Consider the following 269,126-nt stretch of genomic DNA (forward strand, 5'->3'; position numbering starts at 1 on the left):
TCCATATTTCAACACTTATCACAATATTTGAACCTAAAAACAAAAACAATTATTATTATTATTTTGGAAACATTAAAACTCTGTATATAACTCTGCAGATGCTTTTTTATTTTTCTGTCAGCATTCATGAGTGCAACAATATGCTTATATTTTGAAGAGTATATAAAAAACAAGTAAATTCCAGACATTTAATGTAATATGTATTGCTCACTGCACACAAAAGTTTCTCAAAAAAAAAAGTAATTTAGGAAATATTAATTTATAGATGAAACTGTATGAAAATTGCATAACTTTATGACAAAAAAACTTAAAAAAAACTGCCAAAATTCAATGAACTGGGCTCCTTTATGTAATATACCATAAATATTACCAAAAAAGGATACAATCCATACAGTGCTGGCATGAATCATCTGAATATGAAAAACAGTCAACTATTTTCAATGAAGCAATGTAATGACAAAAATCATCCATTGCTACATTCAGTGTATGCATCCGAGCTCTCAACACCTTGAGCTATGCATTTTACCCACACCTGTATAGTTTTCATTTTTGCCTTTGGTGGGACTGTGGCTAATACATCTGTTTTTTCTGCTGTAACTGACAAGTGCCAATCTCCACTTGATAAAGTTATTTCATACTTATGATTAGTCTTCACATTAAGAGGTGTCATCCATTTGACAGCAATTTTCTGATTATTAACTACACATGTTAAATTTCTTACTTGAGCAGGGAAGTACCAGTGTTCAATTAAATTTTCCTTTGTGCCAGATGTAGTATGTGCAGAACTATTGTGTTTCAGGATAGCTTTTGAAAATAAGGCTAGAAATTCTTGACCAACAACAGTATCCTGGAACATACGATATAAATAGACTGTATTATGACAGCATTCAACAGCAGGCACTTCCTTGATACTTCTAATATACGCCTTTTCTCCTTCTGACAAGTGGCTGATACCACCATGTAATTGGTGTGCATTCTCATTTGGAAAGGAATTATTTTCTTTTTCATTAACCCACTGGAAATAATTGAAAAATGAACCAGCAACCTTGCTAAGGGCCTTTACTGGTGAAACATAATCAGGATTAATACCAAAGGGAAAGATTTCAATAACCAAAGCCCCTGGCTGCACAAAAAGGCAAAGGATCATAGCTGAGCCATGCATCCCAATAACAATGTCTGAATTATGTATAAGTGACATTAATGTCTTTGTGTCATTTGTGGACAAATCTAATTTGTCAATTCTGAGACTTTCATCATGAAAAATGGAATTATATGTTTGTTTCATTGAGTTTATCAGCTCCATTTCATTCAAAATCCGGCGGTTTATTTGTCTACTAAGCAAAACACCCTGCTTTTGCCTTTCTGACTTCTTAACAGACGATAGATTTAATTTTTTCTTAATGAAAGCAGAAAACTGTAATAACAAATGGCCATGTAGATTGAGATTTTTAATGGGTCCTTGGGGCCGCCCAAACCCGTACTGGTACCACAGAGTGTTTGAAACAAGCCCCACATGACAATGAATGAAACAGATCACGTCATGAGATTTCAGTTCCGTTGCTTGGATAGGTTCTTTGGTAGAAAACAATTTGTACCATTCATGCAATGTACCTATTCCACCACCATCTACGAAAAACAATCTATACTTTTCACGACATAGTTCTATGTCACCGTTGCATATATGTGAGTATGTGTAATAAAGGGGCAGTAAATCGTCATGCAAAACATGCATGATATTGTCCATTTTGAACCGCCACAGAGCGAACACTGAATCAAGAAAGCTTAAGTTTCTTCCAATAATGTTATCATCTGCGGAAACTGGAACTATTTGAAGATGGAATCGGTTGTGATTTAAGACCGCTGAGGCGTCAAAACTCTTGAGATCCTCTTTTCTTCCAATACCAGAGACAACTGAATCCTCGTTGAGCAAAAACAAAAATAAATTTTCCTGTGGCTTAAAATACAAGTTCTTAAAACTGCACAACCGTTTACCATGCTCTGTGAAAGTACACCAAACAGATGAACCATTGACAATGTGCTGATCAGTTTTTTCAGTACGAGTGCATGACATTAGCTCACACCACGTCATGTGGAAGTCCTCGTTTAATACATAAAAATACATCGCAACTGTAACAACAACTGCACTCAAATGAAGCAACATCATTTTACATTTCAGTTTTATTTTACCTTCAGACAAGTTTCAGCGCATGTCCCTCTTATGAAATACAGTGTTCGTAACTGCCTTAATTACAAATCTTTCACCACAGAATATTCCAAAAGCCAGCTCCTGTAAATACGTGTCATTTTTGCAAATAGTTTGGAACACAATACATAAACACATTATGAAGCTATTCATGTTTACAAACAACAGAAACAGCACACAGCCACCAGCCACTGCCCTTCACATCTTTATGTTATTTCACTAACATCTCTGCACTACATCAAAGTTAAGCCAAATTTTACTACTTCGGATTTTTTTGGTAAAAACGATAAAATAAGGATAAAATATTAGAATTTTTATTTTAATTATGAACTATATATTATTATGAATTTAATTATAGAAGAACTGTCCATAACAAATAAAAAAACTAATGCCACTATATTTCCTCTGAATATTTGTCTACCCAGTGTCTTAGAAGTTCGTATTTATTATAAATTCATCATAACTATAGTTTTACAATTTATATACTGCTTATCCAACGTTTTTGCGCTTGTTGCATGATGAGAATCGCGCGTTGAAAAGCGAAAGCGATATATCGAAGTATAATATTAATGCGCAACTTTATAACACTACTCGCGTTAGTATTGAATAAAAAGACTCTAACATATAATAACGATTTATAAAAGGTCCTAAATTTATATAATCAAGTTTAACTTTAAACGAATTTGTATGTAGAACTCTGAACTATTTTACCTCGCGCAGTGTGGGAGTGGTGGGGCGCCGGCACCTGTTAATACTTGGCTCCGTGCCACCACTTCCTATCTTGTCGCTTAGCGGGCCGGTTTGAGAGTGACAGTTCTCCAGCATCTTTCTTGGATTCATCATGTCTGATCAGCCTGAGAATAAGCCGACTGAAGAGAAGGCTCAGGAGAAACCTGAGTCTCAGGCGGAGGCTCCTGCAGCTAGCGATGAAGCCGAATCCACGGAAAAGGCTCCAGAACAGCCACCGAAAGAAATGAGAGCAGTTGTTCTGACAGGGTTCGGTGGCTTAAAGTCAGTAAAGGTTTTGAAGAAACCAGAGCCAACACTCGGCGAAGGCGAAATCCTGATCCGCGTCAAGGCCTGGTGAGTAAAACTTCAATTTTTCGTAAGCGGCACTGTTAGCAGCTGTGCCTTTGTTCATGCTTTTCTTTTACCATTTGGTTTGTTCGGAGTATTCTGAAAAGCACGTTTCCCTCAGACACATGTTTCCTCGCATAGAATTACTGTAAGCTGGATTATATTTCCTATCATAAAGAATGTTGTAAACCATATGGGAAGTGCCTAATTTGTTAGCCGTTGTCCAGCAGTCTCAACAGGTGGCGCCGGTTCCGCAGTACAACAGGTTAGTTATAGCAGGCATGGAATTACTTTTTTAAAATCATGATTTTTTTAAAAAAAATATTTTTGAAGGAAATCGCACTAAAGATGGGACGCAGGTCAACTTGTGAAGGGTGTGGCGCCTTGCCCGATCAATACATGTTCTCTTCTGCGTGAAGCCTGTATGCCATGCGGGATGGCTTTCTCATTCAACAAGTTTCTCTCGCATCCGTGGATGAGGGGATGTATAGCGTGTTATTCTCGATTTCAGCGGCAGCAGGAAGTGTTCTGTCGTCGAGAAAGTACATTTAAACTGAAACACGTATTCCTGGCTTGCTGAAACTGGATTGTCACGAAGGTCTGCGTCTAATAAAATTGAATGTTTTGAAGTGTCTAGAGCACAGGCAATTTGACGTTTAGCTGATTTGTTGTAGCATTTGGTTTTTCGCGGTTGTTTGCGTTAATACCAGATTAGAAAGGAAATAAAAATAGTAAGCAGTTCCGTCTAAAGGATTCTATTACGGCAGCTAGCGGAGGCCGTCATATCGAAACGGTGACTCATCTGCTATTCACCATCAAATGTAAAATACGTGTACCCAAGCGGTATGACAACGAAGGAATATTCATCGCACAGATGGATAAACTTGGTAGAATTCTGGTATCATTTGAACATGTTAAAATATTATTAAACTAGCGCTGCTAGTAGTTTCATCTTACAGCAACTTTATATTATTAAGAGCCCAGAAATTATACCGCCTGAGCTAAGACTTGGAATATCTTAAGGCGGTGTCGGGAGTTCATTTTCGTGATGGGAAATGTCAAAGGAGAAATATGATCGAATGGACCGCTGATACGAAATCCACTAGGGAAGGAACATTGTTCCGAGATCGTCTATCAACACATCTGCAGTGCTTTAGGGAAACAAAGCTGATAACGCCTTCATTTAGGCGTGGTTCTGTTGGTGGCACTCATTAACCTTCCCTTGATGTGTGGGATCCACGGTTTACACCCCATACTAAAGTCGTTTTGCCAAACTTCAGCCATCGGTTTACTTAAGAAAATATTCTTGCCTATAAAGAAAGACTGAGAATGTATGATACTGTGCTAAAATTAGTATTTCAAAATACAGAATTGATTTTCAGTCAGCATCGGGGTGTACGCTGTGTGGGAGGGGACACTGGCGGAATAGCTGTGAGGGATGGTCATGAGTCATCCTTGGTAACTCAGCTCGGTATGAGCGTATTGACTAAGGCAGATTCAGGATTTATGTTCCGGCCCGGGAAACAGTTTTAATCTGTCAGGAGGATACTTTTGCAGAATGTGTAACGATTACTCATCGACGAAGGAAAGCAATTTTCTCGAAAGTATGTGTCGGTGACTTGCACCGCATGCGGAAGAAGAATGGAATTGGATTGCATAATATCTTTACATACTTAACGTGTCCAAAAACTAATAAGACATTAAAGCAGAAACAGTGGCTGTAGATAATGAGTGCTCATCTGGTCTGACGCTCAGAGTAAAAAAAGTTTGGTGTGAAGCGTCCCGTCGACGTCAACAACAGAAAGATTCGTTTGCGCTAGGATGGTGAGGGAGCAAAGTGCCCACATCCTTCTCAAAGGGACTGTTGCGGCTCGTGCTTTATGCGATTTTGAGAAACAACGGAAAACCTTAATCTGAATGATCGTGTGGGGATGTCCAGACATCCGTCCTGCTTATTGCAAATCCAGTATCTTAACCAGTGCTCGCCTCGTCTGACTCCATATATTATACGTCGTGTTGGACCATTAGTAAACCCAATGTAATAATGTAACAGCTGTACAGATAGGAACATTTGCAGCTTGCGGGATGAACAAAGTATTCAATGTCGAAATAATAATACCAGGGACGGCTGCTGTCTGTATTGATAACATGACGCGATAAATTAGTGTAGGAATATGTTTTCCAGTAGTCTTGAAAGGAGAAATTATCACCTGCGTTATGTTAAATTCTCTACTTCCAAGCGTTTGTCACCTGCATTATGACTATTGGGAAATGGTGTTGCAGTTGAGGTAGTGCGTCGTGAAACCAGTAAAAGTTATGAACTAGAGCAGCACAAGGAAAATTCTTGGCGGAAGGCATTAAGAATACTGTAGTAACTCAAAATAATTTAAATCAAGCAGGAATCTCCCATTAATAACAGATTTAACTATATCCAGATGGCTTGTCTTTCGCGGATAATTTTCAGCTGGGTCATGGAAGATTGTCGCAGACGACTCCCTCCCCACCGGTTTATCCGTCAGTATCTGTCTCACTTTCTAAAGTTATATAAAATATCTTTGTTCGACTAGCACTCTTTGGAGAAACAGCGCAGTGAATGAGTCGGCCATACTGTTTCCGAATTATTCATTTTATATACTCTTTAGAAACTTCTTGAAATATTTTTTTACGCTATCGATGTGATTAGTAGGGGGGTTGTCAGATACCAGTTCATTATGCCAAATGTATTTTTATTCCAACTGGTATTTATCTGGGTTTTCAAATTATGCTGCGATGGATATCTGAATCGTGAGAGTTAAACTCCAGTACTCTGTAAAGGCTGCACTGAATGGTCGAGAATTTGGAGGTCAAAACTAGAGGATAGCATCCACGTGTCTCTCTATGGAGAGAAACCATAAGAGTAAGAAAAACAGTTTATTCTACTCAGAGCGTCATTTACAGTTGTTTGAAGATAGGAACGTCTGATTGCGAAATGTCTAATCTGATTTTCGCAATAAATAAGTTCGAAGGAAAAAATATTTGGCGTCATACATACAAACTGGAACGTATTAGGCCTCGAACAGTTGGGTTCCCTGGGGATGGTCTTACCAACTCAACATGTGGCCGCGAAAGGTAGTGTTCTGGTTTTGGTCCAGCGCGCACTTCAATTTTCCAGGAAGTTCCACAAGGAGGTATGCTGTGATGCACAGTGAAGGGGCGGCAACTACTCGTTAGTTTTGTGAAAGATTACTTACAAAATAACGAAGAATTGATCACCGAGCATAACAAGGTGTGTACCATTTAATTAAACAGTGTGGTTCGTGGGAGATTTGTACATACTGTGATAGTTTGCGGCCACAGTCGTCTTTTTCAGTTAAATCAAACATTTTGTACTCACATTAGCAGTTTTGCTGTGGCTTGTAGAACGCAACTTGGTCTGAGAACATCAATCTGGTATTTGCAGCTGTAAGGAGAAGAGTGGCGCAAGTTCAGATGGCTTTGGAACGACTTTCTTCTAGGCAACACTCGCATGTTCTGACTTCCTTCAAACTGATACTGGATTGTGTGGCTGGGCTTCCTGGGTCCGCTCTTGGAAAAGACGCTGGCTCAGTTGTAGGGGAAGCAAGTGACAGATTGGCAGAACACGGGAAACAGTAGACTACAAAATGTCTGCAAAACACATTGTGTGTATTTTTTCACTGCTGCCAAGTGTGTGGGCCCTCCATCAAGACGGACTAATAAGGAGACGGTATGACAACGGCCGTGTGAGTGGCGTCTGTGTAACAAAAGTGCTAATAATCTTAACTGATACACATGGAAAGATGCCATACAATTCCAAAACGACTTACGGAAACTAAGAACATTCTTCAGTAAGCTTGTACAGAGGCGTAAGAGCAGTCTTGTGTTCGCTCTCCATTCTAAATCTACGTGATTACTCTGCAATACACAATTAAGTACTTGGTGGAGGGTCCATTGAATCACTTTTAAGGTACTTCTCCACCATACCACTCTCGAACAGCGCGCGGGAATAATTCGGTCCCAGCTCCGATTCATATTATTTTATGATTATTTCTCCCTATATAGATGGGCGCAAAAAAAATATTCACTCTGAAGAGAAAGTTGGTGATTGAAATTTCATAAGATCCTGCTGCAGCGAAAAACACTTTTAATGGCTGCCATGCCAATCCTTGTATCATATCGGTGTCACTCTCTCCCTTATTTCGCGATCATTCAAAACGAGTTGCCCTTCTTTGAACTTTTTCTAAGTCCTCCATCGATCCTATCCGATGAGGTTCTCACACCACACAGCAACACTCCAGAAGAGGATAGACAAGCGTAGTGTAAGCAGACCTCTTAAATTTTCTAAGTGTTATGTCAGTATATCGTGGTCTTTGGTTTGTTTTCCCCACATCATTATCTGTGATCGTCCCAATTTAAGTTATTCGTAATTTTCATCCTTAATTATTTAGTTGAGTTTAAAGCCTTTAGATTTATAATTCATCGTATAACTGAAATTTAGCGGATTCTTTTTAGTGCTCGTGTGGATGACTCCACACTTTTCACGATTTAGAGTAAATTGCAACTTTTCCACTACAAACATATCTTGTCTGAATCATTTCGCAGTTCGTTTTTATCGACTTGGGGGCTTCACATGGCGGTAAATGATAGCATTACCTACAGAGGCCTGCTGAGATTGTCTCCTAAATCATTTATGTAGATCAGGAACAGAGGGCCTATAGCACTTAATGGGCTGCGAAAAAAAGGTAGTATACTTCGTACATTAGAACACTCGGCCACATTGCTTCGCTTAAAAGGAAATTTTTAAAATATTTTTTTCGGAATATTTTAGTATCTCTGATGCTTCGTTGGAGCAGGCCCCAATTTTTCATCTAATTTCTTACTTTTCTCCCCCATTTATCTTCGTACCATTACTGCACTGAAAATATCTGCACAGTAGCGCAAATGTTAACGGAATACACTGTATATATTTGGGAACAAACTTGCTCCACTCAAACACGCTGCTTGCTGTTGCGACTACTGCCCATTTTTCTCTGATGTCAAACTTGCATTCAGTACTCTCGGTTCAGTCTCTGGTTTTCTCAGTATTATGCATTGGTACACGGCAGTATGAATAGGTTTAGTAGTGAACCCTCGTGTATTCACTAAATCTAATGGAACAGCGACACGACTGCGGTGACCACATCAGTGATTTTGCAAAAAAAAATGGTTCAAATGGCTCTGAGCACTATGGGACTCAACTGCTGTGGTCATCAGTCCCCTAGAACTTAGAACTACTTAAACCTAACTAACCTAAGGACATCACACACATCCATGTTCGAGGCAGGATTCGAACCTGCGACCGTAGCAGTCGAACGGTTCCGGACTGCGCGCCTAGAACCGCGAGACCACCGCGGCCGGCAGTGATTTTGCATCTGTACACCTGTTTTGTACATTTTGATTTACAGGTATCTCATAAGTGTTCTTATGGAAACAGTTAACTGAGACAACTTTTACTCCAACGAACCCCCAGGGGCTCAGCATTCAGTTACTAGGTACAGGTTTGGTGACTCCAGGTTCCTAAATTGGGGACTGGTAAGTGCCACTAGTTGTTACTATAATCTCCGGCCATGCTTCAGCGACCACCGTGCAGTGTGGCGGTGGAATGTTCTGTGTTTCAGAGAATGGGGGCCTTGCCTTCACCACCTGGACCGCGAGGAAGGTACATACCTCTATGGAAAAAAACCTCAACCTCAGTGTGCTACATGCTGATAAGGTGAATGGCTGTTGAGGTAAAACATCACTATTAGGCAACCTCTGTGGCACCTGCCGTATGTAGGGCTCTTCCTGGGTCGACGGTTGTTTGCGTAGCGTCTCGTGGGATCCCTATGGAATGATCTCATCAAACCACAACTTCTGATGGTGTGGTTGTACCCTCAGGTAGTACCTTCACCCACTCATCAAAGAGCTCGATTGGTCACGCCTCCTGAGAAGTAGTCTCAGAATGATAGCAGGGCACTCGTGTGCCATAACTTTCATTGTAATTAAAAGAACAGGGGAAGCTTTGAGAAGATATCCCCTTTCTATATTCACAAGGCATTGGAGGATATTGCTGGGTCCCTAAAGTTTCAAATGATTTCGTAATGAAACACTTCTAAATAAAACTGCTAATTCAAACCAAATATCTAAGCTTCTGGGATGTAAGGCCTTAAGTGACTGCCCAATCGAGGCTGAGTTGCATAACGCCCTTAACTTTAGTAAAGGCGTAGATACCTGCTCGAATATAATGGATATGGACCCTGCAGATTTATATGAAGAATGGAAAAAAAGGGTATCATTGAAGTGCAGAATTATGAGGAATCAATAACAAATTAGAAAAATCTTCCCCCATTTATTCTTTTAGTACTCCAGAAATACCCGAACACATCCTTGCAGGCTATTTCCGTCTTAAGGTTTGCTCGTTTGTTCCTAACCCAATGTGATGTTTCAAATATCAAAGATTTGGCCATACCAGTGTGGGATGTAATGGGAGGGCTAAATGTGGAAATTGTGGATGCTCAGCTCACGAATCAGGCAATTCTTGTTCACTTCCTCCGAAATGTATAAACTGCTCTGAACACCGTTCACAGGCCTTGGCAGACCCATCTGGACCGACAGTTCGCCGTGTCATACTCAGCCCACAGGCGTCATGTTTTCAGTTTTCAGGAAACTGTAGGCCTTTTGGGTTTATTATTTGACTCAGAATTAACCTGACACCCACACCTGAAAGACCTACAAGTAAGGACTTGTAGACATTGAATATTTGAAATACCTTAGTGAAAAGCATGGGGAGCCGACAGGTCCTGCCTCCAGTTTTATTAGGTATTTGTTCAATAACGTTTAGATTATGGTAGCGTTATCTATAGATCGGCCTGTATTTCCTACCTCAAGATGTTAGATGCTGTCCACCATGAGGGCATTCAGATATAGCCCTGTTCTTAGTCTGTGTGCAGAGGCTGGTGAACCACCACTCTGGATTTGGCGACATATCCTTTTGGCTCGACAGGCCCTAAAAATCTCAGCGTCACCTCAGTCATTGACATTTAGTGCAGTGGTCCAACCCAACATTGAATGGCTGTTCAGGAATCGGCCCCTTGCGACCTAGCCATTTGGGTACGTGATACTGTTCAAAGGATCTGGATCTATCAAACCTCCAAATACACAGCCAGGGATGGAACACATTGCCGCATTGGTGTCTTCATAGGCCCAAACTGATTTCAAGCTTGACATGGTGGAAGAAAACTTCTACCCCAGATTACGTTTTTACAACTTTTTCTTCCATGAGATTGGCATGCTGACTTTTCGTCACGGCGCTGATGACCATGATGTTGAGAGCCCCTCGTCTTAAATCATAATCATCTTACTCTATAATGAGCTACCAGACAAAAGTCCCTTAAACTACTCAACAATTTTGTCTGATTTTTGGTTCACTGTGTAGATGAGAAGGAAAATCAGTAACTAAACAAATGTTATATTTTGCTCGCACGAAGTGCGGGCCAAGGGTCTCTCTCTCTCTCTCTCTCTCTCTCTCTCTCTCTCTCTCTCTCTCTCTCTCACACACACACACACACACACACACACACACACACACACACACACACACACAAAGGCGCGCGGGCAGCCCTCACACGTAACTTTACGGCACCCCCATTTTTAATGTGCCACAGACTGTAAGATTTCAGTATGTAAATTCTATATGAATAAAAATGTAAATATGGTTCAAAATCTTAAATTGCCGACATTTCTTCTGCTTAGAAATCAACAATGTTGCATTCGAATATGCACATTTTTGTATACCTACTGGAGCGATTATATAGCTTGATTTTGCTGCAGCAATGTAAAACAAGTGTTACATTCACACTTTTTAAATGCTCAGAAACGAAGCGTAAATTAAAAAAAAACACCTCCTGGAAGGTCACAGTACCGGGATCTCGCTCGTAACAAATCAAGCGTTGTCACCAAAAATCTCGAAAAGTTTTTGACCAGTTTGCTTCGGACTTCTACAAGACACTCTAATAAGCAGTCATACAAAGGTTATAATTATTTTTTAAACTGTGTACTGGTTTCCTTTGAAAACACGGTGACGCAGCTTAGTTTTATTCTCCGTTAAGTTGGTAAGATACATAGTGGACCCTGTTGCATTTCGGTCTATGTAACATATGTGCATCGAAGTACTAGTCGAAGGCTTGCCCATCTAATGCAGGCATTCTGAATTTACCTTGCAGTTTTGGTTCTCAAAACGAGCAGTGAGTTTGTATATGGCGTAGTGTTAAATATGGCGCGAACATAGTCAACGGCCTAGGTCTGTCTGTTACAACCTTTATCGCACATTCATATCGTTGGCCACACAAGCTGACAGCCAAATTCACTTTCCCTCCCAACCAAGACCTCTGGCTACGCTACAGATGTCACCACAGCCAGATGTCCAGTACCACGCTCTAAGCCTGAAAGTTGGCTGTAAAATTTTTAAAATTGTGCGTAAAAATACAAGAGCGAGTAAGATGGCGTCGAACAGTGCCCTTTCCGCCACGCACTGTAAAATGGCATGTGGAGTAGCCATGTAAGTGAAGATGTAAGTAAGAACCATCGCGCTCACAGCTGTGAATGTATGGTCACCGGGTACCGTCGTCGGCCACGCCTTGTGAAAGCGGAAGGGAAGGGGGATGGCGGTGGAAGGTGAGCTGTCACGCGTGCCCCAATCGATGCGGCGCGAATCGTCCGGCGCCGGTGAGTCACGCTGCGTGGATTGCCCGCACGTCACCGCGACTGGAGGAGCGGGTTTGTCGCTACCGCGCCGAATATCCTGACTCCATCCCACCCTGTGGCTGTTAACGCGCAGACTGCGCGGTCTAGCGGTTAGCGTTGCTGTCACCTCAGGGCTCCGGTCAGATTCGCGATGACCACCCAAAATTTCCCCTTTCTGGAATTAGCAGGACGGTCGGCGAGAGTGCGTGCAAGGGGGGAGGGGAAGGGGTCACACTAGATCGAGCATAAGGAAATCAGCTGTTCACATGTAAGGCGTGGCCGACGGCTTTACCCGACGACCATACATTCACAGCTCTGGGCGCGCTAGCTCCTACCTACATCTTCACTTACAATGGCTACTCCACATGCCATTTTACAGTGCGTGGCGGAAAGGGCACTGTTAGATGCCATCTTATTCGCTCTTTTATATTTTTTTACACAACAATTTTAAAAATTTTACAAGCAACTTTCAGGCTTACAGCGCAGTACTAGACATCTGGCTGTGGTGACATCTGTAGCATAGCCAGAGGTCTTGGTTGGGAGCGAAGGTGAATTTGACGTCGGTTTGCAATAGGGTTTTGGAGCATATACTGTATTCAAACATTATGAATCACCTCGAAGGGAACGATCTATTGATACGTAATCAGCATGGTTTCAGAAAACATCGTTCCTGTGCAACGCAGCTAGCTCTTTATTCGCACGAAGTAATGGCCGCTACCGACAGGGGAGCTCAAGTTGATTCCGTATTTCTAGATTTCCGGAAAGCTCTTGACACCGTTCCTCACAAGCGACTTTTAATCAAGCTGCGGGCCTATGGGGTAACATCTCAGTTGAGACTGGATTCATGATTTCCTGTCAGGAAGGTCGCAGTTCGTAGTAATAGACGGCAAATCACCGAGCAAAACTGAAGTAATATCAGATGTTCCCCAGGGAAGCGTCCTGGGACCTCTGCTGTTCCTGATCTATATAAATGTCCTGGGTGACAATCTAAGCAGTTTTTAGGTTGTTCGCAGATGATGCTGTAATTTATCGTCTAGTAAGGTCATCCGAAAATCAGTACCAGTTGCAAAGCGATTTAGAAAAGATTGCTGTATGGTGTGGCAGTTGACGCTAAATAAAGAAAAGTGTGAGGTGATCCACATGAGTTCCAAAAGAAATCCGTTGGAATTCGATTACTCGATAAATAGTAAAATTCTCAAGGCTGTCAATTCAACTAAGTACCTGGGTGTTAAAATTGCGAACAACTTCAGTTGGAAAGACCACATAGATTATATTGTAGGGAAGGCGAGCCAAAGGTTGCGTTTCATTGGCAGGACACTTAGAAGATGCAACAAGTCCACCAAAGAGACAGCTTACACTACACTCGTTCGTCCTCTGTTAGGATATTGCTGCGCGGTGTGGGATCCTTACCAGGTGAGTTTGACGGAGGACATCGAAAGGGTGCAAAAAAGGGCAGCTCGTTTTGTATTATCACGTAATAGGGGAGAGTGTGGCAGATATGATACGCGAGTTGGCATGGAAGTCATTAAAGCAAAGAAGTTTTTCGTCGCGGCGAGATCTATTTACGAAATTTGTCACCAACTTTCTCTTCCGAATGCGAAAATATTTTGTTGAGCCCAACCTACATAGGTAGGAATGATCATCAGAATAAAATAAATCAGAGCTCGTACAGAAAGGTTTAGGTGTTAGTTTTCCCCGCGCGCTGTTCGGGAGTGGAATGGTAGAGAGATAGTATGATTGTGGTTCGATTAACCCTCTGCCAAGCACTTAAATGTGAATTGCAGAGTAATCATGTAGATGAAGTGCCGAAATTAATACGAGAGCTGCCGAAATGACGGGTAAGTGAAAAGCCAGCGCAGTATTCGAATCTGACATTAATTGAAAAAGATAATCCACGGTAAATAACAGCCAAAACAGTTGCAGGATAAAGATTTATTAAAACTCTTGAGCATGGTTTCAGTATATCTAAATATACCTTCATCAGAAGTAAAATACCCTGAACACGAAGACACTTTCATTAGCAAAAAACTGAGCATCAAAAATGAGAAAGAAGAAACACTATACCTTAAGTAACCCTAAAATTACCAGAGAATTACAGGCACAAAAACTCACTAAAATTACATCCTGCAGTGGAGATTAATAAAACAATAGTGCCAAATGCGTCGTTAGTAGTTAATACAGATATAGGCGTCGTTAGTAGTCAATACAGATATAGGCGAAGTACTGATGCTAAGCTGTTCGCATCAACCCTCTGTCCATAATCACGTTGTATAAATGGAGATGTTTTAACTACTGACGACGCCTTTGGCACTATTGTTTTATTAATCTCCATTGCAGGATGTAATTTTAGTGAGTTTTTGTGCCTGTAATTCTCTGGTAATTTTAGGTTTACTTAAGGTATAGTGTTCCTTCTTTCTCATTTCCGATGCTAAGTTTTTGCTAATGAAAGTGTCTTCTTGTTCAGGGTATTTTACTTATGATGAAGGTATATTTAGATATACCGAAACCGTAGTCAAGAATTTTAATAAATCTTTATCCTGCAACTGTTTCGGCTGTCATCATTTACCGTGAAGAATTTGAACAGTTGCTGTTTCAGCCATGTCTAAAATCTTGAAAAAGATAAACCAGGCTGTCAATCTCGGTTTACGTAGAAAGTAACGCAAGGAACCTTTCTCTCTTGCGTGAAAAATAGGCGAGCGAACAGTGTTCTATTCGCATTCGCAGGTGCGCATTCGTATTCCGCTGGTTTTTTCAGCGAACTGTCAAAGTTCGCATGTCCTCCATGTCTTCGGGCGCCTCGATGTGAACAGCACTGAGAACATCAGTTTCCGCAGTCTGCAGTTTTTCACGTGTGAATGGTTGAACGTTGGTTGTATGAGCGAAGCGGTGAGCAGATGATAAAAGATCCACAACACACAATGCTGAACAAAAATATAGTTTGTAGGAAACTGCCGAAGCACTCAAACGATTAACTGGTGACATGAGGGACGGGAAGCAGCTCAAGATTTTCTAGTTCTTTACGAAAAGGAATGGAAAAATAGTTCATTGAAACTAAACAAATACAAATTGTATGTTTATTAATGTAAAATTTAAAATGACTGTTCCTTTCCGTGGTTCACGCTAGAGGTGGCCGTAATGATTTATCGCTTTTGCTTTAAAAGCTTTTAAAGTAACAATTGAATAAACATTTTTCCCTCACACACACTCGCCTTCAGGAAACTTTATACCGGGTTTATCAAGCAGCCGATGATAGGTCATACATTACCCTACTTACTAAAGCATGTGGCATTCTCAGAAGTCAGATACATCTAGCTGAATGCGAAACAAGTACTAGCGAAACTTCATAAATTGTAAATTTTGGCCCTTCTTCAGGTGATACTGCTGGTCGGTAATTAGTTTCCTGCTTTGAAATTTTTTTCCCCCTCGTTAGCGATACAAATAAGAAAAAATCTTCTACTGACGTACGTGCAAAATTTTGGAATAAGGCAAAACTTCCGTAAAAATATAAATTTGTTTCGTACGCGCCTTACCTTGGCAAATAGTATGCTCGTCATAGGAAAGTCTGAATGTTTTGAATCGCGACTACAACTAGCGTTGTAAATGGTTCAAATGGCTCTGAGCACTATGGGACTTAACATCTGAGGTCATCAGTCCCCTAGAACTTAGAACTACTTAAACCTAACTAACCTAAGGACATCACACACATCCATCCCCGAGGCAGGATTCGAACCTGTGACCGTAGCAGCAGCGCGGTTCCGGTCCGAAGCGCCTAAGATTGTTCGTCACAGCGGCCGGCGAAAATTTAAACTGGTGAGCATTCAATACCTCGCGGAAATCCACAGCTAATATTCAGACACGGTGCTGAGGACAGAATTTGCGAATCGTACTGTTACTGTAAGACCATAAATGTTACTCGGTGACTAGAAGTCACTACAAATCAAAAGGTCTACGGATGAATACCCACTAGGTCTTGGGGTTTTTATCACTTCCAGGTTTCTTTCACCTCTGGCAATTATTAATGTGAGAAATACCAAGATGCACAATGGTTCAGAGTCTACATTAAACTGTCGGCCCCCACAACTGTCTCCGGTAAGCTAAATCAGAGTGGAGGAAACAGAGGGCGTACCACTTCACATAGAACTTTGCTCAAACCAACATCCGGGTTCAGAACAGCTTTACCTTTGACTCTCTACATAACGTTAAAACTGCAGATGCTTAAAAGTTCTGTACCTAGCTACACCCATGACTGGAACAAAAATAGATCAGAAACAATGAAAAGTACTACGACACACTGCGTTATTTCTAGAGTACGATTAGGAAGGATCCTAAGATTTCTGAGTATGGTGACTATTTATCAGAAAAGACCATTTAAAAATCTGCTGGTAGTTATAAATCTAGAACTTCCGAAGTCGGTAATTCGGGGTCTGTGATCCATAGTTGGAGAGTGGTTAGGTGCTACCTTTCCAAAACTTCAAGGATTTTAGACTGCAGGTGGTCCTGATGGGCTACGGAACATAACTGATTCGGGCGATCAGTTTCCTGAATTGACGGCTGATAGCCGAGGCAGGTGCGGCGCCTTGCTAAACGAAACCACCACAGGATTCGTGTAGTTACGTAAGGGGTCAGCGTGGCGGAACCGGTACGACGAGAAACGAGCGGACGTGGCCATCAAAGGTCCGCCAGGATAGCGTAGGAGGTCGATGGTGGCCGCGGTACAAGAGGATACACAAAATTGAGTAAACACGAATTACACCACCCACGTGTTTAATAAGAAACCTGGTGACTTGTGTCCTAATCCTGTAGAGAGTGCAAAGGACTTCTGAAAACGAAAAACCTGAGGAGGGAAATATTACTAAGAGTTAAGAGGTTGTATCGTACATAAGTAATTCATTATGCAGACATGTTTGTTTTGCAGTTCAGCTTGGCCGTTGTTTACGACGGTGAACAAAAGATTTGTCAGGCAGCACACTTCTACTGACTACATATAACAAGCCACGCGTAGACAGGAAGCTCTCAAGTGGGACAATGTAGTAAAGAGACGAATTGAATTTATGGACGGGTAAACGTGATAACTGTCTGTGAATCCAGTTAACCATGTCGTAGTGGCTGACGGGAGTGGTTTAACGCTGAAGGTTTGCTTACAACGGTTAAGAAAAAGGGGACTACACCAAACACGAAGATTGATCAATATTAATTACGGAAACTCCGGTAGAGGTTCTACACGCCATTATTCCAGAAATCCTAGCCGCATCCCAGAGAAATTACAAAGTTTGGACAGTTAGCATCCAGCGCACGTTGGTCTATCGATTATCATATGATTTTGAAACGCATCTGTTGGTTTCTGAACACTTTTGAACGCATTAGAGGTTGATTTCTGAACGAATCATAAGTTGATTTTTGAATGCGTGCATACTGCACGTGATGTCGCTGCTAGGGAATACCCGTCGCATTTAGAAAAAAGTTTTCCCATAGAGAAGCGGACGGGGCTATACGAGCTAAGACGAAGAAACACGGACGGGTGAATCCCAATAGCTGTTTGGTTATGTGGTTGATTGGGTGTGAAAGTGATCAGATTGTTATAATTATTACCAAAATCCACAGATTGACCCCCAGAGTGGAAATAAACGGCTAATAGGAATAACAGGTAAGAACAATTACATATCTTCTCGGCATATCCAAGAAAATGAAATTGATTTTTTGCCAGAATGCTACACTAGTAAGGGTCACTTGTACAGTCAACTGTTAGCAGCCGCTTAAGTTCTATTCTCCTAACCGGAGAATAAGTGCAGGATAACTAAGCCGATGATTCTGGCAGGAATTAGTGATAACATTGTTAGGACAAGGAAGGAGAAAAACGGGGGCATCAAGCAAATTATATGGAAGAATAACACGATTCCAAATTTATATAAAAATTTCGTACTAGTACTAATTTTCGATTTCAAGCTTGTGAAACTGGAGCGTATGAAAGAAATGTGAAATTGTTTCCTAAGTCTTTGCTTGTAGTAGGCTTTATAGGCATTTGATATTAGTACTTCGTGAATTACATTCTGTCGTGTTATTTGTGTAAATGAGGTACATAAAAATGACCATTCATGTCAAGTCTTGCTCATTTGGCGTGTTAGAACTGCTGCAACATTGGAATGACCTGTTTCGATTTATCTGGCAAACAGTGACAACATAAGACGCAATTAAATCGAGCAGTAACACCACTCGTGGGTACTACTAGTATTAACAGCTTTTTCAATATTAGATAACGACACTTTGATTTTTCACGTTTGACGAACTTTGATGAGGTAGTAGATTCTTTCGCAGAAAAGAAAGCACGCCTTGTAAAGTTGTAGCAAGATCAGAGAGAAAAATGCTGGGACCTGAGGACTGAATAAATGTGTACTGTCTGGCTTACCTCTTGTGTTTACTGGTTTACTGTTTCCTATAATTTTCACACAAAACAGGAAGTTATTAGCTGATAGGCAATAAAGAGTGCAAATTTTGTGAAGAGTTCTTATTCTCTCGGTAACAAATAATCCCACCCAGTTCGGGTAGAGAAAATTCCCAACCCGGCCGGGAATCGAACCCAGGACCCCGTGATCCAGAGCTAGCGACGCTAGCCGCCAGCCACTAAACCACGACCTGCTGACGGGAAGAGGATGCCATACCGGCCGACTGGTACCAGTGGAGGCACCACAGGACATTTAATTTCAACTGTCCTGAATACAGATTTGGTGGCTTCCATTAGAAAATATACAAGTTTGAATTCCACAGAGCGAAATACAGTTACGTTCGATAGAAGAATGCTGTGCGAAGAAGCGTTGCAGTGCATTTTGGCCAACTTAAAACTAAATAACATGTCTTACATTTCCTCTAACATAGTTAACATATCAACCTCTTCAGAAATGTGGTCGCTGGTTCCGGGTTGTGGACACGCTGTAAGTGGAAAGGACGTAACACTTGCTCTCGAAGGACTGTTTTTTTGCACGAGTGCTGATTGAAGGATCCCGCTCCACATGCTGCAAGACAGCTTCCTCAAATTGCAGCGTTCTTACCGTGCGACGGCGTCCCTGTCCAGGTAATCTGCTAAATGATCCGGTCTCACAGCAGCAAAGGTCGTATGATGCAGGATACGGCGATTAGGACATTGTTGCTGATAAACCCGCTGTGCAGCTCGTCCGTTGTGGTGCGCTACGTAGTAGACACCATGCATGTCAGTGTACTCACTCCAGGTGTATCGCTCCATTAGTAAAGGGAGACAATGCACTACTACATTGGTGGACAGCAGTTGTCTACAACTGAAGATCGTAATACGGCCTGTAACAAGTGAAGAGCGTAATACGGCCTCCAACGGTTTAAATAATCTTCATAGGAAAAAAATGACATTAGGGAAAAATATTTGTTTTGATGTCCCCTACAACCTCCCAGAGTTTGTCGGTTTAAATATTTTTTTATCCTGTATAAAATTTTTTGTCCCGGCTTGGACGTATCGTAGATCGTAGATGCGGGACTCCTGGATAACATTAAGACAATGGCGTTTTTGGTTGCGGCGGGATCTTCTCACAAATTTAAATCACCAACCTTCTCCTCAGAATGTGGAAATGTTGGCGCTCAACTACATAGGGGGGAAAGAATCGTTATAATAAAATACGGGAAATTTGAGCTCGCGTGGAAAGATGTTAGTTTCTTGCACGCGCGGTTAGTGTGGAAGAATAGAGAATTATTCGATGAACCCTCTGCCAGGAACTTTGCAGAGTAGCCATGCAGATGTAGATGAGCACACGATATAAGGAGCATCGCTGTGACCGTATCGTTGCGTACTGCCGTGCCTGGAGGCACATTCCAGCGGGCAACGAACGTAGTTCCTCGGCTCTGGTACGTAGCGTTCCATGATTGTTGGCTTCCCGACTCTGAAACCAGAGCCGGCGGCGTGGCGTTGATAGAGCAGGAAGTGAGGAAGGCTGGCGCCGGGGTGTGGCGGCATTGTGCGCGCTCGAGGGTGCCCCTTGCCGCCGCCCCCCCCCCCCCCCCCCCCCCCTCCTGCAGAGTTTCCGCCGGCCACTTGTCAGTCACAAAGGCCAGGCGTCGCAGATGAAGAGCGGCAGGGGGCCCGGTTACAGGCGAGGAGAGGCGGTGCTCGGCGGCCTAATAGCGCGACCGCGGCTCCTGTTGCAGCGACCGACGTACACGCCCTCTGCTCCGAGGCCACGAGGCGGTAAAACCACGTTAAACTTGACTACACTAACGTTGTAACACATTACCCACCTACAAGACCCCCTCTTAGCATAGTAATGAGTGTACCGACCACGTTCCAGAATCGACAATAAAAAAATATACTACTTGTGTTGTTCGTCAGATAATAAACTATATATGCACCGTTATATTTGTTTTCCTGTTTAAGACTCGAACACAATGAGAAGTCATAGGATAGCGATATGTATATACGGGGTGTTACAAAAAGGTACGGCCAAACTTTCAGGAAACATTCGTCACACACAAAGAAAGAAAATATGTTATGTGGACATGTGTCCGGAAACGCTTTCTTTCCATGTTAGAGCTCATTTTATTACTTCTCTTCAAATCACATTAATCATGGAATGGAAACACACAGCAACAGAACGTACCAGCGTGACTTCAAACACTTCGTTACAGGAAATGTTCAAGATGTCCTCCGTTAGCGAGGATACATGCATCCACCCTCCATCGCATGGAATCCCTGATGCGCTGATGCAGCCCTGGAGATTGGCGTATTGTATCACAGCCGTCCACAATACGAGCACGAAGAGTCTCTACATTTGGTACCGGGGTTGCGTAGACAAGAGCTTTCAAATGCCCCCATAAATGAAAGTCAAGAGGGTTGAGGTCAGGAGAGTGTGGAGGCCACGGAATTGGTCCGCCTCTACCAATCCATCGGTCACCGAATCTGTTGTTGAGAAGTGTACGAACACTTCGTCTGAAATGTGCAGGAGCTCCATCGTGCATGAACCACAAGTTGTCCAACTTGTAAAGGCACATGTTCTAGCAGCACAGGTAGAGTATCCCGTATGAAATCATGATAACGTGCTCCATTGAGCGTAGGTGGACGAAAATAAAATGAGCTCTAACATGGAAATTAAGCGTTTCCGGAAACATGTCCACATAACATCTTTTTTGTGCGTGTGCGTGTGCGTGTGCGTGTGCGTGTGCGTGTGCGTGTGCGTGTGCGTGTGCGTGTGCGTGTGCGTGTGCGTGTGCGTGTGCGTGTGCGTGTGCGTGTGCGTGTGCGTGTGCGTGTGCGTGTGCGTGTGCGTGTGCGTGTGCGTGTGCGTGTGCGTGTGCGTGTGCGTGTGCGTGTGCGTGTGCGTGTGCGTGTGCGTGTGCGTGTGCGTGTGCGTGTGCGTGTGCGTGTGCGTGTGCGTGTGCGTGTGCGTGTGCGTGTGCGTGTGCGTGTGCGTGTGCGTGTGCGTGTGCGTGTGCGTGTGCGTGTGCGTGTGCGTGTGCGTGTGCGTGTGCGTGTGCGTGTGCGTGTGCGTGTGCGTGTGCCCTGAAAGTTTGGCCGTACCTTTTTGTAACACCCTGTGTAGATAAGGCGGTAGTATCACGTACACGTGGAATTAGGGCAGTGCATTGGCGGAGCTATAATTGGACTCAGATCAGTCACGTAAATAGGTCTCCAACGTGATTATAGTCAGGAATTGGGACTTTAACTCCGAATGGTTGTTGCACATCACATTTCAGAAATTGTTACGGTGTTAGATACTCAGAGATCAACAGTGTGAAGTATGCCAAGAATAAAAAACTTCAGGCATTGCCTGTCACCTGACGACTGAGGGCAGCGGCGTGTGCACAGACTTGTCAGCGCTAACAGACCAGCAGAACTGGGTAAATAACCGCAGAAATCAGTGTGGGACTACCGAACGTATCCCTTCGGACGGTGCAGCGAAATTTGGCGATAATCGGCTATGGCAGCAGACGACCGACGCGAGTGCCTTTGCCAACAGTACGACATCGCCTGCATAATTCTACTGGGCTCGTGACCAATCGGTTGGACCCTAGACGACTGGAAGACCGTGGCGTGGTCAGGTGAGTCCCGATTTCAGGCTGTTACGAGCTGATGGTAGGGTTAGTGTGTGGCGCAGAGTCCCACGAAGCCAGTGGGGGTGCGCAGTGTCTTTTAAATAGCCAAAAGTGATTAAACTGAAGCTGTAATCTTCGTCAGTTTTCAATCTAGTCGGCAGATCTTGGAATTTGAATGCAACCGCATTGTTACTAGGCAATGACAAATGTCACCATGGTGACTTTAGAAACTTTGTAGATTAAAGCCTCTTTGGCGACCCTGGTCAACTTGGTACACTAAGAGTGTTGTACCGCAGAGCTGACTTGGCTCCGCTTATTAGTTTGCTTGGCCATCAGTAGAGGGCTGCGTGCGTAGCAAGGGCTTGGACGGCGGGGAATGCCGCAGGGGGTTTCTCGCGGCTGTGCGCAGCTGCCAAAGGATTGTTAAAATTTCCATATCTAGCAGAAAGATGCGTTCCAAGAGGTATTTGACGTCTAAGTAGAACTATCACGTAGGCTCAGCTGTAGGCAAAGCGAAACATGGGCTTCAACTTGTTTGTCTACGAAAAGGATTAAAACTAAAACTAAACTCCTCCCGAACAGGCCATGAAGGCCCAACGGTACCGACCGGCCGCCGTGTCAACCTCACCCCAGGCGTCACTGGATGCGGATATGGAGGGGCAAGTGGTCAGCACACCGCTCTCCCGGCCGTATGTCAGTTTCAGAGACCGGAGCCGCTGCTTCTCAATCCAGTAGCTCCTCAGTTTACCTCACAAGCGCTGAGTGCACCCCGCTTGCCAACAGCGTTCTGCAGACCGGATGGTCACCCATCAAAGTGCTAGCCCAGCCAGACAGCGCTTAACTTCGGTGATCTGACGGGAACCGATGTTACCACTGGGGCAAGGCCGTTGGCCTACGAAAAGGATACGCTTATGAAACACCTGTCACGTACAAAGATAACGTAGATTCATGTGTCTCAATGAAAATAAATTGCATGGCATTGTTTGGTCGCTTGGTGGAAGTCTGTTTTACACCACTTCGGTGACGAAGGCGTCGACGAATATGAGATGAATTAACATAAGCACCCAGTCTCCCAGCAAAGAGAATCTCCGACCCGACCTGGAATCGAACCCGCGATTCGGCGCTCTAGAGGCAGCGACTTTCATCCAGAAGACCACGATATGTCGACGGTCACATGGGAACTACCTAAGAGAATGCAAAGAAGGTACAGCGGGAATCAGTAAGTTTGCTTTGCGGGGAAGTGTCTTCTTGCAGACGATGGCATTGTCCGTAGATTAGGTGGGTTGCAACGACAGAAGACTGCAAATGCTGGAAGAGATGCAGGAGATGGATGTTTACATGAACTGACTGTTCCTCCTGAATAAAACAAATGTAACATCAGGCGTATACAGAAGGATACGTTGCTATTAGATAACGCTGTTGTGGTCTCGGGCCGAAGAATGGTTTGATACAGAACTCCACTCTGATGTATTCTGTGCAAGGCTTCTCCTTTCCGAGTGCAGCGTAAATCCATATGATCTTAGGATGCAGCCTTTCACGGCCGATATTTGCGCTACTGTTTGTCTCATCGGCATTAGGCCCAGGTCCAAGGCATAATTCCTGCCTGTGGGGCGGCGGGTGGAATAATTGTTATTAAATGTTCCTATTTATTTATTTAATGCTGCTTGCCGTTCTCAACACTGGCTCTCTTAACTATAATATTGGCAACCAGAAAGTGATTAGCAAAACGTGAAGCCTGTAATTAGAATTCCTAGTGCCCACTTCATCTGAGAAGTACATTTATAGCTACAGCTTATAGCTCTGAGGAATTAGGAGATTGTCTGGGATTCATAATCAAAAACTATTCTCTCTAAAATGTTCACTATATTCTGAAAGTCACAGACCAAAAAAGAATCCACACAATCCAACTATCAGAACAATTCAGAGTCTAATGCGCTGATGCAACTATAACTGTTCAAATTAAATGTTTAAGTGAATGCTCGCCATAATTTGATAATGTTCATCAAACGCCACGCTAAATAATGGTAGAATGTCTGTCCCGCGGCAGCACGTGAAAATACGACATACGCAAACTGAAGATAGATCATTAAAGTCATCCCAGAATTAACACTTCACTCGAAAACAATTTCATGGTTACGCGTATCCCGAGTAACTTGTTATGGCATCCGAGGCTGTTTATAGCAATGACACCGACGCGACGCGACTCCCGGCATAGGTGGTGCGCTAATCAGCGTCTGGGGACAACTGGGGCATTTTTCTCTCGCGCAGCGTTCTTACATATAAAGCCACGGTGCGGACGGCTAAGGGAACGCCTGAGCAAAACTGCTCTCCCGACTTAGCCGCTCTGCTAGTAATGCACCACTTTGTTATCGAATAAATCATTGCTTCCTTTGCTGATGGCCGATGAAGCTGTCAATTTAAATGTGTAATCCGCACCCAAGTAAGTAATCATAAGTCTGACGTGGCTGTCAAATATTTTAGGTGTATTAATTTAATTGCACTACACGGAGTAGACGACAACTTGGGGTACAGCACCGCCTTGGCTCCGTCCCCGGATCGACTTGCTCAGAGACCTATGTCAATTTCCCAAGGATGGTACCCCTACACTTGTTTACCGTCGGGCATTTGCTGCTCTATGTGCACAAATGACGGAAGCCACATTTATTTACACCGATGGCTCGAAAACATCGTTAGGTGTAGGGAGTGCCTATATTGTTGGCGACACCCCAAATCACTTTCGGCTTCTCGACCAGTGTTCGGTTTATACTGCGGAGCTTTACGCTATTCTCCAGGCTGTCCACTACATCCGCCGCCATCAGCGGATACAGTACGTAATCTGCTCAGATTCTCTCAGCTCTCTCCTAAGTCTCCAAGCTCTTTACCCTGTGCACCCTCTGGTCCACCGGATTCAGGACTGTCTGCGCTTGCTCCACCTGGGGGGCGTCTCAGTGGCGTTCCTCTGGCTCCCGGGACACGCTGGTATCTGTGGAAATGAGGCGGCCGATATAGCGGCCAAGGCTGCAGTCTCTCTTCCTCGGCCAGCTATTCAGTCTCTTCCGTTTACCGATCTACGGAGCAGTTTATGTCGCCAAGTTGCTCATTTATGGCATGCGCATTGGTCAACACTTCCCCATAATAAATTGCGGGAAGTGAAAGCCCTTCCTTGCGCTTGGACCTCTTCCTCCCGAACGCGTCGTCGGGAGGAGGTAATTTTAGCTAGACTTCGGATAGGGCACTGTCTTTTTAGTCATCGACATCTTTTAAGCGGAGATCCTCCCCCACTCTGTCCCCACTGCTCTCAGCCGTGGACGGTCAGACACCTTTTAATTGAATGCCCCTATTTTAATCCGTTACGCTCCCGTCTACAGCTATCGCCTGATCTATCGTCGATTTTAGCAGATGACACGCGCTCAGCTGACCGCGTTTTACAGTTTATTAGTGACAGTGAAATGACGTCAGTCATTTGAAGCTTTTTTTTTGGGGGGACAACCAACCCCTTTCTATAGTGGATTTTTAAGCATTCCTTCTGCCTTTAGTTTCTCAAATTTTATGACTTTGTTCCCATTGCTGCTGATTTTAAATTTCGTTTTTCTCCTGTTTTCTACGTCACGGGCTGGGCGCTAATGACCATAGAAGTTTTGCGCCCTAAAACCACCAAAAAAAAAAAAAAAAAACGGAGTAGACGAGCTCTGAACTTGCCCTTTGGAGATACGCTATCACTATAGTTTTATAGTTATTCAGTTGAAACTTCTCACATCTTTGATTATAGCGGATCTCCCTTCTACTTAAATTTAAACATCCTGGCCTTATTTATTCGCCTACTTAATCTATCTTGCTCCTTAATTTTTAAGACAAAAACCAGAAAATCATGAATTTAAACTAAAATTTTAATTTGTGAAATCCATAATACTGTTTCTACTAAATTATGAAAAAGGAATCTAAATATAAATTTTTAAGTTTCTAGCTCTTTCCTGTTGCGCCAATGATTTTTACAGAAAAATGTCCAAATTTCGAAAATGGTTAAAGTTATTGAACTGATATTCAACACATTGATTTAGTATTACTCCTGACATGCTAGAAACGTTTCAGGTTATTTACTTGATTTTTAAAGTATTGCGCAACATTTTTGACGTCAGAGCTAGTTACAGCGGACTGGCTGGCACACAATGGAAAGACTTATGTGAATTTTATACGGCGTGAGTAGGCTGCTTCCCTACATGCCTAACGTTTCGTCTTTCAAAGCTGAAGACACCTTCAGAGGCTTTAATGGCGTACAGAGCAATCTCAAATAAGCTCAGCAAGCCGAACTATTAACAAATATCCACGCAGCGGTCGGTTCGTGTCATCTGACCGCTGCCTAACACCACGAAGTCGCTCCAACGTGTTACAGAGCTGGTAGCGGATACGTATAAACGGTTCGCTTGCTAGAGATTGTAACTGCTTTCTAAGTCGTTGTCTCTGAAGAACTCTGGTATCAGAAGACGAAACATTAGCCAGAGAACTGTCTAGGAAAACTGCCGAAAGCAGTCAGCTATAATACATCCATCTGAACCTGCTGACGGTTTTCACGCCTTTGCGTCCCCTTACAACCCCACTTTCTTCAATTACTAAATTGGTAATTCCTTGATGCCACAAGTGGTGTCCTATCAACAAATACTTTATTTTATTCAAGTTGACCCATAATTTTTTTTTCCTTTATTCCTTTCAGTGCCTCCTCGTTAGTTACTCGCTCTGCCCATCTAATCTTCACCATGCTTTTGTAGCATCCCATTTCAAAAGCTTAGTCTTTCCATATATGAACTGCTCATTTTCCATGATTTAATTCCAAATAGGGCTACTCTCCAAATGCCTTCAGAAAAGACTTCTTAACTTTAAATTTCTTTCAGATTGCGACAAATTCCTCCTTTCCAGAAATGCTTGGTTTGCTATTGCCAGTCGGCATTTATATCTTCTACTTCGACCAGAGTCAGACTTTGCTGCCCATGTAATTACACAGCTACTTCGTGCCTCATTCCCTAATCAAATTCCCTCCGCGTAAAAATTACTACCGTCCACAGCGACCTAATATGAAATGCCTCCATAAATAGAGGAAAACCAGATAGCAGGCAGAGATTGTGGGAGAAACTAAAGGAAATAAAATTCATCCACGAAAAAATGAATTAAAAAGCAATACTTGTTCGACCGATTATCGCATCTTTAATCTGTCTGCGATCCTTAGCAGGTAGGACTGATAAGAGATAAAGATCCAACGAAGAGCTGCACGTTTCGCCACGCGATCGTTTAGTAAGCACGAAAGCTTTACGGAGATGGTCAGCAAACTCCAGTGATACTCGCTACAAGAGGTACGTAGTGGATCACAGGGAACGTTACTTCTGTAATTCATCCGGGATTTTATCGGCAGTCGTTCTTTCAGTGTACCATTCGGAAATGAACAACGTGGGGAATGAGTTCATCAGAGGTAGGCGTAGAAAAGGCAAATGACACAAAACATGCTGCTAAACACACGAACGATGCCAAATATCTGGTAAAAATCCTGCTTAGTGCATTGCTAACATTACTCATGGTACGTATAGCTCCCCCAAGTACTGTGAAGATGCTCTGGGCTACTAACAAAATGGTTCAAATGGCTCTAAGCACCATGGGACTTAACATGTCATCAGTCTCATAGTTAAACCTACCTAACTAACCTAAGGACATCACACGCATCAAAGTCCTAGGCAGGATTCAAACCTGCGACCGTAGCAGCAGCGCGGTTCCGGACTGAAGCGCCTAGAATCACTCGGCCACAGCAGCCGGCGGCTACTAACAGCCTTCTCTCTTTCTCTCTCGCACGCACATTATATATACACGCACTTGCTCGTGGTCCTCTGTTGTACTGATGAACAGATGAAAAGTGGATAAACCGAGAACAGCTATTTTCTGTGGACCACATATCATTATTAAGTTTTGCGGATCACATGATTTGCTATCAGAGGTCTGCGGTCGCACATTGTCGCGGAAACTTTGGCCTAATTTCTGGTAATTGGGTATCTACCTAATAATTTTCTCTTTAATTTCTGCAGTTCAGTGTATCACTGATAGTTGATGGTGCAGCCTGCCTCCAGTAAATCATCTCGATATACATTGTCTGTTGTATCTTGAAGTGCCCACGCCTATAAACTATTAGTTAGCATTACGTAACTACTTCGGCGGCTATGTGATGCTATGCAGTCACGCGTATTTTAACTGATGAACTTCGTTCTTCATAAGAATACCCTCGAGCAAAGCAAAAATACCAAACCATAATGGAAAACTAGGTTTCGTGCGGGAACCCAAACATGGCTGCGGGATGGACGCCTCACGGTCATACAAACTTCCAAACCAATCTGGACCTCGGGCTACGCTACAAAAGTCTGTTGCCCGTCTTTATTTGCGAGAAATAGAGCTGCTGGTGAGGTCACTGGTCAAAGCAGAACAAAAGTATCGCGAACTTAGTTTCATGTAGTTACCAGGTGCGAAAGAACGCATATGCTCATAGTTCAGGTTTCCAGTAATCATCTGGCTCTTCCTGTCATCGGTCTTAATCGTTTGGTGCGCGTCACCACGATTTCTTATTTTTCAGCTTCATATCAAGGACCCAACAGTTTTCCGTATATATCCCAATGTCTTGCCCTACAGTGTTTGCCGTTTCATGACGTCATTCCCAGAGGTTTTAATGTATGTCCTATTATCATATGTCTCTTTCCCACATGCTTCGCTGGCCGCTGTGGCCGAGCGGTTCTAGGCGCTTCAGTCTGGAACCGCGCTGCTGCTACAGTCGCAGGTTCGAATCCTGCCTCGGGCATGGATGTGTGTGATGTCGTTAGGTTTAAGTAATTCTAAGTCTAGGGATTGATGACCACAGATGTTAAGTCCCATAGTGCTTGGAGCCATTTTTTTTTCACACTCTTCTTTCCTCACTGACCGATTATAACTCAGACCTGTCACCACCCTTCTACACCACCAAATTTTCTTATCTGGATTTCTGACTGTCGGCGATTCATGAATCATAACTACAAACTGTTCAGGAAGCTTACAGACAGGTATATCCGTCGACGTGAGCGAATTCATGCGTTCGCTCCTGATCCATTTCAGTGGCCACAGTTGATCTCCCACTGTGTCGTTTCTTTATTTTCCCTTTGATAAACATTTCCAGCCATCTCTTTGCATCGCTATTTTGTATCCTTCTGCCCGCCTTTCTCCAAGAACGTAAGAACTCGATGCTACCACATGGAATCCGTGATTCACCCGCAAAGCAAAGATTTTAAAAATGCTTGAGGGAGTTGTCATTCCAGCTATATGCGCAGTCTCTACAATCCAGCCTCGACTCAGAGGTTGAAAAACAATGTTTTAGTAGACATGGTCCTAGTAGTGACACGCCTTCGCCTACTCGCTTCGAACAGGTGCACGTAATTACAAGCCTATAAGCCTGGCCACAGTCTATTGCAGAATCGTGGTACTAGTTTTAGGCTCTGGTATTATGAGGCCTTCGGAAAAAATCACTGTAGGAATCAAAATGGCATTCGGAAAACATATCTTCGGAAAATCAGATAACTTTTCGTCTATGAGATAGAGGATCGCATTTAAGAGCGTCTAGATTGATGCCGTGTTCCTTGATATGCGGAGGGTATTGTATAGTTCCTCACTGTTCCTTACTGAGAATAAGATTTTACGGAACATGGGACCAGCTTTCTGACTAGATTGGATTTTCTGCTGTATGGAAATCAATAAGTAACGATTATGGGGACGAAATAGTCGGATCTGAAAGAGTACCCCAAGGAATGGTTCGGAGCCGTTACTATTTGATATACACTTCAGTGACAAATCACGGGGTACCTACCAGTTTCGTGTCGGACTTCCTTTTGCCCGTAGTAGTGCAGGAGCTCCACGTGACATGAACTAAATTCGTTGGAAGTTTCCTACAGAAACAGCCATGCTGCCTCTGCAGGCATCCATATTTCGAAAGTGTTGATGGTGCAGGGTTTTGTGCACGAACTGAACTCCATTATGTACCATAAATGTTAGATGGGACACTCTTGTCTGGGTGGCCAAATGATCCGTTCGAAGTGTCCAGAACGTTCTTCAAACAAATCGTGAACAGTTGTGACCCAATGACATGGCGAATTGTCATCCACAGAAATTCCATCGTTATGTGGGAACATGAAGTCAATGAACGAATGGCTGGAAAATGGTCTCACAGTAGCCAAAAATAACCATTTACAGTTATCGGTTCAGTTGGGCCAGAGAACGTAATCCATGTAAACACGGCAGACACCACTATGGAGCCACCACCAGATTGAACAGTGCTTCGCTGACAACTGGTGTCCATGGATTCGTCGGGGTCTGCGCCACACTCGAACCCTACCATCATCTCTTTCCAATTGAAATCGGGAGTCATCTGACCATGCCACGGTTTTCCAATTGGCAAGGGTTCAACCAATATGGTCACGAGCCCAGTGGAATTACTCCAGGCGAAGTCGGGCTGTTGGTAAAGGCACTCACGTTGGTAGTCGGCTGCCATCGCCCCTTAAAGCCAAATCTCTTTGCACTATCGCAGTGGATAAGTTCATCGTACGTCCCACATTGTTTCTTCAGTTACTTCGCGTAGTGTGGCTTGGCTGTTAGCACTTAATCGTCAAGTGAAGACTGTCTTCACTACGTTGTCCGTAGTGAGAGGTAATGTCTGAAATTTGGTTTCTCGACACACACTTGACAGTGAGGAGGGTGGAATATTGAATTCCCTGATGATTTCCGAAACAGAATGTCCCATGTGTCTAGCTCCAACTACCATTCCGCGTTCAAAGTCTGGAAATCATTTCACACGAATCACCAGAGTACAAGTGAAAGCTCCACCAATGCAGTGCCCGTTTTTACTTTGTGTACGCGATACTACCGCCGTCTGTATATGTGCATATCGCTGTCCCATGACTTGTCACATCAATGTATGTAAGTATGGTCGATAATGCGTGAACTTCTGTGAGGCTGTTTGCGGATGGTACTGTTTTATATGGAAAGCAGCAACATCCGAAATATCGCATCAAGATGTAAGAAGGTGCAAGACATTCGGTCCAAGCATTGGCAGTAGACCATCAATTGAATGTAAACCGTTTGCTCATAAATGGGCGGAAAGGCTTACTGTTAGATTAAACTATCAGCGATAAATTACTACGAACAATAACAACCGCAAAATGGCAGTAACCATTAGAAGCGACCCGAACTGAAAGACTACATAAACTGTCAGGCAGATAGCAAAGTGAGGTTCATTGAAGATAATTCATCCGCATAAGAAGGGACGTGCAAAACATTAGTCAAACGGAGCTTCAAGTATTTCTCGCCACCGTGGGACTCTTATCAAATACGATACGAGAAGGTTCCTACAATAAGAGCGAGAACGTAAAGGAGCAGCTCATAAAACTGCCTTGGTGGACGCTACAGTACAGGCGTCATCCATTACGAAGAGCTTCGCTATTCGAGATAGCGATACTATACGTTTGAAGTCGGGCAACGTATTACTTTCTCACAAAATAACCGTGACTTGTAAGGCATTCGAACTCAGTGGAGACTCCCCCTGCACTATTTGCAAACGAAGCGGAAAAGAGGAAATAATACTGGACCGAAAATACCCTCCGCCACACACACAAATGGCTTGAGAGTACAAATGCAGATGGAGAGCTGTAAACTGACTTATCAGACTAAACTAAGGCCGAACAAGTTAAAGTTGACGACAAACTGTAGATATATTTGCTATTTTTTTTTTTCGAGCAGGCAAATCATTTTGTCTAAGATGAGGTGACAGGCGACAGACATAAAACTGACCCAGGATCAAAAACCGAACCTGTATCAGTTACTTCTTATTAACTTCGCGATTATCTTGGTACACCCCTTATCTTATAGTTTCCCTACTATCCAAACAAAATGACCCTTTTACAGCCGTTGTAATTAAGAGTAGTAAAACTGGTTACGTAAAGTCTGTCTGTAAAATCTGAGGTATGCCGCTGTATCGTCACATTCCTAATAACTGGACTCGGTCGTTGTGATGGTGAAGGTGAACTCGAGGCATTGTCCAGCGCAAGGAAGCGTCCATTGAAGTTTGATGCTGGCAAACTAGAGCTCTGCTAATTAACTGAGATGGAAGAATTCTATCGTGTGGAGCGACCTTGTGTGTGTTTTCCTGAATGGCGATGAAGGCTCGAAGCTTCTCAAAATAAATAGGGAAAAAACTTTGACACTCAAGGTGAGCTACATGCCTATATAACGGGTAGCTGTTCAGACACGTGTTACGGTATAACCTTCGGAGAGCTGCAACTTATTTATAATAAACTAGTTACAAGAACAAATCTTCTACCTCGTATTTCTCTGCACTTGCACTCAAATAGGTGCGCTGTCTGACGTAGCTGCACCACTTCCGTAATGCGTTGGACAAAACTGTTTACGTACGGAGTGGAAATAAACTTGTTAGGAGATGTTACTTTTGTCCCTTACTACCACTGACCATAATGGTGGTCCTTGCGATCTCATCTCGCAATTGCTTTTTCCTAGGTATAGCCGTTAGGTCGTTAATCTGCTACATCTGTAATCAGATTGTCACTTGTCACATATATTGCTATTCTATTTGTAGTCCAGTGATCTTTTTCTACTTTCGTTTCTAGTATTTTCATTTCTGGTCTTGTCGGGAAATACAGCTCTGTAAATTTTCTTAAATTGGTACACAGAAGGTAACATAAGAACTTAGTGGAACACTGTGTCACCAAATTACATAAGATTTCGGAAGAGCTGAGAATTAGTTGAGCCAAACTTAATTGCAAGAATCTAGCTGCGAGAAATTCAATCTTGAAAAACTTGGTTTGGAATATATAGGCAACTGAAGAAACAATTAGAATTCCATAAAGGAATTCAGCAAAGATCTTAACGTGAATCTAGAAATGGAAACAGATTGTAAAAATGAAACTTAATAATAAATTGAGACAAGCTTCTACACTGTCTCGAATCCACATCCTTGATTCTCCGCTATCATTACATGTCTCACTAGCCACCTCCAAACTTTCGTCTTTCCTGGAGAAGGCCTTAATTTCACATACAATAGGCTATACACTGTACAGTGAATCCTCGTATTCTCATCAGCTTTGTTACGGCTCTGTAGTTTTTCTGACAGTACTAAGAACGCATTCAAAAATAGCGACGATAGCTGACGTTGATGTAAATAGGGTCCACTGATTATAAGTAGAGCAAACAACATAACTAGTTATCAAAGCGCATGACTGAAGGTGACCTTCGCTACACAAACTTCGGCTTAAATGGATTTTATAGAGAAGACCAGATATTACTTCCTTGATTTCGCAAACTAAGCACAAGTTTCGTGCAACGAAAAATAACGCCGACAATGCTACACATGATTCGGTGAATGCGTTAGTGCTCCAAATTGTAATATAGGTATTGCGGAACTAAGGTACAGAGCTTCTCATTGGTTTTCAGAAACTTTTGCTCTTCCACAGTTACTTGATTTGGAGGCAAACATACAGATATTTAATTTCTCTAGTCACCACTCGGTGTTACCGCATAATGTTCTTGGGCAACTCTTTGGGTAGGAAGTACAGTATGATGTGGATAAAGTGTTAATCATCATATCTTGTAAGCGCTTGATCGAGAAGTTAAGCCTTCTTATTGCACGACAGATATTCACTAGAGAAATTGGACAGAAATAATGCGTCACAATTTGAGTGGATGTCCAGAGCTTAAACAAAAGACAATGTTTCCCCATAACTAAAGCTGTCAATGACTCAAAGCCGCTGTCTGTAGGCACCAAAGCCGTAATTTTCGTAAAAAAAAGTGAAACATCAAAGCAAATTTATCTGCAGTCATTTTTTTTCTAGAGCAAGTTTACACACTGGTAGCATGTGGGGGTTTAATAGACAGATACGTACTTCATTTGCAACTTGTCTCGTTTTTGACGTTAGCGACAGACTAACGCTAAATTTTCCTTAAATTTCACTTCTTAGTAATATGTAAATGGGATCTGACATTTAGATGCAAATCTTGCAGCAAATGGCGGTAACATGTTACTCTCCCTTCCTGGAAGTTACGCTCCTCTACAATGTCTCCCCCCCCCCCCCCCTCTCCCCCCGACCCATCAACCATCATGCATACATCCCTTTCGGTGTGTGGAACAGGAAACGGGGGAAGGGGGCTTAAGCATCCGTACAAGCTGTAATTCATATTGCCGTCGTAATTTCACGAGATGTTTGAGGAAGTAATATCTGCTTGCCTATAGCAGTTCTGCTCTCTGAATTAAACAGTAACTCGTCCTGTTACACTTAATGCCTCGTGTAGCGCCTGCCAGAAGTTTCATGGATGTCCGTAACGGTCTTTCGCCTGATGATCGAATATGGGACAATACGCCGATGACAACAGTACGTCGTAAGGGTCCTCACATTGGCGAGCACTAACCATAAATCGGTCTAACGAAGGTTTTGCAAGCCGCTTTCGTGGATGAATTAAATTTCGTAAAGTTCCTTGTTGGCAAACTTTGCCTGGCATTTGTTTTCCTACGAGCCGTAAGTTACCGTTCTTCAGGTTGCTCCAGTTACTCCTAGGTATTTTGTGGTTGTTACTGTCATCAGCAATGCATTGCCAATAGTTTAAACGAACATACAGGGATCACTGGGTCTGTCTCGTACAGACGTGATACCAGATGTTCAAAAAAATGCATGTATATCGGTTAAAAATGAAGTTGAGAAAAGTCTACATTTCTGGAGCCACTATTAAAGGAGAACAATTTAGGCGCTTCACATTGTATAGTGTACACTACTGGCCATTAAAATTGCTACACCAATAAGAAATCCAGATGATAAACGGAACAAAATGTATTATACCACATCTGACATGTGATTAAGTTTTCACTCAATTTGGGTACATAGATCGTGAGAAATCAGTACCCAGAACAACCACCTCTGGCCGTAATAACGGCCTTAATACGCCTGGGCATTGAGTCAGAGCTTGGATGGCGTGTACAGGTACAGCTGCCCGTGCAGCTTGAACACGATACCACAGTTCATCAAGAGTAATGACTGGCGTATTGTGACGAGCCAGTTGCTCGGCCACCATTGCCCAGACGTTTTCAATTGGTGAGAGATCTGGAGAATGTGCTGGCCAGGGGAGCAGTCGAAAATTTTCTGTATCCAGAAAGGCCCGTACAGGACCTGCAACATGAGGTCGTGCATTATCCTGCTGAAACGTAGGGTTTCGCAGGGATCGAATGAAGGGTAGAGCCACGGGTCGTAACACATCTGAAATGTAACGTCCACTGTTCAAAATGCCGTCGATGCGAACAAGAGGTGACAGACGTGTAACCAATGGCACCCCATACCATCACGCCGGGTGAAACGCCAGTATGGCGATGACGAATACACGCTTCCAATGTGCGTTCACCACGATGTCGCCAAACACGGGTGCGACCATCATGATGCTGTAAACATAATCTGGATTCATCCGAAAAAATGACGTTTTGCCATTCGTGCACCCAGGTTCGTCGTTCAGTACACCAACGCAGGCGCTCCTGTCTGTGATTAAGCGTCAAGGGTAACCGCAGCCAGGGTCTCCGAGCTGATAGTCCATGCTGCTGCAAACGTCGTCGAACTGTTCGTGCAAATGGTTGTTGTCTTGCAAACGTCCCCATCTGTTGCCTCAGGGATCGAGACGTGGCTGCACGATCCGTTACAGCCATGCGGATAAGACGCCTGTCATCTCGACTGCTAGTGATAAAAGGCCGTTGGGATCCAGCACGACGTTCCGTATTACCCTCCTGAACCCACCGATTCCATATTCTGCTAAGTCATTGGATCTCGACCAACGCGAGCAGCAATGTCGCGATACGATAAACCGCAATCGGGATAGGCTACTATCCGACCTTTATCGAAGTCGGAAACGTGATGGTACGCATTTCTCCTCCTTACACGAGGCATCACAACAGTTTCACCAGGCAACGCCGGTCAACTGCTGTTTGTGTATGAGAAATCGGTTGGAAACTTTCCTTATGTCAGCACGTTGTAGGTGTCGCCACTGGCGCAAACCTTGTGTGAATGGTCTGAGAAGCTAATAATTTACATATCACAGCATATTCTTCCTGTCAGTTAAATTTCGCGTCTGTAGCACGTCATCTTCGTGGTGTAGCAATTTTTAATGGCCAATAGTGTAAATTAAGGGCCAGTAAGATCAGCTGGTAACGTTTGCTGTGGCAGGCGGGCGAGTCTCTGTCCTCCGGTGGCTGACCGCTGTTCGCGCTCTTTTCTTGCTCACTGGTCATCTTACGATGTCCCGCCAAGCGCGACTACCACAAAAAAAAGGCGGCAAGTGTTTCCTGTCCGTTACGTAAAAGAGCTCAGCGTGCCAGGGCTGGCCGTCCGTCCAGTTTCCGCGGGATCGCTGGCCCCGCCCAGATAAGGCCGGCTCCCAAGGAAGTACTGAACCGCACACTACGTCTCGCGCCTGGCTTCTTGCCTTAGAAACTCTGCTCTGCGTGTTTCTCTTATTCATGGACGTAGCAGTCAGCTGTTCTACCGGGTAGTAAGATAAGGTGAACGTAAGTCTGTAGTAGCTCAAGATGCAACGCGCTTTTGTCGGTAATTTAGGCTCGCGAAAATAAGAAAAAGGGGGAAAAATAATTAAAGACAACAGCTCGTACGGAAGCAATGAGATGTTGAATTTCTAAAAATTTTCGGACTAGACGTTGCAAGTACAGAAAAGTGCCTGTGGAAAGTCAGCCGCCCGTAAGTCATTAAATTTATTCGCGATTGAGAATATGAAAACCATCAGCTGTAGAATGGAATGACAATGGAAATTTCTGCTAGACGGGGATACGAACCCGGACTTCCCGCTCATCGCGAGCGGTCGTCTCACCATTTAGCTATCCGTGCACGACTGACGGCCAGACACAAATTCCATGTTGTCAACCATACGTCTATAACATGTTCTCCTACGTCTACATGGATACTCTGCAGATCACATTTAAGTGCCTGGGAGAGGGTTCATCGAACCACCTTGACAATTCTCAATTATTCCAATCTCGTATAGCGCGCGGAAAGAATGAACACCTGTATCTTTCCGTACGAGTTCTGACTTACCTTATTTTATCTTGGTGATGGTTCCTCCCTATGTAGGTCGGTGTCAACATATTTTCGCATTCGGAGGAGAATGTTGGTGATTGGAATTTCGTGGGCAGATTCCGTCGCAACGAAAAACGCCTTTCTTTTAATAATGTCCAGCCCAAATCCTGTATCATTTCTGTGACACTCTCTCCCATATTTCGCGATAATACAAAAGTCCTGCCTTTCTTTGAACTTTTTCGATGTACTCAGTCAGTCCTATCTGGTAAGAATCCCACACCGCGCAACAGTATTCTAAAAGAGGACGGACAAGCGTAGTGTCGGCAGTCTCCTTAGTAGGTCTGTTACATTTAAGTGTCCTGCCAATAAAACGCACTCTTTGGTTAGCCTTTCGTACAACATTTTCTATGAGTTCCTTCCATTTTAAGTTGTTCCTAATTGTAATACCTAGATATTTAGTTGAATTTACGGCTTTTAGATTAGACTGATTTATCGTGTAACCGAAGTTTAACGAGGTCCATTTAGCACACACGTCCATGACCTCACACTTTTTGTTATTTAGTGTCAACTGCTACTTTTCGCACCATTCAGATATTTTTTTCTAAATCGTTTTGCGGGTTTTGATCTTGTGATGACTTTATTAGTCGATAAACGACAGCGTCATCTGCAAACGACCTAAGACGGCAGCTCAGATTGTCTCCAAAATCGTTAATATAGATAAGGAACAGCAAAGGGCATATAACACTACCTTGGAGAACGCCAGAAATCACTTCTGTTTTACTCGATGACTTTCCGTCAGTTACAACGAACTGTGACCTCTGACAGGAAATCACAAATCCAGTCAGATAACAGACGATATTCAATAAGCACGCAATTTCACTACGAGCCGCTTGTGTGGTACAGTGTCAAAAGCCTTCCGGAAATCCATAAATACGGAATCGATCTGAAATCCCTTGCCAATAGCACTCAGCACTTCATGTGAAGCCGGCCGAAGTGGCCGTGCGGTTAAAGGCGCTGCAGTCTGGAACCGCAAGACCGCTACGGTCGCAGGTTCGAATCCTGCCTCGGGCATGGATGTTTGTGATGTCCTTAGGTTAGTTAGGTTTAACTAGTTCTAAGTTCTAGGGGACTAATGACCTCAGCAGTTGAGTCTCATAGTGCTCAGAGCCATTTGAACCATTTTGAACTTCATGTGAATAAAGAGCTAATTGTTTAACAGGAACTATGTTTTCTAAACCCATGTTGACTGTGTGTCAATAGACAGTTTCCTTCGAGGTAATTCATAATGTTCGAACACACATGTTCTAAAATCCTGATGCATGTCGACGTTAACGATATGGGCCTGTAATTTAGTGGATTACTCCTACCTTTCTTGAATACTGGTGTGACCTGTGCAACTTTCCAGTCTTTGGGTACGGGTCTTTCGCATCCAATATGTATATTCCCGTACACGTGACACATACTTGCTTACCCGGTGTCGGCGGATAATAAGATATTGTAGTGCCTGTGTCACTCTGAATTACGATCCAAAGTTCCGTTAGACATGGATGCATGTACGGGTACGGACTGTAGATGTATGGTTGACGACATATGGCCTTGAGTCGTGCACGAGTAGCAAAATCGTAAGGCGACGGCCTACGATAAGCGGAAAATCCGTGTTAGTCCCGATGTGGGACAAATTTTCACTCTCGTTAATCCATTCTATAGCTGATGCTCGTCCATATTCGTAAATGCGAATACGTTTAATGTATTTCATAACAGCTGTAGTCGTCACAGTGCCTGTTCCTTTGGACATGCATGCATAGTTCAGATAAGACAGGCACTGCAATATCGTGCTTGTAAATCATGTATGACGATTTTAATGACTCCAGTTTGGCAATGAAAGGCTTTATTTTCGGCTAAAACATCAGCGTACAACGGAGCAACGTGTCTTGTATAGTCACGAAGGTCAAAGTTTCCGTCTCCTCGAATACTCTTCAATCTGAACTCGGTAAGCAGTTCGAGAAACCAATAGCATCATAGTGCTTGTAACGACGGGGAACCTCCTTAAATATTTACTGTAGCATGCTAGACGTTACTGAAGGCGCGAGACACCAGAAGCGAACACGAGAACCTGCATGCTGTTGAGCTGCCAATGCAGCAAAATCCAAACGACCCTTCTGTTCCACAAACGCTCTCCTCAGTCTTCAATATTCCGTACCCGCCACGGCACTTGGTGAGCCAGAATGTCCTCCCTGCCTGTTACATTCACGAATATCCTGGAAACCTCGTAGACGGCACAGATTCTATGGTTCAGTCTTAGCGTTCATTACGTTCACTCGCATTTTAACGTAGGATCCTTAAGACTTGGAGTTACGCCTCACAATGAACAGCGTCTTTCGTTGTATTGGAATGACACTGTCGTGCTAACTCTCTCTCTCTCTTTGTGCGCCTTGTCAGTCGAAATCAATTACGGCCCCAGAAGAACAGTATTAAACTGGTCGGACTAGCGTTCCGTAGGGTTCTTATATCATGGGTGAAGCATACCTCCTTACGTTTCTTCCAATATGTCTGGCACAGGTAGATTTACGTATTGTAGTTGAATAAAACTACATTACCTGATACAAACACCCGAAAGTGAGGAGGAAACGAAATGAAACTTCAGGGGTTGAGTGGATATTTCATTGAGTGATCACTAAATAGTAAAATTCACAAAGAGTTTAGCAGTGTGAACCCAATGTCAGTATGACGTTGCAACACCTTCTGACCTTGGACGCACGCACTGATTCCGTTGGGAATAGTGTCATAAATCCGTTGTAGCCCTGCCTGAAGCACTCACATCCTGAGTGCTGGAACTGGGAGAGAATTGTTGATCTCACAGCTGGTCTCACACGTGCTCTGTCTGGAGTAGAGGTGAGCGTTTTGCTGACCACGGTAAAACTTGAACACCAAGCAGACGGTTCACAGACAAGTGCCGTGTGTGGATGGCCGTTGTCCTGTTGAAAAATGGCACTACGATACTGTAGCATGAGAGCTAACACACAACGCAGGATGTCTGGCATAACGTTGTGCCGTCAGTTCTAGGCAGTCACTACAAGGCATGATCTGAAGTCATGCCCAACGGTTATCCTCCCACCATCCAATTTGACACCAGGACTAACACCGTTGTATCTCAAATATTTTGGAAGAACAGGATCAATGACGTTCGTCCCGGGCAATGCAGAACCTCGATTCAGTGCTGAACACGGTGCAACACCATTCATCAGTAGTGGACGCTTCCCAGTCACGGCAAGCTTAGGGGCGTAATTAGTGTCTGACTGCTGTTAGTCTCTGATCAGTGGTGTGGGATGACAAAATGTTGCGTCCATTACTTATCATATGGCAGGAGCAGATGTGAAGGGACTATGTTGACTGGTGCGAAATACGTCTACATCTACATCTGCGTGATTACTCTGTTATTCACAATAAAGTGCCTAGCAGAGGGTTCAATGAACCACCTTAAAGCTGTCTCTCTACTGTTCCACTCTCGAATGGCGTGCAGGAAAAATGAGCACTTAAATTATTCGTGCGAGCCGTGGTTTCTCTTATATTTTCGCGATGATTATCCGTCCCTACGTAGGTGGGTACAAATCGGAGGAGAAAACTGGTGACTGAAATTTCATGACAAGATTCCATCGCAATGAAAAGCGCCTTTGTTTTAATGATTGCCACTCCAATTCACATATCATGTCGGTGGCACTATCTCCCCTATTTCGCAATAATACAAAACGAGCTGCCCTTCTTTGTACTTTTCCGTCATCCGTCAGTCCCACCTAATGCGGGTCCCACACCGCACAGCAATACTCCAAAATAGGGCGGACAAGCGTGGTGTAAGCAGTCTATTAGACCTCTTGCGCCTTCTAAGTGTTCTGTCAATGAATCGGTCTTTGGTTTGCTCTACCCACAACATTATCTGTGATCATTTCAATTTAGTTTATTTGTAATCGTAGTCCCTAAGTATTTAGTTGAATTTACAGCCTTCAGATTTGTGACTTATCGCGTAATCGAAGTTTAGCGGATTTCTTTTGATACTCACGTGAATAATTTCACACATTCCTTAATCAGGGTCAATTGCCACTTTTCGCACCATACAGATACCGAAATCATTTTGCACTTCGTTTCAGTCATCTGATGACTTCACAAGACGGTAAATGACAGCATCTGCAAAAAAATCTAAAACGGCTACTGAGATTGTCTCCTACGTCGGTAGCATAGACCAGGAACAATAGAGGGCCTAAAGAGTTCCTTGGGAAACGCCGGATTATTATTTCTGTTTTACTCGATGACTTTCCGTCTGTTACTACGAACTGTGATCTTCCTGACAGGAAATCACGAATCCGGTCGCACAACTGAGGCGATATTTCATAAGCACGCAGTTTGGTTAGAAGACGCTTGTGAGGAACGGTGTCGAAAGCCTTCTGGAAATAAATATGGTGTCAATTTGACATCCCCTGTCGATAAAACTCATTGCTTCATGAGTATAAGGAGCTAGTTACGTTCCACAAAAACGATATTTTCTGAACCCGTGCTGACTACGTGTCAAAGTTTTCTTCGAGGAATTCATAACGTTCCAAAACCCTACTGCAAATCGACGTTAGTGATATGCACCTGTAATTAAGCGAATTACTCCTATTTCCCGTTTTGGGTGTTGCTGTGACTTGAGCAATTTTCCAGATTTCATGTCCGGATATTTCTATGAGCGAGGGGTTTTGTATAATTCCTAAATATGGAGCTATTGTATCAGCATACTGTACTCTGAAAGGAACCTGACTGGTATACAGTCTGGGCTGGAGGACTTGCCTTTATTAGGGATTTAAGCTGTTTTGCTACACCGAGGATATCTTTTATGTTATCTTGGCAGTTTACTTTGTCTTCTTTGGTGAAGGAGCTTCGGAAAACCGTGTTTAATAACTTTGCTTTAGTGGCACTGTCATCAGTTGCTTCACCGTTATCGCGCAGTGACTGTATCGACTGCGTCTTCCCGCTGGTGTGCTTTATGTATCTCCTACCTTGGGATCAGAAGTGGTCGAGTATAAGCTAGACAAGTATACGAACGCTCAATTTCCCGTTCAAAAACACAGGCGACATCAGAATGCCCACAAATATGGATGTTGCACAATTAGGCAAGTCGGCCAAATTGAGGTCCACAATGAGACCCCCTTCAAACTGTCAGGTACTACACTACTGGCCATTAAAATTGCTACACCAAGAAGAAATGCAGACGATAAACGGGAATTCATTGGACAAACATATTATACTAGAACTGACAAGTGATTACATTTTCCCGCAATTTGGGTGCATAGAGCCTGACGAATCAGTACCCAGAACAAACATCTCTGGCCGTAATAACGGTCTAGATACGCCTGGGCATTGAGTCAGAGCTTCGATGGCGTGTATAGGTACAGCTGCCCATGCAGCTTCAACACGATACCACAGTTCATCAAGAGTAGTGACTGGCGTATTGACTAGCCAGTTGATCGGCCACCATTGCCCAGATGTTTTCAATTGGTGAGATCTGGAGAATGTGCTGGCCAGGGCAGCAGTCGAACATTTCCTGTATCCAGAAAGGCCCGTACAGGACCTGCAACATGCGGTCGTGTATTATCCTGCTGAAATTTAGGGTTTCACAGGGATCGAATGAAGGGTAGAGCCACGGATCGTAACACATCTGAAATGTAACGTCCACTGTTCAAAATGCCGTCGATGCGAACAGAAGGTGACAGACGTGTAACCGATGGCACCCCATGCCATCACGCCGGGTGATACGCCAGTATGGCGATGACGAATACACGCTTCCAATGTGTTCCACCGCGATGTCGCCAAACACGGATGCGACCATCATGCTGTAAACAGAACCTGGATTCATTCGAAAAAATGAAGTTTTGCCATTCGTATACCAAGGTTCGTCGTTGAGTATACCATCGCAGGTGCACCTGTCTGTGATGCACCGTCAAGGGTAACCGCAGCCATGGTCTCCGAGCTGATAGTCCATGCTGCTGCAAACGTCGTCGAACTGTTCATGCAGATTGTTGTCTTGCAAACGTCCGCATCTGTTGACTCGGGGATCGAGACGTGGCTGCACGATCCGTTACAGCCATGCGGATAAGATGCCTTTCATCTAGACTGCTGGTGATAAGAGGGGTTTGGGATCCAGCACGGGGTTTCGTATTACCCTCCTGACCCCACCGATTCCATATTCTGCTAACAGTCATTGGATCTCGACCATCGCGAGCAGCAGTGGTGCGATACGATAAACCGCAATAGCTATAGGCTACAATCCGACCTTTATCAATGTCGGAAACGTGATGGTACGCATTTCTCCTCCTTACACGAGGCATCAGAATAACGTTTCACCAGGCAACGACGGTCAACTGCTGTTTGTGTATGACAAATTGGTTGGAAACTTTCCTCATGTTGTAGGTGCCGCCACCGGCGCCAACCTTGTGTGAATGAATGCTCTGAAAAGCTAATAATTTGCATATCACAGCATCTCCTTCCTGTCGGTTAAATCTCGCGTCTGTAGCAGGTCATCGTCGTGGTGTAGCAATTTTAATGGCCGGTAGTGTAATAATGCTGTCTCTAAACATTACACGGCATCTCGGTGTCCTCCAGTGATCACTCAACGTCTGTTTATGCCGCTTATAGATCCTACCAGGCCTGGTAACAGCACTAAACACGAACAATACGCTCTGGCGGCCGTTCTGTTAACGTAAGGTTGGCATAACTTCTCAACGTTACCCGCGTGGGGAACATTCCAAATGCCACGTCAACAGGATAGTTCGTTGTGGGACAGTTCCTTCAGTCTCTTAGCAAGTGGCACGGTCTGCCGAGTGCTGTCAGAGAATAGAAAGGTACTCATTCTCTGGCTGATAATAGCAGGCCAACGAAAAGTTTAGTCAAAATCGCAATGGTGTTTCGAAAACGAGTCTGAAGTTGCGGACTATGGAAAATCACAACTTTCACACCAGAGCAGCTCGCTAAACTGGATAGCCATTAGGCCTTGAGCCATGTAAATTTTCTCAAGTCACAGAGCCACGCTGAATTAACATAGAGCGCTAAACTCTAGGTATGACTAGCATCTGTAAAATGTTATCCAAATCCGTGGCGCCGTAGTGCTGAATATGCCTCGGAAGCTGCTGCCATAGGTACGTATACGGCGTCACGCAACAGAAAGATGTATGACTCACAATTCCCCTCGCGTGTCAGAACCTGTCTCAGTCAAGTCATCCTGAGGTGTGAACGGGAAGCAGGCAGATATTCATAACGAACGACAAGAAATCCATGTAGCTCAATATTCAGTGTAGCGTTAAGACGGAGGAACGAGGCGATCCCTGTGCGCCTCTTTCAAGCGTTCTAGAATGAAGAAAAACAGAAGCGGAAGAATGCGCGCGGAGCAATTGCGCTCAAGCAGGAAGCGTGCAGTCGCTCTCGCAAGGTCACCCACGTAATGACGACGTACTTGAGCGCATCACCTCGGAATGCGAGCTTCATGTACTGGCTGAAGCATCAGGGTTGGGCTTTAAATCATATCACCCTATGTTAAAAACATGCCTCGGATTGTTATCCTGAGTGATCGTAATACTCGAATAGCATTTTTGGTTAATATATTCACAAAATGTTTTTTTTAAGTGACTACAGATTAAAAACCATTAAATTCCAAGATTTGGTTACGTGATCTAAAACAATTGCTGACTGAAGCCGTGGTGACGTCACAGACTAGGAACAGTGCTAGTCAAAGGTACTATATTCTTCCATTCTTTCTCTGCGACACTTTAGGTATTTAGTGATGGTAAACATATTCACAACTCCTAAGTGAAAATGGAAAGGAATTTTTTGAACCGGATAGTGGGAACCTTCCGCAAGTTGATGCGTTTATACTCCAATCATTTAGTGGCGATACTTGGAAGGACGGACGTAATTTTTTCCTGCTCCCTACAACATCATTTAAACTTCGTCAAAAGTAAGACTACAGAACGTTTTGCAACTCGGTCATATCTAGACTGTGGAGTATCAGATTCGTCTGACATTGTTTCAGGAACTGAGATGAGCTTAAGCTGTAAAACGTACCATCGTTCACCACCACTGCAGACCGAACTACGACCCAAAGTACAACAAACATAGGTACTGATTTCCTCGTTTACAAGACAATGAGCAGACTATTTTCAATGTGCAACGGCTCCCTGGCCAACGGATAACGGTCCTGACTACTGACACTTAGATTCTAGCTTCGAATCTTGGCAAGATAGTAAACTTTCAAGAGTTTCGATGATAGGATCTGTTACATATAGCTTCGTATTAATTTTAGTCGGAGAAATGGACAAGTGAGGAGAAATGCATTTAATTTTCGTACACACAGTTTGCTTTTTCTGGAAAGCATTGCTAATCGTGAAGGTATCCCACATACGCCCACAGTACTGCGAAGTGTAGGACGTAGAGATTTTGTATGTGGAGAAATAAAGCATGCACAACATGCAGGTAACACAAACGTACGGCCTGTGCTGGTTATGAGGGGAAACTGATGTTGAGTGTCGGACTCATTCACATCATACTTATGTAAGATAACACTTTAAACAATAACGATCCTGGTCGGACAGTACAAAGATAAAATTGTTTCCACTAAAGTAAAAAGTGTGCTGTCACATTAACCTTACAAATCTTCTTGAGGCCGACATGTGTGGACAGCAAGGAAAACTCAACACTGTTCTTGTGACAGGTGTTGTGAAGTTCTGTAAATGTTGTTTGTAGAGGCCTCGGCAATCTTTTCATATGAGAAAGAAACAAGTTGAAATCTTCCTTCTATAAATACTTGTTAGCCCTTAGTCAACCGCTCTACCAACTAACGTACTATTGACGACACTATATATTTTATTCAGTGTGTTCATTTTAACTGAAGACTTCAAATATCTGAGGAACTACGTATCAGGTAGTTTTAATTCCAATCCATCGATACCACACTCAACCCGCCACCCCACCACGTGCGTGGGTGGCGTGGGACAACTTTGAAAACTTCAATGAGATTAAGATTCTACGCAAAATCTACATACGTTTTGTCTGAAGCATTTTCTTAATTCCGTCACAGATGGCGCTGTAGTTGGAATAGAAATGGGTACCCAATCGTAATTCACGACATGTTACTCAGTGGCCCTTATGTATCCAATGGCTTGTGAGACCCAGCTCTATGCTGCAAGGGTAGGATAGGCCAGTATTTCATAAATTCTAATTGGAAACCCCATTCGCAGCGCTGTATTCGTCCGGCATAACGACGCCCAACCGTGGCCGTGGCTGGAGGCGAATGCTATTCTACTTTTCCAGCTAGTGTTCAAACGTAGTACAGCCAACTTCAAGACACGTAGTGACCTGCTTTCAAAGGACCATACACAGAAGTATATCTGCCAGAATGTCGGCACAGGCGTTGCTGACGCGGTCGACCATGTCTTCAAGGCCTGTTGGCACTTAATGGTGGCACACTTTCTTTTAAATATCCCCACAGAAATAAATTCAACGACGTCAAACCCGGCGAACTAGTGGGGCAATTAAAAGGACAACGACCAGTGCAATCACGGTCGAATACCTCCCGTGCGTCAGTTTCGTAATGCGCTGAGCAATCGTTGTCAAACGTTCAGGGCAACATCCTGCACTAGTACCGCTAGTTCATGTTCCAAAAACGTTAGACATCTGCGACTATGCAACGTGCCGTCGATGAAATACGGAACAAAGAGTTTGTTCCCCATGATGCCACACCATATGTTAACCGACCAAGGGCGTTGGTCATCTACGTCTACATCCACATCCATACTCCGCAAGCCACCTGTGTGTGGCGGAGGGTACCCTGAGTACCTCTATCGGTTCTCCCTGCTATTCCAGTCTCGCATTGTTAGTGGAAAGGAGGATTGTCGGTATGCTTCTCTGTGGGCTCTAATCTCTCCGACTTCATACTCATGGTATCTTCGCGAGATATACGTAGGAGGGAGCAATATACTGCTTCACTCTTCGGTGAAGGTACGTTCTCGAAACTTTAACAAAAGCCCATACCGAGTTACTGAGCGTCTCTCCTGCAGAGTCTTCCACTGGAGTTCATCTATCATCTCCGTAACGCTTTCGCGATTACTAAATGACCCTGTAACGAAGTTACCTGCTCGCCGTTGGATCTTCTCTCTTCTATCAACCCTATCTGGTACGGATCCCACACTGCTGAGCAGTATTCAAGCACTGGGCGAACAAGCGTACTGTAACCTACTTCCTTTAATATCGGATAGCATTTCCTTAGGATTCTTCCAATTAATCTGTCTGGCATCTGCTTTACCGACGATCAAATTTATATGATCATTCCATTTTAAATCACTCCTAATGCGTACTTCCAGATAATTTGATATTAACTGCTTCCAGTTGCTGACCTGCTATTTTGTAGCTAAATAAGGGATCTATCTTTCTATGTATTCGCAGCACATTACACTTGTCTACATAGAGATTCAATTGCCATTCCCTGCACCATGCGTCAATTCGCTGCAGATCCTCCTGCATTTCAGTACAATTTTCCATTGTTACAACCTCTCGATACACCACAGCATCATCCGCAAAAAGCCTCAGTGAACTTCCGATGTCATCCACCAGATCATTTATGTATATTGTGAATAGCAACGGTCCTACGACACTCCCCTGCGGCACACCTGAAATAAGTCTTACTTCGGAAGACTTCTCTCCATTGAGAATGACATGCGGCATTCTGTTATCTAGGAACTCTTCAATCCAATCACACAATTGGTCTAATAGTCCATATGCTCTTACTTTGTTCATTAAACGACTGTGGGAAACTGTGTCGAACGCCTTGCGGAAGTCAAGAAACACGGCATCTACCTGTGAACCCGTGCCTATGGCCCTCTGAGTCTCGTGGACGAATAGCGCGAGCTGGGTTTCACACGATCGTCTTTTTTCAAAACCGATGCTGATTCCTACAGAGTAGACTTCTAGTCTCCAGAAAAGTCATTATACTCTAACATAATACGTGTTCCAGAATTCTACAACTGATCGACGTTAGAGATATAGGTCTATAGTTCTGCACATCTGTTCGACGTCCCTTCTTGAAAACGGGGATGACCTGTGCCCTTTTCCAATCCTTGGGAACGCTACGCTCTTCTAGAGACCTACGGTACACCGCTGCAAGAAGGGGGGCAAGTTCCTTGGCGTACTCTGTGTAAAATCGAACTGGTATCCCATCAGGTCCAGCGGCCTTTCCTCTTTTGAGCCATTTTGTTTCTCCATCCCTCTGTCGTCTATTTCGATATCTACCATTTTGTCATCTGTGCGACAATCTAGAGAAGGAACTACAGTGCAATCTTCCTCTGTGAAACAGCTTTGGAAAAAGACATTTAGTATTTCGGTCTTTAGTCTGTCATCCTCTGTTTCAGTACCATTTTGGTCATAGTGTCTGGACATTTTGTTTTGATCCACCTACCGCTTTGACGTAAGAGCAAAATTTCTTAGGATTTTCTGCCAAGTCAGTACATAGAACTTTACTTTCGAATTCATCGAACGCCTCTCGCATAGCCCCCCTCACACTACATTTCGCTTCGCGTAATTTTTGTTTGTCTGCAAGGCTTTGGCTATGTTTGTTTGCTGTGAAGTTCCCTTTGCTTCCGCAGCAGTTTTCTACCTCGGTTGTCGTACCACGGTGGCTGTTTTCCATATCTTACGATCTTGCTTGGCACATACTCATCTAACGCATATTGTACGATGGTTTTGAACTTTGTCCACTGATCCTCAACACTATCTGTACTTGAGACAAAACTTCTGTGTTGAGCCGTCAGGTACTCTGTAATCTGCTTTTTGTCACTTTTGCTAAACAGAAAAATCTTCCTACCTTTAATATTTCTATTTACGGCTGAAATCATCGATGTCGTAACAGCTTTGTGATCACTGATTCCCTGTTCTGCGTTAACTGTTTCAAATGGTTCGGGTCTGTTTGTCACCAGAAGGTCTAATATGTTATCGCCACGAGTCGGTTCTCAGTTTAACTGCTCAAGGTAGTTTTCAGATAAAGCACTTAAAAAAAATTTCGCTGGATTCTTTGTCCCTGCCACCCGTTATGAACGTTTGAATCTCACAGTCTATATCCGGCAAATTAAAATCTCCACCGATAACTATAACATGGAGGGGAAATCTTCTCGAAATATTTTCCAAATTATCCTTCAGGTGCTCAGCCACAATAGCTGCTGAGCCAGGGGGCCTATAGAGACATCCAATTACCATGTCTGAGCCTGCTTTAACCGTGACCTTTACCCAAATCATTTCACATTTCGGATCTCCGTCAATTTCCTTCGATTCTATTGCACTTCTTATCGCTATAAACACGCCTCCCCCTTCACTGTCCACCCTGTCTCTGCGGTATACGTTCCAATCTGAGTTTAGAATTTCATTACTGTTTACATCTGGTTTCAGCCAACTTTCTGTTCCTAGTACTGTGTGGGCATTGTGACCATTTATTAATGAGAGCAGTTCTGGGACCTTTCTATAGACGCTCCTGCAGTTTACTATTAGCACATTAATATTGTTATTCCCTGTTGCATGTTGCCTACTCCTACCTTGCCGCGTCTCAGGAGGCGTCTTGTCGGGCCTAGGGAGGGGATTCTGTAACCTAAAAACCCACATGTGCACTCCACACGTACTCCGCTACCCTTGTAGCCGCTTCCGGCGTGTAGTGCACGCCTGACCTATTCAGGGGGACCCTACATTTCTCCATCCGATAGAGCAGGTCGAGAAATTTGCACCCCCAGATCTCCGCAGAATCGTCTGAGCCTCTGGTTTAAGCCTTCCACTCGGCTCCAAACCAGAGGACCGCGATCGGTTCTGGGAACGATACTACAAATAGTTAGCTCAGATTCCACCCCGTGAGCGAGGCTTTCCGCCTTCACCAACTCTGCCAACCGCCTGTATGAACTGAGGATGACCTCTGAACCCAGACGGCAGTAGTCATTGGTGCCGACATGAGCAACAAATTTGCAGTCGGTTGCACCCAGTGCTCTCTACAGCCGCCGACAGGGCCTCCTCCACATCTCGGATGAGACCCCCGGCAAGCAGACAGAATGACACTGGACTTCTTCCCAGACCTTTCGGCTATTTCCCTATGGGGCTCCATCACCCGCCTAACATTAGAGCTCCCAATTACTAATAAACCCCTCAACCCATGTGCCTGCTCGGACCTTGCTGAAGGAGCGGCCACATGTCCATTCACAGGCAGAGCGGGCGACGCCATACGGCCAGCCTCCACATTGACCCTCCGCCTCGTGCGCCGTGAACGCCGCTGAACCCGCCACTCCCCTTGGGGAGAGGGTGGCCCAACCGCGCCCGGTACCCGCGAAGATGTCTCGACAGCAGGGACCGTGGGTGAAGCATGTAACACCTGGGGTGTACCATGCGACGCACCAGACTCCCCACTGCCGCTACACTCCGAGGCAAGCAGCCTGAAGACGACTGACCGCGGCCATCAGCGCGTTCAGCTGTGCGGGAACAGTGGCCAGCTGCTCCTGCGTCCGTACACAGCAGTCACACATCCTATCCATCCTAAGGAATCAACAATTTACTGTAGAGAGTTAATCAACTTTTAACTAGACTGCTAACTCACTGAAGGCGACTGATAGCTGACAAAACTGTGGTTACTAGACACTTCTTATTGAAAACAATGAAAATAAGCACCACCTGTCTCTGGACTGTATTGAAAACAAACACTAGCACTACTGGCACCATGGTTGACTAAAGGGACTCACTCTGACTGTATTCAAAACACACGAAATCTATGGAACACTATTACTAGCACTCGACAATTAAAGCTTCCTAAAAGCAAAAACACACGGAAGAAGTGACAAGTAAGAAAAATACAGTTAATACTTAAATTAAGGTAGCTCGCTGCACAGCAGACGTGAAGCAGGCGGCAGTTAAGACGACACATTTTGCCGTAACCATTGAGGATTGTTTACGCTCCGGTAATACATGTTACGCCGCTTAACGCTGCCAGGTTTTGTGAATGTGGACTCATCGGAAAACAGTACCTCGGCAAAGAACGTGGGGTCGTCTGCATTTGGTGACGTGCGCATTCACAAAACACGACCCGGTTACGGAAATCGGCGCCATGAAGTTCTTGATGCAGTTTTGTGACGAAATTACTTACGGAGATATCGGAATTGCGGTGTAATTGCCGGGCGCTTACCTATGGGTTGTGGTGCATTGCCGTTATTTCATCATCTTCTCCAACACGTTTGCTTAGTTTCCTTTTGCCACTTTGTACGCAGTGACCAGACAGGCGTCCACAGCCGTGCAAAACAACGAACGAGAGCAAGCTTTCTCCGGAAAACGCTCGGTATAAAAGGCACCAGCAGCCTCATTTCTCCTACGTCTCCCATAAATCAGGATCATTTAAATTTTCTTCTGTGGTTGCAAAATTCATGGTCCACTTCAACGTCTGTTCTCCAACGTGCCACAGGATATTAAAGGGCCATTGTCGTAAATTAAGATTGTGTATCCATTTCTGTTCCTCAGATTACAACGCCATCTGTGTTGAAACGAAAATGCTTCAGACAAAACTTAAGTAATTTTTCCGTAGAAATTTTTCCTAGAATCTGCAATAAAGATTTCAGAGTTGCCCCCGCCACCCACCCCCGCAGGGGTGGGGTAGCGGATCGAGTCTGACATCGATGGATATCCCGCTAAGAGACTAATTGGAATTATAATTTTTATGATCCGATGTGTAGTTAGATATTTCAGGGTCTTCAGTTAAAATGAACACCCTGTATGACAGTAAATTATCCCAATTTTCACTGAGTTTCATTTGAATGACGCCCTTTTCTTGCAACAGTGGGAAGACCTATCTCGGAGGTACATTAAAGTTAACGTAAGAGTGCAAGACATTCTTATTAAGTTACGGAATTCTTGCAATCTACGTGGTGGCATTTTGCCGGTACAGTGCAACTACATTTCACTCACATTCTCATTCATCGGAACACTCGCACAATTTTATGAAGAGTTTGTGTAGATGTATTTCAACAATGTGGTACTACACACTATTTGTAACCCGTTTTCCAAAACGTAAATTTTTAAACAAGTAATCACCGAATGAGCTATGACATGAGGAGTAGCGAACTAACCAGTGGCGTCATAGGTATCAAACGGCTCAAATTATTTGAATATCATTTGTCTCTTAAAAATACTGAAATTCAAGATAAAAAAGGATGTAATGAACATAAAATATCAACCATTTAAGACGATTTCCAGAAAAGCCAAATAACCTGTCACAAGTGTTTGCAGAAATTTAGATGTATTTTGTTACTCTGTAGGTTTTGGGTATATCCACACTTACCTACGGAAGGACGATGTGTAGTTAGTCTTAAAAAGGTAATCATTATATGGCCTCATTCTTCCGGCCTTCCGCCCGAAGACGGATTTGATGCCGGTCTCGACGCTACTGTGTCCTATGCAAGCCTCTTCGTCTCTGAATAACTACAGCAACCCACATCCATTTGCACCTGCTTACTGTATTCATCTCTTGGTCTCCCTCTACCATTTTTACTCCTCACTCTTCCCTCCAGTACTAAATTGATGACCCCTTGATGCGTCAGAATGTGTCCTACCAACCGATCCCTCCTCCTAGTCAGATTGGCCAGAAATCTTTCTCCGCAGTTCTATTCAGTACCTTCTCGTACGTGATGTATCCATCTAATCTTCAGCATTCTTGTGTAGCATCACATTTCAGAAGCTTCTATTTTCTTGTCTAAACTTTTTATCGCCCAGGTTTCATTTTCATACAGATACCCTCCATACACTTAGAGAAAAACTCTCACTTCCCTCTATTACTAAATTGATGATTCCTTCGTGCCTTGGAATGTCCTGCCAACATAAGCCTTATTTCCGTCAATCTGTCATTTTCCCAATTAGATTCAGTACATAATTGTACCATCTATTTTATCAACATTCTTCTGTTGTACCACATTAAAAAAGCTTCTGTTCGCGTGTCTGAACTGCTTACAGTCCGTTTCACTTTAAAAATTACTGTCAAAATATCTTTTGGAGAGACTTCCTTACTGTTACATTTGCGCCGCACGGGGTTAGCCGAGCTGTATTGGGCGCTACAGTCATGGATTGTGCGGCTGGTCCCGGCGGAGGTCCGAGTCCTCCCTCGGGCGTGTGTGTGCGTGTGTGTGTGTGTGTGTGTGTGTGTGTGTGTGTGTGTGTGTGTGTGTGTGTGTGTGTGTCCTTAGGATAATTTAGGTTAAGTAGTGTGTAAGCTTAGGGACTGATGCTCAGCAGTTAAGTCCCCTAAGACTTCACACATTTGAACATTTTCTTAAATCTGCCTTCGATCTCGTGTCTCTTTAGCAGAAATGCTCTTCTTGCTAGTGCCAACCTGTATTTTATCTTTTCAACGCCGGCAATCAGTTATTTTTGAGCTAAAATCGCAAAACTCATCTAGTAATGCCATTTACCAACCTAATTCTTAAGTAGAACCTTATTTCACTCGGCTACATTCCGTTGGCCCTGTTCTACTTTTGATCTCAATTGGCGCACGTTACTTCCCTTCCATAATTTTAGCAACCCGACTAGTAACACTTCAGGATACATCAATAAAATCTTGAATCCCAGCCAGATTAAACTGGAGGTTTAGTGTTGCACACAGGACAATAGACAGTAAAGAACGACGAAATCATTCTATAAGAGGAGCGAAACTGTATTGAGCGGTGCCGTCACCATCACATCAAATCTTGGGTACAATGGATAAAAGTGACAGAAACTGAAGTTCTTGCACGTGATAAACGTATTACCTATCTTCAAGTAGTAGTATGTGGTCCATTTGTCTGCACTCGTCAAAGTAAACACACTACGTAACTTAAACTTCGCTGATCGGTAATCTATCGAAACTATAAAATGCACAATTGGTGTTAATCAGCGGCAGTTTAAAGATCAATAATATGCAGAGCATATGGTATAGTTTTCTTCCAGTAATTAACATAATGAAATAAAAAATTGAAATATGCCCGAACAGAGCATGAAGGCCCACGGGACCGACCGACCGCCGTGCCGTCATCACCCACAGGCGTAATTTGATGCGGATATGGTCGGTTATGCGGTCAGCACACCGCTCTCCCGGCCATTTTGTCTGTTTACGAGACAGGAACCGCTACTTCTCGATCAAGTAGCTCCTCAGCTTGCCTCAAAAGGGCTGGGTGCACCGCGCTTGCTAACAACGCTCGGCAGACCGGATTGTCACACATCAGAGTGCTAGCCCAGCCCGGCAGCTCTTAACATCGGTGATCTGACGGAATCGGTGTTACCACTGGCGGCAACGCCGTTGGTCCAACATAATGAAATGTAATACCAGAAAAGTCATCGAAAATTTGTAAAAAAAAAAAATCTTCGTAAAAACATGGAACTTCTCACAAACCATCAGCAGAAAGGTTTAACCGATCCACAGAACTAGCGACGTTTCATACACACGCATTTGTGACAGAATGCTAGAGCACAGCTTCAGTTCAAACATTACGAATCGCATGGAACAAAATAGCTTCCATTGTAATCGAAAGGAGTTAAGAAAACATTAATCTTGCGACGCGACTCTCTCGCTCTTCACCCTTATTATCCTCAGTGCCATTGTGGAAACGAGCTAGTGTTTCTAGACTTTCAGAACCTTTTCTCACACATACATCTGCTAAACAAAATGAGGTTCCATGCGTTACTTAAATAGGCCGGCGACCGAATCGAAAATTTCTCGGACAGGGAGCGGTAGGTCTTACTTGGAAAGTCAACCGCAGATATTTAAGTAATATCTGGTCTGTCCGAAGGGAACGTATTAGTCGTTCTGTTCATGTTATGCATTTGTTGCCGTCTAAAGTTTTTGCAGATGCCTCTGACGAAATAATTGCAGTAATATGTTTTCAACTCGAGATGAAAGACTAGTTAGGGGCAAAGGTTGGCAAATAGCTATTACTGTTAAATGCAAAGTGTGCTCTTCACAAACTGTGTCACTGTGTGGTATCCTTTCATGGTAGGATAACCAACTACTGTAGTAAAGTACCACAAATATTAGGTCCGCAGCTCGTGATATAGTGGCTAGGTTGCTGCCTCTGGATCACGGAGTCCCGGGTTAGATTCCCGGCCGGGTTGGGGATTTTCTCCGCCCGGGATAGGGTTTTTTTGCTGTCATTTCACCGTTCGGGAAAACGGCAAAACTGGACAGCGCAAAGATTGGGAATTTGCAAGGAAGCAGATAACAACGCAGTTGGGACTAAGTTGGTGTAGATGCAGAACGGCAACGTCGTTCTTCACACTCCCCAGCCGTGAATGGAACGAGAAGAAACAGTAATACATCACGATAAAAAATACGCTGTCATAGAACAAAATGGACGTGTGAAGCTATTGCACAACTTCACAAATAGCATTTCACTGCATCATTAAGTGTGGGTTTGCACAGTTGCCTACTGTGCTTTGTACGCCTCGATATAGCCAGAAGTTTCTCGGAAATGTGATTCTGCAGCTGTAGCCGCCGAAGTGCGGCGCAAAGGTTTTGTGGATCTACGGAGTGAGATGGCATCCAGAGCAGTACATGATGCGGCGCTGCGATAAAGCCTAAAGTCGGGGCGCGGGTTCCACGCGAGAACGCAGACGGTGACGAGTTCCCGGAACAGATACGGAACACGAACTAACTTGGTTCTGGTTACCGGATCACAGCCAGCGCTGCGGCATAGGCATTCCGCTGGCTTTCCAGAACAGGAGCTCTGAAGAACTTAGAATATGTGTAACGCGGCCGGACGTGACGCTTAAAAGAAAGGCTGTGGGAGTTCATTTGGAAACACGCCATGCAGTACCGACCTGCGTGGAACACCTTTGTCAACAAGTGGCCAGCTGATACCGCATGAGAATACAACCTGCACAAGTGAAGTAGCTCGTTTGGTTCTTTCCTGGCGCAAACGCAACGCTGCAATAAATGCAGGCGGCGGCGGCACCAGCAGCATAGCATTTGCATCCAGCGTTAAATGGTTAAAGAAACTAGCCACGTGAACTGAAAAAAGCAACTTTGGGTTATAACCGAAGAACAAAAGCTGATGTAGGCTGTCCATTGGATTGTGATAACCCGATCGAATACCATACAAAATATTTATAAATGGTCCTAATCACACGATTAGGATTAGATTTTTACTTTTTAATCTGAAAGACTGATGTTAATGTATCACGATACATACAAACTAAACTTTGCAGTAAACGTCAGAAGATAATTACCTGTGATCCGCAATCGATAATCAATAAAAACTGAAATCAAGGACTGTTGGTGTCCTCCGTTTGAAGACTGGATTGATGTGGCTCTCGGCGCTAGGCTCTCCTGTACAAGCCTCTTTATCTCTGAACAAGTACTGCAACCTATAACCAGCTGAACCTGTTACCTCTTGCCTAGACGTCTCTCTAAAACTTATACTCTCCACACTTACCTTAATTATCAAACTAACGATGCCTTGATGGCTTACGACGTCCAACCAAACAAATCTTTTATTTTTGGTAAAATTGTGCTAATTTCTTTGGTACTTAGTCATTCGACCTACTCATTTACCCTTTGGGTCTCTTCTATGCCATCACATTACGAAAGCTTCTCTCCTCCTCTTGCCTGATCGGCTTATAGTTCACGTTTCACTTCTGTACATGACTACACCCAAGACAGTTGCTTACAGAAAGACTTCCTAACACTTAAATTTATGTTAAATGTAAACGCATTACTCCTTTCCAGAAATACTTCACTTGCTATACCCTGTTTGCTTTTCATATAGTTCGGCCACCTGCCCAAATAGCAAAACTCATCTACTTTATTTCCTATTCTGATTCCCTCAGCATGGGCTGATTTGGACTAAATCCCGTTATCCTTTCTCACTCTGTTGAATACTGATCTTACTACCTCCTCCTCCTCCTCCTCCTCCTCCTCCTCCTCCTCAAGACACTCCATTTCGTTCGGCTGCTCTTCAAAGTTCTTTCAAGTCTCAGGCAGAATAAAGACATCGGTAAACCTCAACCTTTATTCCTTCTTCCTGAAGTAAAATTCTTTCCTAAATTTGTTCTTGGTTTTCTTTGTTGCTTTCTAAATGTAAAGATTGTATAACATAGACAGGCTACAACCATGTTTCACTCTTTAAACCACTGCTTGTCTTTCCCTTAGACCTGTATGTCATGCTGCAACTCCAGCACCGCCATTTCAAGAAAAATGGACTGGTGTCGAATACTAAGTTCCCCAAAGCAGGTATTGCAGGGATAAATGCAGTGCAATGTAATCGTATTCGGTACGAGCTGGCTTCAAACACAAATGTGCGACCTGATTTTAAATTTTGTTTTTCCACAATTCTTTCCAGTCAAATGTTAGCATCAAGCCTTAGTCACGGGCGATTCCTTGAGCTTTACAAACTCATGCGAATCCCTAACTACCTAAAAGGGAATGGGGTAGTCCCTTTCCTCAAATACTCGGAACAGGGACGTCAGTTGTGCATTATGCTTAAATTTATTCGCATCAAATGTTAGTAAAAAAAAATTGTTACCTAATCGAGGACCATGGCATTGCGTGAAAGATTCAGTTGAAATCTTCCTCCGAGAGAATATTGGAAGAATTCGAAGCTCGAAAATTGGCGTTCATGGATAAACTTCGCATAATCGCAAAGAGCTTGGAAAGAAACAAGCCTTGTGAAACATAGCTTTCCTTCTCACACATCTTAGTAATAGTTGGGAATCAGATAACATGTAAATCTTCTAGATTCGCGAAATACATTAGGCTATACCCTGTCGGCAGCCACTAGGATGTCCTAATATATCCAAAAATAGTTGGTTGTACGTATTTTTGACTATTAAAACACACACAGAAATGCTATGCCGTGGGTATTAAACAGACTGCAGAAATACTGAGCCACACCGCATCTGTAGCCTCCATAATTGCGGAAGCGTTGCCGGTGCAGATTTTGTGCACGACCTGACCTCTCGATTATATCCCATAAATGTTCGATGGGATTCGTATCGGGTGATCTGGGTTGCAAGAACGTTCTTCAAACCAATGTTGCAGAATTGTGACCCGGTGACATGGCGCATTGTCGTCCATAAAAATTCCATCGTTGTTGGGAACACGAAGTCGATGAATGTCTGCAAATGATTTGCAAGTAGCCGAACATAACCATTTACAGTCAATGATTGGTTTATTCCATGTAAACACAGCCCACACCGTTATGGTGCCGCTACCAGCCTGCACAGTGCCTTGTTGTCAACTTGGGTCCATGCCTTCGTGGTGTCTGCGCCACTCTTGAACCTACTGTCAGCTCTTACCACCTGAAATCTGGACTCATCTGACCAGACCAGACCACAGTTTTCTAGTCGTCTAGTGTCCAAGCGAAGTGGTCACAGCCCGGGAGAAGCACTGGAAGCGAAATTGTGCTGTTAGCAAAGGCACTTGGGTCGGTCATCTGCTGCCATAGCCCATTATCGCTGCATTTCGCCGCACTATACTCAGGGATACGCTCGTCTTCCATCCCACACTGTGTTCTGCGATTATTTCACGCAGTGTTGCTTGCCTGTTGGCACTGACAACTCTACGCAAACGCCGCTACTGCTGGTCATCAACTGAAGGCCATCGGCCACTGCGTTGTCCGTAATATCAGAAATGTGGAATTCTCAGCACACTCTAGACACTGTGTATCTAGGAATATTGCAGTCCCTGACCATTTCTGAAATGAAATGGAATGTCCCATGCATCTAGCTCCAACTGCTATTTCACGTTCAAAATATGTGGAGTCCCATTGTGGGACCATAATCATCTCGGAAATCCTTGTTCATAAATTACCCGAGTACAAATGACAGCTCTGCGAATGTACTGCCCTATTATACCTTGCACACGGTATACTACTGCCATCTTTATATGCGCATATCGCTCTCTTGACTTGACACCTCAGTGTACAGTAAAATAGGATATTCCCCAAGAAAGCATCGTAGGGCCACTATGAAGTATATACTATATAGGTATCATTATTAAGAGATCGCTGAAGGTGCTATTATCTGCAGGAAAGTACCGTCAGTGGACCTTTTGACGGAAATTTTGTTCCCCGTCTGTACGTGTTTAGTGTCACGATGCGAAAGTGAAAATGTTTTAGAAATGACGAGATTCGTGTAACTGAGGCGGAGTGAGAGTGCTGGTTCGGTAATCACTAGTCGGATATGGGAAAACGGCCTAAGAACCACGTCCACCATCGTTAATCTGCCAGGCGGAATCGGTCCGGGGCAGGCGCGGTTTCCCGTTCCCCGGAAGCGACCACATCAGCGCGAGCGACCATCTGGGAGGGCCAATGTATCATTGGTGGATGATCATAAGAAAATGCAGACGCACATCCATCAGTACTTCCGTTTGGTTGACTGACTGCACAGTTCCTTCGTCGATAAATGCAAGATAATTAGTAGTATCTTTGGATTAAATCGCACTGCGTCAGTTTATTTAGTGAATATTTGGACAGTCATGCTCCAGAAGTCTACCGCTGGAAGGAGGGGGGGGGGGGGGGCAGGGGGACAGAACTTGAAATAACTTCGTGTGGCTCAATGACCTGGTGCAAGTAGTCTTGGGGATCTCTACGAAGGAAGTGGCCTACAAGGCTTTAGTATTGTTCATTTTTCTGGGATCCTCATGTGGTAGTATTGAAGAGATGAAGCTCAAACGACGAACGGCACATGTCGTAACGGGTTTGTGTAATGGGTACGAGAGCCTTACAGAGGTGTTCAAAACACCTGGCAACCGTTATAAGAGAGGTTAGTGCATCGCGGAGAAGTTTACTGTTAAACTTCCCAGATAACTTTTGTGGGAAGAGTCGGACAACATTACTTGGTCCCACATACAGCTCAGGAAATGATCACGACGAAGCAATAAGAGAAATTAAGGCTAATACGGAAGCTTTCCGACCTTCATTCATTCAAAAAACGGTTCAAATGGCTCTGAGCACTATCGGACCTAACATCTGAGGTCATCAGTCCCCCTAGAACTTAGAACTACTGAAACCTAACTAACCTAAAGACATCACACACATCCATGCCCGAGGCGGGATTGGAACCTGCGGCGATTCATCAGTTATACTTCCGAACTTGTGTACTAACTCTCCTTTCAGCAGTGTTAGTCTACTTGCAAGAGACAAATGAATAATAGTGAGGAGTTCGCAGTTAAATGGATAGCGGCAATCACTGGCGAGTAGTCTCAAAACAAACGGAGACAGCGATTTCATAGTTGAGGTCATACCAACCGCTAGCTAGTTTACTCCTCGCTTGAGTAAGCTGTCGGTCAGTCAGCTACTGGGCGGTTGTGTGGTGCAGTGGCGGCCAGAAGGCGCCCGGGACGAGACGTCGTGTGTCGGCGTGGCTGAGCCGCCCTCGCCCGTCCCTAGGGCGGGCTCGCCCTCGCTGCTGCTGTCGGGGTGTGGGGGGCAGGAGCTGCGCTGTTGCCACAGCTGCCGGGGCGGGGCCCTAGCCGCCGCTGCTGCTGCCTCTGCCACGTCGTGGCTCTGACTGATGACGTCGGCACCACCCCAACACACGTCAGGCTCGTTGTGGTTGTCAGCCCTCTGGCTGGTTTGGTGCACACATCCACTCCTCTAGTCTACCAGCTATCATCATATTTCTCACCATCTACATCATCGACTATCTGCCTTACTCATCCCCAGAACTGCTCCTGTGACTCTTTACTTTCTACATCCACAATCGTTCTAGTTTTGGGATTGCAGCCTCGCTGAATTTTCTGAATGAGTCACCAAATCAACTTCACTATGCTGGTTTTGTTGTTGCTACATTCTCTTGACTGAAGTGCTTATCGTCGTCGTCTGTATCGTACAAGGCTGCACTCAAATACCTTCAGAAAGGATTCCTAACACTAATTTTCGGTATTAGAAATACCCCTTCTTCAGACATAAATTCGTTGCCACCCTGCATTTCACGTCCTTTCCACTCTGCCTGTCAGCTGCCCAAGTAGCAAAGTTCATCTACCTTTAATTTCCTAACCTTACTCCTTATCACCTGATTTGACTACTTTCCATTAACCCTTATTTATTCTTGTTCATTCCCAAGACGCTATCCGTTTAGTTAAACTGCTGAACAAAGTCCTTTGCTGTCTCTCGTGAGCAAACATCAATTTTCATTTCCACTCCTTGACCAGCTACATCCATACTCCGCAAGCCACCTGACGGTGTGTGGTGGAGGGTACCTTGAGTACCTCTATCGGTTCTCCCTTCTATTCCAGTCTCGTATTGTTCGTGGAAAGGAGGATTGTCGGTATGCCTCTGTGTGGGCTCTAATCTGATTTTATCCTCATGGTCTCTTCGTGAGATATACGTAGGAGGAGCAATATACTGCTTGACTCCTCGGTGAAGGTTGTTGTTGCTGTTGTTGTGGTCTTCAGTCCTGAGATTGGTTTGATGCAGCTCTCCGTGATACTCTATCCTGTGCAAGCCTCTTCATCTCCCAGTACCTACTGCAACCTACATCCTTCTGAATCTGCTTAGTGCATTCATCTCTTGGTCTCCCTCTACGATTTTTACCCTCCAATACTAAACTGGTGATCCCTTGATGCCTCAGAACATGTCCTACCAACCGATCCCTTCTTCTGGTCAAGTTGTGCCACAGACTTCTCTTCTCCCCAATCCTATTCAATACTTTTGTGTTTATAACTCTGTAGTCACCTGACCAGAAGTCTAGTCCCTCCTGCCACCGAACTTCAGTAATTCTTACTATATCTAACTTTAACCTATCCATTTCCCTTTTTAAATTTTCTAACCTACCGGCCCGATTAAGGGATCTGACATTCCGCGCTCCGATCCGTAGAACGCCAGTTTTCTTTCTCCTGATAACGATATCCTCTTGAGTAGTCCCCGCCCGGAGATCCGAATGGGGGACTATTTTTACCTCCGGAATATTTTACTCAAGAGGACGCCATCATAATTTAATCATACAGTAAAGCTGCATGCCCTCGGGAAAAATTACGGCTGTAGTCTCCCCTTGCTTTCAGCCGTTCGCAGTACCAGCACAGCAAGGCCGATTTGGTTATTGTTACAAGGCCACATCAGTCAATCATCCAGACTGTTGCCCTTGCAACTACTGAAAAGGCTGCTGCCCCTCTTCAGGAACCACACGTTTGTCTGGCCTCTCAACAGATACCATTCCGTTGTGGTTGCACCTACGGTACGGCTATCTGTATCGCTGAGGCACGCAAGCCTCCCCACGAACGGCAAGGTCCATGGTTCATGGGGGGGGGAGGTATGTTATCGAAACTTCAGCAAAAGCCCGTACCGAGCTACTGAGTGTTTTTCCTGCAGTCTCCCGCTGGACTTCATCTATCATCTCCATAACACTTTCGCGATTACTAAATGATATTGTAACGAAGCGCGCTGCTCTCCGTTGGATCTTCTCTCTCTCTTCCATCAACCCTATCTGGTACGGATCCCACACTGCTGAGCAGTATTAAAGCAGTGGGCGAACAAGCGTACTGTAATGTACTTCCTTTGTTTTCGGATCGCATTTCCTTTGGATTCTTCCAATGAATCTGTCTGGGATCTGCTTTACCGACGATCAACATTATACGATCATTCCATTTTAAATCACTCCTAATGCGTACTCCCAGATAATTCATGGAATTAAATGCTTCCAGTTGCTGACCTGCTATTTTGTAGCTAAATGATAAGGGATCTACCTTTCTATGTATTCGCAGCACATTACACTTGTCTACATTGAGATTCAATTGCCATTCCCTGCACCATGCGTCAATTCGCTGCAGATCCTCCAGCATTTCAGTAAAATTTTCCATTGTTACAACCTCTAGATACACCACAGCATCATCTGCAAAAAGCCTCGGTGAACTTCCGATGTCATCCACAAGGTCATTTATGTATATTGTGAATAGCAACGGTCCTACGACACTCCCCTGCGGCACACCTGAAATCACTTACTTCGGAAGACTTCTCTCCATTGAGAATGACATGCTGCGTTCTGTTATCTAGGAACTCTTCAATCCAATCACACAATTGGTCTGATAGTCCATATGCTCTTACTTTGTTCATTAAACGACTGTGGGGAACTGTATCGAACGCCTTGCGGAAGTAAAGAAACACGGCATCTACCTGGGAACCCGTGTCTATGGCCCTCTGAGTCTCGTGAACGAATAGCGCGAACCTTCAATTTCCTGTCCAAATATCTCCATAGTTTCTTTCACAGCTTGCTCGCTGTACAGATTAAACAACATATGGGATAGGCCAAACACTGTCGACATACGGCATATTGAAAAACGGTGAGAGAGAGAGAGAGAGAGAGAGAGAGAGATGGTATATACAGGTGTGCGTGTCATAAACCCTTTTCCTCGGCAGTCTCTCCCCTTCATACTACCTCTGTGTTACCACACATGACGTGTAACGGATCTTACTTGTACTAAGACTGCAGTATACGCGAGGTGCCTAATTGCTTCCACCGCCCTCAGTTGAATGCATAAGTTTTAATGTTCACCAACCTGCAGTCTTTTATAGCTGTTGTCCCCTACACAGAAAACAGTACGTGGGTCAGTTTTCTTGACGCTGTAACAGTCTTAGCCAAGAACTGTTATTTTAGAGCTAATTAAATTTACAATCAGTTTGTTTATACGGGATGCCACTCGCTTTTTTTATTGGCAGAAAACGAGAAACTGCACAATTACATTGAACACGAGTCATACTTCCCATTCTTTAACAAAATAATGAACTGCGTATTTCCGTAATAACTATCACTGCTCTCGACTGTGTGGCCAAATAACCATGCATTGCTAACAGTCTTTAACACCGACTGCGACAGAAATGTCTGTCCTCAGAGACTGCCGTGCCAACTATCACATTTACAAACTAGACATAGCAAACTAACTCTTAACTGATGTGGCGGCAGGCAACGTGTGTCTTCCGATATTGCCGAACCAGCTACGAACTTACAGCTGAATGCCCGTCATCCAAGTTAGGCGTGATCCGAAGGTCACCGAAGTGCTTCGTCTGCTTTATCGAAAAGCAGTTATTATTCTGTTAGTTCTTAATACTTGTACAATAATGGAATGATAGCACGATACTTGATATGCTAGTAAATATGCTGTTTAGAGTGTCTAATATTAAATAACAGATCATTTTGGCGCTCAACTTCCGAATGCGGCAGCCAATCGCGGAGGACCATACGGAACAAATCCATCTTTCGTCGGTACCTCACACTACATTACGTCATCTTGCCACTTCTGCCTTCTCAACTGCTCTAAGAACAGCTTCCTGTACCCCAATATGACGGCTGCAAAGCTCCTTTCTCAATCACTGCGTCCTTTTCATATTCTCACTCTTATAATTGCAGTCTGATTTCTGTACAAGCTGTAAATAACCTTTCGCTCCTTAAATTTTAACCCTGCTGTCTTCAGAATTTCAAAGAATGAACTCCAGTCAACAATGGCCAAGGCTTTCCCGAAATTTACAAAAGCTATGAGTGTACCTTTTGAATGTCTTCATTTTATCGTCTAAAATTGTCGTAGTGTCAGTAATGCCTTAAGTTCCTACGTTTCTTCAGAAAGCGATTTTCCCTCATATCGGAGTCTTTCCATTTTCATTCTTCTCAGTTTATGTCGTCCCCTAAATAAGAAGGATGCAGTTCGGTCAGTCGGGAAGTGAACAATTGATGTCCTCCAGCAATTGGTGCCAATGAACTTGCGTTTGGATCGATGCGGCCTTGAGGGCAATAACCCAGAAATATGTACAGCCTTTCCAACAAAGGAAAGCTACTACCGCAGCACGCCACGGCTTCATACCCCTACTACTGTATTCACTAACACGATACTTTTAGAGACCTGTATCTTTGAGTAATATGTGATTGTAATTTCGTTCCTACAGAATGGTGATTGTAAAATTACTGAAGTAAGGTTCCTTGAAAAAGCATTAATTAGCCTATCAGTAAGAGAGATAATTAAGATCGGAAGCAGTAACTTCAAAATCGTCATTTTTGTTGTTTTCTTCGATGCGAATGAGCCCCAAACTTCAGTTTGCAACTGATTACGCAACTTGTTATAATCATTAAAATAGACAACACGAAAAGTAAAGTTACGGTCCTTAGATTTGTAAATCTGAAAGTAAAGCAAATATCAGTGGCAACGTTGTATTATGTGCTGCATTAGGCGTAGTACGCTAGCTGTGTGCATGGCCGCTTTAAGAGCAAAACTTATGTACAGGGTTATCGTAATTATTTCCGAAAACTGACCGATGGAACTACACGATATTGAAAGTAAGAATGTTCCAGTAAACGTGACTCCACAAACGAGATGTAAGCGGGGTAATTGCAAAAGTGTACTCACTTCAGTACCCATTATTGTCCTAGTTACTATAAATATATTTGAACTTCTCTGTTAATTCCAAATTTAATTGGGGCTCAAATTTCACCCAAGGCCTACCTTTACTACTTCCACACGTCATATGTGGTGAAATGACTTTCGTAAAACTCAACTTCATTGACATATCCTAGATAAACTCTCTCAAGAAAAATTGTCGACTGTCAACTTCACCAACTGAAAGCTATACCTTAGTTAATATAGTCAGTAAGATATTGTAAGCTTTTGATACGTTAAAGGATACAGAAGTTTCGATCTGTTTTATTGAAGGAAAAAGCTGGCAGTACATATATTGAACCGTAGGAATTAAACATGCCCTTATTAATAGATTTCTTTCGTATCGCGCGAATTTTTTCCTTTCAGTTGCAAAAGGCACATGGTCAAACAAGTTCATCAACCCTTAACTAATTTCATGCCGAATTTTCTAAAATTCGGTCACTTTCTGTTGAGTTTTCTTCGCATGTAACAAAATATAAAGACAGTGTTTGATGTTAAAATCAAAATAAAATTAGATACTTGCTGAATTTGTCCTGCTTTTTGGGATGTAAGGTTAAATGATTCGGAATTAACAGGATTAAAAAGTTAAAGCACTAAACTGAAGAATATATTTTATATTCTCATTTTTCACAAGAACTTAATAGAACACTTATTGTAGCTAGAACAATGAAAGCGGTAGTTCCTTCTTTCACTAAAATGTAAAATAAGTTTTTTTAAAATTTAGCACTGGAATAAAATTCAGAAATTTGTTAATAGAATGTGTGTGTGTGTGTGTGTGTGTGTGTGTGTGTGTGTGTGTGTGTGTGTGTGTGTGTGTGTGTGTACTACTAATTTTAAAGGAAACGGTCAGTTTCCACGATTGCTACATTTATCAAGAGCACGCAGAGAGACACTGAGGGAGGGAGAAGGGGTGGCGTCAAATCTCGCTTATGTGCAAAAGTGCTGTCGAACCGGCCGTGGGTGTACGAACGGACAAGGCGAGACGAGACATGGCTACAGCTTCGTTACTCCACCTGGCTTAATTCTTAGTTTGAACAGAGCGTGAACTGCTAAGAATAAAGGGTTTATTCCCAGTTACGTGCTCGTTTATTCGTGGTGTTCCCTGAGCTTACTCATTTAAGCCTTCTACGTATCAGTGTCCGTCGTCAGGGTGTCCTACAGACAATAACAGGTTGAAAGTGGTTCGGCGAGAAATCAGCTTCGTCTGTCACTGGTTGCTGACGGGTTCTGTGCTGCTAGAACAGGTAGGAAACAGAGGACAGGTTTGTACAGAACTGGCTAATGTGCATGTCTCTTATTTCCATTTTTTACGCTTTTAGTTGTAGTCAATCATTTCCTAAGCAGGACAGTTGAGGATCGGGGTTGCAATAACATATCACCAAACTGAAAGTCAAAATTAAATGCTCTTAAAGCATGCCCACTGCTACGAATTCAAGCTAGGAAAAATAAAGAAAAAATTAACGAAAAGATTCAAACTGTGGGTTTCTATTTAAAAGATCTGGTACGTGAGTGCAGTTTGATGGGACAGATGCGCAAATTTCGACGGTTACGAAAGTTAGTGTTGACAAAAATACAGGATAACGTACGGTAAGCAACTGAATCGGAGATTTTCTTTCCGGAGTGTGCGCTTCTGTTGCGCAAGAAATGTTAGTCGGGCGCGTTCGTGGCTAGGGTGTGTACTCACACCTTGTACTGCCATTGGGCATGACCGATGGGGATGGATGCCCGACGCATTAGTAAACAGGTTTCAGGTACCTGTAGTAAGGTGAGAGAACATCGAAAGCTAAGTGAGGCAATGCATCCCGCCTGCCAACTGAACACTGTGCAGGTAGGCTTTGCGGAGACTCTAGTGTATAGTAGATCACATGGCAGAAAATAGTCTGACAGATAAACTATACTATAACGTAGCACTGCAGAACAGTCCAGGAGCCTGTTATCAGATAGTTCCCTCACATTACTCTGCAGGTCATCCTGTACTTCCAGAAAGACAACGTAGCATTAACATCCGCAGGAGACTACATACCGAGATAAAAAAAAACGTGCGTCAGTGCACTGCGGCCACACACCTTCTCCAGAAGGCCGCCCTAGTCACGATCAGTAATTTCAGTTCACGTATAAATATCGACGATAAAATCGTTTTACGGGTCACGGGCAGGAGTTTTCGTGTTGTAGTGTCCGTACACTGAGTTTTTCATAAGAAATTTTGACTTTGGGTGTGCGGTGGATTTAATGTTTTCGACGGTTAAGAAAGTTAGTGTAGGCAAAAATAAAAGATAACGTACGCTGATCAACTGAATCGGAGATTCCATTTCCGGAGTGTGCGCTTCTGTTGCGCAAGAAATGTTAGTTGGGTTGTCTGTGGCTAGGAAGTGTACTCACACCCTATACTGGCAACATCGGCTTCATCTTTTTTGTGCGTTAATGTAGCCACATCACAGGCAAAGGCCAAGCATTTGGCTTCCCTTTCTCCTTTCCAAATTGGGTACTTTTGACGCGCTTTTTCCCATTCTGACTTTCCGAATACGACGTTGAAGCAATGGCGATAAGCAGTCTCCTTGTCGGGCTCCGGTGTGATTCTCAAATGAGTCGGAGATTTCTCCCACGAATTTCACTTCCGAGGTTTCCTGGATGATGGCCCAGGTATTAATATAGACTCCCAATTCTCATAAATTAATAAAGTTTTGCACGTCAAAGGAGTAATGAATGGAATCTTTCTGTAGAAAGCTAGGATTAGCATGCCAGAGGTTCGCCAGGCACCCATGCTGATCGACGTGATATTCCAGCAAGGTCACCAGACTAAACTCCTTCCATGCTCAGCAGTATAAATTTTGGGACGGACGCAGAATTTCGCTCAGTCACGCTTTGTGTTAGGGTGCAGCTAAAAGTAAACAGCATTGTGCGATGCGTAGAAAGCGCGACCTAGTGCCGACAATTAGTTACACCAGTGACTGTAAACGCTAGAAAGGAATACTAGTTTCCAAGTAAAATGAATGTGAGACGTTCCCACGATAGATTGGCGACGAAAACAGAGGAAAGTGGATAAAGAAAAATAGGGAGACGCTGTTTGTTCAATGGCAAGGGTTGACGGGCAGTAAGCATGAACTCATCCCATCACGACGATGCTAACAATGGCCCTGGTCTTCAGGAATGGAAGGATAAACTGTTTAATATTGATATACAATATGAGACGGAGTGAGATAGCACGTAAGTCGTGCACTGGAGCTGTTAATCATCTGAGGTCTGAGTCGTGAAGCGGTATCAGCTGTGAGCCGCCACCGTAGCATGACGGCGACACGCCAGAGACCAGTGACACAGTTCGGCAGAGTGCATATACAGTATTTGCTTACGGAGCCGGAGCTGGACAAGGGTCCCGTCGATAGCGACCACGGCAACATTATTCCTCACGCATACCAAGCAACGTCATATCTAGCCGTACTTCCGACCTAGTTCAAACGACCCTAAGAGCGCCGGCCAGTCTTGTTCATTTGTGTAATTAACTTAGTAAACTGAAACTTCTTGGCAGATTAAAACTGTGTGCCCGACCGAGACTCGAACTCGGGACCTTTGCCTTTCGTGGGCAAGTGCTCTACCAACTGAGCTACCGAAGCACGACTCACGACCGGTACTCACAGCTTTACTTCTGCCAGTTTCATATCAGCGCACACTACGCTGCAGAGTGAAAATCTCATTCTGGAAACATCCCCCAGGCTGTGGCTAAGCCATGTCTCCGCAATATCCTTTCTTTCAGGAGTGCTAGTTCTGCAAGTATCGCAGGAGAGCTTCTGTAAAGTTTGGAAGGTGGGAGACGAGATACTGGCAGAAGTAAAGCTGTGAGTACCGGGCGTGAGTCGTGCTTCGGTAGCTCAGTTGGTAGAGCACTTGCCCGCGAAAGGCAAAGGTCCCTAGTTCGAGTCTCGGTCGGGCACACAGTTTTAATCTGCCAGGAAGTTTCATATCAGCGCACACTCCGCTGCAGAGTGAAAATCTCATTCTGGAACTTAGTAAACTTATTCAGTATTTTACGACCCAGTTGAAATTTTCTACGTAGCTCCCTCAAAATACTTTGTAAAAATGTTTAGTTTCAGGGCTAGCGCTCACGGCGGGTGGTGGTAAGTGGATAGACAGGTTGCTGTAAGCTTAGGTCAATATCAAGATCGGTTTTACTCCCACTGAGGTAACTAGGAAGCGTTAAAATTATGGCACTCAATGTGGGGCATGATAAATCAATTGTACGTAGTTACCATTATTTTTAATTGAATCACTAAGTGTTGTATAAATGATTAAGATGATAAAGTGTACATAAACAGAAAAACTTGCCGAAATTTCGAATATGAAGGCTGAATTATACTTAAACCGATCATCTTCAGTCTGGAACCGCGCAACTGCTACGGTCGCAGGTTCGAATCCTGCCTCGGGCATGGATGTGTGTGATGTCCTTACGTTAGTTAGGTTTAAGTAGTTCTAAGTTCTAGGGGACTGATGACCTCAGATGTTAAGTCCCATAGTGCTCAGAGCCATTTTGATCACCGCCTACGAGCGCCAAGACACTGTACGCGATCCGAAGACAAATTGGTTAGTGCCATAACTATCCACCCCACCCCCCAACTGCCTTAAGCAAGCTCCGACTAATGTCCGTGAAGTCGGCGGCCATCATGAATAATGGCGCCTGCCGAAGCCATTTTTGAGTCTTTGCCGCGACGCTGGTGTCGCCGCCGCAGTCATTGCGAAAAACACTGCCAACCGATACAAGGAAGGTCTCCCTAAGTTGCTCAGGGGAGTTGCGAACCTTTCTGCTGTAAACGACAGAGGAACAGAACACACTGTAATTATTGATACATTACTTGCTACATGACAGAAGGTGGTAATAACATCTATATTTAAGCTTCATCTCAAAAGCATTAGGAATAAAATCATAAATATTTCAAATTCGTCAATATGTGTAAGCAACAGAAATCGCAACACCACAATACGATTTGATATTGCTAAGTTTGATTTAGGGTTTCTAACATCTTTATTTCAATACACTCCTTAATTATGCTGTCCCAGGAACTTGACACCTGCCCCACGATGCTTGTCTCATAGTATTTAATTTCATGATTAGAGGCGGTGTTTGCAGTGATATGCTTGGTTGCACCAGTTGGGTGTGTCAGCGGTGTTCCTTGCATCACTCACTGTCCTAATAGTGTGCCTTGATGTAAGACAATCCACATTCGCATGCGATACACACCTGGCTTTTGGAGACCTAGATAGTGTTTAACATTCCAAAGACTTTTCATCACTCTTCATTTGTGTAGCCAGCGTCCGTAGTTGCTTTATAATTAATTCTTCACCACCTCCCACTCCCCCACCCTACTCAGTTTCATTGCACCTTTCGCTCACCATCTCCTCTAACCAACACTCCATCACACTGATGTATACTTGTGCCCATTCATCATGGTTTCTCCCCCCCTGCGGGTCTGGGGTAAGAATAGGCCCGAGGTATTCCTGCCTGTCGTAAGAGGCGACTAAAAGGAGTCTCAAATGTTTTGGCCTTAATGTGATGGTCCCCCTTGGGGTTTGACCTCCATTTTTCAAAATTCTACGGAAGTACGAGCCTTTTTGGGGAAGGACACCTTACGTGGTGTACCACTGGTCCTAAGTGCACTAAGACCTTGGCACTCGGCACTGCACCGGCGTTGTCACCATACCCATTATTCCTCAAATTGGGCCTAAACGCCTGATGGGTTGTCCAAGTTACGCCCATAGTGCATCTCCATCTGCACCAGCGATCATGATGGACTTTCCATGGCACCAGAAATCCAGCACGGTAGCCAGCCCGTTGTGGTGGGGTCGTCATGTACCCTCTAGGTTGTAGCCCCCTGACAACACAGGGATCGTACTGCCGATACCTGAGCTGCACCCTCCCCACGTTGGCCAAGGAGTAGGTGCCCGTCTCCTTGGGGCATCAGGACTCCCGGCAATGGTCATCCTGCCAGGTGGCCCTTGCTGCGGCTGGGTGGCGCCCGTGGGGAGAGCCCCTGGTCGGAGTGGGTGGTATCGGGGCGGACGTTTCGCACATGAAACGTCAACACGTATCAGGTCGCTCTGCGGCCGAGTCTTCCAAAAGAAAAGGTACCGTTTGTAGTTCTGGCTCTCCTGCCCTTTCCCCCTTGGCCACTCCATGGGAGGAGGGACAGGCCCGCCGGCTTGGGGCGAAGTACTTCCCCCGCTATTTGGTCTGTTCTCGAACAGATGGGGGGACGTTCGCCACCTCCAAGCCCATGTTCTTTGTTCAGCACATTGAGGACGTCTTCGGGGAAATCGAGGCTCTCAGCAAGATGCGATCAGGGTTCGTTCTTATCAAGACCACCTCTGCCACACAATCGGCGGCACTCCAGGCGTGCGACCGCCTAGGGGACATCCCAGTCTCCATTGTCCCACATCTGGCACTAAATAGGACGCAGGGGGTTATTTTTCATCGTGACCTCCTGCTACAATCTGATGAGGAGCTCAGGGCCAACCTGGAGCGCCGCGGCGTGCATTTCGTCCGGCGAGTCCAGCGCGGCCCCAAAGACCGTCGCATCGACACCGGGGCCTTTATCCTCGCCTTCGAGGGGGACGTTCTCCCGGAGAAGGTAAAGGTGATGTGCTACCGGTGCGACGTGTGACCTTACGTCCCGCCTCCTATGTGCTGTTCTAGGTGTTTGCGCTTTGGGCACATGTCGTCCCGGTGTGAGGCTGAGCCCCTTTGTGGCGACTGTGGACGTCCTCTTCGTGAGGAACATACTTGCACCCCACCACCTCGGTGCCCTAATTGTCCTGGCGTCCACTCGCCTAGGTCCCCAGACTGCCCCGCCTATCAGAAGGAGAAAAAGATACAAGAAATCAAAACTTTGGATCGGCTCTCTTATTCTGAGGCCAGGAAGAAGTATGACCGCCTTCATCCCGTGTCACTGGCCACTTCGTTTGCCTCAGTTGTGTCCACTCCTTCCGCTGTATCCTCACCTCTATCCTGTCCCCCCCTCCGCCTCCTCTGCCCATCAGGGGGCTCTGCCTCCGCCTCCCAAATCCCTCCCTTCCAACTCCTCCTCCCCCGCGGCCCCCGCCCCCCCTGCCCCAGGGGCCACCCTTCCTCCTCCTCCTCCCCCCACGCCACCTGAGAAGCGATCCTCTTCTCAGGCGTCCATCGGGGAACCGTTCCGGACCCCAGCTTCCGAGGTCCGGCGTTCCAAAACGGACCCCGCGCGTGAGGACCTTCTTCGGGTCCAGCCCACCATCCCTGTGCCTCCTCGGCCTTCCAAGAAGGCCTCCAAGAAGTAGTCTCTATCCCCCTCTCCACCCCGGCGCGTTTCATCTGACGCTTCATCCGTGAGTCGCTGCTCCCGGCCGTCCTCAGTTTCGCCGGGACGCTCTGCTGCCAGGCGTTCCGCCGGCCTTTTGTCGGCAAATGATGCGGCCCCTCCTACACCATCAGGGACAGCGGCCGCAGCTGGCGACGAGTCGATGGAACCGGATCCGCCTGCCGTCAGTTGTAGCGTTGTTGCCTCGCAACCTGGCCCTCCGCGGCCATCGAGGTGACCAGCTCTTCCCCGTCTCGTTCCCCCAACTTTTTGACTAGCAATGGCGTTGTTTCATTGGAACATGAGGTATTCGATCTAATCGGGAGGAATTACAACTGCTCCTCCGCCTGCACTGTCCGCTCGTCCTTGGTCTCCAGGAAACCAAGTTGCGCCCGACTGACCGTATTGCCTTTTCCCACTACACCTCGGAGCGGTATGACCTCGCCCCTGTGGACGGTATCCCAGCTCATGGTGGGGTCATGTTGCTCGTTCGGGACGATGTCTATTACCATCCCATCCCATTGACCACCCCACTCCAAGCAATAGCTATCCGCATTACTCTTTCTGCTTTTACTTTTTCAGTTTGTACCATCTACACTCCACCGTCATCTGCTGTTAGTCGGGCTGACATGATGCACCTGATCGATCAGCTTCCCCCGCCGTTCTTATTGTTTGGCGACTTCAATGCCCATCATCCCCTTTGGGGCTCTCCTGCATCCTGTCAAAGAGGCTCACTCTTGGCGGATGTCTTCAACCATCTCAATCTTGTCTGCCTCAATACCGGCGCCCCGACTTTCCTCTCGGACTCTACTCATACCTACTCCCACTTGGACCTCTCGATCTGTTCTACCACTCTTGCCCGTCGGTTCGAGTGGTATGTCCTTTCTGACACCTATTCGAGCGACCACTTCCCCTGTGTCGTTCGTCTCCTGCACCACACCCCATCCCCACGTCCTTCGCGCTGGAACATACTGAAAGCTGACTGGGGACTTTACTCCTCCCTGGCGACCTTTCCGGACCACGATTTTTCCAGCTGTGACAGTCAGGTCGAATACCTCACGGCTGTTATTATCCATGCTGCCGAACGTTCCATACCTCTTACTACTTCTTCTTCACGTCGCGTTTCCGTCCCCTGGTGGAACGAGGCTTGTAGGGACGCTATCCGTGCTCGACGACGTGCTTTACGCACCTTTCGCCGCCATCCTACGTTGGCGAATTGTATTGAATACAAACGACTCCGAGCGCAATGCCGTAGAGTCATCAAAGACAGCAAAAAAGCTTGCTGGGCCTCTTTCACGAGCTCCTTTACCAGTTTTACTCCCTCTTCCGTTGTTTGGGGTAGCCTGCGCCGGCTGTCGGGCATTAAGGCCCACTCCTCAGTACCTGGCCTGACCTCAGGTAATGAGGTCCTTGTTGATCCTGTGGCTGTCTCCAACGCCTTTGGCCGCTTTTTCGCGGAGGTTTCAAGCTCCGCCCATTACCATCCTGCCTTCCTTCACAGGAAAGAGGCAGACGAGGCTCGGCGACCTTCCTTCCACTCGCTGAATCTGGAAACTTACAATGCCCCCTTTACTATGCGGGAACTCGAACGTGCGCTTGCACTGTCCCGGTCCTCTGCTCCGGGGCCAGATGCCATTCACGTTCAGATGCTGGCACACCTTTCTCCGGCGGGCAAAAGCTTCCTTCTTCGTACCTACAATCGCGTCTGGACCGAAGGTCAGGTCCCCATGCGTTGGCGTGACGCCGTTGTTGTTCCTATACCCAAACCCGGGAAGGATAGACACCTTCCTTCTAGTTACCGCCCCATTTCTCTTACAAGCTGTGTCTGTAAGGTGATGGAGCGCATGGTTAATGCTCGGTTAGTTTGGATTCTTGAATCTCGACGACTACTTACTAATGTCCAATGCGGCTTTCGTCGCCGCCGCTCCGCTGTTGACCACCTTGTGACCTTGCCGACATTCATCATGAACAACTTTTTGCGAAGGCGCCAAACGGTAGCCGTGTTCTTCGACTTGGAGAAAGCTTATGATACCTGTTGGAGAGGAGGTATCCTCCGCACTATGCACAAGTGGGGCCTACGCGGTCGTCTGCCCCTTTTTATTGATTCCTTTTTAACGGATCGAAAGTTTAGGGTACGTGTGGGTTCCGTATTGTCCGACGTCTTCCTCCAGGAGAACAGAGTGCCTCAGGGATCCGTCTTGAGCGTAGCCCTTTTTGCCATCGCGATCAATCCAATTATGGATTGCATTCCACCTAATGTCTCAGGCTTTCTCTTTGTCGATGACTTCGCGATCTACTGCAGTGCCCAGAGAACATGCCTCCTGGAGCGCTGCCTCCAGCGTTGTCTAGACAGCCTCTACTCATGGAGCGTGGCAAATGGCTTCCGGTTCTCTGAAAAGAAGACGGTTTGTATCAATTTTTGGCGATATAAAGCGTTCCTTCCGCCATCCTTACATCTCGGTCCCGTTGTTCTCCCATTCGTGGACACAACTAAGTTTCTAGGGCTCACGTTGGACCGGAAACTGTGTTGGTCTCCACATGTCTCTTATTTGGCGGCCCGTTGTACACGTTCCCTTAATGTCCTCAGAGTTCTTAGCGGTTCATCTTGGGGAGCGGATCGCACTGTCCTGCTTCGCTTGTATCGGTCCATAGTCCGATCGAAGCTGGATTATGGGAGCTTCGTCTACTCGTCCGCTCGGCCATCCCTCTTACGCCGGCTCAACTCCATCCACCATCGGGGGATACGTCTTGCGACCGGAGCCTTCTACACTAGTCCTGTCGAGAGTCTTTACGCTGAAGCTGCCGAGTTACCGTTGACCTACCGGCGCGACATACTGCTGTGTCGGTATGCCTGCCGGCTGTTTATGCCCGAACACCCCTCTTACAAGTCCTTCTTCGCCGATTCTCTCGACCGTCAGTACGGGTTGCATGTGTCTGCCCTGCTGCCCCCCGGAGTCCGCTTCCGTCGCCTGCTTCGACAATTGGATTTTGCCCTCCCTACCACCTTCAGAGAGGGTGAGAGCCCGACACCACCTTGGCTCCAGGCTCCGGTTCGTATTTATCTCGACCTCAGCTCACTCCCGAAGGAGGGTACTCCGGCTGCAGTGTATTGCTCACGGTTTGTCGAACTTCGTGCTCGACTTGCTGGTCACACCTTTATTTACACCGATGGCTCCAAAACTGACGATGGTGTCGGCTGTGTCTTTGTCGTCGGGACCGCCACCTTTAAATACCGGCTCCTTGACCAATGTTCCAGCTTTACGGCCGAGCTTTTTGCTCTCCATCAGGCCATTCAGTATGCCCGCCGCCACCGCCATTCATCGTATGTACTTTGCACTGACTCCCTCAGTGCTCTTCAGAGCCTTGGGGCTCCCTATCCGGTCCATCCCTTGATTCAACGAATACAGCAGTCCCTCCATTCTTTCGCTGATAATGGCGGTTCTGTCAGCTTTCTGTGGGTCCCCGGACATGTAGGAGTGCCTGGGAATGAGGCTGCGGATGCTGCAGCCAAGGCTGCAGTCCTCCAGCCTCGGCCAGCCTCCCATTGTGTCCCGTCATCTGACGTTTGTGGGGATGTATGTAAGAGGCTTGTGTCCTTGTGGTGGGATGCTTGGTCATCCCTCCAAGGAAACAAGCTCCAGGCAGTAAAACCGCTCCCAACTGCTTGGACAACTTACTCCCGACCATCTCGGCGCGAGGAGGTCCTTCTGACCAGGTTGCGGATTGGGCATTGCCGGTTTAGCCACCGCTACCTGCTCTCTGGTGACCCAGCCCCGCAGTGCCCTTGTGGTCAGGCATTAACGGTGCGCCATGTTTTATTGTCGTGTCCCCGTTTTAGTCAATTTCGTGTTGTCCTGTCCCTGCCATCTACCTTACCGGATGTTTTAGCTGATGACGCTCGAGCGGCTGCTCGTCTTCTGCGTTTTATAACTTTAACTGGCTTGACCAAAGACATTTAACCTTTTTACTTATTTCATCTGCATCTTTGTCAGGTCCTTTTGATGTCCCCCCCATCCCCTTGAGTTTTAGCAGGTTCCTTGTGCTCTAACACCAGTGACTGGGCGCTAATGACCTCAGCAGTTGAGCGCCCTTAAACCCTACCAAAAAAAAAAAATCATGGTTTCTCCTCCCCCCCCCCTCCCAAAAAAAAAGCCTTCGCTATTCCTTCTCTACTCTACACAGTATATAAATACACAAAAACATACTTAAATAGAATTACACACTTACAATAATCCAATTTAAAAAGGAATATTTGTAGGTCAGACAAAATAGTGGAAACGTTATGTTGGCAACACTACAAAACAGAAACATAAACACATACTTGAACGAAAACAAACAAAATAGTGTTGTACATAAGTGTGCTGTGATTAATGCATAGTGCTGCAGAACATCTAAAAAGTAGATGAGACTTATCAGTGTCTAACACAGGAAACGACGTGCTAGCAGACGGCGTTTCCCGATGTAAGCGAGACAGCAGCCGAAAAATGACCTTGGATTCTTAACGAACTGTTTCTCGATCTAAAAATCAAATAAAAATGTAAATAAGCTTAATTACAGACCACTGATGATGCTTTACCTCAATAAAGCCAAAACATGTCTGGTGAAAAAATCACGAATTTTTGTAGTTGCAACGACGGATCAAAAATACAGTCATTAACTTTTTGTCATAGGTGAAGAGTGAAGTGCACTGTATGCCGTCGTTTCATAGGAGGATGTGAATCTTTCCACATTCTGGGCCAACAAAGTAGACACGCGTTTTTTTGGCGTCTTCACCAGTCTCTCGACCTCTTAATCAGGTGTTCGTAATTTCGACTGGATCGCCCTTTCAATATGTCTGAGTACCCATACGTTCGGAAGACTATTCGTAGGTGTAGTAATTCTTCGCCAAGGCTCTTCTTGCCTGGAAGGGTTAGAGCTCTACGGACCAGTCTTACCGTGTAGAAAATTAGCGTTTCACAGAATATCCGTGCGAGCTCTGAGAAACAAGGGCATCAAAGGGAGTAGTGGGAGGGTCGAGAATGCAGCTACACTATAGTGATGCGGAACCAACAGTAGTTCTGTCTATCGAAGTTCAGACAGCGAATACACATGAAGGCAAAAGCCGCAGCACTTGAAGACAGCTGGGTTGGTTGTCGAAATATTGTGCAGAAAATGGAAGTAACTCGGCAGAGTATCCGGAGGCGCATTATTAAACATCTCTGAAGACTCTTTCGAACGAGAATATCGAAGAAAATTATTGAGCAGTTAGTTACTATTTGATGATGGTATTCTGAATAGTATACTTTGAGTCGTCCAGTATATATATATAAAGAACTTATTGAGTGTACATAAAGCTGCGGCATGGAAAAAATAGAACTGAGGGGTCGATCACTGAAGCATTTCCGCTGTCTAGTCCAATCGTAAAACAATGCAAGACCTCCGGAATTTGATCTGTTTCCGCCCACTAGGAACTAGACTGCAGCGCTTACCAACTGCAGATAGTAAGCTGCCTCTGCAGTAAAAATTGGGTATCCATTAGTTAGTTCAGGTTGACTGCGGAACTGAAAACTACTGCCCACGCTATTTTTGTGTGGCATGAGGAGGCAGTCGGACGAGAAAAAATTTAATGTCGCACCGCGTGTCTTTCGGCTGAAGCATCTTGACAGCAAACTATGATGATGATCTGTGTTTGTTAATTATCTGAGTTTTTGTTAGACTGATATGATCGTTTTGTCCTGTTTTTGATTATGCCTTCTGTGGCATATGGAAACAAAATCGAGAACTCATGTTATCTACATTTGCATCAGTATTCTGCAAATGGCTGTGAAGTGCTTGGCAGAAGGTACTTCTCGTTCTAGTCGCGTGTGGAGCGCAGGACGGATCATGAACGCCTCCGTGCTCGCTGCAATCAGTCGCGACCGATGCGGGAGCGATACGCTGCGGGCTACATATTCCTAGGTTAACCATACAAGTTTTGTTCTTAACTCTTTAGGTCGGTTTTGACGGATGGTTTCCATCTTCGCGCGTTTGCCGGTTCAGTAATTCCAGCATGTCCTTGGCTCTCCCATGGGTTCAATAAACATGTGCTGCCCTTCGTCGTACATATTAATTCCCCTCGTTAGTTATATTTGGTACGAATCCTACACATTTGAGCAATATTGCATTATGAGTTGCTAGAGTATTCTCTTGAGCGCTACCTAAGGGCAGAACGCCGATCTCCAGTGGATTGCAGCGTTTCTCTTGAAAGTAAAGCACCATTAGGAACGTGTTAGAGACGTCTGTGAAAATGTAGTGAACATCAGTCATGCCAAAAGGGACAGTCGCATCCAATGATGCACATCATCACATTACGCGCAGCGGGCTTGTCAGCTCGGAACTTGGTAGACGTTTGCACCGAAATCAGTGATGCGTTGCGGAATGTTCGACTGGTGAACAGGATGATAAATGTCGAAGACTTGAGTCAAAGGAACAGTGGGTGGAGTGCTCCAGAACTGAATTCGGCGTTCGAAGGTGCTACAGGACATCACGTATCGCACCAAACTGTTGGACGATTATGAGATTCCATACTCGGTTCCCGACGGCAGTGTCGTGCAACATGTCGTCCACCATACCACCATGGACACGGTTCAAGATGGCCAAGAAATAACGCGGAATGGATGCACCAGTGTTGGTGTCGGATTTGGAATCTGTTTGTGCCTTGATAATTGCAAACGACGTGTTCGCAGACAACCCGAAATACCGAACGCATCAACACTGGTCCACATGTACAAGGTGGTGGTGGTGGTGGTGGTGGTGGTGGTGGTGGTGGTGGTGGTGGTGGTGGTGGCATTAGACTGATCAACCAAAACATTTTGACCGCCAGGTTAATAGCTTGTTCGTCCGTCACTGGAACGAAACGCAGAACTGATTGTGCGTAACAGGGATGCGACTTTTTCTTGGTACGTTTGTGGAAGTGCATGGCAATAGATGTCTACGGACAGGTCAAAGTAGTTCGCGTAAATATCGGGCCGCTGATTTTCGTACGCGCTGATGGCTCCATTAGATTTAAATCAGGCGAATTTGTTCAGAGACATTGACGTGAGTGGACTACAATGCTCCCCAAATCATTGTAGCACGGTTTTGACTCAGACACGTACATTTATACTACTGAATGATGACAGCGCCGTCGGCGAAGACATAATGCATCAAGGGATACATGTCTTGGATTACTACCACAGGTCCCATGACAGCACAGAACGTCTCCCATAGTATAATGCTACTCACTATCCTGCGGCAGTGGAGCGCTCCATGTTTCGAGCCGCCGTTCATCTCGATGACGACGTTTGTGGAGACGACCTTCGACCTAGAGTAACAAAAATGTGATTCACCCGAAGAGCCGACACGTTTCCATTGATCGAGGGTCGAATCCCGATGGTCCCGTGCCCACTGCAATCGTAATTGACAGTGTCGTTGACTAGACACGTGAACAAATAGGGGTAGTCTGCTGCGGAGCTCCTTGTTCAACAATGACGAACGGTGTGTTCACAAACACTTGTGCGTGCACCCCCATGCGTTCTTTCGGCAGAGATGCCACACATCCTAGTTCACAGAGCAGGTAAGCCTCCGAACCCCGGCGATCCTGATTTAGGTTTTCCGTGATTCCCTAAATCGCTCCAGGCAAATGCCGGGATGGTCGCTTTGAAAGGGCACGGCCGACTTCCTTCTCCGTCCTTCCCTAGTCCGATGAGACCGATGACCTCGCTGTCTGGTGTCCTTCCCCAAACAACCTAACCCCACGTTCTCTGAAGTCATGGACGTCCAACCACGTACTCGATGCGACTTGGGCACAATAGCCATTGAAGAGCGGAACAATTTAGGCCAGGGCTGGCTCGATGTCGTCGCCAGTAAGCCACCACGGATTCAAGCATGCACCCCAGCGATGGGACGTCCACAAGGGAATGGCGTGAAAAACCTTCCCTAGGAAAAAGATTGTTTTTGTCGTTCGTTTTATTTGCTGATCTAGAGAAGCTGCAAATGAATATATACGCATGCCTCAGATCCAATTTGTTTTGTGTGCCATGAATTTCGAAACAGAGGTGATGCAAAGTTTCTGATGTGCGTAGATACTGCAATGTCTTCCAAATGTGAGGTTAGTATTAATATTTTTATGCAGGTTCATTAATATAAAAACGAACGGAAAAAGTCCCAACGCCCTTCCCTGGGGCACACCGGAAATTACTTCTGCATCCGTCGATGACTGTTGCCAGTGACTTAGTTCCGCAGTAGGAATGTTATTTTAGAAACAAAATGAACACTGCTCGAGCTGTTTTGACACGATGCGCTGCGAGTTATTCAGGTTGCCCCTTGGGAACGAACCGTGGTGCAGTTACGCTCTGGCTCGAGTGCTCCGCCCCAGCAGTCGCCAGACGCTTAATTCGGGGACTCTACGAGTGGTCTGACTGGCAGGAAAGTGATCCTCCGCCTGGAATTACACGCTGCGGGCCCGCGGTGGCCGATTGAGAGTCCATTAGCGGTGCCGGCTGCGGGCAGGAAGCGACGTAATGCCCTCTGAATGGGGCGGGGCGGCACGGCGGAGCCGAGCCATCTGCATCCCGCCACTGTCTACCAGAAACCGCGGCAGCGGTGCCGGCGTCGGCGTCGGCGTCACCTGTTGCCGGCACGGTGAACCTGGTGAAAGCAATCTGCAGCAGGTGGTTTTCAAGCGGTCGGACAAGAATGGAACCACCAGAAAGTCTGTACATTCGAACGCTAAGTAATGTTGGAAAAAGTAGCTGCTAAGATGAAGAAATTTTGAACTAATTTCGTTCATAACCGATCATTCTCAAGCACCTGAGTGCTGCAAAAGAGATTATGGTGGATAGGACAGCAAATGGGCCGACTTGCAGCAAACGAAGCACCACAGGACATCTTAACATCCACTGTCCAAACTTTGACAAATGTTGTTGTTGTGGTCTTCAGTCCTGAGACTGGTTTGATGCAGCTCTCCATGCTACTCTATTCTGTGCAAGCTTCTTCATCTCCCAGTACCTACTGCAACGTACATCCTTCTGAATCTGCTTAGTGTATTGATCTCTTGGTCTCCCTCCACAATTTTTACCCTCCACGCTGCCCTCCAATGCTAAATTGGTGATCCCTTGATGCCTCAAAACATGTCCTACCAACCGATCCCTTCTTCTAGTCAAGTTGTGCCACAAACTTCTCTTCTCCCCAATCATATTCAATACCTCCTCATTAATTACGTGATCTACCCACCTTATCTTCAGCATTCTTCTGTAGCACCACATTTCGAAAGCTTCTATCCTCTTCTTGTCCAAACTAGTTATCGTCCATGTTTCACTTCCATACATGGCTACACTCCATACAAATACTTTCAGAAACGACTTCCTGACACTTAAATCTATACTAGATGTTAACAAATTTCTCTTCTTTCCTTGCCATTGCCAGTCTACATTTTATATCCTCTCTACTTCGACCATCATCAGTTATTTTACTCCCTAAATAGCAAAACTCCTTTACTACTTTAAGTGTCTCATTTCCTAATCTAATTCCCTGAGCATCACACGATTTGATTCGACTACATTCCATAATCCTCGTTTTGCTTCTGTTGATGTTCATCTTATATTCTCCTTTCGAGACACTGTCCATTCCGTTCAACTGCTCTTCCAAGTCCTTTGCTGTCTCTGAAAGAATTACAATATCATCGGCGAACCTCAAAGTTTTTACTTCTTCTCCATGAATTTTAATACCTACTCCGAATTTTTCTTTTGTTTCCTTTACTGCTTGCTCAATATACAGATTGAATAACATCGGGGAGAGGCTACAACCCTGTCTCACTCCTTTCCCAACCACTGCTTCCCTTTCATGCCCCTCGACTCTTATAACTGCCATCTGATTTCTGTACAAATTGTAAATAGCCTTTCGCTCCCTGTATTTCACCCCTGCCACCTTCAGAATTTACTAATCAGAACTAATAAACATAATGTTTAGAAAACTCAAATTTTACAGTTAATTGTCTGTATTTTAACCAAAGTTTTAAATAGGTTTGGAAAATTTGTGTTTCATACACCTGTAAGTGTGGTTTGTATGCTGTGCAAAATTCATGGAAGAATCTCTTACTTCTGAAGAAAAGTGTACCTATACCAACAAATGCATCCAATAGCAAGTGAAAAAAATGATAGCAAAACAATTTTTTTTTTACATGTGAAATTCTATGTTTCTGAACTTCAACTGCTAAGAGTTTGAATCCTGAATCCTTCCTGGTCATGCTGATAAAGTTTTATGAGTTTATTTATAAAAGTGTAGATAGTGGAAATTAAAATGTCCTGTGGTGCCTCTCCTGCTCAAGGTCGGCCCGTTTGAGGTCCTACCCCCCCCCCCTCCCCCCTTAAACTATACGTGCAACAGATATAATATACTTTATCAGCTATTGTTTATACTTTGGACACTGGCACTTCCGTATCCTCATCCGTAAGAGATATCGGAAATGGTAAATGGCTTTAAAATAAGCGGCTAAAGGCCAAATCTACTTCTTAAAAATGTACTCTCGATAATATTAAATCAAAATTTTCTCCGTACTCTCTATTTTCAAGGTGACAATTTTAGAAATTGCAAGTCTCAATAAAGCAGTGTAGAGATCCTTTGGTTTTAATGGCAAATAAACTTTCAGTGTGAGGTGGACCGCAGTTTTTATACCACTTCTAAATATTTACCTGTACTATCCGACGACTGACAAATGAAACGTTCCAAGTTAATCTTTGAAGAAACTCTCGCAGACCTGCAGGTTCGTAAGTACAAATGGTGATTCAGTAAGCGTTAAACGTAACGATTAGTATTGCCGTCATAAATACAAAATTTTTACACTAAATTAGCTCATGGAAAGTCGATATGACCCTTCGAATAAGAGTAATTAACTAACGCAATGCCATTCACAATATGGCGTCAATACGCGTTTTCTTATACACTGTAATCCAATCTGTAACTCGTAAAGACGAAATGGATTTAGACCATTTCACTCTCCTAAATTTCATATAGGAGCAGATTACTGTAATCGTTACGGTAGAGGTTATTACTATCGCAAGCTTGAGAGATTTAGTGAAACCACACACTGTCGCTTTTAATCCGTTCCTGTTTGGTAGCGAATGGTGCGCAGGAAGCTCCCGCATGATCAAGTATCTAAAACAACCTTTTCTTCGTGCATTTGTACACACTCACGCCATAGTTGAACCCAGGCACCAAAACCGGTGAGGGAGAATTCAGGGTTGTGCTTCTTGGCCCGTTTTCCTCAATGATTTCGAAACTACTGTTTGTGAACTCTTACTCGTCTCTCTACGGATCACATCAGCACGTCCTCGATTGGCATCTGTGACAGTCAGCCGGCCGCTGTGTAGTTTATCCTCAATCTGTTTCTCCGTTACCGAACACCTTTACGTAACGCCGAACAAATGTCAGTTACAGCAACCCCATAAACTTTCTTCATGGATAAAGTTAAAACCGCTTTAGTTTAAGTAGCAAAACCATAATTTTTTTCCAAACTAGTTTTCATGTGTGGGTTCAATGATAACGCAATGTGCACAAAAGCATGGAGACTTGAACGACAGCCTTATACAGAGGACAGTTCACGCTGAGGTCGAATTTTTGACTTAAGAGGCACTACTTTGATTCATCCTCAGATAAATTTGCGTATCTATAATTCAGTAGAAGTGACAGGCTGTTATCGTAGTATTTTCAGGCGGGAGATGCATGAAACGAAAGAAACTCCACACACATTGTCCTCTTGGTAAAACTTTGACGATTCGTATAAGTAGGTGCGGTACCTTCGGTAAGAAAAAAAACTTGTTGTACCCTTACCGCAGTGGTGGCACACACTTCCCAAGCGTTCTTTAGCAGCGGGGTTCAAATCCCCGACTGGCGATCCAGTTTGTTCATCGTAATTATTTCTGAATATCCTGAGATGAATGTTTGGTCGTTTCCTTTAGAAAACGACGTGGCAGAGTTTTCGGCCTTTTCTAACAACCGGCGGTAGGGGCGTGCAAAGATGTGTATTGGTAGTGCGTGAGGAATGGCAATGTTTACTACCACCATCGAACCTTTGTTAACGTAGCATCAAAGGTCTAACGCTTCATAACATCAAAATGTCTTGCAGAACGTACGTAGATAACTGTGTAATTGCCCTGTTGCCTAAAGAAGTCAAGACAAGTGCGAACTTATATACGAAGACGACGATTCAGTTAAACATGGGACAAGGCATCGACGCAATTGGACAGTACGGACTGGTGTAAAATTGTGATATCGCATAAATCATTTCATCTGTATCTAAATGCAATGCTAGTTCAGATGAACAAAAATTGGAGAGAGATTCTAAGAAAAATAAGCTGTCCCAAAAATTCTCTGAAAGGGGACTAGACACTCTTAAAAAAGGTCAAGAGGAGCCATGTCAATAACAAGCAATTATGGCACATAGCGCAGATATTGCGTATCCCAGACCCACTGGCCAACATTCAACGAGCTTTTCGCTGGTTTACATCGAGAGGCAAAGTGTTTAAAATAAAATTCGACACACTGATTCTACAATTTGCAAAGGAACCCTAATCTTACTAGCGTAAAATATGTGCCGAAGACTTACAATTAATTGTATAAACAATGTAACTAGGAAAAATCCAATCCTCGCCCGAAATATAGTACTCAAACATAAGCCGGTAAATAGCACGTCATAGATAAACCTAGCTAAAATTAACATTTTGTATCAGCACATCACGAAACATTACCATGAGTTTAGTTACATAAACAGCAAAAGGGACAACAAAAAAAAATACTTCACACAAACTTACAACTGACAACAGCCCACTGTACTTGAAGCAAAGAATATCCTCGATCGAAACGATCTGGGGAAACTAATAATGTTCACGTTACATCGTCCATGGAATCTAAATGGTACATCAACGTGAATGACAGATTCCGGACCAATGAACTCCACAAAATACTCCTTAGAGCGACGACTGAATTACATGCAGAAATGTTGATTCGATGATAGATTTGCCTGTAAACGCGCAGGTGGTTTGTGACTTTTTCCACGTCAGCTCTGTGATGTGCAGGATAACCCCTACAAATGCAGATACCTGAACTGACACGGACCGAAAGACTCAGATACCGAGAAACAAACAATGTTGCACTCTGGTTGCTCGCACATACTGCAACATTTAACACACATACCACCAAGAGGTAACGAACTAAGACTATAATCATATAATGAAAACTAACACTGCAAAATCACATGAGCGAAATGTACGGAAAGCTTTGGCAACATGTAAAAAATGAGAAAGCCACAAATACAAAAAATGGTGATGACAATCAACTGTAGGTAGTGATGTAGCGCTAGACTATTGGCTAGAAATGCTACCTACTGTGGAAAAACTCACTTTTCTGTTGCGCCGAATAAGAAAATTTTATGCGCGACCTGGTTTGAATGTCTTACCTTGAAAAATTTGCAGTTATTACAAATTAAGTTTAAAAACTGTCAAAACCTAAACCGCTTGGTTTTTACTCTTGCAAAATGCGCTGCGTGATTTTGGAAACAGAGATTTTCTGCGCAACACGTACAAATAACTGTATGAGCGGCTAAACATTATCTTATACGAGGAGGGCAGAGCTCGGGAACGTTGCCGCAGGATGCTGGTGACGTCAGCAGAGTTGGTACTGGAGTGACGGAACTGCGCACACCGATAAGCGGGCACGGAAGCAGAGAACGTAGTGAGGTAACTCGCCGGTTGCGACGCATGCAGGATGAGCGGGTCCAGTGTGCCATCAGTTCTTCCTACTACTTAGGTTTTCTTATAAGGTTAAGGCCACAGCCAATCGGACTATCTCCCCTCTTCCCACCATGAAAGCACGCCCTCCCCCCCCCCCCCCCCCCCCCCACCTGTCCTCTTTCCTATCCGAGCTGGTGCTCAATAATTATCTGTTGACGAGACAAATTCATCTTTATTCTTGTCTTCTCTCATAGACGCGAAGTTTAGAAGTAGTATTAACTGGCCTACGCACTCAAAACACAAAATATGGCGGTGTCAGAACAAAAATCATAACCAGCTCTGACATCTAATGGTGTATAGGGGCGGCCTCCTAGACGTTCCCATACATATATCCAGTAATACTCATCCTTAGTGCCTTCTGCACGTTTTTTGTCACCTACCCGCCTACCATCGTGCTGTTTATCTGATCTTTTTTTTCTGCTGGAATCCAACAAATGACTTCTTCTGTGCCTCTGCCATCCATTCGCCGGACCACCTGTCGCTCCCCTCAGCTTTGTTTCCTTTCCATTACACTGCTGTCTCACCGTTCAACTTTTTTTCCTGTTTCTCGACAGGCCCATCTCCAGTGCTCGCTGAGCAAAGTCGAGTTTATGAATGTTTTCTCTTAAAAGTTCGTCTCATCTCCTTAAGCCAAAACTGCTGCTGACTGTAAGCTTTTGATACATCTGTAAAGGAAAGTTTCGGTTTGAGAGCAGAACTCAGTTTACCAGAAAAACTACAGGTTAGTTTTACGCTTCAGTTTCTTTCATCGTCCATTCAGTATGTTGTTAGCTGCCCTTAATACACACTCTAAACTGCTTCAAGAACTTAATTTTTAATGTTCGCCTTTTTTAGATAACTTTATCCACGAGAACTTCGTTTTTCTTTTCCTTTTTTTTAGCGCGAAAATGTGCTGTATAAAATTGGTACGGAACGGTTTGTGTACAGTCACGTACGCACAAGAAGTGACAGATCACCGGTCCCACGCTTCCAGCTACCATCACTACGGTCAGTGTGGATCTGTACTTCAGAGGGTTGAACTGAACCGGTACTGTTCTTTCGTTCTTTGTTTCGCGTCTGCTTAAAGACAAGGCTTCGAAGTGAAAGTTTTGTTTGACAAAGTTAGAGGCACCGAACAAAACAAACTTGACCTGATGAAAAACATAGCAGGAAAAGTGTGTCCACTCCCGCCATTAACTGTATTGAAATCGGCAACTATAAAAGATCTGATTGATTCCAGCATCTTGGGATCAAGCTACAGCACTGTTCATTCTGAAGTCGTGGAAAATAGTATGGCCTTCTATTTGATTGCACCATCGAAATTTGTGAACACCGGAATTCCTTGAAATGTTAGAAAACATTTCCAGCTCTTCGGATGTAGCCGATGCTGACGTAGATGCGTGGTTGCAGAATAATAGTGATGCTGGATGCTCAATGAGGAACCATGACGAAATTTTTATTGCCGCCCGTTTTGTTAAAGAGCGACAGTGATGTGGGCAACGAATGTGGCATTTCAAAGGGGAAAAAATGCCTTAAACGGAGGCAACTGCACAGCTAGGAAAACTAATGGTTTGTTCAGAACGGCAGCAGGGAAAACTCCAGCCGAACTGATGTTAGTGGAACGTCTACGCCATACTGCTGCGCTCAAACGCCACCCAAGTTTGAAGCAAAAGAAACTTGGTCACTATCTCAGTAAATAAACGTGAGTAGACGGCAATAAATATTAAGTGCCAAAAAGTTTTTTTCTTGTTAGTGCCAAAATAAAACGTTTGTATATTTTAGTACATATTAGTTTTTGTATTTAGGATCGACTGTTCGGATTGTATCTAACCGGACAGTGCCCTAGATATTGAAGAGTGTTCGTTATTAGCCACTCCGATTTACCAGAGCGTTTTGAGTCCAAATAAATTCCGGTCAAAATTTTCACAAATATTTAGTACGAAATATTTAGTACGAACTATTACATAAAATCTGCAGTGGGGTAGTTAGCTAACATCTAATTGCACTTACGGGTAATGGTGTTAGGAAGATTGGGAACCATCGATATAAACTAAAACTTAGGACATTCAAGTAATACTTTTAACCATATAGTAACAATACCCATCAGACCGTGAAATACGTTTAAGGAACTCTGAAGAAAACAAAAACCACCTTTAGTGTCACTAATTACTTAATACGTTGCACGTAATCAGTCCGTCAACGAAACTTGTTAGATTCATGTATTTTTGTTTACTTAGTTTTGTTTCGTTTCGGTTACATAGACAGCATCTGCCGAAGGTGTCAACAGGCGCTTAGTCTTGCTGCAATCTTTGACCTACTTTGCAAACATAGGTTTAAATGGCTCTGAGCACTATGGGGTTTAACAATTGAGGTAGTCAGTCCCCCTACCAACAAAGTTTATAGTGTTAAGTTAGTGTGGTCGGTCCAGGTGAACGAAAAATGCCGTTCTCTATCCAACTGACTAAATCGTAACGTGTAGAACAAAATGTAAGACAAAGGCAGACAGCAGACCAGTTTACGCACTAATGGTAGAAATGATGATACGGAACAGTACACAGCGATCGGATAGTCAAGACACTGGCATATTCCTGGCACTTGCTGAAGATTAGGTACGAAGATCGGTTAATTTTCGATGTGAGGTCCGAAACGTGCATTATGTGCAAGTTCTAATAGCAAATCTGCCTTGTCGAACTAACGGTCGCCTGAAGCTGTTCATTCAGAACAAAACAGATTGTGGCGTAATAAACGAACCTGAAACACTCCGCTGTGGTGCTTTTTTTTAATCATTACCCAAGTAGCCTCCACGGGGATTTTTGGAACACGGTGGATGAAAAGACCGTCGTTTTCTACGGGTAAAAAATACAGGCTCCATGAAAAGGAAGAGACTCGGTTGTCAGAAGTTTCCTAACAAACTGGGTATTTCCAAAGCTCACAAAGATGGACTGCAACTGATACTGACCTACAGAACAATCAGATCGGTAGTCCAGAACGTCCCTAGTACCTCTTGGGCTTGAAGTTATTACTCGGTACATCCGGGTGCATTTCTTAAGGCGATCCTTCAAAGCGTACATAGCGCTGCTGCCACCGATGTAGATACACGATCACTTAAGGTAAGCTACTGGAGGGGAGCTAAAGCAACAAACTGACTCCGTACAGTTAATGACGATTTCTCTTTTCCGTATAGCTGCTTTTTAAGTTCCTTTACGTACGTACTCAAGTATCCAGTGTCCGTTCTAGCACCTGGAAGGAATTTTCCGAATGTCAGTAAAGCTATCCGTGTCTTGGCCCTTGACATACATGGCTCAAAAGATAGCAGCTGAACAAACGCATTACAAAGCGGGCACATAGTTCTCTCTCAGCAAGTAAGGCCATTGCGAGCGCAAACAAATGGTTGGTTGCTATCCCAGCTGTTGACATACAGAAAAAACAGTAATATGCGAAGCAGTCAAAATACGTGGCAGATAAAGCATGGACTCCTAGGTACCAAGGAGGGTTCATACTGTGATTGTCATGCGTGAGTCTAAGAAAGAGTAAACGAGGCTGGGAGGATAATCGTGCAAGTTATACTTTGAGAAAAGTAACCATTACGAAGGAATCCTATGGAGGGAAAGAAATTGATGCTAAGTTTGAAACTGAGTTACTCGCTGAAGCGTAGCAACATCGCTGCCATGAAAGAAGCATGTTAACTTTCATGAGCTTGAAAGACAATGTTGGTTGCTTTTTGACTGTTCACAAGTTAAGAGATTATCAGATAGTGTTGAAACAACCTAGTTTCTACACGGGGCTAATACTTTATAAACTAGATGCAAACATAGGAATATGAAAGTGACAGTCGAAAAAGAAAGAAAAATGTTGTAGCGTCTCAAAAAAGAAAATCTCAATTAAAATCAATCTTATACGGAGCTGTGGTGTAGCAATTTGCAGGAAATCAGAGGAACGATAACATAGGCTTAGTTACAGGGAAAGCAAACGGATTGTTTGGGTTCATTATAACACTAAGAAACTGTAGCCTAGGAATGGGATCACGTACGTAAACCTTAGTGAGAATATTCTAGTATGGATCCACCAGAAGATGGACTTAGTGCGTTTTGAAGGTAGCGCGAATTATTACCCGCAACCTTGCTAAGTTGGAGTGTAAAAGAAATCCTGAAGGAAAAAGAACTGGCAGAAACGCGTTGAAAAGCGCCAAATATCTCGCAAGGACCTACTTCAAAAATTCAAGGAATGCTCTGAAGGCGAATCTAAGATTATTGTCTCCAGTAGAACGTCATAAGGAGACGCTGAGAAGATAAAAAATAAGGGGGGGGGGCGGACAGGTCATACTAGTCTCAGCAAACAAGGACTCGAGACAACATACAGCACTTCTTATTAAATAAAACAGTAAACCAGTGAAAAACTGCTTTTAATAAAGATTTTAAATAAAAGAATGCACTTGTACAATCCGAGAAAACGTGCAGCATTTCTTATTAAATAAAACAGTAAACTAGTGAAAATCTGCGAATATCTTCTGCCCCTCGCTGGGTACGCCCATGGATATAGTATATTGAAACTGCCTGGCAGATTGTGTGCCTCACCGGGACTGGAAGGGGGAGTTAGTACCGTTCTGGCGCACAATCTGTAGAAAGTTTCAAATCCAGCGCGCACTCCACTGCAGAATGAAAAGTTCATCTGGAAGTTACACAGTCTGACTTCTGACAACGTGACTGAGTTACCTCGGAGTAAAATTTCGGAAGTACGCTCGAGGCACGGCAACACTCAGATGTTAGTTAACTGATGTAGTGCTTGGAGTGTTTGTACTACTGTCACGAAAGCCTTAGTCGCCTGTAGAAACCAATTATTTTTTCTACTAAAAGGAACCTACGTAGGTGATGGAACTTCCCGCAGCTGAAGATTTCAGGCTCAAGCGTTCCCCGTAGTGTCCTATTCTGAACACAGATGAATACGGTAAAATAATGGTCCTAAGCAGCAGAAGGGGCGGGGCCTTTTTGTAACAGTAATGGTTCCAGAATGTGTAATACTATGATGTAACGTAGCAGCGCATTAAGTCTTTCAATTGAATTGATTTTGCATTATTTCTCTTCCCCATGTCCTTGACATTGTTAAAAGTTCCGTACTCGTACGGTAGTTTCCGAGCTATAACGTGTTAAATAAGGAAAGTTTAATCACCCGCTACATATGGTCTTTTATGTGGATATAGTTGTGCATTTAGAGCGCTCCAAGATATTATGAAAGAGGTTCGAAAACTAAAAAGACAACGCTAATTGGACAGTTCTTAATACCTACCCCCTTCTCTTCCTAGCCCACCGCCGTTCTTTCACTCAAACTTAAAAAATATTTAGTTTAGGCCTGACTTCGGCAATATCTTAGACAGAATCTCGATAATTGTAACATCGAAAAGCAGTCACATGGACTATATGGTGGTATCAGCAGTGTCTACATGTCGCGAGTTCAACAGCCGTTTAGTGCGCCTCCAGCGTACTGGACGCCATAGGCCGAAAACACCAACACCGCTACGGCGCTCGCTCTCCGAAGGCGAACAACATAATTTCCGGCCATGCAGGCGAGCTAGCGCAAGGTCACACTGTGCCATCACAGACGTTGTCTTCAAAGAACAGAGGCAACACTCGGCCGGCACGTCTCTACCTAACATGTAATTCAGTCGCTTTATACGGCACTCAAAATCTTATTTTCCCTGAATTATCCTTGTAGGTACCGAATTTAGGTCACAAAGCTCTAAAGACGGAGGCAGTTGTATACGTAAATAGAACTAGCAAGAAAATTTTTGCACTAACGGGAAGCAGATGTAAAAATTGCGAAATGCATAAAGAATGCGCCTCAACGTCAATAGCTTTCGACCTCAGATCCGCTTCATGCGATACGTTTCCTTTTCAACCACACATATCGCCAGTACTATATCGTCGATCGGTACACTTCGTGTTCTGAGATTACTACTAGTAAATGTTATGTTACACCAGTTTGTCTACACAAATGGCTCTGACCACTATGGGACTTAACACCAGAGGTCATCAGTCGCCTAGAACTTAGACCTACTCAAACCTAACTAACCTAAGGACATCACACACATCCATGCCAGAGGCAGGATTCGAACCTGCGACCGTAGCGGTCATGCGGTTCCAGGCTAGTGCCTAGAACCGCTCGGCCACCACACCCGGCTATCAGAATCGACAGCAAACAAACACAGACAACGATAATTCAGGTATACATGCCGATGTCGCAAGCTGGGGATGAGAAAAGTATGTGCGGATGTTGAACGGGTGGTGCAGTACTTAAAGGTAGATGAAAATCTAATAGCCATGGAGACAGAAATGCGATTGTAGGGGAAGGAGTGGAAGAAACGGTTACGAGTGAACACTGACTTGGTGCTAAGAATGAGAGAGGAGGAAGAATAATTGAGTTCTTCAGTAAATTTCAACAAGTAATAGGAAATAGTCTATTGAAGAATCATAAAAAGCTGGTGTATAGTTGGAAAAGGTCGAGGGATGGGCAAGATTAAACTTCGATTACATTATGGTCAGGAAGAGATTCCGAAATCAGATACTGGATTTTAAGGCTACCAAGTAGCAGATACAGACTCGGATCACAATTCAGTAGTGATGAAGAGTAGACAGAAGTTTGTCAGGAAGAATAAACGAGCAAAGAAATGGAATAGGGGAATTCAAGCAATGAGGAGACACGCTTGAAGTTAGGAGGCTATAGATAACGTGATCAGAATAGCTTAATAGGAAGCAACTTGAAGAGAAATGGACATCTCTAAAAAGGGCCGTAACAGAAGGTGGAGAGAAACATACGTACAAAGAATGTAAGTGCGAAGAAACCATGGGTAAAAGAAGAAATGCTTCAGTTGATAAATCAAAGTAGTACACAAATATTCAGGAAATTCAGGAGTACAGAAATAAATCAGAGGAAAGAAATAAGTAGGTAGTGCAGGGAACCTAAGACGAAGTGGCTGCATGAAAAACGTGAAGACATAGAAAAACATTGTCGGAAGGACTGACTCAGCATATAGAAAAGTTAAAACAACCTTTGGTGAAATGAAGAGCAAGGGTGGTAGCATTAAGACTGCAAAGAGAATTCCACTGCTGTATACAGAGAAGAGAGGGTATAGGTGGAAACAGAACATTAAAGCTACCTGAGGGGGAAGACTTGTGCGATGTTTTGCCGATGACGTGACAGAAAAAACAGGGGTCGGTGTAGAAGAGATGGGATCCAGTACTGGAATTAAAATTTAAAACAGCTTTGGAAGACTTAAGACTGAGTAAGGGAGAAAGAATGGATAAAATTCCACCGGAATTTCTAAAATCATTGGGAAGTGGCATCAAAAACGACTACTGCCGTTGGTGTGTATTATAGGAATCTGGTGATATCCCATCTGACTTTCGGAAAATCATCCATAAAATTCTGAAGATTGCAAGAGCCGGTAAGTGCGAGAATTATCGCACAACCAACTTAACAGCTCGTGCTGACTGATACAACTAGGCTTGGGATAGCTTAAGGGCAATACATGGAAGGTGAACCCACATATTTGTCAGTTGTTTCGTGAAATACACTTTATTACTTAATGACAACATTAACATTTCAATTTACAAACTTATTAAAGGAATCAGAAATCTGAGGAAAAGTTGAACAGGCTCGAGTCACTATCTTTTTTAAAAAAACTAAGTTATACCATTATAAGCAAGACATGAAAATCGGGAGCACAGAATTCCCAATAACAGGAAGTCATGGGCGCAAGCATGTTAAACAATTTTATCAACTAAACGAATTACAATGACGGTTGTTAAATGTACTAACAAATTGCAAGCCAAGCTGACCGTTACAGTTTGACAGCATTAATCCAAATATCGGGTTGCTCACAAGACACGCCACTGATTGTAGCTGTTGGGAGGCCGCTGAGCAATGCACAACCCTTAATAAAAATCCGTTCAACGACAAAATACACAGTCCCCTCAGACAGACCAGCTGGAAAGGTATAAAATTTAAACTCAAATGACCACCCATATATGGCAACCAAAAATTAACAGCAACGCTTAATACATATACGGCCAACGGCCTTGCCGCAGTGGTAACACCGATTACCGTCAGATCACCGAAGTTAAGCGCTGTCGGGCTGGGCTAGTACTTGGATGGGTGACCCTCCGGTCTACAGAGCGCTGTTCGCAAGTGGGGGTGCACTCAGCCCTTGTGAGGCAAACTGAGGAGCTACTTGATTGAGAAGTAGCGGCTCCGGTCTGGGAAACTGACATACGGCCGGGAGAGCGGTGTGCTGACCACATGCCCCTCGATATCCGCATCCAGTGACGCCTATGGGTTAAGGATGACACGGCGGCCAGTCGGTACCGTTGGGCCTTCATGGCCTGCTCGGCAGGAGTTTGTTTTAATACATATAAAACCGTCCAAATTTCAAGATAAGCTGACGTACAAACAATTTAAATATACTTCAACTGATATAGACCAGCAGAAACTTTGACGCAATCCTTAATAAGTACACGATTGTCCAAAATTCGAAATAAGCTGAAAGCTTACGCCACACGGCTATCACAGTCAATAAGAAACGAGTAGCCAAATTTACATCTACACCCACATCCATACTCCGCAAGCCACCTGACGGTGTGTGGCGGAGGGTACCTTGAGTACCTCTATCGGTTCTCCTGTCTATTCCAGACTCATATTGTTTATGGAAAGGATTGTCGGTGTGCCTCTGTGTGGGCTCTAATCTCTCTTTTTATCCTCAGGGTGTCTTCGCGAGATATACATAGGAGGGAGCTTGACTGCTTGACTCATTGGTGAAGGTATGTTCTCGAAACTTCAGCAAAGGCCCGTACCGAGCTACTGAGCGTCTCTCCTGCAGTGTCTTCCACTGGAGTTTATCATCTCGGTAACGCTTTCGCGATTACTAAATTATCCTGTAACGAAGCGCGCTGCTCTCCGTTGGATCCTCTCTCTTCTATCAACCCTATCTGGTACGGATCCCACACTGCTGAGCAGTATTCAAGCAGTGGGCGAACAAGCGTACTGTAACCTACTTCCTCTGTTTTCGGATTGCATTTCCTTAGGATTCTTCCAATGAATCTGTTTGGCATCTGCTTTACCCACGATCAACTTTATATGATCATTCCATTTTAAATCACTCCTAATGCCTACTTCCATATAGTTTATGGAATTAACTGTTTCCAGTTGCTGACCTGCTATATTGTAGCTAAACGATAAAGGATCTTTCTTTCTATGTATTCGCAGCACATTACACTTGGCTACATTGATTCAACTGCCATTCCCTGCTCCATGCGTCAATTCGCTGCAGATCCTCCTGCATTTCAGTACAATTTTCCATTGTTACAACCTCTATACACCACAGCATCATCCGCAAAACGGCTCAGTGCAATTCCGATGTTATGCACAATGCTATTTTCGTATATTGTGAATAGCAACGGTCCTACGACACTCCCCTGCGGCACACCTGAAATCACTCTTGCCTCGGAAGACTTCTCTCCATTGAGAATGACATGCTGCGTTCTGTTATCTAGGAACTCTTCAATACAATCACACAATTGGTCTGATAGTCCATATGCTCTTACTCTGTTCATTAAACGACTGTGGGTGAACTGTATCGAACGCCTTGCGGATGTCGAGAAACACTGCATCTACCTGTGAACCCGTGTCTATGGCCCTCTGAGTCTCGTGGGCGAATAGCGCAAGCTGGGTTTCACACGATCGTCTTTTTCGAAAGCCACGCTAATTCCTACAGAGTAGATTTCTAGTCTCCAGAAAAGTCATACTCCAACATAAAGCAAGTATAGTAGCTAATGATTGTCGATCAAGGAAGGTTCGGCAGTTTGTCTTGATAAGTAACAGATCTTAAATTGCACATGCCGAGAAGTAGTAATAAGAGTTCCAGCCTTAAAAGAACAGTTACAGAGGTATAATGAGGAAAAACCTCAGGCTCGGCAAACACGCCTTAACCTCCTGAGCTCTTCAAATCCACCAAACAGATGTAACTACTCGTTCCCGCGTGAACGGAAACATTCAGCCGTGGCACACATGAAACGATCAACCTAACGAGCCACTGCGACGCGGCTGGTGGAGGCGGGGGCGGCCGACTGCCGATGAACCCAGACGCCGCGCCGTGCGACGCCCGGAGTGCCGCCGCGCCAACACACACACGCTTCTGCTCCGGGCCCAGGAACAGGAACGCGTCGGTTGCCATCAAAGCTACCCTGCCAACACACATGAAAAGGGAACAATCTGATCTGCGCAAACAATGCTTCACACAAGAATGGCCAGGGAGTAATTATAAAATTACATAACGGCAAGCGGGTACTGTTGTTGTTGTTGTTGTTGTTGTTGTCGTCTTCAGTCCTGAGACTGGTTTGATGCAGCTCTCCATGCTACCCTCTCCCGTGCAAGTTTCATCTCCCAACACCTACTGCAACCTACATGCTTCTGAATCTTAGTGTATTCATCTCTTGGTCTCCCTCCACGATTTTTACCCTCCACGCTGCCCTCCAGTACCAAATTGGTGATCCCTTGATGCCTCAGAACATGTCCTACCAACCCATCCCTTCTTCTAGTCAAGTTTTGCCACAAACTTCTCTTCTCCCCAATCCTATTCAACACCTCATTAGTTATGTGATCTACCCATCTAATCTTCAGCACTCTTTTGTAGCACCACATTTGAAAAGATTCTATTCCCTTCTTGTCCACACTAGTTATCGTCCATGTTTCACTTCCATACATGGCTACACTCCATACAAATACTTTCAGGAACGACTTCCTGACATTTAAATCAATACTCGATGTTAACAAATTTCTCTTCTTCAGAAACGCTTTCCTTGTCATTGCCAGTCTACATTTTATATCCTCTTTACTTCGACCATCATCAGTTATTTTGCTCCTCGTTTTGCTTTTCTTGATGCTCATCTTATATCCTCCTTTCAAGACACTGTCCATTCCGTTCAACTGATCTTCCAAGTCCTTTGCTGTCTCTGACAGAATTACAATGTCACTTTTATTTCTTCTCCATGGATTTTAATACCTACTCCGAACTTTTCTTTTGTTTCCTTCACTGCTTGCTCAATATACAGATTGAATAGCATCGGGGAGAGGCTACAACCTTGTCTTACTCCCTTCCGAACCACTGCTTCCCTGCGCGTTAATATAACAGGCCCCATTCCATACAACACAGGCATGGCCTTGCATTACCAAGTACTCAAAACAAGAAAACACTTGATTCCACTTAAGTGAGCAGGAGCCGCGACTTGCAGGAGTTCGGGCAGAGCGTTATTGCCTCCAACCCACACAGGCGATCACCGAGGTGCCGTAAACGTGTAGTTTGCAGTGCAGGCTGGTAACTTGCCGACCATGTTGCACGCTACGTCCGTCTCTGCGCTCCGCCCGCCGCTACCAATTCTTAAGCGAACCGGCCGGGCATGCGGCCGACCGGTTTAACCTTACGCCTTTCCTCGAGACCCGCGCCGGAGTCCCCGAAAAGCCACAACTAGCCAGCCACGTGCTACGCAGCCAACTGGCCTGACGAGACCCCGCTAAACCTCCCCCCTCCCCCCCCCCCCCCCCCCACACACACACACACACACACACACACACACACACACACACACACACCTCGACCACAGACCCTAGCTCGCGATATAGGATCGACTCGACATAGCTAACCTAAGCAGTTAGCGGCGTCAGTGGAGAGTCATATCGCCAATATTAGAGCCGCCACGGCTCACTGACAAGAATAGTATACAGAAGTATGGAAAAGAAAATTGAGGATGTGTTGGATGACGATCAGTCTGGCGTTATGAAACGTAAGGGCACCAGTGAGGCAATTCTGACGTTGCGGTTGATAATGGAAAGAAGATTGAAAAAAATACACAAGCGTTCGTAGGGTTTGTCGACATTGTGAAATGGTGTAACATGTTCGAAATTCTGACAGAAAGACGGGTAATTTAAGAGTACAGTACGTACAAGAACCAGCATGAAATGAGTGAACGACAAAGAACCAAGTACTCGGATTAAAAAGGGTGTAAGACAGTAATGTAATCTTTTGCCCCTACTGTTCAATATATACATCGAAGCAATGTGGGGGGGGGGGGGGAGGAGGAGGAGGAGGAGGAGGAGGAGGAGGAGGAGGAATGTTCACGAGTGGAATTAAAATTAAAGGTGAAAGGATATCAATGATACGAGTCTGACACTGGTATTCTCAGTGATAGTGAAGAAATATTAGAGGTTCTGCTGAATGGAATGAACGGTGGAATGAGTAGAGAATACGTATTGCAAGTAATAAGTAGCAGAAATGACAACAGCGGGATACTTATGAGGATTCGTAACGACAAAGTAGAAGTAGTTAATGAATTCAGTTATCTACACAGCAATATAACGCGTGACAGAGGAAGCAACGAGGACATGAGAAGCTGACGAACAGTGGCAAAAAGGACATTCTTGGCCAAGAGAAGGCCACTGGTATCACACACAGGCTTTAATTTGAGAAAGAAATTTGAGAATGTACGTTTGGAGCACAGCATTATATGGTAGTCAAACTTGGACAGTGGGAAAACCGAAAAAGACTCGAAGCATTTGAGATGTTGCGGTAAAGAAGGTTTAAAACTATGCGGACTGATAAAGTGAGGAATAAAGTGCTTCTACGGAGAATTGGCGAGGAATGGAGTACATGGAAAACACTGACAGGAAGAAAGGACAGGTTGGCAGGACATGTGTTAAGACATCGCGGAATAACTTCCATGGTACTAGAGGGAGCGGTAGAGGGCGAAAACCATAGAGGAAAACAGATTGGAATACACCCAGCAAATAAGAGGACGTAGGTTACAACTGCTTTTGTGAGATGAACAGGTTGCCACTGGCGGCACCAAACCAGTCAGAAAACTGATGACAAAAAAAGGATTTAAGAAACGAAATGCTTCTGCAGACTAAAAAGAAATATATGTATATATATTTCAGGTGTCGCTATTTCCGTGAATATCTGTAAATTTCGTCTTAAAGTGGTTAGTGGATATAAGTCTGTATGTTGCTGAATATTAACTTACTATTGGTGTGTCAGATCTACGTAGATGCCATCGTAGGGCTTAAAATTACAAGGTTCGGTAACAAAACAGCTTTCCAATCGATGAAAGATTCCTCTCGTGACACAAGTATATTTTAGAGATATATTTCTAACGTGCGTGCGTGTATTTCTAACGGCATTCCTCCTGATTTCTAAAATTTATTAACGAAAAAGACAGTTGTGTTTAAATGTTTGAGCCAAGCAGTAGTTAGAGGAAACGTGAAACTAAGCCAAGCGTGAGGTGTTAGTTCCAAGGTTTTCACCACGGAAAGCGGCAAACCACCTGAAGAAATGAATTTTTAACTCGTTAATGTTATGTTAAATCGAAATGCCACTTCATGATATTTTCATAAAACATAAGTCTTGTTTACATATTGCAGGATAAATATTGGAGAACCAGTGTCGCTGAAATCATAATGCAGTCATACGCATGTCGCGATGTTGGAGAGGTAAACGTCATGGTAGAGCTTCAAATGCCGGAGATACAGCTATGCCATCATTTGCACATTCTGTCGCCTGACAAATTGCTAATTTGGAAAATAACTTTCATAAACTGCGGGTCCGATATAGTGGAGTGGGTCAGAGAAAGACTAGTGCTTACCACCTGGTATAGGATCATGCCTAAGAAAACATGTCAAAATAAACTGTTGGGTTGATTTTTGTACGAGGAGACGTATCGAAGAACAGTGAAGAAATAACTTGTCAAATAGACATAAACAACATAGGTTGGTTTGCCTAAATAAAAACGTTGGTGTAGTTGTTAACCCTCCCTGGATATTTGTACGTAGTTGAAACATTGAATGTGATCTAAAAGTGTGGAGGACATTAGAATATAGAAAAAAATGCCCTGAAAATTTTTGGTCAGAAGCGGCATTAACCGAGCAAGAACTGTGTCGGTAGACAGGAGGAATGTTAGTACTGAGAAAAAAGGTTTTATGGACTCAAATTACAAAACGGAAGTCAACAGAGGATGTCAGTGGGTTTAACCAAAGAAAAAAGAAACCATAAGGTTTCGGGCATGTGAACTAATCTGACAAAACTGAGGGCAGTAAAAGTAAACGCAAACTGGTTACAATGTTGTGGGGATTCCAGGAGACTAGAAAAAAGTGGGTAGAACAGGAGAGACCTACATGGACGGGCAGGAAAGATATCGACGAAAATATGAAAAAATAGAGGTGGAAATGTATGTAAGAAAGGTGAAAAATAAGTCGAATGTGGTCCTGATGGTCTAAAACTAAATATATAATATCAGATGAGTGTTCGTTCATACTACATATGAGTAAATGAAATTGGACTTTGCGATATCCGTTCTTAGTGCACAAATTTCTGCCATATAGACTGAAGTTAATTTTATTTTTTTAACTCTGGTCTGCAACAAGTCACATCAGTGCACTTAAACTGTAATTATTTCGAATCAAGTGTGGACTAGCCAGTGATGTGAAGACACGATCTCCCTTCCCCCTACCCACCACGCAGGTCACCAGGTATACCAAAAATTTGTCATAAGCATCACCTCGACGCTACGAAAACGGAGGAGTAAGGGAGAAAGTTGCTCCCTTCCGCTAGTGGAAATTTCCACTTCCAACGTCTCTCTCTCTGGTTTTCAGCACAGTGACTCATTAGGGCGCTATCGCCTTTGAAAGACGAGAGCTGAGCCGTTCCGTCCGCAGGAGGAGAAAAAGCGACGCGACGCGGCCGGAAGCGTGCGTTCTGGCCATGCAGAGAGAGAGAGAGAGAGAGAGAGAGAGAGAGAGAAAACCGGGTCTGGCTGCGTTAATTTCAGAGACGCAGCACATCGATCCAACTGTTGGCCCGTTGCGTAACCGTTGCTTCGCCCACTGGTCTCGTACAAAGTGGTGCAGTTAACGCAGGCCGCGGAACTTGTAGTGAGCGCAGAAAGCATTCAGGCATAAAGAGTTCTTTTGTAAAATCTACGAGCTCCACTGTCCTGACAGCGTTCTACGGGGACCGCTAGTATGAACTGAAATCTTTCTATAGTATAGGAAATGAGAAATGATACGCACCGAGTCAGTTAAATCCAAATTATGTGCTATTTGGTACACAATGAGGCTACGTTCACACGGCATCTAGCGTGTTCGTTCAGTATGGGCATTTCACTCCGCAGTGTAACGTGCTCTGTACCGTAACTTACTGGCAGATTAAAGCTGTGTGTTGCAGCGCGACTCGAACCCGAAATACAGCGTTTCCCGGGCTACACGAATGTGTAGAGATGCTACAGGAATAAGTGTGAGAGAAGCGTAGGTCTCGTGCGGATAGGTCACCTGGTAAGAGCCCTTACCACAGAAGGCAAGGCGCCGGGATAGTCCTGTTACAGCACGCAAGCGCGCTCCCCTCACTAAAACACTGAGCGCATTCCGTTGCGGAATGCGAATTTACAGTAGTAAGAAGCGTCGTAGACGTGTAGCTCTTGGTGACAATGTGTCGTCATGAGTAGTGACCCAGTGTGATGTGGTTGTTGTGGTCTTCAGTCCAGAGACTGGTTTGATGCAGCTCCCCATGCTACTCTATCCTGTGCAAGGTTCATCATCTCCCAGTACCTACTGCAGCCTACATCCTTCTGAATCTGCTAAGTTTATTCATCTCTCGGTCTGCCTCTACGATTTTTACCCTCCACGCTGCCCTCCAATGCTAAATTTGTGATCCCTTGATGCCTCAGAACAGGTCCTACCAACCGATCCCTTCTTCTGGCAAAGTTGCGCCACAAACTCCTCTTCTCCCCAATTCTATTCAATACCTCCTCATTAGTTATGTGATCTACCAATCTAATCTTCAGCATTCTTCTGTAGCTCCACATTTCAAAAACTTGTGTTCTCTTCTTGTCTAAACTGTTAGTCACTGTTTCACTGTTAATGGTTACACTCCATACAAATACTGTCAGAAACGACTTCCTGACATTTACAACTACACTCGATGTTGACAAATTTCTTTCCTTCAGAAACGCTTTTCTTGCCATTGCCAGTCCACATTTTATATCATCTTTACTTCGATGATCATTATCAGTTATTTTGCAGCCTAAACAGCAACCCTCACCTCGTACTTTGTCTCATTTCGTAATCTAATTTCCTCGACATCACCTGACTTAACGAGACTACATTCCATTAGCCTTGTTTAGCTTTCGTTATTAATCTTATATGCTTCTTTTAGGACACTATCAATTGCGTTCAACTGATCTTCCAACTCCTTTTCTGTCTCTGACAGAATTACAATGTAATCGGCAAACCTCAAAGGTTTTATTTCTTCTCCTGAACTTTAATTCCGTCTCGGAGTTTTTCTTCGTTTTCCTTACTGCTTCCTCACAGTACAGACTGAATAATATCGGGTGTAGGCTACAACCCTCATTCCCTTCTCAATCACTGTTGTGGAAAAATTATTCGATGAAAATTGTAACAATGTCCAGTCGGACTTGGACCTATATAAACTTGGTGAAAAAGTTGGTAATTAAGCCACACTGTAAATGCACTGTGTAAGAAGTTACATCTTTTGTATAGACGTAAGAGTAAGTCATAGGATACAATAAAAATATGAGGAAGGAATTATTGTGTGTATATAGTGGAACATGGCATTTGTTTCATGTATAGCGAATAACAAGCTTAGATCTGTTGGTAACATATTGAAGAATCGCAGTTCGTTCACGCGAGAGCGAAGGAGGTTATGAAACCATTTTACAACTTGTACTAGATTACTGCCGCAGTACTTGTGATATATGTCGGATTAACGGGGGGGAGGGGGGGGGGCGTAGAGGGTTGAAAATGGAATGACGCGTTCAGTGATCTCGCGTTTGCATCCTGAGTGCTGGAAGATAGACAAAATTTAACTGTCGGACACTGACACCCAAGACTCTGCGGAAATATGGAACACAAAGAACTTGAATTTATGCCGGCGTCAAATATTCAGCCTGCCCCTCAAACGCCCGGGCGTGAAGAATGGACACATTGGAGGAATGAAAGTAGTCACACGTACCAACTGAAAAGGGAGAAACCTCAGTTTATGGTAAAATGGAACTTTCTGCTTTAATTTATACGGATCAGCAGATTATAAAGGACGAACGGGAAACAGCGTGTTTCATTGCAACCTTGCGATACAAAAAGGTCTAATAAAATACGCTTACGTGGACGTAAAATGGAAACATGGCACCACTGCTGTAACGTGAAAAAAAATATATCCGTTGAAGACACATCGGAATGTTTGTTAGAATGTGATGAGGAAGTGGTGTGAAACAATATACTTAATTGTTAATGTGACGCTCGCAATGGAAGAGAAATGAGGATTAGTGGACAAAACCAAGAATACACAAATATGGAAGCAAATAATTTCTTAGGCTTCTGTGCCTTAGTCGATAAAGCAGAACCCTTGGATTGCTTTATTGTTCATCTGTCTGTCAGACTGTTGAGTCTTTTTTTTTTTTTTTTTTTTTTCTCCGGAATGGGCAGATGTATAAAATTGAATTTTGTCAAATACTAAGGCTTACGATTCGTTGGCGGTGTAAAATGGGGAAGCTGCGAAGTCGCAAACTCCCACGAAATCCTACACAGTACTTCCCGTTGGCCTACAATCATGAAATTTGGCAAGAAGCAAGCTTTCACAGTACAAGTAAAGAAAAAACCGAAAACTGTTAATTTGTAATTATTATTATTATCCAACGTCCTACTTGAAATTAAAACCATCAATCGTTCTGCATTCAGGCTGACTGTGTCGCAAGGGTAAAAGTCAAACCTCATGCAAAGAATGACTTTCTTGCTAATATGACGTGTTCCGGTATTTATCCATATCAATACGCTGGAGCGACTACTGCACGTAGATATGGCCTTTCAAATCGTATGTGAAACATTGACTCTTTCCTTGCCTGAAGTTCGACTTTTACCTCTGAGACCCAGTCAGCCTGATTGCAGAACTCGTAGTGAAATTGCGTGCTTATGGAATATCGTCTGTTATGTGACTGGGTCTGTGACTTCCTGTCAGAGAGGTCACAGTTCGTTGTAATTAACGGAAAATCATCGAGTAAAAGAAGTGATTTCTGGCGTTCCCCAAGGTAGTGTTATAGGCTTTTCGCTGTTCCTTATCTACGAGTATATAAACGATTTGGGAGACAATCTGAGCAGCCGTCTTCGGTTGTTTGCAGATGACGCTGTCGTTTATCGACTAACAGTCATCAGAAGATCAAAACTGCAAAACGATTTAGAAGAAATATCGGAATGGTGCGAAAAGTGGCAATTGACCTTAAATAACGAAAAGTGTGAGGTGATCCACATTAGTGCTAAAAGGAACGCGTTAAACGTCGGTTACACGATAAATGTCTAATCTAAAAGCCGTAAATTCACTTATAACTAGGCATTACAATCACGAACAATTTAAATTGGAAGGAACACACAGAAAATGTTGTGGGGAAGGCTAACGAAAGACTGCGTTTTATTGGCAGGTCACTTAGAAAATGTAACAGTCCTACTAAAGAGACAGCCTACATTACGCTTCTCCATCTACTTTTAGAATACTGTTGCGCGGTGTGGGATCCTTACCATATAGGACTGACTGAGTACATCGAAAAAGTTCAAAGAAAGGCAGCACGTTTTGTATTATCGCGAAATATGGGAATGTCACAGAAATGATACAGGATTTGGGATGGACATCATTAAAAGAAAGGCGTTTTTCGTTGCGACGGAATCTTCTCACGAAATTCAAATCACCAACTTTCTCCTCCAATTGCGAAAATACTTTGACACCGACTTACATAGGGAGGAACGATCACCAAGATAAAATAAGGGAAATCAGAGCTCGTACGGAAAGATTGGAATAATAGAGAATTGTGAAGGTTGTTCGATGAACCCTCTGTCAGCCACTTAAATGTGATTTGCAGGGAATCCATGTAGATGTACATGTAGAATTACGGATTATAATAATAATTTGTCACATTTATTACTGAAGCTAAAACAGTCGAAAATTTTGGGATCCCTGGGACATACCATAGGTCATGTCAGTATCAATATCGTTAACAGGCAAAAACTGTAGAGATTCTGGATTCCCAGAATGGATGAGCTGTCTGTACGGAACCCTCATTGCGTCCTCATCGCACGAGGACAATTTTTTACTTACGATAAGGGGGAAAACTGAGGGAAGCAATGCTGAAATGGATCAGAAACATAGAGTAATTGATAAGAGAACTGTGAACGCTTAGAGACAATACTTACTGAACACAAATAAAATAATTATTCTACTGTGTTAACTGCATATGCTCTGAATGAGACTCAGGAGATACGCCGTCTTAATCGTTATACAGGAAAGACATAACTCTCGCTACATTTGAGAAATGCAATTACTAATTGGAATTGAATCCTCCGGTTGGATTATTCCAACCCAATATTGTCTATTGCATTAACTGGTTAGTGCTGTTGAGTCTTCAATGAAAATTCACATTTGACGGTAGTACTGACGTCCAGTTTGCACCGAAAATATGCACGGGACGGCATTTTCTTGGTGATTTTTTTATATAGCTGTGTAAGGAATGGCGCTATGAAGTTATTCTGCGAATGTTTTTCTTTACCCTGTAGATTTAGGATACGTGTCGAAAGTGGAAGCTGAAATGTACAGACGTAGTTCCACAGTACGCAGGACGTGGAGTTAGATATGAACTAGAAGCTGTGGGGGCGGCGCAGTTAATGGGGGCGAGTGCCTGTCTGGGTCTGGCCGTGGGTAATGGCGCGTGGCGTGCTGTCGCGCCTCTTCTGCTGGAATGCGCTCGCTTATTGCGTGGCTGACTGGCGTAGGCCTGATGACTCAGCGCGCCATTCAGCCGGCGGGCCGGGTCGTCGCACACTGTATGCTTCGCGCAAACTGATTCTCGTTATTCCCGCCGCATTGCTCAGCCGCATATTAAGAGCACTGAGAGCCCCATGTCATACGTTCCACTGAGAAGTCAGATGCACGGAAAGAATCAAATTATATTAAAATGCAGTGCAATAGAAGGAATTAACTACACAGCATCATAAAAATCAATACAACTCATAACAAAACAGTGACAGAAGCTTAATCGATATTAATAAAAAAAGGGAAAAGTTTCTCTGATATCTGCAACTATTAGCTTAGTTTTCGGCTCCTTCAGCCATAATGTAACAGCTAAACGTCGCCACCTTAGAGAACCAATATCTGTGGAGTCAGCATAACTCACTGTGCATGTTGCAGACATCAAACCGAAAGTCACGCGTGGCTTTCAGTGTTTGCAGTTTGCACTAAGACAAACTTGAATATTGAACGCATGCCTTCTTTCCACACATTAGTTACATCAATGGTGCTGAAGCGTTGCTGCTACTGGTTCAAACGAAATTCGTGAGAAGATTGTTTTCCATACGGAAGCACCTCAAGTCTCACTATAGTTATCAGGCAAGCAAGAGGATCACAGTCTTGCTTAATGTATTGTAATAAAGACAACATATTAGTTATACTTAGTGAATATATGGCCATACAACTGAGAAATACTAGATATATTCGGTAGTGTGCTGCCAGCCACTCACTTGAGTATTAAAGCTTACAAGGCAATCTTCACCTGCAGATAAAATTCGACAGGAAGTCATTTCATCAATATTAAACAGTTTTGCAAATTATTGTCCGTATTTATGGTGACATCGTGAATTGTGATAATAATACTAGAGTTTATCTAGGATGGACAGAAAATATATTTAGGGTACAAGAAAGTATAGACTAATTTAGTTCCTAAAACTTCTTAAAGTGTGATAAATGTCAGTTCGTAACTCAAAATACGAGGACACTTTCAAATTGGCGTACTAAGTAGTTTCATTATGGCAGAGAAATACAATACGATAAGTCAGTAAAAAGCCAAGAAGGTTGTTGTAGCTATCTCTCTTTACTTAAAAATTCAGATTTCTGATCTGTGGCGGTTATTGCAAAATGCTCTTCCGTTTATTTATTCAAAACTTTAAGGAAAGTTAATTCCACATATCGAATGCAAATTGTCAAAGTATGTGGGACGCGTCTAAAAAGATCTATGGTACTTTGGCGTGGGATCTGTGTGTGGTAGCGACGTAATAACATACTCCGCAGAAGGCTTACGGACAAACCTTACGCCGCACGTGGTCATGTTACACTGGAGTCAATCCATGTTCAGCGACAAACTTTCATATTTCTAACACAGGAAACGATTAAAACTTTTAATTTTTTCCTAGTTGTATTTGAACATGTTTAAAATAAAATCAACTTCATCTGCACAACTTTGTACATTAGGTCATTCTATTCGTTATTGTGCTAAGAAGCAGAAAAAAGTTCGGGAGTATGATACTACGAGAAAACATGTTATTTGTGGTCTCCATTTTGTCACTTTTTACTAAGCATAGACACAAGATATTCTTGAAACTGTTAAGGAATTTTAACTGAATTCTCCGCTGAAAATAGTTCATATGGAAATATCGCTGGCTTAAATCTTAAATGAAGAACCGGTATTTCTGCAAACTTCTCGACATTTTCAAGGCACGAATTGCAACACGGCCTCAAACATAGACTGGTTTTTGACGATTCTATCTGGCTGTATTATTGTTACTTCCTCGAAATCCATACACAGAGTTGTAATCCAGCTATTGAAGTGAGAGATAACAAGATTACTTCCATTCACTCTTGAATTCGACTAGACTTCAACTCAAGACATTTAAAATGCACTGACAAGTTGTTGGAATAAGTATACCCATGTAGCTGACTCATTTATAAAAACGCATGAATTTTGTATGTAAAAATTTTTTGTATTTGTATGTGCTTGTCACCAATGTACCAGCGGAAATGGATAGCAGAGTAGTCTGCTCTGCAAGTAATTACCTACCTACAGGCACCAACCGCACAAATGATCCTGTAGCCCATTAATAAGGGAAATAACTGAATGCAGTATTTTAATCTCTAACTATAGAGGTAAATGTGACGTAGCGTACAGTGCAAGTTTTCCAGATCGAATCTGTTTACAGTTCCTAAAACTGAAATCTACATACTTCTTGCGTACCATGCTTTGAACAATTATAACTCTGGTTCTTGGTTTCTAGGGCAAACATTGAACAACTCTTCGGAATTTTGCCAGAATTTGAATAGCTTTCTTAGAATTGATGTTATTCCAATCTACATTGACAAAAAATTGGCAGACTATAGATTTAGGTCTGTGGTGCCCTCTTAAAATAGACAGAAAAAGCGGAAATAAATATTGATACAAATTGATACAATTACTACAGTCACACGTCATGAAAACCTTGTCACGACCTAATATTTTGTTTGTGTCGTAACACAACCTGATCATTTGCCTTTGGAAACGTTGTAAGTGAACTAATAATTGCATCAATGACGTTTGAAACGAACTGAAAATCTGGTATACTGACACTCAAATCTAAGCTAGAGCTGTTGGACGGCTCATGCGGGTAGACTGCTCGCAAAGTCCAGGGGTGATTTCAGTGTTGGTTATAAACATTTTGTCCTGTTGGTAAGTTATTTTACATGTACCACTTGAATACGTGGACGTCGTAATAGGCACAGTTGTCTTGGTTTGATAACATTGCAGTCTTCTGACTGGTGTGATGCGGCCCGCCACGAATTCCTCTCTTCCCGTAGATTAGACCTCCATAACAATGATCTGCGAACTGATCCAAACTAAAACTTGTATCTAGTGTGCTCTTCATTAACTACGCAACGTGTTAGATGCCTCGTATTAGGCTTTGTAACTACAATTATCATTCGCAAACCAGCTCTACATCTACATCGTACTTCGCAAGCCACCTTACGGTGTGGCAGAGGATTCTTAACGTTTCACTAACTGATCCTCCCTCTGTTTCATTCGCGAATGGCACGTGGGAAGAATAACCGGCAAGCCTCTGTATTAGATCTAATTTCTCGAGTTTCCTCGTCATTTCGTGACATTAACGCTATGCTGCCCGGCGACACAACAGTGGTGTCGTGCGCGAAATAGCGGTCAACGGCCGGCGACGACACAGTGGTGTCGTGAGCATAGTATTGCGCAGTGGCCGGCGACAGCACTTCAGTATCTTTTGCATTCTGTTGGTTTTTCGTTTAGGTAACAATGTTACACGCGTCAACAAGTTTTTGTTTTTTATATGTACTTGTGCCCTTTCATCACGGCGGACGAAAGAGCCAACAGGATTATTTACAATGAATGCGCGGACGTCTTGTCTAACGTTCTGGACGACTTGGCCGATTGGGAAGAAGACATTGGATATGAAAAAAATGACAGTGAAGCAGAATCGTAGGAAGATAATTCAATACGTGCAAGAATAATTCGGTGTACGCTACGGTTGCCAACTGATTCGGATGACGGAGGAGGACAGTGCACAGTGGTGAGACTTTGATTTACCGAGGACCAATAATAAATTTGAAGGATCCCCGGGGCGAAACATTTCCCAAAGATACACAGAGCGTCGAGAATATCGTAGAATTATATATTGGGAACGATCTATTTGAATATGCTAGCAACGAAACCAAGACGCACTACAGTAAAAATTGCAATAGAAGGAAACTGGCAAATTTGTCGACGTCACCGGACCCGAACTTACAAAATGGTTTGGGCTTGCTATCCTTACGGGAATTGTAAGAAAAGCAAGGATCAAGGATTATTGGTCAACGAATCCGTTGACAGACACGCCGATATTTCGCAAAATGATGTCCCCCAACCAATTTAGACAAATACCTTTATTTTTAGTTTTCCGACAGCAACAATAAACCGAATAATGCCAACGGGCTTGTCAAAGCTTCTTAAGTGATTATTTTTCTAAAAAAGTTTAAAGAAACGTTTGTCTAAACATCTCAACTGACGAAGGAATGATACCGTAGCGTGGACGGTTAAATTTTAAAGTTTACAAGCCGTCGAAAAATTACGACATACTCCTTCGGATGCTGTGTGATGAGAGTACGGGATACATTTCCTCATTCAAGATATTCCGACGCTGGACAGCCTTCAGTAAAAACAGTGATGGAACTATTCACACCTTCTGATGGAAAGTGGCATCACCTCTGCATGGACAATTCGAACAGTGTATAACTTGCAGAGATGTTGCTTGAAAAGAAAATACGTGTTTGTGGAACGATACGGCAAAATAGAGGATTTCCGGAAAATTAAAGCGCTAAAGTCATTGTGTTCGCAGCTTGTGTTCAACGGAAAGGTGACAAGTGGCCGGCGACAAGCCAAGTAATCCGAATTAGCGCTGCTGGCGCCAAGCGAATAAATTAGTACGAAATATGGGGACGGCAAAGTGTTAATGTGGAAGTAATACTTTGTCACACTCTACACGGAAAGTGCTTTCCCGAAATTTCAGTAGTAGATTTCTCCATGATGCACCACGCCTCTATTCTGATGTCTGCTACTTGAATTTCATCAGTATCTCTCTGACATCGCGCCATCCAGACGTTCCCGTGGCGAAATGCGCAGCTCTTCGTTGGATCTTCCATCTGGTAAGGACCCCAGATTGATGGAAAACTTAAGAATAGGTCGAATAAGCGCCTTACAAGCACCTTCTTTCGTGGACGAATTGAATTGCCTTAAGGTTCTTTCCATGAATCTGTCTGGCACCTGCTTTTCCTGCTGCGAGTTTCTTTGTGGTCATTCCACTAAAGGTCGCTGTGGATAGTTACTCCTCGATATTTTACGGTGGATATAGTTTCCAGCAATTTGTCAATAGTGTAGTTGTGCAGTATACGATTTCTTCTCTTGTGTATGAACAGTATGTTACGTTCAGTTTGATACAGGCTCTGGCAGTTGATCCTGAACCTCTCACCAACACTCTGCAGGTCATTCTGCAAAAGATACTGTGTTCCGTCGTCACTATTGTCTTACAGATAAACCCCATCATCTGCGAACTATCTTACAGCTTCCAAAGTTCTCTCCTACATCATTTGTATACATTGTAAAGAGTTAAAGATCCTATCACACTTCCTTGGGGTACGCCGGAAATTAAATTTGTCGATTTTGTTCCGTTAAGAGCGACATGTTGTTCTTTCTGCAAGCAAGTCTTGGATAGTGTCAAGAATCTGATCCTGTAAACATCTGCCATTTCGACGTTGGTACGATGATTCAAAGGAGGGACCGTGTTAAGATCTTCCGGGGTGAAACCATTTCGAAAGAACGAATTCAGTGTTTCAGCATTCCGTTATCTTCCGTTTCGGTGCCACTACGGTCACTGAGTGAACAAGACGTCGATCCGCTTACTGATTTTACATAAGACGAAAACCTCTCAGGGTTTTTACTCAAATCGGTTTACAAAACTTTCCTTTCGAAGTCCTTTCGAAGTCCTTTAACGATTCTCGCATTGCTCTCCTTACGCTCATTTTCGCTTCATTCAGCCTTTGTTTGTCAGCTAGGTTTTGATTTATCTGGAGTCTGTGATGCTCTCCTTGTTTACGTAGCAATTGCTTAACAAGGCTATTAACACATGCTGGCTCTTCCCCATTCCTTGAGACCTTGCTCGGAGCGTACTTGCCTAAGGCATACTGAACGATGCTTTTGAATTTTTTCTATTTGCTTTCCTTATCTTCGTCCTCAACACTGAATATTTGATGGTGACTACTCAGTCTGCAACTCGTATCCTGTTACTCATGCTGAGCACAAATATTCCTTGTAAAACCCGTAGTCACAGTTATCACAGTCTTATAATCATTGATAACCGTCCACTACGTTAACTGGTTAGATTAGTTCAGGTCTGTTTGTTGTTAGATGGTCTACGACGTTTTCTTCACGTTTTGGTTCCTTCCCTGCTCGAAGTAGTTTTCAGACAATCAGAATGTCACACGAATCGCTCTCTTTGGCACCAATTTCGATAGCATACCTCTCCCACTACCTGGCAAGCTGAACTACAGTCGCGAACGATGACTGATTTTCGTTGGCCTTGGAGTTACTTCCAGTTAGTACAGTGTGTTAGAATTGTTTCTCAATTTCTCTCTTGTCACCATGTCAGTTCATGGTAAGTTATCAGAGAGAGCTATTACGTGGAAAAGGACTGGCGGTATATTTCTGTGCAATAAAATGAACTACAGAAAGGAATAGCCCTCGGCAGCATCATAAAATACGCGTTGCAAATAAAAGCGTAAATAATAGTTGCTGCAGTGTTAATAAAACTGCATTTGAATCGGCAGGTCCACATTCATTCCTAGACCCTGAGGTCGGAGGCAGAGAACAGGGTGGGAACGATGATTTACTCTCTGCCAACTTCATAGTTGCTCCTTCCTCCCCGCTACTGCTAACCCGCGGCAACAGGTTGCCCTGTGCACTCCGTCGCGGTCCACACGTCCGCAGATGAGCTTATTGTTAGTCTCCATCAGGCTTGCTGCTGGATGGCTAACTTTACACTACCACAGAGCCCAATGCTTCCTCCATGCACTAGCGTTGTCTGCAGTTCAAACGTATCGATGGGCGTTGTGGTTCCACTGTCGGATCGAGGCGACATGTCAGTCCAAATGCACAATGATCCTCGACGAAGCATTAAAAATGTGCTGTGTTACGTGTAAATGATTAAGCTATCGGATAATTTTCATTCCTAGCTAATCTTAATTACTTCCATAACTAAGATATGATGAAGATAATTGGGTAGTAAGGTATGGCCGCAGCCACTACTCATTTTGTGCAGACAGAAACAATGTTTTCTAGTTTGTGGCTCTCAGGCGCTGGCTGGACTATAAAAGTGATTTTATGAATCATGCAGTCATGACTAGGTCATTTTTTAATATACACCGCAGAGTGGATATGCTAAAAATCAACAGCACTGAATTATTTACTTCACCCGCTCGTGTTTGAGTGTTGCCCATTTTCGTGTGGGAGAAGTAATGAGGAAAACACACTTGGATAGCGTAATGGGAGCGTGCCGCCACGTGGCTGTGATCCGCTACACGTCTATCCTTCATCACGATTTCACGTAATTATCCTTCCCGCACGTATGTGACCAAATTTGTTTGCCAGTCACGACTCGGAGGACAATAATAGGGCGGTCGGATGTTTGAAAGTGGTGTTAGCTACATTTGACAATAGTTTTGGAGAAGTTTTATGTGCAACTTGTTTTCAAAGTGTTAAAATTCATCCATTTACAGTACTGGAGTAGTCGTTTAAACTTCCGGCCGTCTTCAGAATAAATATACGCCAAAATATAGGATAAGAAGAAATAAATTTAATACGACTGCACTCCCGAAATTTAATGGGTGAAATGAGATTCTTTGTTCATACACTTGTTTTCCGCAGCATTAATCATATCTACTTCTTTACTAAGACATAAGTTTCCTCTAGCTAGTTAATGCCGAGAAAAATTGGACTAGCATTCGCTTTGGATCACTGTTGGGACACGACTTACGATTTCTTAATTTTTATGGAAAACGCCGGGATGGTTCTCTCTCTCTCTCTCTCTCTCTCTCTCTCTCTCTCTCTCTCTCTCTGAAGAAGAAGAAGAAGAAGAAGAAGAAGAAGAAGAAGAAGAAGAACATTGCCCCTTTTAATGCCGATCGTAGCGCTGTTTAGTGTGAATACTATCGAGAAAGTCTACATAAGAGCTGAAGAGCTGTTTAGAAAAGTGGGACATGGGGATGTAGGATGACACAAGCCGTGGCATCTGACGTGCCAGGATGGCTCCGCTGGTTAGTTACTTTTCGCTCTGCGGAAAAAACAGATACCACTGAAACTTCGTCCCTGTGCTTGTGTGGAGAGACTGTCGCAGGATTTCTTTCTCTGATAGGGTCGTTTCTCGAGGTGTATGTGGGAGGAGCAGTGTTCCTTGATTTGTCTTCAAAGACAGTGTATTGCAGTTTAAACAGTAATCGTCTACTTGGTCCACAACGCCACTTGTAGATTGATACTGGACTTGGACAAGCATCTCTCTAACGATCTCGCGCCTGCTAATTGAACACCTGACACAACGCACTGCTCTTCTAAATATTTCCTGTTGTCAATCTTGCCTCGTACAGGTCCAGAAAAACGACCAAAAAAACACAATCGACCGAGCGATGGTATTCTAAGCGACCCTCTGAGGAAGTGGATTACATTTCCTTATAGTTATTACAACGAATCTGCCTTAGTTAGTTTCTGGTCCTTCCACCTTCAATTGCTACAGATCCGTATTCCGATATTTCACTTGTTTATTATTATTGATTTATAGCCAATCGCGTAAATGAACAGTAGTCCGTCCACAGGTTTATACGTAATACGTGCCATTTGTTTCCACGATGACTAACTTATTTGCTTGTCTAACAGCATTGTTTGTGGATATCTCCTACAGGTCCAGCATTATCCAGACTGTCATGCCCGAAAAACTATGCAATGTGATTATTTCACATCTACACGCAGAAAGCTGTTTGTGTGTGGCAGGTGGTATTTCCTTTATCAATAATCTTTCTTTGGTGATATACTGTTTCCTATTTGCCAGGAAGCCCTTAAACCTGTACTCATTAGACAGCAGAGCGGCACCGGAAGACACCAAGCAGTGCAACAGTAATAGTTCTGGTGTGACAGGTAGCTTCAAACTACTGCCTTACAGCTTCAGATTTCGCAGAGAGGATTGGCGCTTTTCAATTTGCCTTAAATGGTAACGTACCCTATACCTAAACCGGTAATGTGAAAATATGGTTTCGCGACGCTTACGCGATCAGTAAGCTCACCACCCTACCAGGAATGCGTACTAAACACAGTGCAAAATCTCACTTTATCAAGGATAATCCTTTCCGAGAGTGTCAGAAGAACAAGATGTAGATCATTTTGTTCGTGGAGTTTTTTTAGAAGCATTATAAAAACTAAACTCGAGTCACTTTAGATTTCACAAGTACACAACCTCTTTCTTCGGATTTTGTATGGAACAGTCAGCTTTCTTTATAAAATCTCGTGCGCTCAGTAGTAACATAGATTTAACCTCAGGTACACGATTATCCGATTTTGTCGAGTTCTTTTGCAATATCTTCAGCAATGGTTGGTGTGTCATAAGTTATTTGGATATAATTTACTGGTATCTCATTAACTGTAATTCCATTTGAACAAAGTTGCTGTTAAATTCATTCTGAAGACTGGTTTGCCACAACTTTCCATGTTAGTCGTCTCACGTTAGCAGGATCTGTGCGACCCACATCCACTTGTATTTCCTTAGTTAATCATAGATACCCAAGTAAGAACCTATGAAGTTTCCACTTCCTTCAGTCAAATGGGGACATAGTTCTTTTCTCCTCAACTTGATTCATCATCTCAATAGCTACCAGAGCTACTTCAGTCTTCACCATTCTTGACCACGTCTCAAAAGCTTCTGATTTTTATTCGTGTCTCTTGTCCGTACTGTTTATCGTTAGTCATGCTTCCGCATGCTCCTAGATTAAAGACAAGTGCTTTCACGAAGCTTCCGAACACTAGATGTTACATTCGGTGTTCCCGTATTTTCTTCTCAGAAATGCTATTCTCCCTAATGCGAGTACGCATTTTAGCATCTACTTCGACCATCATCTGGTATTTTGTAGGCCAGATAACAAAAGTCGCTTGCTTTCAGGGTCCAGTTCCCTCATATAATTCCCGGCGCTACCCTTCCTACATCCCATTGCCCTTTTTGCTTTCGCTAATTTCCATCTACTCTCTTTTCAAGACTATCCATTTCTTTCCACTGCTCTTCAAAGTTCTGTCACTGAGAAAATGTCATCGGCAAGCCACAGTTGTAATTTCTTCTCCCTGAACTTTAATTCCCTTTACAAATTTCTCCTTGGTTTTCATTATTGCTTGCTATATTTACAGATGGAATAATAGTGGAAAAGCTAGTAGCCTGTTTGTGAACATGATGTTCACTTTCATGCCCTTACTCTTGCAACGGCAGGCTGGTTTCTGTGCACACTGTAGATACATAGTGCTTACGACAGCGATACGCAGAGAGCTGAGTAATATTTGTAGATATCTCAAATTCTAATCGTACTTAATATTTTGTAAACTGGCTTTCGTGGGATGGCTTGTCTTTAGTGCGGGTCAAACCAACCTTGGATCTGTCCTCTGTATACTTCAGTCCAATTTAGTGTCCTACCCACACTAAACCAAATAAAGGACGAAATGTGTAAGCAGTCTTATTTGTAAATTTTCATTTTCCCAGTAGTCTGTGAACGAGACAATGTCTGCCACCTGCTTGGACTGCAACTGAGCCTTTGTGATCGTTTCATTTCATATCCCTACAAATTGTTGCGCCCAGCTATATTTACTGGTTGACTGATTGTATCACTGATGCAGTAGTTACAGGTTGCTGTGTTTAAGTTTCGTTAAGTGCATAATTTTATATTCGTGCAGACAGAAAGCAAACTGCCGATCTTCGTACGGCTTTTAAACCTTACCAAGATCTATTTGGGCGGCTTTATTCAAACGTTTTGGGTTTCCTGCAGAGACAATTTCGCTGCGGTATGGACTACAGGCGCATCAAAGTTGGAGTGAAATAGCGCCGCAGCTGGATATGTATTCCAAAGTTGAATGACGCGGATCTGTACCTTTGTGGGCTAAACGTCTTAATTGGACACATTCCCCGTGAAATTCTGCCCGTTGTGGAACAAATGCAGCGTCGTTTCTTACCGTAGTGAAAGGATGCCAACAATCCGATTAATGCCGCACTGACGTGGTTGCTGCTAAAGTGGAAGAAAGGCCATCGACAATGGCCGGGCAATCTGGGAACAGATTCGTAACAGTCACAGATTTCAGACGATACCGACGTTCGCACAGCAGTTCTCGAATGGCTCCGTGACCAAGAAGAGATTTCTATCGTCCAGGAATTAAGACGGGTAGAACGATCCGACCGTTATTTATAGGGACTTGGTGGCTGTGGAAAAATAGTGCCAGCTGTGTCACTTTGAAGTGTAGTGCAGCAATCAGTGAAAGTTACATGGCCTGCCATAGTAATGTGTAACGTTTTTGTAGCCGCCTGCATTCCTGGTAACATCAGAAATTTAAAATTTAGTTACTGTTGCCAAAAGTTCTCGCTAAATATGATGGTCATATACGTGGGTCATTTCAAAAGCTCCGCACACTGTAAGATAAAATTGAAGAAAATGATTTTACAAAACACCTATGCCGGCGTTCAGTACTGTCTATTATTGCTTATGACAGCTTCGCAACGTTTCGCCAACTTCTGTATTCCGGGTAGGCAAACTATATTTGTTGAGCGGTGTGGTTACTGGGGTCACCTCACTGGAAGCTTCATCAATTATATCAAAACGTTTTCCACGAAGCTGTTCCTTCGATGTAGGAAACAAATCAGTCTCGTGGGCTCATATCAGGACTTGGTGGTGGTGGTGGTGGTGGTGGTGGTGGTGGTGGTGGTGGTGTTGTCCCATAATCAGAGGAGCGTAGGAGACGATGCGGAATACCCGCTTCGCCGACTAGGCAAGGCCCTAGCGGAGGTCGTTTGCCATTGCCTTCCTCCGACCGTAATGGGGATGAATGGTGGTGATGAAGACATAACACCCATTCATCTCGAGGCAGGGAAAAATCCGTGACCCCCGCCGGGAATCGAACGCCGGACCCCGTGCGCGGGAAGCGAGAACGCTACCGCAAGACCACGAGCTGATTACTCATCCGTATTTGTCGAGCGTTTCTCGTACTGAAACAGCAGTACATGATTTTTTCATTATCGTGTAAAACGAGGATACTAGCTGCAAGCATGTCAGGCTTTCTTTTAATTTTCGCGCGCAAAAGACTTTTTTGCAAAAAAAAGCTTGTAGTACACGATTGTGACTGTTCCCTGGGACACTTTGCTTATGACACGCACGGAATAATAGCTAAAAGATCATCAGTTTCACCTTCGATTGTTGGCGGCAGAATTTTTTTCGGGGGTGGGAAATCGGAAGTTTCCCGTTGTGACGACTGATATTTCAGTTCTGACTTAAAATATGGTATCCAAGTTTTAAGTGCAACCTTTCTTTCCAGAAATGTTCATCCGTTCGATAACGCTGAAGACATGTCTCCTGTGTTTCTTTGTCGTGCTGCTTTCTGCTCTTCTCAGATCATGCGCAATCAGTGTGGCAGTAACTTTCCTTATCTTTTTCAGTATCAAAAACTAAAGTGACAGACATTGTGGACTCTTACGCAATTTCCTCACACGTTTTCGTCGATCCTCCCGCAAAATGTTGTTAATAATAACCTGAGAGGTGTTGTTCGTTACATTTGGTGTCCTTCCATTTGTTGAGTTGTCCTCGGTGCCTACGCGACTTTCACGGAAAGGAGCAGACCATCGTGATTCTGTGCTACGATCCAATAAACTATTCCCATGTACCTTTCTAAAAACGTTGGAAATTTCTGTTGGGTTCCTTCCATGTAGGGCTTAGTTTGATGCGGAAGCGCTTGTCACTACGTGTAATGCGACCTGATTTGATTCCAGCTTCCATTTGAAAACTGAATTACAGGAGACAAAGCCACGCGAACCAACAAAAACATACGACCGTTATGCCTAGTTTCGCTTCCAACGGACACTAATTTCAACTTGATCACGCGAAAGGGTCGTGCATGTGCAGTGTGCAACACTTTAGAAATGACCCTCGGTAGTTACACTAGTGGTCATTAAAATTGCTACACCAATAAGAAATGCAGATAAGCGGGTATTCATTTGACAAATATATTATACTAGAACTGACATGTGATTACATTTTCACGCAACTTGGGTGCATAGATCCTGGGAAATCAGTACCCAGGACAACCACCTCCGGCCGGAATAACGGCCTTGATACGTCTGGGTATTGAGTCAGAGCTTGGATGGCGTGTACAGGTACAGCTGCCCATACAGCTTCAACACGATACCACAGTTCACCAAGAGTAGTGACTGGCTTATTGTAACGAGCCAGTTGCTCGGGCACCATTGACCAGACGTTTTCAATTGGTGAGAGATCTGGAGAATGTGCTGGCCAGGGCAGCATCCTAACATTTTCTGCATCCACAAAGGCCCGTACAGGACCTGCAACATGCGGTAGTGCATTATCCTGCTGAAATGTAGGGTGTCGCAGGGATCGAATGAAGGGTAGAGTCACGGCTCGTAACACATCTGAAATGTAACGTCCACTGTTCAAAGTGCCGTCAATGCGAACAAGGGGTCACAGACGTGTAACCAATGACACCCCATACCATCACGCCGGGTGATACGCCAGTATGGCGATGACGAATACACGCTTCCAATGTCCGTTCACCGCGATGTCGGCAAACACGGATGCGACCATCGTGATGCTGTAAACAGAACCTGGATTCATCCAACAAAATGACGTTTTGCCATTCGTGCACCCGGGTTCGTCGTTGAGTACACCATCGCAGGCGCTCCTGTCTGTGATGCAGCGTCAAGGGTAACCGCAACCATGGTCTCCGAGCTGATAATCCATGCTGCTGCAAACGTTGTCGAACTGTTGGTGCAGACGGTTGTTGTCCTGCAAACGTCCCCATCTGTTGACTCCTCAGGGATCGAGACGTGGCTGCACGATCCGTTACAGCCATGCGGATAAGACGCCTGTCATCTCGACTGCTAGTGATACGAGGCCGTTGGGATCCAGAACGGCGTTCCGTATTACCCTCCTGAACCCACAGATTCCATATTCTGCTAACAGTCATTGGATCTCGACCAACGCGAGCAGCAATGTCGCGATACGATAAACCGCAATCGCGATAGGCCACAATCCGATCTTTATCAATGTCGGAAACGTGATGGTGCGCATTTCTCCTCCTTACACGAGGCATCACAACAACGTTTCATCAGGCAACGGCGGTGGTCAAGTGCTGTTTGTGTATGAGAAATCGGTTGGAAACTTTCCTCACGTCAGCTCGTTGTAGGTGTCGCCACCGGCGTCAACCTTGCGTGAATGCTCTGAAAAGCTAATCATTTGCATATCATAGCATCTTCTTCCTGTCGGTTAAATTTCGCATCTGTAACACGTCATCTTCGTGGTGTAGCAGTTTTAATGTCCAGTAGTGTGCATAAGGCGAGCGAAATAAAAGCAGATATGTCACTAGCGACGTGTTGAAGGTGCGTGGTAACGGAGAGAGCGTTTCGGTAGTGTGTGTGGCAGGCATCCTCGGGCGGCAGCGGCCGGTTGGGGCAGGCCTCGGGTCTCGGGCAGGGCGTTGCCCCGGGCCGGGGCCGGGCCACGCAGACGCGCTGTCTGGCGCCCCCGCCGCTGCAATCGATGCGCCGCCGGCGTCGGCGCGGCGCGGCGCGGCGGGCCGCAGGTACAGGCAGGCGCCGCGCCACGCCACGCAACGCCACAGCCGGGCCGGCGCCGTTCCGCCTCCTAACTCCGCCGCAGCACGCACCCGCGTGTGTCGATACGGCGGCCTCGCCGTCTGGGAGGGGAGCGCGGGCTGCCCCACTCACAAAAATTCGCTTAAGTCTGTCGCACTTCCATTTAGTCGGAGTTCAGGTTTCGGCAGCAAGTGCCATCATCAGGCCATCCTACGATAAAAAAAAACTAACAATATGAAACCCTTCCACACCCTTCGGAACTAGTTCCTTTTCCAGTATTTGGGTATACTGTAGGCAATGAACTGCTTGAACAAGTTGATAAATTTACTTATCTGGGCAGTAATATTACCAGGGATGGAAGGAGCAAGGCAGAAGTGAGAAGTAGTATTGCTCAAGCAAAGGCTGCTTTTAACAAGAAGAAAACCATCTTAACATCTGAGAGCATCAGCCTTGAAATCAGGAAAGGATTTTTGAAATCATGTGTGTGGAGTGTGGAATGCTATGGGTGTGAAACATGGAGTCTCGGGACAGAGGAAGACCAGAAGCTAAATTTTTTTTAAATGTGGTGCTATAGACGCATGCTCAAAATAAAATGTATCGACAAGGTCACAAACGAAGTGGTTCCGGAAGTGAGAAGTAGTATTGCTCAAGCAAAGGCTGCTTTTAACAAGAAGAAAACCATCTTAACATCTGAGAGCATCAGCCTTGAAATCAGGAAAGGATTTTTGAAATCATGTGTGTGGAGTGTGGAATGCTATGGGTGTGAAACATGGAGTCTCGGGACAGAGGAAGACCAGAAGCTAAATTCTTTTGAAATGTGGTGCTATAGACGCATGCTCAAAATAAAATGTATCGACAAGGTCACAAACGAAGTGGTTCTGGAAAGAGCAGGTCAGAAGAGAAGCTTCTGGAGTTTCATTGTTAAAAGAAGAGTGCAATTTACAGGCGATCTATTAAGACATAAAGGACTCCTGAACACAATCATAAAGGGATATGTCGAGGGGAAAAAGACAGAGGAAGACCACAACTGAGGTACACGGATCAAATCGTGAAAGATGTGGGATGTAACACCTATAAAGAAATGAAGAGAAAAGCTGAAAGACGGACAGAATGGAGACAAGGTGCCATTGTAGCTGTTGCAAACCAATCCTTCGATTGACCACTACAGAAGGTATACTTAATCACGACCATTACGGGATTACTGAAGAAAATAAACAGAAATGATAGTGAAAAGTGTAGAACTAATCACACAATATAAACAGCCCTCGGTCACTATTTTTAACAAATTAACCTGGTTTCAACACTGCTAGGAGTGTCTTCCTCAGAATTTAAAACAGAGAATGGTCTAAATTATGTGACCATGTTACAGAATAATGTCTAAAAACGTATGGTAGGGTATAAGTACGGAATCATCGTTAGACTGGCAGTACTTTTGTCATTTATAAAATAATAGCCGGCCAGGGTGGCCGAGCGGTTCTGCGCGCTACAGTCCAGAACCGCGCGACCGCTAGGGTCGCAGGTTCGAATCCTGCCTCGGGCATGGATGTGTGTGATGTCCTTAGGTTACTTAGGTTTAAGTAGTTCTAAGTTCTAGGGGACTGGTGACCCTAGATGTTAAGTCCCATAGTGCTCAGAGCCATTTGAACCATTTCTTTATAAAATAATAAATATGCCAAAAGGGCATTGGTCACAAAGATATTAAGATAAAAAAAACTATGATCCCGAGCCACTAAGGGCTGCTCGTTACTTGCGTGGTGCAGGTTGCAAAACGGACTGAGGTGCCCGCGTTAACAAATGCGGCCAGGTGAACATGGCATTGCAACGAGCGCGCCATCTAGCAGCCGTAGATATAATTAGGCTACTTCACATTGAAATATAGGCAGAAATGATTACGAATAACAGTATTTGGTACATAACGGAAAGCAATGTTTGTTAGTGGCATACAACACAACATTCTGTCTACGTCAAAGCTTTGACATATAAGTACTGCCAGTCTTTAAAGATGATTCCGTACTGACACCCTACCATACGTTTTTAATCATCATTCCGTGACCATATTATAGAATATAGACACTTGTCTGTTTTAAATTCTGAGGAAGACACTCCTAGCAGTGTTGAAACCTGGTTAATTTGTTAAAAACAGTGACAGACGGCTGTTTTTCTTTCAATTGAAACTATTCACGGTCTCTGAACGTGCAGCCATCTACAAAATTTTGTAGAACTAATCGTTACTAGGAAACGTGGCTTTGATGCTCTAACGACAGGCTAAAAACATGCGCAATTGAAGATCAATTTCAATAAGGTGGTCAGTTGTAAGCATTTTGCTATTAAAATATAATACACATTGTTGACTTGTGATATGTAAGCACCCCCCGCCCCCCGCCCTCGTTGGAATCTCTCCACTTACGTAAACTCACGCGTTCCATGGTGCCCAACATACTAATGCTCTCCTCTCTCAGTGGAGAAGGGTATCCTGGATGGTCTAATTTGAAGACCTGGAAGGGTGAGCATCTGGAGCTCATACGTTCGTTTATTTTGTAGTTTTTAGCAACAGTTAAAAATATGCTGGAGGCGCAAAGAAAGTTTGCATCTTAGTCATTTTGGAAAATATTTTATACTTCCATCATAATGTACTGGATTTTACTTAATAAATTGACAACGTCGATAGTTGATAAACGAATGGATAAGGAGATACATAATTACTGAAATGGAATATGTAAATGAAAAAATCGTCTAAAGTTTTCACGGCTAGTTCCAAGGATTCAGAAAATAGGTTTCTCACAGAGAAGATTCTTCCGTACTGGCGTAAAATAATTTTCCCTAGGTTCGGCATCAACTCCCGTATGATGCATTTGACCCTTACGTAAACTTGGATTTTATCCAATGCTCAATAGGTCGCTAAATTATTCACTTTGCTCTTCAGAAGTGCTTTGACACATTTTGAACCCTGCACATCATCAGATATTGTATTGTATGCCTTTACCATTTCAAATCTGTCATTATTTCCAGGTTTCAAATCTGTCATACTTCAGTCTCTTTCGTATATATCATTGCGTTGCACCACAACCCCACGGTACAAATCGTGCAAGAGCGATAACTTGGTTCAGTGCTTCCACGACGCTTCTACTGCAGTAGTGGTCGCTTCGGTGAAACCCCAGACGGATGCCAGACCAGTGTGCTGGCGCCAGGTGGTAGTCGGCAGCCGGCGAGTGGCTAGAAGCAGGTGCGGGTGGCGCCAGCCACAGGTGAAGCGACGAGACGGAGGTGGAGGCGGAGTCCCACGTGGCTGGCGCCGCTGCCGGTCGATCGGCGTCGCGTCATTTTCCCCGCCCCTCCAGTAAATATTGCAGGCTGGCGGCAGCGGCACTGGCGGCAGCGGGCGAAGCGCCCCCAAGACCGCCCACCTGCTCTGCAGGCAGTACCAACGCAACGTTACATCAGACGTGCACATTATATACCATTTGCCAAAGGCATAGGTATTTTTAGCCTTTAGTCAGCCATATGCTATTACTGGAGAAGGGTGTTCAGCGTAATAGCATAAATTCACCTCTCCATCCAATTTGTCCAGATGGTGCGCGCGGATATAACTGTCGGTTCGCCTACGGAGGAGTCGTCTATTACTCGACTTCTTTTCGTAGCACGTATAATCCTAGGTGTAAAAAAAATTTTCTATCCGCTTTAGTTCGCAGCGTCTGTGACTATCTTGAAACGCATACTCTTTCAAACAGCGTTACGCTGCCTGAAACCTAAGATTTTACAACATCCAATTTCTGTAGGAGAAACTTAGTGATAGTGTGTGCGCCTAGCACAGATTTTGTAACAAAATCTGAGGAAGAATCCTAAGGAAATGTAGTTAATTGTGAAGTAGCTTGCGAAATAATGGTTCGACAAATTACTTACCACTCTTAGTTATCAGGTGCCATTCGCCAGCTAAGATTTATAGAATAGAACCAAAGGGCGGCGACCATTTTCTCACGGATTCGTTTTGTAAGCGCGACAGCGATACAGAGATGCTAAACAAAATCCAATGGCAGACGCTAGAACACACGTGCTTGTTGAAATTCCCAGCGCGTTCGTTCCGTAAAGAGTCGGGCAAAAGTTAAGCCCCACATTTCTGGCGAAATAAATTCAGGACAAACCAGAAATTCGATTATATAAGGTTTATTGACTGCTGTTCTTCTCGCGCACAGTTCGTTAATGGGACCTAAAATAGAGGGGGATGAGGAGGAATAATACCGAAGGTATGTTCTGGCACACATCGTAAGGTGGTTTGCGGATTGAAGTTCTCTTTACAGGCTCTTCGTCGTCTGTGAAACTTCCAGCGAAGTTGGTAATGGTTTTGAAGTAGCCTGTTGTTCTATTTTGACAGCTAACACATGAACTTGCTCAGTAACCTTCCAGACGATTGACTTGAAGTTGGAACCACAGGTACAGAGAATGATACTGGAGCATACCGATTTCCAACTTGAGAAATAGTTAATGGCATAAGAGGAGGAGACACATCTTGCGTTAGGAATCAGCCTTGACAAAATTTTATGAAAGGTAGAAGTCTTAGTTACTGTTTACTGAAAACAAATCTGAAATTTTAAGAAACATTTTTCTGCAAGGATTCGTTACTCTGGATATGTTGGTATATTACTTCCGACGAAAATACAATATTTGGAAGATAGCGGTCATGGGAGAGCATATATACCTGAAAATGCCTTCTAGGTTCAAGATCAAGTGCATTTTAACTGCATCTGCTACATGAAATGTGGTAACGAACCATCGAAATATGGTGGTAGTGGTATGAAAGTTCAAATTCGAAGTAGATGTATTTTACTTTCGTTAACTGAAAAGTTTTCTTCTTGACTATTTCGGCTAACTAGGCTTCTGGCCTTTTTAGTAACTTGCAGCTGCGTATACAACTGTAGTTAAACATTTCGTAAACTCTTGATACTACTAAAAAGTTAAACGTCGCAGATAATCCGCGGAACAGGTCATTAAGGCGTATCGTGTCAATGATCATCTTGAAGTTCACTGTGAGGAAGAAAGAAACTATGGGCCGGTATTCGTCGTCAGATGCTGTTAGGTTTCACGCTACAGAGAGATGATGCCCATCGGTACAGTTACGATAGCAAATTCGCAACTACTTGGTTTAGGTGTGTGTGGTGTGTGTGTGTGTGTGTGTGTGTGTGTGTGTGTGTGTGTGTGTGGTGAAGTTTCGTGCTGCCAGCGCTCGTGTCGGAGTGAACGAAAAGAGATACCGGCCTTGAAAGTAGTAGTGTCCTGTAGGAGGCCCTACATAAGGGAAAAGTAGCTTATTACAGAATAAGATTTTAAAATAGTTCTTCGTACCTGACAATTCCTCCGGAAACACAATACGTGGTATAATCTCTGGCCACGCCAGTGGACGCCTCTGTGCTGCGTGAATATGTGCATTCGAAGGTTAAGTGCAAGCAGGATGACCTCAAACCCCACTCGCATATTTTTGTCGGAATGAATCAATTTAGAAGAAAACGATGAATTTTCGCGGTGTCAGGTGATTTCAGATCTACGTTTCTACGCGATGAAGTACTCTTCCTGTGCTCCAAGCAGTCTCCACCTCTGCACTGCAACCAGATTGTAAGGAGCTGAGCAACCAAGTTTGAAAACTCGAACTCTGGCAGCTTTTACCTCTCCAGCTGAATTTACCTGTAGACAATAATTTCGTACATTATTCGCTCTTTACTATTCAGCTAGAAGTGCATCCAAGCTGAATCCATTCTCAAATCAGTCGCCTACACGTTTAAGTTAAGTTCAGTGAAGACTTCAGAGAAACTACAGTGACGCTGGCGAGTTTTTTTGAACAGCGGGGTTCGTTTTAATTAGTTTTTTCTATAGTTTTCAAAGTTCGTGTCAGTATTGCCTTCTCAGCGAGAAATAATACTGCCGTGCTAACGATGCTTATTAAAAAGGCAGAACTGTAGTCACAAAATGACTATCTGTTTGTTACAGTAGTCTGTGCTCTTTTGGAAGGGAAGGCTGGAAAGATTTGTGTCGCTTTCGTAAAGTGCCGTTGGTATCTCAACGTAGTCGAAAAGTGAATATCTGACCTGGAAGAACGGTCAGTCGCCCGTTTTTAAACGGTAACAGTGGCCCGATGTACTTGGGCTGCAGAGAAATGGTTAGGGATTTGTTTAGATTTCCTGCCATTTAAGGAAAATTTTTTATTTGCTGTTATTGAGTAAATTTGCTGTTATTGAGTGAATTTGCTGTTATTGAGTGAATTTGCTGTTATTGAGTGAATTTGCTGTTATTGAGTGAATTTGCTGTTATTGAGTGAATTTGCTGTTATTGAGTGAATTTGCTGTTATTGAGTGAATTTGCTGTTATTGAGTGAATTTGCTGTTATTGAGTGAATTTGCTGTTATTGAGTGAATTTGCTGTTATTGAGTGAATTTGCTGTTATTGAGTGAATTTGCTGTTATTGAGTGAATTTGCTGTTATTGAGTGAATTTGCTGTTATTGAGTGAATTTGCTGTTATTGAGTGAATTTGCTGTTATTGAGTGAACTCTAATAAGGGGAAAGAAAATAGCTATTCAAGTCACGTTATATATAACGTGACTTGTGAAACTGTCACTAGCTGTTCATTTGAGGAACTTCACGTTTTATACGTTAACTGAAAATCTAACTGCCACAACTACAGTTTCGTAGTTATATTTTTTCGTAACATTCATCGGCAGTTCCTGTAAAAGTAGTTTCGGAGGGTACTAATAAGTAGATTTGCGAGGGAGGAGTAAAAAAATGAAAACCAGTATTACATTGTGGGCATGCAGTAGTCTCTTGGAAATACTGATATTTCGCGCTACATCATCCTAAAATTAAGTCATCAGTGGCAGTCTGGGCAATGGATTTCACACTGAGTAAGCAAGTGAAAGGCGTCAAACGAGCAACTGCCGCTTTTACGGCGAGTAAAGCAGCAGGGCAGACGTTTGCGGTAACGACCTGATTTACCTTAGCCTGATACTGTAAGGCTGTTGGAAGAGATTACCCAGGTGGATGCTATGGAAACATCAAAGGCAAGAGCACTGGAACACTAGATTCAGGAGAGAACCCGTGGAAAATGTTTAAGCATCCTCATAACCACAGCCTTGATGTTCCGCTGTTTAATTTTTATGTTCCTGCAGCAGTGAATAAAGCGAAGTAGTTAATACCTACAAAAGACGTCTTCAACGCAGGTCGCTTTTCAACCTGCTACATGCGGTAGCAATTTACTAACTGATCTAAACCAGTTGAAGTCTAAATCAACTGAAGCCATATGGGGTAAGAGTACGCAATCGTATTAAAAGGTTCCAATAACACGCAGGCAAGATACCTAGGAATGGTACCTCTATCGTAAATATGACGAGATACTTCGTATCAAAGTTAAGTTTTAATGCGATGACAACGACTTGCGAAGCTCCATCAATAGAACTGCGGTCTTTAACGTGTTTTTGACTTTTACAATATCTGTGCGTAAGTTTTTAGACTTCTGTGGCCCCAAAAAAATTATTCTATAAAGATGCCGGTTTTGCCGAATGAATGTTAAGATCCCTTTTTATCAGGAACGGGTAGACGCACGAAGCTGAAATTCGTCACATATCAAGGTCTACGGTACTTCACTGTTGTGTAAAATTGAAGCCTCCATCCACTCGAAAGAGTGGAGAAATTTAGCCTTTGGATGTTTTTTACCTATAAAACATATCGCACAATCTGCAGCTACGCCTTAAAGGATAACCAGTTTCGTAATAAGCTCCAAGACCGATTGTTTCAAATTCGGTTGGATGCGATCACATTCCATCAGTTCTCATCAGCCCGTCACACGAATGATTTTTTACGCATTCTCTTAAGAGCTGATACCTAGCGGAGCGTCCTGCACGGTGTGTAACTCCCAAGAAGTTCGCCTTCGATGTTGATGGTGGGAACCTTTTTGATCCATGTAGCTTGCCATTTCTCATTCGGTGCTCATGGCGAAAGTTAATGATTTGTTGTGAACATTTCTAGTGTGTCGACGATGTCCATGTTGTGAAGTGTAATACATACATCCCATAGGTTGGTCTCTGCACCTCACGGCCACTAATTTTTCTGCCGCCCTCTTGATGCACATAGTGAGTCATTAGCATCTAACATTCTCCCTGTCAGAATTGTTAACAAAACACTTTCAAAAGAGCCCCACTAAAGGCCGAACTTGAGACATTGCGGTCAAGGGGTTCCTTGTCAGTGCGGAGTTGTCCTACTCGCACGTCCCTAATTTTTCTCGTGCTTGCGGCGTCTCGTTTAAGAAATATATTTTCGAATAGTTGCTCTTACACGACTCTCTCTCTCTCTCTCTCTCTCTCTCTCTCTCTCTCTCTCTCTCTCTCTCTCTCTCTCTCTCCCCCTCCCCCTCTCCCTGTAAATGACGTGCCAGACGCCACGTGTGGTGTGAGTGTGATACATTTTCGGCCAAACCAGTAACGAAACTTTCGGGCAGCGTTATTAGCGAACAGAAAGCGTGTTGCTGAAGCGACGGCGGGAGTTACAGCGTAGTCGCACAGACCCGCATGTCTGCGTCAGCGTGCGGGAGTGTGGGTGGCATCGATCTCCGGTTGTGTGTTGGGCTCGACTGCGCGTGTGCGCTGATGGCTGCGTGACGCCATCGCGTCGCGTCGCTGCCCCCCACCCCCCCCCCCCCCCCCCCCCCCCCCCGCCCCCGGCAACCCCAAGTCCGTCTGCGTGGAGCGGCGCCGGCGCTTCGTGTCGGCGGCTCAGACACCGCAACCAAAGTATTAGACATTTTGCACATCCACACGTTCGCACTTGATTGGCGTTTTCCTCTACAACTCAATCCTATCTTTGACAGACTACTCGCCCTGCCAGCCTTTCCGAAATCTTCATAAAAATCCTAAGGTAAGCCCTCCCAATATGAGCATTCGGAGCGACGAACTGTATCGTGTCAATAGCTACATCTGTGCTTCGCAAGCCACCTTACGATGGGTGGCGAACGTTGCCAGTGCGAAGACGTCAGAAGCTGATGGGAAACAGCTCAACAACGCTGCAAGACCCCCTGTTCATCAATTCAATGCAACCTGTCCATGTCACGGTCAACAAACATTGGTTGTAGTCTTGCGATAGCCTTTTATGGCACATTTGTAGTTCAGAACACCATAACACCCCGGTACAAAACATTCTTCCTAGGGAAAGAGTTCAGGAAACTTGGAACTCTAAAAAATATCAGCCTTTCTGCAAATATTGGAAACTCTTTTTTGATAGAGCAAAAAAAGAAAAACTTCTACGACCTATACATAAATACTACGGAAGCGTAAGTCACTAAATCCGGTGGACAAACGCGGGACATGGAACGTATATTGTACAGTGAATGGCGGTGTGAATTATAGTCACAACTTAATGGACTTCAGAGCGTAACAAGGTTTTAAAATCTTAGCTGGCACAGGTTCGAAGAAAGACGCCGTACATCTAGCGGAAAGGTAGCTTTCAAAGCTCAAGGACGAGTCCTTCAGGCCAGAAATTGATAGTACCCAACCCAATGTAAATTCGTGCAGATAAAATTAAGCCAGCAGCAGCGTGCAAAAAGACGAAAAAGCAGTCCCCTATCTGCGAATAGAACAGGAAATCTTAAGTCTTACAATAAAAATAGTCCTCTGCCAGTCTCTTCTGTGGGAGCAGAGCAGTAGTAGATTGTCAGTGACGTCTATGGCTGTCGAATTTGTATAGGCGCACTCAAGCACCTTGCGGGTCTACGATCTTAGTTAAATAGCTGCGCTCATTTGAGCGTCCCCATTTGAAAGTAGATAGTAGTGATCGGGTATGAAAGTACTTTGGAAGGTATGGAGAGGAAAAAGTGACAAGTTCAGCTCTCTGCGTACCCTCGGTTTTATTTGGTATCAGGATCTTCGTTCTAGCTGACAATTTTGACTCGTTCTAAATGTTCATTTCTGCGTATACTTGGATAATAAGGAATGTTACGTATTCGAGGTGTTAAAGTTCATTTGGCGTACTGTTGCGGTCACAAAAGACGAAACAGTCAACGTCTACTTGCATGTGATCGGACTTCGTAATTGGCCAGCTACTCAAGAATCAGCGTCGGAGAGAGCCAATGGGTTAACGCGAGATCCGAACCATGGTGCTGATTCATATCTTTCGTGTACAAATCGTCAAGCGGGGTGTCACTGTAAATCGGAAGTAAATCGGAAATTAGAGAATCTAACGGAGCGGCTTCATTTGATGTCTGACACCCACTCAACCCCCAAATCAATGTCCAGCTTGACGTTCATACTAGACTAATATCAGTCAGAATAAAGTATTAGTTACGACTTCTTGAATGCATTTAAGTTCACTGGCCAGTACGAAAGGAACTTAACGCCTTCATCTCCGTATACGAGACACTTTGACTGCTGGAGTAGCGCCTTGCAGGCGTCTACCTCCGCTTCTGATGTCTAAACTATTCAATTGTTTCACATCTGAGCATTGAACTGAAAGCACAGGTGTTTCACGATTTCCACCAGGTATCGCTTCCTAAATCTGACAAAGGTAGTATTGGTCAGCGTCTTCCCACTAGCACCATTTTGGTTCAGTCAAGCAAGGCACGTGTCATGCCGATTGAACACTTCTGTCCTTCATTTTCTGAACATTTGATTGCCACACACATTCACTAAGTTCTTCGGTCTACCGAATCTCACATTGAGCCACACAGTCCTCACGACTTGCCGTTCAAGTAAGAGCGTCTGAGACATCAACGATCTGTTCCATGCACCACCACTTGAACATTACTATTAGTTTCTGCAGGAGAAAGTTCGTTTTTCGGGCTGAATTATATTAAAAATCGGCTGTTTAAGTTCTAGCTTTAAGTTCTTGTTTTTTAAAAAGTTAAGATAAATGCCTTACAGAAAAACGTGGCTACCTGCATGACATAACGTAGTATCAGTGCGTAACATGCCATTCGACAGTTTTTAGTGTCACACTCCAGAAGTTCTCTATTGTGAATTATAAACAGGTTTATGGCAGTGTGTATACGCGGACAAGAAAAAATTCCCGCGTTTCTCTTCATTTTCCGTTTATCCTGGGGCGTGTACACCCTCTATAGGATATATAAAAACATGTTGTCCACGTCACAGGGAGCTAGTGTCCTAAACTGTGCGGGAAGAGTTATATCGTAAGATACTGATGATCCTTTACAAGGCGGTAAACCCTTTCTCCTTTCAGAAATTAATCCTTGGGATAAGTTTTGTATGAGGAATAAATTGTCTTAATATAGAATATTTACTGTCCTACGTCCCAGATTATTTCAGCACTGTGGAAGCAACAAGATTTTGAAATCTGAAGTTGGCTACAGAAATTCAGATATAAATTGAGTTTAGTTACAGGTTTTAGTTAGCAGTCTGATATGATTGTGTAGCGGTACATTTTACCACAAATTCTTTGATGATACGGGCCTCAGAAATCTGTAATGAGAGACAACGAAACCCATGTTTAATATGCGACATACGATACTTCAGAATACCCAGTCTCCCCTGCGTACTAGCTGTATTCAGAATAGGAGGTAAAATTATGGAGGCAAACTGTTCCTTACGGTACACGCCATACGTTGGCAAAAGTGTGTAAATGTGCAATGAGGTTGGCAACAGTTCCTCCTGACACTTCCATCGACTGGTTACTAGTGGCGGCGCTCATTGGGATCGCGTGTGCGGCTGTCTTGTATGCACGACACGCCGCGAGGGCTGCTGGATGGCGTCGGCAGTTGGCTTGTCAGCGGGGGCGCAGATGTCATGCAAATGGCTGGACCGCCCAGTAAGCGGTGGAAGTCGCGGACAGCTCATGGCCGCGTGACGGTGGCATGCCGATGCACAAGAACGAGAGCGGCCGCGTGCGCGTGACTCACTGCTCCGAGCGCAACACTGCCGATACAATTAAATTACTTGGTTCCAAAGACCTTAGCAAGTATCTCTCTCTCTCTCTCTCTCTCTCTCTCGCGCGCGCGCGTGCGCGCGCGCGTGTGTGTGTGTGTGTGTGTGTGTGTGTGTGTGTGTGTGTGTGTGTGGTGAAAAATGAAAATGTATAAAGGCCTGGATTCGAACCAGGGTCTCATCAATAGGTAGATGCGCTAACCACTACGCCACCCTGGCACAGAGGTTTTGCGCAGACTACCCTAGTACGCCTCCCTCCTCAATCCAAATTCCCGTTCATGCTTCAATCCACTTAGTACTCCCTAGAAACTCGTTGGATGCTGATGTTCTATTCCAATACAGTTGGAGAGACTCCGCAACGTTGTTACTTCAGCGGGAGTAGCAATTGGTCTGAGTCATGACTGGGAATTTGAACTGGGAGGGAGGCGTGCTAGGTTAGTCTGTGCTGTTGTACAAAGCCACGGGGCCAGTCTGGAGTAATGGTTAGCGCATCTGCCTAGTGACCAGGAGTTCCTGGTTCGAATCCTGGCCTGGGTACAGTAGTTAGAAAGTCTACGTCCTCCTTCAGACGTACAGAAACCGTTACCAACAGGCCGAATTCATTGGTAGAAATGATAATCGAAATATGCACGACTTCTGCGCAAAACTACATTAACTCCGCATTAAACACAAAATAATAGAGGCGTGCAGTGTCTATAAAACTACATCACGTATCTTTAAATAATTAGTGATCACTTTTGATACGAGGGGCATTCAATAATTACGCCACCTTACTGCGAGGGCTTGTATGCCCACATGTTACTACTCTGATCGACGTCGCAGCCAACGTCTTGCTGCAACAACTCCCTCATCATCCTCCCCCCCCCCCCCCCCTCCAGTCATCCACGTGCTGCTTCCCACGGAATGAGTGCATCCTTCATTGGGACAAACAGATGTAAGTCGAAGGTGCGAGAATCAGGCCGTATAGTGGATGATGAAGAACAGTCCAATGAAGTTTTGTGAGCTGCTCTCGGGAGAGCAGACTTCTGCGAGGCCTTACGCTCTCATGAAATTCGTTTGCATTTTTAAGGCGACGAGCACACTGAAATCGGTTCTTAAATCTCCTGGGGGTAGTATAACACACTTCAAAGTTGGTAGTTATACCGCGAGGGACGAGAACAGTATAATACCTTAGGAGTCCTAGAAGACTGTCGCCTTGACTTGACCAGATGAGGGTGTGGCATTGAACCCTCCTCCGGAGGGGAGGTGGTGTGGCGCCACTTCATGGATTGTCTTTCTTCCCAGTTCGAACTGAATCCATGTTTCATCGCCTGTCACTGTTTGACAAAAAAAATTGTCACGATCAGCCTCTTCACGCTCACGCAGTTGCTCACAGATCACACACACACACACACACACACACACACACACAGTTCTACACATTTAGCAATTTTTTTTCAATCGAAACTGACAGAGTTCCATTTATTTATTGAGCGAGCCCTCGAATAAGCGGATAATCACTTGATGACACAGCAGCTGACTGGCTGGTTACACCTACGTTAACTAAAATCAGACAAAAAATTTACCTTGCGACTTGGATCTGCCGCACGAAAAAAATTATGCCTAACGTGTCTTAACATTTAGCAGATAGCAAAGATTTCTTCAATCATACCCGGAATAGGTGTGTCGAATGTCCATTTCATTATTTTTTACATCTAATCTACAAATCAGTCAAGTGCATGGCTGAAGGTACTTCCGATTATGCAACGTATTAATTTCTGCATATTTAATTCGCCTATGCGATCTGTAAGAACCACTGATTAAATGTGTCTGCTTACTGCAATTACACGAACTTTGCTTTCACCTCCCTCCCCCCCCCCCCTTCCTTCCCGCGTGCACAAATTACAGTATATACCTAGATTCCTCGCTTAAACTTCACGGAACCGGTATTCAGTAGGCTTTCTCGAGAGAGCCGGCATCCGTCTTCAAAAGTCTGTTGGTTCGAACTTTTTTTTCAACGTTAATGCTACTTGACCATCGATCAACTGGTGATCAATTGTACTGCCTTCTATTGTATATTTCAAATAACCCCCGAGTCCTGTTTGGGTTATTTTGTAAGCAATCTGATCTGTAGGCAGACACAGTTTTCCGAGAGCGAACACTTAAAGCAAGTCGCCAATCTTTGCACCACTCTGAAGACCTGGTTGGGTAACTGTACAGCTCCTTTTGCCTACTACTTTCTAACAGAGAATTAAATACTTGCAGACAGTGAGTTTACTAATATTTTGCAGGTCATTAACATAAAACCTGAACAGATCGTAAGCAAACATATCTCCCTGGGGACGTCTTAAGTTACTCGTACATACGTCAAAGGCTTCCCATCTAACATAACATGTTGCTTTCTCCCTACAAAGAAATCCTCAACCTAGTCACAAATATAGTTGGATGCTGTAAATATAGAAAAATGTTTGCCTGTTGCTAACCATAACTCACTAACAATGATCAGCTGCTTCCCAAACGCCAGACACTGCTTCTTGACTTCCTTATCAGAATATGTTCAGCTACATGTAGCATATATCCATCATTTGGGTTAGGATTTATCCAGATTGTTTGGCTTCGGGAGCAATAAATTCTCAGCAATACCGCTAAAGAAGCAGGCTGGTCACCAGGTCCACTGGGGATGTGGATAAAATCTATTGCCATAAAATTTTTTTTCCAGAAACGTTCTCCCTAAGTTTCAGCGGGATGTGACAAACTTTTTCTTAATATTAATGGCCAGTGCAGAGCTTCATAAAAACTCGGCTGCAACAGTTAGCGCCGTTGCCGCCACAACACCCAAGTTATCCTATGTTTCCTGACGAATACAGTCCACATCTACGCTTCACATAGTTGGACTTAAGGGGATTTGAGTAGGCAATGATATGAACGAGGCTATAGACATACGGTGTCCACTTCAGTGTAAAGGAATAACGGATGGAACAGATTAGCATCCAGCGTCAATTAATTAGACCACCTTTTAATTAGCGTAAAAGGTAACGATTTTACAAAGCATGCGGCACAACGATAACTCTATTCAGGTGATGGGCGCCCGAACGTTCTGCGTCCAGTGAAACTCCTCTTGGCTGGATCTAAATCGTGTTGTTGGAAGGATATGGGATTTTATTTTCGAGATGTCACGAATGTAAATACTTTAAATGGTTTTGTGTGTGTGTGTGTGTGTGTGTGTGTGTGTGTGTGTGTGTGTGTTTTTGCAGGTACATGCGTGTTCTTTGTTGCCAATGAATAAACTCAGCCAATCAGTGACATGAACGTACGTAACGTCGTGTCTGCATCTGTACCTGTCGTACAATGCCTACACTGTATAGCATTATCACATCATGAGACCACTTTTAATTCAGTTTGTTTTGTACATCGTTAATTTACGGTGAAATGAAAATTACAGTATGGTTCAAGGCACCATACTAAGAAAGAGATATTTAGTGCCGTTTCTGTTTACGCGAAAAGTTTTAAAGACGTTTACTGGACCGGGTTGAAATCAGGATAAATTCGCCGAAGTACAAAAGTAAGAATTCAATGTAGTGTTTCTCGTGCACATGAAAAAATAGTAATCTCGAACCGTTACAGTGCAGATTAGTCTCCCGTGCTGTGTTCGAACTGAAAGATGTGAAAGATTGCCACATTAACTGTGCTCATGAAGTACGTCTGATGTTTAGCTAGCATTACGTTGTACGGTACTTCCACTGGTGCGCTCAGAAAGGTTTCACCACATAATGGGTATTGTTGCTCATTCAACGATTTGAAGAAATAATAGTACTTCGTAAAACAGGAAAGTTGTAGCAGTGTGGTGCGAGTAGGAATTATCCCTTTCGCAATCCATTGGCAGAGCGCATAAGAAACATGGTTCCGGTGGGCCAAAAGTGCAAGAGATAGTATTAGGCGGACTGAAATTGAGAAGCAATAACTAGTTACAATTAAACTGAATTGTAGTAGTGGAAACGTCAGCCATGCTATGAGACACACAATTTCGACAATCCCCAAAAATGGAACAAAACCAAATATAAATTTTAAAAACATTACGTTTAACGACGAACAATATGGCACGTAGTCCTATGCAACAACTCCACACATGTAATGTCCAAAACACCGACGCATCGAACTAGGTTATCGTAATGAACACATTAAGTACCAATATGCTGGCGACTGACTAAAGGATAAAATAATTATTTTCAAAAATTTCGGTATAGTTACTATCCACATAAAATAGCCCAGGGCATAAAGAACAGACGAAAATTACAAAATAGTCCTCTAAACAAGTCCAGCTAGCAGCATCTCTTATCTCGTAGATAAGAAAGACAAACCGATCTAATCCACCGTCAACAAAATAATGCCTGGGTAGGGTTTTGAAATAGTTACGCTCGCCTGTAAGGAGAATGCAGGGATTATAATTTACCAACCGAAATTAAATCCAAGTCAGAAAAAATACACTACATTCAAAATGGTCCTTTCCGTCCATCTACACTAAACGGAGCCAAAACAAATCCTGTGGCACAAAATAAAATGGGTTCTCTCATCAGCTCTCTCTCTCTCTCTCTCTCTCTCTCTCTCTCTCTCTCTCTCTCTCTCTCACGCACTGCTCAGCGCCAATCCAGCTTCTATGTTGTTGTAGTTGATATATTCTAACTTCCACGGCGTCTTCGATGATTACGCCCCAGCAGCTTGAAGTATGGGATAGTATCCGTGTCGATCAAAATATTTCGTACTTTTCGGTAAGGCCGCGTTCGGCGAGTAAGATTCCTGTAATTAATGTTCCGCTGATCGGTACAATGCTGGGAAACAGTGTGAATAGACTGCCCCACGCAACTATGCCGCATTCACATGGAATAATTAACCCCCGGGACTCAGCTGTCGTGAGTATATTCAAGACGACGCAACATCTTAGGTGACCGAAATACAGATTTTTTTTTTCTCATCTGTGATTCGTCCAATTTTACTTTGTCCCTCCACAGAATAGAAGAAACGTCGCAAGCTGATACTGTTGCTTGTGTCGACTTAAGAGTCGAGTTTTCCGGAGAGAGCTGACTTACTTTAAGTGAGAGATAGTAATTCATGTGAAAAAGCACTTTGAGAGTTTATTTCAGTGCCGAGATGATTGTGGTCCGATATACTTTTAGCTCCGTGTATGAGTGCCCACCACAATTTACTTTGGAAAGGATAATGGAAATTTTACTAGTATCAGTGTAAGATTGGGAAAAAAATGCCTCCCACAGGTGAGAGTATTAAAATCTTAATTGGCAATTTGTTGCGAGTTCAAAGCGCTGCCGAAAAGGAGTGAAGCTCACATACTGCTAGGTACCGAAAGGTTGTTGAAGCCTGAAATTGATAGCAGTGAGATTTTTGGGGAAAATTTAACTGTATATCGAAAGGATAGGCTAACGCGAAATGGAGGTAGTGTGTTCGTCACAGTAGACAAAAACCCAAATCCACTGACACAGAAACTGAAACTGCATACGAGTCTTGGCGAAACTCATTATCAGGGGTGGGCATAAAATAATTGGATCATTCTATCGCACACTAGACTCATCTCCTGGAGTACCCGAAAACTTTGAGGAATTTACGTGCACGTGATCTGAAGTTTTCTCCCAACATAATCTACTCATCGGTGGAGACTTTACCATCAAACAAATAACTGGCAGAATCACAGTTTCATTAGCGGTGGACGTGATAAGACAACATGCAAACCATTTCTAAATGCCTTCTCTGAAAAGTACAAAGAACAGATAGTTCGGAAACTCGATTCATGTGGAAATTTATTGGCTCTAACAAATGGACCTCACCTCTTCATGTCCACATCGAAACTGGTATCCCTTACCATGACGCGGTTGTGACAAACGAGTACCAACGCACAAAGGTTTAATGCAAATGGTCTACTATTAAACGAGGAAAAGACCCAGAATATGTGGTTCAGTCTATCAAAGACTAAAAAAAAATGGAAAAACAGAAGCCAAGGTTTTTAGGTATTATACTTGACAACGGTCAAACATGGAACTCCCATGTTGATCACATAGTGATTAGGTTGTCAAGAGTTATATATTTGTTGAAGAGACTGATGTGTTGTTTGACATTTGAGTACGTAAGAACAGCGTACTTGCGTACTTTGCCTTTTTTCAGTCTGTTTTAAGGTATCTGTTAATACTCTGGGGAAACGGCAAAAAAATAAATGAAATTATGGTGATCCAGAAGAAAGCAATCAGAGTAATTGCTAAGGTAGATAACTGAACATATTGTAAACCACCGGTCATTAAATATAGAATTTTAAGTTATTAATTTATATATTCTTGACAGGGTTAACTACATACTTGCTGAACTACGTAATTTAAGTGTAAGATCAAAGACATGAGTACTATACAAGAACCTGTACTTATCTACTGTTGCCACAAAATAGATTAGCTAAAACTAACAATAGTCGGAAGTATATGGCAACTGAAATATATAACAAATCGTTTAAGAATGCGCCAGTCAAGCCTGACAAATTATTTCAAGAAAATGTACATAACTTCTTGTTAACTAATCCATTCTATTCATTAGAAGAATTTTTAGAAATGCCCAATATCAACTTAAATATGTAAAAATTTATTTTGTAAAATTAATAGGTTAAGTGAACTGACGAAGTCTATTGCATGTAATAATGCTAAATGACCAATAAAGAATCTGAATCTAAAACAAGCAGAAAGTTATATATTTTCAGTAAACTAGGTAAAAAAATTTGTAGTGTCTTATCTGTGTGAAGAACTTGAAACTTCCAGCATACGTCAGAAGCATGTAGAGAAAGTCTAGCTCAAGTTTAAAAGAACAGTTGATTACGCACTGGATAGATATGCGCTAGTACAACGGTTCATAATGAGAGGGAACCTCCTGGTTTAGTCACCGTAAACAAACTTCGAAAGAAACGGAGATCACTGCATAAAAAGTGTGAAACAAAACTTAGGGCTATAGATAGATGCTGAATGGAACGCATTTGGCTGTCAAGAGCAATGCGTGAATGAATGCCTTCAGTGACTACCGTAGCAGAATATTGTCAATGACATTTCACAAAATTCAAAGAAATTCTGGTCGTATATAGGCTGAAGGCTGTTAGTGGCACAAAGACAGTGTCCAGTCTCTAGTGAATGAGACAGGAACTAAAATTAAGGGTAGTAATGCAAAAGCTGAAATGCTTAACTTTTTAAATGTTCCTTTACAAAAGAAAGCCCAGGAGAACTGCTCCAATTTAATCCTCGTACAATGCAAACAAGAATTAATTAGTATTAGCGCCAGTGCTGCAGCTGAAATAGTTAAAACTGAACAAAGCTCCAGGCCCCGATGGAATCCCTGTCAGTCAGTATACTGAATTTGCGGCTGAGTTAGCCCTCTTTCTAGCTATTTGTAAAGCGAAAGGGCAATGAAAAGTTTTCAAAAACTGTCCTGTTTCAGTTTGCCTTAGAATTGGGGACTAAATACGAAAATCCTTGCAGTTTGGTCTGTCAGTAAAGGTGTTATATTTCTTTTTGAGAATACAAGTCACTGTTACGGGCGACTGCCGCGTAGGCAGGTCGGAGCGAGCGGACGTATGCCCATGCGGTGTCGTATCGATAGACGGAAATTACGCTCTATGCTGTCTGGGCTGCCCCATGAGGCAGCGGCTGCCGGCTATGAAGCAGGGGCGAAGCGCAGGCTCTCTACCAGAAGTGTGTTTACAGTTTCCGTTTAAGTCAAACCTTTATATCTACTCGAAAACCTCGAAATCACTTTTTGAGTAATGAAAGGAATGAAAAATTTTGTAATTTTCAGTTCACTTACATCGCGTACAAGTATTAAACCACATCCAATTCCTAAAATTTTTAGTTTTATGTAAGTGAATGTAGGTGCACTTCCACAGCGATGAATGTTTACACGAGTGACTAAGATTTGGAAGTGCATCTGGCATTGGGCTGAAATTGGAAAGGAGTCGGGCGATTCACTCGCTCGCGACGTTTGGGCTGCTATATTTTGTTCATCATATTCCGATTGTTACCATTTCATGTGTGTTCTGACATTACGTCATTTTAAGGCAAAAGCAAAATTAAGGTTTAAAACTCTACATGCGATTTGTTATAATTAAATGTCAAGTAATGATATATCGTCTGTAAAAGTGCTAAGAAAATTAAAGACAGATTCAAAGTATTATCCCTATGCAACTGCTGTGGTCCTGCGGTTAAAGATTTGTCGTTGTAGAATCCAAGAAAGTGGGTTCGTATATAGGTATACGCTAGTTTTTTTTCTTCAACGATACAAATGCAATATTTTATACATGTAACAGAACTATGTTCTGCAATATTAGATGTTATTTGCATGTAAGAGCGTGCTCTCAAGAGTTCCTTTAAATTCGTGACCTCAGGCTGGTTAAAACACTAAAGATGAAATTGCTGCGAGTGAAACAACCAGCAGTGACATTTATATTCCTTCATGTCGCAAATACTTCATCATTTTTTCAGAATACGTCGCGATTTCCGATAGTGTGTTTAGGGAAGACCTAAGAGCATAACTTAAATAGCAACGAATGAAACAAATAGCAGTGATATTTCCACTGGAATGACAAGTCATACGATACCGATATTATAATATGGTGGTAGTACCGCGTACACAAGGTATAAAAGGGCAGTTCACGGTGGAGCTGTGATATGTACTCGGGTGACTAATGTTAAAGGTTTAGACGGGAATTAAGAAATGGTTCAAATGGTTCTAAGCATATGGGACTCAACATCTGAGGTCATCAGTCCCCCTAGACGTAGAACTACTTAAACCTAACTAACCTAAGGACATCACAAACATCCATGCCCGAGGCAGGATTCGAACCTGCGACCGTAGCAGCTGCGCGATTCCGGACTGAAACACCTAGAACCGCTCGGCCACAGCGGCCGGGTGGGAATTAAGACATCGAACGCGGAATGGTAGATGGAGCTAGGCGCATGGGACGTTCCAGCTCGGAAATTGTTAGGGAATTAAATACTCCGCAATCCACAGTGGCAAGAGCGAGAATACCAAATTCCAGGCATTGCGTCTCTCCACGGACAACTCAATGGCCGACGACTTCACTTAACGACAAAGAGCAGCAGCGTTTGTGCAGAATTGCCAGTGTTAACAGTTCAGCAACACTGCGTGAAATAAACGCAAAAATCAGTGCGGATATATGACGAACGCATCCGTTAGGGCAGTGCGCGAAATTTGACGTTATTGGGCTGTGGCAGCAGACGACCGACGTGAGTGCCTTTGCTAGCAGTAAATCATGGGCGCCGCTCTTCCTGGGCTCTTAGCCAATAGCGATTGGACCCTAGACTAGTGGAAAACCGTGGCCTGCTCAAACGAGTCCCGTTCTCAGTTGGTAAGCTGATCGTAGGGTCTGCGCCATACCAACCGTACCAAGTCAGGGACCCTAGTCGTCAAAAAGGCACTGTGCAAGTTGTTGTTGGTTCCATAATGGTATGGGCTGTGTTTACATGGAGTGGCCTGGGTCATTTGGTCCAACTGAACCTCTCATTGACTGGAAATGGTCATGTTCGGCTACATGGAGGCCATTAGCAGCCATTCAGACTTCATGTTTCCAAACAACCATGGAACTTTTTTGGATGTTAATGCGCCATGTCACTGGCCACAGTTGTTAGTGACTGGTTTGAAGAAAATTTTGAACTAGTCGAGCGAATAGTTTGACCAACCAGATCGCCCGATGAATCTTATCGAATGTTTTTGGGACATAATTGAAAGCTCAGTTAGCGCACAAAATCCTGCACCGGAAACACAATAGCAGTTATGGACAGCTATAGAGGCAGCGTGGCTCAATGTTTCTGTTGCGCACTTCAAACTAGAGTCCATGCCCCGTCAAGTTGCTGCACTACGCAGGACTAAGGAGATCGGACACAATATTGGGAGCTATCCCACGACTTTTTTTCACCTCGGTGTGTAGGCTTGCTTGTCGCAAATACTTAGCTGCGATCGAATCCTTAACAACTCCTACGTAAATTTGTCGGTGAAGACCGATAGCATCACACGAGTCTGGGAATCACGTGATGGCTTTCCGATCTGAACCGAATACCAGAGGCATTTCAGATGTTTAGCCACTCGTGTCGTCTAAAAAACCTCTAAGCTTCTACGCCCTAATTCCAGCACAGTGCGATATAATACAGCACTGTATCCATCTTTTGGCGCTACTCAACTGAGGAAACGGGTGGTGTCAGTATAGCTTGGTGTGTTTCGGTATTGCCCCGGTCTCTGTCATAGAAAACTTTTAGCAATTTGGGACTCAAACTCACTGTGGTTCTGCTCAGCTTGTGCTCCAGACGAAATTAACCGAAATGCACAGGAAAGTAAGAAACCAATCTCTCAAGACTCCGTTTCGAAAAAAACGAATACCGGTAACGTAAATTAAAGTTCAACATGCTTCTGGAGATGATGGAACCGGCTAGAAATTAGCGTTACGCGCGGCAGTCCCCGTAGAAAGTGCGCAGGTTACCCGCCGGTGGCAATTATCTTGTAACTGGTGTTGGCGCTATCGTGGCAGATAACATTGCCAGCTGGTTTGAGCAATATACTAGTACACCTGCAGTGTAAAAGATTGGTCAATCCAGCTTGCCGTTTGTCTCCTCCACGAAATATTTCGAAATGGTTCAAATGGCTCTGAGCACTTTGGGACTTAACATCTGAGGTCATCAGTCCCCTAGAACTTCCAAAACTACTGAGGCTTAATAACCTAAGGACATCACACGCATCCATGCCCGAGGCAGGATTCGAGCCTGCGACCGTAGCAGTCGCGCGGTTCCGGACTGAAGCGCCTAGAACCACTCGGCCACAACGGCCGGCAAATATTTCGACTTGAGCTATCTTCTGACACCTCAGAGGTGTAGACCACAGTTTCTTCAACTGAGTTCTGCAGTACCGTGGGCTAAAAGATTTGTTCTTTTTTTTTCAAACATTCTAAGAAGTAACTTCATCGTCTCTACAAAAAAGACAAAAAGAAAAACCACTTCCACTTGGTGATTTGAATAGCTTGTATTTGTCAGCTCACAAACGGCCGAGTCCCATGTTGCTACATTTACCATTTTTATCTACATACATTACAAGCCAGGGCACTCAGCTTGTTTCGGCAAAACATAAATACGAGAACAAACTTGATGCAGAACCTGTTGTGCAATACCTATATCTGTAAGTATCCTAAACACGGAATGCTATTAAAGACATGGCCTCTATCTGAATTACAGTGGCCACGAAACAGAAGCATAAATAGATACTGCTACATGAAACGGAGCATGGAGAAACAACACTGTAAACATGACACTATTGCTATATAATAAATCAGCCACGAAAACAGATGTGGACCGACTCAACTGTGAGCTGAACCCTGCCTAGACATAACAGATTTTGCAGGAGGAGGTCATTTCCCGTTTCCCGGAACCATTAAAAACTCAAGTACTTTGTGTAATTGACGGTCTTGTAGTCTGCCGATTATCTCCCATTTGCGAGGAGAAACTGACGTTCTTGCGCGTGAACACAAGATCTTAAAAAATAAGCTATTGGAACTGCAACATTAGTTACAAAACATTAACTGTAGGGTGCTCCAAATTAACGAACACTGGCCGTCCATTGAAAAAGTAAATCCAAAATGGATATGAATTGGGAACGAGTTACTGCAGAACAAATACAGAACAAAGGGTTGTACTCAGTTTTTTGTCAACGGAATTATGGAGTTATAAACGTAAATGTTATTTGCATAGAAGCAAACTTGGAGGCTGCAGCAATATTGTTTGCAAAACTATAAATAATTCTCTACATCAATGAAAATGAGCTTACACAAACTCTTGAAACTGATAAAACTGCAGAGTGATACTATTTGGTGACATTAAAATAGAAATTACGTTTAAAATTATATAAATAAGTTCGGTACATAAAACGTTTTTCAACTTTTACTATGCAAACGATGAGTTAACGAAATGTTGACCATCCTTAGATGATACAGCAGCCAATTTTCAGTTAAACAGAAAGCAGGCAAATATTGATGTAGGTATCTCAGATCATGAAGAGCTGTGAGGTAGATGATATGTAAATAATAAATAAATAGCTGTTCTACTGGGGATGGGAGGCTAATCTGAACCATAAATCACAAATTAAACCAACCAAAAAGGAAATTAATCTAAATGAACTGGAGTAAACTATTCCTGCATGGCATGAAATTGAAAAGAGGTGGCGACTGAGCTCTTACACGTACTAACTGGAAACCTTTAATGGAATGTCTTCCAAATGTTACAAAAATCATTGCAAGGAGAACTAGTCCTAAACTTCAGTGATGCATCATGTAACAGTACAGCTCACAAGGAAATTTGCACAATAGTAAAAAGGCATTATAAATAAGAAATAGTTACCTACATGTAAAACTAATGAACACATTCTTAATGCACCAAACAAAAGTACGGCAGGATGTGAGGTCATTAAATTAGAGGTAAATAGAAAATAGAATAACAGCCCCATTTCGAACCCACCAGATGTGTTAAACATAAATTTAAGCCTCATCTCAGGCATCAGTTTAAAGTAAGACCTGAGAAGTTGAAGCACTACTGTCTACTACAGCCAACAATAAAAATTGTAGTTTTAGCTGTATGAAGGTAGCTAGTAGAAAAGACATTCAGTAACTCAAAAGGTGAATATTATATCTTCAACTATGTAACTAAACGAACGAAAATCATCTTAGGGTCATCAACAAACTTCATACACACATTATTAGATGTTTATATAGACACTTAAAAAAAAATTTGAACTTCAAACTTTTAATAGAAAACAGCATATGGTACACAAACTACATGGGATCCATTATGAGCCAAAGAGGACTGAAAGTTCATTTGTCCCTTAGAACATTGTCACTCTCAAAATTTGACTGTAGCTAATTACTGAAGTATTACTCATTTCTTTTTACAGTGGACTGAACTTTCAAGACTTAATGGTGCGTCAAGGTGCCATAGACTCCCCTCCAAAGACACCTTTCATTCTGGGATTTGAGTGTGCAGGAGACATTGAGGAAGTGGGCCCTGGTGTGGAAGGATTCAAGGTTTGTTAAAAATACAGTGAATTCCGCAGAATAACAATAAGTTACTGTTTGATATACAGCATCTGTATCTACCTCTTAGTGGTATATAGATAATAAAAGGTTGCCTCATTCTTACAGCTTGTCAGAAGATGTTTCACACATACTTAATTTTTTGTAAAGTGTAAGTCTTCTTGGTTTGGTCTTACAGGTTGGTGACAGTGTGGTGGCTTTGCCAGAGTACAGAGCATGGGCAGAGCTTGTGGCTGTACCAGCAAAGTATGTTTTCCCTCTTCCAAGTGGGATGACACACCTAGATGCTGCAGCCATTGCTATGAACTACATAGTGGCCTACGTACTGTTATTTGAGTTGGGTGGATTGGCTCCAGGGAAGAGTGTGCTGGTTCATTCTGCAGGTGGTGGTGTGGTAAGTAGAACTAGCAACTACGTGTCTCTCTCTCTCTCTCTCTCTCTCTCTCTCTCTCTCTCTCTCTCTCTCTCTCTGTGTTTGTGCGTGGTGCCCGGAGCTATTGCACTCTTCCTTCCCGGGCTGCATTTCCTTCACCGTGCCCCTCCCTTCCCATCCTCACTTCTTCCTCTCTCTGTGTTCTGATTTATGTTGTCTTGGCTATCCACCTGGTTCCTTCTATTTCTTGCAGTTTTGTTCCTCTTGCCTATTCTCTTCTATCCTCTTTGACATTTTGGTCTCCCCTTGGAATCTGAACTCCACTTCCAAATTGTCTGTCTCTAGTATGAGCCATTTGGAAAAGAACTACCTCCCTAGCATCTATGATGTGGATTCCTCTCCCTCCCCCCCCCCCCCTTTTCCTTTCTTCCATGCTATAGCTGCTCCCTCCCCACTAAGCCACCAACAATGTAGCCAGTTGGTGTGGAGGGGCTGTTATGTACCCATCTGGCTGAGACCCCTGATACCTGTGCTGTTCCCACCACATGCTTGTGCTGTTCGCTCCACATGCTTGCCAATAAGTTGTTGCTTGTCATCCCAGAGCATCAGAACTCTTGGCAATGGCCGCTCTACCTGCCAGTCCTTGCTGTGGCTGGGTGGTGCCAATGGGGAAAGCCCCTGATCTGAGTGGGTGGTATCAGGCCGGATGCTTGGTGCATGAAGTATATCGAACTGCAAAAATCTAGCCATTCTCAAATGGCCATCTCTTTAATTGGTAGTGGATAATTCACTGGATCATTGAATGCTGCTTCATATGACCCTACACCCGCCCCTCCCCTTCCCTGGCTACACCCAGGTTTGCCATCTTGGGGTGGAACACTTCCCCACCATGTGGTCTGTACTAGGACAGACGGACACATTCACCACCACAAAGCCACTGCTTTTTGTGGAGAACATCAAGGACACGTTTGTTGGTCTCTCAATAAGATGCAGTCAGGCCTCCTGTTGAGCAAAGCTGCTTCTGCCGCCCAATCTGCAGACCTTCATGCTTGTGATCACTTCGGCGATGTCCCGGTGTCTATTATCCTTAGCCAGTCACTGAATATGGTCCAGGGAGTGATTTTTGTAGGAACCTCATCCTGCAAACTGGTGAGGGACTCCAGGCTAATCTGAATCGATGGGGTGTTCATTTTGTTAGATAGGTGTAGAAGGGCCGTAAAGATGACCGCACCAGTAATGGCACATGTGTTCTGTCTTTCAAGGGAGATGCCCTCAAAGACAAGAGCAAGGTTGTGTGTTACTGATGTGACCTGAAGCTGTCCATCCCACCACCCATGAGGTACTTTGGTAATTGGGCTTTGGGCATATGTCCACCCTCTGTATGGTGACTATGGCTGCCCATTGCATGAGGGAAGCCCCTGTGTTCTGCCACGTGTGTTTGTCAACACTCATGACCACCACTGTCCACCCATACAAGAAAGAAAAAAAGATCAGAGTCAAAGTACCTGGATCGTCTGTCTTAAGCTGAGAGTCGCCAGATAAATGACCACCTCCACCCAGGGTCAATTTCTTCTATTTGTGCCTGTTACATCATTTCCCCCTCCTACCACCTCCTTACCTCAGCTCTGTCTCCCCTTTCCCTGCAGTTCCAACACCTTCCCCTTTGGGTGCCTCCCCCCTCCCTGGCTGAAGAATTGCACCCTCCTTTAGTGCCTGCCAGTGATGGGGCCTGCTCCTACAACTCGGCCATTGGATGCACTGTCTGTGCATCATAAGGCTTTTTCAGTTCCATATCTTGTGTAGGCCTGCTCTCCCTCTGTACTCTACTCTTCTCAGCCTCCGAATGAGGAAAAGAAATAAGTCCACAACAAGACATGGTGGCGCCCCCCCCCCCCCCCCAAGTTCCCCTGGAGGTGCCATCTCCCCCTCCACAACATAACTGTAACTTCTTACTTATGGATGTCACACCACCCTCGATGGTGATGACCACTGACCCAGTGACATGACCTCCCCTCAGCTTCTTTATGTCCAACACGCATTCTCACCACACAATAATACAGTGGAATTGCAATGGATATTACTGTCACCTACCGGGAATACAACTTGTTTCCTCTGTCTGTGCACTTCTGTGGCGACCATTCTCCAGCATTTCATGGTTATTGGGCATTCTGTTGGAATCAGGCCAGCCCTGGGATACCATCTGAAGGAATTTGCACTTTGGTTCTCACCAATGTCATCAATGATTGGATTCCCCTTCGTACCAACCTGGAAGCTATAGCGATAAGAGTGCAAACAACCCCAGCAATCACCATCTGCAGTGTCTACCTCCCTCCAGGTAGGCCACTTCCATATGTTGACCTGCCTACCTTAATACATAAATTCCCAACCCCATACCACCTCCTCAGGGACTTCAGTGCGCACCACGCCCTGTGGGGGAGTGCCACTTCGACGGGTAGGGGTCTTCTAATTGACCAACTTATTACAGACTTTGATTTGGGCCCCTTCAGTGATGGTTCCTGTACACACTTCAGTGGCATGGCTTGGTGCTCATGGATCCTTATCTGCTGTTGCTCTGTCTCTCCTCCTCCTCTCCTTTCGTTGCTTCCCTACAGTGGTCGCCCCACAAAGATCTTTGTGATAGTGATTGCTTTCCAGCAATTCTGTTGTTCCCCTTTGCCACCGCCACGCCCCTATGTTTGTCATTCTGCCGAGTCAATTGGCCTTTATATGCATCTGCTGTGCACTTTGACACCTCTATCTCATGACTGCACGGTCATGTAAGATGTCTCTGCTAATCATCATGAGACTGGTACTGCTATGCTTCTATCCACAGGTTCCCCTTGTCGACTGGTCCCATGGTGGACCAAGGACATAGCAGTTACTCTCCAGGTCCACCGACAGTTGCTACAACAATTTCTATGACACACTTCCCAGACAAATCTTACCGCTTTTAAAGCATCCTCATGCTAAGGCTCGCTACTACCTTATTAAGCAGAGTAAAACAGAATGCCGGTAACACTGTTTTCTCCGTGGGGATGTATGCTTCTTCATCACAGGTTCGATAAAAGCTACATAGCCTTCTGGACCATCAGTGACAGATGTCCAGGATCTTATCCTGCCAGATGCTTTGTGTACTGATCCATAGGTCCTTGCATAGCACCTCATGATACGCTTTGCAACAGCATTGGCACCCTCTTCCTATCTTGCTACCTTTCTCCAGCAGAAACAATGAGTTGAAGACCCCCCCCCCCCCCTCCCAATTTCAACTACCGACCTGAATCCTGTGATCAATTCTTCACTGAAGGAGAATTCTTGAAGGCTCTCGCCTCTAAAGATGTCATGGCCCTATCCACAACCAGATGATCTTACACTTGGACATTGCCCAGAGACATCTACTTAGGATCTTCAACCACATTTTAGCTCACAGGTGCCTTCCCCTCGCAATGACGAGACAGCATAGTTGTCCCCATACTTAAGCCCAGAAGAACTCAGCATCTCTGAACAGCTATTGCCCAATTAACCGGACTAAACATTCTTTCCAAACTGCTTAAGAGGATGGTCAGTTCCCAGTTATACTGGGTATTCGTATCTCGGGGCCATTTGTTCCCTTATCAGTGTGGCTTCTGGGAAGAATGATCTCCAGCTTACCATTTACTCCAATTGTAAACGGAAATCACACAGTCTTTTACTGACACCACCTTGTCGTGGTCTTCTTTGACCTCCATACGGCATATGATATGGCTTGGCACCATCAGATTTTAGTTACCCTTCAAAGCTGTGGCTTTCGTGGCCCCTTCAGATTTTTATCCGTGAGTTTTTATCCCATCAGATATTGCGGATTCGAGTTACCACTTCACTCATCACCCTTTGGATACAGGAGTATTGTCTCGCACAGGATTCTGTGTTGTCGCACTTTTCCTGACCACCATCACTGTGCCTGTAACATTTGTTGGGCATCTGGTACCCTAGCTGTGTATGTTGACAGATTTTGGCATCTGGTGCAGCTCCCACTAGGTAGAATCTGCTGAATGCCAGCTCAAAGGCACCATCTGACGGGCCTCTGTTTGGGCACTCTCAAATGGCTTCCAGTATTCTCCCTCCAAAATGCGGGTTATGCATTTCTGCTTTGACCCACACTGCACCCCGATCCAGAACTTCATTTAGGTGACCAGTGTCTGGATGTTGTAGCACAATCCCATTTATTGGGCTTTAATTTGGATAAAAAGCTGATATGGCTGCCCCTTATTGACCACCTGAAGACTACCTGCATGTGGAAGCTTGATGCTCTCTGCCTCCTGGCCCACACATCTTGGCGTGCAGACCATGCTATTCTCCATCTTTCCCATGCTCTGGTTTTGTCTAGACTAGACTGTGATTGTCAGGTTTATGGCTAGGTGGGTCTTTCCACTCTGAACTATTTGACCCTGTTCACCCTTGTGGGGGGTGTGTGTCGATCAGTGCCTTGCACATAAGTCCCGTTGAGTCTCCTCACGGAAGTGGGGATTTCCCATCTACAAATACAATGGAGCCAAGTCCTGGTTTCTTATGCCATAGACATTCGATGATTGCCTGGCCATCCCGTGCACCCTGTCCTCTTTGTAAACAAGGGACAACTCCCTCCTAGCACCTGCCCTTGTGTGGGATTGCTGATTGGCCTCTTTTGGCACCTTGTGTGCTCCATCCTTGAAGAGTTCTAGGGTGCTTCAATCTTCTACACTGGTGGTTCTAAAATGATATGAGGCGGGATATACTTCTACATCTCCTACTGGCATGAACACGATTTACTGCTGGAATGATGTAGTGTGTTCACAGCAGAGCTGCTAGCCATTGACAGGGCCCTCCATTTTGTTACTCCGGCCTCCCCTCAGTGTTTTGATAAGTACAAACTCAATGAGCAGCTTGCAGGCTACAGATCTTTGCTACTCTACTCTACTCAACCTTTGGTCACTGATATCTACAACCATCTCTAGGCCATTGGCCATGCTGCCTGCTCAGTTGCCTTTTTCTGCATCCCAAATCATGTGGGGAATCCCAGGGAATAAACTGGCTGACAGACTTGAGGCAGGTACTTACCCCCCGTTCCATGTCATGATTCCAGGTGCAGATACATGGGTCCACATCAAATCTCTCTCTGCCCAAAAGTGGAATGCCATCTAGTTCACTACTGCTCAGTAATAAAATGTGTACAATCAAAGACTACTGCAGTCTGGTGCTCTTCCTTCTGCTCCTCTCAGTAGTAGTCCACTGTTTCGTGTTGTCTACACATTCGCCTTGCCGACTGTTTCCTCTTATGTAATGGGCCACCCCCACAATGTAGCTGTGGAGCCAGACTGACTGTATCCCATACACTGGTGGAATGTCCTCTTCTTTTGGCCCTTCACAGTAAGTACAGTCTTCCAGATTCTTTGTCCTCAACATTAGATGATGATTCATGGACAGTTGAACTGACCCTCAGTTTCCTAAATGAAAGTGGTTTTTATTTTCAGTTATAAGGTTTGGCTTTACTCCTAGAGCATCTTTCGCTGATAATGGCGGTTCTGTCAGCTTTCTGTGGGTCCCCGGACATGTAGGAGTGCCTGGGAATGAGGCTGCGGATGCTGCAGCCAAGGCTGCAGTCCTCCAGCCTCGGCCAGCCTCCCATTGTGTCCCGTCATCTGACGTTTGTGGGGATGTATGTAAGAGGCTTGTGTCCTTGTGGTGGGATGCTTGGTCATCCCTCCAAGGAAACAAGCTCCAGGCAGTAAAACCGCTCCCAACTGCTTGGACAACTTCCTCCCGACCATCTCGGCGCGAGGAGGTCCTTCTGACCAGGTTGCGGATTGGGCATTGCCGGTTTAGCCACTGCTACCTGCTCTCTGGTGACCCAGCCCCGCAGTGCCCTTGTGGTCAGGCATTAACGGTGCGCCATGTTTTATTGTCGTGTCCCCGTTTTAGTCAATTTCGTGTTGTCCTGTCCCTGCCATCTACCTTACCGGATGTTTTAGCTGATGACGCTCGAGCAGCTGCTCGTCTTCTGCGTTTTATAACTTTAACTGGCTTGACCAAAGACATTTAACCTTTTTACTTATTTCATCTGCATCTTTGTCAGGTCCTTTTGATGTCCCCCCATCCCCTTGAGTTTTAGCAGGTTCCTTGTGCTCTAACACCAGTGACTGGGCGCTAATGACCTCAGCAGTTGAGCGCCCTTAAACCCTACCAAAAAAAAAAAAAAATCCTAGAGCAAGGGCAGGGTGGTTGTGGTTGGGACCGCTCTTTGTATCTTCTAGGTCTGGGACCCATGACCACTCATCTGTGTGAAGACCATTCTTTTCTCCCTGCGTTCTTTCTCATTTTTAGATTTGGTCTACCCGGTCATGCCTTCTACTGTGTTGTAACTTCCCCACTTTATAGTTTGACCCCCCTCTGACAGGATCCATTCACATATAATGAACCCTCTCTTACACAAGTAACTTTGGAATTGCAAGACTGATGACCTCACTGTTTAGTCTGATAGCCCCCTTCAGTCTTTTTCTCTATTAGGGTACTCAGCCTTACTTTAATCTGAGATAGCTAAAATTGTCAGTTCTCCTATACCACTAATTTTTGTGTAGCAATCTATTTTCAGAGAGATCCTGAGATATGGTCTCTCAGCTGAAAAACATGCCATTAACAGTTCATACACTAGCCTTCAGCTAGCTCCTAGTAACTTCGGTCAATTTCCACGAAACAGAATGCAATTTGGTCAGTTGCTCAAAAGACACAAAACATTGTTTCCATGAAAATAAATGTAATTTATTATCTTCTGTTAGATCTCGCCCCCCATTAAACACCACCTGTAGCTAGTTATCCGATTGCAATCGGATGCTCCTGTCTGCAAAGCATGAGTGCACATCCAAGACAACAATACTTCTTTAGATAACCAGAAAATAAGAAGTGTCAAATAGCATTCCAATCTGCAGGCACACAGTTCTAAAGGTCTCTATATTCAAAAAAAAAAAAAAAAATTCATGTGAGTCACTCACTCCAGATGACATATTAAACACCTGTAAATATCACCTTTCTCCCTTATCTTCCACAAATTGGAACCATCTTCCGGTATTGTCTTGTCAGTTGACTCATTAATTTTGGTAACAAAATGCAGCTCCATGAAATTATTGCAATAGTTAGCTCTTTCTTGGTGTAAGGAGCTGAAATGCAGGCACTTCATTCCCATTCTCATAAGCTTTTGCTATTATTTGAAAATCATGCTCCCTTAAGTAAGCATAGTAGAAAAAACTATTATTGAATGATGTAGGTATATAGGAAGTACATTAACCAAGGAAGGAAACAAGGACAAAATTTCTGAGATGATAAAATTGTCCAAAATTTTATTATTGTGCATGAGGCATAATTCAAAGAAGGAAAATACCTGCCAAAGCAAAGATTATGATATACAATTCATGTTATCTGCCAGTTTTGACCTATGGACCAGAACAATGGACTTGAACAAAGATCTGAATAGCATACAAGCAATAGGTATGTATGTTTCAGGGATCCTGGGCAAGGTAAAGGGCAGGATAAGGAATGAAAAATATGAAACATCCTGCAGATACAGTCTGCTACAAGAAACCACAAGGAGAAAGAGGCTTGAATGGTTTGGCCACATTAAGAGGAGTTGAGAGAGACTTTCAAAAGAGTTCTAGAATGGGCAGAATCAGGACGAAAGTATTTGAAGACCATGAAAAAGATGGAGAGACAAGGTCAAGGATGATGTGTGAACTGAAGAGGATGGCAATGTAAGGAGATGCTGAAAGATAGACTGAGAGAAAGGATAAGCTTGGAACAGGCTCTATGAATGAGCTGCAGAGGCAGTGGCTCCAATCACAACCCAGGCTACGCAACAATACCCTTCCTTTGCAACACTGGATACAGACTCTGCCATCTCCAATAGTAAAGAGTAACAGCTTACTGATGTGGCCAGAAATGACATTAAGAGCCTGTAGAGGAAATTCATGAAAGCTATACATAATTATATGGCTGCATTTTCCTGTGAGAGGAAAACATCATATTAAAACATTAAACAAGGGCCATGCTGAATGTAATAAGCAACAAGTTATGAAATTTTATTTATTTTTTAGTGGATCTCCTTAATCTCATATATTGCCACTTTCTAACATAGTCCCTTTCTTTGAATACATATTTCCTACCATTATGCAATTTCAAAAATACCATTACCACAGAGCTGCATTCCAGCTTCCCAAAGAAACTGACGCATCACTTGCTGAACATCCTCAAGTTTCTTGCCTTTGCACCTGTTCTTTAAGAGAACCAAAAAGATGGTAGTCAGAGGGTGCCAAGCTGGGACTGTAGGTTGGTTGTGGAAGTGTTTCCCTTACCCAAATTTCATGATCTTATCCACAGTGATACAAGCAATGTGAGGATGCATATTATCCTGTTGTAAGACTATCTTCTTTCCAGAGCCCTCAGGGCTTACTGAAATAGTGGATATAGTGGACACATTCATTTGTCCAGTCTTGAGGAAATAAATTTGAACACAGCTGTGCATCCAAGAAGACGGTATTCACAACTTTACTCTGCAAACCACCTTGATGTGCATGGTAGAGGGTACTTCCCACTGTACCAGTTATTAGGATTTCTTCCTGTTCCATTGGCGTATGGAGTGCAGGAAGAATGATTGTTAGAATGCCTATGCCCCTGCAGTAAATATTCTAATCTGGTTCTCATGATTCCTACATGAATGATTCATAGAGGATTCTAGTGTATTCAAAGGGTCAACATTTAAAGTCAGCTCTTTAAGCTTTAACAGACACTCTTGAGATAATTTACCTCTATCTTAAAGTGTCTTCCAGTCAAGTTCCTTCATTATCTCTCTGGCTCTCCTGTGAATGGAACAAACATGCTGCCCTTCCTGTATATGTTCAATATCCCCTGTTAGTGCCATTTGGTGTGGGTCCCACATGCTCAAGCAATATTCTAGAACTGGTCGCATGAGTGATTTGTGAGCAGTCTCCTTTGTAGACTGATTGTACTTTCTCAGTATTCTACCAATAAACCAAAGTCTACCACCTGTTTTATCCATGACTGAACGAATGTGATCATTCCATTTCATATCCCTACAAAGTGTTCCACCCAGACGATTGTACAAGCTGACAGGTTCCAACTGAGGCTCACTGATATTATAATCATAGGACGCTTTTTTTCATTTCATAAAGTGCACAATTTTACATTTCTGAACATTTAAAGCAAGTTGTCAGTCTTATTATATAATGGTAAGACAGAGATTTAGGAACCAGGTTTTAAATTGTAAGACATTTCCAGGGGCAGATGTGGATTCTGACCACAATCTATTGGTTATGACCTGCAGATTGAAACTGAAGAAACTGAAAAAAGGCAGAAATTTAAGGAGATGGGACCTGGATAAACTGAAAGAACCAGAGGTTGTAGAGAGTTTCAGGGAGAGCATAAGGGAACAATTGACAGGAATGGGGGAAAGAAATACAGTAAAAGAAGAATGGGTAGCTCTGAGGGATGAAGTAGTGAAGGCAGCAGAGGATCAAGTAGGTAAAAAGACGAGAGCTAATAGAAATCGTTGGGTAACAGAAGAAATATTGAATTTAATTGATGAAAGGAGCAAATATAAAAATGCAGTAAATGAAGCAGGCAAAAAGGAATACAAACGTCTCAAAAATGAGATCAACAGGAAGTGCAAAATGGCTAAGCAGGAATGGCTAGAGGACAAATGTAAGGATGCAGAGGCTTGTCTCACTAGGGGTAAGATAGATACTGCCTACAGGAAAATTAGAGACCTTTGGAGAAAAGAGAGGCACTTGTATGAATATCAAGAGCTCAGATGGAAACCCAGTTCTAAGCAAAGAAGGGAAGGCAGAAAGGTGGAAGGAGTATATAGAGGGTATATACAAGGTCGATGTGCTTGAGGACAATATTATGGAAATGGAAGAGGATGTAGATGAAGACGAAATGGGAGATAAGATACTGCGTGAAGAGGTTGACAGAGCACTGAAAGACCTGAGTCGAAACAAGGCCCTGGGAGTAGACAACATTCCATTAGAACTACTGATGGCCTTGGGAGTGCCAGTCATGACAAAACTCTACCATCTGGTGAGCAAGATGTATGAGACAGGTGAAATACCCTCAGACTTCAAGAAGAATATAATAATTCCAATCCCAAAGAAAGCAGGTGTTGACAGATGGGAAAATTACCGAACTATCAGTTTAATAAGTCACAGCTGCAAAATACTAACGCGAATTCTTTACAGGCGAATGGAAAAACTGGTAGAAGCGGACCTTGGGGAAGATCAGTTTGGATTCCGCAGAAATGTTGGAACACGTGAGGCAATACTAACCTTAAGACTCATCTTAGAAGAAAGGTTAAGGAAAGGCAAACCTACGTTTCTAGCATTTGTAGACTTAGAGAAAGCTTTTGACAATGTTAACTGGAATACTCTCTTTCAAATCCTGAAGGTGGTAGGGGTAAAATACAGGGAGCGAAAGGCTATTTACAATTTGTACAGACACCAGATGTCAGTTATGAGTCGAGGGGGCATGAAAGGGAAGCAGTGGTTGGGAAAGGAGTGAGACAGGGTTCTAGCCTCTCCCCGATGTTATTCAATCTGTATATTGAGCAAGCAGTAAAGGAAGCAAAAGAAAAATACGGAGTAGGTATTTAAATCCTTGGAGAATAAATAAAAACTTTGAGGTTCGCCGATGACATTGTAATTCTGTCAGAGACAGCAAAGGACTTGGAAGAGCAGTTGAATGGAATGGACAGTGTCTTGAAAGGAGGATATAAGATGAACATCAACAAAAGCAAAACGAGGATAATGGAATGTAGTCAAATTAAATCGGGTGATGCTGAGGGAATTAGATTAGGAAATGAGACACTTAAAGTAGTAAAGGAGTTTTGCTATTTAGGGAGTAAAATAACTGATGATGGTTGAAGTAGAGAGGATATAAAATGTAGACTGGCAATGGCAAGGAAATCGTTTCTGAAGAATAGAAATTTGTTAACCTCGAGTATAGATTTAAGGGTCAGGAAGTCGTTTCTGAAAGTATTTGTATGGAGTGTAGCCATGTATGGAAGTGAAACATGGACGATAACTAGTTTGGACAAGAAGAAAATAGCTTTCGAAATGTGGTGCTACAGAAGAATGCTGAAGATTAAATGGGTAGATCACATAACTAATGAGGAGGTGTTGAACAGGATTGGGGAGAAGAGAAGTTTGTGGCACAACTTGACTAGAAGAAGGGATCGGTTGGTAGGACATGTTTTTAGGAATCAAGGGAGCACAAATTTAGCATTGGAGGGCAGCGTGGAGGGTAAAAATCGTAGAGGGAGACCAAGAGATGAATACACTAAGCAGATTCAGAAGGATGTAGGTTGCAGTAGGTACTGGGAGATGAAGAAGCTTGCACAGGATAGAGTAGCATGGAGAGCTGCATCAAACCAGTCTCAGGACTGAAGACCACAACAACAACAACAACAATGTCAATCTTTGCAACACTTCTTAATAATCTCAACGTTGAATCACTTCTTGCACTGCACTGTGTTCTACAGGAAGTTTTGCAACAATTTCATTCACTGTGAATGACCTTTCTTCTCTAACAAACCCCCCAACTCTTTCCTATTCAAGTTTCATGGAGGTGGGCAGAGACAGCTAGGACGCTTGTCTTGTATGCTCATGTTTCCATTTTTGAAACATTTCACCCATCACCTAACCCTGCTGGTGCCCACGTGGACATCTCCATAGGCACACTGAAGCCTTGAGGTGAATTTCAGCAGCACATTTTCCTTCTAAAATAAGGAATTAAATGACAGCACCCTGTTCAAAATGGACATTGTTGTCCATTTTGAAAATACTGCCTCAGTTATGTGATGGGTGCTAATGAAGTCACAATATGGCAACATGTGTTGTAAGGTCTGTAGATTATGATCAGTTGGTTGTCATAATGAGATTTTCACTCTGCAGTGGAGTGTGCGCTGATATGAAACTTCCTGGCAGATTAAAACTGTGTGCCGGACCGAGACTCTAACTCGGGACCTTTGCCTTTCGCAGGCAAGTACTCTACCAACTGAGCTACCCAAGCTCGACTCACGCCCTGTCCTCACAGCTTTACTTCTGCCAGTATCTCGTCTCCTACCTTCCAAACTTTACAGAAGCTCTCCTGCGAACTTTGCAATATCCTTTCTTTCAGGAGTGCTAGTTCTGCAAGGTTCGCAGGAGAGCTTCTGGAAAGTTTGGAAGGTAGGAGACGAGATACTGGCAGAAGTAAAGCTGTGAGGATGGGGCGTGAGTCAAGCTTGGGTAGCTCAGTTGCAAGAGTACTTGCCTGCGAAAGGCAAAGGTCCCGAGTTCGAGTCTCAGTCCAGCACACAGTTTTAATCTGCCAAGAAGTATCAGATGGTTGTCATTTACCTATTAATTTTTCTTCTTAAATCTATTAATTGCATCAAAGCTACCATTAACACAGTATTCCATAAAAGGCCTCTTTCCTTTATTTTCAGGGACAAGCTGTCGCACAGTTGTGCAGAACAGTGGATGATGTGACTGTGTTTGGTGTAGCTTCAAAAGGAAAACATGAGGCTCTGAAGTCGACCATTAACCACTTATTAGAGCGTGGAAGTGACTATGCAAGTGAAGTCAGAAAGTGAGTACATGTCACAGAGACCTGCATTCATTATTTCTTCACAATGCAGCATTAAATGACACCTCTTCTTACGGCAGGTTGGCGCCTGAGGGTGTGGATATTTTCCTAGATTGTCTTTGTGGTGAAGAATGCAACAGGGGCTATTCCTTATTGAAACCAATGGGAAAATACATTCTTTATGGTAACATAGCAACTCTCTAATACAAATCTAGCTTGTAATACAGTTACAAAAAATAAATTAACAATTGTTTATCTCTGATAGCAATCAATAACATTAAAATAATTTTCTTGTTTTAAGGGTCTTCCAATGTTGTGACAGGAGAGACCAAAAGCATCTTCAGTGTTGCTAGATCAGTAAGTACAATATTGCAACAATGTTACACTTTTTGCTGCAGTTACTTATTTAGGTTTGTTGTGATTAGTTATAGGTGAATCTCTTAAAATGATTTTTCTTTACCAGTGGTGGCAGGTAGACAAAGTGTCACCAATTAAGCTCTTTGATGAGAACAAGACCCTCTCTGGGTTCAACATTCGTCACCTTTTGTATCAACAAAGTGGAGCACCATACATTAAAAAAATAATGGATTCTGTGTTTAAACTGTGGAAGGATGGAAAAATTAAACCTGTAGTAGATTCAACATGGGCACTGGAAGATGTAAGTATAATATTTTAAAATATTTTCAGAGCCATTCTCTGAGATACAATTTTTTTTTTGAAGAGATTATGATGATGATTATTATTATTATTATTTTAGCCACTAAATACCACTTATGGTCTCAAAAACTTATTGGTTCTAATGTGATCAAAATTGTGAGCATTTACTATAAGTAAAACAGGTGGAAGTTGGTAGGATTAATACTACTACGGAAACTCTGGTGAACAGTGAATTATCATAGGGTTATTAATAAAAACATATATCTACCACACACTGAATTCATTGGGGAATAAAAGTGAAAGATCATGTCTTTAAATTTTTATGAGACTGTGCAGTACAAAGTTCAGAGCAGAAAATGCAAAAAATGAATAAATGACAGTTCAGCAAAAGGAGAGGTCGATATTTGGAATGCAGTCAGGGGAAATAAAGTAGTAGTAAAAATGAAACTAAACAAGCTGAGGATACTCGGTACTAAGCCACCATTAAGGATGTTCTGTGATTTAGGTCAAATGCAGATGTTATGAAGTGGTAATGATACTCTGATGAAATAGAATTGGAGACATTGTGAATCTTTCCTTGTAACTGTGCAGACTACTGTGGATACCCTTAATTATATTGTGTGTTGTATGCATTTGCTGACCCACCCTTTCTTATGAATAGTGCAGCACTGTAATTTAAAATAAAAAAATAATGTAGTAGTAACATTGTGCTTGATTATGTATAATTACCCATGACTTAGTAATTAAACCTATTTAGATAGTTGACCCTCTGAAAAAAATCTTTACTTCAGTGTGTGTAAGTATTACTTTTATTGGTGGTTGAAGTACCAAGTGACAAATGCCACAACTTTGGGAGCCAAGCTAAGAGGGGTGACAGATGTACCATATCTGTAAGGTATCAATACAGGGTGTATCACAATTTGGTGCAGCTGCTTGGGCTGCCAAGCTGAGAAAGGCACCAGCGGTGCCGCAAATGTAAGGGTTCTATGTAGCATCTAGTACAATTAGTAGTAAAAACTGAGGCAGGGAAAGTGTAAGGGGAGAGGGTGCAAAATAGTTGCTTGTGTGGAAAAAAGTGCTTGAACTGGCTCTAGTTACTGTCCACACTGATGCTGATTCGATGTCAGGAAAAAAGTTGATCTACATAAAATGATTTCTCTGCACACTAGAGTAATGGCCATTGTCTACAAATGTGTGTAATAAACAAAATGTTGGTGCTAAATTTTCTGAAAACTTATCTTTATCCATCTTGTAGGTACCAGAAGCTATGCAAAAGATGCATGACAGGAAGAACATTGGCAAAATTGTACTTGATCCAGGGATGGAACCTAAGCCTAAACCAGCAACCCCTGCTAAGGGAAAGGCCAAAGGTGGAGACAAAGAGGAGAAAAAGAAGGATGAGGAGAAAAAGGAGGAAGAGAAGAAAGAGGAAGAAACTGGTACAAGCAACGAAGGAAGTGGTGGTGACACAGCTGCCAATGGTGAGTAATGGCTCCACTTCTTCCCATAAAATTTTGATGTTATCTTCAACAAAATCTTAATAAACTGTTGATCACATTCCTGTATTTTCCAGAAGCAAAGGAGAAAGAGGCCTCAAGCTGAACAATGAATTTCTGCAATGATGCGCTTAAACATTGACCACATTGAAAATTGTGCTGTTATATTTTTGTGTAAAAATATTAGCATAATTATTTTGACATCATATACATTACTAAAGAATGTGACCATATTGTGAGTGTAAGTTCGTTTGTGTGCTGATGTGTGTTTGTCGGATGTTGCTGAACTTTCTTGAGCTGAATTATTTACATGAATTCTGTCAGACATGAGTTTCCAAATACATGTACCATATCATGGTGACAGTTTCACACATTCACATGTTGATGGAATGTTTATTTTTCAAAGCTACTTTTGAGGTACTTTAGATTAGTTCTCATCTACAAACTTTTAATACTGCCATAGTGGTACTTTATTGTGTGTCTGGCAATGATTGAAATTTTGAGTGTAATGGAGGATACTGTTAAATGTTTTATGACATGGCTACTTAGAGATTATGGAAAGTTAATATTTGAAGCTCATCTGCCTATAGGTTATAAAGATTTGCTATTCTGAGCTAAAGCTTTTCATGTGATATTTGAGCTGGTACGTATAAAAATGTGGCTCACAATGTGAATATTGACAGTTCGTGTTGTCTTTGATGTAAGTATATAGTTGTTCTCAGTGCAGCATATCACAATCTATTGAAGTTTTATATAAGCTTCTCATTGTAAGACTGATTATGTTGCTTTTTTCACGCTTTTTTAATGTTTGAGTTGCAGAAACTTGGTGTGCAACTGATAGTATCTGAAAAGGTACTACCATAATTGTTCTACAAATTATATCAAGTCAATATACTTAAACACTTGCTTCTATGAGCAGCATGTTTGAGAGAAATGAATCAATAAAGTCAATTCAAAACATATTAGAACAATGTACTGACTTTCTCAAATACAAAATTTATGACCTCTGTTCCTACTCCCTTGTCTCCTGATGTTCAGATACATATGTAAAGCAAAACAGTCATTTTAATTCCAACATTAGTAATAACCTGGCATAAAATAGTGCAAAAATACCTTTTTGCATCAAAAACTGTGCTTGAATTTTACTAAAATGCTAAAGTTGACACACATTTTAGAGCAATTTCCAGATATTAATGAACATTCAAAGAAAAATGTGTTTACAACTTGGCAGTATACACCTTGGTCTCAATATTAAAAATTTCAGAACAATTTGTGATTTACGGAAAGTAAGGAAGGAGGCAATAAGGTAGTTCCCATACATTGTCTTTCAAAGACAACAAGCAGCTACTACTGATGATGCTAATTATATACATAAATAGCACCATAATTGGTTTTGAACCAACAGGTTCATCTTCAGATGACTGTTCACATAAAGATGCACTTATGTAAACTTCAACAAAAAGTTTTTTGGTTCCTTACCTTCTCTTATAGTGAAATATTCTTGGAATGAATGTTCCCTACACTAAAGAAAGTTACTAGAAATAACCATCTAAATGTAACCATCCTTCATAAAACACAATGTAAACAAATACTTACATCTGAGTACTTGTAGTTACATTTTACTTAAGTCAGAAATTGTGCATCATTTTGTTGGAATGTCTTGGCTTCCACAGTTTTCATGAATAAAAGTAAACTTCAGCAAAGGAGCATCTTAACGTTAATAGCCATCTGTAGATGGCCTGATTTGAAACTAGTTATTGTGCTTTTAAATGCAAATAGATAGCATTAGCAGCAGTGTCTGGTTGCTTTCTTCTTTGAAAGAGTCAACCTATATTTTGTACATGGTCATGGTCTCAAAACATTAATTTTTGACAAAATAACAATATAGTTGTTCTTAAAACAATTTGTTAAATATAGAGTTCTGAAAACATTCCATTAATACTAGTAAGTCTGCCATACGTAAGTGCTTTCACTTAAATCCTTAAATATCATGCGAGTCAAGGTATATGAAAAAGTGAAACTGATTCTACGCAAATATAGATTCCACTGATAAGCTAATATGTACTATTAGTGCTAAATAGTTCATACCCACAGATAACAGTTGAAATCAAAGGAATTGTAAAAAATCAAGTGAATGATAACAAAATGACTGATCTGCTCAAATTGGAACATGAAAAAGAATTTTTTGTAAAGGAGGGGAAATATTTGATAGTAAAGTACTTACTCGCAGAAGATGCTATCTTGGTTCAGCAGCTGTGTCACTGTAACAAAAGATGGCGCCCTGTGGTAACATAGTGTTTACTTTGTTTTTGAGGTGTTTAGTTCTCTCGCATGAACATGGAACTCAATAGCAGTTTTGACAGCTGATTCACCTATGACAGATTTATTTTTAAACAGTCAAAGTGAAGGAGGTGACAAAAAGGGCAAGGTTGCAACTGCTGAAGATAATGCTGCTGTATCACAACTAAGAATGTTGTGCACCAGTTGTCTAATGTGGGGATATATTTACTGCAATCTTTCAGGGCTAAGTTATCATTAAGCACTACGATACAAGGAAACAAATCAGTACATTATAGTACACGTACTGAGGGCTATTATAAATATTTATATCATCCTATAGTATAGCATACTTTAAGTTTCTACGTCATTAGGTACTGTCAAAAATAAAAAGCCAGCAGGAAAGCTGCATTCTTACACAAAACCTTTCTTGAACATAGACTGGCACCTCTCTCCCCCAAAACAGCTGCATCACCTATCAGACAACATATGTATGACAGACCCCACAGACGCTACTGTCTATTGCAAAACTTCTGAATATTATATGCCAAGTTTTAGGAAATTATAAAAACCAGTACTAAGCCAATGTTACAATCTGTACACTTGTACAGAATAACCTGCAGAAAATATTACACCTAATGTTGCTAATTAGTAGTAATTTGTGGACACTTCTCAAGGAGTACATCACTAAAATGGGCCCACAAATACCCCAAGGAAACTTCTCATTTAACATGCTGATGCATTCCTGTCTTGAAGTACAAAAATCTCAATTTCATCTAAACTTAACCTTTAGTCTCAAAGTGCAATACCCTCATGTTATCTGTGATGTTATCCAATGAATACTGCTCATTCCTGAGGTGCTTCACCACCCCTTATTGGTCGTTCTCTTTACTGTGCTCTTTACACCTCACTTTAAATTTTCTACCCATTTGCCCCACATACTTCAAAATTCAGACACTATTTAATAAACTCCCACTTTCTCCATCCAGTTCCCCTGTGCAAATCTTACGCCTCAGCTTCTGCTCCAATTCGTTGTCCATCCTAAATGCAATTTTAATTCCTTTTGCTGTTAACTGGAGCAGACACTGAAATGTAATGTAGAATATATCTATAGATATTTTCAACCATTACACAGATTATATGCAGAGGTGCCAGATACTTCATGCAAATACAATAGATACCAAAGAAGAGAGCAAATTTACACACATACCGATAGTCCTGGAATTCATAAATCAATTTTCAAATTGTCGGAGATATCTGACGCTAAATTATAGAACAAGTCTTCATTGTGTCACACACACACACACACACACACACACACACACACACAAAATGAATGAACAATGCGATCTAACCTGGAATTCTAGCCCACATTTATTAAGCTCCTGTGTTGAAAGTGAGTTGTTTCCTTACACATCACTGCTGCTAGTATCATTTCTGCACTATGATGAAAAACTGTTATTCTATTACTTACATATCTTCATGGAGGTATCTTGCTGTTGAAAACTTTATTACTGCCTCTCACTATGCTACCACTGAACTAACAATCCAGTTCACACAACTACAATAAATATATTACATGATTTGTGAGACTTGCCTTCTGAAACAAAGAAAGGCCTGTTAGTAAACTAATTTTATATACATATAAACACTCTCACCCAACAGCTTTCAGCCACAGTCTTCATCAGAAAAAGTAACACACACCATTCATGCAAGCAAGCACACCTCACACACATGACCACCAACTCTGCCAGCTGCTGGAGTAAGTGCTCGTGTGTGAGGTGTTCTTCCTTGCATGAATAACTGGTGTTTTTCTCTTTCTTTTTCTGATGAAGGCTGTAGCTCAAAGCTTATGTATAAGTGTCTCTTAATTATGCCTGTCTGCAGCTTAATGTGTCATCTTCATGGAAAGTGGCAATCCGCCTGTTAAAGAATGTTGCAACAAACCTGACAGCAGAATTTCAGAAAATGAAAGTTCTTAAAGTTAAGCTAAAGACAACATAGATATGCCATTTTAAGGAGGAAAGTATCTACTATTTTACTATGTGAAAAAGAAATAAGAATCGGATTCTAATTTTGAGTCCTCATAGAGGCAGCTAAATGAAACTCTGCAAATATTAAAATTTGAAGTACCTGATTTCATAATGCTCTTTTGAGCTACACACAAATGGGATAATTCATTCTCTTTCAACCTTCATATTACCTAAGTTTAGGAGATGAGATTAGTCATTTCCAAGGAACACCACACAAATATCATTAAGAGAACACCAGCAGTTTTTATTGACTGTTGTGCATGTGGCCAATGCACCTGCTTTGTTGGATTGACTTGGTGTGGTATCTGCAGGGTCATTTGTGCACTGTTGCTTAATACACAACCAACCCTTAATATAATTATCAACTGCAGCAATAATTGTGACAATAGTAAGGCATCAAAAAATAAATTAGCTGTATTGAAATTCAGCAGTAAATGACATGACCAATAACACACATTCTGATACAAGCACCAGAATAGTAGGAAATAGTGTTCACAGCTGTCGAATGAAGGCACTCATGTCTAACACCAGCATCAATGTTCTGTTACTGCCTTGGCACTTTGTGTGAGCTGATAACTTAAGTAGCCCTGTGCTTTGTTTGCAACAATGTCATTGCTTAAATAATTATTATAGATAAATGATACCCAATATTGCAAAATGGAATGGAAACTGCAGCAAGACCGGGGGCAGATGAAGGTAGTGCTCAAAGCAAAAGGGAGGAACTATGTGGTGAAGGAAAGGAGTGTATTCAAAGACAATATGGATTCCGCAAACAGAGATCATGTGAAACTCAGCTCGCCCTATTTGCCCAAGAAATTCACAGTGCCGTAGACACTGGCGAGCAGATTGATGCCGTATTCCTGGACTTCAGGAAGGCATTTGATACGGTTCCGCACTTACGTTTAGTGAAAAAAATACGAGCTTACGGAATATCGGACCAGGTTTGTGATTGGATTCAGGATTTCCTAGAAGAAAGAACACAACATGTCATTCTTAACAGTTCAAAATCTGCAGATGTAGAGGTAATTTCGGGAGTACCGCAGGGAAGCGTGATAGGACCTTTATTGTTTACAATATACATAAATGACTTAGTTGACAACATCGGTAGCTCCGTGAGGCTATTTGCGGATGACACGGTTGTCTACAAGAAGGTAGCAACATCAGAAGACTCGTACGTACTCCAGGAGGACCTGCAGAGGATTAATGCATGGTGCGACAGCTGGCAGCTTTCCCTAAACGTAGATAAATGTAATATAATGCGCATACATAGGGGCAGAAATCCATTCCAGTACGATTATGCCATAGGTGGTAAATCATTGGAAGCGGTAACGACCGTAAAATACTTAGGAGTTACTATCCAGAGCGATCTGAAGTGGAATGATCACATAAAACAAATAGTGGGAAAAGCAGGCGCCAGGTTGAGATTCATAGGAAGAATTCTAAGAAAATGTGACTCATCGACGAAAGAAGTAGCTTACAAAACGCTTGTTCGTCCGATTCTTGAGTATTGCTCATCAGTATGGGACCCTTACCAGGTTGGATTAATAGAAGAGATAGACATGATCCAGCGAAAAGCAGCGCGATTCGTCATGGGGACATTTAGTCAGCGCGAGAGCGTTACGGAGATGCTGAACAAGCTCCAGTGGCGGACACTTCAAGAAAGGCGTTACGGACACTTCAAGAAAGGCGTTACGCAATATGGAGAGGTTTATTATCGAAATTACGAGAGAGCACATTCCGGGAAGAGATGGGCAACATATTACTACCGCCCACATATATCTCGCGTAATGATCACAACGAAAAGATCCGAGAAATTAGAGCAAATACGGAGACTTACAAGCAGTCGTTCTTCCCACGCACAATTCGTGAATGGAACAGGGAAGGGGGGATCAGATAGTGGTACAATAAGTACCCTCCGCCACACACCGTAAGGTGGCTCGCGGAGTATAGATGTAGATGTAGATGTAGATGTAGATGTAGATTGTTTCCAGCTAAAGAGGTTCCCAAGTGCCAGGTAGGCCTTGAAAGTCTCAACATGTATCATGAGTTATGGAATTAAGATAAGTAATGGTTTGGTTCATTAATTCATTTAATTATGGAACAGAATTTCCCACTGACAAAAATTGTGATTGAGGTTGTGGTTAACTACTTGCATGGAATCATTTACTTACCTGAAAAGACCTAAATGTGCTGAAATAATAATAGTGTTAGTGTGTGTGTGTGTGTGTTATTTATATATATATATATATATATATATATATATATATATATATATATATATATATATATATATATATATATATATATATATATATATATATATATATACACTTTCTCCCTCTTTAAGGGTTTTCTGCAAAAGTCAGTTTAAACAGCTTTCATATGGACAGAAACATATGTTCTTTGATGATTTTCATTCCCTAAAACAGGCTGTTCCAGCTCGTAGGCTCCGTTGTGAGCCGCGGAGCGCTCCCTGCTCCAGGGAGCCGCGTCGCTCACCGTGACCATTCAAGTGGGCCGGCAGGTGGCAAAGCGCCTGGCTAGGAACGCCTGGTCTGATACCCGTTTTATCTTTCAGACAACGCATTTCTTCCCCTTTCATTTCGAGAAAAAGGGATATTTCCTCACGAATGACAAAGAAAACATCAGGAACTTTTCCCCGACTCGGTCAACGAACTGTACTATGGTAAGGTATATCCCCATACTCCCCTTCCATATCTTTCAGGAATCCTTTGAATTGGCGATGATTCATACTGTGACGCCGGCAAAATTCACACACTTCACGTCGTCTTTCATTACGCCACCTAGCTCTACTGTTTCAGCACACAGTGCCTCTTGGTGAACAAAACAATGAAGAGTCAAAATGTCTTTCCTGAATTCGTCCCTGAGTTTATTTTTCAAATGATAACCTAGGTGACGCCCGATCATTTGTAGTGCACCGTCTGTCGCTACAGAATGGAGCTTATCCCACGGCAAATTCATATTGTCCACTGATTCACAAACAGCTTCAAAAATGTCACGTATTGTTGCGGTGTAATCGAGTGGTACCACATCCAAGAGTTCTTCAGTTACCTGCAGCTCCATGTCGACACCTCGCACAAAGACTGCAAGTTGAGCACAGTCCGATATGTTGGTGCTTTGGTCAAGCGCTAGCGAAAATGCAACAAAGCTCTCCGCCTTTTTCCTGAGCTGTGTCTCTAAATCCGCTGCTATGTCCAGGATTCGACGAGACATTGTTTGCTTCGACAGGCAAACCCCTTAAATTGCCTGCACCTCCATTGGAAACAAACATTCTGCAACTGCTACCGTGCACGATTTTACGAGTTGTCCCACCTAAAATGGCTTGCCACTTGTCATAATGATGTGAACGACCCTGTAGCTTAGTCGAATTGCAGATTCAGTAGTGATTTCTCCGCTCTCATTCACTTGAAAATTATAAACGTAATACACAACACGAACTATGTTGCATGTTTTGATACCCTCCGTATTACGAAACCGTTTTTGAACTTACGTCTCCCGGTATGTCATTCTTAAGCCTCACTACCAGTTCTCTGCGTGCAACGCCTTCTACCTGATCATAGTGCGCTGCGTGAAGACGTGTATAATGTCGTTGTATATTGTACCTCTTCGCAGAATTAAATACTTTATGACATATAAGAGATTGCGGACGACTATCCCTCTCAATGAATAGAAAGGTATCCTCCAATGGAGGTACAGGGCTCCCGCGGCTAGTCATAGCCATCATTGAACACGGATTATTGTGTCAGTTGCGGCTGCATGTGGCCAGGGGGCAGTGAGTTCGCTTTCCCCCTCCACGCAGGCTCCGAGCTGCTGAAGTGAGCGCTTCGGCTCCCTGGAGCTCGGTTGGAACAGTTTGCCCTAAAAGATACAGTGAAGCAAAATTCCCATACAGTGCATCACATACATACTTGCAAAGTAAAGAGGCAAGGAGCAAAAGTAAATAATGATACTAATAAAGTTTCCTGTTTGACAAAAAGAAGAGTTGAGACATTAACATAGCTGCATAAGAGTGTGGTCATAAGGAAAGGCGAGGAAATAAGATAAAACACAGGAAATATACAGAAAATGAAAGCCACTAATCCAAGGAGAATCCACCTGACAAAGAATGCTTAAGTGAAGAACTGCCCCCCCCTTCCCCCCCCCCCCCCCCCCCCCCCCCCCCCCCCCCCCCCAAGGATTATCAAAAGCCACACAAAGACATTAAAATCATATACCATTCTTATGCTGAAGTTTAATAAAAATTCCACAACTAAAATTTCATTGTTTGTCAAGTTACATGTGTTCTACATGTTTTCTTCTTAAAGCCAAACTGAGGTGTGATTCCAATAATAAACACAATAAACTGTAACTAGCATTGCATGACTGAAAAGCAAACAAAGCTATGGATTTCGTGAAAGCTGACACAATCAAGTGCCTAACTTGGAAATTTGTACAGCTGCAATGGATTTAAAAAGTAGTTCTCTTACTTCTTAAAGGCACAGTGAAATGTGCTATACACAGCAACTCTCAAGTTACAATTTTTGCGTTCCTGTGGGTGACGATTGAATCAGTCAAATTTTCTGTGACATGATGCCTTATGTGACAGAGGTAGGTAGAAATCAAACTGTTTCCTGTGTAAAAGGCCTTTAGTAAAAAGAAAGAATGTGGAGTGACAACTGCTGTGGGCAGGACAAAAATGTTTGCGGATTTACCCAACAGCAGAGGGTTACTTTACAGAAATTAATACAACTTTTTGTGAAAGGAACCTTTTATGTCTTGATCATGATTTTGCTTACACTGAGAAACGAGAGACTGTGTGTAAAGTTCCAAAAGATTTAGTTTGCCTCATTACTGAAGCTACACGCACACACTCATTCATAGTAATTGTTATGCAAGAAACGTATAATTACAAGTATGTCAGCTGCAGAAAATAAAAGAATTTGACCAATATGCATATTTCATAAGTGCAGAGTATCAGACTGACTCTGGAATGGCTAGGGGTATTGGAAGTTTGTTCACCTCTTATTCCAGTTGGACTTAAGAAACTTTACATAGCTGGCCACTGTGGCCGAGTGAGTCTAGGCTCTTCAGCCCAGAACTGCACTGCTGCTACGGTCGGAGGTTCGAATTCTGCCTTGGGCACGGATGTGTGTGATGTCCTTAGGTTTGTTAGGTTTAAGTAGTTTCTAAGTCTAGGGGACTGATGACCTCAGATGTTAAGTCCCATAGTGCTTAGAGCCATTTTTTGAAACTTTACGTCAGTTCAAGGAACTTTATATCTTGATGAGGAATGTGAAGCCTTCTGATCAACATGTGCAGCTGGAAACAATACACTGTGAATCTACGGTGTCTGAAGAAAAGAGAAGGAATTTAGTTAAAATGATTCCATATTTTAAAGAGGAGAATAAGAGTTTCTACAATAACCTTGTGAAACGAGTGAAAATGGCCATGATGGCGCTTGGTCGTGATTTATGTTAAAGCCACTGGATACAGAGTGTTAAAATCTTTTTTTCAAATTTTATATAATTTTGTTCTTAAACTTTTGTAAGGGGCAATCAAAAAGTTTCTGTTCAAAGTTCTTAGAGTCCAGAATAGGTATTCCATTTACTGATTTGCGTAAAGTCACCTAGGGACCAAAGGCATGATATTTGGATGAGGAGAGATCAAGACTGCAGGGTGGGTGTTGGAGTGCTACCCACTTGAGGCTGGCCTCCAAGATCAACTGGCCTTCTTGTGTCAAATCACGACCAGCATGGAACTTAGTGCACCATTCCACAATTGTGGCTTTTGACAGACATTCTGCCTCATACACATTCTTCATTTTCTGATGGATGTCTACTGGTGTTCAGCAGCCAAGAAATAACAGCAGCATGATGGTTGTGTTTGGTGATAACATCACTATACTTGATATTAACACATTTAGCATCTGCACGTTGGAAAGACATAGATGCCACAGTAATCCCTTGCCTACATGTGGGTTCTTATATATCAACATCACAGTTGTGCTACATTCCATACACACTGAAACAATCAATTACTGACAAAATTATTTAATTGGATAAATGGAAAAATCTCCTCAACAAGAGGCAGCAAAACACACGTAAAAGACGGCTGTAGCTGGCAGGCTTTCAGAGCCAGTGGCTCCTCCTTCAGGCGGATGGGTTGAAGGGGAAGGGAACAGACTGGAGAGGCAAGTCTTGCTTTCTCATCCTGTATGGTAAGTCTCCCCTGACACACAGTTCTGGATGACTTTCTTGAAATCTACCTTTTTTCTTAAACCTCTCCAGTCCTTTTCCTTCACATTTCTTACTTTATGATTCTCTGTAGAAACTAAATTTTTATTTAATTCATCACCAATGTTTTGAAAATGATTGTTAAATACTGTACATATATCTGATTTATCAGTAACAGAAATATTTTTACTATGAACTGACTTTATATCACCAACCTTGTGCTGCTGACCAGACACTTCCTTCACAACTGACCATATGGTTTTAATTTTATCCTGTGAACTAGCTATTCTATTTGCATACCACATTCTCTTTGCCTTCCTAATAACAATTTAAGCACCTTACAGTAAGGTTTGTAATGGGCTACTGTAGTTTGATTGTGACTACTATTATTTTGATGTAATTCCTGCTTTGTTTTACATGATATCCTTATCCCACTAGTCATCTATGTTATCGGCAATATAAACATCCTACCACTTTTGTTTCTTGACGAGGTTTAAAAAACTCTCTATTGCCATTGGATTAACTTTTCTACGTAGTTTGTAGTTATATGTGACATTTGTTTGAGTACAAAAGCCTTTTAGTGTTAAAATTTATGCATCATGGTCTGAAAGGCCATTCACCCTATTACTAACAGAATGCCCATCTAGTAATGGGGTTTCACTAGGCATGGTCTACACCTAAACAGGACTGGGAAGGGAAGATTGGTACAGCTGATTCATGAAAATATAGGGGGTGGATCTTGGGCCACACATGGTCAAATACCTGTTGTCATAGGAAGGAAAAGTAGGCCTTTTTTGGGAAAATCCAGACATCAGGTTCCCCTGCCTAAAGAATATTTCCAGCAGTTTAAAAAATACTGAAACAATCACTCACAAGACAGATTTTAACACTTCAAATATCACACATACCAGATGCCACAAAGAAAAACAAACCACTGGAAAGAGTAACATGGAGCATTTCACACACTTAACAATCCTCCATCAAAACAATCAATCAATAAAAAATAAGATACAAATATTAGAAGTTGAGCTCCAATCTTTGAACTGCACAGTAGTTTGTATTACTGAGCACTGGTGTAGAGACACAGAAATCCAACATGTAGTACTGAATTGTATGTTAACCAGGGACCTAGAAACGACGAAGAGGCTCCGTCCCCGCTGCAGCGGCAGTGGTCCACAACCCCACGACGACTACCACAGTCCACTTCACCCCTCCGCCGCCCCACAACGAACCCAGGGTTATTGTGCAGTTCGGCCCCCGTGGAACCCCCCAGGGAATGTCTCACACCAGACGAGTGTAACCCCTATGTTTGCGTGGTAGAGTTATGGTGGTGTATGCGTATGTGGAGAACTTGTTTGCGCAGCAATTGCCAACATAGTGTAACTCAGGCGGAATAGGGGAACCAGCCTGCATTCGCCGAGGCAGATGGAAAACCGCCTAAAAACCATCCACTGGCTGGCCAGTTCACCGGACCTCTACACAAGTCCACCGGGCGGGTTCATGCCGGGGACCAGGCGCTCCTTCCTGCCCGGAAAGTCGTGCGTTAAGACTGCATGGCCAACCGGGCAGGCAACATGTAGTACTATCATTGTATGAAAAGGCAAACACTTGCTGCAGAACTACTTAAAGGGGTGGAGGATCAGGCATTTATATCAGAAAAGGAACACAGTTCAAATCAAGACATGACCTCAGTACAGTAAGTGAAAACAAACACTTTGAAATATCAGCTATTGAATTAACAGGGCTTGATATCACCAAGATATCAATCATTTTGTATGTGTATAGATCTCCCAGTGGTAGTGTGGACACTTTTTTCAATAAGTTAACAGAAGTTCTAGATAAAATCTCAAGTACAAAGGTCAACATAATTCTGTGTGGGGGCATTAACATCAACACTAATATAAATGAATCCATCAGCACCTCCATAAACATCCTTCAAAGTTTTGGCATGCCTCTTGTTGGTCAATAGTGCAACAAGGGTTACTACAATGACTGCATCAGTAATTGACCATGTGGCCACAAATATGGACAGGGAAAATTGTGATGTAGCTGTACAAGATCTCGAACTATCAGACCATCTCTGTCAAATAACAGCAGTAAAATCAGACATTGAATCATTCCCTAAAGTACAAGCCTACAAACGGCATCTATCAGAAAACAAAATCATTTTTTAAAAGAACTAGAAAAACAAAGCTGGGATGAAGAGTATAAGGAAACCAATGTGAATATGAAATTCTCTAAATTCTCGACATTGTTTAAATTGAACTTTGAAAAGGCATTTCCAAAAGTATACATGTCTGTATCAACATCTCACAAAAATAGATGGATATCAGCAGGTATTAAGAAGTCCTCCCAAACACTTAAACACCTCAGTTCCATGAAAAGGATTCTTAAATTTCTATCATAGATACAAAATGATCTATTGGAAGGTGCTGATTGTTGCAAAAAAGTAATTTTATGACAAAATAATATACAATGCAGAGAATAAAAGCAAAGCAGTCTGGGATGTTATAAAACAGGAAACAGGGGGAGGGAAACAAACACAAAATAACATACTGCTAAGGGAGGGGGATAAAGTAATAAATGATCCACAACACTTAGAAAACTATGTAAACCAGCACTTTTCAAGTATTGCAGCTGTAAATAATGTTGCACTAAATACAATGATGTTACTTCCAACAACACAGAATAAAGTCAATAAAACTGTTCAAAAACTGGAATATAAAAATTCAGTAGGCTTAGATGAAGTACCAGTGTATGTACTGAAACAATGCATAGGGATTATACAAGGCCCCTTAACAAATATAATAAATGAATCCTTCACTTCAGGGACATTTCCAGAGCAGTTAAAACAGGCAAGAGTTGTACCTTTGCCTAAGAAAGGTAATGTAGAAGACATAGAAAATTACTGGCCCATTTCCCTGCTGTCAGAATTCTCAAAAATAATTGAAGCAATTATGAAAGACAGATCAATGAATTACCTGAATAAATAGAATCTTTTAAGTGAATCACAGTTTGGTTTCCGAAGTGGCAAAAATACTGAGTCAGCCATAGTAGAATTCACAAAAGTTGTACTTGATGCTCTTGATAAAGATGAGTGTGTCACAGGCATATTTTTGGATCTTTTTAAGACATCTGATACAGTTGAGCACAATATTCTATTAAATAAATTAGAAGCATTAGGAATAACAGGGATAGCTAATGACTGGTTTCGATCATATCTAGCAGATGGGGTATAATGAGTAGAGATACCACATACTTCAAATAGATCTAAACATTTAATAAACCACTTATTGGAACCAAAATACATTAATGTAGGAGTTCCGCAAGGTAGCGTATTAGGACAAAAACTATTCCTGATATACATCAATGACTTTCCCAGTAGTGTTACTCATGGTGAAAAAATTCTCTTCGCTGATGACAGCAATATTATGGTCATTGAAAAAACAAGAGAACTCCTTGCTGAGAAAGGAAATGAAACTCTCAAAGGAGTTTATGATTGGTCAATAAGCAATAAAGTGACATTGAGCATAAAGAAAACTAATGCCATGAATTTAAGTTTGAAGAGTGAAAATGACAAGGGTAAATTAAATGTAGTTGGCACCTCTATAGACTGTGTAACAAATGCAAAATTTCTAGGAATGAATATTGATTTTCAGTTGAAGTGGTGTGAACACACAAAGATACTTGCAAACAGAATGTCATCAGCATATTATGCCCTTAGAATCCTATCATCAGTGTGGTAACATGCAGTGTCTTTTAGTTATATATTATTCACATGTGCACTCAATTCTTAGTTATGGCATTCTTTTTTGGGGAACAAACACACAAAATATGAACACAATTTTCAAACTCCAGAAAAGAGCCAGAAGAATAGTAACCAAAAATACTAGTCGAGCTCATTGTAAAGATCTGTTCAAAACACTGGGGATTTTAAGTGCTCCATGTGAATACATTAACCAGTCAGTTGTACACTTCGAAAATAACATTGGTATTACTGCACAAACAGCTCTGTCCATGACTATGTACATTTACCAAGAAAAAATAAACATAAAACTCAAAACAAACAGCATTTTCTACCAAGGAATAAAACTGTACAATAAATTACCAAAAGAGATTAAAGAAATTGCAAAAATACACTTATTTAAAAAGGCAGCTAAAAGTACCTGTTATGTAATAAATTTTATACATTGAAGGATTACTTAGATAAAACAGAGTAGGGGTTTGACAAAAAAAGGTTATGCAAATAAATAATAATAATATTGATTATAAAACATCCAACATTCCACATAAAACTTTATTATGTTTTTTCCTTCTTTTTTCTTTTCTATAAATACTTACCTCCAAGCTATGCATAGCACAATACTAACACCTCTTTCTGAGGTCAACATCTCACTAATTATGGAGGGATGCTGACTCAGTTTTTCAGGATAGCAAATGGGAAGTTGCAGTACAGAAAATGGCCCAGAGATCACCAGTGTGTGTGTGTGTGTGTGTGTGGTGTGTGTGTGTGTGTGTGTAGTGAGTGAAGTGTTATGAAACAATGTGTGCGTAGTGTGTGCAGTGACTGATGGTGAGATATGAGTGAACAGTGTAGCATTATATTATTTAATAAGTTATTTGTAAAAAAGGTATTGTATACCAGGAGTAAATCTAATGATTGTTTCTAACTAGAAGTCTGTAAATATATGTGTAGGGCCTATATGAATTAGCTTATTTTAAATCAGTCTAAACTTGTAAATACTTTGACAGTCCTATATCCTTATAAAAAGTGATCTATGGATGAGTAAACCTACTACTACTACTACTAATGAAGAATGAATAAAAATTTTGTCTATGGCTGTGCTACTGTTCCCCTGCACCCTAGTTGGAAGAAACACAGTCTGCATGTAATCATATGAATTTAGGAGATCTACCAACATCCTTTTTCTTGCACCATCATAAACAAAATTTGTATTGAAGTCACCACACATAACTAATTTCTGGTACTTTCTATAAAGCAAATCAAGAAACCTCTATAGCTTGAGCAGAAATGCTTTGAAGTCAGACTTAGGGGACCTATGAACAACAACAATTAGAAGTTTAGTTTCACTAAATTCAACTGCCCCTGCACAACATTCTAATATCTGTTCAGTGCAGTGCTGTGATACATCTGTGGACTCAAATGGAATACAGTTTTTTTATGTAAATGGCCACTCCCTCACCCCACAAGAAACTCCTTGAAAAATAGCCAGCTAATCTGTATCCTGGCAAAGGAAGCCTCTGAATTGTCAAATTATTTAAGTGGTGCATCAATATACTAATAATTTCAGAGTCAACATCTATAAGCAGTTCACTAACTTTAACTCTAATACCTCTTGTATTTTGATGAAATATGCTAATTCCTTCTCAACTTCGAAACATGATATCCTCTGAAGGTGAGCCCTTAGTTAGAGGAACTTTCCTTAAGCAGGTATACCTATCAGCTAACCTCAGTCTAAAACAGGTGCAGCTCTAACACCAACTACTACAGGAATTTTTCCAATAGTGATCCTACCACTACCCACTACACTATCACCTATAAGTTTTGCCAGCTTCCTCTTCCCATACCTATTGAGGTACAGGCCATGCCTAGTAAAACTCGATCTACTGGTAGACTCAACTGGCACCACTGCAATGTGACGCATGCCATCTGTCATCAGTGCCTTCTCCAGCCCATGTTAATTTACCTGACAGACGCATTAAGATGAGGCCAATCATGACACTGAAACAGTTGCATGTAATGCACATTAGTGCCACCAGTTTGAGTAGCTATCTTTACCAGATCACCACCTACATCATATTCCCCATCCCTATCAAGACTGTTCTCTGCTCCAGCAACTGTCACTACCTGATCCTCCTTTGTAAAATTCCTGCATAACTCCCCTATGCTGACAGTCACCTGAGCCAACCCTGCACTATGCTTCACAATGCTGGTGACCTGGTACTCACCCCCCAACACTTCCTGCAACTGCTGGCCCACACCTCTACCACGCGAACTACCTAGCAGCAGAACCTTCTTCTTTCTGTTAGACTTGGCAACTGACCTAGGCCTCGTAACTGCTGAGGACTGCTGCATGTTCCCTACACCTACAGCTACAACAGGCTCCTCTCCATTCAATTCTGACACTTGGTCAAATCTATTGCATATACACAAAATATAACTGTCTGAATACCTCCTCCTTCTAGCTGCCTTCTTGCCAACTGCCAGTTCCCATTTCCCAGCACCCTTCACCCTCCTCAACCTATCTGGTTCCTCCTTCGCATGTTTTAACTGCACCTGAAGGGTAAAAGCTTACGCTCCTGCTCCTCTATCAACTTATTTCTACTACAGATTCTGTATTCCCAGGAGAGGACCTCACTAGAAGCCCACTGACTTCCCCACTGCATTCCCACCAATGAAAATACTTTGAACAAATCCCACACCATAACCCACAACTCTCAAAACTACGACAGAGCCCACACTTCTCACTCACGGTAAAATTTTAGTTACTGATGAAAAGTATTTGTCTACATTACCCAAGTTCAGTTATGCCAGTAGAACTATTTATAGAACTAACAATAGCAGTCTCAAAATTCTCTCTCTACTAAAAAAAGCAACTACTTGCAGTAATACTACTAAACCACAACTAATACCAATACCAACAAAACTTTACAAAATTATTAGCTAAAACCAAAAATTAAAAAGGCCACTGGAACATTCAACAAAATTAAAACACTGAATGAAAATTTTACTGAAATATTTCACCAGAAACAGTAAGAAACATTAGCTGAAAACTAAAGCACGAAATTTACTAAATGATACAATGTAGGCTTTCACAGCTGGTGTTGTCTTCAGTTGAAACTTCCGGGCTGAGAGGCTGTGGCCGATATATAAAATTTCCACCTAACGTTTCATCTCCATCTGTGGGAGACATCTTCTGAGGTCGTCCGGCTACTGCTACAGTCTTCAGTTACTTATTTTAATGTTAATTTGTCTTAATATTTGCTGTAAAAGTAAATTATTAGTGGATTTTCATTCATCTCAGTCTTTCTTCCTGTATTATTGTCTCAAGTGGTCTGTTATTCGTGAGTGTACTTACATCCTTCAACCAAGCCTCATGCCTCAGTAGTGTGTTTACATTTTTCTGCATGCAGTTGCACCTGCAACGGTTATAAAGCGAAGTACTGACAAAGTTTTTGTGCACTGTTATACAGTCATTAAATTTAATACTTTTCAGCAGTGTTTTTAAAATACTGATGAGCAATTTCAACAGCAGTTCAGCACATGTGACGTCACACCATGTCCTACCCCATCAGAGGTGAGCCACCTGTGAAAGCAGCCATGTCATATACCAGCTCTGCCATGATCATTGTACAGCTTTTTATATTGGTTATAACAACCAGCTGGCTGTCAACCAAATTAAACGGCAACCACCAGACATTGGCTAAGAGCAAAGTAGACCACTCTGTGACACAACATGCAGCTGATGGTAACATGCTTGATTTCAATGGCTGCTTCTATCCAAGCCATCTGGATCCATCACCACAGGTTTTCTGAACTGTGGAGATGCAAGTTATCCTTACAACACATTCTCCACCCCCAAAATTATCCTGGTGTCAACCTAATGTAACTTACTGTCACCACACCCCTAATCCAACACTTTCCACCCCCTCTGTTCCATTAACTTCTACATGTTCTTTTCCCTCTTTGTGTGCTACTGTCTGCAAACACAATCGTCCATCTTCCCCTGTTCCCACTCCTCTCCTCTTCCGCTCCCTATCCCCCCCACAATCTCCCTGTCTGCAGCCTTTCGACACTGTGCTCGCTGGCAGTCTAGCCCCTCAATACTCTGCTAGGGGGTGCTTTTCTCTCACCCATCTGTACCCTGCTATCCTTTTCCCTTGCCCACCTGCTCCAGATTGCTGCTTGTGTTCTGTGTGACAGTTGCATTCTGGTCTGAGCTGCTGAAGGTAGCAGTCTGTGTTGTGTGAGCACTTGTGTGAATGCGTTTCCTTTTCTGAAGAAGACTTTGGCTGAAAACTAATGGGCAATTGCCTTTCTGTTGAGGCCATCTGCAATTCAACGGTAGTTTTAATCTATATTTTCCTTATATTGTTGATATTCCAACTTGGAGTTTCTATTGTTTGATATTGTCTAACTTAATCACTAAATGGAACTTTCTACAAGACATATTCATGTTTAGAGTAATTAGTCATTCACTTTTAATCAGATCTACTGAACAACTGTTTCTAGTGCCTGACCACTTGCTAGATGTGAAGGAGAAAATGTCTTCAACACATGCATTTGTCCCAGGAATGAGTGTTGCAAAAGATACAAGACTTTCTAATTCTATTAATTTCTTTTGTCCTTTATGACTAGTAAACATTGACAACCAGTTGTCTGAGGCATCTACTGTACTCTCCAAATTACTGGCAGGAATGTTCCCAACAAGACAGAACTCTACATACAGTTCGTCCATATCAATTATGTCAGCTAATTGGAGGGATTCCACAGCAGTTACCAGGTAAGAAAAAATTATGCTTCTGTTTAAACAAGAAAATTATAGCTTTACTGCAACATTCTCCTCTGAGAATTCATATGATTTTTGAAGATAGTTCAAGGTTTCTTGATAGAACTGTATAAAACTTTTCCTCAGTATAGTTCTTTCTGAAGAAGACAGCATTTCATTTCAATAGCATTCTTAACTGCGATTCCAAAGAACCGATCTTTTCTTTGTTCCAATTTTCTCTTCAGTAAGCACATTTCATCATAAGCTTCACTATAGAAATAGTGTCTCTTTCTAAGATACATTGAGCAAAATCTTAGCTACATTGCTGAAGAACAGTAAATGGATTTCAGCAGTATATCCTTAAGCTCATCTTCTGGATCAAAGTACTTCTGAAGAACTTTGGATTTCCTGCTACAGAATGATGAACACATAATAAATGATAATCTTTGTTGTGAAGGCAGTTCCAAAAATCAGTAACTCATAAATTCAAATACCTCAATCAATACATCTGACCACATCAAATTTGACTTAAGACCTAAGATTTACAATCTTAATTTGTCTTGAGCATTTACACTGTAGTATGTATGTTTTCTCTGAGATTTTTATGACACCTTCAAGAGACATCACCTAAGCATAAATGTCCATGTCCAGCAAGTGTTACCACTCTCACCATTCCGCACCTTGCCCCTGCTGAGTTATATCACTGTATAAGCACCATCTGCACAGATCACTGGTCGGAGTGTGCACAGTGTATTTTTCATACTACATAAAATGTTTATATGAGACATGATCATCTTTTGCCAGCATAAGCTTCCTCTGTGGACCATAGGTCATTCTCATGAGTAGCCCACAGTTATATGTAATATACACTTGCGTCCAAAATTAAAGTGACAAACTGCTATTTTGTTCTCCTGTGTCTAATTCATGGCATAATCACCCACACTGTCAGCAGATGTCCATATGATCGTGTTCTGCAAGGAAGACGCCATTCCGGTCAAAGTGAAACCACACCAAATATGACGTCATGGCAACTATAAAATCAGATAGTGTTTGCCGGGTTGTCCCACATCCACATCACTGTATACAGTGTCGCAATGCTGCAATGTGACACAGATAATACACCTACCATACGAAGAATGGAAGCAGAACAGTTGCAAACTGATGTGGCCTAATGTGCATCGTCCTGTTGTTTCTCGAATGTAGTGACAATTTATAGAGACCAAAACTGTATCCTCAAGATCAGTGTAGGGTCGACAATGTGTGACATCAGAAGAGAGAACCGTTACTTGGTTGTAAGGGCAGGATGGTGCTGCCTTAGTACTCCACGGCAACCAGCATCTGACCTCACAGCATCCAACGTATGTGTTACATTGAGGCAAAAGTGGCAGAATGCTTCGGCAGAGAGGCCTTTACTGTCAGAGACCTGCTTCATGTGTATTTCTGATGTGTCTTCACGGAAGGGAACGTCTACAGTGGAGTCATCAACGTGCCACATGGATGCTCAAACAGGAGGCCAATGTGCTTTTCACAGATTAGTTCCAATTTGGTCTGGAGAGTGATTCTTGATGGATTTGCATCTTGAGGGAATGTGGAACATGATTTTGAGAGCCAAACATTGTGGAAAGAGCGATATGGAGGAGGATCCCTAATGGTGTGGGGGTAAGGATTGTGTTTACCACTCCGACACCTCTTTAGGAAACTTTACCCATAACAGATGAATTGGCGAAGTTTAACTCCTGTCAAGTATTGTGACAAGCTCTTTAGAACTCACGACCAGTTGTTGTGAGGTGCTGTTGGCCCAGACTTTGTAATGGTAGATGATAATGCTCGACGTCATGGAGGATGACGTTTCCTGGAAAACTGAAGATATTGCACACATGGCCTGGTGTGCTTGGTTTCCTGATTTGAATGCCATAGAGTGTGTCTCGGGTGCACTAGGGAAACTGGTTGCATCCACCAACCACTGTCCAAAACTAGTGACCAGCTCTTCACATTGCAAGGAAATGTTAATGCTTAAAAAATAAAATAAAAATGTCATCAGGATCATCATTTCAAGCACAGTGTGGTGGTTTGTGTGTGTAAATGATACAGACAAACCTACTGTAGGTACAACCACACAAGGGGGATATCTGTGGAGATGCTAGATCAACATATGGTTTCTTAAAATTTGCAGCAGCCTTTTCAGTAGTTGATGGGCAACTGCTGACAGCTGAAAGCAAAGTAAAAATACAATGGTTATATTTACCGAGGAGATGCAGCTCTACTGTACAGTTTAATGATGATGGCAGAAGGCAGCATCCTCTGGGGTAAAATATTGTTGTTGTTGTGGTCTTCAGTCCTGAGACTGGTTTGATGCAGCTCTCCATGCTACTCTATCCTGCGCAAGATTCTTCATCTCCCAGTAATTACTGCAACCTACATCCTTCTGAATCTGCTTACTGTATTCATCTCTTGGTCTCCCTCTACGATTTTTACCCTCAACGCTGCCCTCCAATGCTAAATTTGTGATCCCTTGATGCCTCAGAACATGCCCTACCAACCGGTCCCTTCTTCTTGTCAAGTTGTGCCACAAATTCCTTTTCTTCCCTATTCTATTCAATACCTCCTCATTAGTTATGTGATCTACCCATCTAATCTTCAGCATTCTTCTGTAGCACCACATTTCGAAAGCTTCTATTCTCTTCTTGTCCAAACTATTTATCGTCCATGTTTCACTTCCATACATGGCTACACTCCATACAAATACTTTCAGAAATGACTTCCTGACACTTAAATCTATACTCGATGTTAACAAATTTCTCTTCTTCAGAAACGCTTTCCTTGCCATTGCCAGTCTACATTTTATATCCTCTCTACTTCGACCATCATCAGTTATTTTGCTCCCCAAATAGCAAAACTCCTTTACTACTTTAAGTGTCTCATTTCCTAATCTAATTCCCTCAGCATCACCCGACTTAATTCGACTACATTCCATTATCCTCGTTTTGCTTTTGTTGATGTTCATCTTATATCCTCCTTTCAAGACACTGTCCATTCCATTCAACTGCTCTTCCAAGTCCTTTGCTGTCTCTGACAGAATTACAATGTCATCGGCGAACCTCAAAGTTTTTATTTCTTCTCCATGGATTTTAATACCTACTCCGAATTTTTCTTTTGTTTCCTACACTGCTTGCTCAATATAGAGATTGAATAACGTCGGGGAGAGGTTACAGCCCTGTCTCACTCCCTTCCCAGCCACTGCTTCCATTTCATACCCCTAGATTCTTATAACTGCCATCTGGTTTCTGTACAAATTGTAAATATCCTTTCGCTCCCTGTATTTTACCCCTGCCACCTTTAGAATTTGAAAGAGAGTATTCCAGTCAACATTGTCAAAAGCTTTCTCTAAGTCTACAAATGCTATAAACGTAGGTTTGCCTTTCCTTACTCTTTCTTCTAAGATAAGATGTAAGGTCAGTATTGCTTCACGTATTCCAACATTTCTACGGAATCCAAACTGATCTTCCCCGAGGTCGAGTTCTACCAGTTTTTCCATTCGTCTATAAAGAATTCGCATTAGTATTTTGCAGCTGTGACTTATTAAACTGATAGTTCGGTAATTTTCCCATCTGTCAATACCTGCTTTCTTTGGGATTGGAATTATTATATTCTTCTTGAAGTCTGAAGGTATTTCGTCTGTCTCATACATCTTGCTCACCAGATGGTAGAGTTTTGTCATGACTGGCTCTCCCAAGGCCGTCAGTAGTTCTAATGGAATGTTGTCTACTCCCGGGGCCTTGTTTCAACTCAGGTCTTTCAGTGCTCTGTCAAACTCTTCACGCAGTATCGTATCTCCCATTTCATCTTCCTCTACATCCTCTCCCATTTCCATAATATTGTCCTCAAGTACATTGCCCTTGTATAGACCCTCTATATACTCCTTCCACCTTTCTGCTTTCCCTTCTTTGCTTAGAACTGGGTTTCCATCTGAGCTCTTGATATTCATACAAGTGGTTCTCCTTTCTCCAAAGGTCTCTTTAATTTTCCTGTAGGCTGTATCTATCTTACCCCTAGTGAGATAAGCCTCTACATCCTTACATTTGTCCTCTAGCCATCCCTGCTTAGTAGTTTTGCGCTTCCTGTTGATCTCATTTTCGAGACGTTTGTATTCCTTTTTGCTTGCTTCACTTACTGCATTTTTATATTTTCTCTTTTCATCAATAAAAATTCAATATTTCTACCAGCCCTCGTCTGTTTACCTACTTGATCGTCTGCTGTTTTCACTACTTCATTCCTCAGAGCTACCCATTCTTCTTCTACTCTATTTCTTTCCCCCATTCCTGTCAATTGTTCCCTTATGCTCTCCCTGAAACTCTCTACAACCTCTGGTTTAGTCAGTTTAACAAGGTCCCATCTCCTTAAATTTCCACCTTTTTGCAGTTTCTTCAGTTTTAATCTACAGTTCATAACCAATAGATTGTGGTCAGAGTCCACATCTGCCCCCAGAAATGTCTTACAATTTAAAACCTAGCTCCTAAATCTCTGTCTTACCATTATATAATCTATCTGATACCTTTTAGTATCTCCAGGGTTCTTCCATGTATACAACCTTCTTCCATATACACAACCTTGAACCAAGTGTTAGCTATGATTAATTTATGCTCTGAGAAATACATATTCACCTACTATGTTTCCTTCTCTCCCTTTTCCTACTATCGAATTCCAGTCACCCACGACTATTAAATTTTCGTCTCCCTTCACTACCTGAATAATTTCTTTTATCTCATCATACATTTCATCAATTTCTTCATCATCTGCACAGCTAGTTGGCATATAAACTTGTACTACTGTAGTAGGCATGGGCTTCATGTCTATCTTGGCCACAATAATACGTTCACTATGCTGTTTGTAGTAGCGTTCCCGCATTCCTATTTTTTTTATTCATTATTAAACCTACTCCTGCATTACCCCTATTTGATTTTGTATTTATAACCCTGTATTCACCTGACCAAAAGTCTTGTTCTTCCTGCCACCGAACTTCACTAATTCCCACTATATCTAACTTTAACCTATCCATTTCCCTTTTTAAATTTTCTAACCTACCTGCCCGATTAAGGGATCTGACATTCCACGCTCTAATCCATAGAATGCCAGTTTTGTTTCTCCTGATAACGATGTCCTTCTGAGTAGTCCCTGCCCGGAGATCCAAATGGGGGACTATTTTACCTCTGGAATATTTTACTCAAGAGGACGCCATCATCTTTTAATCATACAGTAAAGCTGCATGTCCTCGGGAAAAATTACGGCTGTAGTTTCCCCTTGCTTTCAGCCGTTCGCAGTACCAGAACAGCAAGGCCGTTTTGGTTAGTGTTACAAGGCCAGATCAGTCAATCATCCAGACTGTTGCCCCTGCAACTACTGAAAAGGTTGCTGCCCCTCTTCAGGAACCACACATTTGTCTGGCCTCTCAACAGATACCCCTCCATTGTGGTTGCACCTACGGTACAGCTATCTGTATCGCTGAGGCATGCAAGCCTCCTAGCCCCCCCCCCCCTCCCCCCCCCCCCGCCCCCCCCCCTCCCGTCCATTCCCCGGTTCAAACCTCTGGGTATGACTTACTCAGGGGGATGTCATTGCACAATACAAAAATGGCATTCTATGGCTTGGAACAGGGAATGTTGGATCCTTTAACCTTGTAGGTAGGTTAGAGAATTATAACGAGAAATAGATAAACTGAAATAACATATAGTGGGAATTAGTGAATTGCAATGGCAGAGAGAACAAGACTTCTGGCCAGCTCAGTAGAGTTAGCAGCACAAAATAATAGGGATAATGTAGGACTAGGCTTAATAATGAATAAGAAAATAGAAGTGTGGGTAAGCTACTATGAACAGCAGAGTGAAAGCATCATAGTAACAAAGGTTCACACGAAGCCGACATCCTCCCAGGGGGCTCACCACTCTTCAGCAAATACATGCTTGGCTACCATGAGGCCATTCCCTTTGCAGCATCTTTTCCCTTCTGCGCTGCATGTCTATCCTCTTGCGATTCTTTTTCCCCTCCCTTGGGGAACATGTCTGGGATGTTTTGGGGAATGCATTCTGCATTTTCAGTAGCCTGACATCAGAACAGTCCCTCCACTGTTTTTTCGTCCTTTTCTTCCTTCTTTATTCCCCTTATCCTACCCTTCCTCTGCTTTGGCATTTGAGATTCATCTCTTTCTTCTTCCTCCCTGTACCCTCCACAAGGTCGGCACATGCATCTGAAGCATAACAGGTGACTAGGTAATGTGTCATTCCCAGCCACGTGTCGAGAGGTATGTTTGACAGCTATTCCTGATACAGGCCAGGCTCAGAGAGGGATGATTGCCTGAGCCATTAACTTCTTGAACTGCCAATTGGTTCAGGAGGCGTGAACAATTACATTACTCACTCCATAAAGGACATGACCATGCAGACATGCAGCCTCAAATTCACCACCACAACTTTAAACTCGCCCAGTGTCATGATAGCATTCTTGTCTCCTCCTCCAGCTGTGCAACAAGCCACCAAATTTTTTCCCGACAGGGAAAAGTCACCTGCTACACAACCAGCAGACCGGAAAGGACAGAAGGAGTACTCCCGCAAATAGTTTTTATGTCCCTCCAAGAAATCAAACAAGGGCAAATGGTTTTCTCCTTCTCAGACTCGGAGATCCTCTTCAATAGTGTTGCCATGTGATACCCTCACCTGGCTGACCTCCGTGTCACTGGTGCACATCACCACTGCTTTTCTGTCCTGGACTCTGCAGATTGATAGATGAAGAATGCCAACACCTCTGTAGACCTCATGGAGCTGGATCCTCCAGCCTCTGTGCCCTGTAGTAGAGAGACTTTGAAGACATTGGCAGCCACCGAGGTGACAACCCTTCATTTTTTTCCTCCTCCCCTCTCCTCCAACGGAACGTTCAAAGTCTTAGATCCAACAAGTATGAATCGTGGTTGTTCTTGGAATTGCAGCAGCCACTTGTTCTCTGCCTCCAGGAAACAAAATTGCATCCTCATGACTGCTATGACCTCTTGCATTTATTTCCAGTCTGCTTTGACCTTTGCCACTGGGGACCGCATTCCATCTCATGGGGGAAACATGCTTCCTCAACCCTATGACATTCATTGTTACACCACCTTCCTGATTACCGGATTCAAGCTGTTGCAGTCCGCGTTTTCCTTCCTCACTTCACCTTTTCCCTTTGTACCATTTACATCCCTCCATCATTCAGTGTCACCAGGGAAGACTTCCTTCATCTTATTAGGTGACTCCTTCAACCATTTTTGCTGATCAGTTACACATCACCTTTGGGGCTCTCCCAGAAACTGTCAGAGAGGTGCCCTCAATCAACTCAACCTCATCTGCCTTAGCACTGGAGCACCCACGTTCCTTTCAGACTTCAGGCACAACTATTCCCATTTGGACCTCTCCTCCTGCACTGCCCAGCTTGTCTGTCATTCTGAGTGGTCCTTTCTCAGTGACATATTCGAGCGACCATTTACCTTGTGGTTTCCATTTGCTGTCTCATACCCCACCTACATGTACACCCATAAAGCAGCTTTCTACAGCCAATTGGATGCTTTACTCTTCCCTAGCAACCTTCAACAAACATTTCCGTAGTTATGATGAACAAATGTAATACCTCACCAACATTATTCTTACTGCCGCAGAACGTTCCCCTCCTCGCACTTCATCTTTACCGCACCATCTCCTGGTCCCTTGGTGGACTGAGGTATGCTGTGATGAAATTCATGTGCGGAGACAGATTCTCTGTGTTTTTAACCATCATCCTATGATGGCGAACTGTATTTGTTACGAACAGTTGTATGCACAGTGTCACATTCTTTAGGATAGCACAAAAGCTAGCTGGATTTCATTTACTAGTTCGTTTAACAGTTCCACTCTCTCTTCTATTTGGGGGGAAAATGGGTTCAAATGGCTCTGAGCACTATGGGACTCAACTGCTGAGGTCATTAGTCCCCTAGAACTTAGAACTAGTTAAACCTAACTAACCTAAGGACATCACAAACATCCATGCCCGAGGCAGGATTCGAACCTGCAACCGTAGCGGTCTTGCGGTTCCAGACTGCAGTGCCTTTAACCGCACGGCCACTTCGGCCGGCTGTTTGGGGGGAGGAGCAACCTCAAACAGCTCTCTGGGACAAAGGTCCATTCCCTAATTTCCTGGGGAGATTTTGAGCTCCACCCACTATCACCCTGACTTTCTCCATCAGAAATGAGTGGATGACGCTTGGGTGATACAGACTCTCAACCAGGCTAGCTTACAAGCTGCAAGTTGCCAAACAGATGCCATGATGGTGGATTATATTGAGACGGCATTAAGATGGATGGACGTGCAGATACATAAACAAAATACACATAATCTAGTTTTGAACGGACAAGGAATTGGTACAATGGAGGAGAGTGGTCCAAGCCACTCCCCAGGCTCTGAAGGGCATTGAGGGAGTTGGAGCAAATTTGATGGACCAGGTACTGTGGGCAGCAGGGTAAGACACATTGGATTCTTCTCAGAATTGTGAATGCTACAATGCCAGATATGAGGGAGCTAGATCATGCTCTCGTCAATGACCTTGCTGCAGTGGTAACACCAGTTCCCGTCAGATCACCTAAGTTAAGTGCTGTTGGGCTGGGCTGGGCTAGCACTTGGATGGGTGATCATCCGGTCGGTCAAATGCTGTTGGTAAGCAGAGTGCACTCAGCCCTTGTGAGGCAAACTGAGGAGCTACTTGACTGAGAAGCAGAGGCTCCACTTTTGTAAACTGACATATGGCCAGGAAAGCGGCGTGCAGATCACATGCTCCTCCATATCCACATCCAATGACACCTGTGGGCTGAGGATGACACGGCAGCTGGTCGGTACCGTTAGGCCTTCATGGCCTGTTCAGGTGGAGTTTAGTTTTTAAGAGTTTTAGATCATGCTCTCACTTCATACCAATCCTCCACACCAGGGCTGGACAATATTCACATTCAGAAGTTGGAGCACATTTCTCTTGCAGGCAAGCACTTTCTCCTCCATACATACAATTGCTTCTGGGCAGAGGGCATGTTTCTCTGACTGTTGGTGTGAAACCACTGTCATATCCATACCTAATCCTGGTAAGGGCAAACAGCTTCCTCCTAGCAACTGCCCCATTTTCTCACCAGCTGTGTTTGTAAAGTGATGGAATGTATGACTCATGCCCGGCTGGTATGGTGGCTCAAGTCTCGCAATTTACTAACCACTGCTCAGTGTGGGTTTCTGCAGTTGACTGTCTCATCACTTTGTCAACCCATGTCATGAATGTTTTCCTGTGAAAATATCAGACTGTGGCAATGTTTTTTGATTTGGAGAAAGCCTAAAACACGTGCTGGAGGACTTGTATCCAATGTAGTATCTACATATGGAGCTTCCAAGGCCACCTGCCTCATTTCCTTCAGGAATTTTTAAAAGACAGAGTTTTCAAGACACATGTGGGTTCTGCCTCACTGGACACCATTATAAAGGAAAACGGTGTGCTTCAGGGTTCTGTCCTGAATGTTGTCCTCTTTGCTATCACCGTTAACCCTAATATGGCTTGTCTCCCGCCAGGCATCTCCGGCTCCCTTTTCGTTGACTATTTTGTGAGCTATTGCAGTTCTCCTCAGACATGTCTCCTTGAGCAGTGTCTTCAATGTTGTCTTGATCGTATTTACTAGTGGAGTAGCGACAATTGCATTCACTTTTCCACTGTCAAAACTGTTTGTATGAATTTCTGACAGCGCAATGGGATTCTTCCACCATCTTTTCATCTTGGACCTGTTGCTCTTCTGTTCGTTGACACTAAGAAATTCTTGGGGCTCATGCTTGATAGAAAACTTTCTGGATCTTCCAATGTGTCTTACCCTGCCACCCACTGTACCTGGTCCATTACATTTGCTCCAACTCCCTCAATGAACTTCAGAGCCAGGGGAGTGGCTTTGGACTATGGGTATTTTGTTTATGTATATGCTTGTCCATCCATCTTATGCCATCTCAATATAATCCACCGTCATCCCATCTGTTTGGCCACTGGCACCTTTTACACTAGTCTGGTTGAGAGTATGTATGCGGAAGCTGCCGAACTACTGCTGTCATACCAACACGACATTCTCCTCAGTGGATACACATGCTGTTTGTCTGCCATGCCTGCCCCCCCCCCCTCCCCCCCCCATCTTATGCCTCCTTTGATGATTCTGTAGACCATCAATATGGGGTGCATCCCTCACCTTGGCTTCATGCGGCAGCCCTTGTTCACCTTGGACATCATTCACTTCCTAAGTACACTACTCCAGGCTCACTCTACCACCATAAGTTTCTCGACCTTTGTGATAGCACCTTTGTGTACACAGATGGCTCTTGGACTGACTGTGGTGTCAGGTGTGTCTTCGCCATTGGCATCAACAATTTTCGGTATCGACCTCTGGAACACTGCTCAGTATTTACTGTGGAGCTCTTCACCCTGTATCAGGCCATACAGTATCCGGTGATACAGGCTTTTCCATTGCGTCATTTGCTCCCACTCCCTCAATGTCCTTCAGAGCCTGTGTGTGCTGTACACCATCCAGCCGCTTGTGTAACAGGTTCAGGAAAGCTTCCACTTGCTCACTCTTGATGGAGCCACTGTGATATTTATGTGGTTCCCTGGTCACGTTGGTCTGATGGGAAATGAGGCTGCCGACACTGCTGCCAAGGTGCAGTCCTCATACCTTGGCATATTAGTTCTTCCACTACCTCTGATGATCTTTGTGTTGCTACCTGTCAGCATGTGGTGTCACATTGGCATCACCACTTGTCTTCCCATCATGGGAACAAGTTCCAGGGAACTGAACCTCTCCCAGCGGATTGGCCAACTTCCTTCTGGCCCTCTTGTTGTGAGATCATTTTGGCTAGGTTGCATATTGGGCACTGTCTCTTTAGCCATTCCCATTTGTTAAGTGGTGATCCCTCACCACTTTTCATCTTGAAGTTGAAGCTCTTGTCTGTGTTTGCTTTAACAGTAACATGTGTTTTTGGGTGGAGTCGCCTTTAGCAAAACACTAGTTTGTTTTTTGTCTCAGACATGTTTCACTGCAGTTGCAGCATCATCAGTGAGTTTTTTTTATTACTTTGGCTGTTAAACATAAGGAATGTTCTTTACTGTTTAAATACATACAAATATTAGTTTCTAAATCATAATTACAGATTTTTGAAGAGCACATAAAATTGTGTATTCATACCTTCTTATCACATGGTGTGGTTTTCCTATTGTATCACGTTTTTACAGTGTCTGTTTTTCTTTACAGTTTGTCACCTGCAGCTATATACAACTTAATGTAGGCAAAATATTTAAGCAAAAATAACAATTTCTAAACTGTTTTGGCTATGCCTGAGATTAATAATTTATGTGAAAGGTTATGCGTGTGTATCTATTTACATTATGTTTCACTTACGGTTTCTTTTTTCATCATTGTCAAGTTCTGTGTATTGAGTTGTCACTGTTTACAGCTGAAGATGTCATTTCTTTCCTTCAATTATGGCTTTCTGTATTTGATAATTTTCTTCAATTATTAGTTTTTGTGGGGGACTGTTGCCGCATTTGAGAATTTTCAAATCAGTGTTGATATCTGTTAGGCTATGTTTATTGTCCACTTTGTGCTTATTTCCCTCAAACTCTGACAGTTCACCATTTCCTAATGGAATGCCCTTTCTTTAACCACTTACATTCAAATTTCTGTTTGCCGTCTGAGTTATCGGCCATTTTAGCAAATGGTGTGTGGCCTGTCGACTGCGTTTTACTTTTTATCCATCGTAGCAATATGGTGAAGAACATTTAATCTTCAGTTCAGGACCTCTGTTGTCTCTATGGTGTATTGTATGGAATTTTCTCCAAATCCCTGTTTTTAGCTGTCTTTCCTTCTGTCAATTGGGCTTAACATGTATCACTTTTAATTTCTTTTTCATCTTTGTATTCTACGGTTCTGACATGAGTGCATATGACCCCAGTTGTTTTTTGTGCCCTAAAACAAAACAAAACGAAGCAACATTCACCACAACAGTAATAGCTTACATACCTACTAGCTCCACAGGTGAAGAGATTGAAAGATTATGTGGTCAGATAAAAAAAAATATCCAATAGTTTAGGTAGACAAAAGTTTAATTGTGATGGAGGATTGAAATCGAATAATAAGAAAAGGAAGAGAAGGGAAAATAGTAGGGGAACATGGATTGGGGGGAAAGGAATGCTACGGAAAACCACCTGGTATAATTTTGCACAAGCACAATTTAATCAATAAAAACACTTCATTCAAAAATCATCAAATAAAGCTGTATGCACAGAAGAGACATAGAGGGCATGGAAAGTTTCAGATAAGTTACATAGTTTTAAGATAGATTTCAGATTCAGATTTTAGATTTCAAAATATTTTCAGTTAGATATGGAATCCCTGGACAGCAGATGAGAAGTGAAGAAACTGCAGAAGAGTAAAAATTTAAGGAGATGGGACCTGGATAAATTTAAAGAACCAGAGGTTGCTGAGAGTTTCAGGGGGAGAATTAGGCAATGGTTGACAAACAGGGGAAAGGATTACAATAGAAGATGAATGGGTACCTGTAAGGGATGTAAACGTGAAGGCAGCAGATGGCTGAGTAGGTAAAAAGATAAGGTCTAGTAGAAATCCTGGAACAGCAACATAAAAGGTACTGGATGTAATTGACGAATGGACAAAATATAAAAATGGAGGAAGGATAAGGGAATACAGACATGTAAAAAATAATACTGACAAAGTGGAAAATGTTTAAATGCAAAGCTGTTAAAGCATGAACAATTATTACAAAAGTAGATGCTGACTATAGAAAATGGAAGATGGTTGGATAAAAGAGAAACTCTTGTGACCATTAAGAACTCACCTGGTAAACCCAGTCAAGCATTTAGAAAGTTCAAAAATGGAAAAAAATATAGACAGACTACAGAAGGGAAATGAACTTTGAGACACTACTACAAATAGGAACAGGAAATGGATGAAGATGAGATGGGAGATGATTTGGTGAAAAGAATTCATCTGGACAACGAAAGAACTCAGATGAAACAAGACCCTTGGAGTAACTGACATTACCTCAGAAGTACCGTATTTACTCGAAGCTAAGCCGCACCTGAAAAATTAGACTCGAAATCAAGAAAAAAAAAAATTCCCGAATCTAAGCCGCACCTGAAATTTGAGACTCGAAATTCAAGGGGAGAGAAAAGTTTTAGGCCGCACCTCCAGATCGAAACAAAGTTGGTCCATTGTAATATGAGACACAATTTAGGTCGAATGAATGACGATACAGCTACAGTAGGCTCGAGTCGTAAGCTTAGCAGTTAAGCTTTACTAGGTAGCCATTGCTATGCGTCACGCGCTCCGTCCGTACATATACGGGTACCTTTCCTTTTTCACGTGCTTCGTCTGGTTTGAATTAATTGCTTATTTTGCTTTGGTCTGGTAAGTGCCGTTCTGTTTGTTATAGGTGTTTGTGTCACTCTAAGCTGAAAATGCATTACTGTACTGTGTCATGAATTGTTTGTCGCATTCTGATAATGAGTGTTTACGGCTTGTCCCTGCTCGCGGCATGGCTTGTTTTCGTGCGCGCTACTGCCGCTTACAATTAAAAAAGAGAGGAATTGTTTCATTAGCAAAACAATGGCAAGAGACTGCTATTTGTTGTTACTTACACTGCTGCTTACTTTGATAATGATCAACAAGAACCAAATAATATATTGTTTTTGATAGAAGACGTTCTGAACGAGAGCTTAGCGAAAATTTTTCTCCGTTTGAAAATCTTTGCAGACGCCTCTTTAGTACATTACATTCTGCACAGAAATTAGTCATCTTAGATTTAAAAATCTAGTCAATTGTCGTGCTTCATTTCTGCCTGTATCACTATTAGGCATAAGAATAATACGAATATAAACATGACATGATATGTATATTCTTCCGCGTTTGCTGTTGTCTCACCCTAGTTTCGTAGTTTATTCGGCAGATAGGATTTAAATGAGATAGCAGCAAACACGAAAGAATACACGGCAAAATGTTTGTATTCGTATTATTCTTATGGCGAAGAGAATACTGTATGTGATTCACAATTCATAAAAGTTCCTATTAGCAACCATCTCTTCTCACAGGTAGGAATAAATTCAGAACGTAGTGTTGGCCATATTGACAAACATCCCAAACAGTCTTGCCAGTCGGATTTTCGTACTACATTGAAATGCTGCTACATTCGAAGATGAACGATACGGAATTTGTATTTACTTCGTTGGATAATGTATAAAATGCAGTGGTCGAAACTCGGGCGGATAAGAAGGCTTGTCTTCCACCCTTTTTTTTAATTTATTTACTGACGCGGAGATTTTGGCGCTAGTATTTATCTTTGTGCTGCAAAGCAACAGGCGTCTAAAGCTAGCAAAATGAGGGATACTCAACTACCGGACCTACCGATAGATGGCTCTACCAGCTGATTACTGTCGTCTGTATTGCCCGCCATATTCGAATTTGGCGATTTCTTGTTCCGCTTTCAATTGTACGAAGCGATGGAGTAAGGAGAGTGACTTACCATTTCACAGGTAATACGACTACCGATACAATACGATAAAAATACAGACTTAGTGCGTTTGCTAATTCGATGTTTTTGAACAGGTTTCCTCTAAAGCACCCAGAGCTACTAAAGACATGGATTACTTCCGTGAAGCGGAAAGATTTTAATCCTACGTCTTGCAGTTTTCTTTGCGGAAACCGTTTCCGACAAGATGATTACGTAGTGAGCCCTGGAACGTGGGAGAAACGTTTCAAACCCGAAGCAGTGCCATAGTTTTTGACTTTCCGACACATTTGATGCACCAAATAAACAGCCACGACGACATGTTGTTAGGATTTTGAGTGACAACGATGATTCTCCATTTGAGGTAGCTAATTACTTTCCTTGCTGTGTGTGCGCTTTTTACTTTTGTGAATTTATTTCGTACGCTACATAGGTCTAAGCAATGTTGTAATACAGGTCCATATTTTTGTTTTTAGCGTTCTGTCATGGAATCCGTGCTCGATTTGCCCATTGCAGACGCTACTGATAGCGTGGAGAATGTGGTCAATGAGAATTCTTCCGTGGAAAGCATGTCCCACTTATCCAATGCAGAAGCTGCGAATTGTGCCGAAAACGTTAGTATAAGGATGTTTTCACACCCCCAACGTTTTCTTATAATATTTTTTCATCAAACCTGGAGTTATTTCAAACGTATATAACGAAATTATTTCCTTATTTAGAGTGCAGTTGGTTCTTCAGTAATTGATTGTGGTATACAGTCGAAAGTATAAATGGAAAACAAGGTGACCGAAACTTGCATTTTTTTTCACAGACATTGTGCACGAATTAAAACGTAAACTGAAGTGTGTCCGTGAAAAAATTCGAAGAAGAAAGTGTTTTCCGTGGATGACATCATAAGTTCATTGAAGGAGAAGGGGCATCTTCCTGAGAAGTTACATAACTTCCTCAATCATCAGAAAGGAACACAAGTGGAATTAGTGTGCAACTCTCTCTCATCAAAGGGTAATAGATACACAACAAATGTGAAAATGTTTGCGATGACTGTGTACTTTTATTCGCCAGCAGCATATGAACACCTGAAAAAATTAATATCTCTGCCCCATTGATTTCAAAATGGGTGGCAAGTGTAGACTGTGAACCCGGCTTCTTAAAAGATGTTTTCAAGTACATTGTAAGGGACCACTTCAGCGATTCATGTCTAATTAAAGACAGTGTGGCAATTAGGAAGCAAGTAGTTTGGGACCAAGGAACTAAGCAGTACACAGGTTTTTTAGACTTTGGTGGGGAAGTGCCTCAGTAAAAGAAGTAATAGAGCCATCTGAGGCTCTGGTTTTCATGCTTGTCTCTATTAAAGGCAAATTTAAATGCCTGATTGCATACTTCTTTATCAACGGTGTACAGGCAAATAATCAGGCCACACTGATAAAATCTGCTTTAGAGAGGCTGCATAGTTCTGGCATTAGGGTTTGGTGTGTTACATGTGATGGCTGTAAGGTAAATATAAGCACTTTACGTTCACTTGGCTGTACTTTAAATTTTTACAAGGGTGATTTTAAAAGCTACTTTCCTCATCCTGTGGAAAAATACAATGTTTAGTGTGTCTTGGACATGTGCCATATGATTAAGTTTGCCAGAAATGCTCTAGCAGAAGTATCTGCTATTGAGTCTCCAACTGGCATTATTAGACGGCATTTCATTGAGCAATTGAACAAGGTACAACAAGAATAAGGTATGACATTTGCCAACAAACTATCAGGACAACATATAAGTAGTGTAAATAGAAAAATGAAAGTTTCATTAGCTGCACAGACTTTGAGTTCTAGCGTGGCAGATAGTATAGAGTTTTTGAGGAGGGTTTGTGATCCAAATTTTAAAGTAAGTGAAGCAACAGTAGAATTTTTGTATTATATTGATAGGATTTTTGATATTCTGAACTCTAGAAATCCATTAGGTAAAGGGTATAAGAGCCCCCTGAGACTTGACAACAAATCTTATTGGCTTGGTATTTTCAGACACTGAAAATTATATCAAAAGCTTAAAAATCATTGGTGTTCCATTGCTGCTCCATGCAAGAAATGTTAAATCTGCATTAGAATGTATTTATCTCTATGGTTTTTCCAATATGGCCAATAAAAATGCATTTGTAAATTTTGTCAACTGGGGAAAACTGTTTAAAACAAGTGACTGCGTGTACTCTGTTGTAGAATACTCTGAAACTGTTTCAGATGTTTGTGATTGCTGGGGATATGCGACAGAAATATATACAGGCCAAGATTTTGCATTGTGTAAAATTAAATTCGTAGATTACCCATTTCCTGCTCCTGCTCTTGGTCATGATTACCATTATGAAATTGGGATTGAGGATTTACATCAGACTCAACTTGTTTGTAAGATTGCATCCCTGTACACCTGCACATGCTTAAAAACATATGGAAAAAAAAGCCCGCTGAGAAAATTTTAAACAACAAATCACGTATAAGGCAGAAGTTAAATAAACTCATATTGTTTAATCATGTATAGTGCTCAAATTGAAAAGATTATGTATTGGGACATTTCATGCAGATGGGTGTGACATTTCGACAGATTTTTTAAAACTATTTTGTCCATAGATTTGTTGTTCATGAATTACCTTTAATACTGACAATGTCTGAATGCAATATTTACCATTTAGAAGAAGAAATATTAGTGTACAGAATAACAAACCTCATGAAAAATGCGAGAGATTGTAATGTACCGAACTTGGAATGGCTCTTTATCAATAGCAGGTAAAATAAAGGCTTCTATTAAACTTTCAACGAAACCAGTCAGTACCTCTTAATTCACCATAGAGGTGATAACAGTAATAAAAGAATTTACTTTTTTCAGAATTTCTGCTAAGTATTAAAAGTGTGAAGACCTATTCAATAAGTATTTGCTTTACCAATAACCTGTAGTACAAGCACATGTATAAGCAGGTAATCAAGGGAGTCAAGACTTATGTTAAAATTAAAGATACTGACTGGTATTACTTGCTCACAAAACATTGTAGTTGCTGTACAGTTTATGCTGTAAGTGGTGTACCCAATGTGATTCCTGGAGGACATAATATTCTGTTATCCTATGGGAGTGCACTGCTACCACACCTGTTGAAAGTAAGTTTTGCTGTGGAATAGTTGTATCAGACGTCTGTATCAGAAAACAAATCTCCACTGTGACACCCTCATGTTCTTGGTATGCTATTAGCTATAATTACAGGAATACTCTTCACATGGAGGAGGGAGGGAGGGGGGGGAGAGAGAGAGAGAGAGAGAGAGAGAGAGAGAGAGAGAGAGAGAGAGAGAGAGAGATGGGAGAAAATGATGTTCTTAGGAGGAGCAAGCTTTACAGCAGCATATGCTGTTAAAAGCATAGTGAGATTTTCTTTTTCATCATTTCCAACATTGTACACAACTTTCTTGCACTTTTATCACATTTTTCCCTTGAGAATGGAGAAGAGAGAGGAAGAAGAAAAAAAAAGAAAAAATAAGCGAGCTTTCATAAGAACTGAAAACTCTACTTGTGTCATTTGTTATTTTCAAAATGTTACTCTCTTTCCAAATGCTGTTCTATTTCTTCAAACTAATTCTGAATGTCTCAGGTTATTACATGTTATTTACTGTACATTGTCCAGCAATACTTCTGTTGTTACTGGATAGTTTGTAATTTGGCACTACCTTTGTACCACTGGTATTGTCTAGTGTACTTTTGCAGATAAGAAAATCCTGTCAGTATAGGACAAATTCAGACAATATGGAACTTTTTACACTAAATTTGCTATATAATGTCGCCCTTGTCTAACACAGATTGTAGCAGCTATTGGGGTGCCTGTCGGGCCAGCTTCTACAGCTTTCGCTTTCAGGTTTGTTTTTTGCTTGGGCCATATCATGACAACCAGTCATTCCAGTGATTGACACCATGTCAAAGACTGGAACCAAGATTCACAGAAATAAAGTTCCATGGTTGTAATTCATAGTCTAATTAATTTTGCTCACTGACATGTTTTGAATTCAGTTTTAAAATAAAATCATGGTACCAGCCATTATTTTGGTGTCAGACTGGAAAGTTACAGTTTTAAGACACCCAACCTTAAAATTAACAGCTGTGATCGATATTATTTTCAACAAGTTCCTTCACTTCCTACATCATCATGGATCAGTCCAATATAATATTATTACTACACTTAACTTCCAAATGATAAGAGTTATGCATTTAAGAGGAGCCTTAATGTTGGCTTTGTGTTTGTCTCATTTAAATGTATTTCTTGTCTCGTATCGAAGACTAAGCACTGTCAAAAACTGGTGCTTCTACCTAATCACTCAGTTAAAATACACTGTGTCATGTACAGGCGTTAATAAAATTATGGCATTTAAATTTCTGATCAAAGTGAGAGCCAAATTCGTAAGTGAATGTTGCAATTACAGTGTCAGCATATATGCAGATCGGTAATGCATCACTTCAGATAAAGAAAAATAACAGTTTTTCCGTTTATAACTAAGTAATACTTTAATAGTTCAGTTGTAATTTCTGTTGTCAGTAAAGATACCCCTAAGCAAACGATGTCAACTTTTTTTCAAGACACGTCTTCACTGTTTTCCACACTTAATTTTCCGAATTATACCTGTAGTTAAAAGCTTTGGCAACCAAGGTAATTTGTTGAGCTCCATTGAATCTTAAATAGTATTTTAAAACGGGCAAATAAGTAAAGAACTCATAAAATTAATAGTAAAGAATTTATAGGTCAGCTTGTCAAACTTCCAAAACACACTCGAATTTAGGAATTTCATAGCTGAACTGTCACTGTTTTTTCTCACTAGATTAGAAACACTTCATTATGTTGATGTGTAGATATCTAGAACATCCAACATAAAAGACTTATCAGGGCGCAGAACGAAAAACATTTTCATCCGTGTTTTGACACTTCGTTTTTCGCCAAATTCAGATATGGCGGACACTCAATGATATAATCTTTGGCCGGCACGTGCTAGAGCCATCTATCGGTAGGTCCGGTAGTTGAGCATCCCTCATTTCGCTAGCTTTAGACACCTGTTGCAAAGCATGCCTATCCAGCGCTACATATATTCGACGGCAGAAGTCATTTGTGGCGGCACCTGCCAACATTTTTCAGAACTTCCGCTTACTTTGCACTCGATTCTAAGCCGCAGGCGGTTTTTTGGATTACAAAAACGGGAAAAAAGTGCGGCTTAGATTCGAGTAAATACGGTACTGAGGTTCTTGAGAAAGCCAGCTATGACCAAATTATTTTACAAGGTATGCAAAATATATGACACAGGGAAAATGTCCTCCAACTTCCTATGTATGTAATAATTAGAATTCCAAAAGCAGATGCTGACAACAGCTACTATCACTGACCCATCACTTTAATTAGTCACAGTTGCAAAGTGCTGATTCAAATTATTTACAGAAGAAAGAGAAACCTCTTAGTAGACGATATCAGAGAAGATCAGTTTGGATTCTCGAGAAATGTAGAAACATGTGAGGCAATTCTGACCATACAATTCATCTTAGAAGATAAGCTGAAGAAAGTCAAAGCTATGTTTGTAGCATTTGTAGACTTAGAGAAAGCTTTTGACAATGATGACTTGAATATTCTCTTTCAAATTCTGATGGCAGCAGGGAAAAAACACAACAAGCAAAAAGATATTTACAATTTGTGTAGAAACCAAATTGCAGCTGTAAGGGTCAAAGTACATGAAAGAGAAGCAGCCATTGAGTATGGAGTGAGACAAGGTTGTTGCCTCTCCTCATTGTTATTCAACCTGTACATCACGCAAGAAAAGGAAACCATGGAGAAATTTGAGAAGTGAATTTTAGTTAAGGAAGAAGAAATTAAAACCTAGATGTTTGCTGATGACATTGTAATTGTGTAGAGATGACAAAGGATTCTGAAGATCAACTGAACAGAATAGACAGTGTGTTGAACAGGTGTTATAAAGAACATTAACAAAAGTAAAACAAGTAGTCTGGTTATATCAGGCTATGTTGAGGAAATCAGATTAGGAAATGTAGCACTATGAGCAGAAGACGAGTGCCGTTATTTGGGCAACGAAATATTTGACAATGGATAAAGCAGTGAGGACACAATATGCAGTCTGCCAATTACAAGGAAAGCATTACTGAAAAGGAAAATTTGTTACAAAGGAATATATCGGAGAAGTGCTTCTCTGGTTATCAGTGGTTGTCCGTGGTTTAGTCTTCTGATCAGACATGCTGGTCAGAAGGTCTCTGCCTGGAAGACTATTTAAGTGTGTGCAGCATGTCAGTTGCCCCTGAGACCTTCAAGCTGGATTCCACAGTGGTGTGCGGATACTTCACAAGGTCATGTGGCTGGTGGCAGAGTGAGGGAATGAGCCAACAGTGCTGTGTTGTCCACTGCAATCGTGCGAGGCCAATGTGGTTGCTGAGTAAGAGTCTGATGAGAGTACTATACTCGAGTCTGAGGGACCAATTTGCACTGGTATTCACAAACAGCAGTGGCAATTTGTTGGTTTGGTGGCTAAATGGCTGTCTAAGGCAACAGTGTGTCCCACAGCCTGTTTACAGTAAAAGAACACGTACAGGTAAGCTGGATTGCAGTACTGAGTGTATATGTTATGAAACAGCTGATTGGTCTACACGATTTGATATTAGTAATTTGTGCACACTGTACTCCTAAAGTTTCTTTCACACCATTAAGAAACGTCATAACTGCAGCTGGCTGTAATTTAGTATAATGCGCATATTTAAAGGACTATCATAAGCTGCTGCTGTTTTTTACCATAATTTATATATTTTGTGCTTTAAATGGAGTTCCTTTTACTCGGCCATTATGTAAAGATTAGCTGGTTGGATAATCACTGAATTGTGTATAATTCTAGTACAATTAAGTGTACTGACCCCATTGCTTCTTGGAAATTGAGGAGTGGTTTGTAAGCTAGTTGTTGACTTAGTTAGTGTGTGTGGAGTACGAGTAACTGGCTTCCACTGTTTACACTGCTGTTGATCTGGAATTGTTTCATAAAGTCAAATGCCCTTCTTTGCATTAGTCAAATAGTTACTTCTTACTTTAAGTGCCTTGAAGTCATTCAATTTGTTGGTTTGCTAAGTTGGTATGAGAGGGTGGAATTATCTGTTGGCTTAATTCACGACAGATATATTAAAAGGTTAAAATTAAATGGGTTTGTGTTGTTTAATGCCAAGGGGTAATCCTAACACTTGTAACTGCTTCTCATTGCAAATTTTCTGTGTGTGCATGGGGTTATGTATGTTTGTTGCCATTATTAAACATAATTAAATGCTGTGATTCTTGTCTATACTAGGTGCTAACAGTTTTATGTTAAACCCCCTTTCCCCACAAGTTAAGTATTGTTATCTATCCCTTGGCTGTCAATGGATTTGCAATGATTGTATCTGTTGTTTGATTGTTTCGAGTGATTTCTCAAGTCAGTCATTTTATACAGGGTGTATACGACCTAGGACAACTGGGAGATCCAGGAAAAACCTGGGAATTTTTTCACCTGAGAGAAAACTGGGAAAAACCTGGGAATTTTTTAGAATTCTGGGAATTTTTCATTGTTTCAGTTCCAGTTAAATTTTCGTAACTTTGACTGATAACAACCAATACTCTGACAAAGGATATTACTGAATCTCAGTACTGCAGAATAATACTGCAGAAATAAAATATCAATGAGGGGGAAAAAAAGAAAATAAAACTTAAGTTGTAATGGAAATGCGCCTTATACAACCACAAAAAACAGTGCTCAAACAAGCATCTGCCAATAGCAAAAGTGTCAAAGGCTTTAGGAAGACTATGCAATGCATCATAACAACAAATTGGCTCCGATAAGCGTGACGTCACAACTGCTAGATTTGTTTGAGCAGTTGCGAGCGAGCTCATGCGCATGGGCAGTTGGATTACGTATGAGTAGTACCTTCTCCTGCTTCTGACTATGGAAGTGCTGCAGTTAGCTCTTGATCTCCTTCTACAATTTTTACCCTCCACGCTGCCCTCCAATGCTATTCTCCCCAATCCTATTCAGTACCTCCTCATTAGTTACGTGATCTACCCACCTTATCTTCAGCATTCTTCTGTAGCACCACATTTCGAAAGCTTCTATTCTCTTCTTGTCCATACTAGTTATCGTCCATGTTTCACTTCCATACATGGCTACACTCCAAACAAATACTTTCAGAAACGACTTCCTGACACTTAAATCTATAATCGATGTTAACAAATTTCTCTTCTTCAGAAACGATTTCCTTGCCATTGCCAGTCTACATTTTATATCCTCTCTACTTCGACCATCATCAGTTATTTTACTCCCAAAACAGCAAAACTCCTTTACTCCTTTAAGTGTCTCATTTCCTAATCTAATTCCCTCAGCATCACCCGATTTAATTTGACTACATTCCGTTATCCTCGTTTTGCTTTTGTTGATGTTCATCTTATATCCTCCTTTCAAGACACTGTCCATTCCGTTCAACTGCTCTTCCAAGTCCTTTGCTGTCTCTGGCAGAATTACAATGTCATCGGCGAACTTCAAAGTTTTTACTTCTTCTCCATGAATATTAATACCTACTCCGAATTTTTCTTTTGTTTCCTTTACTGCTTGCTCAATATACAGATTGAATAACATCGGGGAGAGGCTACAACCCTGTCTCACTCCCTTCCCAACCACTGCTTCCCTTTCATGCCCCTCGACTTTTATAACTGCCATCTGGTTTCTGTACAAATTGTAAATAGCCTTTCGCTCCCTGTATTTTACCCCTGCCACCTTTAGAATGTGAAAGAGAGTATTCCAGTCAACATTGTCAAAAGCTTTCTCTAAGTCTACAAATGTTAGAAACGTGGGTTTGCCTTTTCTTAATCTTTCTTCTAAGATAAGTCGTAAGGTTAGTATTGCCTCACGTGTTCCAACATTTCTACAGAATCCAAACTGATCTTCCCCGAGGTCCGCTTCTACCAGTTTTTCCATTCGTCTGTAAAGAATTCGCGTTAGTATTTTGCAGCTGTGACTTATTAAACTGATAGTTCGGTAATTTTCACATCTGTCAACACCTGCTTTCTTTGGGATTGGAATTATTATATTCTTCTTGAAGTCTGAGGGTATTTCACCTGTCTCATGCATCTTGCTCACCAGATGGTAGAGTTTTGTCAGGACTCGCTCTCCCAAGGCCGTCAGTAGTTCTAATGGAATGTTGTCTACTCCCGGGGCTTTGTTTTGACTCAGGTCTTTCAGTGCTCTGTCAAACTCTTCACGCAGTATCGTATCTCCCATTTCATCTTCATCTACATCCTCTTCCATTTCCATAATATTGTCCTAAAGTACATCGCCCTTGTATAAACCCTCTATATACTCCTTCCACCTGTCTGCCTTCCCTTCTTTGCTTAGAACTGGGTTGCCATATGAGCTCTTGATGTTCATACAAGTGGTTCTCTTCTCTCCAGAGGTCTCTTTAATTTTCCTGTAGGCAGTATCTATCTTACCCCTAGTGAGACAAGCCTCTACATCCTTACATTTGTCCTCTAGCCATCCCTGCTTAGCCATTTTGCACTTCCTGTCGATCTCAGTTTTGAGACGTTTGTATTCCTTTTTGCCTGCTTCATTTACTGCATTTTTATATTTTCTCCTTTCATCAATTAAATTCAATATTTCTTCTGTTACCCAAGGATTTCTGTTAGCCCTCGTCTTTTTACCTACTTGATCGTCTGCTGCTTTCACTACTTCATCCCTCAGAGCTACCCATTCTTCTTCTACTGTATTTCTTTCCCCCATTCCTGTCAATTGTTCCCTTATGCTCTCCCTGAAACTCTCTACAACCTCTCGTTCTTTCAGTTTATCCAGGTCCCATCTCCTTAAATTCCCACCTTTTTGCAGTTTCTTCAGTTTCAATCTGCAGTTCCTAACCAATAGATTGTGGTCAGAATCCATATCTGACCCTGGAAATGTCTTACAATTTAAAATCTGGTTCCTAAATCTCTGTCTTACCATTATATAATCTATCTGATACCTTTTAGTATCTCCAGGATTCTTCCAGGTATACAACCTTCTTTTATGATTCTTGAACCAAGTGTTAGCTATGATTAAGTTATGCTCTGTGCAAAATTCTACAAGGCGGCTTCCTCTTTCATTTCTTCCCCCCAATCCATATTCACCTACTATGTTTCCTTCTCTCCCTTTTCCTACTGACGAATTCCAGTCACCCATGACTATTAAATTTTCGTCTCCCTTCACTACCTGAATAATTTCTTTTATCTCGTCATACATTTCATCAATTTCTTCATCATCTGCAGAGCTAGTTGGCATAAAAACTTGTACTACTGTAGTAGGCATGGGCTTTGTGTCTATCTTGGCCACAATAATGCGTTCACTATGCTGTTTGTAGTAGCTAACCCGCACTCCTATTTTTTTTATTCATTATTAAACCTACTCCTGCATTACCTCTATTTGATTTTGTATTTATAACCCTGTTATCACCTGACCAAAAGTCTTGTTCCTCCTGCCACCGAACTTCACTAATTCCCACTATATCTAACTTTAACCTATCCATTTCCCTTTTTAAATTTTCTAACCTACCTGCCCGATTAAGGGATCTGACATTCCACGCTCCGATCCGTAGAACGCAAGTTTTCTTTCTCCTGATAACGACGTCCTCTTGAGTAGTCCCCGCCCGGAGATCCGAATGGGGGACTATTTTACCTCCGGAATACAGGGTGATTCAAAAAGAATACCACAACTTTAGGAATTTAAAACTCTGCAACGACAAAAGGCAGAGCTAAGCACTATCTGTTGGCGAATTAAGGGAGCTATAAAGTTTCATTTAGTTGTACATTTGTTCGCTTGAGGCGCTGTTGACTAGGCGTCAGCATCAGTTGATGCTAAGATGGCGACCGCTCAACAGAAAGCTTTTTGTGTTATTGAGTACGGCAGAAGTGAATGGACGACAGTTGTTCAGCGTGCATTTCGAACGAAGTATGGTGTTAAACCTCCTGATAGGTGGTGTATTAAACGTTGGTATAAACAGTTTACAGAGAATGGGTGTTTGTGCAAAGGGAAAAGTTCTGAATGGCCGAGAACAAGTGATGAAAATGTAGCACACATCCAGCAAGCATTTGTTCGCAGCCCAGGAAAATCGACTCGCAGAGCTAGCAGAGAGCTGCAAATTCCACAATCAACTGTATGGAGAGTCCTACGAAAAAGGTTAGTTATGAAACCTGAACGTCAACTACCCGAGGCGATGGATCGGCCGCCAGACAGCCCATGACAGAGCACTTCATCACTGGCCTCCAAGAAGCCCTGATCTTACCCCCTGCATTTTTTTCTTATGGGGGTATGTTAAGGATATGGTGTTTCGGCCACCTCTCCCAGCCACCATTGATGATTTGAAACGAGAAATAACAGCAGCTATCGAAACTGTTACGCCTGATATGCTACAGAGAGTGTGGAACGAGTTGGAGTATCGGGTTGGTATTGCTCGTGTGTCTGGAGGGGGCCATATTGAACATCTCTGAACTTGTTTTTGAGTGGAAAAAAAACCGTTTTAAATACTCTTTGTAATGATGTATAACAGAAGGTTATATTATGTTTCTTCCATTAAATACACATTTTTAAAGTTGTGGTATTCTTTTTGAATCACCCTGTATTTTACCCAAGAGGACACCATCATCTTTTAATCATACAGTAAAGCTGCATGTCCTCGGGGAAAATTACGGCTGTAGTTTCCCCTTGCTTTCAGCCGTTCGCAGTACCAGCACAGCAAGGCCGTTTTGGTTAATGTTACAAGGCCAGATCAGTCAATCTTCCAGACTGTTGCCCCTGCAACTACTGAAAAGGCTGCTGCCCCTCTTCAGGAACCACATGTTTGTCTGGCCTCTCAACAGATACCCCTCCGTTGTGGTTGCACCTACGGTACGGCCATCTGTATCGCTGAGGCATGCAAGCGTCCCCACCAATGGCAAGGTCCATGGTTCATGGACCCCATCCAATATTAACTGCCAGTTTATTTTTTTAAGAGGGGCAAGATGTCAAACCAGCCGACTGCAAGCAGGAGAGGCACCGCTGGACATTTTAATTTCTACTGTCTTGAATATAGTTTGATGGCATCCATTACAAAATATTACACATTTGAATTCCACAGAGCAAAATACAGTGATAAAGATTTGTGCTACAAAATGAACATATTTTTGAGAAGTAAATTTTTTTAAAATTTTTTGTGTCCTACCTCAAACACTAGAGGAAGGGGGGGGGGGGGGGGCACACTACTATCTAGTGTTTTCCCTGGTTCAAAAATATCGTAGATCTGGGACTGAGTTGTGGCGGGGAGGTGGGTAATCTCTACATGACCCGATGTTTAGTGATTTTGCTGTTTCTTCTTCATTTATTGCTCTCACGTCAAATGAAAACAAAACTGATTTCTGTGACCGGGAGCTATCAAGTGAGTTAAAATACATTCACATAATTACGGAAGGCTAAAATATGTTATTTCTTTCAGATTTTATTTTATTTCCCCCTTTCTGACAGTCAAGCATTAATCGCCTTGCGGAACAATGAAGTTATTTTTGTCGGTTTGCTAAAGAAATTCAGCTTTTATTAATCTTTTCTGCTGAGGCAGTCAATTTATTTGAAACGAAATGTTTAATTCCACACTATTGGCTAGTTTCATGCATTCGCTGCATTACAAGTGCACATTTCCATCTTCTAGCACATATGGCGTTATGCCATACTAAATAACCAAACACGAGATAATACAGTACTGGTACACCAAGAAGATTTACATCCGAATCTGGTGTACTTTAAGCTGAATTATGCATTTTACTATGGTTCACAAAATTCTGATGCTCTTGAAACATCCTTTAATGTCTTGTTTCTTTTACGACATAATGTAAGATCTTTTAATGTTTTACACCTACAAAGGTAAGAGCTTCCTGCGTCATTGAAGCTGCGTAAGCGCGGTGATGCCTGTTACCTGGCGCTCTCTGGCAACTGCTGAAATGAACCTATTTCTAACGGGTCATGAGAAAATATTGCGAATGGTTGTTTGAAAAGCGTTACTTTAACAGTAAATTTCCTTTTACGCAAGATGAACAATGTGCGAGAATGTACAATGAATTTGTTAAATGACAGAGCGTTTGCTCGTTTAAAAATAAACTCTGAGGGAGACCATTTAGAATAATTTCAAGCCCAGAAGATCACATATTTACATTGTCTTTAAAAATTTTACTGTCACATTTGTGTGGTGTACCTTAAAATGTACCACGTGCAAAAAAGATCAACATTATATGTGAAAGCTTAGCTTCTCTTGCAGAGAGACCAATATTATATGTGAAAGCTTTTCTTTTCTTGTAGCAACAGTGTGTATATTAATTTAAATCATCAACTTTTCTATTTGTCTGTTTGCGCTACTTAACAGTGATTTTGCTATTGGCCGACTACATCACGTGTCCTATGCTCTGGATATCCGCTGTCATCGGCTGGTGAGATCACGTAACATGAGCTATGACTGGCTTACAAAAGCGCATCGCAATCTCTATTTTCAATGCTTCGTGCTTCGGAAAGTAACATGTGGTGTCTGGTGGAATTCGAATTTGTACTTTCACAATATGGAGATACACAGTGTACATGTTGCTGCACATCAGTTATCTTTCCAAAACAAGATTTTTTCCCCCATTGAGTTCAGTTTTCTAAAGTGCCAGGAATTTCGATTCCAGTGTATAAAACCATAACCAGTCAAAGGATTTCACAAGTTCTGAGGAAAAGTATACTGTCAGTTAACAGAGAAGAAGTGTATTTTCATCGGGAAGGGTGTGTATTTTTTAACCAGGAAAAATTGGGAATTTGTTTCCTCGTCCACATATACACCCTGTAGTAATGTTCTTTAATGCTGATTATAGGAATTTCTTTTAAGTTTTCTGAACTGATGATCTGTGCTCAAATGTATAAAGTTTAGAAGAGACTCACAATAAATCTGTTTTTGAGGTATGTTTGTGAAGTGGCTTGGCACCTTACCACCCCCCCCCCCCCCCCCCCCTCCCAGTCCCACCATTTACATAACCTCGCACAGATGTGAAACATGGTTGATAAAGTGTTTAGGCATGAAGAGAACAAAAGTATTTGAAACCCTCTGTGATTAGATGGGTGGATCAGATAAGTAATGAGGAGGCGCTGAATCGGACTGGGGAGAAAAAAAATGGATTGCACAATCTGACTAAAAGAATGATACATAGTCGAGGCATAGCAGTGGTGTTTGAAACTCGAGCTACACTGGTTCAAATCCTAGTGGTGGATGAATATCCACTGCCAGTATCTGGTCAGCAAGGAGAGGTTCTTGTGTAATGTTCCTGATCACCAGTCTTTGTGCCAATGTCCTGGATTTAAAGCCAAACCACCTCAAAGTGAGGGCTTGTGACAATGGTGGTCTGTCAGATGGGGACATTAAGCTCAGTGGCTCCACTAGTGCTATTCAAGAGGAGTAGGCTATGTTGTGGCACCTTGTTTCACCCTCTCCCTTTCCTTGATCCGTAGCAACACAAACCCAACAGCACATCGTACAAGCACTCATCATCACTGTCATCCACAGGACACAGATACACTTCATAATGGGTCAGAGGAAGGTAATGGCAGTCCACTTTCATTAGGACCTTCCCTAGGATGCCAATAAAGGAGTCCTGCATTTGCTTCCCTCTGCTCATTCCTTGAGTATGGGACTACTTTGACATCCCCCAAGGCAATAAAAAATCATCAATTTGGTTAGGGAGTGGTAGAAATTGTAGAACAAAGATAGAATATAGTAAGCAGGTTTAAATGGAAGTACACTGTTGTAGTTCCGCAGAAATGATGATGCTTGCACAGAATGGACTAGAGTGGAGAGCTACAATTAAGGAATGGACTGAAAACTACAATACAATTTATCAGAACATCTGGACTTGGGAATATGGCTATCCAGACAAAAATTCTCGTAATGCTTGAAAAAAATAAATGAACTCTAACACCAGTTACAAAAATTAAAATTTGCACCAAGAAACTAATGAAAATTATGAAGGACGAAGTGTTACATTAAAAATGCTAGAGAGGCAGAACAAAAAAAAATTCAGAATGAGGGACACAGTAGATAGATAAAAGAAATGCACAGAACTTATGCCTGTGAAAATTTTATTTGTAATGCAGCCAAGGTTCAGTGCGGTGGCTGTCATGCACAGTTGATAACAAGGCTTAGCAGACAAGAAGCAGCTGGGCCTTTGCAAATAAACTAGGAATATCATAGAGGAGCAGAGTAGTTTGTGAAACATATTGAGATTCTAAAAATGAATCTCAATGTCTGCGTTTTTCAAATGGATATAATTTCGTAGCTCCTCATGTCTTGTCGTGACAATCTCAGCTGTGCGTGTCACACATTTAGGGCTATATGGTGCTTCATGTTAGTTTCTCAGAATCAACAGCATTATTTTGCAGTCTGACAATCATTCTGTTAAGTGACATTCTTGAACAAATACTAAATGTTGTGGAGGTGTGGCACTAGAACTAACAGTGACTGGCACAGACATCTGATGCAAGCTGCACAATCAACATTAAACAGATTCTTACAAGGAAGTAAGTTTGTCAGGTTGGTAATTCACAGCTAGGATCACAAGGTGGCTACGTACCATGGCTCAAGTGAGAGAGTCGAAGCCAAATGCAGTTCTCGTGGAAAATGTGTTCCGAAGTGTAATTACCTGTTTTGTGTGAATACTAAAAACTATGACAGCCAAATGCAGTCCCACTGAAAGGTATCAGAGCTCTGTGTTACACAGAACAGCCTTTACAAAGAATTTTTGTAACCCTTCTGTAATTTGAGCCAAATTTATAAATTGTAGCTTAGTATTTGTCAATGTAGTTCAGTGACAATTTAACACAAATCTTATTTGTTATTGTGTGACTTTGCACTTTGAGGTGGGTCATAATGGGGGTTATGGTCAGAGTATGAAGGAATGAAAACGTATCACAAACCTGTCTAATCTCCATTTCATTTACAAACTGTTACGTCAAGTACTGACTTAGCTCTTTGAAATATATTGCCAACATTTCAAAAAAGTAGAAATTTCATTATCAGTACTTTAAAGGGACTGCACATACATTCAACTCAAACTAGAGGTACATGGATAACGCATATCTAAGCACAGTGAACATATTTGATGCACACGTCAAAGTGCAGTTTGCAAATTTATTAGTCACTGTGGTCACAAAGTACGACTGCGAGGATCCTGTGAGTGGTTTTCATCTAATAAATTCAAACAATTCTTATCTGGATACAGTGAAATATTTATAAAGTCTTCAGCATAGATAGAAATCCTATCTTAACACTGCAATAGTGTCAAATTACACAGACAAATCCTTGCAAACATTCTACAGTATTTTATTTCATCATTAACATGGCTTGCCATCTCGCATACAACACTATTGGTTCAAAACATTACTTGAGGGCAACCTTCACAATACATATTTAGAATAGGACTGGACTAGTCAAGATAAGGGTACGAAGTACATAATAACAATTCACAAAAAATTATGTTCACAGTAGTCCAATAATGAAATTGACTGTTCTGGTGGCAGACATATACTTTTGAATATCTTGTTACAGATTTTCTAACAACAAGTACAATACTGTAAAGTTAAATTAAATACAAATCTAAAACAATGTTCATTAAAAAGAGTTTTTTGTGAGTGGCATTTATGTGAAAAAGAAGCACTATCACCGAATCTGTGCTGAAAAGCAGTTACAAATACTGACTTACACAATATTGCATACAAATAAATATATAAACACAAAATTGTTGAGTGGTGGATAGCAGAATAGAAAATAATACCGGATGCTACAGTTTTTTTTCCCTTAAAAGCAGGAAAAAAACTGTTTCACTGGGCTTTCTGCCACAAAAATGTGTTTTGGTGGTCTGTTCATATTAATTCCCCATGAAGCATTGTTGTTATAAAGTTAAACTGGTGAAGAAACCAACATGAGAATCAATGTACTTAAATATGCACATGAGTAAGCAAATGTACATGCATTAATGAAGTTAAAAGTTAAGACTTATATGAAGAACAAATAAAACCAGAGTTACTGTAATATTTAAGAACATGTTTCCTGAGGCTCATTAACTGTCACCATCAGCAACAATTTGGAAATAGCCATTTTACGTAGCCATGTTATATGTCTCTTACAACCGTCTGTACAAAGAGAGCGTAACTCAAAAGAAAGAAATTGATTCATTGCTTTATTTAGTGAAACTGTGGCTCAATCTGATATACTTTCTAGACAATATTATTAGCAGAGATTTTGTTATTTCACAGACTGACAAAGATCTTAAAAGGATATATTTCACAGCAAACCAAGCTCCTTCCCAGATGAGCTCAACAATGGGTAAGCATACAATTTACAAGCACAGAATAATTTGTTCTTTTTGTGGCTAATACACAGCATAAGTTGACATTGAAATAAGAATCAGAACCATATAGACACTGTCTATAAGGTAAATTGTACTGTCTTTGTGTGAATGTAATTACCAATACACTTTGTAGCACTGATATTGCAGCATTATTTTTTTATTTTTTTATTTATTTTTGGTGACATCCCTCTACATGAACAGCTTTGACATGTCCCAACAGAGATGTTCAGCCACACACACTAACCAGTCAGCTGTCCATCTCCTACGTAGTCTCGACATGGTGCTGTTGATTCAGAAGTCAATGTATTGTTTATTTAACAAAGAAGCAGCTAAAGCATAAGGTAGAGACACTGTGCTCCACTTTTTTCCTGGATGGCTGTTCCCACACAGCCATGAGCTACATCCAGCAAGAGTGTTGACAATTTACTGGGCAATGGGGAACACCACATTGTCACAAAGCTGCTACGGTACAGCAACAATTCACAATTATGTTGGCAGGCAATCAAGTCACCTATAATTGCTGCTTCCAGTTTAGCATTCAGTGCTTTCAGAATGTTGTCAAAGCAGATATGAGGTAGTGGACCATAGTGTTGCCTGTAAGAATTATCATACTGAAGATGTAAGTCGGTCATTTCTTCCAAGGTGCCCAGTTGTGAAATGGTGTTTTTGTTACTGGTCATCATACATTCTCGTTACCCTCTCAGTTTGAAAGAATGTATCAGCAGCCAGTTGCTGAAATGTACAAAGATGTCATTCCATAAAATCCTTCCAGTTCAAACACAGTTTGAGTGAAGTGCAAATTCTGTAAACTAAAAAGTGAATAACAGGTTTCCGTTTGAATGTCAGCTCCTCAGTTCATCATTGTACAAGCAAGTTCAATCTGAAAACCATTCTCATGACAGAGTCAGCATCTGCCATAATATCTCAACCATATGTTACTAGAACTTGCTTTCGTCAGGAAAAATCAACACAATATACATTTCTCTATTATCATGAATTAGCAGTTTGAAAAATACAAATTTATAAGATTTACTGGTTTTTTGTGTCAGGTATTTTAAGTATTTGCTGAAGCACCCACATTTCAAGATCACAGTCACTGACACAAAAGTAATAATATTCATTAACTAACCTCTCAATGATTCCAGTCCCATACATATTTTACACCTCTTGACAGCACTGTCATGTCAGCTAGGTGTGTAAATTTCAGAGATTGTACAATATTTTTGTTGGCAATGCTGCACAACTTCAATACATACACAATACAAACAAATAAATTTAAACACAATTCACAGCGTACCAGTTACCTGTTTTGTGACTACAGTGTTTAACAACTAGCTTTGGCTATAGCAGCAAACTTAACTACTCGTGTACAGGTCCAATGTTGGTTAACTGCAGTTTATTATCAGAACACGGGTAACAAGCAAATTGTTAATTATGATTATCATATAGATTTCACAGACATTTCTGTCAGGCAACCATACATGACCTCTAATGATCCTCAATTATCCTTACAAGTTTTTTAATAAATATGTTTTTACTAAACTAAACTAAACTAAATGTTGCACATCCTGCACAACTACAAAAGTACACAATAATTTTACATTTACCTCAATGAAATATGTTTGATTCACATTGTGTGATTTCCTTCAAATATTTTTCATCACAGGTCATGTTGTATGATATTTGATATAAGGAAGGCTCAGTACGTAAGGGAAGAAAATGTGAAAGGGGGGGGGGGCAAAAAGGAAACAAGCCAATATGGGACAAATGACTTGCCAAATTTGTCTGTTGGTACAGTTAAATAAATTAAAAAATCCATTATGGTTACATAGGTTTTAAGTGGTTCTGAGTCAGAGTACATACACGTAATTTTTAATACATATGATTTTTTTTATGAAGTATACATAAAAACTCCAGAAATCAATTCATTTAAAGAAGATCTGATGTGTACAGTGTTTGAAATTAAAGGAACAAAGTAAGTTAACAGTAACCGCTACTGACCTTCCCTACTAATGCTAGGGAACTAACACAACAAAGCATGCTTAAAATTACTATGAAGAGTAGCTAATACAAGAAGTAACACTGAGAACTTAAAGGGTTATATGTAGTCTCAAGTAAAGGTGATCAATTAAAAAAATTACATATATAATCATCAGTTGATATCATTAAACAATACTTAATATAAAAGGACTATATTTTCATCATGACCTTATACACTTATAAATACATAATCAGGCAATTAGCTTACATGCAATTCTGAGGATCCACAAACCTGTAATTAGCAATGCTGAAGATTTTTAGCTGAAGGATTAATATTCTGAATCAGAACTCACACTTGTGAAAGTACTGTACCATTCACCTGTCCCTCACATTGTATTTAAAAACTTCCTGCATGATGAAACAGCACAAAATACTTTGAGATATGTCATAGAAATAATTTTAACTTTTTAACACTTACATATTGTCTGTTATGTTCATTCTCCATTTCTTATGCCTTTCAGAACCCACTCATATTTTATGTACGACAGAGAATTTATTGTCACTGGATTACACTGTGTATAACACTGGATTATGTCTCTTAGATGTTATCACAATTCTGACAGATGTTGATGCAAAACTTTTTTTGTAAAGTCTTATATAATCTCTGATATATTCATTATACTCAGCAATTGATTTGTATCACTGACTATATTCTGAGTGAGACACAGTGTTCCATCACATTACACCTGTATACTATATTTTCATTTCTTTTTCAACACTAATTAAGAGAAAACATTGTTTCATTATATTTCTATGCGACCTGCATATGAGTGTTGGTATGCTGTTTTTATGTTTTCAGCATATACGAGTAGTTAGTAAAATTCTCCACTGTACACAAATCACCATCACACGGCTCTCATCATGCTGGCTAATGAACATATCACAATGAAGGAAAATGTGTGTTATACACATACATTAACATAATACAGTAAAGTGTGACATCCGTTACCCCATGTCTGAGATACAGTTCAGTGTGATGACGTAAACAGAACTGTTCACACCAAATCTATCCTACACAGAAAATACATAAGTAGTTACCATATGAACCATATCATCATGATACCTTAATTATCCACACTGGACACATCCACACTTAAGGGGAGTTAGAACGGAATTTTTTTTTCACATTTTAGGATTTTTATCTCATTATAAAATTTGCAATATTCCAAATAAAATGATTATATATATCACTTATAAACTCACATGGGAAGTATTTAATTTAATTTTTTAAAAACATAATCTACACCAGTTGAGAATGTTAAAATGTTTACGTGCATTACTTCAAGATCTAATAAAATCAATAATTTTTTATATAGAAGGCTTTGGATTCCTGCGTTATATAGGTCACATCCAGAAGAGGGTGGGCACCAGGTTGAGGAAGTTGAAACAAAGTTTGAGAGACAAGAAACTTTCTAATGGTAAAACCATAAGAGGCAGGCTGACAGACACAATGATTGATGAACTACAGCAGTATTATGGGATGGATATTAGAAATAATACTGATGATTTGTTGAAAATGAAGCATGCAGTATGGGCTATCTTCTTCCACAGACTGTCAACTGATGAAAAATCAGTACACCACCTTTGCCCTCCTGGACCTGACTCATGGTACAATTACCACAATGCCCAGTACTCAAATAGTTCATACAGCCATAAACATTCCATCCCAGCAGTAGTCACGGATATCATCAAACCTATTTACAGATACTTGGAAAATCCTAAATTACTGAAGAAGTGTCTGCATGGTCAGACTCAAAATCCCAGTGCAGTGAGTCGTTCAATAATCTTGTAAGGACTTGCTCAACAAGAAATGATTTTGTTGGAATGAAGACACTAAAGTGCAAGGGGGGGGGGGGGGGGGGGGAGGGAGGGGGGTGTTCATCGTCGTCTGTTATTGCTTTTAATGATGGCAAAATTGGTAGGATGAAAGTGCTACAGCATATGGGAATTAATCCTGGAGCAAACTGCATCAGAACTCTAAAGAATGGACAAAGTTTGCACTGATAAAACTGAGTATGCAGCACAACTAATCACTAAGGAGTCCAGAAAAAACTTGGAAAAAGATCAAGAGGACGATGTACAGTGCAGTGCAGGGTGCTTCTGAGTGACTGAAAACAAAAAATTAAGCATATATTGAGTTACAGACTTTAGAAACCGTTCCTGAAAAATTTACATTTTCTGTTGCATTTTTCCCTAAATCTCAGAAACCACTTCGAGTAGAGTATTCAAGTTTTCAGGGAGTAATAAAATACATATCCTGAGACTACTGAACTAAAAAAAGAACCTAATGTTATGTATGATTAAAATTATTTAGGATAACAAAAAAATACACTAGATTTTAACCATGTAATTAAAACATTGTATTTCCGAAAGCAGTGGCTGAAATGCAATTATTGTAGTTCAGTGGACTCAGAACATACAGTTTAATGTCCTGTAAAAGTTCAATGGCTACAGTGGTCCCTGAAATACAGGGAAGCCAAGTCACTAAATTTAACATTGTCGGGTTATGGCATTGCATTGCAACTCCCCTTTACAAATTTTGTTCTCTGTAATAGATGGCTTGTGAAAATGGGCAAAGCCCTGAGCCGGTCAGCCAGGAAATAAATACATTACAGCTTTGGCACTATACATTTGAATAATATTTTCTTCAATATTTGAGAGCTGTAAGACCCAGGATATATACTGCGTTAATTGACAAAGGACAGCACCGTGTGGAAAGAGTTTTATCCAAGAAAATCTACTCACCATTGATCCTTTCTATACCCTTGATGAGTGTTAGTATTTTATTTACTCCATGCAGAATAAAAATCATGCAGCTAAAAAATGCAGAGCTATGCTCACTATCTTGCTGCATACATTCTGAGTGTTGCTGTAGACAATCGTGGATGGCCTTATGGTTGCGACTGAGTAGGTCAACTTAATAGTAGTGGAAAATCTTATTGTTAACTGTGTCAAGCAGTTTCTCAATTATGATAGCACTGTGTGAATAAAGTCCCTTGTGGCAGAATGTTTTGTACAAGAGTCATTGAATGTGTGGGTGTAATGCTCATTACCTGCTCTCTCTCCCTCTCTCTCTCTCTCTCTCTCTCTCTCTCTCTCTCTCTCTCTCTCTCTCTTTCTCACACTGGTATTTCTATTTTGTAGAGAGTATAATGGAGAGACAGTTACTCTGATTTAGTGGCTCTCGGGAGTGCTCCTGGAATTCTAGTGTGACATATATACCTCTTTGATTCTGAATATTACACCTGTGTATATCAACTTAACTGTAAGGCACAAAGCCCCAACAATATAGTCCATTTCTACCAGACAAGGTTGATACTTATTTGCTGGCCACTCAGCCTCATCTCTGGCCTACAATTACACATGTGCCACCAGCAGGTGTATAACATCAAAAGTTGTTCATTGAAAGTGAGGCAGATGAGTTTTGCAGGTTGCAACTTGGCTGAGTGTGCTGACTCATCAAATCAAACATGTAGGTCTGTTTTAGAATGTAACTGACTCTGCCTGTAGCTCAGCCAGCTCCCAATGTGCTTTTTTCATAGAGATGTTGTGATTCGTACTTTTCATGTAAGTCTTAGAAATCTATGCAGGGTGGATAAGTTACAAATATAACTGTTGTATTATCACCTGTTAAATGCAGATATTAAAGTGCTGAAAGAGTGCTGTCTCCACTGAATGTAGGAAAGTGGATCTGATCCATTTGCTACCATTCTACTCCTTTTGATAACTATTTTTTTCCTTATCGCTTTGACTGTGTCCAATAAACATGTAATTTATGTTTCATGTATTCCCCAAACAGCCAAATTACTATCTGGACAATATTTTAAATAATCTTATTGCTCATGTTATAGTTTTCAGTGTGCTGAGTCCTATGGTATATGTTGTTTTGCTTAAGACCTTGTGCTAGTTTGGCTGCAGTACCTTCCTCTTGCACTCTGGTAAGATGATCACTGTCTTCCCACATTGTCAGGAACAACTGAAGTTAGATGACTAAGAATAATTCATAACACATTTCCCCTATCAAATTGTATAGACAATCTTCACAGTCTCTGTGTTTCATAGTCCAACAGTCTTCTTTGGCTGACTCACACAGGACTGTTTTTAAATAAGAGACAGAGTACGCAGGAAGTGCTGACGCAACTTTGCTTGAAGTGTTTTCAGCCAAAATAAAATTTTTATAGTATGTACATAAAAGAATGTTACACGGAACATGAGAACTTTGAAACGTATGTTTAGCTCTAAGGTCAGAAAAAGTGCTCTTGCCAACAGTCTTGACATATTCAAAGACAAAAAGAGCATATGTCTCACTGAGAGAAGTATACAAATGTTGGATTTTTCTTTTCTTTTTTGAGCTATCTCGATTACGAATAGTTTTCATGTCCTTCAGTTCTGGTGCATGATGACATACATCTACTTGGCGACTTACATATTTTCTTGAGTAATACTGAGACAGTAGTGCCATCCAGTTGGTTGGAAGTAGCAGTGAATTCTTTTTCTTCACTACTATTGAGTGAAATATCTCAAACACACATTTAAAACAGTTTTTTAACAACACATACTTTCTTTTGTGGTGAACTTAGTACTTTTCAGGCACAGGCTGTGGCTTTCCCAAAATAACTTATGTTCTCACATAGAAATAACATTTTGCTTTGTTCTGATAGATTAATTTCCTTTTCTTTTTTAAGCATCTTGACCCAGCAATATGCTCTCTATTCTGCCTTCTTTCCTCTTTCTCAGCTATTACTCTTTTTTCCTTTTTGCAGTACTTCAACTTTTCTCTTCTTTTCCCTGTACTTACTTACATGAGTTATTATAGGTTTAATGTTGAAGTAGATGGCACTTAATATGGTTGCTGCATGTTTGGATACCTTTATAGGTGGATACAGGAGTATAACTGTTGTCACTTAATGTAAATGACGTAAGACCAATGTGAATGATGCATAGTTCTGCTTATTTCATTGACATTAAAAATATTCAAGAGCACAAACATCTGATAAGGTTTGAGATGAGATTTCCCACGTCTTTTTTCTTTAACATGAATGATAGTTTTATTTTTAATATTTGTTGAAATGCAGTACAAACAGATCAGCAAAATACAAATTAATATGAAGAAAATTTCATCAGTAATCAGATTACTTCAGTGTAGTCTAACATTTACCTCATAAGTTCATTTATACTTAAAAAAAAAGCTTTTAACCTGTAATGTGACTGTCAGTGGAATGATCAACTTTGATGTAACTGAGTCAGACAGTGAGATGGAGTTATCACACCTGTCCAAAAATGATCCACACTTGCTGCCCACGATGCCAACGGTGCTATGAACAATGAGTGGCTGCCTCAAGACAAATGCTAGAAAGAAGCTACACCTTTGAAGTGATCGCTGTGTCAACTGGCAGGATCCTGTTGCCATACTGCCTCATAAAAAGTGGGTGCTCCGCTGGGAACACAGTTCTCTTCGGTGCCCTGTATGATCGACATATTATGCTGGTTGCCTTGGGGTGCCTACTATCACCTTGGACCTGGAGTATTCTTGGACTGTGAGATTCTGTACTTCTTGTTTATCATTTATGTATCCAGTGAATATGGAATGAAGAGTATTAGTAAGAGTAAATATAAACACTTTTTTTTAACAAGCTATGTACACGTTTCAGAAGAACTGCTGTTGTAAAAAGAAACAGCATGAAGTCAAACTTCACTGAAATACACAGGCAGTCAAGGCATTTTAGAGCGCAAAATGGAAACAGAAAGATGGGACTGCTTTGAAGTGTGCGACACACAGACACTTGACCAGGCAATACCAAGCTCAATGAATCTTTAAAGAAAACTGAAGACCTTTCTATTGGTTTATATAAATTACCTGAGAGTGCAATTGTGCATACAGAGATCACTGGCCAGCCAGACGGAGAGAGAGAGAGACAGAGAGAGACAGACAGACAGAGAGAGAGAGAGAGAGAGAGAGAGAGAGAGAGAGAGAGAGAGAGAGAGAGAGAGAGAGAGAGAGAGCGAGCACAAATCTTACACATTTTGGAGCCACACCACCTCAAATCCCAATGAGGGGAGGCTGGTGTCTTGTAAGACATCATCTTGCCGCAGCACTCCCAAGAATCACTATTCTGCCAATCAAAATTATGCCACAGTGAGAAACAACATTGAATTCAGAGTTTTGCCTATCAGACGCACTCTGCAGATAGTCACTTCTCCTATAGGCTCTCTTCAAGACTTCACTTGCAAAAGTTCTCCTTCAGAATTTTGCTTCCAGACTTCTGCTTGTCCAGGGTGAGAGGTTCTCATCCATCTTAGGTAGAATTTAAGATGGAGGCAGAGCCAACTTGTTGGTACCAAGCCAAAGACTGATTTTGCAGCCGCCACAGAAGCTACTTACAGATTGTAACAATAAGTATAGTGGGGGCAGTGGCAACAGTAAGAAAAGTCAAGTGTAGATAATGAAGTTCTGTTATTCCAATCTTCATTTCAAAGAATTATTTGCACTTAGAAGTTAAACATGCTTTCAGCCTCAGCAGTATGTGCTGACACATATCCTACTGTAGCATTTTCTTGAGTTACTTGTCACATACATAATTTAATCAATGTAACAATATTATGAGAAGGAAAGTTGTTACTCACCATACAGCGGAGGTGCTGAGTCGCAGATAGGCACAACAAAAAGATTTTCACACTCAAAGCTTTCAGTCAATGGCCTTTGTCAACAATAGACACACATACGTGCACACACGTGCCCGCCTGCCCGCCCACGCACACGCGCGCTCATGCAACTTGCACACACGACTGCAGTCTCATGTAACTGAAACCTTTCTGCGACTCAGCATCTCCACTATATGGTGAGAAGAAACTTTCCTTCTCATAATATTGTTATATTCCGTCCTGGATTTTCCACTGTTTGATTTAATTTAATCAATGGTCTGATGACTGAATTTACTTGTATCAAATGCTACATGACAAAATAAATTGATTAAAGCATCAATTAAAGAACTCCACCCACTCACTAGGCAGTAGACAACAATGTGTACCCTTACACTGTTCTATTTCAAGGACACTGACAAAGGCTACAGATTATAACTGTTACATTCTGATGCCAGTGAACACATGAAGCTTTAGTAAGTACTAAATTTTGACTGCTCTAAACGTATCACTTGGAGACACTCTAAATAAGGTTTCCTGCTCCTTCACAGTTGATGACTAATGAGTTGCAATAAATAAAATGAAAGCAGGTAAGGCCCAAGCATTTGATTATGCTCTCCCTGAATTCCTAACAAATAGTGGTTGGTGGATCAGAGAATGGCTGGGACCGTTCTTTTCACATACTAGGATTATGCAGATTGCAGACTGGCTATGTACCATCTGATTTCAAGAAAGCTAAAACAGTATTTTAGTAAGGCTAGAGAAATCAAGAGAGATGCAAGAAAGCTACCACCTGATTTCCTAAGTTTAACTAGCCACAACAAAATAGGGTTCCAACAAGGACTCAAGACGTCTGTTGTCTTCATGGATCTCACCACTGCATTTGATACCATATGGAAAGTTGGTCCACCACATACACAGCACCACATGCAAGAAACTATTGTGCCTCATCAATAGCATGCTGTACTCTCCTTTCCCAAGATCTTAAAGTTGTTCAGAAATTCAGCACTGACTGCAGACTGACTCAGCACAAGCAAAATGGAATATTATTTTCACCTGAAAATAAGGTAGCCGTAAAATCTGCCAAAGTATACACAGCATTCTAACTTGAGAAATAGTTATAGTTATGTGGTTAAAAAGGGAGTTTGTAAGAACTGTAATGCTGAAATAACAATGCTAAAAGAATGAATTGCAAGCAATATTGATTCACTCAAGAAAGAAAATCTGGATCTATGATCAAAGCCAACACCAAGTGAGGTGTTGCAAGTCAAAAGTAATAAATCGTCCGAGTGGATAAAAGTGTCATATAAAGATAATTTTCCAGATCAGGGAAAAAAGAGTAATGTACTATTACTAACAGACAGTCATGGCAGAAGTCTATCCAGCATGTTCCGTGAGAATAATCACGACACATTAGAGACTAGTGAAGTGAAACCAGAGGCGGGATGTAAAAATGTTGTAGACACTTACTCTCAGATGAAATTACTGCAGGAAAAGGACTAATCGTCTGTATAATGGGTTCAAACAATGTTGCAAAAAATGAAGTAGATGTTTGCATCAAAACGCTGCACAACTTTTTACAAGCTAACAAATTCAGAAAAACAGTAGTTGCCACACTGCCTCATAGGCACAATCTAATTTGTATTGTGTGTGTAAACAAAGAAATTTGGAAAACAAACATTAAAATAATGAAACTGTGTTCACAATACGCAAAGTGTGATGTATTGGATATAAGCAAGCAGCATCAAAATCTGTACATGAAGCAAGGAATGCATTTGAACTATTTAGGGAAAAGGTTTGTTTGTGATCATGTTAGTGAAATAATTAAAGAAAGACTTCTAAGGAACAGAACAATCTATCAGCTTCCTGTACATCCTTCTAACGACAGTGGGGAAAACAAAATGAACAGGAAAGAAGAACGAAAATACAACACTGCTGACGATCCTAATTTAAACTAAAGATATGTGATGCTGTAAATATGAATCCCAATTATCAAATCGTGAATACGCCCGATCTAAAAATTTATCACCACAATGTGCAATCCCTGTGTAATAAGATCAATGAAATTAACATACTGTTAACAGATGAACTTAAAGATATCTCGGTGTTATGCATTCCTGAGCACTGGCTTAACCCAGAATTAATCCAGAATATGAAAAACAAATTCATTTTGACTTCTTACTAGTATAGAAAAAACAGCAAGCAGTGTGGGGTAGCAATCTACACAAAGGATAATGTAGATTTTATTACCCTACCTAACTAAATTAGAACAAATGTCAAAAAGGATTATGACAGTGCAGCTATAAAAATTACTCAGTTTAACCTGGTTATTGCTACAGTTTACGGGTCACCATTTGGAAATTTTGAACTTTTCTTAACAAAATGGAGTCATTGCTAAATAAAGTAAATAAAATGGATTGTGAGTTGATAATCTGTGGTGACTTCAATATCAATTTCCTGACAAATCGTGGAAATAGAGAGACCCTTTTGAACCTTGCGACATCCTGTAATTTAAAGGCTGATGTAAAAGCTGCTACCCAAATAACAGAAGCTTGCCAAATGGCTCTAGATCAGTTTCTAGTCAAGAAGAGTTTATACAACACATCACTAAACATTTTCAATGCAGGTTTTAGAGACCATTTTGCTCAAATATTAAGCACAAAAGCAAAAAGGCAGTATTATTAACAACATGTCTTTCAGATCCTCATGTAGAAGTTATAATCAGGATAATGAAACTACTTCAACAAGCTATTACAGAAAGAAAAATGGCCAGAAGTGTACAAAATGAAAGATATAAATGAAAAATTCAACACTCATTGATACATTAACCATTTCTTTGAAATTGTATTCCCACTGAAAACGTTAACCATACAAGGGAACTCTAGAACAAATGGCTGGATCACAAGAGGAATAAGGGTCTCATGCCAGAAGAAAAGACTACTTCATGAAATATGTAACTCAAAAAATTCCTCACCTGTAGTACACGTATACTAGAAAAAATACTCCAAAATATTAAGAAAAGTAATAAAAGCAGCAAAAATAATGCATAATGATGACTACATTTATAATGTAGCTAATAAATCAAAGGCTACATGAGGTGTTATAAAAAAAGAATCTGGAGAATACAGATAATCTTGCAAATATATAACTGTTGTGACTTGTCAATCTTTCAAAGTGCCGCCGTGCAGTTACGCGTGTCCTCTACATGTGGCGCTGTCTCCCAGCCATACAGCAGCACTACCACCTAAGCGGCCAGCTAGCCAGCGGCCGCTAGACCCGGACTCAGTTATGATTTGACTGTTAAAGTGTACACATGTCTTACTCTGTTTACTTGATCTGTGACTTTCATGTATTGCGTCTTCCTTGAAATGTATTTGTTCAACTTGAAGTTATAACAATTGGTGACGAGGTAGTGATTTTTCTTTTCCATCGTTGACCCACATGTTTCCACGGCTACTTTAGAGCAACTATTGCAAGGTCTCATAGAACAGCAAACGCTTCTCACAAATGTGATTCATGATTTCGTTGCGGCATCAAATGCGGGGCGTCTCTCGTCGTCATCTCTACCTCCTTTTCCTCCTTACGACGAGCCGGCGGAAGACTGGTCTCATTACGAAAAACGTCTTCGACAGCACTTCTTGGCATTTCATGTCGCGGACAAACAAACATGTAAGTCACTGTTTCTTTCATGGATTCCACCTCAAATGTATCGGTTGTTGTCGCAATTGGCTCCTCTGAAAGATCCTGCGTCTTTGTCCTTTGCTGAAATGTGCTCACTTCTGTCCATCTATTTTCAAAAGCAAACGCATGTGGTAGCCTCTCTTGTTGCCTTTTATCATTGTCAAAAACAACCGAATCAATTCTATCGTGCTTGGGCAGCTGAACTTCACAGCCTCAGTCGAAAGTGTCAATCTGTTGCTGAAGTTCACAAAGAATCCTACGGTGATTCCATGGTATGGGATGCTATTATCCGATCGGTGCCCGACAAAGAAGTTAGGCAATGTGCCCTTCAGTTGGCAAATCCGACTCTAAATGAAGTCCTATCCATCGCTCAGTCTTTTGAAATTCCTCGCGCCGCTGGAGCGCAAATAGAGGCATGGGGCGACGTCGGGGAAATACAACCCCTGTGCGATGTTGATTAAGCATGTGGCGTGTCCCCGCTGGCCGACGTGGCCGCAGTACGCTCCCAAGTGCGGCCTCAGCCTAACCATATGCATACCTCTAAGAAGCTGCAGCAAAACCCATGGCAACTTCCTGCATGTCCGCGGTGTTTTACGAAACATTCACGAGAAGATTGTCCACAACGTTGGGCCGTGTGTCACAAATTAAAAAAAAAAAAAAGTCATGTGTCATCCGTTTGCAAATCCAACCGCATACATGATGTTCATGAATGTGATACTGATTCTGTGTTGTCTGTCAATTGTACTTCTTCCCTTTCAGGGAAGTTATTCCTCACTGTCCAAATACTTGGTCAAGATATTGGGATGCAGGTGGATACTGGTTCTGCTGCCACTATCATCAATTGTCAGAAGTATCTTCAGTTGGGTTCTCCAATCCTGTCACCTGTCACTAGGCAATTATGGACTTACAATAAACAGAAGATTTCTCTCTTGGGACAATTTGATGCTGAGATATCTTACAAATCTGTCGTTCGCACTGTTCCCATATTTCTGGTCTACCCTAGGGTTTTTGGGTTCTCCATAGATAACTCTGTCAATATCGTCTCTGATGCTATTCCTTATGCACAATTGGATTCCTTCTCGACGACATTTTCGTCCCTTTTTTCTCCTGGGTTAGGCCGTGCAAACGACTTTGAAGCTCATATCACGCTCAAACCCACTGCTCGGCCTACGTTTTTTCAGGCTCAGCCCATTCCTGTGGCCCTTCATGATCAGGTCAAATGAGAGCTGGATCGTCTCACTGCTTCAGGGGTCTTGCTTCCTGTCACTTCCAGTGAGTGGTCCTCTCCTGTCGTCGTCTTTGCTAAGCCAAATAGTGATATTCGTCTCTGTGACGATTTCAAAGCCACTGTAAATGCTCAATACCTTATCGACACTTACCCTATGCCTCGACCTGAAGAATTGTTCACTAAACTTGCTGGAAGGCAGTATTTTTCTAAACTTGACCTGTCAGAAGCTTATCAACAACTTCCTCTCAATGCTGCTTCCCGGCAGTTTCTGGTCCTTAACACGCCTTTCGGCTTCTATCAATACCAACTATTGCCATTCAGGGTTGCCAGTGCCGCTGCTCTCTTTCAGTGATTCTTGGAACAATTATTGCTCACTGTCCCTGGTGTATAAATTACCAGGACGACATTGTTGTCACTGGCTCCACCACTGACGAACATCTTCAAAATCTCCGCACACTTTTTCATGTCTTACAGACTGCTGGTCTTAAGTGTAATCTTTAGAAATCAAATTTTTTTTCAGGCATCTATCATGTACTTAGGGTTTCAACTCTCTCGGGATGGTACTCGTCCGCTTCAGCAAACTGTCACTGCGATAGATGCCCTACCTCACCCTACATCTGTCAAGGAACTGCAGGCCTTCTTCGGGAAAATAGCATACTAGCACAAGTTTTTACCATCTGCTGCTTCGGTGGCTCAGCTGTTGCATCACCTGTTGCATAAAAATGTGCCTTTCCACTGGTCCGCATCATGCGATGCGGTTTTCCAAAAATTGAAGACTATGCTGAAACAGGCCCCATGCCTGGCTACTTATCGACCTGGCCAACATCTTGTTCTTGCCACGGACGCCTCTCAATACAGGGTCAGTGCAGTCCTTGTGCACCGTTTTTCTGACGGTTCTGAATAACCGATTGCTTATGCGTCCAAAACGCTCACGGATGCCCAGCAAAAGTATTCTCAAATTGAAAAAGAAGCTTTGGCCATTATTTATGCTCTTCATAAGTTTGGTGTTTTTCTCTATGGATCCAAATTTCATCTTGTTACGGATCACAAACCACTTATTTCCTTGTTTCATCCATCAACGCCACTTCCCGACAAGGCTGCACACTGCCTCCGGCATTGGGCTCTTTACTTGTCTCATTTCAATTATGAGATTCACTTCTGGCTGACAGCTCAACATGCGAATGCTGATGCACTGTCTTGCATGGGTCCTGATCTGGCATTCGATAGGGACGAAGTTTTGTGTTTCCACCCGGATGTTGCCGAGCAGTGGGTTGTGGACAGGTTCCCCATCACTGGGGACTGGCTGGCGGCTGCTGCGGGTTCTGACCCTACCCTCTCCCGGGTTTTACGCTGAATTCAGAAGGGTTGACCAGATCGTCCATTCGCTAAGACGTCTGATCAGTTGTGGGACTACTACGCTTTGCATTACCGCCTCACGGCTAGGGATGGTGTTATCCTCCTTTCCACCAAGAATGCTTTGCCGCGTGTTGTGGTACCTGCGTCTTTGCGTGCTTCGGTCTTGCACCTCCTTCACCAAGGGCACTGGGGTGTCTCTCGCACAAAATCTTTGGCGCGCCATCATGTGTACTGGCCCGGCATCAACTCTGAAATCGCACACATGGTCGCTGCCTGCAGCCCTTGTGCATCACAGGCTGCCCCCCCCCCCCCCCCCCCCCCCCCGAAGTCATCCTTGTCACCATGGCCTTCGCCTGAGAAGCCCTGGGAGCGTATTCATGCTGACTTCGCAGGACATTTTTTAGGTACTTATTGGCTTTTCGTTATTGACGCCTACTCTAACTTTCGTTTCATTGTCCGTTGCACGTCGCCTACCACTGCGGCAACCACCAATGCTCTAGCTCGCATTTTCTCTTTGGAAGGCCTTCCCTCTACTCTTGTTACTGATAATGGTCTGCAATTTGCCTCTTCTGATTTTGCAGATTTTTGTGCCTGTCATGGCGTCATGCATGTCACAGCACCTCCGTTCCATCCAAAGTCAAACGGTGAGGCTGAACGAGTGGTCCACACATTTAAGGCTCAGATGAGGAAACTCCTGACTTCTTCTGCTGCTGATGATGCACTTCTCCAATTTCTGGCTTCTTACCGTTTCACCCCCATGGGCGACCACAGCCCGGCTGAGCTCTTACATGGCCGACAGCCCCGCACGCTACTTCATCTTCTGCGGCCTTCCACCTCATGGCCGCGCATTCCTTTGCTTGGCTGGTTCACTGCTGACAACCTTGTATGGGTACGGGGATATGGCAGGTGGCCAAAATGGAGTCCTGGCCGCATCTTACAACACCGTGGCCAATGCCTGTATGAAATCCAGATGGACACGGGTGTTGCAGTGCGTCATTCGGACCAGCTTCGGCCTCGTGTGCCGGCAACGCCTGTTCCGGATGCCGCTACACCACCTTCGGCTCTACCTGGCGCTCAGGATACTGGAATCTCTTATTACTCACAACGCAGTCTTCTCCCCATCATATCGGTGCCAGCACAAGAACTGACGCCACCAGGATGTGTGTCCATGCAGGAACCAAATGACCATCATCTGTCGGAGCAACTCTACTCACCTCCTTCTCCTATGGATGCGGACACATCACCCATATCTCCTGTTATAACAACCGGGCTTGCCGCAACGAGCAGATTGGTGCACTGGGCCCCAGCAGATTTGACCCCACATCTCCTGTCATCTCGAACCGTTATCATCGGGGACACTTCCGTCCGTATGGGAAGCCTCCTCCTTGAGACTTTACGTCTAGTCAAACAATACCTATGGACGTTAGCAATCTACAGGCCACTTCCATCAAGACCTGTGCAAAAAATTCGAAGGGGGGAAAAGTGTTGTGACTCGCTGATCTTTCAAAGTGCCGCCGCGCAGTTACGCGCGTCCTCTACATGCGGCGCTGTCTGCCAGCCATGCAGCATCGGGGACACCAAAGCGGCCAGCCAGCCAGCGGCCGCTGGACTCGGACTCAGTTATGATTTGACTGTTAAAGTGTACACACGTCTTACCCTGTTTACTTGATGTGTAACTTTTATGTATTGCGTCTTCCTTGAAATATATTTGTTCAAGTTGAAGTTATAACAATAACACTATCACAAAAAAATAAAGTAGTAACAAACCCCTTAGAAGCAGCCAAACATTTAACAATTGTTTCATGGGTGGTGTTAATATGTTACAATCAAACTTTAAGAGCACCCAGGCAGACAAATATAAAATAAGTGCAAGTAGAGGATCAATGTATAGCTAAAGCAATGAAAGGACTAAAGAATTCCAACTCTGCAGATATTGATGGTATACCTGCAACAATATTAAAGAAGAGTGCATAAAACCTAACTGAAATACTCGCACACTTATCTGACTCCTCACTGCAGGGAGGCACTTTCCCTGATGTATTGAAAACATCACAAGTTATTCCTGTATATAAAAAGGGTGAGAAATAACTGCAGACCCACCACAATTTCCTCCTGCGTCTCTAAAGTATTAGAAAAGTTATGAATGACGAACATATGAAATTTATAAACAAAAGCAGAATCCTATGTAATGAACAACATGGATTCAGAAATAAGAGGTCAAGAACAACCGCTATTTACGAGTGCGTCAATTCCATCCTAAACCTGATGGAGTATTTATTGACTTGTCAAAAGCTTTTCACACAGTGGATCATAAAATTCTGCTATCAAAGCTTGAAAGATATGGTATTCAAGGTCTGTTCACAACAAATGGATCAGTTCCTTCCTGACTAATCATAAGCAAACAATGTGCATTAAGCACACAAATATTGAACTAAAAATTGTATGTGAACATTTATCTGACTATAAACAAATTCCCAGTCCGGACAAGTACATAGGTTGGGTCTGCTAGTCATTGGGAGCTCCAATGTTAGGAGAGTGATGGAGCCCCTCAGGGAGATAGCAGGCAAGGCGAGAAAGAATTCCAGTGTGCATTCGGTATGTTTGCTGGGAGGTCTCATCCATGATGTGAAGGAGGCACTGCCGGTGGCTATCAAGTGCACTGGGTGCAACCAACTGCATGTATAGTGGCACATGTCGGCACGAATGACTCCTGCCGCTTGGGTTCTGAGGCCATCCTCGGCTCCTTTTGGTGGCTGGCTGATTTGGTGAAGGCAAATAGCAACACACATGGGGTGCAGGCTAAGCTGTCTGTCTGTAGCATCGTACCCATGGTCGACCGCGGGCCTCTGGTTTGTAGCAGAGTCGAAGGTCTAAACCAGAGGCTCATACGGCTCTGCGACAATATTTCATGCGAATTTCTCGACCTCCGCTATCGGTACAGAATTACAGGTTTCCCCTTAATAGGTCACGTGTGCACTACATGCAGGAAGCGGCTACTAGGGTAGCGGAGTATGTGTGGCATGCACATGGGGCTTTTTTTGAGTTAGAGGACTCCTCCCTTGGGAGCAAACATGATTTGCCTTTTAAATCAACCACAGCGACCTCAGAGAATTTAGGTCCTCACAGATTAGAAATAGAAAAGATTAATATGATTTTAGTAAACCGCAGGAGCATCCAAGGAAAGGTCCCAGAATTAGTATCGCTTATTGAAGGTTATAATGCACAGATAGTACTGGGAACAGAAAGCTGGTTGAAGCCAGACGTCAATGACAACAAAATCCTAAGTTCAGAGTGGAATGTTTACCGTAAGGATAGGTTAGTCGCCAACGGTGGTGGCATGTTATTGCAGTAAAAAATTCAATAAAATCTAGAGAGGTTATCATGGATTCGGAATGTGAATTAATCTGGTGGAAACTGAATATTAAAGAACAGTCAAAAATGGTGATCAGATCCTTTTATAGACCACCTGGGTCAGGATCTGTAGTTTTAGAGCACTTCAGACAGATTGCAGAATATCATGATCATGCTGTTGTAACAGGGGGTGACTTCAACTTGCCAGGCATAGATTGGGAGTGTTCTGCCATCAAAACTAGTGCCAGAGACGGAATCGTGTGGCATTGTTCTGAAGGTTTTGTCCGAAAATTACCTTGAGCAGACAATTAGAGAACCAACTCAAGAGGATAATGTCTTAGACCTCCTGGCAACAGACAGACCTGCACTTATCGAATCAGTTAACGCAGAGGAAGGCATCAGCGATCATAAGGCTGTGACGGCATCTATGACAACGGGTCCTACAAAGAATGTTAAGAATGGTAGGAAGATATATTTGCTTAGCAAGGGTGACCGGATACAAATTTCAGAATATTTCAGCAATCAGCATCAAATATTCTGTGATGAGGACAAAGATATGTGAGAACAAATGGAAAAAATTCAAAGGCATCATTCAATATGCCCTAGACAAGTATGTTCCAAGTAAGGTTTCAAGGGATGGGAAAGATCTACCATGGTTTAATAGCTGTGTTAGAAAAGCACTATGTAAACAAAGAGCTCTTCATCTCAAGAGTCGAGAGAAGTAAAAACCTAGCTGACAAACAAAAGCTGAACGAAGCGAAAATGAGCACAAGGAGAGCAATGAGAGAAGCGTTCAATGATTTTGAAAGTAAGACGTTGTCAACCGACCAGAGTATAAACCCTAAGAGATTTTGGTCATATGTAAACTCAGTAATTGGGTCAAAATCATCTATTCAGAAATGGAAGGTAACAGAGAGAAGGCTGAAATACTGAATTCGGTCTTCTGAAGTTGTTTCAGTGTGGAAGAATGGAACACTGTCCCTCCTTTCAATCGTTGTACAAATGTTGAATTGGCAGATATTGAGATAACTGACTGCAGAATTCAAATTTTTAAGAAAGGCCGTAAGACAGATCCACACAATTATGGACCTATATCGTTGACGTCAATCTGTTGTAGCATTCTGGAACATGTTGTATGCTCAATAATTATGACGTTCTTGGAAAATGAACAGCTACTCTATAAAAATCAACATGGATTCTGCAAACAGAGATCCTGCAAAACTCAGCTCGCTCTGTTCCTCCATGAGATCCACAGCATAGTGGACAACGGTGCTCAGGCTGATGCTGTGTTCCTTGGTTTCAGTAAGGCATTTGACACCATCCCGCATTGCCATTTAATGAAAAAAATATGAGCTTATGGAGTATTGGAGCAGACCTGCAATTGGAATCAAGACTTTCTTGCAGATAGAACTCAACATGTTGCTCTTATCGGAACTAAATCAACAGATGTAAAGGTAATACCCGGAGTGCCACGGGAAAGTGCGATACGACCATTGCTGTTCACAATAAATATACATGACCTAGTAGAAAATGTCTGATGCTATTTAAGCCTATTCGCAGATGATGCAGCTGTTTATACCAAAGTAGCAACGCAAGAAGATAGTAAAAATTTGCAGAACGGCCTGCAGAAAATTGATGAATGGTGCAGACTCCGGCAGTTGACCCTGAACATAAATAAATGTAACATATTGAGGATACATAGGAAAAGAAATCCACTACTGTACAGCTACACTATTGATGACAAACAGCTGGAGACAGTGCCTGCCGCAAATTACGTAGGCGTAACTATCCAGAGCGACCTTAAGTGGAATGGCCCTATAAAACAGATAGTGGGAAAAGCAGACACAAGACTAAGATTCATTGTAAGAATCTTAAGGAAATGTAACTCATCCATGAAGGAAGTGGCTTATAAGGCACTTGTTCACCCAATTCTTGAGTATTGTTCATGTATCTGGGGTCCCTATCGGGTAAGGCTGATAGAGGGGAGAGAGCAGTTCCAACGAAGAGCAGCGTATTTTGTCATGGGATCACTGAGCTGGTGAAAGAGCATTATGGAGATGCTAAACAAACTCCACTGGCAGACGTTACAAGAGAGGCATTGTGCATCACGGAGAGGTTTACAATTGAGATTTCAGGCAGCACTTTTCAGGAGGTGTCAAACAACATATCCCCCCCCCCGCCCCCCACATACATCTCGTGTATTGACCACGTGGAGAAAATTCAAGAAATTAGAGCCAATACAGAGGCTTACTGACCATCATTTGCGAGTGGAACAGGGTTGGAAGGAACAGATAGTGGTACCAAAAGTACCCTCCGCCGCACACCATTAGGTGACTTGCGGAGTATGATGTAGATGTAAATGTAGAAATGTGGTGTACCCCAAGGATCAGTAATGGGACCCCTTTTGTTCCTTCTGTGCATAAATGATCTAAACTTAAATGATGATGCACATAAAATAATCATATTTGCAGACGACACCACAATTCTGCCAAAAGGAGACAGCAATGAACAGTTACAGCAGACAGTAAATGCGGTCATGAAACAACTTACCGATTGGGTGCAGAATAATCAGCTTGTAATAAACAGTAAAAAAGCCATTACACTAAAATTTTGCAATACTCCTAACAAGGACATGTTTATCCTATCGGTCTGTATCAATGACGAACTAGTTGGTAACAGTACTGGGACCAAATTCATAGGACTTTGGCTGCAGAGCAATGTCAAATGGAATAAGCATGTTGAATATCTCAATGCAGAACTGAGCAAAACATGTACCTTCTCTGCTCATTAAAATCATGCTGTAGTGAGAAAACAGTTATGCAGTTATGAATGCATATGATGCTTACTTTCATTTTTGTCAACTCTAAAACAGCTAACAGCACTTTTTGACTACAAAAAAGGGCCATTAGAACCTTGTTTGAGTGCAAGCCTAGAGATTCTTGTAAACCTCTGTTTAAGAAACCTGGTATTCCTCCATTACTATGTGTATATATTTTGGAAACCCTTTTATTCTATAAAATCAATGTAATAGATAAAGACAGAAAAAAAAGTGATACACATGATCACTTTACCGAGCAAAACAGCACAGCTCTGTACCAAAAAAGGTACTTTTCACATGGTAGTTAAGCTTTGTAACACACTTCCTGAAAACATAAAAGCTATTATTGAGGTCAATACGTTTGAAAAAGCTCTAAAGTCATACTTACAGCATCACTGCTTTTACTCCATTGAAGAATATTTAAATTTATGAAGTGTGTTATATACAAATACTTACGTATGAAGTTATTCTTGTAACCTTAAATACGTATTCCTAGAAATGACTTTCAGCTATATATTTCTAACTTGAGTTGTCCAATGTCTTATGCATAAGCTGCTTTGTAGACAACAGGACCAATAAATACAACAACAATAACAGCAATAATGTGCTTCTTCATAATCAGTTTCCTAAGTACATTGGCAACGGACTGGATCACATCTCTTCCTTTACAAAAACCTTTGTACTGTGTAACTAAAAACTGGCAGTCAGTATTAAGTATGACAAGTGTCATATTGCATGAAACTGCATTCCCATATACTGCACTTCCTGCAATACATATCCTAATAATATACACATACATCTTGAAAATATGTATTTAAGCCTAAAAAAGGTGTTTTCTGAATGGAACTCTTGATTATTTCCATATGTAACAAGGCATGTTTCTACAAGGTAGATACTCTTCTGCAAGGAAAAGTGCTTGATATTGTCCATTCAATTGATACAAAAATAAGCATGTCACTTAGCTTCAAGGACTAATTGAAACTGTCAGGTTAAAAGTCAAAGGCCAAGAAAGGGAGAAGATTCAGGACAACAAAGGTCATCCGTCATGTACTATGTAATGAATGACTGGATGTGTGCAAAAACGTGCTTCTTCAATCGTACGCTGTAACTGAAAGGAGGGTGAGGAGAAAGACCTCACTATTGATGAGAAAAATCACATATGGACAGATGGGTCAACAAGAAAACAAGCTGACAGTCAAAACGGAAGTTGTGGAACAAACTAAAGGGCACATATATTCCTTTCCCAAAAGCACCAGTCACTATGCTTCAAGGGAAATCAAGTATCTTCATTTGGGTCTTAATATTACAAAGATGTATTGAACTTTCAAGGAAGAGTTTCCAATTTCACTGGCATTATTCATTTTATTACAAGGTATTCAAAGATTGCTGCGATTTACATTTTGGTAAACCATGTGCTACTTGTGTTTGTGAACTGCTCACATTAAAGGGTCATACATTAAAATGGTATTGCAAAACATGTGGCAGATGCTGAATTAGTAGTACATGAAAGTAAAGTTAAAAAGAAGCCCGAGTTTGATTCCCAGCCGGTTGGAGATTCTCTCCGTTTGGGGCTGGGTTTTGTGCTATCTGTTGGGGATATGTGAACAAACATTTTCCAGCACGCATAGTGGCGCACAAGATATTATGTGCAGAGAGAATTAGACTCTGTGGAATATACCCATTCCGTGTTTGCTGATGGGCAACGTAATATATTTGCGTAGCCAAATGTATCAATATGTGTTGTGCGAATAAAGCAAAAGTTTATTTTGTCCCTTAAATAGTTGTTACTTGTCATTTAGCTGCATTAATCTGCATAAACTACAACAGGTTATGGGCCCAGCTACTAGATTAAAGCGAAATAATCAGCTTTAAGGTGATGTGTATTTGCGCAAAAGGTGCGGGGAATTTCGTATAAAGTTGGATTATGTACACTACACGAAGAAGAAAAATAACTGTAAAATGTGTACAACACAAATAACTCAAATAGAGCGGCTTGCAGGGCATGACAATTATGTGACCTGGAAATTTGCCGTGGAGTCGTATTTGCACTTGGATGATTTATGGAACCTATGGAATCAAGTTTTGCTACTAAGGATTGGAAGGCGAAATCAAAACTAATCCTTTTGATTGAGCCAGTGAATTATGTTCACATAGAAAAGGCTACGTCAGCAAAGGAGATATGGGACAAACTGAAAAATGCATTTGAAGATGGTGGTTTAACCAGAAAGGTAGCATTACTTCACGAGCTGATAACCACAATATTGAATAAGTGTAAAAGCATGGATGAATATGTGAATAAAATAATTTCCATCTCCAATTGTCTGAGGAATGTTGGTTTTGGAAATTGTGGATGAATGGATTCGAACTTTATTGTTAGCTGGACTACCAGAGAAATATTCGCAAATGGTTATGGGTTTGGAAAATTCGGGAATACCCATTACAGCGGATATTCTTAAAGTAAAGATTCTACAGGACATGAAGAATGAACCAGATTCCAATGCTTCAGAAAAAGAAAAAGTGTCAGTTTTATACTCTAAGTACAAGAAGAAGAAGAAGAAGAAGAAGAAGAAGCCAATAACATGTTTCAGATGCCAGAAAACTGAACATATTGCTTCACAGTGTAACGAAAAGTTAAGTATAAAAGAAAAGAAGCATGTTAGTTCCAGTAGTCCTGAGAGAAAGACTACCCATAAAGGTAAGGCATTTTCAATTTTTTACTCTTATAATGAAGCGAGTGACGATCATGCAGAATGGTTCCTAGGTTCAGGAGCATCTGTGCACATTATCAAAGCTCCGTCAGATCTGTATGACACTCAGTCAAGGACTGACTTTGGAATTTCCACATTTGATGAATCTAAGTTAAGGTGTGAACTCGCAAGAAAAGTGGATCTTAATTTGCATGTGAATGGGGAAAAGGAAATTGTTACTGCTCATGATGTACATTATGTAAAGAATACTGCAACTAATTTGGTGTTGTAAGCAAAATAGTAAAGAAGGGTAATAAATTTATCTTCGATATAGAGGGAGCCAAAGTGACAGACTCTTGTGGGGATATTGTAGCTACTGCAAGTAATATAAGAGATATTTACAAAGTGAACACAGTTCAAAATACTGCTGAAATAGGAAATCACCCTGTTTATGCTGCAAAAGCTTTCTTGTGGCATAGGAGATTTGGACATTTGAATAGGAAAAGTATGACTTTACTAAAGAATATGGCAACTGAGATGGAAAATTATGGGATGAATAATGTCCAATGTGAAGTGTGTTTGCAAGGGAAGCAGGCTAGATTGCCATTTAAATTGAGTCAGAGCAAATCTACTGAAGTCTTACAACTCGTACACTCAAATCTCTGTGGACCTATGGAGAATAAATCCTTAGGAGGTAGCTGCTATTTCCTGACATGATTTTTCTAGATACATGTGTGTTTATTTTATGAGTAGCAAGGATCAAGTGAATGATGTATTTGTTGTTTACTGCAAAATGGTCGAAAGATAGACTGGGAAAAAAATTAAAAATATCAGATCAGACAATGGACAAGAATATGTAAACAGACGGTTTAAGGAACAGATGAATGGAATGGGTGTTAGGCATCAGACTACCATTTGCTACAGTCCTCCTCAGAATGGAGTTGCAGAACGAGCCAACAGAACCATTGTAGAAAAGGCAAGAAGTATGTTAAGTGATGCTGAGCTACTTAAGTGTTTTTGGGCAGAAGCTGTGTCAATAGCAGTGTATTTACCCCATTAGCGCCGTGCGTTTTCATATTGCAAAGTTTGTAACACGTTTTTAAAATAGTTGATTCCATGACATCAACGAAGCGAGAGCGCTGGCAGCACTGGATTCCGTTCTGCAAGACTGTAAAAATCACTACAATGCAACAGTTTTAACAATACATTTAAATTCTGTGGCGTAAGCAGTGTTGGAAGTCGTTTGCTGAATGAAGAAGAAAAATGGAGTATAAGTTCAAGTAAGCATGTTTTACACAGTAACTTACGATATATAATTTGGTTTTTTAGTATGGTTGTGCTTTAAATACTCAGATATCTGTTCTTTGGAGGTTACTGCTTGCTGTGAAATAAATTACATTCATTTAGGCGGTTTGAATGTCTGTGTTGCCACATGGCTAGATGCTTGTACTCAGTAAAAGGACGAATTCTCTCTTTTTTGTTTTGGAAGAGGTTTCTCACTTGCTGAGGCCCTGGAGATACTTTATAATGACGACACTGAAGGTGATGTGTTTGTTAAGCCCCCAGATCCCAATGTAGACACAGATGAAGATTCAAGAAATGAACATGTTGGCGGGTAAGTATGCCTATCATTGGTTTCACAACTAAAAAAAGCGAAATATAATGATTCCCAGACCAAAACTGGTAGCCAAATATAATACATATATGGAAGGTACTGATCAGATGGATCAGAATCTAGCATGCTATCGCATTGCAATAAGAAGCAAGAAATGGTACTGGTGTCTCTTTACATGGATGTTAGATGTCGCCACACAAAACAGTTGGATTTTGTACAATAAAGCAAGACACCAAACTATTTCTCAGCTTGATTTCAAGAGAGAAGTAGCAACAGTGTATTTGCAAAGACACCAAGCTTTACCAAAAGGAGCCAGGAGAACACCTGCATCAATGGCATGTTCCAACAGCCGCATTTCAGATTCAATTAGGTTTGATAAGACTGACCACCTCGTCCAGCACACAGAAGGAAAGAAGAAAAGGTGTGCACACGAGGACTGTAAATCTATTGTGAGAACAATGTGTTCAAAGTGTAATGTTGGATTGTGTATTGACTGTTTTATTCCATTTCGTGTAAAATAATGCTGAGTTCAAGGTTTGATTTTTGATTATTAATTGTACTGTGTTATAAAGTATGAAATGTATGATGAAGACTGAATAATAAATTTGCACGAAACTTGTATATGTAATTAGAAATTTCAATAACCTACTTATTTTAGTAGGAGTTTTAATCCATATAAATTTAGGTAGTGAACGCGCCTAGCGTTGCCATATGGCAACATCAAATATCTCGCTAATGGCAGTAATGACTTCCATCGAAACAACTCTGTTGTGTAATTTATTCCTTTTACAGACATAAAAACGCAATTTAAAAAAAATAATATCACGAAAAAATTAATTCTGGCACTAACGGGTTAAATAACAGATCACCTACCAAAGTTGTGAGACACAAGACACTTTATGAAGTATAGACTGGGAAGAAACCAGATCTAAAGCACTTAAAAGTCTTTGGATGTGAAGCAATGGTTCAGATTCCAAAACCATTGATAGGAAAATGGGACATAAAATCTCAAAAATATATTTTTGTTAGCTACTGTGAGGATTCACAAGGCTACAGATTTTATAATCCTATGAATAAGAAGATAATAAGTAGTAGAGATGTAGTATTTTTAGAGGATTACAGACCTAAAATAAAGGAAAGTAGTCAAAATGACACTGTTTCAGCACTATCACACATTATGCTTGTTTGCTTTACAGAGATGGAAACTGAAACAGAGGAAGATGATAATAAAGAGGAAGCTGATGTGCTACCCGAGAATCAAATTGAGGAAGAAGATTCAACAAAGGAAGTCAGTTTAAGGCAGTCTTCACGTATAGCAAAACCAAAAGAATATCCAGAGTATGAAATGTATGCTGCCCAAACAATCAACAATGAACCAATCACAGTTGATGAAGCTTTAGAAAGTTCAAACGTTCAAGATTCGAAAAAAGCTATTGAAAAGGAGCTGCAGTCTTTTGTGGATAATGATACATATGAATGGGTTGACATGCTTGGAAAAAAAAAGCCACTAAGAACAAGATTGGTGTTTAATATTAAAAATCCTGAAAGTGCAATACCAAAATTCAAAGCCAGATTGGTAGTTAAATGATATTCCCAGAAAGAAGGAATAGATTAGAATGAAACTTTCTCACCAGTGGTGAAGTATTCATCATCACGATACCTTTTAGCTCTTGCAGTAAGGGAAGACTTATTTACTCATCAAATGGATGTGAAAACAAGTCTACCTGAATGGAAGGCTGGAAGAGGAAATATATGTGATTCCACCTGATGAAGTTATGCAACCTTATCAAGGGCAAAGGAGAATTTAGCGTTTGAAGAATGGCATATATGGATTAAAGCAAAGTGGCCATTGCTAGGATAAATGTCTGCATAAAACTTTATAAAACTAGGCATGTTACAGTCAAAGGCAGATCCAAGGAGCACTGAAGAAATTGCAATCATGGCCATATGGGTAGATGATTTTTTCATTTTAACCAATAGTATAAGCCAGATGGGAATTTAATATGCATGGTTTAGGGGAAATTAATCATTACTTAGGCATGAAGATTCTAAGTGACAACAGAGAAGAATTATGGATTGACCAATCTCTGTACTCAAGGGCAATCTTAGACTAAAGCTATTTTGTATAAAACTGACATGGTGAGACCATGGTTGTGTACAATTAATGTAGGTTAATTCTTACAAAGAAGAAGACAGCAGCCAGCCATTATTAATACTGCTATTTATTTAAGTAAATAGCGCTATTACCGGTTTTGAACTGGCAAGATCATCATCAGATGGCTGTTCACATGATTTGCAAGACACACTTTACATTATCGTCAGTTTTCGATTTTTATTCTTCCACTATTTTTGGTGTGTTGGTCCCTTCAGTAGAAAACAGTGTTAGAAGTGCCCTATGTGAAAATAACTAACCTCCAAACGATGAAATACAGAGTAAATAAATATGTGAGGTTAAGTGGTTATGGCACTTACGTCGAAAATTCCATGCGATTTTGTTGCGAAGTACAGGATTGTATTTTTCGAATATTCCAAAATATATCCAGCACTTATGTAATTTGTACATCACCATATTGTGCAAAGCACCACACACACACACACACACACACACACACACACACACACACACACACACACACACACACACACACACACACACCAAAAAGAATTTGCCACATGTGAAGTTATCACAAAGATTGCAGATTTACAAATACAACAGTGTCAGAGATGTTTCTCTCTCTCTCTCTCTCTCTCTCTCTCTCTCTCTCTCTCTCAGAAAAATTCAATATGGAAAATTGTAAGCCTATTTTCTATTCCTATGGAAAATAATACAAAATTGCTAATAACTGATGATGACAAGAAATGTAAGGAAAGTGTACTCCATTTGGAAGCTGTAGGAAGTCTACTGTACTTATTACAGACTTCCAGACCAGACATTGCATTTGCCACAAATGCAGTAAGCAAGTTTTGCAGTGATCAGAGAGAAAAGCACTGAATGGCAGTCAAGAGAATATTCAGATATTTAAATGGAACTGTTGATTATAAGCTAAAATATTCTAAAACTGGAAATGTAAATTTGGAAGGATACAATGATGTAATGATGTAGCCTGGGGAAATGAGCTGGAAAGCAGACACTCCATCAATGGAAGTTGTTTTAGATGAATGGGAGGATTGATATCATGGGCATGTAATAGAAAGAACTGTTTTTTTGAGTACTGTAGAAGCTGAATGATATCATGGGCATGTAAGAGACAAATAACTGTTGCTTTGAGTACTGTAGAAGCTGAATGTATGGCCTTGTCCTCCACTATCCAAGAAGCTCTTTGGATCCGTATACTGATGAGTGAAATAGAATCTCATCCAACATTAAAGCCAACTGTGGTTATTGTGACAATATGGGAGCTATTTAACTTGCAAAAAATAATGTCACCAGTGTAACATCCAAACATATTGACATAAGGCATCACTTTATAAGATGACATGTGGAACAGGGAAATACAATCCTCAGTTATCTATGCACAGAAGAAATGTTATTTGATCTCCTAACCAAGCTTCAGTAAGGACAAATTTCAGAAGCTGGTGAAACATTATGGTTTAACCTAGGATGTATAGTGTTGAATATCTGAAAAATATTTGTTCAAGGGGGAGTGTTCAGAATGTGTGAACAAACATTTTCCAGCATGCATAGTGGCGCACAAGATATGATGTGCAGAGTGCATTAGACTCTGTGGAATATACATGTTCCGTGTACTAGGGATGCCAGTTCATCATTTTTCCAGGAACTGTCAAGAGCATGCAGCTTTCAGTGCAATCCAACCACAAATTTCAATGTCAGTTTTAGAAGTAATAGTAATGCACACAAGGATCAATTGCTAAACCTCTTCACATCATATAATTTAGAAGCTACATTAACTGATATCACTAGGTATGGAGATGGGTGTGAGACAACAACTGATCAGGTGTTTATTAACAAAGAGACCTGTAGTTATGAGGTTGAAGTAACATATTAGTTTCTCCGACCACATGGCAATCAAGCTCTTATTAAAAAATATGGTTAGGAAAAAAACATGGCAGTGGAAACTATATAGAAACAAGATACATTAATGAAAGGAGCTTTTGGAATTTTCATAGCATGTTGCATAGTGTTGAATGGGACAGAGACTCAAAACTGTAGACTCTAAATGAGTCATTTTTCTCTGATTATAAATACTGTTTTGATGTCACTTTCCCCCTCAAAAAAGTAAAAATCCCTCTCAAATCTAATTCATGGTTAACTGCAAGAATTAAGAAATCTGCAGGTACTCTTAGAAATCTGTGTTGGTATTCAAAGCATAATGCAGCTTTAAAACCATATTTTAGATGCTACAGAGAAGTTATTCGTGCAGCAAAAAAAACTGAACAATGATTTAGTTAACAGAAAAGGCAGCAATAAAACCAAATCAGTTTGGAAGGTCATAAACCATAACATTGGTAAATCCAAAATGACAAACGATAATATTATCATAAAAAAGGGAGGAAAAGTTGTTGAAGACCCTCGATGTGTTGCCAATATGTTCAATGACTACTACATTAACAGTGCTCAAAATCTTATCAAGAACCTGGGGAACACAAAAGGTAGTAAGTCAGAAGTTCCAGCAAATGAAAAAACAATGTTTTTGTACCCGGTTACTCATTCAGAAATAAAAATGCCACTAATAAGCTGAAAAATAAAATGTCCTGTGGATGTGATGGTATACCTGATAACGCCATAAAATATAGTGGAAAAAAAAAAAATAATTGAACTAGTTGATATTATTAATACATGATTTGAAACTGGTTAATTCCCTTCTGCACTTACAAAATCAACAGTAAAGCCACTTTATAAAAAATACTGTCAATATACCATACAAAATTACAGAACATGTTACAACTTTCAGGTTTTTCTAAAGTAATTGAGAGGAATATGTATGAGAGACTGATGAGTTTCCTAAACAAATGCAAAATTCTAACCAATGCACAGAATGGATTCAGGAAAAACAGGTCTACAGAAACAGCTGTATATCACTTCTTGGAACAGGTTTTAACTGCAATGGATAATGGGGACAAACTGTGGAATATTTTTAGATCTATCCAAGGCATTTGACCTCCTCAGCCATGATATTTTGCTAGAGAAACTGTATTGCTATGGAGTACGTGGAAAAGCATACAGCTGGTTTGAATCGTATCTGTGCAACAGATATCACAGTGTTGGAATAATACATAGTGGCACAAAATATTACTCAACATATCTGAGAGTCAACTGTGGTGTAGCCCATGTTTCTGTTCTAGGCCCTCTGCTCTCCTTAGTTTTTATTAATAATTTTCCTAACCATCTAACAAGAGCAGAATCAGTACTTTTCGCAGATGATACGAGCCTTTTTATTAAGGGAGTTAGTGAAGCTAACCTACAAGAAAAAATAGCTTCAACAATGAATGAGGCAGCTGAATGGTTCAAGGACAATTACTTAATTATAAATGACAAAAAACCACTTGGATGAACTTTAGGCACATAAGGAACAAAGTAAAAAATAACGTAAGAGTAGAGATTGGGAAATGTCTGATAGAACAAACTTCTTTTACAAAATTTTTGCGTGTATGGCTGGACAATAACGTGAGATGGAAAAAACATGTTGAACTATTGAATAAAAAACTTAGTAAATACTGTTATATATCAAGAAAACTGCAATTTTGAAACAGTACTGTGCGCCTACTACTATTACATTCATAGTAATCTAAGTTATGGTATTATATTTTGGGGGAATACAGGCTTTGCAAAAAGTTGTTTTCAGCTCCAAAAGAGAGCTAGTCGTATTCTGAAGGGTGTTGCCTACAAAGATCCATGTAGAGTTGAAAATTTTGACCCTCCCTAGTTTATTCATCTATGAATCAGTATGTTCCATAAAGTCAAATCAAGAATTCTCTTCTCTAAACAGTGAAGTACACGACTATCAGACCAGAAACAGGCACGATTTCCACAGAAACATCTGAGGGGGAACCCAAAAGAAACCGGACACCGAGGGCGCTGCCACTCGTAGACATAGTGCAGGGTTCTCACGCTAGATGGTGTTAGTAGAGACCTTCATGAAACAGCTGTGCAGACGGCGTCAGTGTAGAACTGAACGTGCAAGTGTGGTATCCTGTTTCTCTGACTGTTGGCGGGTTACCTCTGCAAAATCGTTATGGCAACTTTAAAAGAACAAAGAGTGTGTGTGAAATTTTGTTTACTGCTTAAAAAAACTGCAACGGAGACACACCAAATGCTTCAGGAAGCTTTCCAGGAGGATGCTATGAGCTGCACACAGGTTTTCAAGTGGTTTTAAAAAAGAATTAAAGAGGCTACTATTAGGTCAGAGTTTCTATAACGTTGATGAATTTCTTTGATATCTAAACAGATAGTGCTCATCTTTTGATTTTTCTGCATAATCCTTTGTTTTTTTTCCAACTTGCATGTAAATAGAAGACAAAATATGTAAAGTTCAATTAAGAAAAATATTAAAGTGTAATTAAGAAAATGTTATTCCCCTTAATGGATTTTTCTTTGTATAAACCTTGTAAATTTTTTTTCTCATCTTTCATGTAAAAAGAAGACAAAATATGTAAAGTGTAACTAACAAAATGTCATTTCCCTTAATTGTTAAAAAATATAAATCATGCTCTCTCTCTCTTATATATATATATATATATATATATATATATATATATATATATATATATATATATATATATATATATATATATATATATATATATATATATATATATATATATATATATATATATATATATATATATATATAAAAAAAAAAGAAAGATGATGAAACTTACCAAACAAAAGCGCTGGCAGGTCGATAGACACACAAACAAACACAAACATACACACAAAATTCTAGCTTTCGCAACCAATGGTTGCCTCGTCAGGAAAGAGGGAAGGAGAAGGAAAGACAAAAGGATATGGGTTTTAAGGGAGAGGGTAAGGAGTCATTCCAATCCCGGGAGCGGAAAGACTTACCTTAGGGGGAAAAAGGACAGGTATACACTCACACACACACATATCCATCCACACATACACAGACACAAGCAGACATTTGTAAAGGCCTTTACAAATGTCTGCTTGTGTCTGTGTATGTGTGGATGGATGTGTGTGTGTGTGCGCGAGTGTATACCTGTCCTTTTTTCCCCCTAAGGTAAGTCTTTCCGCTCCCGGGATTGGAATGACTCCTTACCCTCTCCCTTAAAACCCATATCCTTTTGTCTTTCCTTCTCCTTCCCTCTTTCCTGACGAGGCAACCATTGGTTGCGAAAGCTAGAATTTTGTGTGTATGTTTGTGTTTGTTTGTGTGTCTATCGACCTGCCAGCGCTTTTGTTTGGTAAGTTTCATCATCTTTCTTTTTAGATATATTTTTCCCACGTGGAATGTTTCCCTCTATTTTATATATATATATATATATAACAATTCCTATATCATGTATATGATAAAATGGATGATAATAAATTGAATTGAAGTTTACCACCATGCAGTCAACAGCATGGTGAAAAGGTGGCATCACCGCTTAAAGACCACATTGATGTGCCAAGAAGATTCCTGCATGCATGCATTGCCCCTGGTCTGTGCGGAAGTGACAATCAGCAACAGACAGTACACTGAGTTCAGTGTATCTTTATATAATTACTTCCTTTGATTCTTGTTTCTGCTGGTATTTGCCGATTCACTTGTGCATTAGTATCAGTTGTGCTAATAAAGTAAATTTATGCTGTACAATATCTGTGTACACATTTTTTGTGTAGTTCAAGTGCTCCTACAATCTTACTGATTTGTGTGACAGGTGCTTCGAGAGTGGTTCATTTAAGTTAAAATTACATGACACAAAATGCACAACGCATTGATAACCTACTCCTGTGTCCTTACCTTAGGGAGGAATTAAAGTCATTGCAGGGACGTCCTTGCATTTGTTAGCTGATGAATCAACAGATATAGGAGTACATTAGCAGTTAGGGTTGTGCATTATTTGTTTTACTGTGACTCAAAAGAGGGTAGTATTGATATTTGTTTGAGAGACAGGTGATGCAGAGTCCATTGTGAAAGTAGTAACATTAGCTGCAGCTGATTAGGGAACAGATAATGCCTCTTTTAATGTATGGTAAACAAAGGGATTTATCAGAAACTTAAGGTGAATGTTGGTCATATTATTCTGGTTAAATGTGTGTGTTATTCTTTACAATTGGCTGTGCCTGCTGCACAGCTGCTGAGACCTTGCCAAGAATCTTAGAATTTCTACATGGATCATACAATCAGTTTTCCAAGCCAAGTACACGCCAGAAATTATATAAGAATTAACCAAGATGCTGACTCATTCAAACTTCTTCGGATCTCCAAGAAAATGTGATTTTCAATTGAGCTGGCAGTGAAACATGTTCTTTCACAACATTTGGAACTAAAACACATTTTTGAATTGCCAGACATAATGGTGCTTTCCATTAAATGCCTACGTTTACAGCAAAGTATCTCTCCAAGTGCCAGAAAACTGTCTACAAGTGCATAGAGGTAGTAGTCCCCTTTTTTGGAACTAATGCATTTTTCTCCTGAAGACACATCAAATATTTAATCTCAGTGGAGTAAGATTGATTGGAAGAACATTATCAGTACTGCAACATTTTGGACTGAATGCCACAGTACAAAGATTCAAAGGGCAAAAATCCCTTTGGTGACCTTTTTAATCTTGCCATGTGCCTTCATTTATTGTCTTGGTCAAAAGCCGTAGTAGAGGGGGCATTATTTCAGCTACATTTAGTGAAGTCAGGGCCAGAAATAGGATGGGAAATACGATTTCTCTCTCTCTCTCTCTCTCTCTCTTTTTGGTAACCCAGTTTTCACTCAGAGGAGTTGCTAGTCTCCTACAGAGCATCTACCCAGGTGGCAGATAGGGAGATGCTCACCAGATATGGTGGGTATTGGGGAAATAAAATACCTGGAGGTGGACCAAAATTAATACCAAGGGCACTACAGTTCCACATGTCAGTGGTGGTACCCATTGGTATCTGTTCCCCATATTAGTGGCAGCTGACATCCTCTGTGGCTAACAACCATAGTTGTAACACAGAACTTGCTCCACTTGAGGTAGATAGCATCTGACAAACATGAACAAATCTTCCAATATTTTCCGGGTATGCAGCCGTATCCTGTAGACGTTCTGCCATGATATTTCAGCCCAGAGACATCCGGCCATCATCAGGTGAGTACACAACTACTGAAGAGCCCAGGTGCAGTCGTGGTATTTATGCCGAATCTTGCGCATGCGAAATGTACTGGCATCCTACAGCGCATGTGTCAGGTGTTGACATGCATGGCAAGGCTGAGTTGTACGTGCTGCCCTCGGTGGTGAAAGTAAAAGATCAACTAGTCATTGAGTATCAAATGACACAGTCAATTATGCTGTCATTGTACAATCTTAAGAACAAGATTCCAATTTTTATTCAGCTGAAAGCCGTTGTCACAATTTATAAGATTATCGGCAAGACTTATTTCCACTGATTCTTTGATCACAGAATCCCAAAATCCGGAAACCAGAGCTAAAATTTTTGTTCCATTTTATTCCATTGAATGTCCCAAAGAGTCTTGACGATGCAATGATGTCAGTGCTTGCAAAAGGTTTAAACTTCCCTCCTACACCTGCTTCACTACCTTTAACGGATTTCATCAGCTCCATTGAGGAAGCCATTAGACTTCTCCCTGTGGATTCTGCAGACGAAATTAGAATTGAACCTTGCCAAATGTTCTTGAAATGTGTGCCACAACAAAGTAACATCTCGCCAGCTGAAAGAGCTGATCTCCGCAGCCTCAGAGAAGATACTAGCACAGTCGTACTGCCTGTGGAGAAGGGTAACGCCACTGTTCTTCTGACAAGAGAAGCCTACAATGAGAAGATATATAGTCAGCTAAATGAATCTACATACTACAGAACTGAAAATGACCCAAAAAGCCAAATATCAAGGAAAACTGCTACCCTTTTCAACGAGTGTTCTCTACCTGAACAAGTTATCAAGAGATTGCGACCACACAATGCAGTACCACCATGACTCTATGGTCTTCCCAAGACACACAAGGATGGTGCCCCACTATGATTAATAGCAAGTAATATTGGTGCTGCGTCCTACAGCAAAATATCTGGCCTCACTACTAAAGCTGTAGCCACCATATACGTAATTCCGAGGATTTTGTCAGTCGCTTGAAGGAAGTTACGCTTAGCAGCTTGGATTTATTTGTCAGCTTTGATGTGGTCTCACTTTTTACCAAAGTGCCTTTAATGGAATCATTACATCTTATTGGTAACTTATTCAGTGCAGAACTGACGGCCTTGTTTGAACATATACTCTCCCCAACATACTTTTTATTCAATGATGAATTCTTTGAACAAACAGACGGCGTCACCATGGGGAGCCCTTTGTCCCATGTGGTAGCTAATCTTTTTATGGAGGGTTTAGAGGAGAAAACACTTGAGTCTGCTGTTTTAAAGCCTACGGTCTTCTGGCGGTACGTAGATGATACTTTTGTTGTATGGCCTCATGACAGACAGAAACTGGAGAAATTCCTTCATCACTCAAACTCATTACATGAGAACATCAAATTCACGATGGAGACTGAAAAAGATGGCACTTTACCATCTAATGATGGGTCATTAGGACATTCTGTGCACAGGAAACAGACTTGCACAGATCTGTATTTCCAGGCGTCAAGCTGCCATCACCCAGCACAAACAGTCAGTGTTCTCAGTACCTTGATACATCGAGCGCATGTAAAATATTGGATGATGAATACCTCCACGCAGAATTAGAACACTTGGAGGAGGAGGAGATTAGTGTTTAACGTCCCGTCGACAACGAGGTCATTAGAGACGGAGCGCAAGCTCGGGTGAGGGAAGGATGGGGAAGGAAATCGGCCGTGCCCTTTCAAAGGAACCATCCCGGCATTTGCCTGAAACGATTTAGGGAAATCACGGAAAACCTAAATCAGGATGGCCGGAGACGGGATTGAACCGTCGTCCTCCCGATTAGAACACTTGGAGAAGGTTTTTAAAGAGAATGGCTACACTTCACGCCAAATAAGGAAGGCCATGCGCAAATGCCGTAACAAGAAGCAATGCACTGAGGATGCTGATAACTACAAATCAACTGCGTTCCTTCCATACGCCAGGAATGTGTCATCGAAAATAGGCAGATTACTGAAGAAAAAAAAAAAAAAAAAGAAAAAAAAAATTAAGGTTATCTTCCGTCCACCAGCAAAGAACCGGGCCCTGGTTGGATCCATTAAAGACGATTTACAACTGAAGAAAGCAGGCGTCTACAAAATTCCCTGTGAATGTGACTCTGCACATATTGGCCAGACGAGAACTGTCCATGAACGATGTCCAGAACATGAAAGATACACCCGTCTGCGGCAACTGTCAAAATTGGCAGTAGCAGAGCACTGTATTTCTTTGGAACATTCAATGGAATACAATGGAACAAAAATTTTAGCTCCGGTTTCCGGATTTTGGGATTCTGTAATCAAAGAATCAGTGGAAATACATCTTGCCGATAATCTTATAAATTGTGACAATGGCTTTCAGCTGGATAAAAATTTGAATCCTGTTATTAAAATTACACTATCACAGCAGAATCGACGGCACCATTTGATACTCAATGACTAGATCTTTTACTTTCACCACCGAGGGCAGCACGTACAACTCCGTTATGCTGCGCATGTCAACACCTGACGCATGCGCTGTAGGATGCCAGTACACTTCGCATACGTGAGATTCGGCATAAATTCCGCGACTGCACCTGGGCTCTTCAGTAGTTGTGTACTCACCTGATGATGGCCAGACGTCTCTGGGCCAAAATATCGCGTCAGAATGTCGACGGGATCCGGCTGCATACCCTGAAATTATTGGAAAAAGAAATACGCTGGGAAAATTTCAGAAGTCACATGAACAGATCTTCTAGAGAAAAATGTCCACCTTACAAACTGGGAAGGGCAGGAGAAGGCTACATCAGATTCAGTGGGTAGCCAACCAAAAGACTCAAATGAATCTGAGCATTTGAAATCACCCAACTCTCATCAAGCACATAATGCCAAAATAAAACATGAAAAAATTAACTCATTGCAACACATAACATAAACTCTTTACCGAAAACTGGAAAGCTCAAAAACTTCACAAATGAATTGGACAGATGAATTGTCATAACAGCAGGACTCCGAGAAATGAGAAATATAACAGAATATCCATCTGAATCTCAGTGTTATAGAATTTACAATGGAAAACCAGGACAAAGAGTTATGAAATAGTGGCCACAATTCGGGATAGGATTTACAGTAAACTTGAAAGTGATAGATTCAATAACTTATTTCAAAGCTATTTCTACATGAATCACAACTTTAACGCTGAAAACCACAAACAAGATCCATACAACCTAACACCAGTGCACCAACCAGTGAGAAAAACTTTCTGACAAGAACTAGGGTAAAAGCAGAAAAATTCTGGGTTTTTCTGTATCAGACAATAAATCAAGTCAATAAAAACAACGTAAAGTTCTTAAAAGGGGATTTTAATGACAAACTGGGAAAGGAAGTACCGAGATAATTGGAAAATGGGCTCCAAATAAACTAATTGAAACAAAGACTCCTCGAAAGATGCAGAACACATGGGCTCACCTCTGAATCTACATATTTTAAAAGAAAAGCAAGCAAACTTATGATTTGGAACATCCCGACAAGACAAGAGGAGAGTGGGCAGCTGGACCATGCCTGCGTGGACAAATTCATTCATAAAGAAATTCGAAATGTTAAAGTACTGAGAGGAACATACACAGGTTCACATCATTATTTGGTCTTAATCAAAATCAAATTCACCCCATTTAAAAAAAAAGACAGAGCAATTGGAGATAAAAGAAAGAAAGTACGATCCACCAAAATTAATAAAAAATAACAAATATCAAAAAAACACACAAAATACTATAATAACTGCTAATCTTGAAGAAGTAATACCAATTTTAAAACAACGTGCTAAACAATAGGCCCCAGTAAATCAACGCACAAAACATGCATGGTGAACTACGGAATGTGATGAAATACATGATGAAAGACATCAAGATTGAACAAAATTTCCAACTCACAAAACAGAAGAAAATCAACTAATCTCAAAAACCTCAGAAATATTCTCTTAAATCATCAGAAAAACAAAGTAGCAATATCAAAATAATCTACTGAGTTCCACTGAAGAAAACTACTACTAAACCAATTCCAGAGATTATTTCAAAGCATTTGATAAACAATTACATAATTACAACCTCCCCACACTATTGTTGAGAAATAAAAATAGCCCATAACAAGAAAAACGGAGAATTCATGGCAGAAAGCATTCAACACAATCTTGAACTGTGATAAACCTGAAAAGCTGTTCAGAACAGATACAAGCAACCCTGTAAAAAGCCAAACCAGAAAATATGATCCCACCTACAGCACAAGAAATAGAAACTGCACTTAAAGAAATGAGAAACTACAAAGCAATATGTGAATATCAAGTGTTTGTAGAAATGTGGAGGTATGCTGGTAAAACAACTCTGACATCTTTACATATTACTATAAAAAATCTGAGCAACAAAAAAATTCCCAGAAGAATGGACCACAGCTACAATTAACCCACTTCATAACAAAGGAGATGAAAGTGATCCGGACAACTGTGAGGAATCTCTCTCTTGGACTGTACCTACAAGATTTGTTCCAATATTTTACCCAACAAGATCAAAAAACAACTGGATAAGGAACAGGGGGAGTACCAAGCAGGCTTCAGACTTTGGAAAGCTGTACCGAACAAATAATTACTCTGTAATCAATCATGGCTTATTATCAAAAACGAAACACACCTCTCTCTCAATTACATTTATAGATTTTAAGAAAGCATACGATTCTATTCACAAACCCTCACTATTAAAAAAATAGTAGGCATTTTGAACTCCACCCAAAATTAGTTTAACTGATAGAACTTACCTTAACATATACAAATTCGAAAATTAAGTTTAAGACAGGGAGATGGCCTATCACCACTTGTTTTTAATTGTTCCCTTGAATACATAACGAAGAAATGGTACAAGGACAATCCAGAGAACGTTAACTGTTGGAGCACAAAAAGATGACACAGTTGAACTGTTAAGGATTTGCTGATGACCTTACTCTTCCTGTCAACAACATGTTAACAAGAATACACAATAAAAAATGCCTCTCAATAGCCACAAAACAGAAACACTGTGTGAACAGCCGCAAATAACATATGCTAGCAAAACTAGATGTAAAACAGCTGACTCTGTAGCCAATAGACAGATCACTCAAAATAGAAAGAAGGATAGTCAGAATATGTATAAATAAAAAATACTGAAAAGACGGAGTTTGGAGAATAGCTTCAAATGAAACAGTTTGCAAAGAAATAGAACCAGTGACAAGTACAATGAAAAAGAAATAGATCTCTTTCCTAGGACTAATCTGATGAGGACAACAAAATATAGAATTAGAGCAGAATAACTGAGATGTTCTGAAATAGTAAGAGTGGCATTAGATGGGTCACAGAGATCAAGGACGACATGATGAAATTGCAGATTATAATGGAGGATTTGAATGGCAAGTCGGATGTGATTAAGATACTTCAGGACAAACATATCACACTACTAATAAAAATTAACAAACTGAGAATGGGAAGAGTGATTTCGGATGAGGAGAGAAGGGCATGAACTGAAAAAATGAAGTATTGGGCCAACAAAAAACAGAAATTTTGTAATAGTGACTAAAGTGATCCAATGTTGGCCATAAAATAAAAATGACATAAGAAAAAACAGTTTTCACTTGCATAAGATAACACAGGAACTGCCATCACTTTATAGAATTCATGATGGTCTCTTTTTGTACTTTATGACCTAATGTTCTGCTAACGGGGTGACAGACAGCTTGGAATTTGTGCATTTTATTTTCAATATCAGAGTCAAAATCAAAACTTATAGCACAGCCTAAATAATGGATCTAAGGCACACTTTCATATAATCTTATTACACATACCATTTCATTTATTTTAAAGTAATTATTAACTGGATAGTTTGTATACAGTGTTACAGATAATAACCACGACCACTGCAGTAGTCAATCATCAGTGCCTGTTGTACAAGTTTACTTTTTTAAATGCATATACTTTCTGAAATTTTAGACACATTTGTCATTGTCACCTTGAATTGTGATTTACCTAAATTCAGTTAGAGGTTATTGTTGCCTTAGTGATACCCCAAGTAGGACGCAAACACTGTACTTTTCGAATTCATTTATTTCTTCGTATTTCATGTTCGTATTTTTCACTGAACTTCTCTTCAACAACAGGTAAATGTAAATATTATGGTTGAAGGTTAGAAACCACAAGCATCTGTTGACAATCAGATATTGTCATGAGTAGTAAATTACATTTCTTTACTTCTTGTGTGTTTGTATTTGCTCATTTGTCAACAACAGGGTGGTGTAAATACTACCGTCATAAACAATGACAGACAAGTTTACTATGCCAATGTAAAGAACATTATAAGCTGTCAGTGAGAAGCGTCACTGCGAAAGGGTGGCTGTAGCTCAAATATCTGTTCAGAGAGAAACGCGGCGTTCCCACAATTACCCTTATCCCAATGTCTACACGAATTTCAAATACTGCCCTTATTTAAAACTATGAAAATGCAAAAAGTTTTGCGTGGATTCCCCGACTTCAATATAATGTCTAAACAATAATGTTTTATTAGTAGTAAATTACAGTGCCATTGTACTGCATTACATGAGAACTGAGCTGTGTGTTCACAAAATATCTGTACAAACAGTATTTACAGCAAAGAAATGAATCACTGAGAAGAATGTTGGCTGTTTTCTGTATGGGAACTTTGTTAATTTATGTAGTTTTTGGTGGGATTTTACAGTCAGTCTGGTACTTTTTGGAATGATGATGTCATTAGCAATCCAACTCTTTGCAAGCGACAATTTTTTTTACATTCATTGGTTTGGCATGGAAGATGAAGTCAAACTTTTTTCTGTAGGCCCAAGTGGATTAGAGATATCACCAAATAGGCATGGTGACCATTTTAGGTATCATTTATTGTCAGCATGTGAGTGTGGTCAATTTCATTATGCGGAGTTATTCAGCATTTTGCTGGAAATGTAAAATCAGGGTTAAGGATGGGCCAACACCATGCTGAATTCCAGCATTACCAATGGAGGGCACCACAAACCTTTAAGTCATTTTCAGCCAGGTGTCCGGATACTTTTGATCACATAGTGTACACACACATCTACCTACATTTCATGAACATAAACAAATTCTGCTTGGGGCTCTATGAATAATAGGTTTTACAAACAAATAACTTGGAACATTTATAAAATATTGTAACTTATATTGTATTATGAACAATATGATCAAACATCAACAAAGATATTTAGACAAAAACTACTTCCTCAAATTTCCAATTTCTGTGGATTACTGAAGTACGGGATACAACCCGTTGGCTGTAACCAATGACTTCAGAATTTGCCAGAGATGATTTATTACATTGATTTACCTGCCAGGATAGCCGAGAGCACTAACGCGCTGCTTCCTGGACTCGGGTAGGCGCGCTGGCTCCAGCTCGAATCCGCCTGGTGGATTAACAACGATGGCCGGTGTGCCGGCCAGCCTGGATGTGGTTTTTAGGCGGTTTTCCACATCCCTCTAGGTGAATACTGGGCTGGTCCCCACGTCCCACCTCAGTTACACGACTTGCAGACATTTTAAACACATTCCCACTATTTCACGGTTTACACTAGATGCTAATTCCGTCCCGTAGGGGGGGGGAGGGGTCGTCGGGGGGGGGGGGGGGGTGCTATGGGGTGGCGGCAGTAAGTGCATCTGGTCACCCCTTATGAATTAAACATGCCAAATCCATACTTAACCCTGCCGACCCTGCTCACAATGCGGGATAAAGGCAGTAGCAAAAGAAAGAAAAGAAAGATTTATTACATAGATAGATTTAACAGCAAAACCACGTGTTCATAAACAAAGGAATGCAGGAGAGAAAACAGATGGTAGACATGTCCATTTCAGTTTCAAACACAATGTTAAGGGTATCGCTTGTTTGAGTTTTAGTACTTCTGTATTAAAAAGCCAGAGAATAGAAGTAACAGTGTTGAATACCTCAGCTGACACGTGTATGGTATACCTAACTTCAATCGCTTTATATGGGTTAACTGCAGTACGGCAGTACGGAATACAAATTTAATGTACATCTATTTCTTTGTAGTTGACCTATATAGGTCAACTGAAGTACGTGATACAAATTTTACAGGTGTTGCTTCTTTTGCCTCTGCTACTACTAGCATTATGTTCTTATTTAGATAGTATTATCAGCGAAGGCAAAAAGACCTACATACACAATATTTGTATCCCATAGGTCAACTGAAGAATAGGATACTAGTGCTAATGAAAAAGAAAAAAATCAATTTACATTAAAAAAAATTGTATCCCATACTTCAGTTGAGCTACATAGGTAAAAATAAGTATGGGGGATAAATTTATTTGCCTTAGATACTAATAGTATCAACTGACAATTATTGTAGTCTTGCTAGCAGCAACAAAAAACAACAAAACAGAAAAATATTGCATCCCATTCCTTAGCTGAGCTATAGGTGTACAGGTTTACATCTGTGACAGATGGTGAATTGTTATCATGAGATAGAAATGATGTGTATGAAACTGTCCTGTGATGGCAACGAAAAGGAGTAAACTAGCCGTTGTTGGCATTTTATTAACATGGATGTGTACACTAACTTTCGTTGATGGCAAAATGTATCCCTTGGACAGGAAATGCACATTTGTCTGCCTGCAAATCTATCTGGCTGTCTTCACTGGCTTTGCTCTAAAAGCAATCAAACAGCTGTCATAAGATGGCGGGAAGTTAGATCTGGTGTATTGTAGCTCCATTAATACAAATAAAAATAGTGGTGATAAGAGAGTAAAATGTGAAATATATAACATTTACTGTGAAGGGAAATGTGTTACATGTTATGTCACTGTAAAAAGAACAGAAAAATGGCAAATTTCGTTAACACAATCATGAGTATAGCGTCTAGATCAGATTCCGATCAATCACATGGTCATCACTGTAATACACATTCAGATGAGTGCTACTGCAACAAATGAATTGTGTGTCTGAAATGCAATACTTGACACCATTCAAGTTGTGCAATTGCCAATCTGAAACAAAAATATTGGATTTGTTCAAATCGTTTTGAAGAAGACATTGACCAAAAACTGATCAGCGCAAAATGCGAAAGTGCACTTGATATCAACTTTACTAAATGAAATAGTAATTTTGAAATGTAAATAAGACTCCTTAATACAAGAAACCCTACAGTCTGAGGTCTTAAAATACAAAAACGAACTGAAAAATGCAAAAATAATAAGTGCTTTAACTAATGCACTACAAAGCCTTGACACACATAGGAAACACTGAGATCAATGAGTTTCAACAGAAAATGCTGGTGTCTGCAAGGAAGCAAAATTGTGTAAAAAGTGCACCTGCTTCAAAACAGTCAACTCCAGTGGTTATCACACACAAAGTCAGTTCATTGATAAATTAACCGAGTGCCTCAATAGACTATGTTAAACCTAAAATCTTTTGTAGCCCAAGACATGAGAGTGCATACCAGGTCTCAGTGCATAACATATGTAGCCCTTCAGTCAGATGTAAATGTGTTAAGTCAGTGAATCCAATGAAGCCAAAAACTGCGTTCATTTTAAGTACACGTCTCCAAAGAAAAATAAGAAATTTTTAGGAAAGTTCACTGAACTTAGCACCTACTTAACTCTTTCAGACCCTCTGGCTACAATTGTGCACATTAGCTTTTGCTGTATTTTAGCTGCAACAGAAGTATTTTTCCCAGTGGAAACATGAGGTACAAATTTGTGAATGTTCAACCTTTTCATCATGCACAAGTGCTGCCAGCTGTTGGGCATCACTATGAAAATATCAGAAGTCAATGTAGCAGTGTGCAGCATTTCGCAACCACCAGAAGACACTGATTTGTTGGTTCACTATAGTCCACTGTATAACTGAATATTGTTATTTTGAATGGTTGTTATTGAATGATCACTGTACTATTTATGACAAAAGAGAATGTTTCTTAATTAGTTATTTTAATGCATAAAATGAAGCCAAGTGTACAAAGTTAGTTTTGAAAACGGGTACATATTTTTGTATAAATATTGCAGCTAAAAATCATTAAAAAATCAGGTCCGAATGGGGTATGATAGTCACGGTCATGGACTTGTGGAAATACTCCGTAATCATTACGATCTGAAAGCATACAGTCCTGTGAAATCAGGAGCACCAATGCAGGAAATGGCCAAGGGCATTTTAATGGACAAACAAAAAAATAAAAATCATCACATTATATTAATTGTAGGAGAAAAATGATGTGTATTGTAACGAGTTAGTTAACGCTATTCTCAGTTTTAAGAGTGCCCTGAGTTTGATAGAGAACTGAAGAGTAACTTATTGGTATACCACATAGGTATGACCTCATATCAACTTAATGTGTAAACACCAAAATTAAGGAAACAAGAAGACACAAACAATATGCAAGATTCCTTAGCGTAGATTTTCTGGAAAGATGTATCTTTACAAAACATAGCATGATCCTTAGCACAAGAGGCAAATCTCTGCTGTGCAAAACAATTCATGAAATGTTAGAAACATACAAAAAACAGTATGTGTGAATCAGTACGAGCCACTTCTATGAACCACCAATACACTGCTGAATGCAACCCTACAAGAAATGACTCTTGTCTTGGAGGCAACAACTGCAGCAGCTGCAGAATCGCGAATGACTGCACCATCATTACCAAACTCAATAAAAATTGCAGCACTGACAGAAGCATCTGAACCAACTCAACAACATAAATAACAGCTGAAGCACAAGAAACAGGAGCAGAAATGGAAACAACAACAACAGTAGTAGGAGTGAGCTTGCCAGAATCCACCAGAACATACAATACATAAAAAATGAGGTAAACCAATTAGAAATAACACTAAATGAAGAAACTCCTGATGTTCTAGCTCTAACAGAACATGGACTAAATGAGCATGAAATTTTAAATCTTACCATAGCATATTACAGTGTAACAGCTAGCTCCTGCAGAAGAAATAGTAAAGGTGGGGGAACAGCTATACTAATCCATAACAAGATAAACAGAAACTCGGTACATATTCTTAATTTATGCAAAAAATATAATACTGAAAGTGTAATAGAAGTGTGGTGACTATTGACCAAAACGTGTGTAATATCTTTGTTTTGGCAAGCTCTTTGCAAGCAGTCTGTGTCCGCGCACAAAACAGTACACACATGCACCGAGAATCAAGAATGTATGTAACTGTATATGTGTGCTTCTGAGTAATAAAATAGCGCTTATTACATGTGGTATAGTGTACATAATTGGATCTGGCAATCCTACAACACTAAACCCACACTGGTGACCCCAAATTTCATTCGCGAGTGCTACAACGAACTCACACACCGTCAAACGGTACACAATGGATCGCTTTCCACCCACTACACCACACACGTGCCAACTAGGTTTAGCAACGGACGCTTCGGCATGGTTCTCCAATTATCCACCCCGTGTTCGCAATAGCTCGACGCAGTTCGTGAACACACCAACTAGCTGTACTCAACATGACAGTGCTTCTACATTCCCACAGTCACATGTGCCGAAGTCGGGTGGCAGTGTACCATACCAACAGAACGATTTTCTCATACAAAACTTTGGATGCGAGCGTTTTACATTGAATATGAGCTTTCCATGTGTTCCAAGTGCTCTCAATAATTGCCAACACAGTGTGCTCAAATCCCAGTGACTATGTTTACGTATTTCCCAAGTGCCAGTGTGAACTTTCCACCCGAATTAGTGGTGGTACAAATCGAGCTGGACTCTCAAGACAGAAAATTTCATGTTTATTCTGGAGCTCCGGATTTTGCACCAGCCCCCCCTATGCCCCCCCCCCTCACCCCCCAACCCCCACACACTACCAGCGTCCACTTTACAAGTGTTTCCGGCAGCACACGCCATTTCTGCCGTGTGTGTTCCACAAACGTTAGGGGATTTTAACAATTTTAAAGCACCGGTAGGGGAGAGGCCCAGAAACTGTACTATGTCGTTCAGTCGATTATGGTCGACTCTACAGTGCAGGTCCATTCTACGTGCGTTGGTGTTACTCCGTCAAACGCTTGATTCATTGATTTCTCGACCAAAGTCGAGCCAGTCACGTCTACTGTGCCGCGTGCCACTGACAGTGTCGGAAGCTGGTGCACTGCTATTGCACCCGAGCCAGTTACACTGCAGAGCTATGGACGGGGAGTGACAGTTTCTGACAAACAGTTATGTCAAGACTTCCCCATCCATTGGCCTAAGCTACCACCCCTTTGCAAGGACCACCCACGCACATAGTTTGCCTTGGTCAACCACGTCCTGCAGCTACACGGTGCCGCTGATGACAATTCGAAGTTCCTTTGCTTACTATATCACCTTCATGATGAACTGTGATATTGTGGCTTTGCCCCCCACTACGGAGAAATGTGTGTTCGCCCGAACCACCATCCTCGAGCGACTATCTACATCGACAGAGGAAGCTATCCGCCTCATCAGCCACAAGTTGCTGGATTCCAGATCCCTGTCACAGCTCTGGAGTCATCTCTGTGCCATGATTGACACATATCACATGCCGGACATTACACTTTGGACAATCTGGTTGCTCAAACTTCCTCTCGAAGTTCAAATTCACCTTCTCTATGTAACTCCGGCTCCACTAGACGCTAAACTGAAGATCACAGATTCTAGATAATTATCTCCTCCCAAATATTCAAGACTTTGCTTCCCAACTGCACGAGGCACAAATTTTCAGTGTAATCGACTGTCACAAGGCGTACCACCAAATGCCAATGGAACCGGAGGACGTCGAAAAAACCGCTATCATCACGTTGTTCGAGTATTTGTTTATGCCGTTCGGCCTTAAAAATGCTGCACAGATGTGGTAACGGTTCATTGACTTGTTGGTTGGAAAACTGGGCTCGGCATATGCATACCTGGACGACTTGTTAATTTTTTCTTTCTCCTCCGAGGAACATGAACTCCATTTAAATACAGTGTTACAACTATTACAAGCAAACACTGTCGCAGTGAACAAATCTAGGTACAACTCTGACACACTTGGGTCACTTTTCTGGGCCATGTGGTTTCTGCCGACGGCATCTGCCCCCTACCTGAACGGGTAGAGGCCATTATTATGGTGCCTTTGCCCAAAGATTTTCAGGGCCTCTACTGCTTCCTTGGAACAGTAAATTACTGCCGCAAATACATTCCCCACACCGACACACAAGCCCCACTGACAGACGCTCTCGCAGGGAAAAACACTTCCGGGTCTCAGGCAGCCACGTGGACTCCAGATATGCAGTGATCATTTGATAACCTAAAGTCAGTCTTACAGGTGGCCGTTACACTCGCTCACCCCATTCCTGATACTCCCATATTGCTTACTACACATGTGAGTGATACAGCAGTTGGGGCGGTACTTCAGCAATCCGTGGGTTCTGTTGTACAGCCACGAAGATTTTTCTCCCACAAACTGTCCGCTTCCCGACAAATGGTCGACCTTCGATCGGGAACTATTTGCTATTTACACCGCTACCAAATATTTACAAGACAATATCAAAGGTCGCCACCTCATGGTATTTACTGACCACAAACCATTGGTATACGCTTTCCGTAACCCAGGCAAGGACTCATCCCCGAGACATTTTTGGCACATGTACCTCATATGTCAGTTTATGAATGACATACATTACGTCAGAGGGGCAGACAATGTCGTCACTGATTTTCTGTCTCGTGTGTTGGTTTTATCTTCATAGCTGGACCTCAGTGAACTCCCTAAATTGCAAACAGAGAATACTGAACTTGCCGCATTGCGCTCCGATGTTAAAACAGGACTCAAACTAGAGTTACGGACACTTCCAGAGTTTTCGTCACCCACCTGGTGCGACATTTCAACAGGACGCATACATTCGGTGATTCCTGCACCTCTCTGCCGGAACATTTTTAATAGTATCCACGACTTGGCACACCCTAGCATATGCGCCACCGCACATATGGTATCTCAACGTTTTGTTTGGCCCGGGGCGATAAAACACTGTCACAGCTGGGCGCAAGCATGTGTGGCTAGTCAGCACGCAAAAGTAGGACGTCATGCACAGCCCCCCATGGGTACATTCTATGTGGCAAAAAGAAGATGACAGCACATACACATCGATATCGTTGGGCCCTTACCCTCCTCGGGCCCCTTCCGTTACATACTGTCTGCCATTGACAGGTTTACCCGCTGGATAGAGGCAATTCCTCTCACTACAATCACGGCCAACGTAGTGGCCCGAGCCCTTTTATTAATGTGCGCCTCGTGCTTCAGCTGCCCAGTTTCTATTACCACTGACCAGGGCTGCCAGTTCGAGTCCACATTCTCGAACAGCTTTGTGAACTGGGTGGGGTGAAACGATTTAGGACTACAGCATTCCATCCCTAGAGTGTGCTCCCTGCCGCCGTTGGATAAGCAGCTGCAGCAGCAAGTCGTATACTCCTAGCTCACTCATTTGTTATATAGTTTAATTCTTAATTTCTTTGCGTGTTTTTGGTACTTGCATTGTTTAATTCATAAATTTCGGGCGTATTATAGTATTTGAGAGTTGTAGCATCGCGTTTTAGTACCTGAATAGTGTAAATTCGCGTAGTCTCCTTCCGCCGCCGAGCAGTGTCAGCAGTGCGCAAGTAGCAGCATTACTGTATTTACTAGGCAATCTTGTATTTTAATAACCGTTTAAATTTTGTCAATTTGTTTGCGCTCTCTGTTGACTAGTTCAGACGTTCTTTGCAAAACAGTTTTTAGCATGGATAGGGACTGCAACTGCTGTGCTCGGATGCAGGCTGAGTTGGCATCCCTTCGCTCCCAGCTTCAGGCAGTGTTGGCTTCGGTCACACAGCTTGAGGCTGTTGCCAATGGGCATCACTGTGAGGGTCCGGATGGGGGTTTGTCGGGCAGGCCAACTCGTCCCACGCATCCCCCGATTGGACTACGACTGTGGTTGCCCGGGATACTGCCCGCATTGAGGCTGATCCCTCACCTGTGGTAGAGTGGGAGGTCGTCTCAAGGTGTGGCAGGGGGCGAAAGACATTCCGGAGGGCTGAACGGAAGGCCTCTCCAGTTTGTCTGACGAACCGGTTTCAGGCTCTGTCTCAGGCTGATACTGATCTTCAGCCTGACATGGCTGCTTGTCCTGTTCCAGAGGTTGCCCCTCAGTCTGCAAGATCCGGGTGGTCGCAGAGGGTGGGCTTACTGGTAGTTGGGAGCTCCAACGTCAGGCGCGTAATGGGGCCCCTTAGGGAAATGGCAGCAAGAGAGGGCAAGAAAACCAATGTGCACTCCATGTGCATACCGGGGGGAGTCATTCCAGATGTGGAAAGGGTCCTTCCGGATGCCATGAAGGGTACAGGGTGCACCCATCTGCAGGTGGTCGCTCATGTCGGCACCAATGATGTGTGTCGCTACGGATCGGAGGAAATCCTCTCTGGCTTCCGGCGGCTATCTGATTTGGTGAAGACTGCCAGTCTCGCTAGCGGGATGAAAGCAGAGCTCACCATCTGCAGCATCGTCGACAGGACTGACTGCGGACCTTTGGTACAGAGCCGAGTGGAGGGTCTGAATCAGAGGCTGAGACAGTTCTGCGACCGTGTGGGCTGCAGATTCCTCGACTTGTGCCATAGGGTGGTGGGGTTTCGGGTTCTGCTGGATAGGTCAGGAGTCCACTACACGCAACAAGCGGCTACACGGGTAGCAGGGGTTGTGTGGCGTGGGCTGGGCAGTTTTTTAGGTTAGATGGCCTTGGGCAAGTACAGAAAGGGCAACAGCCTCAACGGGTGCGGGGCAAAGTCAGGACATGCGGGGACCAAGCAGCAATCGGTCTTGTAATTGTCAACTGTCGAAGCTGCGTTGGTAAAGTACCAGAACTTCAAGCACTGATAGAAAGCACCGAAGCTGAAATCGTTATAGGTACAGAAAGCTGGCTTAAGCCAGAGATAAATTCTGCCGAAATTTTTACAAAGGTACAGACGGTGTTTAGAAAGGATAGATTGCATGCAACCGGTGGTGGAGTGTTCGTCGCTGTTTGTAGTAGTTTATCCTGTAGTGAAGTAGAAGTGGATAGTTTCTGTGAATTATTACGGGTGGAGGTTACACTCAACAACCTAGCTAGGTTAATAATTGGCTCCTTTTACTGACCTCCCGACTCAGCAGCATTAGTGGCAGAACAACTGAGAGAAAATTTGGAATACATTTCACATAAATTTTCTCAGCATGTTATAGTCTTAGGTGGAGATTTCAATTTACCAGATATAGACGGACACTCAGATGTTTAGGACGGGTGGTAGGGACAGAGCATCGAGTGACATTATACTGAGTGCACTATCCGAAAATTACCTCGAGCAATTAAACAGAGAACCGACTCGTTGAGATAACATCTTGGACCTACTGATAACAAACAGACCCGAACTTTTCGACTCTGTATGTACAGAACAGGGAATCAGTGATCATAAGGCCGTTGCAGCATCCCTGAATATGGAAGTTAATAGGAATATAAAAAAAGGGAGGAAGGTTTATCTGTTTAGCAAGAGTAATAGAAGGCTGATTTCAGACTACCTAACAGATCAAAACGAAAATTTCTGTTCCGACACTGACAATGTTGAGTGTTTATGGAAAAAGTTCAAGGCAATCGTAAAATGCATTTTAGACAGGTACGTGTCGAGTAAAACTGTGAGGGACGGGAAAAACCCATCGTGGTACAACAACAAAGTTAGGAAACTACTGCGAAAGCAAAGAGAGCTTCACTCCAAGTTTAAACGCAGCCAAAACCTCTCAGACAAACAGAAGCTAAACGATGTCAAAGTTAGCGTAAGGAGGGCTATGCGTGAAGCGTTCAGTGAATTCGAAAGTAAAATTCTATGTACCGACTTGACAGAAAATCCTAGGAAGTTCTGGTCTTATGTTAAATCAGTAAGTGGCTCGAAACAGCATATCCAGGCACTCCGGGATGATGATGGCATTGAAACAGAGGATGACATGCGTAAAGCTGAAATACTAAACACCTTTTTCCAAAGCTGTTTCACAGAGGAAGACCGCACTGCAGTTCCTTCTCTAAATCCTCGCACAAACAAAAAAAAAAGGCCGACATCGAAATAAGTGTCCAAGGAAAAGAAAAGCAACTGGAATCACTCAACAGAGGAAAGTCCACTGGACCTGACGGGATACCAATTCGATTCTACACAGAGTACGCGAAAGAACTTGCCCCCCTTCTAACAGCCGTGTACCGCAAGTCTCTAGAGGAACGGAGGGTTTCAAATGATTGGAAAAGAGCACAGGTAGTCCCAGTCTTCAAGAAGGGTCGTCGAGCAGATGTGCAAAACTATAGACCTATATCTCTGACGTCGATCTGTTGTAGAATTTTAGAACATGTTTTTTGCTCGAGTATCATGTCGTTTTTGGAAACCCAGAATCTACTATGTAGGAATCAACACGGATTCCGGAAACCGCGATCATGTGAGACCCAACTCGCTTTATTTGTTCATGAGACCCAGAAAATATTAGATACAGGCTCCCAGGTAGATGCTACTTTTCTTGACTTCCGGAAGGCGTTCGATACAGTTCCGCACTGTCGCCTGATAAAGTAAGAGCCTACGGAATATCAGACCAGCTGTGTGGCTGGATTGAAGAGTTTTTAGCAAACAGAACACAGCATGTTGTTATCAATGGAGAGACGTCTACAGACAAAGTAACCTCTGGCGTGCCACAGGGGAGTGTTATGGGACCATTGCTTTTCACAATATATATAAATGACCTAGTAGATAGTGTCGGAAGTCCCATGCGGCTTTTCGCGGATGATGCTGTAGTATACAGAGAAGTTGCAGCATTAGAAAACTGTAGCGAAATGCAGGAAGATCTGCAGCGGATAGGCACTTGGTGCAGGGAGTGGCAACTGACCCTTAACATATACAAATGTAATGTATTGCGAATACATAGAAAGAAGGATCCTTTATTGTATGATTATATGATAGTGGAACAAACACTGGTAGCAGTTACTTCTGTAAAATATCTGGGAGTATGCGTGCGGAACGATTTGAAGTGGAATGATCATATAAAATTAATTGTTGGTAAGGCGGGTACCAGGTTGAGATTCATTGGGAGAGTGCTTAGAAAATGTAGTCCATCAACAAAGGAGGTGGCTTGCAAAACACTTGTTTGACCTATACTTGAATATTGCTCATCAGTGTGGGATCCGTACCAGATCGGTTTGACGGAGGAGATAGAGAAGATCCAAAGAAGAGCGGTGCGTTTCGTCACAGGGTTATTTGGTAACCGTGATAGCGTTACGGAGATGTTTAATAAACTCAAGTGGCAGACTCTGCAAGAGAGGCGCTCTGCATCGCGGTGTAGATTGCTCGCCAGGTTTCGAGAGGGTGCGTTTCTGGATGAGGTATCGAATATATTGCTTCCCCCTACTTATACCTCCAGAGGAGATCACGAATGTAAAATTAGAGAGATTCGAGCGCGCACGGAGGCTTTCAGACAGTCGTTCAGGTGAGTGGGCCGACGACTTACCATGGGTAATGTAAGGTGTTCAGGCCACATACAAAGAGGACCTTGGCATGTCTCTGACAGAAGTACTCTATGGAGAACCCCTCACACTCCCAGCAGAGCTAGTCGAACCTTCAATTCCTCCAGATCAAATCTGTGACTCTAGATTCGTTGGGCACGTTAAGGAGCTAATGACTAACATTCGCGTGCCCCCTCCTTGACCACAGTCCCTCCCTCCCATATTTCTGCCTAAGGACTTGGCATCGTGCACTCACGTCATGGTGTGCGATGACACTGTTCGACCGGCACTCAGACCTCCATACTCGGACCCGCCCAGTCATGTTGCGATGTACCAACACATTTTAAGTGCTCATTAACAGCACACCTCAAACAGTATCTGTCTGCCGCCTCAAACTGGCGTGGTCTCTGGGAGAACTGCTTAATAAGCCACCCAGTCAGCCCCCGCCACCCTGCTACACCTTTCATGAGGCATTTATTGATGGTCTGTGGGTGAGTGACGCGTATTCCAGCACATGTGAAGTTACCTACTCGCAGTCGTGTGATGGTACTACAGGTGCGTGTGACATTCCTCTACAGAGTGACGTGTGTGATGACTCCCCCTCATACAGGCAGCCTCCTGCCTCTCCCCTGTTAGGATTTAGTGACGTATCAGGGGCCAGACCCCGAACGTATGATGTTGCCAATGACGACTCGTGGAGATTCTGTCAACTCATATACCGAAGTGGTAGTGAATGTCAACACAGAATTTATTTGCAGCTCTAAAGAGTTTTTTGTTATGCATCCAGATAATGTGTGTGTTTTTTACGAATGAGCCAGCACCCCCAATGACAACCCACATTCGTCTCCAGTGGGTCCCCTTGCCTGTTGGTAATGACCCATCAACGGTACAAGTCCTATGTACAGGAACAGGTATTCAGGTCCGCTATCCCGGCTCCTCACAACCCACCTCCCCCTCCCCATATCCCTCAACTGCTGTACTACGAGGATTCGCCCAGTCAGGCAGGGCCATCCGCCGCCGCCCCCCCCCCCCCCCTCGCTGGCTCAAAGACTTCAGTTACTAATGTAATGTAAGGTATGGTTTTGGTTTAAACACCCTCTTCCTCCCCCCTCGGTATTTTCTTTACATGTGTGCCCCAATATTTATGTTTTGTGCTCCACACTCTAAGGGGGGGGGGGGGGGCGGCGGCAACTATCGACAAAGTCGCGTGTAACGTCTTTGTTCTGGCAAGCTCTTTGCAAACAGCCTGTGTCTGCACCCGAAACAGTACAACCGTGCACAGAGAATCAAGAATGTATATAACTGTACATGAGTGCTTCCGAGTAATAAAACAGTTCTTATTACATGTGGTATAGTGATCATCATTGGATCCGACAATCCTACAACACTAAATCCATAGAAGTAACAAGGCACAAAATAAATATAGGTACTTGTCCACTATACATATTAAACATCAACAGACCACCAAAAGCCTGCATAGACACTTTCACTGAAATTATTGGAGAACTCTTGCATATCATTCTAAACAAAAACTGCATACTTATTCCATTAGGTGGTCTCAACATTAATACATTAAAAGATTCAAAGGTTACTAGGGAACTCCTTGACACAATGAAAACACATGGCTTAAACAAAGCAATATCAAAGCCAACATGCACAACTGCAAACACCTGTACGCAAACAATCATATATTCACAAATCTATGTGAGTTTCAGTAAAAAAGTGAGGTTATAGAAATAGCCCTGTCAGATCACGATGGAATAAAAATATGCTTAAAGTATTCCACATGAAAAGACATGGTACCAAAGAAATGGGAGAGTAGAAACCAAAATGAACAAAACCTCACAGCTCTTAGGCATAAACTTAGAAAAGAAGGATGAGGAATGTTCGAAAAAGATTTCACAATGGATCAGAAAGTAATTACTTCATAAATGCCTTTTCTTATTAACTTCAATTAAAACGCCCAATAACAAAGGCCAGTAGCAGTCGCCACCAAAAACAAAAATTGGATGAAAAAAAGTACTTTTGTCTCTAGAGACAAAATAAAAACAAAGAACAAGATGTGTAAAACCAGCAATGATGAAAAATTTAAAATGTATTGTTGTTGTTGTTGTTGTTGTGGTCTTCAGTCCTGAGACTGGTTTGATGCGGCTCTCCATGCTACACTATCCTGTGCAAGCTGCTTCATCTCCCAGTACCTACGGCAGTCTACATCCTTCTGAATCTGCTTAGTGTATTCATCTCTCGGTCTCCCTCTACGATTTTTACCCTCCACACTGCCCTCCAATACTAAATTGGTGATCCCTCGATGTCTCAGAACATGTCCTACCAACCGATCCCTTCTTCTAGTCAACTTGCACCACAAGCTCCTCTTCTCCCCAATTCTATTCAATACCTCATTAGTTATGTGGTCTACCCATCTAATCTTCAGCATTCTTCTGTAGCACCACATTTCGAAAGCTTCTATTCTCTTCTTGTCTAAACTATTTATCATCCACGTTTCACTTCCATACATGGCTACACTCCATACAAATACTTTCAGAAATGACTTCCTGACACTTAAACCTATACTCAATGTTAACAAATTTTTCTTCATCAGAAACGCTTTCCTTGCTATTGCCAGTCTACATTTTATATCCTCTCTACTTCGACCATCATCAGTTATTTTGCTCCCCAAATAGCAAAACACTAAGTAAAAGTGTCTCATTTCCTAATCTAATTCCCTCAGCATCACCCGATTTAATTTGACTACATTCCATTATCCTCGTTTTGCTTTTGTTGATGTTCATCTTATATCCTCCTTTCAAGACACTGTCCATTCCATTCAACTGCTCTTCCAAGTCCTTTGCTGTGTCTGACAGAATTACAATGTCATTGGCGAACCTCAAAGTTTTTATTTCTTCTCCATGGATTTTAATTCCTACTCCAAACTTTTCTTTTGTTTCCTTTATTGCTTGCTCAATATACAGATTGAATAACATCAGGGATAGGCTACAACCCTGTCTCACTCCCTTCCCAACCACTGCTTCCCTTTCATATCCCTCGACACATATAACTGCCATCTGCTTTCTGTACAAATTGTAAATAGCCTTTTGCTCCCTGTATTTTACCCCTGCCGCCTTCAGAATATGATAGAGAGTATTCCAATGAACATTGTCAAAAGCTTTCTCTAAGTCTACAAATACTAGAAACGTAGGTTTGCCTTTCCTTAATCTTTCTTCTAAGATAAGTCGTAGGGTCAGTATTGCCTCACGTATTCCAACATTTCTACGGAATCCAAACTGATCTTCCCCGAGGTCGGCTTCTACCAGTTTTTCCATTCGTCTGTAAAGAATTCGCGTTAGTATTTTGCAGCTGTGACTTATTAAACTGATAGTTTGGTAATTTTCACATCTGTCAACACCTGCTTTCTTTAGGATTGGAATTATTATATTCTTCTTTAAGTCTGAGGGTATTTCGCCTGTCTCATACATCTTGCTCACCAGATGGTAGAGTTTTGTCAGAACTGGCTCTCCCAAGGCTGTTAGTAGTTCTAATGGAATGTTGTCTACTGCGGGGGCCTTGTTTCGACTCAGGTCTTTCAGTGCTCTGTCAAACTCTTCACGCAGTATCATATCTCCCATTTCATCTTGATCTACATCCTCTTCCATTTCCATAATATTATCCTCAAGTACATCACCCTTGTATAGACCCTCTATATACTCCTTCCACCTTTCTGCTTTCCCTTCTTTGCTTAGAACTGGG

At 42.1% G+C, this 269,126-nt stretch overlaps 2 protein-coding genes across 3 annotated transcripts; one reads left to right on the plus strand and one right to left on the minus strand.

The window, feature by feature from the left end:
* Nucleotides 1-201: 201 nt before the first annotated feature.
* Nucleotides 202-2,457, minus strand: LOC124615626 (protein O-linked-mannose beta-1,4-N-acetylglucosaminyltransferase 2-like). Its single transcript, XM_047143632.1, has one exon. The coding sequence runs from the start codon at nucleotides 2,162-2,164 to the stop codon at nucleotides 464-466; it is 1,701 nt and encodes a 566-aa protein (XP_046999588.1). The 5' UTR covers nucleotides 2,165-2,457; the 3' UTR covers nucleotides 202-463.
* A 507-nt stretch (nucleotides 2,458-2,964) lies between these two features.
* On the plus strand, nucleotides 2,965-162,092 carry LOC124615597 (synaptic vesicle membrane protein VAT-1 homolog-like). 2 transcript variants are annotated; one of them, XM_047143586.1, is made up of 9 exons: nucleotides 2,965-3,286; nucleotides 145,821-145,950; nucleotides 146,138-146,353; nucleotides 158,835-158,977; nucleotides 159,055-159,158; nucleotides 159,276-159,331; nucleotides 159,438-159,632; nucleotides 160,887-161,112; nucleotides 161,208-162,092. In XM_047143586.1, exons 1-9 carry the CDS (start codon nucleotides 3,045-3,047, stop codon nucleotides 161,231-161,233), a joined length of 1,338 nt encoding a protein of 445 aa, XP_046999542.1. In that variant the 5' UTR covers nucleotides 2,965-3,044; the 3' UTR covers nucleotides 161,234-162,092. The 2 variants fall into 2 exon arrangements, with proteins under 2 accessions (XP_046999542.1, XP_046999541.1); XM_047143585.1 differs by having other exon boundaries at nucleotides 2,966-3,286; nucleotides 161,205-162,092.
* The last annotated feature ends 107,034 nt before the right edge of the window (nucleotides 162,093-269,126 follow it).

Source organism: Schistocerca americana, chromosome 5 (assembly GCF_021461395.2).
Source record: "Schistocerca americana isolate TAMUIC-IGC-003095 chromosome 5, iqSchAmer2.1, whole genome shotgun sequence".
Taxonomy (NCBI): domain Eukaryota; kingdom Metazoa; phylum Arthropoda; class Insecta; order Orthoptera; family Acrididae; genus Schistocerca; species Schistocerca americana.

What these genes read in the sequence shown, in the direction of transcription:
- LOC124615626 (XM_047143632.1), bottom strand. Translation starts at nt 2,164, where the DNA reads ATGATGTTGCTTCATTTGAGTGCAGTTGTTGTTACAGTTGCGATGTAT.
- LOC124615597 (XM_047143585.1), top strand. Translation starts at nt 3,045, where the DNA reads ATGTCTGATCAGCCTGAGAATAAGCCGACTGAAGAGAAGGCTCAGGAG. An exon ending in TATGCAAGTGAAGTCAGAAA is followed by an intron (nt 158,978 to 159,054) that starts GTGAGTACATGT and finishes TTCTTACGGCAG; the next exon opens with GTTGGCGCCTGAGGGTGTGG. An exon ending in CAACATGGGCACTGGAAGAT is followed by an intron (nt 159,633 to 160,886) that starts GTAAGTATAATA and finishes TCCATCTTGTAG; the next exon opens with GTACCAGAAGCTATGCAAAA.